Source organism: Panthera onca, chromosome A3 (assembly GCF_046562875.1).
Source record: "Panthera onca isolate mPanOnc1 chromosome A3, mPanOnc1 haplotype 2, whole genome shotgun sequence".
In the NCBI taxonomy this organism is placed as follows: Eukaryota; Metazoa; Chordata; class Mammalia; order Carnivora; family Felidae; genus Panthera; species Panthera onca.
This window is the reverse complement of record NC_138341.1, coordinates 116263208-116516002: the sequence shown is the minus strand read 5'-3', so window position 1 is coordinate 116516002 and position 252795 is coordinate 116263208. Positions and strand designations below refer to the sequence as shown.

Sequence of the window (252795 nt, the reverse complement as noted above, 5' to 3'; positions counted from 1 at the left end):
GAGGGAACCGGCCTCTGGATCTGGATAAAACCTGTAGGGTGAAGAGTTACGGGGTTTCTCGTATTCAGACCTCGTAGTTCCAAGCCGACTCAGGCAACACAATTTAGTGTCGTTTGAACACGCAGCACTGTGTTCACTCACGTCTTTGCACAAGGTGATCTCTGCCTGAATGTCTTATATCCATTCGGACAACCTCAGTTGGTCTAATTTTCTGTGTAAGCCTGACTTCCTCTAGAGGACTCTTTCTTACCTCTATGGCCCAAGTGTTATTCCCATAGCATTTTGTGCTCAAATTATCAATGCATTATCAACCAAAACGTTTTCTTAGAGTTATAAATTTAATTTACCTGCCTCTTTTCCACTCAGTGGTTCTAAATATTTAGTTGGGATTAAAAAGCAAAACAAAAACAGGGGCGCCTGAGTGGCTCAGTTGTTGGACGTCAGACTCTTGATTTTGGCTCAGGTCGTGATCTCAAGGTGGTGAGATGAGAGTTTTTTGCTGGGCATGGAGCCTGCTTGAAATTCTCTCCCTCTCCCTCTGTGCTCTCTCTCTCTCTCTCTCTCTCTCAAAAAAAGGAAATTCTTAAAATGCAAAGTCTTAGGTTCCACCCATAGGGAGTGAGTAAACCAAGAGTGGAGCCCAGGAATCTGCATTTTGGCAAATACCTTAGGTGATTGAGAAGCATTGCATAAGACTGTGTATTTCTAGCACCCATCACAAGGCCTACAAAAATAGGTCCTCAGTAAGTACTGGGTGAATAGATGGATCGATGAATGGACAGTTGGAGTGAAACAGACAATCTGCAGCCAAAGGAACCTGAGAAGGGAACACTTTGATAAGAGCTATATTGTTTCTTTTCTCCTACAAGAACAACAACAAAAAGTTCTTAATGGTTACTTTGAGAAAAAGAGAAAGTAAATGGGGGAGAAGAGGACCCCAAAGTGAAAGGCAAATTAGGGAGAAAGGAAGAAACATCACAGACACTGGACAGAGAAAAAGATGCAAAGAATCAGTGGTGTGGGAATCCACCCCCAGGGAAATACTCCTGCAACAAGTACTGTGCAAGAATGTTCAATACAACCATATTTGGAATAAAGAGAAAAGAAACAATTTCTTTGCCTCAGGGCCTTTGCATATACTAGGCCTTCTACTTAGACTGTTTTCCCCTAGCTCTAGGCTTAACTGATACTTTCCCCTCCTTCAGTCCTCAGCTAAATGATACTTCCTCAGGTAGGTCTTCCCTGACCATGCTATCTAAAATAATATCCTATCAGGGCTCCTGGGTGGCTCAGTTGGCTAAGCATCTGACTTCAACTCAGGTCATGATCTCGCAGTTTGTGAGTTTGAGCCCCACCCACATTGGGCTCTCTGCTGTCAGCGTGGAGCCTGCTTCAAATCCTGTCTCCTCCCTCTGCCCTTCCCTGACTCATGCTTTCTCTCTGTCTCAAAAATAAATATAAAAAAAATTAAAATAATATCCTATCATTTTCTATCATAGTACCCTCTTTCATAGTATTTTCCACTTACTAACATTTTTTGTTTACTTATTATCTTTCTCCCCCTCTAAAACTTAAGTTTCATGAGGACAGGAGACTATATCTGACTTATTCCCAGCATTTAGCACAGAGCCTGATACATTGTAGGTGCTAAATAAGCATCCATTCAATGAATGAATCAAGTCAGCGTTAGTGTTATGAAGGTTAATAGCATAGAATCCATCAGAAAACTACACAATATGTTTTAAGACCATGAGAAGTAAATATAGCTTTCAGACTACCTACGAAGGGTAAAGAGTAGACGGGCATTAACACCAAACAGATCTTCAATCTTTGTAAAGGAGATTTGTTCACTCTTTCCCTCGTTTGTTTATTCATTCACCCTGCAAACATTTACTGAACATCTATTATGTACTCATATTGGATATTAATACAATGTATTAACAGAATACATTGGAAATTGTGTTAAAACATAAAGTAGTACAACTGGGGGGCACTTGGGTAAATCAGTTGGTTAAGCATCCAGCTCCAGCTCAGGTCATGATCTCGTGGTCTGTGGGTTCGAGCCCAGCGTCGGGCTCTGTGCTAACAGCTAGGAGCCTGGAGCCTGCTTCAGATTCTGTGTCTCCCTCTCTCTCTGCCCCTCCCCTGCTTGCGCTTTGTCTCTTCCTCTCTCTCAAAAATAAATAAACATTAAAAAAAAAAAAGTAGTACAACTGGGTATTTTGTGTGGGCCAGAGCAGAACGTAGAGTTAACTGATGTGTGAACGTGAGTAACATTATCCCCTAGAGTCTGTTCTCTAGACTTTGAAAGTACATCAGCCTTCAAGTGCTCTTCAAAGTGCCAGGAACTTTTGGGACAAACAAACTAGTAATCATACACGTCACTTGAATTGCTTGAGGCCCAAGTGCCCTCTGAGAAAAGACTTAATCCAGACACAATTAGAGTCTGGCCATGTTCAAATCTGTCTGATGAACCAGAGTGGGAAGAAGTTCTCAAAGGAGGCTGGATTGGAGGGAAAGACAGTAGATTGGTGGGAAGAAAACCAACATGAGTCCCCTCCAGGCTTCTTCCTCTATGCTCCAAATTCCATCTCTGGGAACATGCTTTATATCCTAACCCTCTCCCAGGGCTATCATATGGATCCTGCACCCCAGCCTTGTTCATTATTTATAGATATTTCCTCCCCTCCCACCCCCCCATGCCAAGAGGCTGCCTGGAGTGACTGACTTTTTTTTCTTTTTAAAATTATATATGTGAAATTTCAAAGGGAGGTGATAAAACACCATATGTATTTTTTTCTAATGACCTAAAATCTATTTTAAAGTTCTTAAATCCCTTATCTATGGGGTCAAGAGAGTGGAGGATAGAAAATTTTTGTGGAGCTATTTCTGGCTGTGAGTCTCCACCCTTCTTGGAGAAGATTTAATGGCTCAAGCCAGGTGACTGGAAGAGGGGACTTCCAGAGGGTTTGAGGTACCAAATCCGTCCCCATTGCGGTTAGAGAACATAGTGACTGGATCTACCTCCTGCCTGGGAAATCTAGCAACAAGGGACAAGCCTGATAACTGCTTTGGTAGCAGGCTAAGGAGAGTGCTGCTGTGTTGGGATTGGCATGCTCTCCCAGAATTTGTCAAGAAATGTTTTCTGTAGGCCAGATGTGGGCTCAGTAAGAGAAAGCCTGCCTAGGCCTGTCCTGGGTCCTGTTCAGTAGGGCCTCCTAGAGGGGTAAAGAGACCCCAGAAGTCAGAAGACAAATGACCACTGGCAATAGAGAAGCCTTTGCTAAGGGAAATTCAGGAGAGGGGCCCAGCAGGGAACCCCTAAAGAGCCTGGAAAAGTATCCCATGAAGCTTTGATGATGGAAAGGAACAGCTATAAACATCTGCCAGACCCAGAAAGCATAAAGCCAATGACATTACTAGTTCAAAGAAGACTTTTCCCACTCCATATCAACACCTTGAGTGACGGAAGCAAGGAGGGGAAAAAACTGAGGAAAAATCCTGACCATTCCCCTCTTTCTCACTACAAGCTAACAGTCTGAAGCAGAGCTAGAGACACAAAAAGAATATAGTATCTTGAAGTAGATTGTGAGCAACTTGCTCCTGTCCATCTGAGTCTATTCATTCCTCATTAAACAAATATTGATTGAGTACCTACTATGTGCCAAATCCTGAGCCAGACCCTGGAAGAGACCCAAAGAACAATAAACACATGGACCCTGCTTCAGTTCACGGACTCACATGGGAGGCAGGCAAATACATGCATACTGCACACACAAACACACTAACTCTTGTAAAGAGGGAGTTACTGGCTTCATAGAGGTGGTGATACTACAACCTGATTGTGAAGGGTAAATCTGCTGAGCAGAGAAAGGCAGGGAGGGCATTCCAAGCAATGTGCACAGCAGAATGGTGTGCAAGGGCATAGCATGTTTGGGGAATGTGGGGATTTTCTCTGGGCACTCCTCTTGCTGATTCTACCACTTGGTTGGATTGTATGAATTTTCTTGGACTGGATTATTAGATAATAATACAGTCCCTTTCATCTGCTGGATATTTTCCCCCCTGGCCCCACCCTGCCTCAGCTTGACAAAGTCAAGCTCTAAGTAACTGACTCATCCAAGCCTGACATTTCTTGAAGTGGGTGGCATCTTTGTACCACCATTCAGGACTTGGGCAGCAAAGGATGTTTGTTGACAGCTCCCACAGGACCAGGTCCTCTCCTTCCTCAAAAAACGAGCCCTTAGTTATATTTTAACCCGAGACTTTATCTGCTGCCTCATGTGACACAACAACTAAGCTCTAAGATTCCAGGCAGGAGGGGCGCCTGAGTGGCTCAGTCAGTTGAGCATCTGACTCTTGATTTCGGCTCAGGTCAGGATCCTAGGGTTACGGGATTGAGCCCCACATCGGGTTCTGTGCTGAGCATGGAGCTTGCTTGGGATTCTCTCTCTTCCTCTGGACTTCTCCCTGGCTCTCTCTCTATATAAAATAAAATAAAATAAAATAAAATAAAATAAAATAAAATAAAATAAAATAAAATAATAAAATAAGATATTCCAAACAGGAATCAGATGGAAGAACATAGTCAAAAGAGCATTAGGCTTGGAGGCAGACACACTCGCCTGGGTTTGAACTGGTCCTGCTTTATGTCTTTAAGCAATCAACCTCCCATCTCTGAGCCTCAAATCCCTAAGTGCAAAATAAGGGTAATAATACTCACCCATTAGGATTTTATATGCAAAATGAGAGATAAAATTAGATGAAGGGAGGGAGGAGTAGAAGTCTAGCAAGAATCTGAACTTTCTGAGTTCGAGAATGACAATAAGAAGAAAAAAAAAAAAAGAATGACAATAAGGTTTTCAGGTCCCAAATATTAACAGTGATGACCTCTAGGGAGAGACACTAGGGAGCACTGTGGAGGGGACTTGCTCTTTTTTTTTTTTTTTTTTTTTTAATTTTTTTTTTCGACGTTTTTTATTTATTTTTGGGACAGAGAGAGACAGAGCATGAACGGGGGAGGGGCAGAGAGAGAGGGAGACACAGAATCGGAAACAGGCTCCAGGCTCCGAGCCATCAGCCCAGAGCCTGACGCGGGGCTCGAACTCACGGACCGCGAGATCGTGACCTGGCTGAAGTCGGACGCTTAACCGACTGCGCCACCCAGGCGCCCCGGGGACTTGCTCTTTTAATTAAAAAGCTTTGCTATTGTTTGATTTTTTTTTTTTTTTTTACAACGAGCATGACTTTATTTTGTAATTAAAATATATTCAGTATGGGGCACCTGGGTGGCTCAGTCGGTTAAGTGGCCGACTTCGGCTCAGGTCATGATCTCGCTGTCCGTGAGTTCGAGCCCCGCGTCGGACTCTGTGCTGACAGCTCAGAGCCTGGAGCCTGTTTCAGATTCTGTGTCTCCCTCTCTCTGACCCTCCCCCGTTCATGCCTGTCTCTCTCTGTCTCAAAAATAAATTAACGTTAAAAAAAATAAAAAAAAATATTCGGTATGGATATCATACTTCAATAAAAAGTTTTTAAAAATATTGCATAGAAAGTCATCCAGGAGACTGATAAGAGCATTTGCTTCTGGGAAAGACTGGAAGAACTAGGCCTTTCTGTGTATTCTTTTGTACTCTTTGAATTTTTTTTATCATAAATTTCTATTATTTCGCTAATATGTATAATTTTAAAAGGGTTTTTAAATTACTTTTATTTTTTTAAGTTTTATTTATTTTTGAGGGAGAGAGAGCACGTGCACAAGCAGGCGAGGGGCAGAGAGAGACACAGAATCCAAAGCAGGGTTCAGGCTCTGAGCTGTCAGCATAGAGCCTGACAGAGGGGCTGGAACTGTGAGATCATGACCTGAGTAGAAGTCTGGCACTCAACTGACTGAGTCACTCAGGCGCCCCAAAGTTACTTTTAAAATAAAAATATTAAAAAAAAAAATTTAGAGAATAAAAGTGAAAAATGTATCGTTACTTTACTCATGCCCCACACCTGGAACGGACAGAAACACACATACACCTGCACACAGTTTCCAGATTATAGTATCTCAGGGAATGGTACGGATTGACCTAGGCCCTCCCTATGGAAAGGTGCAGTTCCCGAGAAGATCAGGTGGGGGAGCCATTGAGAGCTCACTGCAGAAGAGCCCCTAGGAGTGGCAGCTCTTGGGAAGTCTGAACAATACAAACAGAGAGCACCTGGGTGGCTCACCCAGTTGAGCATCCAACTTCGGCTCAGGTCATGATCTCACAGTTGGTAAGTTCGGCCCTGCGTCGGGCTCTGTGCTGACAGCTCAGAGCCTGGGACCTGCTTCAGATTCTGTGTGTCCCTCTCTCTCTGCCCCTCTCTCTCTGCCCCTCCCTTGCTAGTGCTGTCTCCTTCTGTCTCTCAAAAATAACTAAACGTTGAAAAAAAAAAAAACCAGAATGATATTTAGAGGAAGGATTAGGTGGCTGTGTTCTTGGGAGTGGGAGGGCTCTCTGGGCACCCTAGATGGGAACAGCGTAGGCCCCACAAATCAGAAGAAACACAGGGGGAGGGTCAGGGGCTCTGGGCCCTCTTCCCAACTATCCTTAATATGCAGAGTGATGATACCAGGAAAGATCAATCCTTCCTCATTGTGGGACGCGCTATGGATTCAGAGTCATGTGTATGGGTTGAGTCCTGCCTCTATCATTTCTAACTATGTGACCTACTGTTGGTCACTTAACTTTTCTGAAACTCGATGTCCTCATTTGTGAACAAAGATAGCATATTAATAACTGAATCCTTTTTTTCAAACTATAATTTTTGGAACTTCTGTATGCTGGTCACTGAAAGAAAGGTGCTTTATATGTATGTAAATATAATTTAGTTCTTAAAAGAAGGTATTTTTATCGTAATTTTAGACATAAAGAAACAGATTCAGAGAAGTGATTATTTTTAAGTAATTGCTCTCCTCATTATGGGGCTTGAACTCACAACCCCAAGATCAAGACTCACATGCTCTGCTGACTCAGCTAGCCAGGTGCCCCGAGAAGTGATTTTTTAAAAAAGTATAGATGATAGGGGCGCCTGGGTGGCTCAGTCGGTTAAGCAGCCGACTTCAGCTCAGGTCATGATCTCGCGGTCAGTGAGTTTGAGCCCCACGTCGGGCTCTGTGCTGACAGCTCAGAGCCTGGAGCCTGTTTCAGATTCTGTGTCTCCCTCTCTCTGACCCTCCCCATTCATGCTCTATCTCTCTCTGTCTCAAAAATAAATAAACGTTAAAAAAAATTTAAAAAAACAACTATAGATGATAGGTAACATTTATGTACTACTTACTATGCATGAAACACTATTCTTTTTTTTTTTTTTTAACTTTTTAAGCTTTATATCTGAGAAAGACAGAGACAGAGCATGAATGGGGGAGGAACAGAGAGAGAGGGAGACACAGAATCCGAAGCATGCTCCAGGCTCTGAGCTGTCAGCACACAGCCCATCACGGGGCTCAAACCCGCAAGCTGCGAGATCATGACCAGAGCCAAAGTCAGATGCCCAGCCAGCTGAGCCACCCAGGCGCCCCAGCATGAGACACTGTTCTGAGAAGTTACAACAATTGATAACAACTCTATAAGGTAGGTATATTAACATTATTCTCATTTTATATGGGAGGAAACTGAGGGATGGAGAGATTAAACTAGCCTAAGATTCCACAGATGGTGAATTGAGGAGCCAGAAATTGAAGGTAGGTAGCCTGGCTCTTAATCATGTTACATGTCAATCTTTCCTTCATAAAACTCTCCACTGGGTTTCTCACCTCACTAAAAATAAAATCTAACTTCCTTTTCTCTGGTTTGCAAGGGCATACTCAAAGTGGTTCAGGCATGATCTGACCTCATGTCCTATCATTCTCCCCCTTGTTCACTCTGCTTCAGCAGCACCAACTTCTCTTGGTTCCTAGATTTGTGGAGCACATTCCTGCCTCAGGACCTTGGCATTCACTGTTCCTTCCGCCTGGAATGATCATCCCCCAGACCTTTGCATGGCTCATTCTCTCACTACATCCAGATCTCTACTCAAACTTCATCCCCCTCAAAGAGATATTCCTATCTAAAATAAACATTCCTTTAATCCTGCTTAATCTTTCTTCACAGCACTTAGAATTCTCTGAAATTATGTGTTTGTTTGCTTATTTGTCTCTTCCACCAGAATGCAAGCACAGACTTGGTTGTCTTGTCCACTGCTAGATATTCAGTGCTCAGGTGTGGGACCCACCACACGATAGGCACCCAATATATAGTTGCTGAATAATTAGGTACATAAATGAATGAATATCCAAGGTGACACAATTTTAAATTTTTTAAAAAATGTTTATTTATTTTTGAGAGAGGGAGAGACAAAGCACGAACAGGAAAGAGGCAGAGAGAGAGGGAGACGTAGAATCTGAAGCAGGCTCCAGGCTCCAAGCTGTCAGCACAGAGCTTGATGCAGGGCTCGAACTCATGAACTGTGAGATCATGACCTGAGCTGAAGTCAGATGCTTAACTGACTGAGCCACCCAGGTTCCCCCAAGGTCACACAATTGGTTAGAGGCAAAGGCAGGACAACAAACTGAGTTGTCTGGTCCTGGAGGCTATGCTGTTAGCCATTGTGCTGTGCTAGACTGGCTCTGAGAGATGCTGGGAGGTTCAGATAGTATAATGAATGTGAAACCACTTTGAAAATTGCTAAGTGCCTGAAAAAAAAGGTAAAGATTATTATTATTATTATTATTATTATTATTATTATTATTACTCAGTTCACTGCTTACTCATCTGTGAAATGGGGATAATACTCTGGCCTGCCAACTTTAAGATGATGTTTTGTGGAGTGCCAATGAGATAATGGATGGGGAAACATATAAAAGTTAAAGGCTTTACATGGTAGAAGGGACCGTACAGATTATTTCCATGCCAGTGGCTTCCCAAGGCTCCCATCCTCTACCTAGAGTTTGACATTAATATTGCTGACAGGAGTGGGGGAAGTAGGAGGACATGAGGGACCAAGGGACTCTGCGTCCCAATAATTAAACATGTTGGGACTGAAGCATTGCCAGCGGCAGCATCTGGTTGTAATTACCAGAGGGGACTGAAGTGATTAGTCACCTTTATAGTGAGAGCCAGGTCGGTCCCCTGGGTTTCTCCCTGGAGAGAGCCTTCTCAGCAAGCTCAGAGTCCCCTTTTCCTGCTCCCACCCCATTTCTGGAGTTCCCTGATCCTCAAACAATAGCCCCTGCTCTGAGACTCCTTCATGTCCCCAAAGTCCCAACTCTGCTCTGGGACTCCCCCATGTCCCCAAAGTCCCAGTGCATTGGATGAGACCTTGACTGAAAGCCAAGAATACCAGAATTGCCCCCAACACTTTTTATTTCTTGTGTTTCTAGAGGCCAGGTTAGGATTCTTGGGTACAAAATGTATCAAAGCAGGAATTAGGCTTAAAAAGTAATTTAACCCTCCTGAACTTCAATTTCTTCATCTGCAAAATGTGGCTACCAGGAGCACCTTCATCACAGGATTATTGTGAAGATAAACAAGGTAAAAATACCAAGGCTAGAGTCTAGGGGTGCCTGGGTGGCTCAGTTGTTTAAGCAACCAACTCTTGATCTCAGGTCAGGTCTTGATCTCAGGGTCATGAGTTCAAGCCCCGTGTTGGGCTCTGCACTGGGCATGAAGTCTACTTTAAAAAAAAAAAAAAAAAAAAAAAGCCTAGAGTCTAGCTTACTTGAGTACCTGCTCAATTAATACTAGCTATTATTATTTGTCAGGTGCTAAGCTAATCACTTTTTATGATTAATTTAATCGTATCCCCACAAAAACCCTATGAGGTAAGTACTGTAATGATCCTCATTTAGAGTTTCAGAGAGGTTTGGAAGCTTCCAAAAATCGCACAGCACACTAAGCCATTTTGCAGAACCAGAATTCTAAACCAGGTGTGTTTGCCTCCAGGGCCCTTACTCTTTATCAAACTGTGTACAGGGACATCTTAGTGGTTTGATTCATTCATCCGTTCATTTATTCACTCAATCAAGTTTACAAAGTGCCTAATAAGTAGCAAGATAGAATCCCTCCCTCTAAGGAACTCAGAGTCCAGCAGGGAAGGTGTGATATGTCCACAAGTAACCACACCTGGAAGTAGAAAATTATGGCTTTTGTATATAAGGGCCAGTGGAGATTTATTCATCTATATAACACACACTGAGAATCTGCTATGTACTGAACACTACGCCCAGCACTGGGAATAAGTGAAAGATAAATATGGCACAGTCTAATCATAATCTAATGGGGTAGACAGAAATTTAAATACGTTATTACAGTTGTAAGGAATTAAGTTGTGATTTTAAAAGTAGGAAAAAAGTAAATGGGCACCTGGGTAGCTCAGTCAGTTAAGTGTCTGACTCTTGATTTTGGCTCAAGTCATGATCTCACAGTTTTATGAGTTCAAGCCCCGTGTTGGGCTCTGTGCTGGCCATGGGAGCCTGCTTGGGATTCTCCCTCTCTCTCTGCCCTTCACCCCACTCATGCTCTCTCTATCTCTCTCAAAATAAATAAATAAACTTTAAGAAATGTGCAAAAAGTACATAAATAGAGTAGAAGAAATGAGTTGTGTTCGAGACAGGGGACAGAGGCAGAACTGGGTAACCTCTGAGCCACCAAAGCAGAAAGGAGCACAGAAAATGTGTGATGACAATTCAGGAGCATGTATTTTCTGGTGGATGAGGGAAGGCTTCATGGAGGAGAGGGCACATGAGCTGGCACTTTTCAACAGGTAAGTTTTAGAGGGGAAGAGTTAGAACAGAGATATCCTGGAGACCTAGAAGCCAGTTATCAGGTAATTATAGTAGGACAGGTGGCGAGGAGAACAGAGATAGTGAGGTAATTGGGGGATGGAGAGGAGGGAGGAGTGTTAAGGATAACTGCTTAAATGGGGACAAGTCAAAGGGGGAGCGAAGTGTTGTGAATCTGGGTAATCAGAGGGTTAGTAATGAATCCAGCTCTTCCTGAAAGCTCCCGCAAAAGGGTGATGGTGCCTTGGCCTTCTGAGATGGGGAGGTAGAGCTCTGCTGGGTGTTCCGACCCAGGACCACCTCATGAAGCTTGAAATGGCCAAGTCATGCTGCTGTGCTCTGAAGATCATAGAGGACCTGGGAGCATCACCATGAAAAGGCTGGTCGGGCACCTGCACACCCAGCCCAGTTTCATCTTTCCTTCATCAAACACTCCATGTGCTTCTACTCTGCGCCAGGTGGTGCTGGGAAGCCAATCTGGGTGACCTTACGGTCAAACAGATCTCCATTAGGCAGGCTCAAAAAATCTCAGATTAAGAAGGAGGATTTCCTGGGGCCTCTGGATGGGTCAGTCTGTTAAGCATCTGACTCTTGATTTCAACTCAGGTAGTGGTCTCACGGTTTGTGAGATTGAGCCAGGAGTCAGGTTCCACACCGGCAGCACGGAGCCTGCTTGGGATTCTCTCTCTCTCTCTGTCTCTCTCAAAATGATTTAAAAAAAAAAAAAGAAGCTTTCCTGATTACTACTTCTACACTGCTTCTTACAGTGTGACAAAGTGTTATAGAGAAACATACAGGAAGGGGTAGTTGGCTCTGTCTGGGGATCAGGGAAGGCTTCCCCGAGGAGGTGAATTTTCAGCTGAAGCTTTCAGATTGAGGAGGACCTCCTTCAGTTGTGGGAGTTGATATTTCAGGTGAAGGGAACAGCTCTCCCCCATGAGTCCGGCTGGAATTCAGACTTCTCCCAGAGCTACCAAAAAAACATCATGCGGGAAATAATTTTTCCAGTGTCCTGCAGGGGTCGCTGCTGCCCCAGGCTGAAGCTGCCACCTCTCGACTGCCCCAGTTCTTTCCAACAGAACTCAGAGTCTGTCTTTGCTGGGGTAGTAGTGAGGTACACTCTGGACCTGCTTCCATTGAAGGAGTGGGCTCAGGGGTAGCAGTCCCCCCTGAAGCCTGAAGAAATCATCTGAGCTCTGTCAATGGCACTTGGGGGGAGGGGTGTAGTAGGTACAGATATTTTTCTGTCTCTGGGTCACCACAAGTTTATTAAAATAAAAGCAACTGTGGGTAAATGCTGCCATCTGTGCTGCCCCCCCCCCCCAACAAATAAGGCCCCAGACTAGACGCAGGGGTTGAAGCTGCTTTAAAACACCCCAAGGACTTAACTGAAAACCCACACTCCCCATGCTTCTGGGGCTTAAGATCTTGAGCTCATTCCTCAGTATCTCTCCTCAGGAAGGTGGGGTGGGCTGCCCCGTGAGGTGGAGGTGAAGACCCCTGAGTCTGCTCCACAGACTGAGAGGCCCCCTAAGCCTAGAGCCCTGCTGCGGGGCTCTGTGCCAAGAGCCCCCGTGAGCCATGGCCTCGAAAGGGCAGCGGTGATTTTTTTCACATAAATATATCGCACTTAAATGAGTTTAGACAGCATGACATCAGAGAGTAATTAAATTGGTTTGGGTTGGAATTCCGTTTCCAATTCCTGAGTTCAGGTTTGTAAAAGATTTTTCTGAGCACCTGCAGGCGTATGTGTGTGTGTGTGTGTGTGTGTGTGTGTGTGTGTGTGAAGTATTTTCACTGGAAAGGATTCAAAACTTAAAAAAAAAAAACAAAAAAAACTGGAGCACACAGGCAGCATTACGCCATTCTTCCTTCTTGGAAAAATCCCTCAGCCTTATACAAGCCTCCTTCAAGCCCTCAGTCAGTTGTGCAGGAGAAAGGGGGCGGTCGGCTTTCTCCTTTCAAGAACGAGTTATTTTCAGCTGCTGACTGGAGACGGTGCACGTCTGGATACGAGAGCATTTCCACTATGGGATTGGATACAAACACACACCCGGCAGACTTAAAGAGTCTCAGACTGAGGAGAAAGCCTTTCCTTCTGCTGCTACTGCTGCTGCCGCTGCTTTTGAGGGTCCACTCCTTTCATGGTTTTTCCTGCCAAACCAGAGGCACCTTCGCTCCTGCCGCCGTTCTCTTTGGTGTCATTCAGCGGCTGGCCAGAGGATGAGACTCCCCAAACTCCTCACTTTCTTGCTTTGGCACCTGGCTTGGCTGGACCTGGAATTCATCTGCACTGTGTTGGGTGCCCCTGACTTGGGCCAGAGACCCCAGGGGGCCAGGCCAGGATTGGCCAAAGCAGAAGCCAAGGAGAGGCCCCCTCTGGCCCGGAGCATCTTTAGGCCAGGGGGTCACAGCTATGGTGGGGGGGCCACCAATGCCAGGGCAAAGGGGGGCACCGGGCAGACAGCAGGCCTGACACAGCCCAAGAAGGATGAACCCAAAAAGCTGCCCCCCAGATCGGGTGGCCCTGAACCCAAGCCAGGACACCCTTCCCAGACAAGGCAGGCTGCAACGCGGACTGTGACCCCAAAAGGACAGCTTCCTGGGGGTAAGTCACCCCCAAAGGCAGGATCTGTCCCCAGCCCCTTCCTGCTGAAGAAGGCCAGGGAGACTGGGCCCCCTCAAGAGCCCAAGGAGCCGTTCCGCCCGCCCCCCATCACACCCCACGAGTACATGCTCTCGCTGTACAGGACGCTGTCCGATGCTGACAGAAAGGGAGGCAACAGCAGCGTGAAGTTGGAGGCTGGCCTGGCCAACACCATCACCAGCTTTATTGACAAAGGGCAAGGTGAGGGGGTGGGGGGGGCAGGGGCACGGCTGAGAGGGAGGGGCATCTGCATGCGTGGAGGGGCCTTTCAGAGCCCTGACACTGCACCGGTGGGAGATAGCACATGCATCGGCCTGGGGTAGTATCTGGAACTGACCCCCCACGTACCGGGTCTGAGGCTGCTGGCAAGTCAGAGCCAATCCCTACAAGGTGCAGAGGGGGTTACTGAAGCCCAGAGAGGGGACAAGAACTGCCAGTTGGTGGCAGAGTCGGGGACCACACTCTAAGACTCTTACCAGGCCATGCTCTGTTCCTATGTGGGCTAGCCAGACTTTCCAGTCTCCAGAGGTTTGTAGGTTTCCTCAGATGGCAGAGAGAGAGATTAATCTCTAGAAACCCGTGGTTCAGCAAATCTGCCTTCAAGCTAGGGGGCAGAGGAGGCAGGATAGGTGAAGACAGCAAATGAGGCATCTGGGAGTCATGGAACGACATTTAAATGTATGATGTGGGGGGTGCAACAGACTTAGGGTCTTAACTCACAATGTGACCTTGAGGGAGTCCCTTTTCTCTTTGGTGTCTCAGTTTCCCCGTCTGCACAACTATATGGGTATTGGACTGGGTGATTTCTTCCTTTCTTTTTTTTTTTTTTTTTAAAGTTTATTTACAGGGGGTGGGGGGCAGAGAGAAAAGGTGAGAGAGAGAATCCCAAGCAGGCTCTGCACGGCTAGTGCAGAGCCTGATGCGGGGCTCGAACTCACAAACCGTGAGATCATGACCCTCTGAGCTGAAACCGAGAGTTGGATGCTTAACTGTCTGAGCCACTCAGGCACCCCAAGACTGGGTGATTTCTGAGAGCCATTCAAATATGAACACTTTGTGTCCTGTCCTAAACACATCATTTTTATCATCAGCCCAGGAGGGTATCTGTTCCCTTCACTTCTCCTTATGCTTGGTTAGCATTACTGTTTTGGCGTTTCCCTCTCTACTTGCTGTGTGATCTCAGCAAGTCCCTTCCCCTCTCAGGGCCTCAGTTTCTCCGTAAGTGTGAAAAGAGAGATGGATTACTTATTGCCATGGTTGCTTGCAGTTCATATGCTCTGGTTCTGTGAGTCTTAAGACTTTGCTGGCAGGGTGGGGGAGGGGTCAGATATTGGGAGAGGCTCCTCATTAGAGCCAGCCGGCCGGGCCGGTGGGGGAATGACAGGGTGGGAGGAAGCAGGAGGCAGCAGGTCTGGCTGGGGTGGGGGAGGTGGCCTGGCCGCCTGCCCAGCCGGGGAAAGCTGTGACCCCTTGGGGGCTCATAAAATAAGTCCTTGTGCCCCCCAGCTCTAAGGGAACTTGCAGAGGGGGAGATGGGGAGTTTAAAGGCCTAATTAGTCACCTTCTAGAGCAATGTATGAATGCTTCCCAATGGCAAATTGGTATTTAGGAAAGAGAGTATGCTGATTCAGACACACGGCAGAGTTTCTCGTACACAGCCGTATGTTTATACATATATGCTGAATCACACACACATGTATGCATGTGAACACACACCTTCTTACATGTACACACGGAACCTTCTTACAGATACACATATATACGCAAGCACAATCACGTGCACATGTCACTCACGTATACTTTACCTTTCATATTCACATATAAACCCAATCATACACACACACACACACACACATGCACAAACTGTCACTTACACACATGCTCATATACCCAGCATGGTAAGACATGTACACACCAAAATCATTGGACTAGGAAGCAAGGGAAATTGGATTGTAACTTTATCATTAACTACCTGCAAATTTACACAAGTCACTTTTCCCTCTCTGTGCCTCATCTGTAAAATGAGAACACCAAGATCTTCTTTAAGGTATAGTGGAAGCAGTTCAGGATTCAGTATAAAAAGTTCTAGACTAGGGGCACCCGGGTGGCTCAGTCGGTTAAGCGTCCGACTTCAGCTCAGGTCATGATCTCACAGTTCATGAGTTCAAGCCCTGCATCAGGCTCTGTGCTGACAGCTCGGAGACTGGAGCCTGGAGCCTGCTTTAGATTCTGTGTTTCCCTCTTTCTCTGCCCTCCCCTGCTCATGCTCTGTCTCTTTGTCTCTCAAAAATAAAAATAAGCATTAAGAAAAAAAAAGTTCTAGAGTTCCAGCTCTGCTTTTTCCTAGCTGGGTGATCTTGGGCAAGTCACCTAATTTCTCTGAGCCTCAGGTTCCTCCTCTGGAAAATAGGGCTAATTATAATACCCACCCCACCTATCTCTCCAATGAGATATCATATAAAATAATAGATGGGAGAGGGACAGCTAGAGGCATCTCTGATACGCATTGTCTTTGACACAAACACCCAGAATCTTTCAAATCACCACAGCCACAGTTACAGATGAACAACCCTTGTTTATTTTGGTAGGCTGTTTCAGAAGCTCCCTTATTTTGAAAAAGCCTCTCGTGGTTTGGGTCTTGGCATCTGTCAGAGTCGGGGAGAGGTCAAAGATAGCTATCTCTAGAGGGGAGAGAGCTGTGGCCCTTCCCTGAGGCCTCGAGGTGACTGGCTCCCTTGGTGAGGTTGCAGGGAATGACTTCTGGGTGTTCTCTCTAGATGACCGAGGTCCTGTGGTCAGAAAGCAGAGGTACGTGTTTGACATTAGTGCCCTGGAGAAGGATGGGCTGCTAGGGGCCGAGCTGCGGATCTTGCGGAAGAAGCCCTCAGACGCGGCCAAGCCAGTGGCCCCCGGCATCAGGCGGGCTGCCCAGCTGAAGCTGTCCAGCTGCCCCAGCGGCCGGCAGCCGGCAGCCTTGCTGGATGTGCGCTCCGTGCCAGGCCTGGACGGATCTGGCTGGGAGGTGTTCGACATCTGGAAGCTCTTCCGAAACTTTAAGAACTCAGCCCAGCTGTGCCTGGAGCTGGAGGCCTGGGAACGGGGCCGGGCCATGGACCTCCGTGGCCTGGGCTTCGACCGGGCTGCCAGGCAGGTCCACGAGAAGGCCCTGTTCCTGGTGTTTGGCCGCACCAAGAAACGGGACCTGTTCTTTAATGAGATTAAGGCCCGCTCCGGCCAGGATGATAAGACTGTGTATGAGTACCTGTTCAGCCAGCGGCGAAAAAGGCGGGCCCCACTGGCCACGGGCCAGGGCAAACGGCCCAGCAAGAACCCCAAGGCCCGCTGCAGTCGGAAGGCACTGCATGTCAACTTCAAGGACATGGGCTGGGATGACTGGATCATCGCGCCCCTTGAGTATGAGGCCTTCCACTGTGAAGGGCTATGTGAGTTCCCCTTGCGCTCCCATCTGGAGCCCACGAACCATGCAGTCATCCAGACCCTGATGAACTCCATGGACCCTGAGTCCACGCCACCGACCTGCTGTGTGCCCACACGACTGAGTCCCATCAGCATCCTCTTCATTGACTCTGCCAACAACGTGGTCTATAAGCAGTATGAGGACATGGTTGTGGAGTCTTGTGGCTGCAGGTAGCAGCACTAGCCTTCTGTCTTCCTGGCTGGCACATCCAGGATGCTGGTCACAAGAGCCCCTCCCTGCACTCCCAGAATCAGAGAAGTCGGGAAAATACAGCCGGGACGTCTATACAGCCTGCACGAAAGGGGATTCCGACAGCCTTGCTCTTACTCTCTGAGTGGGACTGGGTTAGAGATTCCTTTCTAGCCACAAGTCCCCTTGTCTGAGGATTTCTGCCCTTCTGCTGCTCTGACTGCCGGGACAGACCCAGGGAGACAGACTGAATGGGACTGAGACCCAGGAGATCTTGTTTTCCCCTGAGACCCAGCCCACAACTTCTCCTTACTTGGGCCTTGTTGGCTTCTGGACTCTCCAGGGAGGGCTCCTCTCGGGAAAGCCACACCTGCCATCCCCGCCTTGAATCACCATTGTGCCTGGTGACTTTCTGCCTCTGGGGCAGATGAGATGCTGATTGGGCAGGGGTGGGCAAGACGGGGAGAGGGCTCGGGCAGGGGTGAGGAGTGTGAGGCTGTTAGACTGTTAGATTAAAATGTACATTGATGAGATAAAAAGCAAAACTGTTACTAAAACGGTGGCAAATTTCTTGTTTACTCCAGGGGACCCAGTGACCTCCTCAAAGCATGACTGACCCACGGAGGGGAGGTGGGTTGCCTGAAGCAAATCAGGACAGACAGTACAAGCTGAGTAGGGCCAGTGCTACCTCTAACCCCACTCCCGTTCCTTCCAAAGGCCTTTTGGTCTGGATCTCCATCTGCTTCTCTGGGGTCTGGCAACAGACTTAGGTTTTCTTTTTGACATTCCTCAATCAAGCTTATTGTCTCCTAAATGGAACCCTACATGGGAGGGAAATTGGGGGTTTCATTTCCTCTAACATCATCCCCACCTCATTCACTACCTTCCCCCCTCCCCATATACTCACAGAATCCACTGGCCACCATTTAGAGGGCCCTCTACCTTTCCGTGGGGAACCTGGGCTGCCAGAGATCTCCTCCCCTGTTGAGGCATCTTCTTTTTGCCACTGACCACTGTTTCTTGAATGATCTTCTGTAGCTCCACTACCCTCCAGCTTAGCACCTTTATCACTCCTCCCCGCTCATCCATCACTTACTACCCATCACCCCAGCTCCAGAAACAGAGCTGGAGTCCTTCCCCTTTACATTTTATATTATACAAGTACATAATTATACATTTGATAAGCAACCTCCCCACTAACCTTAGGCAGACCAACGCCAGACACATCCTGACGTTTCCTGCTTGGGGCTTGGCCCAGAGTAAATGCCCACTTCTCTGTATCCACTAGAATTCTTAGTTGGGGGCATGAGGCATGAATGCTTGGGAGGGGAACACAGCCCTCTGGTAGGGGAATTTGGGCACCTAAGTCCTCTTTCTAAGGGCTTAGGACCAGGCTCTGCCTGGCCAAAGAGAGGGAAGACTAAGAGAAGGGAGTCTAGGCCTCCCCTTCCCACCCAGGGGGCCCCAACATTTTCCCCATCTCTCTCCAGCTGGGTCTTTGATTCCCAGGGCTCCTAGCCAAAGCTGTTTCAACAGTAAGGATTCCTGCCCAGCTATGGGCAGATCTTGTATCCCTTCCCTCTAGGCCCAAAACCTGTGTTGTCAGGACCTGAAACAAGAGCCCGGTGCAGGGGGCAGCCTACCTTTGAGCTGCCTCCCTGGCTTGGAGGCCATTACCTGTCCCTGAGGGGCCAGTCTGAACCTGGAACCTAGCCCTCCCTGGCCAGGCTTCGTTGTGTTTGGCTGGTGGCAGGCCTTCGAGCTCTGGCAGTAAACAAAGGAGCTGCCACAGCAGACAGAGTTCTGGTGTGAAAGAGGAGAGTGAGCCTGGAGGCAGTGCCGGGGAGGCCAACCCGTAGGTTGTGGACACAGGGAGAGCAGTGTAGAAGCAGGGTGGCTGGAAACCCAAGGGCAGAGAGGCAGAGGACGGAGGGGTCACAGGTGGGGCTGGCTCCTACACGCACTGATTTTCTGGGCTGTGTGTCCCTACTTTCTTGGAAAGTCTGACAGACTGGAGTGGCACCCTGCCTGAGCCCTGTCAGAGAGCTTCCTGTCATCTCAGCCTCTGTGTTCTTCCTGCTGAAGGCCCGGGCACTGAATCGACTGTTGTGGTCTGGCTTGGTACCTAGGAGCTTCCTTTCCCACCTCAACCTGCTCTAGAACTTGCTTTCACAAAAGAGCCACTCAGACTGTGTACCCTCCCCCTTTCCTCCCCAGACTATGGGGATCCAATCAGATCAGTGTGGGGTACAAGCCCTTCCATGCTAGCCATCCCATCAGCTGCCTCCTTGGACAATTATTTTCACCAGGCATCCACCTCCAGTGCCAGTCAGAACAAGTTGCATACTTGTATAGGACACTTCTGTGCAGAAGGGCACAAGGTTTGTATCATTCTTCAGGGTTCACAAACAGGCTCTCAGCTGAGGTTCACAAACATGCTCACGGCTCTGAAGGGCTCAAAAGGCAGCCCAGTTTCAAATTTCAGATCTGTCACTTAGAGTTAGAGGCCTTGGGCAAGTAACTTAATTCCATGAACCTTGGTTTCCTCATTTGTCGGGGGGGGGGGGGGGAGGGTGGGAGAGGGGGAAGGGGTAGACAATATGCCTATTTCATAAGGCTAACTGGGGAGGATATGAAGGACACTCAACACAATGGCCAGCACAGAGGTAGCACTCGATAAATATTAACTGTTATCATTATTGTGCCTCCACCAGTCCTGTGAAGCAAGCAGGGCAAGGACTATTACTCTCCATTTTTATAGACGAGGAAGCTGAAACCCAGAGAGGCGACTGCAGGCCTCCTGCATGTCTCAGTATTCTTTGTACCATTCTTGCTACTTCTCTGACCCCCCAATTCCACTGACTCCAGTCCTGGCAAGTAGTCAAATTACCTGCCTAGAGCTTACCTTCCTGTTCCTAAAAGCTTCCCCTTGGAGGCACACGGTATGTTAGTTTCTGGGGAGAAATAGCTAAGCATATAGGTTAGGGCAGGAAAGATGAGAGGCCCATAGGGGTGGAAAGAGGTGAGGCTCCTAGTGCTCTGATGCCGCCTCTTAGTCCTTTCCACCTCTCTATGTCCCAGGCCCATAAGCAGGAGAATCTGCTTTTCTAGGGCTTGGAACACACAACTTTGGGAAGACTCTCAGACTTCATTTTGACTCCACAACTAGTTCTTTGCATCTGTATACACACATAAGGAAACAGAGTAAGAAAGGCTTAGTCACATACGCTTGGGAGTCGAGTGGATCTGGGTTTCAGTTCCAGTTCTAACACTTGCCGGATGACCCTCTCTTGATCTCTCTGTCTGTAAAAGAGGGATAATAATATCAAATTTAATGGGCTTGGGATTTGGGAGAGGGGTTATTTATTCATTCCATCAACCTTTGATCCATTCATTCATTCCTTAATGAGTAAATATTTATTGAGGGTCTACTATGACCCAGATGCTGTGCTGAGCATTGGGATAATAATAACAACCACAACTGTAAATGTTTATCAAGGGCTTATTATGTGCCAGGTACTGTGCTTAGCACTTTATCTGGATTCTCTTATCTTTCCATGACCATGTCCTCAAGTTCCATGCAAGAATGAAAGAGAAAATAAAGATCCTGAAGGATGCTAGGATGATAACATAATAGGCTGAATCAAAGGAGATGAAATAAAATGAGAATTAAAATTATTTAATATTTGTGTATTTATTAATATATATAATGTAAACATATAAAATTACCCATCAGAATGCATGAAACCCAGCATACAAGTACAGGATGTAAAAAAAAAAAATGTGATTTCACAACTTCAGATGGGAAAGAGATAGTGTTACAGGTAGCTCTGAATGGAGTTGAATCAACTGAATACAATGTGGATGCTTCAATGAAAATATAAGTGTGGGCTTCATTAATAAACATGTAATATACAAACCCAAGGAAGTTTTGGTTCTGCTCTGTGAGGCAGGACTTGGGAAGTGTCGGGATGGAGAGAGTAAGGGAGAAGCAAAGTCAAGGATGATCCTATGGTTGTTTTGCTTGGGCAACTGGGTAGAAGGTGTGCCATATAACAACAACAAAAAAGAACACAGAAGGAGGAACAGATTTTGAGAGGAAGATGATGAGGTCAGTTTTGGACATGTCAGGTTTTAAGAACTCTTAAGACATTAACTTTAAATAGGAAAGGCAGAATTCTTTCATGAAATGATAAAAGGAAGAAAGGATACACGCACAGGATAAAAGCAGGTTTGTTGGTTGTGTGGTGGGAAGTCAAGTTCCATTCTGATGGCTTCTAATTTCTTTTTTTTTTAATTTTTAAATGTTTATTTATTTTTGAGAGAGAAAGAGACAGAGACAGAGACAGAGCACAAGCGGGGAAGGGGCAGAGAGACAGAATCCGAAGCAGGCTCTAGGCTCTGGGCTGTCAGCACAGAGTCCGATGTGGGACTCAAACTCACAGACTACGAGATCATGACCTGAGCCAAAGTCGGACGCTCAACTGACTGAGCCACCCAGGTGCCCCTGATGGCTTCTAATTTCTATTTTCTCTGTGAAATAGGAGATCAAGCCATCTGTTCAGAGAGGTCAGAGTCAAGGTTTGAAGAATGTAGAATGTAGAAAAGGTTCCTATTATGGGTTTAATTGTATCGTTCAAAAAGGTATGTTAAAGCCCTAACCCTCATACTTGTGACTATGACCTTATTTGGCAAAAGGGTCTTTGCAGTTGTAATCAAGTTAAGGTGAGGTCGTTAGGCTGGGCCCAATATGACTGGAGTTCTTAGAAGAGAAGAGACACAGAGACTGACAGATAGGGAGAAGATCATGTGATGACAGATGAAGAGATTGGAGTTATGCAACTGTAAACTAAGAAACATCAAGGATTGCAGGCAATTGCCAGAAGCTAGGAAAAACCAAGGAGAGATCCTCCCCTAGAGCCTTCAGATAGAGCATGGTCTTGCCAATACCTTGATTTTGGACTTCCAGGCTCCAGAACTGTGAAACAATACGTTTCCATTGTTTTAAACCACCTGGTTTGTGTTGTTGTTGTTGTTGTTGTTGTTGTTGTTGTTGTTATTGTTGCCATGGTAGCCCCAGGAAACTAATATAGTTATAAATAGCAGTTCTGGAGATAGCAAGCCTAGTTGAACATAACAGAGGTTGGATACCATATTTGGTGGTACTAATAAGCCCTTTGCATGATTTTCTTCAATAGTAGTCAATAATTTGGATGCAGGCATGGAATAAATGAACAATTACAGGGTTGGAGTCTTTCTAGATGAACAGGATAGAAGGATGTTTGAGCAAGGGAGTCGATATTGATAAGAGAACAATTAAAGTGATAGACCATAGGGTCTGAGCTAGATAGAAGTATAGAGAGGAGAAGGTTGACAGATTATAAAGAAAGAAGATAAAGCCTGGAGGTCTCATTGGGGTAAAATGACAGTTTATTAGCAGTAATAACTGAAAACTGAAAGAATAGGATGGTGAGAACACAGAATGTCATAAATTAAAAATTTCAGAATTAAAATGATTCCAGTGATAAAGCCAGGAATCGTCCATGGGAGTGGGTGGCTGGACACTTCATAAAAATGGAACTATAATCATATAATATGTAGCCTCTTGTGATTGACTTTTTCATTTAGCATGTTTTCCAGGGTCATCCATATTGTAGCACTTATCAGTATTTCATTCCTTTTTATTGCTGAATAACAATCCATTTTCTGAATATGCCACATTTTATTTATTCATCAGTTAATGAATATTTAGGTTGTTTCCAGTTTTTGGCTATTATGAATAATGCAGTGATGAACATTCATGTACATGTACAAGTTTTTGTGTGGACATATGTTTTAATTTTGACCTAGGAATTGAATTAGTGGCTTATACGGTAATTCTGTGTTTTCATTCCAAAGAACAGCCAACCAGACTTTTCCAGAACAGCTGTACCATTTTACGTTTCCATCAGTAATGTATGAGGGATCAAGTTTTTCCACATCCTTGCTAGCAATTTGTATTATATGTCTGCTTGGTTATAAGGCATCTAGTGGATATGAGAAGTGATATCTCATTGCATGTGTGTGTGTGTGTGTGTATGTGTATGTATATTGTTTATATTTCCCTAATGACTGCTGATGATCATCTTTTCATTAGCTTATTGACCATTTGTATACCTTCTTTGGAGAAATGTCCATTCAAATCCTTTGCCCATTTTTAATTGAGTGTTTATTTATTTTTTATCGAGTTGTAGAGTTCTTTATATATTCTAGGTACAAATCCCTTATCTGATATTTGATTTGCAAATATTTTCTCCCATTCTGTATCTTTTTACTTTCTTTTTTCTTTTTTTTTTTTAAAGTTTATTTATTGGGGCACCTCAGTTGGTTAAGCATCTGACTCTTGGTTTTGTCTCAGGTCATGATCTCATGGTGGTTCATGAGTTCAAGCCCTGCATCAGACTCTGTACTGATGGTTTGGAGTCTGCTTGGGAGTCTCTCTCTCCCTCTATTTCTGCTTTCCTCCCTCTCTTTCTCTCTCTCTCTCTCAAATAAATAAACTTAAAAAAAAGTTATTTTGATAGAGAGCACAAATGGGGGAGAGGCAGAGACAGAGAAAGAGAGAGACAGAGAGAGACAGAGAGAGATAGAGAGAGAGAGGGAGAGAGAGAGTATCCCAAGCAAGCTTGAGAGAAGCTCAATGTGGGGCTCAAACTCACAAACTGGGAGATCATGACCTGAGCCAAACGCTTAACCAACAGAGCCACCCAGGTGCCCCTCTTCGTTTTTTTTTAAAGCTTATTTTTTATTTTCAGAGACAGAGTGTGTGTGTGCGAGCGTGGCTGTTGGGGAGGGGCAGAGAGAGAGAATCCCAAGCAGGCTCCATGCTGATAGTGTGAAGCCTAAGCAGGGCTCTAATTCACGAATCATGAGATCATGACCGAAGCTGAAATCAAGAGTCAGAGGCTTAACTGATTGAGCCACCCAGGTGCCCCTTTACTTTCTTGATGGTATTATATATGTGTATATATATATATATATATATATATATATATATTTTTTTTTTTTTTTTTTTTTTTTTTTTTTTTTTGTAATTTTTTTTAACATTTATTTATTTTTGAGACAGAGACAGAGCATGAACAGGGGAGGGTCAGAGACAGAGGGAGACACAGAATCTGAAACAGGCTCCAGGCTCTGAGCTGTCAGCACAGAGCCCGACGCGGGGCTCAAACTCACGGACCGTGAGATCACGACCTGAGCCGAAGTCGGACGCTTAACCGACTGAGCCACCCAGGCGCCCCTCTTGATGGTATTTTGTAACACAAAATTTAAAATTTTTATGCAGTCCAATTTATTTTTCTTTTGTTATCCATGTTTTTGATACTGTATTTGAGAAGGTTTTATTGAGCACAAGATCACGAAAATTTACTTTAATGTTGTATTTTCTAAGAGTTTTATAGTTTAGCTTTTACATTTAGGTCTATGATCCATTTTGAGTTAACTTTCCATATGGTGTGGGATAGGAGTCCAACTTCATTCTTTTGCGTTGTTTTTTTTTAAATTGCAAATATGTAGGGGCGCCTGGGTGGCTCAGTCGGTTAAGCGTCCGACTTCAGCTCAGGTCGTGATCTCGCGGTCCGTGAGTTCGAGCCCCGCGTTGGGCTCTGTGCTGACAGCTCAGAGCCTGGAGCCTGTTTCGGATTCTGTGTCTCCCTCTCTCTCTCACCCTCCCCTGTTCATGCTCTGTCTCTCTCTGTCTCAAAAATAAATAAAACGTTAAAAAAAAATTAAATTGCAAATATGTATTACATCCCTCCCCCAACTATAATATCCTTGAGGGAAAGGGCCAAGTTCTAGTTCCTTGTATTTTCTTTTTTTTTAAATTAAACTATTTATTTTGAGAGAGAAAGAGAAAGAGAGAGAGAGTGTGTGTGTGACAGTGCCCATATGTCAGTGGGGGAGGGGCAGAGAGAGAGGGAGAGAGAGAATCCCAAGCAGGTTCCACACTGTCAGCATGGAGCACAACGCGGGGCTTGAGGGCTTGAACTCATGAACCATGCGATCATGACCCGAGCTGAAATCATGAGTTGGTTGCTTAACTGACTGAGTCACCCGGGTGCCCCATAGTTCTTTGCACTGTCCATAAAACCAATGAGTAAATTTTTTTTGTGGAATACAATTGTGAGAGTGGCATGAATGTTTTTATTTCTTTTCTTTTCTTTTCTCGTTTATTATTTTTTAAATGTTTATTTTGAGAGAGAGAGTGAGTGAGAGAGCACATACACACCAGTGGGGGAGGAGCAGAGACAGAGAGAGAGGGAGAGACAGAATCCCAAGCAGGCCCAGTGCTGTCACGGCAGAACTGTGAGATTATGACCTGAGCCGAAATCAACAGTCAGATGCTTAACCAATTGAGCCACCGAGGTGCCTCAAATGTCTGAACTTCAATGTGGAGCCTCTAAGGGCAATCACGGGGATCCTGAGGGGTGGAAGCAGTACAGAGGAAGATGAAACATAGAGAGAGAGAGGGAGCTTTGGCAGAACAATGGAGATTGCTGAGGCTTCAGCCCGAGGGTTTAGGATGCAAGTTGCTGGCAAGCCTGGCAGTGGAAAGCAGCTAAGCAGCCCTGGGGAGTTGAGACCAAGGAGCAGGGGGTGGAGTGCTGTGAAGGGCCTTATGGAACCCTGCAATCTCCATGGGTTCCAAGTTAGATAAACTTGTCCATACCCTCAGCCTGTTCCCAGAAAGTTCCTTCTACTTTCTGTCCTAACTGAAACTTGGCCTTCCTCTTTGAATATTATTTCCCCTGTAGCTTTCCTTCTCTGGGAGGGTGCTTGTCATTATTCTATACCCTGTGTGTGTTAAGACTGACAGTTGAGTTTTCATCCACTTGCTTTCCAATACTACCTTCAATCCATTACCCCTCTACCTGCTGCTCCTTCATGGCTCGTGCTATATGTTCACATTACTTCCACACTCATGGACACTCTCTGTTTATCGTAGACTTTGGCTTCAGACATAGAATATGCCTCTTCATTCCAAATCCAAGCATCATCCTAGGTAACCTCAATGTCTGTATGGATGACGCCTAAAACGTAGGCCCTCGATTCTTTGCAGGCCTCCACCCCAGGGATTTTAACCTCTCCTTTACTTTAGCCACTTTCTTCCACAGTCACCCCCTGCATTTGGTCATCACTCAGAACAATTCTTACCCTAAAACTTTAAATTAAAAAAATTTCCAGGTGCCTGGGTGGCTCAGTCAGTGAGTGTCTGATTCTTGATTTTGGTTCAGGTCATGACCCCAGAGTTGTGGGACTGAGCTCCACAATGGGCTGCCTGCTAAGCATGGAGCCAGCTTGAGACTCTCTCTCCCTCTCTCTGTGTCCCCTACCCTGTTCGCGTGTGCTCTCTGTTTCTCTAAAAATAAATAAATAAATAAATAATCTCACTGCTGCAACTTCTTATCCTTTAACCTCTCACTGAGTTTTCTCATTACATTTTTCTTTTACTCATTTGTCTCCTCTTCTTTCCTAACAGCTTCTTTGTCTCTATAAATCCTTCACTATACAGATTTCCTGGCCTATCACCTGAACGTTTTTCTTGACAATATCATTATTTTCTTTGTGCTGATGATATCCATTCCATGACCTGGAAAAACCTTAATCCTTTATTGAATCCAACTATCAGCTCTCTCCTCTGCTATTCCCAGGCTGGCAGATGATTTTGAAGAAAAATCACACAGAAGTAGGTTGGTGCTATTAAAATTTTTACTCTTAAATGTACAAGAATATTCACAGAACATTCATAAGAACAACAACAACAAAAAGGAAACAAATACCTGTCAACTCTATCATATGATAGAACAGCTAATAAAAGGAAATGAACTGGACATATATAGAGCAACATATATAGAATAAAAAAACAACTGTTGAGTGAAAAAAAGGAAACAGCAAAATAAAACATAAGAATGCTGTCAGTTAAGTTTAAAAAAAAAAAAAAAAAGAAAGAAAATCCACACCAGCCAGAATGACATATTTTCCAAGGAAATACATATATGTATGTGAAAGCATTAAAAAATATCTGGAAGGTGAGGTGCCTAGGTAGCTCAGTATGTTGAGTGTCCGGCTCTTGACTTTGGCTCAGATCATGATCTAATGGTTTGTGATTTAGAGCCCGCCTCGGGCTCTGCTCTGGCAGCACAGAACCTGCTTGGGATTCTGTCTGCTCTTTCTCTGCCCTTCCCCTGCTTGCTCAGAATAAATAAAAATAAACTTAAAAAAAATATCTGGAGGAGCACCTGGGTGGCTCAGTTGGCTAGGCGTCTGACTTCGGCTCAGGTCATGATCTTGTGGTCTGTGGGTTTGAGCCCAGTGTCGGGCTCTGTGCTGACAGCTCGGAGCCTGGAGCCTGCTTCAGATTCTGTGTCTCCCTCTCTGTGCCCCCCCCCCAACTCTGTCTCTCAAAAATAAATAAATGTTAAAAAAATTTTAAAAATATCTGGAAGGAAATTAAATTTTAGAGAGGGTGGAAAGGATTGGGATGCAAGGTGGTCATATAAGGAACTTTAGCAGGCTAATTTAAAAAAAAAATTTTTTTTAGTGTTTATTTATTTTTGAGACAGAGAGAGACAGAGCATGAATGGGGGAGGGTCAGAGAGAGAGGGAGACACAGAATCCGAAGCAGGATCCAGGCTCCGAGCTGTCAGCACAGAGCCCGACGTGGGGCTCGAACTCACGGATAGCGAGATCATGACCTGAGCCAAAGTCGGACGCTCAACCGACTGAGCCACCCAGGCGCCCCAGCAGGCTAATTTTTATAGAAAAGAATGTAATCATACATCACCTTTTAATTTAAAATTAATTAATAAAATTTAAAAAATGAAGAATTATCAACTTCACTAGATCCTCCATGTTCCACTGGCCCCTTTTTCTTTTGTTCTTCTTCCTTTTAAAATATTTATTTATTTTGAGCGAGAGAGAGAGAGAGATCTCACAAATGGTGAGATCATGACCTGAGCCAAAATCAAGAGTCAGACACTCAACCCACTGAGCCACTCAGGTGCCCCTCTCTTATCTCCTTTTAATATATGATGCCACTTGTCCTAATGTATGTGTAGAAGCATTACACCATTGTAATGCTACACATAAGCTACTGATTTGAATGCAGGAAGCATCTTTATTTTGGCTTATAAAATCCTTCATATGGAAGATTGATGAGGGAAATCTTCCATTTTATATAAAAACAAAGCTAAATTTATTTACAAAATAAAAAGTATTAGTATTTGGAGACTATTAGTCTGCTAATAGATCTTCTCTTTTCACATTTACCCCTCTCTGATCCATCTCTATATAGTAGTCAACGTCAGCTTCTTAAATGTGAGCCAGTTAGCCCTCCCCTGCTTATTATCCTCCAATGGTTCCAACTATACTTAGAATAAAATACAGACTTCATCTAGAAGTCCTTGCAGAATTTAGTCTCTGTCTATCTTATCTCTTTAAATTAATTCAGATTAATTTTAATGCCACACTGGTTTTCTTTGGATTCTTTTTTTAAATGTTTATTTATTTTGAGAGAGAGAGAGAGAGAGAGAGAGAGAGAGAGCAGGGGAGGGGCAGAGAGATGGAGGGAGAGAATCTTAAGCAGGTTCCATACCTAGTTTGGAGCCCAACATGGGGCTCAATCCCATGACCCTGGGATCATGATCTGAGCTTAAATCAAGAGTGGAACGCTCAACTGACTGAGCCAGAACCACCCAGGCGCCCCTTCTTTGGATTCTTTTAAAAAATTTTTTAATATTTTTTATTAGAGAGAGAGTGAGAGAGACAGAGAGAGAGAGAGAGAGAGAGAGCACACACATGAGCAAGGGAGAAGGGCAGAGGGAGAGGGATAGAGAATCTCAAGCAGGATCTGACTGTCAGTGCAGAGCCTGACATGGGGCTCAAACTCACTGTGAGATCATGACCTGAGCCAAAATCAACAGTCAGACACTCAGGACTAAGCCACCAAGACACCCCTGTTTTTAAAAATTGAAGTATAGTTGACATATACTTCAACATAATGTACATAAATGTACATAATGTACATAATGTACAACATAATGTACATAAATGTACAACATAGTGATTTCACAACTCTACACGTTACTCGATGCTTACCATGGTAAGTGCAGTCACCATCTGTCACCATACAAAGTTACAATATTGTTTTTTTTAAGTTTATTTATTTTGAGAGAGAGAGAGAGAGAGAGAGTGCGAAGCAGAGAGAGAATCCCAAGCAGGTTCCATGCTGTCAGTACAGAGCCTGACATGGGGCTTGAGCTCACTAACCGTGAGATCATGACCTGAGCCAAATTCAAGAGTTGGGTGCTTTAACTGACTGAGCCACCAGGCACCCCACAATATTATTGATTAATATGTTGTACTTTTCATCTCTGTGACTTATTTCATACCTGGAATTTGTTTAAATGTTTATTTTTGAAAGAGAGAGAGAGAGAGAGAGAGAGAGAGAGAGAGAGAATGAGCAAGGGAGGAGCAGAGAGAAAGGAGGACAGAGGATTTGAAGTGGGCTCTATGCTGATAGCAGCAAGCCTGACAGCAGTGAGCCCGATGCTGGGCTTGTACGTGTTCTGAGCCGAAGTCAGACACTCAACTGGGCCCATAACTGGGATTTTTTTAACCTCTTAATTCCCTTCACCTATTTTACCCATCCCCCCGCCCCCCACTGGCAGCTACCAGTTTTCTGTATTTATGACTCTGTTTCTGCTTTCGTACTTGTTTTGTTTTTAGATTCCACATACAAGTGAAATCCTATGGTATTTGTTTTTCTCTGTCATACTATTTCACTTAACATAATACCCCCTAGCTTTATTCATGTTGTTGAAGATGGTAAGATCTCAGTCTTTTTTATGGCTGAGTAACATTTCATTGCATATACCCTACATCTTCTTTATTCATTTGTGGATAGACACTTAGGTTGCTTCCATATCTTGACTATTGTAAATAATGTTGCAATAAACATAGGGGTGCATATATCTTTTTGCATTAGTGTTTTTCTTTCTGGTAAATACCCAATTCTTTCGCTTCTTGAAACAAACCCTTATTCTTTCCTATCTCGGGACTCTTGTCCTGGAATCTTTCTTCCCTCTCTCATCACCCAACATTTGCTGATAAAATAGCATGTTCAAAGTCACTTCCCATGGCTAGCTCCTTCTCATCCTTTGGGTCTCAACTTACATGTCACCTCCTCAGACAGGCCTTACCTGGCCATGTTATCTAAAGTGTAGTTTCCCATATTATTCTCAAGTTTAGCTCTTTGTTTCCTTCAAAGCACTTCCCACGATTTTTAATTATTTTATTTTTTCCTTGGTTTACTAGATTTTGTGTGCCCCCTTCACCAGTCTAGAGCTCCACAAAGCCATTAAACACCTGTCTTGTGACCAGCACATAGTGAACATTCACTGGGTCTTTGTTGACTGAATGGAGAGGAAGTCTTTTAACATCCTGCCCATCTGCTCCCAGTCAACCCCAGGAGCATCTACTGCTCTTGGGATACAGTGGAAGAGGTCCACCAGCCAAGGTGATTCTCTCCCACCTCCTCAAGAAACTCCTTGTATCCTTGATTCCTTCTTCTGTGCCTTCACCTTCACAATTATTTCCTATCAAAACTCAAAGATGTTCACATTAAACAACGAACCGGCCAGAAACCCCAAAAGTTCCTTCCTCTTCAGGCCTCGGGTCAGCACGTGACTGCCCTCTTGACTTTCAGGACTCAGCTGAACACTCTCCTGTGTTCCTCTACAACAACTTCTCAGACTCGTTTTTTGGGAGCTCTTCAATATTGGGATCCCCCAAAGTCCTGTTTTTTTTCACCCCCCAGTGAAAAGGGGAGGTATTCCCGTGGGGGAAGAGTCTGGGAAAGAAGAATTCTGACAACGGGGCGCTGAGGAGTGAGGCTGGGTGAAGGAGACGTAAGTGGTTAAGGAGAGAGCTATGAAAAGCGCAAGGCTATTGGTCAAGGAGGACAGGTGCAGCGGGGAAGACGTGAGTCTCTGTGACGTGTCACAGGGGTAAGACGGCAGAACGGGAGGCGCGCGCCAGGTCGGGGAAAGTGCGCGCTCTTGAGCGCAGGCGCCTCTGTGCGCCTGCGCCGCCGTTGCCAGGTACCGCCGGCGAAAGGACAACAACAAGGGGAGGGGGCAGCGGGGACTCCGGAAGGCCACTCTTTACCCGGAAGTGGTTGCAGAGGAACATGGCGTTGCTGGTGCGAGTCCTTGTGAGTGAGGGAGTAATTTTCTGCGGTCGCCCCCAGGGTTGGAGTCGGAAAGGGCAGGGCGGGAGAAGCTGCAGGAGAGTGCAGGAGGGGAGCTTGGGTGGCAGCGAGGCTGCGCGGTCGCCTTTCTGCGGGGAAACTGAGGCAGCTGCCCACTTTCCCCTACCCTCGGTTTGGTGGTGGCTTCCCCGTTTTTAGAGGAGGGAGAGAGTGACATCGGACCTAAATCTGGCGAAGTTTGCTTTTCCTCACTTACCTCTTGCGACCGCTCTCCCTCAGGGAGAGGCAGCACGTGGGGGCACTGATTGGAGTTTTCGGGAGGCCTGGGTTCCTGTTTCTGTTCTGTCACTGATTCCCAGTGTGACCTTGGGCAAATCACTTTCGGGTCTCAGTGTCCCGACGGGAAAAATGAGGACGTTAATCTGCAGTTCCTTCGGTTTCCGAGATTCTCTGGGTTTGTTTCCGAGGCCAATCAGTAAGACGATTCTTAACTGTACAGTTAAGTGGAATACTGTTTCAGGTTATGAGATTGAAAGCTGCACGCAAACCGAGCTCATACTCTGCCAAGCACAGTGTATGGCACACCGTAGGTGTTCAATAAATGTTGAAGGAATTAACGAAGTGAGGAAGGAATTACTTGACTTCTTAGCACTCTTGGGAGAAACTACGGCCCTTGTGATTCAGCCCCTATCCTTCTAGCATACTCTGACATCTGGGAATTCAAGGAGAAAGAAAGTGGCAGCAGGAAAAGGTTAGGATGATACAGAACCTAGTTACTAATCATTGAGTGATGGGAGGGTTTATCATTTTAGCTAGTCTTTCAGAAATTGGGTCAAGGACATTGTTTTTCGTAGCAGACACTGCCCATTCCTGCCTCTGGCTATAGTGTGAGTTATTTACACTTATGTTTCTAATCTTTTTATATATGGTTTATAAGAACTGCAATTTTATGTCTTGTATTTCTTGTCAGCCTAGCAAAGTGCGGTACTCTCTGTTCCTGCTCAGTAATTGTTTGAAGAATAGCTCATATAACCTACAGAAAGATTCACTTAGTGAAGTAATTGTTGATGCCAGGGCAGAAATTGATTCAGATCTGAGAACTGCAGGAGAAATGGCAAGTAGGATGTCCTAAATTATTACACTTTTAAGATGGATATGTCAGGAAAAAGATGAAAAGTTTATTGGGCTATATACCTGAAATGAACACCTTGATTTATCTTGGAAGTTAGGGCCTGCCTGATATATTAACTATTCTTGCCCCTGAGTGTGTGGACCGTTGGAGGTTTATTTCTTCTTAGGTGGTAGCATCCATAGACACCACCTAACTGCCCTCTGTTTGTCATATTTTTTGCTATTTATTTCTTTCTGCTCATCCTTTTAGATAAAAAAGCAAGTTTAGATAAGGAAAAGTCACTTTTACTTTATACTATGAATCTTTAAAAGTTTCTTATTATATGATATAATGTGCTGTGTGACAAAGCAATGGAATCTCCCCTAATACTAGTTGAAAGTGACAGTAAACATGAAAGCAGCAGATATTTATTGATTACCTATTCTGAAGAGGCATTTGGGTTAGGTGCTGAGGAATTCACAAATATCGGGAATCTACCTTCTAGGAGTCTGAAGAGCCTTGGTTGAAAGTGTGGCTCTATTACTTATTATGTGTTACCTGGAGCCAGTCCCCTAACTTCTCTGAGCCTCAGATTTCCTTAACAGTAAGTTTGATAGGATTGATCAGAAAATCAGTTGATACAGGTGACATTTAAGTGCTTTTCTTCTCTTCCTTTTAGTTCAGCACCTGTTTTGAGAGTACTGCATTCTGGGAACTATCCAAGGAACTGAGGATGAAAATCATAGACCTCTGTCTGAAGTTTATAGTCTAACAGGAGAGACAGAAAAGAGAACTCCTAATACAATACTTGAAATGCTGTGATAGAAGTTTGTACCAGGTGCTTTAGGAGCAGAGTAGAGACATACTAAACCAGCTTGAGGATAAGCATCCATCAGGGAGTGATGCCTGAACTAAATGAGAGCATTAGAGAAGGGGAAAGAGAGCATATGCTACTAATGCCAGATAACCAAGAACTGTATGTGACTCTGTTTGGCTTGACTTGGGCACTTATGGTGAAATGGCAGGATTCAGGGCCTTGTGTCTCATGGTTAGGATTAGAGGTTTATCCTGAGGCACAGGGGACCCTTTGAAATGTTTTAAGCAAGGGAAGATTTATTTTTAAAGTTTTTTTTTTTTTTTTCAAATAATTTTCATTTTTGGATTTTATTTTTCAAATAATTTTCAAGTTGAAACCAACCCAATCTTCATTTTAAAGCTTCTCTCCTGCCTATAGTATAAACCACTGGGGTACTTCTATAGGCTGAGACCCTGAGTCCTTCAAATGGGTTGAGGAGTTGCATCATGGGTAAACTACAAATGCACACTGAGGAGCTTTGAATAGTGCTATCAGCTTTGAGCTGATAGCAGCTCAGTGTCTAGGCTGGTTTCCTGTGGTTGCCAGTTTGTGCCTGGCCCTGGAGACTGGGTTCTAGGACAAGGTTATGCACTCCCTGACCTTTTGGTACTTGTGCTGGATACAGACAGGTAGTCCTTGATGGCGATGTATACATATTACTTGGTGTCATCTATCATGCTGTAGATGGCATCTATGTCAAAGCTTCTGTTTTTAATGCAAAAGAGTTTGTTTTTAAAGGGTTTTTTGATATTTACTCTTTTTTCATTTAAATTTTTAAAGTTAAAGAATAATTGATGTACAGTGTTGCACTTATTTAATTATATAATTTGATAACTGTTTAAAAATTTTTTTTAATGTTTTATTTTATTTTTGAGAGAGAGAGAGAGAGAGAGGGAGAGAGACAGAGTGCAAGCAGAGGAGGGGCAGAGAGAGAGGGAGACACAGAATCCGAAGCAGGCTCCAGGCTCTGAACTGTCAGCACGGAGCCAAATGCAGGGCTCAAACTCAGATCATGACCTGAACCGAAGTCGGACGCTTAACCCCCGATAACTGTTAACATAGGTATACACTTGAAAAGCTATCACCACAATAAAAATAATGAACATATCTGTCAGTCTCCAAAATTTCTTTGTACTCTTTTGCAGTCCTTTTCTCCTCTTCTCTCCTGCACCACTACTGATGAGGGGAACACTTTAGTTTCTTTCTTTCTTTTTTTTTATTAAAAAAAAATTAAAAATATTTATTTATTTTCGAGAGAGAGGCAGAGTGTGAGGGGGGAAGTGCAGAGAGAGAGGGAGACACAGAATCTGAAACGGGTTCTAGGCTCTGAGCTTTCAGCACAGAGCCCAACACAGGGCTCAAACTCATGAACCATGAGATCATGACCTGAGGCAAAGTTGGACACTTAACCAACTGAGCCACCCAGTTGCCCCTAGTTTCTTTTATCATTTTTAAATTGAAATTTACAATTTTCATTTTGAAAGTGTAAAAAAAGTAAAAAAAAAACAAAACATATAAACACTTATATCCACTAGGAGATTTTTGCTTTAATATATCCCTGTAGCAGTTGTGGAAGGATCAGTCAGAGTGGGCTGAGGTTCGGGTCCCAAAGTCCAGCCAGAACTACTCACGTAATCTTGGAAGAAGTAGAAGGCCTGTACTAAGAGGAGGCAGGGAAAGTGTGGTTATAGAGGAAGAGATGATTTCAACAAGTATTGAGGAAACAGAGTCTACAGGGTTTGGTGGAAGGTTAGATATTGAGGGTGAGGGAGAGGGGTGTCTAACAGTGAGTCCTAGGTCTGCCTTGGATGACTGAGTTAATATAGCAGTGTCCTTCACTGAGAATATCCAGTTGGAGATGGTGGTGTTTTATTGTTTGTTTTTAAGTAGGCTTCACACCCAGCGTGGTGCTTTAAGTAACCACCCTGAGATCAAGACCTGAACTCAGATCAAGAGTTGGAGGCTTAACTGACTGAGCCATCCAGGTGCCCTAAGTGGTTTTTTTTTTTTTTTTTTTTTTTTTAAAGCAGCTGGTGAGTTGGTGTTCAGGAGAGACTAAACAAGCAGAGATATAGGTTGTAGTTGAAATCAGATGTTGAGTTTTCCTGGGGAGTAATATGGATAGCTAACATTTATAGGGCACTTACCATGTGGTAAGCACTCTTGTATACTGTATATATGTGAACTTACTTAATCCTTACACTAGCCCTTTGACAAGGTAGGCACTATTATTTCCCCCATTTTAAGATAAGAAATTTGAACCACAGAGAAGTAATATTCCTGAAACATTCTCATTAGTTTCCCCTTATTTTTTACTCTTTTTTCCCTTCTCCAATAATGGGTTTAAGAAGGAAGAGGAAGCTAAAACATTGCTATTGCTAAGTGGCTCCATCAGAGGAACTGGATATTTGAGTAATACAGTGGGACTTGTTTATGGTTTATGAGCTGTCCTGGGCATTGGTGGTCATTTTTGCTTTATTTTGACAGTATTAGAAACCGCAGAAAGCCACTCTTGTGTTAGCTATTTATTTATTTATTATTAAAAAAAATTTTTTTTTACTGTTTATTCATTTTTGAGAGACAGAGACGAAGTGTGAGTGGGGGAGAGGCAGAGAGAGAGGGAGACACAATCTGAAGCAGGCTGCAGGCTCTGAGCTGTCAGCACAGGGCCTGATGCGGGGCTTGAACTCACAAACCGTGAGATCATGACCTGAGCCGAAGCAGTCGGTCAACTGACTGAGCCACCCAAGTGCCTCCACTCTTGTGCTTTTTAAAAAAAATTGTAGTAAAATATAGATAATATAAAATGTACCATTTTAATAGTTTTTAACTATACAGTTCAGAATGGTATTAAATGTATTCACATTGTTATGCTGCCATCACACCGTCATTCACAGAACTCTTTTTATCTTGCAAAACTGAAATTCTGCCTATTAAATGATAAATCATTATGCCCCCCTCTACTTAGTCCCAAGCAGCTATCATTCTTTCTGTCTTTATGATTTTGACTACTGTAGGTACTCATATAAGTGGAATCATAGGGTATTTGTCCTTTTGTGACTGGTGTATTTCACTCAGCATAATGTCTTCAAGGTTCTTCCATGTTGTAGCATGTGTCAGAGTTTCCTTCCTTTTTAAGGCTGAATAATATTCCATTGTATGTATAAACCACATTTTGTTTACCCATTCTTTTGAGGATAGACACTTGGGTTGCTTCCATCTTTTGGCTATTATGAAATAGTGCTGCCACTATTTATATCTTTTCAAGTCCCTGTTTTTACTTCGTTTGGGTATATATTCAGAAGTAGATCATATGGATCATATGGTAATTCTATATTTAATTTTTTGAGCATTTGCCATTTTATTTTCCACAGTGGTTGCACCAGTTTACATTCCCACCAGGAAAGCATAAGGGCTCCAGTTTCTGTACATCTTTGTTAATGCTTATTATTTTCTTTCTTTCTTTTTTTTCCTTCATAGTGGCCATCTTAATAGGTGTGAGGTGATATCTCATTGTAGTTTTGATTTGCATTTCTCTAATGATTAATGATGTTGAGCATATTTTATATGCAAGTTGGCCGTTTGTATATCTTTGGACAAATGTCTATTTGAGTCCTTTGCCCATTTTTTAATTGAGTTGTTTGTTGTTGAGCTATAGGAATTTTTTTTTATATTGTGGAATCAGTGCCTTATCACATCTATGATTTGCAAATACTCTGTCCCATTCCATGGGTTATCTTTTTACTTTGTTGATAGTAGTCTTTGATGCACAAAAGTTTTTAGTTTTGATGAAGTCCAACTTAACTATTTTTTCTTTTGTTGTCTGGGCTTTGGTGTCATAGCCACGAAATCATCGCCAAATCTGATGTCATGAAGCTTTTCCCTTATGTTTCCTTCTAGGAGTTTCATAGTTTTAGGTCTTATGTTTAGATCTTTGATCCATTTTGAATTAATTTTTGTATATGGAATAAGGTTTTATTGTATTTTTTATTATTTTCCTTGTGTTTGCTGTGGTGATTACAATTAACATCTTGATTTATAACAATCCAGTTTGAATTAATATCAACTTAATTTCAGTAATATATAAAAACTTTGGGGGTCCTGGGTGGCTCAGTTGGTTAAGTGTCTAACTTCAGCTCAGGTCATGATCTTGTGGTTCAAGCCCCACGTTGGGCTCTGCTCTGACAGCACAGATGGAGCCTGATTGGGATTATCTCTGCCCCTCCCTCCTTCCTCTTGCCTCCATGCTTGTGTGCGCATGCGCGCGCGCACACACACGTGCACACTCTTTCAAAAATAAATAAATAAACATTAAAAAAAAAAACAACCTGTGATTCCATTTAGCTCCATTCCTTCCTGGCTCCCTTGTGCCATTAATGTCATTCAAATTATATATTTAAACATTGTGTGCCCATCAGCATAGATTTACAATTTTTGCTTTATGCTGTTGCCTTTTAAGTTAAAAATAAAAATAGAGGAGTGCCTGGGTGGCTCAACTGGTTGAGCTCTGACTTCATCTCAGGTCATGATCTCACTGTTTGTGGGTTTGAGCCCTGTGTGGGGCTCTGTGCTGACAGCTCAGAGCCTGGAGCCTGCTTCGGATTCTGTGTCTCCCTCCCTCTCTGCCCCTCCTCCTCTCACACTCTGCCTCTCTCTCATAAATAAAACATTAAAAAAAATTAAAAAAATAAAAATAATTAAAAACAAAAAATATACTTATGCTGTATTTTTAAAATTTATCCAAGTAGTTGCTTTTATCAGTGTACTTTATTTTTTCATGTGGATTTGAGTTACTGTACTGTCAGAGGTCTCATTTCAGCCTGAAGTTCTCCTTTTAGTGTTTGCTGTAGAGCAGGTCTGCTGTTGGTTTTCTCAGTTTTTGTTTATCTAGAAAGTCCTAATTTTTCATCCCATTGCCTTCTGTCTTCCATGGTTTCTGAGGAGAAATCAGCTATTAATGTTATCAAAGATCTCTTGTACATGTTGAATAGCTTCTCTTGCTGCTTTCAAGATTCTGTGTCTTTGTTTTTCAACAGCTTGATTATGATGTCTTTTTTTAACACTGTATTTATTTTATTATAATATATTATTTATTTAAAATTTTTTTTTAAGTTTATTTATTTTGAGAGCAAGAGAGGGAGAGGCAGGGAGGGGCAGAGAGAGAGTGGGAGAGACAGAATCTCAAGCAGGCTCTGTGCTGACAGCAGATGCAGGGCTTGAATTCATGAACTGTGAGATTATGACCTGAGCTGAAACCAAGAGTTGGACGTTTAACCAACTGAGCCACTGATGGGCCCCTGTTTTATCTTATTTTTGAGAGAGAGAGAGAGAGAGAGAGAGAGATTGAGAGAGAACACTTGTGTGTGTACCACGTGAGCTGGGGAGGGGCAGAGAGAGGGAGACAGAGGATCTGAAGCAGTCTCTGTGCTGATAGCAGAGGGCCTGATGTGGGGCTTCAACTCACGAACCGAACTGTGAGATCATGACCTGAGCTGAAGTTGGATGCTTAACCGACTGAGCCACTGAGGCACCCAAGATATATCTATTTATAGATTTCTCTGCATTTATGCTGTTGGAGTTAGTTGAGTTTCTTGGATTTATAGATTGATGTTTTTCATCAAATTTGGGATATTTTCTGCCAGTATTTCTTCAAATATTTTTTGTTTCCCTTTATTTCCTCTTGTCCTTCTGAGACTCCCCTTATACATAAGTTGGTACATTTGATGGTATCTCGTAGGTCTCTGAAGCTCTGTTAAAATTTTTTCATTCTTTTTTCTTTCTGTTCCTTAGTTTGGATAATCTTGGTTGATCTATTTTCATGGTCACTGATTTTCTCTTCTGCTCAAATCTGCGGTTTAACCCCTTTAGGGAAATGTTCATTTTATTTATTGTTCTTTTCAACACAAGAATTTTTTTTTTTTTTAAATAATTTCTCTGTTGATATTCTCTATTTTGTGAGATAGCATTCTTATACTTTGCTATAGTTCTTTAGAATGGTTTCCTTTAGATTTTAAACATATTTAGGGGTGCCTGGGTGGCTCAGTAGGTTAAGTGTCTGACTCCTGATTTTGACTCTGGTCATGATCTCATGGTTCATGGGATTGTGCCCTGCGTCGAGCTGTGCATTGACAGCGTGGAGCCTGCTTGGGATTCTCTGTCCCTCTCCTGCTTGTGCTTCCACTCAAAATAAATAAACTTTAAATAGTTTCACAGTCTTTGTCTAGTTTATCTAACATGTGAGCTTCTTCAGGGACAGTTTCTGTAGATTTTTTTTCCCCTTCTGTGTATGGACCATGCTTTTATGTTTCTTTACATGTTTCATACTTTTTTTTTTTTTTTGGTTGAAAACTGGACATTTTAAATAATATGTGGCAACTCTGGAAGTCAGGTCTGTCCTTTCCCAGAGTTTGTTATTGTTTTTCTGTTTAGTGATATTTCTGAATTAACCCTGTAAAGTCTATATTCTTTGTTGTATGGTCTCAGCTCAGTTAGCTTAGTGGTCAGGTAACGATTGGAGAGTTCTTAAATACCTGGAACCAGTAAGTCTTCTGTTTTTTGCTGAGGGGCTCTGTGCACATGTTGTGGTACACCATCAACAGTCTTACAATCATTTAACATCTCTGCCTTAAACTTTACTTCCTGCTTGTGCAGAGCCTCAAGGTTAACCAGAGGTCTCAGGTCTTTCCTGTTCTTGTGCACAGCCCTGTGCATATGCATGGCCTTCAGATTCCCAGGAATATGTCATACCTTTTCAAAGCTCATTCTCTTGCTTTTCCTTTTAAGCTTCTTTTGTTAGCCTATTGTTTTCTCCATGTATTATCCATTGCCTCAGGCAGTCATGAAGTTAAACAATTGTTTTCAACGAGTGCTCCTGCAGAAACGTTTTTTTCAGTTTTTTCATGTTGAATGAGCTTTACATTGGATGGAGTCTTCTAAAGAGCTACTAAACAGATCAAATAATGCCATTTCTTTGCAAGTAAGGCTTTAAGGAGCATCAACCCCATTCTGAAGTCAACTTTTTTCCAGAGACGACTAGTTCTTTTTAGTGACTAGTACTATTTAGAAACCAAGTCTGGATGCTGGATGTGGTCATTGCTTCCAGGACCTATCAGGACAGGAATAGGAAACACATGTATGTGTATATATTTACATAAACACACATCTATTTCTGTATTTGTCTATACATATTAATAACCCATACCAATAACTCTAAATTCATACTAGTACCTTGGGGTTTATTGTACCTTTCTGCCTTTCTATAATAGAAATTTTAATGTACATAATAATTAATACATATATTTACTGATATGCCCAATCTTAATATATTTAATGATTTGCTCAAATCTTTCCCGGATGTAATCAATCTCTTTTTTTTTTTTTTATATATATACATTTTTTTAATGTTTATTTTTGAGAGAGACAGAGATGGAATGCGAGTGGGTTGGGGCAGAGAGAGAGGGAGGCACAGAATCCAAAGCAGGCTCCAGGTTCCGAGCTGTCAGCACAGAGCCCGGCGCGGGGCTGGAACTCAACGTGAGATCATGACCTGAGCCGAAGTCGGACGCTTAACTGACTGAGCCACCCAGGCACCCCGTAATCAATCTTTTAAAGCTCAGATTGGAACCCCCAACAAAGTGGGAGGAGGCAGAGGATTCAGTAATGATGGAAGGAATTGTTGAACATTCTCGGCTCCTCTGGTATGTCTAAGTATCCTTTTGTAGCATGCCACTTCATAACTTGCAGGATAGTTTGCTACAATAGTGTTTATCCTCTGGATTATGGAATTAAATTAGTATCCATGGCATTCAGATTACAGGAACCAGTGAACATTTACAGAGTAGATTTGGTGACTATGGTTGATCTTCATTATTCAAGATTCTGTATTTTTGAATTCATTATACTTGCCAAGATTTATTTGTAATTCCCAAATCAATATTCATGGCACTTTCAATGGTCATTTACGGGTATGTGCAGAGGAGTGAAAAATTTGAGCTGCAACATGCAAGTCCTTGCTGAGATCGATATGCTGACTTATTTCAGCTCTTATACTGTAAATAAGTATTGTTTTCACAGTCTATTTAATGCTAAAGTTTTTGTATTTTTGTGCCTTGTTGGTGATTTCCCTGTTTAATATGGCCCCTAAATGTAGTTATCTAGTGTTACTAAGTGCAAGAAGGCTGTGATATTCCTTATAGAGAAAACTTACGTGTTAGATAAGTTTCGTTCAGGAGTGAGTTACAGTGCTATTGTCCATGAGTTCAATGTTAATGCGTTAATTGTATATTTATAAATAATAAGATGTCTTTAAAGAGAAACACACAAGGTTATGTATTGATTGGTTTATGAAAATGTTGTGACCAGAGGCTTGCAGGAACCTAACCCTGTATTTTCTCTAGGAGCAATGGTTCAGTATTTGCTAACTCAGTGTTTATAGTCACTTTATAAAGCAAAACTACGGAGAATAGGAGAATGGACTACCTGTAAAGCCTTTTCCAATTCATGAGTAAGCCAAGGAAAATACTATGTACAGTATCTTAAAAAACACATGCAGCAACAGGCTGGTCAATGGACTGATTAAAGCTGTAGTTGAAAAACTGGTCTGTCAGAATATTTTGAAATACAAATGTAAAATCACCTGCAGTTAACAATATGTACAGAAAGTAAAAACATGAAACCTGTCTTTAAGATTTTGGTTTTGAAGTGTTGGTGAGGTAAAAAGACAATAAAACCTCTTCCCACTTAATAATGGTGTATATATTAGCCTAAGTTAAGGCAGTAATTCTAACCATTGGAAATGGCTGTAAATGTTTTCCTGAACTTGGAAGTTGAGGTTTGCTAATTGTTATAGGCCTGATATGTTAGTACCTGTAAGAGGGAGCTAAGTACTTCCACAGATTTTTAAAAATTTCTTTTCTTTTCTTTTCTTTTCTTTTCTTTTCTTTTCTTTTCTTTTCTTTTCTTTTCTCTTTTCTTTTCTTTTCTTTTCTTTTGTTTTCTATTTTTTCTTTTCTTTCTTTCCTTTTCTTTTCTTCCTTCCTTCCTTCCTTCCTTCCTTTCTTTCTTTCTTTCTTATTTAGAAATTTTTAAAATTTATTTTTGAGAGGGAGGTTGAAAGAGAGAGAGAGAGCAAGCAAGCAGGGGAGGGGCAGAGAGAGAGGGAGACAGAATCCGAAGCAGGCTCCGGGCTTTAAGCTGTTAGCACAGAGCCCGACACAGGACCGAACCCACAAACTACGAGATCATGACCTGAGTGAGCCTAAGTCAGACGCTTAACTGACTGAGCCACCCAGCCCCCCCCCCCCCCCCCCCAGATTTATATTTATAAATGAAGTACTGGGAGAAGTGGGAAGGAATATGGACCAAGTAGAGTCAGTAGAACCAGTACCTGGAGTCTGGGGAGACCTTTTTTTTTTTTTTTTTTTAAAGATTATTGATTTATTTTGAGAGAGAGAGAGAGTGCAAGGTGGGAAGGGGCAGAGAGAGAGGGAGAAAGAGAATCCCAAGCAGACTCCGCACTGTCAGAGCAGAGCCCAATGCAGGGCTTGAATTCACAAACTGAGATCATGACCTGAGCTGAAACCAAGAGTTGGTCGCTTAACCTTCTGAGCCACCCACGTGCCCCTGAGGAGACTTTTTGAAGCTAATTAACTCATGGGTTGGGTAGGAGGGAAGAAGAGAGTCCCAGAGGAACTGACTAGAAGGGAATTAGCTTGTGTGGAGAGGAGTAGTAATTCCCAAACCAGAGAATCTGAGTCAGGTTTTGGAACTGCTGAATGGAGAATACAAGGCAGGGTATGTAAATATAAAGATGAGTCTAGAGGGGTCTAGTTGGTAAAGATCAGGTGTTGACGTTTGATTAAAGAGGCACTTGGAGGCACTGCAAGCTTTTGAGAAAGGGAATTCCAGGTTAAAAACAATATTTTAAGAAAATAGTTCTTGCTTCTATGACAGTTTGCTGGTGAAAGAGAAGCTTATTTACATAATTCAGTAACAGTTGTTAATAACAGTAATGATGCTTTTGTGTATATTTTAGTATTCTCAAAGTGCTTTTACATATGATCCTTGGAACACTCCTGTGAGGTAGCTTTTATTATTCCCACTTTACATAAGGGAAATGGAGGTCCAGAATGTTGAGTAGCTAGTTCAGGGTCACACAGCTATTCAATAAGAATCTTGGGATTCAAATACCCTTTCTGCTATATACCCTTTCTGCTCAGTTTCAATTAAGGGTTTGAACAAGAGTTGTTGTTGTAGGATTGGAGAAGGAAAGAACAGAGCTGATTGCTTCTTTCTTCTAATAAGAACTGATTTAATGTATTGGCATTAAAATTGGCATAATTTAATGTATTGGCATTAAAATTGGCATAAAAAACCAAGTAGAACCAAAATTACGGAGAAAAATTTTGTTGACGTGGGGAAAAATATGATGAAATTCTTCAGAAGATCTTCCAAAAGTTTGCATTGTTCCCACTTGTAATTTCCTCTTACTTCCCCCTCCTCCCTTGGCTTGAATCTGCAGAAGTTTCATCTTATCCCATATTTACATTTTTAGGAAAGGAACATCTAACATTGAATGATTCTGGCAAATGATTCAGCATTAGTAAACAAAAAGCCAGTAATGGTCTCTTATTTGAACATTATCCCAACAGATCGAACCTCAGCTGAAATAAAATATTTTGAAACTTTACTTTTCATTTGAAACATAAGGTGTTGTGAGTAGCCTATGAAAAACATTTACACAATTTTAAAACTGTGAGACACTTTAGAAGGCCTCTCTACGTTTAAAATTCCTGCACCTTTCTCCATGTACTTTATCCCTATCACTTGTTGCCTACTCATGAGGAAATGGAGATTCAGATTCAACTTAATATTTATTGAGTTGGACATGTTACAAGGTACATTTGTTGATTTTTCTTAAGTCCTGAGAAGTAGGGATTTTTTCCTTTATTTTATCGAAGAGACAACAACGGCTTGTAGCTTTCAGTGGAGCCAAGAGTCAAATCAGTGTTTTCTGATTCCAAGTACGTGGCTCTTGCCACAATACTATACTGTGTTTTAGTTGTTTCAAGACTAGTTCATAGAGTGTTAGAAGATACTTTGGAGATATTCCTTTTACCCTTTCATCCTGTAAATGAGCATGGATCCTGAAGTTGGGCTGTCTGGGTTCAGATCTTAACCCTGCCATTGTATTAACTATGTGGCCTTGGGAAATTCCTTATCCTATGTATACCTCAGTTTCTTTATCCATATAAGTGGGATAATGGCAATATTCCTAGGTCATTCGGTGATGATTGTGAGTTTTAAGTGAGTTTATATATGTAAAGTACCTAGGAAAGTACCTGTCACAGAACAAATGCTCATAAGTATTACTAATAATTGCTATAAGGAACCTGTGCATTGTAGAAGTTAAATTACTTGTAAAGATCATATTAGAATAGCTGAGTTAAAACTGGAATCCAGATCTTTGACTCCTAGTGTTGTAGTTTATGTTTGGCAAAGTGTTTTTAAATAATTTTATATTCAGCCCTCATTGTGGCCCTATAAGTTTTATATAGGTCAAATGAAAGAGACCCTTGGATCCCTCAGAGTTGGTTCCTAGAATAGACATCTCCAGTCCTGTGTACACTAATGCCATTTATACAGTGTAATGTATTTCAGGTTCATAAAATAGAGTAGGCTTCTCATGTAGCAAGATAGCTCTTCCTTTCCCCAGCCCAGCCTTTCACTTTGGCCCAAAGACCCTTTTGAGGTTGGTTAATACCCTAGGGGGAAACTGAACTTCAGTCATTAACTCTAACAGCCATTTAATCTCTCTCTTTTGTTTTGGAAATCAAATTGGCTTAGTGTTTTCCTACCCTAAAAATGTCAGCCCTAGTTTCTTCATCCTTTTGGGGATGACACTGCTTACTATAAAGGGATTCTATGAAGATCAGATAAATCAGTGTTTATGAAAAGGCATTGCAGACTCTCAATTTAAATGATAATCTAATTGTAAAATGCCTGAAGTCTACTTATTTTGTTACTCTCCTGAGAGGGAGCCCATATCCCCCTGCTTGAGTCAGCCTTTACTAGAGTTGTTTTAGTCCATGAATCAGGAATAGGTAGGGGTACATTTTATCCTTGGAGAGATGAGCAGGAGGAAGCTTGTTCCTGGCCCTGGTTTGGAAGTTCTCTTTTCATGTACCCTGTTCTGGCAGAATTTCTAAACTTCTACTCATGGAGTTGGATATAGATTCTTGACAGCCTTTTTTCTTTCTCTAGAGAAACCGGATTTCCCAGTGGGTTCCAGTATGCAGCCTATTGGTACCTGTGTCCTCTACACAGGCACAGTGGGGCAGGGCTCTGTCTGGTACTTTCCAGGTAAGGTTTGTTGTTCCTTTGCTTGGTATGAAAACCTTAGTGTTTATTTTCAAATGTCATATATTTATAGATTAGCCAAACAAATTGTGTGATGGAAAAACCTCATGAGACCACTTCTGGGTCTCTGTGGTGCCAGCTCAGGACTGATTCCTACAGTATGGTGTCTAGGGCGTTGCTTCTAAATACCCCAGCAGTGGAACTTAGCCTAGGATACCATGCTACAGTCTGATGATTTTTACTGTTGGGAATGTTTCCAGATATTCATCTCAGAGTTAACTGCAGGTTTCTTTTTGTAACCACATTGTGCTACTTTTATTTGGGGTAAGAAATGTTTCTTCCTTTCTTTTTTTTTTCTTTTTATGAACACAGAATCCAAGGAACAATTATTTGAGGCCTTTGTTTATCATTGACCACATGATTCATTACTTTGGACCCTCTTTGAGAGTTTTTTCTCCTGATTTTTGTTAATTATACAAATAATTTAGTAATAAAGGAAATAAAAGTCACCCATGACCTCAAACGTGAAAACATCTGCTGGTTTTTTTCCAGTCCTTATGTAGGACTCCAGTGTGTGCATACTAATTTTTTCCGTAGATACCTTAACAAATATCCACAGAATTTTATTTTCTGGTGCCTTTTCACTTATTGGAGCAGACATTATTCATGTTAGATAGATTGCATAATTATATTTTTTGATGGCTACATGTTATTCTATTTACTTAGACTTTGTTTGATACTAAAATTATTTGCAAAAAATTTTTTTTTTGTCGTAGGCTTTAGTGTAGTTACTATTTCTTGATAGTTTAAAAAATTTTTACTTTATTAAAGATGAATTCCTAGGAGGGTATACCCTGGGTCAATGAGTATGGGCAGTTTCTCTCTCCAAAAGGTGGTTTTAGTTTATATTGCCATCAGCAATGTATATATAACTAGTTTTTCATTAACTTCCTCTAAATTCAGTGTTTAAAAAAAATTTTAACAGGGTAGAAAATGTTATCTTGTTTTGCTTTGTATTTCTTTATCTGTCAAGGTTAAACATTTTTCTGTTTACCAGTTGTATTCCAGTTTGTAAAATCATATATGCTTGTATCTTTTCTACATTTATCTATGGGAATTTATTCATATAAACTCTTACCAATTTATATGAATTCCTTCTGTAGCCATTAACTTCTTTTTCATATGTGATGTGATTAAAATTATTTTTGATATATTATATAATTTATTCATATAAATATATTACAACTATTTAAAATATAGTGTAATTCCCCCTAATTAGTGTGTAAACCTTGCCCTTCTGAGGACATGTATTGTTTGTGCCTGTATTTCCTGAGCTCACTAACCCTGGCACGGAGTAGGCATTGAATGTATGTTGAATGAATGAAGAATATGCCTATACAGAAGAGGCATCTACTTTGTGTAGGCATGCAGGTATTTCTTTTCAGAGTGGGCGACATTCTGTTACTTTTTGTGCATGGAAAATTTTAATAGAATTATCATAGAGTTCTAAGTCATTTGTTTTTGTGTGTATATAGTTGGTGGAGGTGGAACTCATTGTGTCAATCTCTGACTTGTGCCTCATTCTTTGAATCAATAAACATTTATTGACTACCTAATATGTATCAGGTACTATATTAGGTTCTGAGACATCATTATAGCAAAACATCCACGTAAATAACTTAGAGTGGTTTATCTCATGCTGACAGGATGTAATTTTAGCCAGGGTAAATAAACTAGACATGTGCTTTATTGGCACATCTTCCCACTTCGAGGACCCCTGGTTGGAAAACTCTGATTTTCCTCAGGTACATGTCTGACTAGGAGGTGTATTTAGTTCAGAATTAAGAAGAGCTTTATGTTAATTAGAATTGTGGTGTCATGGAATGGGTGGGCTAAATTTTTACATAGTAAATTTCCTGTTACTGGAAATATTCAGGCAATAGTTCGAAGAGTGTATACTAAGGGCATGACATAAAAGAAACCTTCATTTGTTGAGTAATAGTATCACATGATCTCTAAGATAATGTCCTATGCTATAATCCTGTTAACCATTTTCAAAAAGCGAGGGACGTTGTATTCTCATCTCTTTTTTTTTTAAGTATTTATTTATTTATTTATTTATTTATTTATTTAGAGAGGGAGGGACAGAGAGAGAGAGAATCTTAAGCAGGCTCTCCCCGCTGGAGTCAGTGTGGAGTCCAATGCAGGTCTTGACCCCACAAACCGTGAGATTATGACCTGAGCTGAAATCAAGTGTCCCAACACTTAACCAGCTGAGCCACCAGGCACCCCATCATGTCTGTCTTTCCTACATAAACTTAACATTGTGTCATATTTTGGGGCGCCTGAGTGGCTTGGTTGATTAAGCGTCTGACTTTGGCTCAGGTCGTGATCTTGGAGTTCATGAGTTTGGGTCCCAAATTGGGCTTGCTGCTGTCAGCACAGAGCCCACTTTGGATCCTTTCTCCCCCTGCCTCTCTCTCTGCTCCTCCCTTGCTGTTTCTCTCTCTCTCTCTCTCTCTCAAAATAAATAAATAAACTTACAAAAACATTTTAAATTTCTGTCATATTTTGGTGAGTGTACTTAAAATTTTTTTTATTTTGAAATAATTTACACCTACAGAAAAGTTGTAAAAACAGTAGGGTTCCCAAATACCCTTTGTCTAGCTTTCTCTAATGTTAAGTGTCTTATATAATTATAGTGTAGTTATTGAAACCAGGAAATTAACATTGATATAATGCTATTAACTAATCTATGCAACTCAGTCCAATTTTACCAGTCTTTTCTACTAATGTCCTTTTTTTGTTTCTTCAATTGGGTTTCTTATAATTAGGTCATATATTTTTGGCAAAAGTGATATTCCCTTCTTAGTGTATAATATCCGGGGATATATAATGCCAGTGTGTCTTATTACTGGTGACATTGACTTTAATCACTTGATTATTAAATTGGTGCCTGTCAGGTTTCCCTACTATGAAGTTACTATTTTCCCTTTTGTAATTAGTAAGTACCATGTGAGCAGATACTTAGAGACTATGCAGATATCTTGTTTCTCATCATACTTTTGCTCACTACTTTTAGGCATCCATCAATAGTTCTTTTTTTGTTGTTGTTAAGGTACATAACATTAATTAATTATTTTGAAAGTTGTAGTTTAAAAAAACCCACATAACATTAAATTTACTATGTTAACCATTTGAAGTATATAGTTTAGTAGTGTGAAGTATATTCACATTGTCATACAATAGATCTCTTGAATTTTTTCATCTTGCTGAACTGAAATTCTATACCTGTTACACACTAATTCTACCCCACCCTACCCTTGGCAACCACATTCTACTTTCTGTTTCTATGATTTTGACTATTTTAGATATTACATATGAGTGGAATCATATATTATTTGTCCTTTTGTGACTTATGTTGCTTAGCATAATGTCCTTAAGATTCATCCATGTTGTAGTATGTGACAGGATTTCCTTCCTTTTTAAGGCTACATAATATTTCATTATATGTATATACCACATTTGCTTTGTCCATTTTGATGGATATTTGGGTTGCTTCCACATCTGGGCTATTGTGCATAATGCTGTATTAATATAGTGTGCAAATATCTCTTCAAGAGCCTGCTTTGAATTCTTTTGGATATATACCCAGAAGTGAGATTGCTGCATCATGTGGTAATTCTGTTGATGGTTCTTGACTGCAGTAATCATTACTCTGGTGTTTGTATAATGATCATTTTCTATTTCCATCATTACTACTATATTTATTGCTTGGAATTGTACTGTAAGGAAGAGGTGTCACTTCTCCATTTATTTATTCAACTATTTATATGAATATGAGCTCATAGATATTTATTTCCTTCTGTGAGTTATAATTTATTATGCCTATTTATTTTGTTGATCAGATTGTCCCAGGTTTGGCTGTTAGGAACTCCTTCAAGTTCCTTTTCTACATGCTTTCATTATATTTTTGAACGTTCTTTATTTCCTAGCACCACAAGATGTTTCAGGTTTATCTTGTATTTTCTTTGCTTTAGTCCTAGATTCAACAGTTTCTCCTAAGGAGCCCTGATTCCTTTAATTGGAGAATGATATTTGGAATGTTTAGAAATCCACATCTTTGTGCTAGGTGTGCATGAGCATATGTTATTGACCCCTATTTAGGTTTTTGAAAGCAGCTTGATGTAGGGGGAAAAAAGATAGCTCTGAATATATGTTTAATCCCTTAATGAACTTTACTTCTTTGGGCTTAAGTGTCCTCATTTCCAAAATAGGAAAAAATACTACCAACCTTGCAAAATTGTTGTGAGATGATGCAAGTAAAACATCAAGCATATACGTCCTGGGCATATAGGAGATCTTCAATAAATTGTAACTGCTGTTTTGTTGCTATTTGTATGTTCATTGCTACTTGGGTAAATTTCATCCTTACTGTATATACTGAAACAAACAAACAAAAATATTGTCCTAAAACTACCTTAAGCAAGTTGCAAACTCTCCCTAATTCTTAGTTTCCTCATCTGTGAAACGAAAAGTTTGGACTTAGATCTCAGATTTCTTTCAGCTCAAGTGTTGTTATTCTGAGTTACTCCTTAGTTCTTCAGTTGCTTTTTCTCCAAGCTAAACATTTTAGCCTTTCATTTTAATTCCTTTTAACCTTTCCACTAGGACCTTTTATTCATCTCTTTGATCACTCCTGTGGTTATTTTCTGGACCTTCTCCAGATAGTCCTTCTGTTTAAAAAAAAAAGAAAAAAGAAAAAAAGTCTACCTAAGTTTTATTGAGTGCCGACTCTATGCCCAGAATGATATTGAGCAATGGGACAGAAAATAAAAGAGGCGTAAGGTAGACTGTGCCTTGGTAGAGCTTTTTAAAAGAACAGATACATACATCCACAATATTCAATAATTGCTTGAGTCCTTCCCTCCTTTCCTTCCTTTTTTCTTTTTTCCCCTTCCTCTTCCCTTCCCTTCCCCCTTCCTCTTCCTTTCCTCCTTTCCCCTTCCCTTCCCCCTTTCCTACCCTTCCCGTCCGCCTTTCCTACCCTTCCCTTTCCCCTTCTCTCCCCTTGCCCCTTCCTTTCCCCCTTTCCTTCTCTTACCTTTCCCCTTCTCTCCCCTTTCCCCTTCCCTTCTTTCTTTCCTTTCTCCTTCTCTCCCCTTCCCCTCCCTCCTCTACCCTATCCCCTTCCTCCTTCCCTTCTCTTCCTCTTTCCCTTCTTTTCCCCCTTCCCTTCCCTTCTCCTTGCCCTCCTTCTCCTCCTCCCCTTCCCCTTCCCCCCTCCCTTCCTCTTTCAGATCAGGGAGGTCTCTACTTTTAGAATTTTTTGAAAACAAAAAATAAAAGTGAAATCTTATATTCATTTTAATGAGGGGCTGTCTGCAAAAGAGTATCATTGGAGTTGTCTGGAGCAGGTCTTTGCATTTATGTTATGCATTGTAGTTTGCTTATCTTTTTCACATTGTTTTATTTGGTTCTCAAAACAAATTTATGATAGGCAGAGCTGGGGCTTCTGACTCAGTGTTTTCTCTTCTACCATACTGTGCTTTCTCAACTTTGTATTCTCACTCACCTTCTCTATCCTGCCCACTTCTTTTTTTTTCTTAATTACTTTTTAATGTTTGTTTATTTTAGACAGAGAGAGAGAGAGAGAGAGAGAGAGAGAGAGAGAGAGAGCATGGGGGGGGAGGGGCAGAGAGAGAGGGAGACACAAAATCTGAAGCAGGCTCCAGGCTCTGAGCTGTCAGCACAGAGCCCGATGCGGGGCTCAAACCCACAAACCATGAGATCATGACCTGAGTCGAAGTCGGACACCCAACCTACTGAGCCACCCAGGTGCCCCCATATCCTGCCCACTTCTTAAGGCTTCTTTGTGAAGTCTTTTTGGATGACTCTAGGTAATTCTTTTCTCCCACCAAATTTCTGTTGTTTACACTGTTCATTATATACCTTTAAGCATTTTTGTACATTTTATTGAAGTATAATAAAAATACAGAAAAAGCATAAATCATAAGTGTACAGCTGAATTAATCATTACAAAGTGAGCTAACCAGCACCCAGATCAAGAAATAGAACCCAAGAAGCTCCTTGATCCCCCCAGTCACCACCCATAACCAAGTTTAACCAGTCTTCACTTTGAATATCATAAAATAATTTTATCTTTTAAACATACGGTATATACTCTCTTGTGTTTGTCTGCTTTCATTCAACTTTGTTTTAGAAATTCATCAATATTGTTCTGTGTAGTTATAATTTATTCATTCTCATTATTGTGTAGTATACTATTATATAAATATACCATGATTCATTTATCCATTTATCCATTGATGGGTACTTGGATTATTTCCAGTTTGGGCTATTATTAATAGTGCTGCTATGAACATTCTTGTATATGTTTTTTTTTGTAAACACATTTCTGTTGGGCTGTATACTTAGAAGTTGAATTGCTGAGTTTTATAGAATGTGTATACATTCAGCTTCTTTGGATACAGCCAAATAATTTTTCAGAGTGATTGTACCATTTTACACTTCCACCAGAAGTGTGTGAGAGTTCTGGTTGCTCTGCAGCTTTGCTAACACTTTGTGTGTGTGTGTGTGTGTGTGTGTGTGTGTGTGTGTGTGTGTGTGTTTGTGTATGATCTTTAACCATTTTAAAATATGATACTTGGTTCTGTTTCTTGTGTAGTGAGTCTTCTTTCTTTTCTCCACAAGACTATGAATTCTTCGAGGATAGGGATTGTCTGTATTCTAAAACTGGACATAAAGACTGGCATATTGTGTGCATTTAATAAAGGTTGGGTGAGTGCAGCATGTATGCATGGGATGTATGTAGATAAGGACAAGAAGGAAATAAGAAATAACCATGTAAGTGGTTGAGTTTGTTCATTCAACACATGCTTGAGTGTTTCCCATATCTAACATGCTATACTTGATTCTGGTAATATACCTAGTTTCTACCAAAACTGTTTTTAGATAAAATGGTCAGAGAAGGCCTCTTTGAAAAAGTGACATTTGAATATTTCAGAGTAGTTTTTTTTTTTTTTTTTTTTTTACAAAAGTCATTTATTGGTATCTTTTCAATTTAAATAAAGGAAAAAATTGATGTCTTTAAAGGTCAAGGGAGTCTTTTTTGAGGGGCAAGTAAGTAAATGTGTGTATTTATATATATGTGTAGGTATGGGGAAACTAGGTGGTGTCCTTGCTGTTAGGTACCTGGGTACTTCAGTAGTTCAAATAGTGTTAAATGTTAGCTCATGAATAATGGTCAGACAGAAATACAGCAGTTGAGACAGTCACATAGGGAATCCATTGGTTACTCCTGGAGCTATATAATCTATATATAGGATCATGTAATCTAGTAGAAGAGAACTTGCTAGTTGCAATTGTTGTCAATTGTGTTCTTTGAACCTGTTTTAAGTGCTTTGTGTTCTAGGTGGACCATTACGTTGATGTATGTGATGTAATGGGAGGTAGTCTGTATCTAGTCTGTTTTACAAAGCCTACTTAGTACCTATGAGTTAAAGCATAAGTATTCCTGGGACTGACCAGAAGAATCCTAACTAGTTTTTTAATATCTTTATTTGGAAAGAAAAGTAAATGGTAATTCTTGATTAGAAATTCCATCTTTCCCTCATTAGGATTAAAGAAAAAAATCATTTTCATTTCATGTGTCTCCTCTCTTCTTGGAATAAACCAGAATTAAAGGGGTGACCCTCCTTCTGCTTCCTCTCACCCCTTCTTTGGTAAAGGTAATATAATAGTATTGAGATTTTGGAAACTATATTCCTAAATTCATCCATAATTCTAATTTAACAACATAACTCTTTCATTTCTGTATGTTTCTTTCTAGAGATGCCCATATACGTTCTTGTTTTTACCTATAATTTTATACATATAAGTGTTTCCATGTTGTCAGAAATAATGAGCTTTAATGTAAACTATGGACTTTGGGTGATAATGATGTGTCAGGGTAGGTTCATCTGTTGTAACAAATGCACCACTGCTGGGAGATGGTGATAGTGGCAGATAAGTGTATAGAGAAGGGGTTTATGGGAGCTCTCTTTATTTCCTCCTCAATTTTGCTGTGAAGCTAAAGCTGTTTGAAAAAATAAAGTCTATTAAAAAATCTCAGGGACTACTTGATTTTTCCATTGAATAATTTTACTGTAATTTAATTAACCATCTTATTGGAAATCTTATTGGACTTTTTTCCCCCCGAGTTTTCACTTTTGTGAAAAATGCTACAGTGAGGCTCTCTTACTTGAAAATTTTTTCCCTTAGGAATTTATTTTCAAAGCTATGTTTATTAGTCTTGATTTTTTTTAAATTTTTTTTTAATGTTTATTTTATTTATTTTTGAGAGACAGAGAGAGACAGCATGAGCAGGAGAGGGCAGAGAGAGAGAGAGGGAGACCCAGAATATGAAGCAGGCTCCAGGCTCTGAGCTGTCAGCACAGAGCCTGACGCGGGGCTTGAACTCACAAGCCGTGAGATTGTGACCTGAGCCGAAGTCGGCCACTCAACCGACTGAGCCACCCAGACGCCCCTATTAGTCTTGATTTTAATACCAACCTAATAGTGTTATGGTGAGAATTAAATAAGGTAATACATGTAAGGCGCTTAGCATAGTACCTGGCACATGATAGTTGAAAATAATGGTTATTTTATTGCCAAAGTGCATTCAAATGCAACGTGAACATAAAAGGGAGGCAATTCTGATCTGAACAACAGTAATGTTGGTGATGATGGTGATGATGGAAGTTTCCACTATTTATTATTTTGTGAAAGGTACTTTACATGTGTTATCTTCTTTAATCCTCCCTACAACTGAGGTTCAGTAAGTTGCTCATGGCCACCCAGCTTGTAAGTGGCAGAAGCAGGTTTTAAACTTAAAATGGACTGTTAAGAGTCTTTTCCCCCCCCCATATTCCACACTGCTACTAATGTTTAGATAGGTATTTATTGCAATTCTGGTTCCTAGAATTGACTCAGATTTATTTAGTTCCAGGTTTCCAGGACAGAATCCTTTTATTTATTCATGTATCTAGGAGATATTTATTGAATATCTACCATGTATCAGATACCATTTTAGTGCCCATCTTGGATTCGTTTGGTGATCACATGACCAGGAGCTAGGTTAAACAAGGTTGGAAAGATTCTATGGTCTTTACTTTGAAGTAGCTCTACTCAGATTAACTAAGTGAATATTCTCTGTTGCTTACATCTGTTTTTTTTTTAATCCCTAGTGGCCTCAGATAAGCCAGTCCCTAGCGTGTGGTGGATCAGAACAGATTCCTGGGATAGATGTACAGTGGAATAGGAAGTATCATACCACAAATAAGGTGAGAATTATTAGTGCTTTCTACATTTATAGATTGTTTTCACACAGGTGTTCTTGTCTGAATCTCAGTAAAATTGTTAGCTGGATGAGGAAAGGAATTTTATTGAATGCAGAAAGTGAGGCTCAAGGAAGTGAACTGACTTGCCAAGGTCACAAGGATAAGTGACAGACCAACTGAATATTTGATTGAACCTAAGACTTCTGATCCAGTGTCCTGTATTTCTTCCACTGTAGTATCTTGCTTGGAAAACACTATTATTTTTTTAATTTTTAAAAAATGTTTACTTATTTTTGAGAGAGAGAGAGAGAGTGTGGGAGAGGCGCAAAGAGAGAGGGAGACACAGAATACAAAGCAGGCTCCAGCCTCTGAGCTGTCAGCCCAGAGCCCACGGTGGGGCTTAAACTCAAAAAACCATGAGATCATGACCTGAGCCAAAGTCAGATGCTTAACCGACTGAGCCTCTCAGGTGCCCCTGGAAAACACTTTAGAGAAGAAAGTTGTTGTGGATTTTTTATGCTAAAAATAAAATAATCTTTAACTTTTGCGGAATTTCTTTCTTATTTTTTTTTTTTAGAATTTTAATTTATTTATTTTTAGAGAGAGCAAATGTTCACAAGCAGAGAAGAAGGTAGAGGGGGAGGGAGGGAGAGAGAGAGAAAGAGAGAGAAAGAAAGAAAGAAAGAAAGGAAGGAAGAAAGAAAGAAAGGAAGAAAGAAAGAAAAAAAGAAAGAAAGAAAGAAAGAAAGAAAATCTCAAGCAGACTTCATGTTCAGTGTGGAGCCCGACATGGGGCTCAATCCCGTGACCCTGGGATTATGACCTGAGCCGAAATAAAGAGTCAGATGCTCAACTAATTGAGCGAACCACCCAGGTGCCCTCTGGAGAATTTCTTATTGATTATATAGCCTGCTTTCATTTGGAGAGGCTTAGCATTAGAATAAGTTTTTCTTGGAGTTTATTTGCAAACTATAAGACTCATATCTTCTATAGTTATTAATAAAATTTGTTATGCTAAAAAAATATGAGTTTAGAAACATTTATTCAGTGCTTGCTTTGGGTGACTGATTTTGAATGACTTTTGACTGCTTTCAGACAGTAGTTCTCTTTCCTTTTCCTGTTATATCAAAAACATACAACATTCTTCTCAGAATTCTTTGGGAGATGAGGGTCAAGATATCCTTTTAAAAGTATTCTTTTCCATAGAATTTTTATTCTGATAGCCCAAATCTATCATTTTCTAGACATAGGTTCATAGGCATATGGTCAGTGAGATGGCTCTGAAATTTCGAGGACACATATCAGATAGAATTCCAGATGTGTTTGTACTGAGTGATAAGATGCCCAGAAAAATGAGAATTAAAAATTCTAGGTGAAAAAAAAAATCTAAGCAATAAAAATGCGCTTAGGCCTAATGAGAAACAAAAGCATTCTTTTTAAAAAATTATTTTGCAACTAATTTTGTCCCCTTCTTTTTGATTAAATAGCTTTTTACTACCAAGGATTCCCCACAGCCTGTTGAGGAGAAAGTTGGTACCTTCACAAAAATAATAGAAGCCATGGGATTTACAGGACCTTTGAAATACAGTAAATGGGTAAACTCTTTTTAAGTTCTTCTCATTTTCTTTTTGGGCTTTGTGCTTTCTGCTCCTCATAGAAGATTTTTTAAAGCTTCTGTTTTGCTTTTGTGAAATTCATATATTATTTTGAGAACTTGAAAATGTGTTGTCTCCCTCCACCTTCCCATTCTAAATCTATGTAACATGTGGGGCTGAACTACTCCCTCATTCCTTTAGCCTGATTCCTTAGAAGTATCTCAGTGCAAGCTAAGACTGGGCTTTCCAGGATCTTGTTACATGATATGCCATACAAATGAGTTCTAAGGAAGTAGATGGGCCAAATGTTCTGAAGGGCAGCATTCTTAAGAAAATATTACTCTCTGATGAATCCATATTCATAAATCATTTTTTCACTAGGTCATTGTAGTGATTTTTGTTAAAATTTTATTAATAAGCATGTTTTAAATTAACTAGTCAATTCTGCAATTTATTGTAATTCTTATTATGGAGGGTTATTTGCTAGCTGTATCATTCCTAGTCAAGCCTTGGCCTAGCACGTTATCTGTTTTATAGTAATTGCTATATATGAGTGAATATCTTCTCTGCATCAGGTGCATATTGCCCGTGGGTTTTTATAACAGTGCCTCTAACTAATTAAAATAATAAAACATTAATCATTGAGTTTTTCTCAGCCCAGTTATCTCCTGATGCTGGCATTTCTCTCTATTTTTATAGCAGAATGCCTTTTTTTTTTTTTTTTTTTTCCAACGTTTTTTATTTATTTTTGGGACAGAGAGAGACAGAGCATGAACAGGGGAGGGGCAGAGAGAGAGGGAGACACAGAATCGGAAACAGGCTCCAGGCTCCGAGCCATCAGCCCAGAGCCTGACGCGGGGCTCGAACTCACGGACCGCGAGATCGTGACCTGGCTGAAGTCGGACGCTTAACTGACTGCGCCACCCAGGCGCCCCAGCAGAATGCCTTTTAATGCTTTTCAAGGTTGTTAGAATGTTGGATAAGCCTAATCAGTCATAAGTTCTGTATTAATCAAAAGCAAATCAATGCAAAGCAGTAAGGAGGGCTTTTCTAGAAAACATAGCTTTGCCCTAAATGATCAAATGATGACAGTTATACCATTTTAACAGGGTGAATTCAAATTAGAATTTGAATTTTATTACAGACTTTACTTGTAGTTTCTTCTTGGAATGTCGGTTCTCTTCCTAACAGTTCTCATTACAGCAAGTACAGGCTTCTCTCTGTATCTCCTTTTTACATAAATTCTGAAAAGCAAATCGTGATTCCACAAGCATATTAAAAAAAATTTTTTTTTAAGTTTATTTATTTATTTTTGAGAGAGGCAGAGACAGCACAGGTGGGGAAGGGCAGATAGAGAGGGAAAGAGGGAACCCCAGGCAGGCTGTGCATTGCCAGTGCAGAGACCAGTGTGGGGCTCGAACCCATGAAACCACGAGATTATGACCTGAGCTGAAACCAAGAGTCAGATGCTCAACCAGTGCCTCAAGCATTTTGTTTTTAAGGGGCTTTGAAAAGTATAGAAGATAACACACATCAGGCACCTAGGTAGCTCAGTCGGTTAAGTGTCCAACCTCGGCTCAGGTCATGATCTTGTGGTTCGTGAGTTTGAGCCCCCCCCCCCCCACCGGGCTCTGTACAGACAGCTCAGAGCCCAGAGCCTGCTTCGGATTCTGTGTCTCCCTCTCTCTGCCCTCTCCTACTCGTGCTCTTGCCTCTCCCTGTCTCCCTCAAAAATAAATAAACATCAAAAAAAATTAGAAAAAAAGATAACACCTATCCTAGGTAATGATGATGTTCTTGAGACCCTAAGACTATGAAGTCCCTTCTTAATCATCAGTGAAATATTAATTATATTCATTAAAGTTATCTTTTTTACATCTTAATTTTTTGGCAAATGATAATCATTGGTATATTTGGTAATGTTTTTAATAAGAGTCTTTTCCCTTATTAAAAAATGTTTGTGATTATGGCATTTGGATTTAAAAACTAGTGTATTTTGTTTGAAAGTTAGAAATTAATTAAAAGAGAAGGGAAATGAGAGCAGAAAGAAAGAAAAAAAGGGAAAAATTTACTGTTTTATTTATTTCTTGATGGTTGAGTTCCACTTGGTTGCTACCATTGCTTTGTCTAGTCTGTTTTTTTATGATTCCAGAGGGAAAGTTGGCTACCATTTGAAGGATTACTAAATCATCAGGAAAATTTCTTCACTGTTGTAGTTTAAGTTAGCCTTTGATTTTTGTTGGTTCCTTTGTGACCTCAACAAAGTGCTTAATATTTGCATTTTAAAGTCTTTTGTGATGTGGTAGTGTCTACTTTCTGTAACCTTTATTTTTTTTAGTTTGTGATAGAAACATCAAAGTATAACATTCTAGTAAAATATAGGTGGGAAAACATAGGTATAACTTTCCATTTTGAGAGATTGCAAGCCCTTTTCAGCAAATGTTGACTCAGAAATCTATGGCTAGACCCTTGGATTGGATTGCCCTGGAAAGATTCTTTGAGTTTTGTGTTTTCGTATGTCTTTCATTAGGGAGAAAAATATCTGCTTGACGGCAATATCAACTGTCTTTCCTCCATTTTTTTTTCCGTAACATTTTCATGTGTAGTTTCATTTTTCTTCTAGATTCATATTTAGGAATTTAAATGTAGCTTTTCCTTACCTATTTGTCCTAAAATAAACATTCTTTCCCATTATCTTTATGTGGCAGTATCAGATAAAACAAGGACAATGTTTATCATGTTCAGCCACATGCCATAGAAAAGGCAGTTTCCAGATTAACATAAAACCAAAAAATTCTTTCTGTTCAGAAGGACACTGACAAACTGGAATGTACTCAGAAGTGGGCAGTGAGTTTTGTGAATGCTTCAGAAAGTGTGTTGAATGAAGAGTGGTTGAAAGAAATAGGAATGCTTAACCTGGAAAAGAGAAGACATGATGATGGTTCTTCTCAGGTATTTGTAAAGAGAGAGAGAGAGAGAGAGAGAGAGAGAGACTTAGAGAGAGAGACTTAATCTAACTAAGGTATTCCAGTGGGCAGTGGATGTTTCATGAATGTTACATGAAGCAGATTTACATTCAACAAAACAAAAATCTAACAACAAGAATTGTCCTTTCGGGGGATAGGTAACCTCACAAGGTCATTGGACTTGTTTTAACAGTGGCCCAGATGGTTGACTGTGAATCAAGAATGTTGTAGAAGGAATTCCAGTATGAAATAGAAGGTTCAAATGACTTCAAAGCCCCTCCAATTCACACAGCTGTTAGTGCAAACTTTTTACTACATTCATTTTTCATCTTGTAAGATGGTATGAGATGCCTCAGTCAGTGGGAGAGCTGATCTGCATTTCTTAAAGCTGTCTTAGGTGCTTGTGTTTTCATCAGGTACACTGATGAGGTCTTCCAAAGTTAGAATGAAATAAACATGAAGTCATCTGAGAACCAGAACAATCTGTATTAACAGGATGGAATTTAGTCTGACCTACCTCTTTAACTTAAATTACTATGTGAATCTTGAAGAAATCCTTTCCCCAAGTTATTTCCAGTCCCTCTGTGATGCTCTTAGGGGACTTGCTTTAGACATTTGTCCAGGCTAATGGCTCACCCAAGTATAAAGGTTTGGCTTCACTGCAGGAAAAGCGAGGAACTATAAAATGCTCCTGATTGCCATATTATGAGCGCTGTGTAAATGCACTGGCCAATCTGCTGAGGTCTTCATTATTTGTGATGAAGGCTTTCTTCATGAACATGTGAGAAAATCTTCTCAAGGGATGACTTGGGTCTTGGTGGCAAATCTGCCTTTCCTCAGGCAGAATAATTAATTATGAACTTAGAGGACTTTCTGTGTAAGAATCTGAAGGAAAATGCGGAGTTAAAAATCAAGAAATAGACCATTAGGAATTTTACTTAAAATTGTAAATGTGTTGATATTTATATACCAGTACCCATATTTGACAGATATTAATTTTTACCATATTTGCCTTAGTTTTGTTTTTTCCAAGATAAAATTTTACAGAAAAAACTCCAGCCCATTTCTCCTTTCTTCCTTTCCATTTCTTCCCTTCTTTCTCCACCGAGATAACTACTGTTCTAAAGTTGGTTTTTGTCATCCTCTTGTAAAATTCTGTTCTTTTGCCACTCATATATTACCCATAAACAACATATATACTATTATTTTGTGTTCATATGTAAACTATATAAGTGGTATCTTTTCAACCTGTTTTTATTAGTAAACATGTTTTTGAGTGGAGACCTGATTTTTGTCATTTCAACTGCTGATTAGCTTCACCCTGTATAATGAAACTACAGCTTAACTATTCCTCTACTAAAGACACTTGTTTTAGGCTTTTCATAATAATAGTACCATTTAAATTGTTCAGGAGTTTCTTGAGAAAGAGAAATAGAATTATTGGGTACCAGTGTATGAACATTTTTAACAGTATTTTTTTTTTTAAGATTTTATTTTTAAGTAATCTGTACACCCAACTCACAACCCCAAGATCAAGAGTCACATCCTGCATCAATTTAGCCAGCTAGGTGCGCCATTAACTTATATTTATCAGCTGTTAAATTATACTTATCAGTTGTTATATCAGTTTATATATCTGTAAGTAGGATTTAAATGTTCGATACCATTTCCATCGCTTGATACAGTCAAGCTGTTTAATGTTTACAAATTAGATGGTGTGAAATGGTATATTTTAATTTAATTTGCATTCCTTTGGTTACCAGTAAAGTTGTATGTCTTCTCTTATGTTTATAGGCAAAAAAAAAAAAAAAAAAAATTATAAATGTGTCTGTAGTCGAAGTAGACCATAAGTTTCATGAAAGCAGGAGTTTTTGACTTCTTTGTTCACTGCTGTATTCCCAATATCCAAATCCATGTCAGGCACTGAGTTGGGTACTCAATAAATTATTTGTTGACTGAAGTGAAGAGCTAACAGATATCTTAAATGCTCTGTCTTGAGAATGGAAATAGGCCCTTCAAAGCCAAAGGATTAGGATGATCATATTAGTATATCATTAGTTTAATGATGGTATAGACCAGTACTTCCCAAAATGTGTTGTGTCAAATACTCCCAAGAGCTGCAGATGTTAGCAAAGGTGAATAGGCTTCTTTTTTAGCCTGCTGATATGGTGAATTACATTGATTGCTTTGTGAATGTTGGATCAGCTTTGCATTCCAGGGATACATCCCAGCTGGTCATGATTTATTGCCCTTTTGCAATATTGCTGGATTAGGGTGCCTGGGTGGCTCAGCTGGTTGAGTGTCCTATACTAGATTTCAGCTCAGGTCATGATCCCAAGGTTGTGGGATCGAGCCCTGCATTGGGCTCTGCATTGAACGTGGAGCCTACTTAAGATTCTCTCTTTTCCTCTGCCCCTCTCCCCTGTTCATACTCTCTCTCTCTCTCTCTCTCTCTCTCTCTGTCTCTCTCTCTCTTTCTCTCAAAAAAATATATTGCTGGATTTGGGGTACCTGGCTGGCTAAGTTGGTAGAGCATGCACCTCTTGATTTTGGGGTTGAGTTTGAACCCCATGTTGGGTGTAGAGATACTTAAAAATAAGAAATCTTAAGAAAATATTGCTGGATTTGATTTGTTAATATTTTGCCAAGGATTTTTACATCTATGTTCATGAAGGCTATGGTTCTATAATTTTATTTTCTTCTGATGACTTTGGTTTTGATTTCAGGGTAATCTTGGCGTTACAGAAGAGCTAGAAAGTATTCTTCCCTCCTGTTTTCTGGAAGAGTTTATGTAGATTTAGTTTTTTTTTTTTTTTTTAATGTTTATTTTTGAGAGAGAGAGAGAGACAGAGTGTGAGCAGTGGAGGGGCAGAGAGAGAGGGAGACACAGAATCTGAAGCAGACTCCAGGCTGTGAGCTGTTAGCACAGAGCCTGACATGGCGCTCGAACTCACAAACTGTGAGATCATGACCTGAGCCGAAGTCAGATGCCCAACCAACTGAGCCACCCAGGCACCCCTCTTTTAAAAAAAAAAAAAATTTTTTTTTAATGTTTATTTATTTGGAGAGAGAGACAGAGTGCAAGCAGGGGAGGGCAGAGAGAGAGGGAGACACAGAATCTGAAGCAGGCTCTGGGCTCTGTTGTGGGGCTCGAACTCTCGGGAACCTGGAAATCATGACCTGAGCTGAAGTTGGACGCTTAACCGACTGAGCCACCCAGGTGCCCCTCCTTTCTGATTCTTGATACTGCTAATTTTTATCTTTTCTGTTTTTTCTTGTCTTGATCGGTTCTACTAATGTTTTGTCAATTTTATTGATATTTTCAAGGAACCAGCTTTGGCTTCTTTGATTTTCTGTGCTATTTTTCTGTTTCCAATTTTATTGGTCTCTGATCTTTATTATATCTTTCTTTTTGCTTGCTTTTAGGTTTAATTTGCTTTTCTTTTTTAGTTTCTTACCATGGGTTTGTTTAAATTGGCTTCTAATGCTGATTTATTCCCCATGTAGGTATGTCTGTTTTCCAGTTGTTATATGTTTATTCTGTTTCCCCCTATTTGAGCTTTACTCTGAAAGCCTTAAAAACATGACAGATACCAAATTAGCAAAGAAAAAAAATCTTAATTATAATTTGAGACATAATCCTTCTTTAATTTTTTCGAGGTATTTCTGCCCATCAGAGACATTGTTGTTTTGACTCTAGATTGTATAGAGAAATATGACCATTATATAGTATTGGGTATAGTATATTTTTGGTGACTTTGAACCTTAAAAACATAGCTTTACTAAAATTCTAGATTGTTTTGTCTTCATTTGCTATTTCATTCTCAGTTTGTGTAGATTATTTTAGTCTGCATATTTGTGTTTGTAATTCTCTGTCATTTTAAGAAAAAATAAGCTTCTGTAAGCCTTTTGTGGATGGGCTAATTTATTTAATTCACAGTCCTTAGAAATACTTCCTTACTTGAGCACTGAGTTGGTCTTCAGGCCTACAATTCACCTCATAAAAGAATTTATTTTTCACTTTTAGATTTATTTTTATGAAGGCATAATGTACATACAGTAAAATATACAAATCTTAAGTATATAATTCAGTGACTAAATTAAAACCACCACTCAGATCAAGATTCTAAGAGAATTTGGGGCACCTGTGTAGCTGAGTTGGTTAAGCATGACTCTTGATTTCAGCTCAAGTCATGATCTCGTGGTTTGTGAGGTCAAGCTCTTCATCCGGCTGTCTGCTGTCAGCTCGGAGCTTGCTTCAGATCCTCTGTCCTCTCTCTCTCTCTGCCCCTCTCCTGCTTGTGCTGCTTGTGCTCTCTTTGTCTCTCAAAAATAAATAAACATTAAAAAAAATTTTTTTTAAGGGTACTAAGAGAGTTCTTAGTGCTTTGGGGAATAGTAAACAGTTGATCCTTTTACTGTATTTTATTTTACATTCATTAAAAACCCTTATTTGTAAGCACAGTCTTCTTAATCAGCAAACTATAAAACTAGGGAAAATATAGAAAAAAATGACCCCTTCCCCAAGGCATAAAAAAAAAAAAAAAAAACTTTTACAGAATGGATAGTAGTGCTTCTGAGGAAAGATTGAAAGATTAAGAGTTTTTGTTTTTGTTTTTGTTTGTTTATTTGTTTGGCTTGTTTGGTTTTGGTCAGAAGAATGGGTAATTTTTTAAAGTAAAGGGTTTCAGATTATAAAGAGTTAATGTGAATGATGCTGAACAGTGGTATAGAGGCTCAAATGTGATGAAATGAGTTGAATTAAAGGAAAGATTTCATTTAAATATTGGAAAAATCTTTTTGACATTTTGATGCTAAATCATAAATATAAAAATTGTTTGAAGTCTGTGAATGGTTGGCTTTAAGAAAAAGAAATAATTGATGTTGGTTAAGCTGTTAAATCTGCCTAGTGACAGGTTTGGACTCATCATTCTAGTTAGACAAATATAAGATTTTGTGACCTACATCTAATAGCATTAGAATATCCACTTGGTCATATCTTGAGTTTGGTTTTATTTTTTTTTGTCTAGAAGATTAAGATTGCGGCCCTGCGCATGTATACTAGCTGTGTGGAGAAAACTGACTTCGAGGAATTCTTTCTAAGTAAGTTACTGTTTTTGATAGTTCTGAAAAGGAAAATGAATCTACTTTTCATGGGGTGCCTGGCTGGCTCAGTTGGTAGAGCATGTGACTTTTGGTCATGAGCCCCAAATTGGGTGTAGAGATTACTTAAAAATAGAATCTTTAAAAAAAAAAGATTCTACTTTTCATTTTTATGACTGTTAATATCTTCGTGGAATAGGTTTTGAGTCATTGGTGAAGCAGTTTTTTCTGCATAAAGTATATAATAAAAGCTGTTTATTTTTCTCTTTTAATAGAATAAACAAAGGCCAAAAGAACCCTATAGATTAGACATTTTAACAAGTTTGAAAAAAAAAGAAACCTAAAAATTTGTCCACTACTTTGACATTTTTCTACACATGTATCTTTTTACGTATGAGTAGTCATAGTAAAACAAATCCTGTTCTACGTTCTGGATGTTTTACTTAGCATTTTGACATGAAATGAGCTTTCTGCCAATCATTGCTCTTTTATTTCTAGTTTTTAATTGTTTTGGTTAATCCTGGCATATGCCTAATGATTTTTTTTTTCTTTCTGTTGAAGGATGATTAGGTCAAAAGGTACATATAATTTTATTATTTATATCCCATTGATAAATTGCTTTCCAGGGCACCTGGGTGGCTCAGTCAGTTAAGCATCTAACTCTTGATTTTGGCTCAGGTCATGATCCCAGGATTGTGGGATCAAGCCCCGTGTTGGGCTCCATGCTGAGTGTGGAGCCTGCATGAGATTCTCTCTCCTCTCTCTCTCTCTCTCGATCTCTTTCGCTTTTCTTTCTCTCTCTCTCTCTCTCCCTCTGCCCTTCTCCCCTGCTTGCACTCTCTGTCTTAAAATAAAAAAAAAAAAAGAAAACTTGCTTTCCCAAAGAGTTTTACTGGTTTAGACCACCATTAGCAGTTGATTATATCAATACAGTATTCATTTTGATGCTGTAAACTGTTTAGTTATTAAGTTTAGTTAAAGCAGGTACTTATAAAGTAATTGGGAAAGTTTAAGCTGTTTCTAGTCCTACAGATTTTGGAAAGAAATGTGTATGTGCTGTGGACATAACCACCATTATCCTGCAAGCCACAAACACCTACTTGATATTTTTCACAGACAGCAATTGTTCATATATAATTATGTTAATAACAAGGAAGATAGGTAGATGCAGTTTTGATTATTTAATAACTATTTTGGATTTTTAAAACCAAATGCAAGTTGTTTTGGTGATTTTTACAATTTCAGCAGATTGATGTTAATATTAGAAACTTAAAATACCCTACTGAGTTGTAATCCTGATTTAGTGTCTACCTTCTATTTCTTATTTATTATAGTGACAAAACTTCCCTGCTTCTTTTTAATCTCTAAAAATTTCTCATTTGGGGAGAGTTTAGTCTGAAAGGAGAAAATATTTTCTCTGCTTGATGAAGAAACTGTTGATATTAGAAGTTGGATTTTTCAATACTTTTTTAAAGTTTATTTATTTTGAAAGAGATAGTACAAGTGGGGGAGGGGCAGAGAGAGTTGGGGAGAGAGAAAGAATCCCAAGTAGGCTCTGCACTGTCAACACAGAGCCTGATACAGGGCTTGAACTCACGAAACTGTGAGATCGTGACCTGAGCCAAAACTGAGTTGGATGCTTAACCAACTGAGACACCCAGGTGTCCCTGGATTTTTCTTAAGTGGTTTTTGGAATACCTGTCCCCAATTATTTTTCACCAGATCTTTTTTTTTTTTAATGTTTGTTTATTTTTGAGAGAGAGAGAGACAGAGACAGAGAGACAAGAGCCTGAGCAGAAAAGGGGCAGAGAGAGAGGGAGACACAGAATCTGAAGCAGGCTTCAGGGCACAGAGCCTGACGTGGAGGTAGAACCCACAAACTGAGAACATGACCTGAGCCAAAGTCGGATGGTTAACCAACAGCCACCCAGGCGCCACTCATCAGATCTTTTTCTTTCTTTCTTTCTTTCTTTCTTTCTTTCTTTCTTTCTTTCTTTCTTTCTATTTATTTATTTATAACTGTTTAGTTTTAGAGAGAACGTGCATGCACAAACGGAGGGGTAGAGAGAGAGAAGGAGAGAATCCCAAGCAGGCCCGATGCTGTTAGCACAGAGCCCAACATGGGGCTTCATCCCATGAACTGTGAAACATGACCTGAGGCAAAACCAAGAGTCAGACACTGAACCAACTGAGCCACCCAAACACCCCTCATCAGATCTTTTTAAAACCTCATCTTCAGATATCTATTTAATATTTGATTTCATAAGTAACTCATAAATTATTTATAATTATTTTGAAGGGATGTTTACTTGCTATCTGTCTTAGCCAGTCTTCATTATTGAAGATCCTTGAGTTAATATTATAGATTGCATAATGAGATTATTATTAGATATTTAAGGTAACATATTATGTTTCAATTTATAATCTGTTGTAAACTATAAAAATAAAAGTTTATATGTTAATAATTCACATTTACATGATATACTTTTACATTTGTCTCATTTAGAAGTTACAAAGCCTTGTAGGATAGGAAAGACTTGTATTATTTTCATTTTTATTTTCTTTTCAGAAACAGTTGAAACTTAAAGAGACTACATGATTTCCCAAAATTGCCTAGCTAAGGCTCGATCCTGTGTTGTCTAGGTTAAAGGCCAGAAATTTTTCCACTGTAACATACTGCCTATGAATAAATGTAATTGTAAATTATAAACTGTAATCCATCTTAATATTTTTGTATTTTATTGTTTTTAAATGAGAACTCCTCTAGGAGATATTCTATTAATATTGTAAACTGATGTTTATATGTATTAGAGGACAAACGCTTCATTGAGCTTTGTTCTAGCTTTGCCTTTTGAATGTTACCTGGGGAGGCAGTACATTTTTTCAGTGACACCCCACTTACTTAAGTTTTTTGTTTGTTTGTTTTTGGGTTTTTTTGTTTTATTTTTTATTTTTGTTTTTTTTTTTTAAGTAGGCTCCCTGCCCAATGTGGGGCTTGAATTCATGACCCTGGATCAAGAGTCAGATGTTCTACTGACTGAGCCAGCCAGGTGCCCCTTGCTTAAGGTTTTTTGGGACTCAGTTTGAGAATTGCTTTTTATTTTTTTTCATTATTATTATTAAAAAAATTTTTTTTAATGTTTATTTACTTTTGAGAGTGAGAGACAGAGACAGAGTGTGAATGGGGGAGGAGCAGGAGATGCAGAATCTGAAGCAGGCTCCAGGCTCTGAGCTGTCAGCAACAAAGCCCGATGTGGAGCTCAAACTCATGGACTGCAAGATCATGACCTGAGCCAAAGTCAGACACTTAAACTGACTGAGCCACCCAGGCACCCATTCATTATTATTTTTAATGTTTTATGTATTTTTGAGGGTGGAGGGAAGTGAGGGGTGGAGAGAGAGGGAGGCCCAGAATCTGAAGCAGGTTCCAGGCTCCCAGCTGTCAGCACAGCACAGCACAGCACAGCACAACCCCTGATGTGGGGCTCAAACTTATGAACTGTGAGATCATGATGTGAGCTGAAGTCAGACACTTAACAGACTGAGCCACCCAGGTGCCCTGAGAGTTGCCTTTTAGACTTACAGCTTGTTCATTTGTATTATGCTCCATTGTGGTCCACCTTTGTAATTTATGGGTAGGTTAAATTTTAAAATCAAACCATAGTGGTTCCAAACTGTGGCAAGTGAATAAAAAAGGGATCCAATCTATTTGGAGGCAGATAAATATCTATGAAACAATGAGACTGCCTTTCTTGCATCTTCTTTTTAAAAAAAAAAAATTTTTTTTAATGTTTATTTATTTTTGAGAGAGAGAGTGAGAGAGATAGAGCACCAGCAGGGGAGGGGCAGAGAGAGACGGAGACACAGAATCTGAAGCAGGATCCAGGCTCCAAGCTGTCAGCACAGAGCCTGATGTGGGACTCGAACTCACAAACCATGAGATTATGGCCTGAGCCAAAGTCGGATGCTTAACTGACTGAGCCACCCAGGTGCCCCTTGCATCTTTTATTTTTAATTTTTTTTAATGTTTAGTTTTGAGAGAGAGAGAGAGAGATAGAACATGAGCAGGGAGGGGCAGAGAGAGAGGGAGACACAGAATCCAAAGCAGGCTCCAGGCTCTGAGCTGTCAGCACAGAGCCTGAAGCGGGGCTCGAACTCACAAACCGTGAGATCATGACCTGAGCCGAAGTCGGACGCTTAACCGACTGAGCCACCCAGGTGCTCCCACCCTTGCATCTTCTAAAGAAAGATTCTAAAGAGTAGGCCAGATAGGTTTGGGGTAAAGGAAGAGAATATATATATTGGTTCCAAGATTACACCTGTATTATTATTTTTTATTTATTTATTTATTTATTTATTTATAACATTATTTATTTTTGAGAGACACAGAGAGACAGAGCATGAATGGGGAAGGGGCAGAGAGGGAGACACAGAATCTGAAACAGGCTCCAGGCTCTGAGCTGTCAGCACAGAGCCCGATGCAGGGCTCGAACTCACGAACTGTGAAATCCTGACCTGAGCCGAAGTCGGACGCTCAATGGACTGAGCCACCCAGCCACCTCCAAGATTACACCTTTAAAATGGCTGTTGCTCTCTTGGACTTTTGGTATTTAAGGACTTGACTTTTTAAATTTTTTTTTTTTTTTTAACGTTTATTTATTTTTGAGACAGAGAGAGACAGAGCATGAACGGGGAAGGGGCAGAGAGAGAGGGAGACACAGAATCGGAAGCAGGCTCCAGGCTCTGAGCCATCAGCCCAGAGCCCGACGCGGGGCTCGAACCCACGGACCGCGAGATCGTGACCTGAGCTGAAGTCGGACACTCAACCGACTGAGCCACCCAGGCGCCCCAAGGACTTGACTTTTTAGAGTCCTGAGCATTCAGTAATTTTTTAAAAGGTTAGAGAGGCTTAGGTAGCTCAACACTATCATCCTCACTCTTCCAACAAAAGCGAAGCCAGTGTTAATTCATGAAGATTGAATAAGAATGAGTTGTTCACTAACAGTGTGCTTGTGAATAAACAATAGGCCTATAATAGCCTAGTGGGTAGGCCCCAAGTTATAGACTCTCTGTCATCTCAGAGCCAAGGTGTTCAAAGGTCTTGATCCAGAGGCCTACACATTGGGGATTCTGACTGGTGAGATAACCTTAACAGCCAGCCACCTGTTGTTTTCAAGATGTTCTGATGGTGTATATCATTTGTGACATAAATGAGCATACCCTCTGTGAGCATACAGTGGTTTGCTAACTGGTCTTCTGGAGATCAGTACTGTTATGAAGAGCACTTTGGAGCAGAGGGGGCCGATCAGTAAAGTTTAATTCCATACTGCCTGAAAACTGCTTTGTTTTTAGCTCTTAAAAGACTTACTACCTTGGAGAGGAGGCTCCTTAATGAGTAAGTTCTGAGTCAGTGATTGAGGTTCATCATTTTATTGACACAGTCTTAAATAGTGACCTATTTAAGATATTTTAAACCCTAGTGTTTAAATAATTCACTGAGAAACAACCATAGTGAATATTTATTGAGTACGTATTAACTATTAACCATTTTGCTAAACGTTTTACAGGCCTTATCTCATTTAGTCCTCACAAATCCCTATAAGGTAGGTTCTCTTGTTCTCCCCATTTTTACAGAGAAGACAGCTGAGGCACAGAGAAGGCTAAATAACTTTACCCAGAGTCAAATAGCAAGTAAGAGGTAGAGTCAAGGTTTTGAATCAGGAGGTCTGACCCTAAAACCTGCATTAAACAAACAACTGTGTTAATACTGCCACTCCATAACAGCAATGAATTATTTAATTTTATCCAACTTGGTAGTGAGGAAGAAAGTACATAGCCTCAGAAAATAATGCACTGAGTGTATATTGTTGTAAGAGTGTGATCATGGCAGAAGACAGTAACAGATTTTAGCTTTGAAGTGTTTAAACATAGTTCATTGAGCTAAAGATCTGCTGTGCTTTTGTGTTGCTCATGCTCAGACATTTAGTGGTCTTGTTTTTTAGGGCTTTACTCTGGGTTTCTGTTCTGACCCCAGTGGATACAGGGAGTCAATATGCAGCTCTTTTCCCATCCTCAGCCCTGAGCCGACCCCCAGAATGGAAAATTGTGACCCAAGTCCAGCTGCTGGCCTGTCTTTGCTTTCCAGCCCAAGAACTGATTCCCTCTCTGAGAAAATTGGAAAGGCTCCTGGAGGCTGCTGAGAAACTTTGATGTAGAGGTAGCAATTGAACAGATTGTCCTTTAGAAGCAGCCAAATTTCATTTTCCAGATTGAAAGACAGACTTCCAAGAAAACTTTTCTTTTTAATGTTTTGTTCTAGCATCCAAAAAAGACCCAACTTCAGATCTGGGCTTGAGAGTTTCTCATGGCTATTCTTGTTCTAGGTGGAGGGTGGTTGGCCCACTCTCAGATGGCATGTATCTTAATAGCTGTATGGTTGGCCAGGCCTGCCTTCACCTCCCTCCTGCTGGGTTCCAAGAGGAAGTCCACTTGACAACTGCTGGGCACCTCCCAGTACACTCACCAGAGTATTTTGGTGTCACTTTGTGACGGACTTGGACTTAAACTCCTGCCCAACCGCGAGCTTGTTAATATTGTGGCTGCCCTCAAGTTACTTAGCCTTTTTGAGCCTCTAAATGAGTGTTATAATACCTCCCTTCAGGGTTAAAGTGAGGATTAAGTGAGAAAATTATTGACATGACTAGCAGTGGACCTGGCAGGAAGTATGGGCCCTTAGTGAATGTTAGGTTCTGATTATAGTGTTAGAGAAGCAGTTAGTGATTAAGAACATGGTGCCTGGAATCAAGCAGATCTGAGTTTGATCCCAGGTGTTTCATTTCATGGCTGTGTGACCTTAGGCAGTTGTCATGATCTCTCTAGGAGTCCATTTTCTCACCTGTCAAATGAGGGTAATATTAATACCCACCTCATAGGCCTGGTAGGATTCATTGAGCTTATGCCTGTAAGCACCAATTATAATGTCACACGTAGTAAGCCTATAAGGAATTACTGCTCTTTATTATTACTGGCGGTGTTAGTGTCCCTCACAGAGGTCCTACCCTGTGTTTTCTCTCCGAATGGCCCCTTTGTGTTATCATTTAGTACGTTGTATACTTCATTGTTTGCTGCAAGGCAGTATATATCCCTTTTATCTTGAGTCATTTCTCCAAAGGACTGATTGTACCCGAAGGGCCTGCATTTCCCACTGTTACTCATTTTCTTTGTCCTCTTGCTTTTGCTTTTCTCCCTGTCATGTAACAGGATGGGCACATTCAGCATTCAGTGGAGGACCCCTCATCTAGCCAGGGGCATTTCCTAGAGATCTGAGAATTGAGAGGTTTGGATGGCTAAGCACTGACCTGAGTTTTGGTAACTTAAAGCCCAGTTTTATCATTCCTACAGGTTGATGAATGGCCTTTCATTAGATATAATCTGCTTTTTTATTCAACTACAGCTCCCTACAGCCCCATTTCTTTCTCCTGGTCATTTATTTTGGACGAGTCATTCAGCATTCCCATGTTCCTAGCACACTGGGTCACCTTAAGGAAGACAGGAAAAAGAAACTAGAACTTAGACTTAGCAGGGCTCAAGTAAAAAAAGCCTGTACTTAATTCGGGTAGGCAAAGTAGTGTCTTCCTAGCTTTCCAGAAGAATTTGAGACCAGGAAGGGAAAATAACATGTTAGTTGGAAGGAACCATAGAGATCATCTAGGCCACATTATACAAAGTGAGAAAACAGCCTCTGAGAAGAAAAGTGATTTGCCCAAGGCCACACAGCAAAGTGGTAACAGGGCTGGAACTAGAGGGCTGGTTGTCTGACTGCATTCAATACTCTTTCAACTCGTAGTCTTATTCTGTGGTTCTACTGGCCCTCTCTATGGTAGTATAATCAGAGAGCACTATAACTGCCATATATTTAGTTGAGCAGATTCCTACCAATATTTAAAATATAGGCGATATTTTTCCTCTGAACCCTCACATATTTATACTTTATTATTATTTTCTAGGGTGTCAGATGCCTGATACATTCAATTCATGGTTTCTTATAACTCTGCTTCACGTCTGGTAAGTGAGCAATTTAAGTGAAGTCACCAAATTTTTTTTTTTTTTTTTAAACACTGCTGACTTGTAAGGTATAGCCTTCAGCAGGGCTGAATATATGAAATGGCAGTTGTTCAGGCATTAAAAACTGTTCCTTTCATTTTAATAACTAATGTCTTAAAGCACATTTTTACTAAAGGTCAAAGCATAGTCCCAGAAAGAACCTAATATTTGTAGGCTTTTCTCAAAGAACACCTACCCCAGTGAACAATGCTATCAGTATCTCTTAGAGACTCTATGAGCTTGGATGGAAAGTTCTCTCCCTTGGCTGTTTTAGGAAAGTTCACATTTACGTAAAAGTGGTTTGAATTGTGAGAATCCGTGGTCATTTTCATTGCTGGTCATCAGAAACTTATAACAAATTATAGCACTGACATTTACGCCTGTACCTCTAAAATGTGCATACAGGTTAGATTCGTGCCAGGTTTGTTGCGTGTAAAAATATTTAACACCTTAAACAGTATATTTTTTCTTCAGCTGCAAATTAAGTAGCCAAAAAAATCAATTTTTCATCTAATGTTACACAGTATTAAAGGTCAGAAGGATATAGGAGAGACGTTGAAGTGGGGGCTGGGGAATGCATTTATTGAACTGCCAGATCTCAGGAAAGTAAATTCTGGAGAACTAAGTTTACTACTTTGACCATAGTGAGTATCTGAGGAACGTGGGGAATGGTTGCCCTGTCAAAAGGACCCTTGTTTGAGACTGCCTTCAGCTGAGCTTTGCATCACAGAACTGACTACTATATAAAGACTTTTTGGTTTTGATCACCTCTGAAATATTTCTCCTGAACTCACATAGTCACTGAGATTGGCTAAGGGGCATAAGGTGGCAATTTATTTTATGTTATTTTTTTTCTAAGCGAGTACTTCATTGAGTGCACACTATGTCCCGGGCAGTTTGCTGGGAACTAGCTGTGGTTCTCAAGAAGCTCACAGTCGAGTGAGGGAGATAAGACATTTAAGTTTTTTCTTTTTCAAAATTTTATTTATTTATTTTGAGAGAGAGAGAGAGCGCGCGCACGCATGCAAGCACGGGGAGGGGCAGAGAAAGAAGGAGAGAGAGAATTCCAAGCAGGCTTTGCACTTTGAGCACAGAGCCTGACGTGGGGCTCAATCCCATGCACCATGAGATCATGACCCAAGCTGAAATCAAGAGTCAGATGTTCAACTGACTGAGCCATCCAGGAGCCTCAGGAGAGAAGATATTTAAAATAGTCAGTGACAAATCGGAGAATGGCTAAGTTCTGTAATAAATCTGAGTAAGTAGTGCCCATGGGATCATAGAGGAACCTGCAACTATCAAAACCATTACTAGTTCTGCCTCTTCTTTGAAATGTACCATGTCTTTTAGTCACATAGCTGTGAAGCCAAACTACCTTCTGTCTGAATGGTGAAGGTTAGGAAAAGGCTTAGGGAGGGCAGCTGGGTATACTGAGAGGAAAACTACTTTTTCAAGAGGAGAGGACTGCAGAAGTTGCACTGTAGAATTACTCACTGGAAAGGTGGGAGGGTTCAGAAGAGGCGAGGCTATTCCCAGAGGAGCTCAAAGATAATATTCAGAGCTTGTATGAAAGGCTCTTTATTGCCTATATAACTAGAGGTATCAGAGTGTTAGAGGGAGTGGATGGCAAAATCAAATATATAATCCCTGTGACCACATCCCAAGGTCAATCCCTAATAGTAGCCAGGAGAACCTTGAAACTACTTACAGTTCTCTCAAGATAGCCACCGTTTCCAGACATGCTTGCTGTGTCTTCCTTGCTGAGGTTGGTTTCATTTCTCAGAGGAATGGGGAGTACTACTATTACCAGTTAAGTAGCGGGAGGGAAGCTGTCTGCTTCAAATCTACATTTGGTCTTACCTCCACCCTTTCTCTTTAGTTCTCACCATCTGCAGTCTTCAGTGGAATGAATCAGTATCTTTCCAGTTTGAATCAACAAACTTTTATTGGGGACCTACTGTGTGTTAAGGACTGTGGGGCTTTGGAGAGATGGGTATGACATGATGTGCATTGTCTAGCAGATAACAGGCAGGAAGTATACTTTATGGCAACCTTTCCCACTGAATTCCTCTACAAACCTGACCCAGACACTTCAGACAACTGGCTGTCCTCAAATACTCCCATGTCTTTGCTCATATGTCCTGGGTGTTGTTCCTGATATTCCCTAAACCTAAAATGCTCATGTTTTCTCTGATAGAAATTCTCCTCACCTTTCATGGTACATCTCAATGTCATCTCTGCCACAGAGCACTCTTTATCCAATACTGCCCCCTACGCTGCAACCACCACCAAATTTGGATTTAGTTATACTTCCTTGTACTTCCAGAGTATCTGCTTGTGCCTTGGGCACGGCACTTCTTTCACCGTCATCCATTATAGGCAACTGTACTTCCTGCCTGAACTACAGTTTTGTAAAACTTGTGCTGTTTTGGGGCCCACTTGTGCTGTTATCCTCCAAGAAGAATTGGGGAGACTTTCTCTTCTAAGGGATAATCATTCCACCCAAGTCTGTGGAGAAGCTATGTTCTTCCAGCCCTGTTCTCTTAGCCTGAAGCTCCAAGAGGGTAACTGAAGGATAGCCAAGTCCAGTATTACAGGGCCCAGTGGACTTCCTAGAGATGTATAGGGTTGAAATACCTCCTGAAGGTGGTAGTATGAGGGAGAGGTTGGGAGGCTTAGAAAGCAGTCATAAAAGTAGAAAGAATCTGCCCCATCCCCCAAAGGAGGGAAAAAAACCCCTACTAAACAGAATACCCTGGCAGTGGACTTTTCAGAAAGCTTGCTTGGGTTCCCAAGGGTGATGGCTCCCTGTTGGCCTTTAGAATAGGGACAGGATTTCTCACATCCTTTTAGTTCCCCTGGAGGAGGTGTTGATGATTCCCTTATCCTATCTGCCTTCTCTAGTTCCCAAGTTTTTCTGTGTATGTCCAGTTTCTAGAGGGGCCTTATCAGTTGTGTATTCACGTGAACTTGTAGCAGCTGCAATGACTGTGTGTCCTTTGTCTTTGCTGAACAAGGTTAGTATTGAATGTGGCTGCTGAAAAATTGTTGAGAGAGGTTGCTGTCTAGGCTTTCCTGCATCCAAATGTGTACTTGATAAAAGCAGGCCTCCTCCTCTGTTTACTGTCTTGGGCAGTGGCACTGCAATCCATTCAGGTGTCCACACCAGAAACTGGGGAGACCTCCCTGACTCTTCCCTTACCCCCCTCATCTGGTCAGTCACCAGTCACCCCTTCAAACTTTTTTGCCCATGACCCACAGTAACAAATGAATTTTACTTTGCAACCCAGAACACACATGTCTCTGATACTACGGTTTCGTAAAACTTGTCCTTAAAATGTCAGATAATCTCTGATATTTTCTATTCCTTTTGAATTCATTTTAAAGAAAAAATTTAACATGTCACCTGTTAAATTGATTTTACTGGATTATAAGAAACAGTACTTGAAAACTGGTCTTTGGCCTCCCAACTTCCATCTTCACATGCCATTGATCTTCTCAATACAAATTAAATCAGCATGCATGCACGTGCCCACACACACACTCTCCCTAATGTTCTCCATTATTCTCAGGACAAAGTATATTTCTTAGCATGGCATTCAGATTCCACCAACTATGCCACCCCTGCTACTCTCATATGGTACTATTCTAGGTACTGCTATCACCACCACTCCCTCCTCTGCAAGATAAAACAATATTATATAATAGAAATACCAAGTTTTCTTCTGTCCAGAAAGCCCTTCTCTCTCCTCTTTACCTGACAAAACTCCTGTTTTTTCATTCAGTATCTAACTCAGGTATCATTTCTGTTTGAAACCTTCCCTTTCCTTTGAAAGCAAGAGTTAGTTCCTCTTCTGTGTTTACTTAGTATTTTAGGGACCTCTATCATAGCACTCATCACGTAACATTTTTATGTTTTATCGTATCAGTCTTCTTTGTGGATGGTGACTTTATTGAAAGCAAGAATTATTTTTATCTTTTTGGAAAGATATGAAAATGAGATATTACTTCTCATAGTTCTGTGTATTACTCTTAATTTGTATCAATAAGTGTTCATCAAGTAATTGATGTTCTCAGATCTAACTTGACTCGCACGGCATTTGGAAGGGTCCTGGCACTGTCTTTTGGTTGGGTGAGAGTGGCGAAGCTCTGCTCCTGCTTAAGTTTCTCTGGGTTGTTACATGTATGTAGCTGGAATTTATGTTGGCATTACAAGTGTTAATTGATTTGTAGAGACTCCTCTCAAAATTTGTCATGGAACGCTAGTACCTTCTAAATGCAGAAGCTAATTTTAGAAGATGGAATGGGATAAATAAAATTAGAGTATGCCTATGATGGAGATGGAATGGGGAGGGAGTAAAATGCAGTTTGTATTTTAATTTTAATTTTTTATTTTTTAAATTAAAAAAAAATTTTAATGTTTATTTTTAAGAGAGAGAGTGTGAGTGGGCGAGGGGCAGAGAGAGAGAGGGAGAGTCCAAAGCAGGCTCCAGGCTCCAGGCTCCAGGCTCCAAGGTGTCAGCACAGAGCCCGATGTGGGGCTCAAACTCACAAACCATGAGATCATGACCTGAGCTGAAGTCAGACAATTAACCGACTGAGCCACCCAGGCGTCCTGCAGTTTGGATTTTTAAAAATTATTTTAGGGGCGACTGGGTAGCTCATCAGTTAAGCATCCAACTTCAGCTCAGGTCATGATCTCACGGCTTGTGAGTTCGGGCCCCTCATCGGGCTCTGTGCTGTCAGCTCAGAGCCTGGAGCCTGCTTCAGATTCTGTCTCTGTCTCTCTCTACCCGCCCCTCTGCTCACACACTGTCTGTCTGTCTGTCTCTCTCATATATAGATAAACATTTTTAAAAAAATCTTAAAAAAATTATTTTAAAGTCAGGTGTGTCATAAATATAATTACCAAGCCCTTTACAAAAATGTTATCTTTTATTTATTTACATGTATTATCTCACTCATTGTTACAACTACTTTATTCTTGTTTTATATGAGGGATCAGAGGTTTTATATATGAGGGATCAGAGGTTTAGAGAAGTCAAAGAACTTGTCCAAAGAACTAGTTAGTACATGGTGGAGAGAAAATTCTAAGTGTGGATCTGGCTAACTCAACAGTGTTAAGTTGCTTTCCTCATTGGTAATTAAAACTACCAAAGTAATTAAAGAATTGCTGATTGATACTAATACTATTTAATATTTATTAATACTATTTATTATTTAAAGTACCTGCTTATTCTTTTTTTTAAAGTTTATTTAGAGAGAGAGTGAGCAAGTGGGACAGGGGCAGAAAGACAGGGAGAGAGAGAATTCCAAGCAGGCTCCAAACTGTCTTGAATTCACAAATCTTGAGATCATGACCTGAGCCGAAATCAAGAGTTTGATGCTTAACTGACTGGCGCCCCAGTACCAGCTCATTATTAAACATAAATCCATAAAATTTTAGGGGCACCTGGCTGGCTCAGTCTCTGGAGCATGCAACTCTTGATCTCAGGGTTGTGGGTTCTAGTCCTCCATAGGGTGTAGAGAATACTTTATAAAGGGAGGAGGGGGATGCTGCCTGGGTGGCTCAGTTGGTTAAGCGTCCAACTCTAGATTTCATCTCAGGTCATGATCCCATGGTTCATGAGTTCAAGTCCTGAATTGGGCTCTGCACTGACAATGTAGAGCCTGCTTGGGATTCTCTCTCCCTCTCTGTCCTTCCTCCGTCACACAAGCTTGCACTTTCTCTCTCAAAATAAATAAATAAACATTAAAAACATCTTAAATCCATAAAATTATTACATCTGTTCTCCAATTGAACCTGTCCTCACAGGGCCAGAGTGTGGGAGAGAGATATTAAATCATTAATAGAATACAGCTGAAATAGCATGATGAGAGGAAATGGCAGGGAGAAGAGGGGTACATAATTTAGATGGGGGGATGGGTCATTCAGGGAGGGCTTCACTGAAGAAATGACGTCTAAACTGATGAGTAGAAGTTAGCAAGTCAAAAGGTGCATGAAAAGCATTGCAAGTGAAGAGATCTAGTGGTTCAATCCTTTTACCAGCTGGGCCCTTTTTAAATATGAAATTTTATACCCAGTCACCATATATGCATAGATAAAGAATTGCTGTTTGGGTTGAGGAAGTGAGAATGACCTGTTCACTCAGGTCTTCACAATGTATGCACTGGTAAGGGACTCTTATGTAGCTCTGTGGAAACTCAGACCACAGTTTAAAAACCACAGATCCAGTTCAACCCTCTCATGATTACAATGGGGAGACGATTTTGGCAATTTTAAGGAATTTGTTCACAGGCCTCTTCATCTGTAATGGAGGACCTGAGATCCAAATCTGAAGCTAACTGCTCCTTCTCCATTCAATACTTGGCTTCCTGCTTGAGTGTTCCCTTTTGGTGGTCATGGAGATGGGGGTTTCTTCCCATTAATATGAACAGCATGGCACTGATCGCCAATGATATGAAATTGTTTCTTGGTACTCCCTGTCTTTGTCCTGGGAGAGGCCACAAGTAAAGTAGACCTGAGAACAGTTCAGGGTGATAAGCTCTGTGTATAGCAGACCCACAGATCTTATGGGAACACAGGGGAAGGAGGACTGCCTGGGGATTGTCAAGACAAGCAGTTGCATTGGCCTCCTGGGGTCTAGAACCAGAGGACATGGGATCTTAAGGAGTTATTAGGAGATTAAGAAGTAATTGTAAGCTACTTTTTAAGATACTCCAAGTGATTAAGATTGATAATCACTGATTGATAATCAGAAACAGGACAGAAGGGAAACATTTTGTTATTTGTTTTTTACTTTTATTTTGTTAGAGAGAGCATAAGTGGGGGAAGGATAATGGTGGAGCAGAGAGAGAGAGAGAAAGAGAGAGAGAATTTTAAGCAGACTCCATGCCCAGCGAGGAGCCCAACTTGGGGCTCGATCCCTCAACTGTGAGATCATGACCTGAGCTGAAATCAAGAGTTGGACACTCAACTGACTGAGCCACGTAGGTGTCCCTGTTTTTATTTTTTAATTTTAAGATGGGGAAATACTGGAACATTTTTATAAGTCTGGGGGAAGAAGCCTCTGACAAAGAAGACAAGGAAATAAATTGTGCAGGTGGGAAAGGGTTGGAAAACAGACTGGTCCCAGTCTCAGTCCAGCCAGAGAACTGCCTTGGCAGACACTCCCGGCCTTTGCAAGAGGGCTCTTCAAAATCGCCACAGCAGTTTTGATGCAGCTGTAGGGCTTTCAAGCTCATGCTGGATTCCAGCAACTTCAGATCTGCTATATATGGTGAGCCCTGGCCATGTGCACATCCTTTCTCTCCCTCCCCCAGCCAGTCATTCTGTTCAAACACACAAGTAGTTTTTGCCCAAACCAGAGGCCTATGCAGCATCATTTTGTCAACACCGCATAAACTAAAAGCACTGGTACCTGCTACCCAGGAGCTTGGTCTCTTGGGTCCGACAGGCAGGCCACAGGCCGGGTGTAGTTCTTGGAGGAGGCTCACTGTCAGGTGAGATGGCTTCAGGAAGTGCCTCACCCCACTTGTCTGTTTGCCCACAGACGGTCCTGTGGCCCCCATGCTCCCCACATAAAGGTTAGGCTTCATCGGGAGGGAGTTTAGGAAACCAGGTGGAGATAGCCATGTACACAGCCCCAGGAAAGGGTAAGCATGCCAGCTCACAAATAAATAAACTCATTCATTAGCACACTGCTGAGGCTTGAGTGTGGGCATGTAGGCTCTGCTTCCTTGGCCTCGGCTGATGGCAGAATAAGGGAAACAAGCTATGTGAAAGTCCCCTTTGGGATTCCTTCATTAGCAGCCAGAGTGACAGACCTGTCTTGAATGCCCACCAGTCTTCATTGAATTCCAAATCAGATCCACTCTGAGCAGCTTATAAACTACCATGAGGGAGAAAGAAGGCCAAAACACAACTGGTATTGTCAGAAGGCCCAAACAGAGCGAGTGGTACAGGATACTCGGAGCTGCCAATACATGGCAGGAGGTCAGCGTCAAGAATAACAAGAATTCTTCCCTCCCAGATTTAGGTAGAGAGGAGGAAAGCATGGCTAGGACTGTTGTTCCTTGGAACTCTGCAGGCAGTGTCGCTGTCTTCTTCCTTGTCTGATCTAGCAGGGAGAGGCTCTTGGAACTGTGCTGTCACAGAATGGGGGAAATAGCTGATAGGGACACTGACCTGGGAGACACTGTGGCTTAGGGGAAAGCAGAAGTTCAGGCTTCATTCTAGCTCTGCTCTTTTAAGTTACTTAAGTAATTATAAAATACATTTTAAGACTTTCCAAGTGATTAAGAAAGGTGATCACTAAAGGGAGAAACAGGATGGAAGGGAAACTTTCTAAAAATTTTTTATTTTAAGATAGGGAAACACTGAAACATTTTATAAGTCTAGAGGTAGAAGCCTTTTTAAAAAAATTTTATTTAAAAAATGTTTTTTGGTGTTTATTCACTTTAGAGAGAGAGAGAGAGGGAGAGAAAACGAGTAGGAGAGGAGTAGAGAGAGAGGGGGACACAATCCGGAGCAGGCTCCAGGCTCTGAGCTGTCAGCACAGACCCCGATGTGGGGCTTGAACCCACAAACCATGAGATCATGACCTGAGCCGAAGTCGAACACTTAACTGACTGAACCACCCAGGCACCCCAAGGAAGAAGCCTTTTTACTTCCTTCTCTGCTTTCCTCAGAGCATGAGTGTTCTTTTTTGTGAAATGAGAACAGTTAAACTAGGTTTAAAGAGTGAATGCAAATGCATTTTTGAGTGACAAGTCTGATATTAGAGGGCGCCATCAGTGACAGTAATCATTATTATTATTTGCCTTACGGTAAAATTTTTATCTTAGCCCTTTGTCTTTTGAAACTCCTAGTGAGTGAGTCTTTTTCCCTTTTCCCCTGTCGCTGTGCTTACCTTTCAGTGATAGTTGGGAGTCAGGACTAGGGCTTGACCACTCCTTTTTTTCTTTACTTTGCTAGCTGAGTTATTTGCTTTCCTTATGTGTAAAAGATATCAGTATTATTTATGAGCCACTGGGATCACTGAGCGACAAGGATGTACTGTGAAGCTCAAAACCTCAATAATAAGTTGTGGGTTTAAGAGCATCATCAAACTTGGGAGGGGTAACTGGAATTGCTCCTAAGCAGAGAGTAGTTTATATACAGACTAAGTCCACACTCAGGGTAGGTACTTAGTAGATACTTGTTAAATAAATGATTAAATTATTTATTTAATAACAGGAATGTTTTTATTACTAGAGTCTCTCTTTGTAAAAAGATTTTTAAAAGTAATCTATTTTTGGTCACCTGGGTGGTAGAATTGGTTAAGCATCTGACTTTGGCTCAGCTCATGATCTCATGGGTACATGAGTTTGAGCCCCGCATTGGTTTCTCTGCTGTCAGCGCAGAGCCTGCTTTGGATCCTCTGTCCCCGCCCTCTCTCCCCCTCCCCTGTGTGTGTGAGCTCTTTCTTTTTCAGAAACATAAAAAAAAAAAAGTTTATAAAAGGTAAAAATAAAAAAAATCTATTCTTTAATTTTTTTAATGTTTATTTATATTTCAGAGAGAGAGAGAGAATGCACGCACGCACTCGTGAGCTGGGGAGGGGCAGAGAGAGACAGAGACAGAATCTGAAGGAGGCTCTGGACTCTAACCCACGAGCCATGAGATCATGACCTGAGCTGAAGTTGGATGCTTAACCAACTCAGCCACCCAGCTGCCCCTAAAAATAATTTCTTTTTTGAGGAGTTTTAGGTTTGAGCAGAAGGTTATCTCTTTTTAAAGTTTGTTTTGCATTCTTAAGAGCAATTTTTATTATGTTTTATTTAGCAGGGAGGTGTTCCCCCCCCCCCCCCGCCCCACTTTCTTCTCCACTTTCCCTAGAACAGAGCTCTGAAATTATGAAGTTGAATCAGTAGTAAAATGTAATTTGGCTTCTCAACATTTAATTTAAACATTTATTATGAGGAATGTATCCAAGATGGAAATTAAAATAGAGCTGTCCTGTTCTGTTACTTAAACCTAGTGTTCTCAGTTGTTGTGGAATGTAGTTTCCTTAGTGACTCAGACTTAACTGTTGTACAGTCAGAGCCTGTGACGGGTGCTGGCTTTGTTTTGTGGTGGGCACCAGGGTCATCATGTCTTTTTCGTGTTTGTTTACCATTTTGGATTTGCTTCATTCATTGTCTTTTCACCTGCCAGTGTACTTTAACCTTTTCTGGATGATTTGGGGGGGTCCTGGTAATGCTTAACTGTAATTTGCCAGACTGTCTTTGAGTTGCGCTGGGTTGTTGAACCTCAGTTGCTGTGCTATTGTTTGTGTGTGTGTGTGTTTGTTTTCAATATATTTTTAGTTTCTTTCTTTCCTGTTAGGCTGCCAATAGTTACTTTTTGTTGTTGTAGGTATTCTTGCCTCAAGTTAGCCAGTCTTCCTCTTCTGATAGGCTATTTCTTTTTTTTTTTTTTTTTTAACGTTTATTTATTTTTGAGATAGAGAGAGAGACAGAGCATGAATGGGGGAGGGTCAGAAAGAGGGAGACACAGAATTCGAAACAGGCTCCAGGCTCTGAGCTGTCAGCACAGAGCCCCACGCGGGGCTCGAACTCACGGACCGCGAGATCATGACCTGAGCCGAAGTCGGCCGCCCAACCGACTGAGCCACCCACGCGCCCCTGATAGGCTATTTCTAATGTGATGCTAGTTTTGAAACTATTACTGCCCTTGTGAAGATTAAATGAAAGAAAAAGAGAGTAAATGGATTCTAAGATATGTACTAGTCATTAGAGGCAGCAGAAAAACAGTACAACTCTGGGACAAGATTATCAGGGTTCAGATCTCACCTATAAATCTAGTGGTTTGTAACTCTGGACAAGTTACTTCTCAAAGACTCAGTTTCCTCATTTAAAAAGTCGGGACAGTAGGAAGACCAGCCTTGGACTACACCAAAAGAAAAATCTTTTCATAGTGAAGGAAACCATTAACAAAATAAAAAGGCAACCTACTGAATGGGAAGGAGAAGATATTGACAAATGATCTATATGATAAGAGGTTAATGTCCAAAGTCTATAAAGAACTTCTATGACCCAGCATTCCACCACAAATAAATAATCCAATTAAAAATGGGCAGAGGACCCAAATAGACATTTTGCCAAAAAAGACATGTAGATGGCCAGCAGACACATGGAGAGATGTTCAGCCTCACTCATCGTCAGGGCAGTGCAAATCAAAACTATAGTGAGATAACACTTTACAGCTGTGAGAATGGCTAGCATCAAAAAGACAAGAAATAACAAGTGTTGGCGAGGCTGTGGAGAAAAAGGAACTCTCGTGTACTGTTGGCAGGAATGTAAATTGGTATAGCCACTGTGGAAAACAGTATGGAGGTTCCTCAAAAAATTGAAAACAGAAATCCCATATGGTCCAGGAATTCCACTACTGGGTATTTACCCAAAAAATGAAAACACAAATTTGAAAATATATATGCACCTCTGTGTTTATTGCAGTATTATCTACAATAGCCAATATATGGAAGCAGCTGAAGTGTCCATTCGTAGATGAATGGATAAAGAAGATGTGGTGTGTGTGTGTGTGTGTGTGTGTGTGTGTGTGTGTATATATATATATATATATATATATATATATAATGGAATATTACTCAGCCATAAAAAGGATGAGATCTTGCCAGTTTTCACAACAAGGATGGACCTAGAGGGTATATGCTAAGTGAAATAAGTCAGAAAAATACAAACACCGTATGACTTCACTTATGTATGGAATATCTAAAAAAACCAAATGAATAAACAAATAAAAAGCAGAAATAGCTTCATAAGTACACCGAACAAACTGATGGTTGCCAGAGGGGAGAGAGGTTGGGGGATGGGCAAAATGGCTGAGGGAGTTTCCAGTTTATGGAATGAATAAGTCATGGAGATAAAGGATACATCATAGAGAACATAGTCAAAATGGTATCGTAATAGGGTTGGATAGTGACAGATGGTAGCTACACTTGTGAACATAGCATAATGTATACTTTATGGTCTGAGAAAATCTGTGCCTTTTAAACCTCAGAAGGCAGGTGTATTAACAAACTACAGAATTTTCAAATAAATGAAGAATTCCATTACCTCACTATTACTGTTGATGAATTAGCCTCTGACGACACTTAAGCATCAAAACACACAGTGTCTTTTCAGGTGAGAGGCTGACATGAGTGATTTGATTAAGAAAATTTTATGGAAAAGGACTATTGAACTTTCCCTGGTTTGTTGCTGCTTTGGAATACATTCTGTATCATGTGAAGAAGCCAAGTCTTTTTCCATGACCTGTTTTTATTGTTATAAAGTATTATTTCTTAGGCACTAACTGGGTTCAGAGGTTACAAATTTAAAATCACAGCATAAGCCAATCTCCTGGTTGGAAGGGATATTAAAGATCATGTAGTGAACTTGTCAGATAGCTGAGTTCTCACAAAGCATTTGTTCACTCTTAAGAAGTAGGCACATTCTGTGTCTTGGGCTTATTCATTCCATCATTCAAATCTTCAGAAACTTCTGCTAGAAAGTTATTGTTTTCAGTGTTCAGTGTTGAGTGATTCTTTCTTCCCCTGTGGCTTACCCATTGATTCTGACTCTTAACTCTTGGACAAATAGTCTAATTGCTTTCCTACAATATTTAAGGCAACTCACCTGTTTTTCTCCAGGTTATAGATCTTCTGATCTTTCATCTCTTCCTTTTGTCTCTTAAAATATAATATTCAGGGGCACCTAGGTAGCTCAGTCAGTAGAGCGTCCAACTTTGGCTCAGGTCATGATCTCGCAGTTCATGGGTTCAAGCCCCACATCAGGCTCACTGCTGTCAGCCTATCAGTACAGAGCCTGCTTCAGATCCTCTGTTCCCCTCTCTCTGCCCCTACCTGCTTACACTCTCCCACCCAAAATAAGTAAATATTAAAAAATAGATATGTATATATAAGATGATATTCAAAACTATGGACAGTATTTCAAGCAGAGTCTGACCTGTGCTGAATGGAACAAAAATGTCACTTTGCACATCGAAGATACTGTATTTCCATTATTGTATCTAAAATCACATTTATTTGGGGGGTAACCTCATCATTACCTTGACATCCTTTGAAGTCAGTTGTCAACTTAAGCCTATAAGGCTTTTTCACATGTAAATGGGCATGACTCACCTATCTTGTACCTACAGTTCGTTTAGACCCAAGGGCAGGACCTTAGGTTTATCCCTGTTCAAATTCATTCTGTTAGATTCAGCCCATTGAAATGGTCTCTTGGAGTATTTTTGGTTCATGGTAGGGTCATCCAGCATATTTGTCTTCCTGCCCAGCCCCTTGTCATCTGCAAATTTGGTAAGTATGTTTTCTTTTCTACATCTTTAGTTGTTAACAGAGATGTTGACACAGGCCAGGCTGGAATCATTCCATTGTACCATACGATTGCTAGTAGATTTTAACGGGCAGGATTGTCAGTTTAGAATGACTATTCCATAACTATAGCAGGAATTATCTTTTGGTGAGTAGCCCAGTTGTAGCTGCTTAAAAATTTAAATAAGAGATAATATGGGGCGCCCGGGTGGTTCAGTTGGTTTAGTGTCTGACTTCGGCTCAGGTCATGATCTCACGGTTCGTGGGTTCGTGCCCTACATTGGGCTCTGTGCTGATGGCTCAGAGCCTGGAGCCTGCTTCAGATTCTGTGTCTCCCTCTCTCTCTGCCCTTCCCTTGCTCGCACTATCTCTCTCTCTCCCTCAAAAATAAAGATTAAAAAAAATTTTTTTTAATTTAAATAAGAGATAATAGAAATAGGGATGTTCATTGAGATTAGGGACTAGTTTGGAAAGTTGATGACCCTGTTTATATTCTTATATATAATTAAGTATAATATTATATTTACTAATTAATAAAATAAAATATAATTCTTATATTCTTATGGAAGGTCTTAAGAAGAAAGCTTTATGGGCTAATTAGAGGCAATGTGGTATAGGAGAAGCCCTAAACTTTGCCCTGAGATGTTTTATTCACTTACTTATTTAGCAAATAATTACTAAGTGCCTACTATACTTAAGCCCTGGATATAGAATGGTTAAAAATAAAAAAAAATTCAGGCTTCATCTTTGCCTTCAGTGGAACTTATATTCTCATGGGGGAAATGATTTGATAATTACATAGGTAAAATCATCATACTTTCTGTGATCTGTGTTCTAGGTAGGTGCCATGCCTAGACACACACCTTGTGTGTATTGTGTATGACAAACAACACAAGTCATATATTTAATTTAAACACTTCTAGTAGCTCCATTTTAAAAAGTAAAAAGAAAATATTCTGAAATTAATTTTAATAGAAGGTTTTATTTAACTCAGTTATATTTAACTCCACTTATATCTGAAATAATATGTAAGCATGTAAGCAGTATAAAAAAATTTGAGATATTTGTAGTCTTTTTGTTGAACTAGATCTTCAAATCTTAAACTTATACCACATGTTAGTTGGAACCGGTCACATTTAAAGTGCCTAATAGCCACACGTAGCTAGTAGCTTCTGTGTTGGACAGCACAGCATTATACCCATCTTTACAGACTACTCTATGGTATTGGGCAAATTACTTTCCATCTTTAGGACTCCTGTTTTCATTCAGTAAAATGACGGATTTTGACTTGCTTATCTTCTAACAATTAAATGTGTGTCCTTTTCATGTATGAGAGTGCCTTCTGAGGTACTGTAAATAATCTCTCTGTTGATCTGGGTGTTGCTTACATGGCTATATATAACATGTAAACATCCATCAAGCTATATACTTAAGATTTGTGTGCTTTACAGTATCTATGTTATACCTCAGTAAAAGTGTTGTTTTTTTTAATAAGATCATTTCCAGTTTTTTTGATTCTGTGTGTTCTTTGCTGAAATTACCCATTACACACGTGTGATATAAAAAATGCAAACAACCAGTTACTCTTTATGTCTTTTTCCCATCCAGGATGTGTCTAGTCCGAATGAAACAGGAAGGCCGGAGTGGGAAATACATGTGTCGTATCATAGTTCATTTCATGTGGGAGGATGTTGAGCAGCGTGGCAGAGTCATGGGGGTAAGTAAATGCTATCAGATTCTGATCCTGGACAACTCCAATGAGGGATTGCCTGACTTGAGTTGAAGTTTTATCTGTGCTAGAAGGGCTTTGCTTTTAGATTTCTGTGTGATGCTGCCTAATGTCAAGTGGTAATTCAGCTAGAGTTGCTTCTGCTTCTGTGGAGACTGACATGCCGTGGACACTTTATGTGTTTGCACACATTATTATGTTTTGTCAATGTGAGGACATCCTGTGCATGGAAATGAAATTGTTAAGCCCAAATAATGGTGGTAGGAGGGAAGGGATGGGTTTGTTGAATGGAGGAAATCAGATAATAATTGAATTTTAGGACACTATGCCTTTGACACCAATTCAGTGTTTGAACCAGTTCTCCTCTAAATTAGTTTTGATGGAAATACCCTGGCATTGGGCCTACACTGTCCTCAGGAACTGAAAATGAAAAACAAGTCCTTGATCGCTTAACCTAGACTAATTCAGCATCATATCTGCTGAAAATGTACATTAGTACATTTAATAATTAACCTGAGAAAGGAGAATATATAGCATATATATAACATAGAAGGTAATGATAATAGAAACATGACACCAAAACATTAGAATACAGTTGGTTATACAAAGAGTAATCTTTTCCTTTGTATATTATGTGTTTTTGTGTCTAGACCATATTTTAATAGATTGTAATCCTTGTTTTTTTCCCATTTCATTGCCTCCCAGTTGGGACCATCTAAAGCAGAACCATCAGAAGGGGTCATGAAATGGGTTAATTTATTTTTTGTTTTTGTTTTTGTTTTTGTTTTTTTTTTTCATTACAAAGTTCTCCCTATGGACTGAGGAGTAAACAAAGTTTATGTATGTATTATAAAACTCATACATATTCATAGAATAAAAATCAAAGAGTAACAAGCGTTTAATGTAGAAACAAGTGTCTCTTACCCAGGCAAGCTCCCCCAGAGTAACCTTTGTTAATAGTTGATGTGTATCCTTCTGGTTGTTTTCTTTTTTTTTTTTTTTTTTTAGCGTTTATTTATTTTTGAGACAGAGAGAGACAGAGCATGAACGGGGGAGGGTCAGAGAGAGGGAGACACAGAATCTGAAACAGGCTCCAGGCTCTGAGCTGTCAGCACAGAGCCCGATGCGGGGCTCGAACTCACGGACCGCGAGATCATGACCTGAGCTGAAGTCGGACGCTTAACCGACCGAGCCACCCAGGCGCCCCCTTCTGGTTGTTTTCTATACAAATGCAAATGTGTAAATGTATATTCTTTTAACACAACACAGATGGGCTTCTACTACACACAGTTTTGCATCTTGGCTTTTTAACTTAATATATATTAGATATGTTTTTACTTTACAATTATTTTTAAAATTCAAAATATTTTAACTGAGATTGAAATCTCCATACTCCTCAATCTCATTCCTGGCCAGTTATCTCCTTTCAAGAAGTAGTTACTGATCCATTTTAGTATATATCTTTTAAGGCTTTTTTCCGTGTAACTTCTTACAGAAAATATGTAGTATTGGTTTTGTGTTTATATATTTTATTATACATGATATCATCCTCTATGTGCTAATGTGTAATAAATATGTACTTAGTTTTTTCACTCAACAATATGTCTTGGAGGTTTTTCCATGTTGCATAGGAGTTAACCTATGTTGCATAGGGAGGTTGTCCCCCATGTTTTATTTATTGTAATTATTTTCACACACTCGTATGTTATTGTCTGATGGTATCATGTGCTTACTCTTTGTAAAATTGTGGTCTTTGAGACTAAATCATGGAAATGATGGTTGTCCATTGAGAGCGTATTTCCAAATTCTCATGTCTTTGGAGGAACTGCATATATAGGAAGCACAGTGGACATGGGTTTGTTTTTAGATGTCTTCAATAACATTTACATGCCTTTCTCTGGGACAATAGAATGTTGGCATTTATGTTCATTCTAAGATGATAGCATATGTCAGAGTTTTAGCTGCTGTCATCATCATCATTTGTTTTGGAGATAGTGTGGATTGACTGCCTTTGTAATTGTGTTCTTTGGTTCCTTGTTCATGTGACTAAACTTTCTGCTGTCTTTGCTGCCCAGAATGGCTCGTCAGCCTTTAAGCTATATGTGCAGCTTGGCGTTCTGCATGCCCTCAAGTACTTACTGTCCAACGCTGTGGCAGCACACAGTGGACATGGGTGGTGCTGCTAGTTTCAGATCACTTAATGGTAACCAGTGACACCCCTGGCCAGCCAAAGCCTTGGCTGTCTGACGTGCAGTGACACAGTAGCTCTTCTATTAGTTAGCTTGTTTTTCTTATCACTATTGACTAAACCCTGCTGGACATTGGACTGCTGGAGCCATGTGGGCCACAGCTGTCTACAACGTGAATAGCTTCATGAACCATAGGTACTGACTCTTGAACTACAGAAACCTCTTAGTTATTAACCTTCCACCATGAATTTCCTTTGGACCTCCATATATATCTCCATCACAATCTCCAACACTTTGAACCTTCTTCTGTGTTACTTTATAATGTCACTTTTACTTGACTGCATGCTTAATGAAGGCAGGAGACCTGTCTTAATGCTTTTTTGCTTACATAGTAAACATCAGATGAATAAATACTTGTTGAATGAATGAATTGAACTTAAGCCTCTGGAATTCTATTTTAAAGCCAGCTTATCAGATAGATGATACTTGATTTGTTTCTAGTCCACATATACATCAGTGCAGTCCTGCAGGAATTAGTTTTTCCTCCGCACCCCCCTTCCCATTTTATCCAACCATTCTTCTTTCTGAATTGTTCTAGATATGGTGTTGCCCTACAGAGAAGTGTTAGATCAGTGTCTCACTTTTTATGTGCCTGTAGTCCACCTGGGGATCTTGTTAAAATACAGATTCTGATTCTGTAGGTTGGGGTGGAGCCAGAGACAGAGAGTCTACATTTCTAGAGAGCTTCAAGTGATGCCAGTGCCACAGGTGGAGCAGGGTGAGAATGGGGCAACCACACTTTGAATAGTCAAGTTTTCGATGATCCATAACACTCTCACAAGTTACAGACTTGTGAGTTCACCTGCATGAAGAGAAATGCCAAGCCCCAGTTTAGTTATAAAGACTATAAATAAAAAATGGTGGTTTAAAAATAACAGAGGTTTGGAAGAGTTGGGAAATTACTATTATTGCTTTTCTGTTATAATTGACTTGATCCTCCCCCACCCAACTCATGGTATAAACAGGCAGACACCCTTTATGCAGGCAAGAAAATTGTTAACTACTTCTCTGTTGTGAGTGTGATTGTATGTATAGAGGGGGTCCCAGACTTCCGTGTGCGTACAGCCTACAGAAGTGGGAAAGTTAGGGACATGTGGCTGGAGAAAGTAGTAGGGAGCCAGTGTGGCTTTGTTCTGACCCTGGCTGCCAAGTCTTTCCTCCTCTGTGCTTCAATTTCCTTTAAAAAAATGTGGATTATTGGGGTGCTTTGAAAATCTGTGATTTGAAGGTGGTAATTTGTAAATCTTTCTCTGTGTAATTTGCCATCCCAGGTGTACATCTTTAAGAAAACTCATATAAAAAGTAGAATTCATAAGACTGATCAACGAAGTGGTGATTTTTTACATGCCAAAGAATTCTTAGAGGCTATTACTTTGAGTGGAGCCATTTGCAATTAATGATGAATCAGAAATTTGAATCAAGAACTCCCTTGAACTTAGAATTGCAGTCTCATTTGGTGAGGACATTTTCATTTAAAACATTTTTGCTTTTTATCGGCTTTTAGGAGCCCAACTATTGTGAAAAACAAGGCAGACTCATATATCATTAGTGAAGTCGGTATAAAATATAAGTGTTAAATTTGAGGTTACAAAAATCACATCAATAATTTAGAGCGTTCTAACTAAAAAAAAATTATTTGGGATTTAAACATATAAATTAGCTGTGGAAATAAAGTTCATTATATCACCTCATCTGGTCTTGTTTTATTTCATTAACTGGTTCTTAAAAACCTTTGTGAGCTGAGTTGCAGCTGAAGAGGTTGGAGACCATTTTTCCTTGGGCCCTTGCCTCACTCCTGAGTGTTGGTAAGAGTAGAGAACTAAGACTTGACGCAGCTGTAAAAACAGACAGCGCCTTTGGCCTCAGCACTTTCTCCTGGTGCAGGCACATTTCAGATGTAAATTTCACTTTCTGCCTCTCCTACTAATGAAGTAAGTTTCTTTTGCTGGGTTTGCAGCCAGGTGTGTCCAGTCTTGTGGCTAACCAGGGCGCTTTAGTTAATTTTTCCATTTGTGACATTTCAACCAAACTTAAAAAACAAACATAAAAATTAGCTCAAGGCAGTGGCTCAAAGTGTTAATGGTAACCTTAGGCTGGCTAAACGACTTCCTCTCAGTTCTGCCCTGCCAGACATCTCCACCTTGTGGCTTACAATGAGCAGGTTTAAGCTTTCCAAGCTTTGGAAGACGGGTGGGAAGGAGTAGGTAAGAAATTCCAAGTTTATCCTTATCAGTGGTCCCTGGCATGCCAGGTGTCTCCTCTGGACTTCAGATGATTTCTTGCTAGCACCTTTCCAGAATAAGGATGAACCTCTCATCACCTCAAGGTCTTCTGTTCTCTTCTGTAACAGAGCTGCTTCATGGGGTGGTGCAAAGGGCCTAGAAAGAGGTGGAGGAGCTGTGGGCTGAACTGGACTCCTTTGTAAAATTCTACTTTGCTTTTTAGAACCAGCATTTTGCTTTGCAAGGTCCTCTGTGATCATACTCCAGACTACCTTTCCAAACTCATTTCCTCTAGCTCTTTGTGAACTGTAAATATGTGAAACCTTCTAGCACATGTGCCTGGCACATAGGAAGCACTCAATGAACATCACATTCCATCCTTGCTTCACATACTCTTCACCCCAGCCAGGCTGAATGCCTTGATCTTCCTGTCTTGTGTCTTTCCCCGTGAGATACCACTCTAGGTTGCCTAAACACCATAGCCCCAATTCCTTTACATCCCTCCACCCCATACTAGAAGACAATCCCAGTTGTCCCTAGCTGGAAGTACCTTAATTTATATGTGCCCTTCTTCTGGCTCTTACTATTTTGTATCATTGTTACTAGTGTGTATTGACTATCATCCAGGTGAATTGCCTGGGGGCTGCATCAGTTGTATCCTTTGTATTCTCCAAAGTGCTTGTCATTGCCCCTTGGCTGAATGCTTGCCCAGTAAATAACTGATAACAGAAGACCATTCTGGAAGCCCACTGGATGTATTGGAAAAAGTGTGGTGGAGAGGTATCCTTTTTCATTTTGAACATATGTGTTTGCTCTGTTAGTCTTAAATATTGGAAGAAAAAGAAATGAGAAATTGTTTCCTTTACCCTCAGTTTTTTTTTTCTTTTTCCATGCTTTCTGATCTTCTAATAGATTTGACTTAAAAAACAATTTATACATGAGGCATTTTATGTTTTTAAACTAACAAAGATTTTAAATCTATAAAGGATGGTAAAAATAAGAATTACACATACTTTAGTTTTTCTGGAAATTTTCTTCCAGGCTGCTGTAATTCCATTCCCTTCTCCTTCCTACCTCCCCACAAAAATCTTCAAACTTCTGTTTTATTACCAGGAGGTAAAAATTTTGCTATCCTTTGCATCTCTAGGTCAGAATTAAAACTCGCTGCCAAAGGTATTGTTTAAAAGGCAAGGACCACTTTAAGGGTATAGTTTTGCTGCCAATGATATGAATAGTGGAGTGTAAATACAGAGCAATTCTTTGGGCTTGAGGCCTTTAAAATAAGACATGTTTGGGGCGCCTGGGTGACTCAGTCGTTGAAGCGTCCGACTTTGGCTCAGGACATGATCTCACAGTTTGTGAGTTCGAGCTCTGCGTCTGTGCTGACAACTCAGAGCCTGGAGCCTGCATCGGATTCTGTGTCACTCTCTGTCTCTGCCCCTCCGCCGCTTGTGCTCTGTCTCTCTCTCTCAAAAATAAATGAACATTAAAAAAAAAAAAAAATGTAGGGGCGCCTGGGTGGCTCAGTCGGTTGGGCGGCCGACTTCGCTCGGGTCATGATTTCGTGGTCCGTGAGTTCGAGCCCTGCGTCGGGCTCTGTGCTGACAGCTCAGAGCCTGGAGCCTGTTTCGGATTCTGTGTCTCCCTCTCTCTGACCCTCCCCCGTTCATGCTCTGTCTCTCCCTGTCTCAAAAATAAATAAACGTTAAAAAAAATTTTTTTTAAATAAAAAATAAAAAAATTTTATTTTTAATTAATTAATTAATTTAAATATATGAAATTTATTGTCAAAATCGTTTCCATACAACACCCAGTGCTCATCCCAAAAGATGCCCTCTTCAATACCCATCACCCACCCTCCCTTCCCTCCCACCCTCCATCAGCCCTCAGTTTGTTCTCAGTTTTTAAGAGTCTCTTATGCTTTGGTTCTCTCCCACTCTAACCTCTCTTTTAATTAGCAATAATCGCACCTCGGATAAACCTCATTGGCTATGATACTGCCACTGCGCAAAAGCTTCTAACCTCTCTTTTAAAATTTTTTTTTAAATAAGACATGTTCTCAGAAATCAGTCCTTCTTTTGGGAAGTTTTTGTTTTTGTTTTTAAATATCCTAAGCTGGGGGATACCTGGGTGGCTAGTCTTTTAGGTGTTGGATTCTTGATTTCTGCTCAGATCATGGTCCCAGAGTCCATAAGGCTCTGCGCTGGGTGTGGAGCCTGCTTGGTATTCTCTCTCTCTCCCTCTGTCCCCCTGCTCACATGTGCATGGACACTCATGTGCACGCACTCTCTCTCTCTCAAAAAAAAAAAAAAAAAAAAAAATTAAATGTCCTAAGCTGTTGGAGTGGATATTTGTTTATTAGGTGAGAGAAGCCTAAATTCTTAGAAGGCAGAGCAATTTCATTTTGGGATTGGCTCATGAACTTTAGCAGGGACCAACTGAGATGTATCTTTAGTAGATGCATTCTTCACACAAGTTTCCTAACCTCAGGTCTTAAGAAGTAGCAAGAGCGCTTGGAGTACATGCTTTAGGCAGTTTTGTCACTGATCAGATCCCTGGGAGCACACATTCGGAATGCTAGTCTGATGGCTTGGTTGGCCTGTCCTTCTGGGTTGCATATTGGACTCACTTTATTTCAGGGATTGTCCCTGAAAAAGAAGTTATAAACCTTTCTGAATTGAATTTAAATTGAATCTAATTCTATCTATGCACACGATCATTTATCTCTCTCATGGCTGTTTTTACATCCCAGTTATAGATTGTGAATTAACTGAGGTCTGATTCATATTTGTTTATCTTTGTATTCCTATGGTACCTAAAATGGAGCTTTATACTCAGTAGGCATTAAGTAAATGTTTCTTGACTGAGTAAATCGGTAAGTGAATATGATCCCCTTTGTTATCTTCAGTTTCCCTCATGGAATTTCTGTAGGAGAAAGACAGTGAACTTTTTGAAACCATTCAGTGAACCATTTTGAACCATTTTGAAAGCCCTGGCTGCCTTGGTGCATGGACACCTAAGATACACTTCTTAAATACTCTTCATACTCCTAATTCAGTTCATCATTTCAGAACTGTTTACCTCTCCAACCTATCGTGTATATATATATATACATACATACATATATATATATGTATATATATATATACACTATATATATATACATGATATATATATATATGTATGTATATATATATATATATGTGTATATATATATTCATTCATTCATTCATTTATTGCCTCCAGTCTCTCTAAGTGCCCAGTTCCCTTTGACATCTTTTGTACCATAGATTCTAATACTGCTTAGACCTGTGTGTACTGAGCACCCTGCCATTTTCCACATCTCCCTTTCAGGGGTTAATGGTTCTTCTAAATAAATCTCTGGGAGCTCCTGGGTGGCTCAGTCGGTTAAGCATTTGACTTTAATTCAGGTCATGATCTCACGGTTCATGGGTTCGAGCCCAGCATTGGGCTCTGTGCTGACTGCTCGGAGCCTGGAGCCTGCTTCAGATTCTGTGTCTCCCTCTCACTCTGCCCCTCCCCTGCTCGTGGTCTTCTCTCTCTGTCTCTCAAAAAGAAAAACAAAACATTAAAAATAAATAAACACATCTCCCTCAGGAGATGGGATAAATAGCTCCATGAACCTGTTCTTCCTAGGTTTCTTGTCTTGCTTCTGCTGTCATCTCTATCAATCCAGCACCCCCTCCACCCGCTGGAATTCTTAGTCTTCCTCAACCCCTGCCTCATCCTCTGTACCCAAATTGTCCTGTCACTTTTCTGCCGAAAATATCTTTGGATTTTATCCTCCCTTCTGTTCCATTGCTTATATCCACCCTCATCATCTCTCCTTTATTGCACACGGCCTCCTAACTAGTTCCTGGACTTTCTCTACTCTAGTGAACCCTGTCACCACATAAACCACCAGAGGTTTTTCCAATTTCTACATCTGATTGGATCCCTCCTCTGTCTAGAAATCTGAGGAACAAAATTCAAACATCTTAGCAATGGTATGTAGAACTCTTCATAGTTATATAGGAGAATGTTCTTAGAAGATACAGTATTTAGGATTGAAATGTTTTGATATTTTCACATAGTTTAGCAAAAGAAAAAAGGATGTGTGTGTGTGTGTGTGCGTGCGCAGAGAGAGACATGAAGCAAATATTACAAAATATTAACAATTGTGAATCTAAAAATCATACAAATTTTTGTTTTACTACTCTTACATTTTTTAAGTTTGATTTTCAAAGTGAAAAATGGGGCGGGGGGGGGAAGAAATCTTCATATTCTAGACCCCGCCTACCTCTTTAGTCTGATTGCCAACAAACCTCTAATACACAAATGTTCATGCTCAAGCGCGTCTAGACGCACACATACATGCCAGATTGTCACTGATGCTATAGTATGCATCTGGATAGTACCTCTTACACGCAGCTTTTCCCAGCATTCCCTCCCCCACCATAATAATTGGTATATTTGGCCACTCCCTTCTCTCTATTGCTGTAGCACTTTGCACAAACTTCTGAGAGAGGGCTTACCATGCTCTACTGTAATTGTGGGTTTGTGTAGGTCATGCCCATTAGATGGGATGAGGATCCTAGGATTCCTGGTGTCTTACACAGAGTGCCTGACACAGTCACCCCTCAGATACCTGTTGAGTGAACACACGTCCTTGCTTCTATTATTAGTGACTGGGCAGCACTATCTTTCAAATACTGACTTAATGAATGGTCTCTTATCACACCTGGATTCAATTTCTCTGACCACCCTCTCCCCGAAAAGAGTTTCATTTTTCTCTCCCTGACCTTCCTCCTGGGTTCCTTGGCTCTCTCATCATTTATATTTCTAATTCACTTTATGGGATAAATGAACCTTAGGATGTTAGATGGAGTGCCTCAGATATCTCTCATTCAATGGTTCTCAATCTGAAGGGGCTCAGATGTGTTAATTTTGAAACATATCCCCAGAAAATTTCTGATGTACATCTCAGGGTGAGGACTATAGATCTGGTCCCACTGTTTTAATTTATGTGGTGAGAAAATGCGGTCCCAGAGAAGTTAATTGATTTGCCCGAGGTCATGCAGCTAGAAAATAGCAGAATGAGTACCCAAACTAGGGGATGCTGGTTCCCAGTCCAGTATCCACTTTATTATACTGTGATCCCTCACGGGGGGGGGGGGGGGGGGGGGGGGATCAGTTTCATGGCAGTTTCCTTCTCCCTGGTCTTCTTACCAAGGACTTCCAAAGGCCAAGAGGACAGCTTTTCTCGAATCTCAAGGCATTCCATTTCTTCAGCACAGTCCCCAGGCTGAGGCCCCTTTTATTCAGACTTTCTAATCCAATACGGCAGAGGTTTCCTACTCAATAGGACTAATAGAGATTAAGGGGAAAAAAGGACAGGTGAGAATGCTAACAATGTTCTGAATTTGTTTCTTTTTCCAGCATTTAGAGTCTGAACGTCTCCACATAGTCTGAATTTGCCTTAGTTGATTTTACAATTATTTTTCAGAGACTCCTTGGTTGTGTTTTTTTAAGAGTAGAGGAACACGGAGACTGAACACTGTGCTAGGAGAAGCTGGGCTAGGAGACTAACAAAGGCGGTATTATACTGTGCGCTGCCGACCCAATAAATGAATTCAGGAGACACCTAGATGTGTTTCTCGTGGAGGGCGTGAGGGGGAGGGGTCTGGTGAAAAGGCAGAAAGGTGGGATTAAAATAAATTAAAATGGGGCCAGCATGCTGGATAAGGGGACAGCCTCTTCCTGTTCCCACTGTTGCTTAAGATTTTTCATTCTGTTTAGTTCAAAAGTTAAAACTAGTCTTTAACCATGTACTTCATACTCTCCCATCCCCCACTTTCTTAACATCAGAAAAGAATTTAGTTGTAAAACTATTTCAGTCTGATACAGCAGTGTTTATTGTTTGAATGCTACATCTATTGGATGTCTTAGACTATTGAAACTGGAAAGGAACCTGAAATAAGCTAGTCCAGAGAGTTTCAAAGTGTGGTCCTCAGACCAGCAGTCTCAACATCATTTAGGAACTTGTTAAAAATGCAAGTTTAGGGCTCCACCCTGGATCTGCTGAATCAGAAACTCCGGTGGTAGGGCCCAGCAATCTATTTTTTGGGTTTTTTTTAAACGTTTATTTTGAGAGAGACAGAGAGCACGCACACAGGGGAGGGGCAGAGAAAGAGGGAGAGAGAGAATTCCAAGCAGGCTCTGCGCTGTCATGTTGAGCCTGACACAGGGCTCAATCTCACAAATTGTGAGATCATGACCTGAGCCGAAATCAAGAGTCAGACACTTAAACGACTGAGCCACCCAGGGGTCCCACCAGCAGTCTGTTTTAACAGACTCCCCAGTTAGAGGGCCACTGCTCTAGTCTCATCCTGTCATTTAACTGATGGAGAAACTGGCTCAAGGAGAGCTGGATAAATTTAAGTTAGAAGTCAACTAAAGAGAGGAACTCAAGTCTCCTGAGTGCCAGCTCTTACTGTTCTCCCTGCTGAGGGGAGCAGGGTCTGGGCATGGGCAGGTGCCCTGTGAAAGAGGATTTCAGCATAATACAGAAACGTAGTAGCTAACGTTTACCTAGAACTTTCTCTTTGATGTGCACTTTATAAATACCATATGAGTTTTACATTAACCACAATCTTTCCTTTGAGGTCATATATCTATCCTTGTTTTATAGATGAAGACACTAGAATCAGAGGTTAGTTATTAGTTTCCTGTAGCTGCTGTAACAACTTACCACAAACTTGGTGGCTTAAAACAACACAAATTTATTCTCCATAGTTCTGGAGGCCAGAAATCAGCTTCACTGGGCCAAAATCAAGGTATTAGCAGGGCTGTGCTCCTTCTGGAGGCTTTAGGGGAGACTCTGTTCTTTGCCCTCTCCAGCTTCTGGTGGCTGCTGGCATTCTTTGGCTTATGGCCACATCACTCCCTCTGTGGTCATGTTGCCTTCTCCTCTGCTATCTGGGTCTAGGGGACTTCTGCCTCCCTCTTATATGGGTACATGTAATTATATTCAGGGCCCACCTGAATAATTCAGGGTAACCTCCGTATCTGAAGACCCTTAATCTAATCATAACAACAAAGTCCTTTTCCCCCATATAAGGTACATTCCCAGGTTCCAGGAATTAGAATGTAGATCTCTTGGGAGACCATTATTCCACCTACCAGTAAGGTAACTTAACCAGTCTTACATAGTAAATATGAGCCTGGATTGGAACCCAAATCTGCCAGACTCAAGAGACCATGCTCTTAATCACTACCCTGTACTGCCTGAAAAGGTCATCATTACTAGGAACTATGGCTCTAACATAAGCATTGAGATTTTTAACCCAAGTGTTGTTTCCTTCTTCCTCTATCTTGTATAACATTACTTGTCACATAACACTGAAGTATGCCTGTATGTTGGTCTGGACTCCTTCAGTTAAATTGTTAGCTCCTAGAGGGTAGAGATTGTATCTTTTTTTCTTCCATTTAAAAAAATGGAGTTATAATTCATCTACCATAAAATCCACCATTTTTAGTATATATATATTTTTTTAATTTAATTTTTTAAGTAAATTCACAGTGTTATGCAACCATCACTGTCTAATTCCAGAGCATTTTCATCATCTCAAAAAGAAACTCTGTGCCCATTAGCAGCCACTTCCCATTCCTTTCTTCCCTCAGCCCCTGACAACCCCTACTCTACTTTCTGTCTCCATAGATTTACCTATAATGAGGCATTTCATATAAATGGAACCATATAATATGTGGCCTTTTCTATCTGTCTTTCACCTAGCATAATGTTTTCAAGGTGTATCCATGTTGTGGTGTGTGTCAGTACACCATTCCTTTTTTTTTTTTTTAATGTTTATTTATTTTGAGAGAGAGAGAGTGAGTGTATGAGTGTACAAGGCAAGCCGGGGAGGGGCAGAGAGAGAGGGAGAGAGAGAATCCCAAGCTGACAGTGCAGAACCTGCCTTGGGACTCAGTCTCACGAACCTTGAGATCATGACCTGAGCCGAAATCAAGAGTCAGACCCTCAACTGACTGAGCCACCTGGGCGCCCCAGTTCTTCATTCCTTTCTATGGGGTAGTCTATTGTATGGATATGCCACATTTGATTATCCATTTATCAATTGATGGACATTTGGGTAGTTTTCCATTTTTTGGCTTTTATGAATAATGCTGCTGTGAAATTCATGTACAGGTTTTTGTCTGAACATAGGTTTTCAGTTCTCTTGGGTATATTACTTAGGGGTGGAATTGCTGGGACATACAGTGATGCTATGTTTAACTTTTTGAGCAACTCCGGTATTGCATTTTGTATCAAGTTATTTGAATTTCAGTGTGACATCTATTGTTATTTGTTTGTAACAAATAGCATTCTCATAATATGTAGTCTTAATCATATTTCTCATCTTACTGCCAAAAGATTTTTATACCTGTAACTATTTACAGTAGAGAGAATGGACGGTATGGTATAACGGAGGGAGTTCTGGCCAGCATGACCACTCTCTGGGTGAGCTCAAGTAAGTCAAATCACCTCACCTCTCTGGGGAGGAGAGCTAGATGATTTCTAAATTCTCTTCCAGACTTAACATTCCGCAACTCTGTGAGAGTCTGAAAAGCTAGCCTTGTGTTAAATCCCAGAGCTTGTGTTCTGTTTTTTTAGCAGTTCATCATTCTCTGTCTGATTTCTGTTCCCAGACACAAACAAGGTTTTACCCATCTATCCATCCATTTTATTGTGGCCTGCTAGCTTCCATGTACTCTGCTAGGCACTGGAGATACACAGATGATGAAGATACTGTCCCTGGCTCCCCGGTCTAGTAGGAAAAGACAAACATATAAGCAGGTGATTACAGTATTAAGAGATTGTGATATTTAAAAATTGCTGAGAAGGCCCAGAGGAGAGAAGCTTGGAGTAGATGACATTTGGGTTGTATCTTTTCAGATAAGTGTTTGACAGATGAGAGGAACCTTCCAGGCAGAGGAATAGTGTAGGTAGAGGCAGGATTGTGTGAGGACAAAGCATGTTTGCCTTTGTATGATGACTTTTGTCCTTTTCCTGCAGTGCTGAAATCAGACTCTCTTTATTCAGACTAGCTCCATTTTGAGATCATTTTGGGTGTCCAGTATTCAGAGACTCCTTGACTCAAAGGTCTGCAAAATAACATATTTTGTCTAAGTCCTGGCCACCTATAGAATTTCTCCCCCCCCCCCCCCCCCCCGCTCTTTTTAAGGGCACTTCAGACTCAATTTCAGAGTAATGAAGTTCCCTAAGTGGCTAAGGAGCCTTGATCAAGATTTGGGTTTTTTCTGAACTTAAGCTTAGTTTGGGCTCTTGCAAATGCCCTCTGGTCTCCCTGAGGGTTTTAGTTACATAAAAATATTAGGAACATAAAATTTTACAATATGATCAGCACAGCACAAACTAAATTTCTAACCTTTGACTAGAAACATATATGGAAGGCTTTGTGTTTTAAACTGCCCCCTTCCCAGCCTCCTAGCCTTCATGAGAGGTCATTGTACAGCTCTTTCCATGGTCACTGTTCTCTTCCCTTTTACTGGAGGGCAAAACTAGGGCAGAGAAATAATTTTTATTCACTTCTGAAAGGTTACAGTAATAAAGAAACTCTTGTTAACATCAGAGAACGTTGCAGCCAAGAGTTTTCACAGTCTGGCATTGTTTATTTTACATGTAATTTGGAACCTTCTGCACTCTTAAAATATTGGCACAAAAATGTTTTAACTGTTGAAGTACTTCATTGCAAGCAGCAGTAGTGTGGTGTCAGAGGGGCAGCAGGGCTCTGGAGAGCCATTTGCCCTGTTCCTGTTGGAGAGAAAAACGGTGTAAGCGTGCGTGTGTGTGTATGTGTGTGCACATACACGTTCACTCAAGTATACATGAACCTTTTTGCATTTAGAAACAAGAACTTTCTCTGTCTTGATGAACTTATATGCATACCTTTATTTAACAATGAGAGTAGTAGAACAATCCTGTTTTCCTGTTGCCAGGGCTGCCAGAAAGTACAGAGCTTCCCTTATTTAGGTATTTGATATAATTTTTCATTATCCTCTCTCTCTCTCACACAGACAGTTTATTACTTAACCCTTTTCTCTTACTTTTTTTTTTCTTTTCTTCTTTTGGTTGAGATGTATACTGTGGGCCAGATTCTGGCAGACATTTTACAGATACCATCTCAATCACAAATTGCCTGGTTAGAGAGGTGAGTGTACCCATTTTGTAGCTGAGGAGAACTGAGGGGCAGAAAAGTTGAAGAACTTGGCTGTGGCCACCACAAGAAGTCACAAGCCCAGATCTGACTGACTTTCAAACTTTTGCTCTTTTGGCCATACCACATACCTTTTGTTATAAGCCAACTTGAACCTTTTTTGGAAGTAGGTAGAATATAAGAACAAGTGAATGAACTAATGACTAACCTATCCATTGATAGGAGTAAAGTCAGTTGTGTTGATTGAGATAGTAATAGACAGAAGTACCTGGCTCCATCAAAGGGCTGTTGTTATTGTTGATGTTGTTTTGTTAGGTTGAAATTAAGATTTGAAAATAATTACAGAAGGATCCCATTATTAAATGGGAAGAATACTGGCATGGTGATTGGGCATCCATAGTTCCAGGCTCAACTTTGCTCCTAGAATTTGGAGGATCTTCTCTTTTCCCCCATCTGTTTCATGTCCTGAGGTCTTAAAATAGAGCTATTTATATTAACCTAGCCTTGCTCAGATCCAGGGATTCCCCAAGGGTGATCATGCTCTCTCTAACCTATCTGGTCTGTGAACAGTGGCCTCATAAGCTCTTCTTCCTCCAGATCTTTCTTCCTTGGCCTCCAAAGTGGAGCCTTGGCAAAAGAGGCAGAGGTTACCCCCACCAGGTGAGCTCTGTGAGCTCTGTAGAGGTATCACCAAGCCAGGCCCTTCTCTAGCCAGGGATCTCTAGCAGGGGGCTCCTTCCCCTATAGGAGTTCTATCTGGCTCTGAGAAAAGGATGCTCTGCTATCATATATGTATGTGTGTAACTTCCCAAGCACTTACCTCTCATCACATGGGCTTTGGAGCCAGACAGACCTGGGTTCTAATCCATGCTGTGCCACAACCTTGAGACCCTAGGCAACTCTCTTTACCTTTCATTGTCTACATTTCTTTCTCTATAAGTCACACATAGCATGTGACTTAAAAAATATGATGCTAGTAATGACTTAGTACAGTGCTTGGCACATTTTAGTCACTTGATAAAATAGGCACTGTTTGGAACCTTTCTATGGCACCTAGCGTAGGCTGCCTTATTTGAAGATTTATGTATACATCTGTTATGCCTCACTGGATTCTGACTTTCTGGAGGACAGAGATCATATCTTTCATCTTTGTCTCACTTATTCTGCCTGGCATAGGTCATGTGCCTTGCAGGCACTCAGTCGAAGTTGGCTAAATCTGTTAGGATGACTTGGACAGAGCAGGGTGGGCATGAATATTTTAGTTTCTCCATCTGAACTTGGGGAAATAGTAACTCCTTATTTTGGAGCCTTTGAGGACAATTTAAAACGATATGTGTGAAGTGTTTGGAGCCCTTTGAAAGGAGGGTACTGGGGAAATTAATGGTGTTTTTGCTTTTCTTGGGAAAGCCCTTTGTGGTTCCTAGTGAATAAATTACTTGGAGTGAGTTTTCTAACACCTCCTACTCTGCTTTTTTTTTTTTTTTTTTTTTTAAATAACTGTCTGCTGTACTGCTTCTTTTGCTCTGACTTACAAAGATCTATATTTTTGGTTTTGGACTTTTGACCTCTTTCTGCTCCCAGGAGAGAAATTTCTATCAGAATAATAAAAGGTGTAAACTGTGTGTGTTGCCCCTTTTGTGGGCCTTGGGTAGTTCAGCTGCTAGGGTTAAGAATCAGCAGGCTTGTGGTTTGTGCCTGGTTATGGGGGAAGTAGGAGACAGTTCCCATTAAGCACTCCGTGGCATTCTCTGTGTCTCCCACACTACTCCTTTCATCCCTGTCCTATGCCCTTTTGCTGAGATTCTTTGGATTTCAAATGAATTCTAGTGTCTATGGTATTTTGAGTACAGATAATTTATGACTATGCTTCTTCTCTTTCAAAGACAGAAGGTGTTTATCATCTGCTGTGCTTTGGGTCCCAAGCTGAGTTGCCTGCCGAAGAGGATCCTCCTTCTGGAGGAAGGAGAGGATGGGAGAGTTGAAAAACCACTCACTAGTCTTGGAGTCAAAAGAGTAGGGAATTAAACTTAGTTCCACCATTAACCAGCAGCTTCAAGTTGAAGAGACTAGACCAGATTATTTCTAAGAGCCCTTCCAACTTGAAAAAAATCTGAGTTAAGAGTTTTCCAGTCCAGGGTAGTATTCAAAGTAGGGGAACAGCAGTTTACCAGACTTCCTACTTATTCTGTAAGCTTCTTTTGCTCTAGCCCTGAAAGAACTGGCCCTTTTCCTATTATCCTCAGCTCAGAGGCCCAGAAGAGACTTGAGTAGATTTGGGGACCAATTTGGGGTTTGTAACATGCTGGAGTTGTGGTCTGAAGCCATGGGTAGACATGGATGGCAGAAGAATTCCGCTTGGTGGTGACGGCCAGGAACTGTGTAAAGGAAGTCCAGACTGCTCTGGCTGATGACAGGAAGCCCCATTCAGGGCTAGCCCTCACTGGTCAGAATTGCAAAGCAGTCAGTTTATATTTTGTGTCACTTCAATGGCCGGCAATCTCCTAGAAGTTTGATAGGCACAAAGATGATCCTCATTTAATCTTTTCAATTGAGGACACTTAGTCCTGGCAAGAAAAAATGGCTTGTTTGGAGTCCTATATTAGTAGTAGAGCAGAGATTAAAACTTACCGCTGATTGATTCTTTTTTCTTTTCTTTTCTTTTTTCTTTTCTTTTCTCTTTTCTTTTCTTTTCTTTTCTTTTCTTATTTTAAGTTTATTTATTTATTTTGAGAGAGAGAAACAGCCTGCAAGCGAGGGAGGGGCAGAGAGAGAGGGAGAGAGATTCCCAAGTAGGCTCTGCACTGCCAGTGCAGAGCCCGACGCAGTGCTCAAACCTATAGACCATGAGATTATGACCTAAGCCAAAATCTAGAGTCAGACACTTAACTGACTGAGCCACCGAGTCAGCCCCAACTCTATTCTTTTCATTACATCATATTATTACCTTTGCCATTCCCTGGAGCTCCCATACATACCCTCCATTTACCTTCTTGTGATACAGATCTCTTTTGATCCTTTTCTCTTTAGGTCAGTGTTCTAGTGTCTAGCACAGTGTTTAGTACATAATAGGCCTTTATCAAGTGTTAGTGGTTGAGTGAGTGAAATCACAGAGTCTATTCCTAACTCATTATCAGAATGAGAATCAGTGGGCTCCCATCCTATCCCCACATCAGGACACCATACACAGCACTGGGCAGTATTCATATTATGAGCCTTGAATGACAGGATTAGGGCAATAGCACTAAAATTATTATTTAACATTCTATGTATTTTATTTTGCCTATTGCCTATTTCACAATAGGCAAGTACATTCTACTTCCTAGAATGCAAGCTCCAGGAGTTCAAGTATTGTCTCTCTCTCTCTCTCTCTCTTTTTTTTAAGATTAAAAAAAATTTCTTTTTAATGTTTATTTATTTTTGAGAGAGAGAGACAGAGACAGAGTGTGAGCAGGGGAGGGGCAGAGAGAAAGGGAGACACGAGATCCGAAGCAGGCTCCAGGCTCCAGGCTCCAGGCTCCAGGCTCCAGGCTCCAGTGTTAGCACAGAGCCCGATCCAGGGCTTGAACCCACAAACCGTGAGATCATGACCTGAGCCGAAGTCGGACACTTAGCTGACAGAGCCACCTAGGCGCCCCTTAAGATTTTATTTTTAAGTAATCTCTACACCCATTGTGGGGCTTGAACTCACAACCCCGAGATCAAGAGTTGCACGCTCTACAGACTGAGCCTGCCGAGCAGCCCTGTATTGTCTCATATTTATTGCTGTAGCTTCAACTCCTAGAACAGTGTTTGGGGGATGGTTAACACTGAATATACATTTGTTGATGATGAAGGCACTATTGAATTTCTTTTTCCCTTCAGGCTCAGCATCATTATTAATTTTATGGCTCTATTAAGGATTTTTTTATTCACTTATTTAGGGAACATTTTTTTTCAATTTTTTTTAATGTTTATTTATTTTTGAGGAGAGAGGCAGAGCGCGAGTCGGGGAGGGACAGAGAGAAAGAGGGAGACACAGAATCCGAAGCAGGCTCCAGGCTCTGAGCTGTCAGCACAGAGCCTGATGCGAGGCTCGAATCCACGAACCGCGAGATCACGACCTGAGCTGAAGTCGGATGCCCAACTGACTGAACCGCCCAGGTGCCCCATATATAGGGAACATTTAGGGAACATCCTCACTGTGTGCTAATCTGCAAATGCTGTTGGTAGAGAGTGCACCAGAGAGATCTTACAGGGCTTACAGTCTCTAGCCTATACCAAAAAGAGAAATGAAGTTGAATTTTTCCTGGGTTAGGTTCTAAACTAAATAGATAAACAAGTAAGATTTGAGTTCACCTGTTTTTTTGCTTGTTTTGTTGTATTTTTGCTGCAGCCTTCTGGAGAAGCTGGCCCAGCCCAGGGCTGAGTGTGATGGCGGGATGGTACTGGAAACTAGGCAGCCCCCAGAGGCTGAAGAGAGGGATGGAGACTGGCAGCCCTGGCTCCAGTGGAGGAGTGGGTTGGGTTTGTAACTTGCTTTCTAAGGCAGAATCACAGTGGTTGAGAGCCCTCGGGCACCAAAGCCAGACTGGGCTCAGATGCCATCCCAGCCGTGTGACCTTGGGTAAGGTCCTTAGTCTCTGTGCCTCCATTTTTTTTCCTCTGTAAAATAGGGATAGCTATAGTACCTACCTCACCTTAGAGCATTATGGAGGTTTAAGAGAGTTATCACGTGTGAGAATTTTTGAACAGTGCCTGGGGGCTAGGCAGATGTTTGCAGATACTCATTTTGTTACTTATTGTTAAGTATTTTCATGTCACATGGTAATGTAGAAAGAAAAAATAAAGGCAGTTTTGCATAATTTAGATGGAAAAACTGAGTTTCAGAGATTTGTCTTTGAGAGTCACAAGGTGGCAAAATGGAGCTGACTGAGCCCAGAATTTACTTAGATTTCAAAGCATTTCTAAGGTCTGAGTAGGACTTGTTGAAGACAAATCACTAGAGAGAGCAACTTTTTAACAGATACAGCATTCCAACTGAGGCTTTCTTTTTTCTTTGGATAAAATGTTTACCCTTTTAGTAACCTTTTACTGAAAAAAGAGGCCAAAAAGAATTAGCCTATAGAGACAAGTGTCCATTCCATTTCCTGGGAATCTGAACGTTACTGTTTGTCTCACCATTGACCGCCTCATTACTTGCGCAAGAGTACCTCTACTAGAATTCAGGCTTAGCCATTCCCAGGATACTTCAGCAGGATTCTATCAGGTGGATGGCAGTTCTGTTTGAGCCTTAAGACAAAAAGAATGTTGGACTAGGAATCAGATGACATTGTTTCTCTGAACATCTTGACCATCTATGAGCTGGGTGATAATTGGTAAGTCACCTTTCTGACTCATTTCTCTCCCTCTACTCTCTCCCCCTGGTCATATGCATTTCTGCATTTCTACAGCAGGGAACAGCCTCTTTCTCAGGTTACCACAGGATCAGTGTTTTGGAAATTGTATGGTTCTGAGCAATAAACAGTAAGGAAACAGCAGTGAAAGACCAGCATTCTTTATGACCTGTAGAGAACAATGGAAATGTCCACCTTACTGTTTGGAGCTGTATGTAGACTTGGTCTGACCTGTTTGGGGCTGTAGACTTTGGTCTGACCTCCTCTCCTCAGCTGGAGTCACTAGTTAACATGTGTGATTCAGTTGATTAGGGTGGCCCATCTCTTTTGCTCCCCATTACTGCAGAGAAGGAGAAGACAGGACTGTTTTGTAAAAAATGCTAGAAATCTCAAGATTGGGAAGGGCATAGATCCTCAGGAAATGTTTTCCAGGCAACATGATGTCTGTCTTGGAATTGCTGAGTGGGAAAGGATTGTGGCTGGAGTCAGTGAGCTCAGTGTTGCCTCCAGGTCTTCTGGGATATTTAGATCTTCAGTACACAGGACAAGTGACAGTGCCCAGGCTCCATTAGCAAAGAACTTACTAATTTGTTAATTATCCATTTTCATCTGTTTCGTTTATAAGTCTGTGCTTTTGAGATAGCTGGTTATTGATGGGGAACAAGCATCCTGTAGTGTTCTACAGTCCCCAGTCTGCCTAAATTTAATAAAAAGTCATTTAGGGGTGCCTGGGCGGCTCTGTCTGGACTTCGGCTCAGATCATGATCTCGCGGTCCGGTCCGGGGTTCAAGCCCCACGTTGGGCTCTGTGCAGGCATCTCAGCTCAGCCTGGAGCTGCTTCAGATTCTGAGTCTCCCTCTAACTTTGCCCCTCCCCACTCATGCTTTGTCTCTCTCTCTCTCTCTCTCTCTCTCTCTCTTTCTGTCTCAAAAATGAATAAACATTAGGGGCGCCTGGGTGGCTCAGTCGGTTAAGCGTCCGACTTCAGCTCAGGTCACGATCTCGCGGTCCGTGAGTTTGAGCCCCGCGTCGGGCTCTGGGCTGATGGCTCAGAGCCTGGAGCCTGTTTCCGATTCTGTGTGTCCCTCTCTCTCTGCCCCTCCCCCGTTCATGCTCTGTCTCTCTCTGTCTCAAAAATAAACGTTAAAAAAAAAAATTAAAAAAAAATGAATAAACATTAAAACTTTTTTAAAAAAAATCATTTAAAAAACAACATCATGCCTGCAGCTTTTCTGCACTCGTAAGTGCAGTCATGAGGTCCATGGTGCATTTGGGAGCCCGCAAGTGTCTCTGGAAACCTAAGGTGTGTCAGCATCCTGCTGACAGTAATCAGACCTCATGACTGCAGGTAGAATGCAGAGGCCCCAGAGGGATGATATCCCTTGATTGGTAGTGAACAGATTACTGGGAACGGGGATCAGCTCTAGGCCCTGATGTTCTGTACTCCTGCTCCGCTGGAGACGCCTGCCGGGCTCTAGCTAAGTACACATCTTGCTCATATTACATCTTGTTCAAGTAAGATTTTCCATTACCACAACACAGGAGACATTGAGGGCACTGTGATTGCTAAAACCCTACAAGACTGGTTGTCTGCCCTTAGTGCTACCAGGGTCAGAAAGTCATCAGCTTATGATTACATATAACTGTTATATTCTTTTTTCAGCTAGCATTTAGTGAGGTCTGATTATGTGCAAGTCATGGCCTCCTCACCTTTTCCCCTCCACACCCACTGCTGATCCTGCTATAGACATTTCTCTTAAAAGCATTCCTTCCTCTTTATTCCCGTTGCCATTTATGCTAATTCAGTTCCTTACCAACTCTCACTTACACCATTGCTGCAGCCTCCTCTAGTATTCCTTTTTTTTTGAGAGAGAGAGAGAGAGAGAGAGAGCACGTGCATGTGCACGAGAGTGCACGTGAGCAGGGGGAGAGGGGCAGAAGGAGAGAGAATCTCAAGCAGGCTCTCAGCAGGCTCCATGCTCAGTGTGGAGCCCGACATGGGGCTCAATCCCACAACCCTGGGATCATGACTGAAGCCGAAATCAAGAGTCATATGCTCAACTGAATCACCCAGGCACCCTATCTCTTCTGATGTTCCTGCCTCTGGTCTTTCCCCCAACTTTGTGGTCTGTACTTTATACTTCTACGGTTAATTTTCAGGAACAAATCCGTCGATGCAACTTCCCTGTGCTTAGACCTCTTCATGTGGCATTCAGGGTAATTTCCAGTCAAACATATACTGACTGCCTTTCTCCAGTTCTGCCTTCTGCTTCTTCCCATCATGGCATCTCTGTTACAGATTTTTCTCTGAAAATGCAGTATTTGTTCACCTCTCTGTGGCTTTGCACATACCATTCTTTCAGTCTGAAAAGTAATAATCCCTGTTCACCCTTTATATAATAAATGTTGCTTCATCTCTGAAGCCTCTTAGCCCTGAGACTCACCATTGCCATTTTTTACAGTGTGCTAGGTGTTATAATCATTTGTGTGTGGAATCTCTTTCACGTGAGACCACAGACTTCCTCAGGATAGGTACTATGTTTCATTCATCCTTCATGTCTACTGCATACCGTAATCCCTTGAATATAGTAGGCACTCAGTATATCCTTATTGAACATGTACAAGGCAGTGTAGAATTCTGCACCCAGACAGCTTACAGTCTAGCAAGGAATATAAGTTACTTCATGAAACTACTGCTCAGAATGGGATAGGTATTGAAAGAGAGGCTTTAATGTTTGTACATGGTTAAGTCACAGATTGAAATTCTTGTGTGAGAAGAATCATTTGTAATTGGAATTTTCTTTTTTCTTATTGTAGTAAAATATACATGACATAGTATTTGTCATTTTAACCATTCATAAGTGTACAATTTGATGGCATTAAATGTATTCACAATATTATGTAGCCATCACCTGTCTATCCCAATTTTTTTTATCATCCCCAACAAAAATTCCCTCATTTCCACTTCCGCCAACGCCTTGTAGCCTCTATGCCTATCCTAGGTACTTCATATAAGGGGAAATCATACATTTGTCCTTCTCTGTCTGAGTTATTTCATCAAGTGTAATATTTTCTTTCTTTCTTTCTTTCTTTCTTTCTTTCTTTCTTTCTTTCTTTTTTTAAAAAATTCTTTTTTAACTTTTATTTATTTTTGAGACAGAGAGACAGAGCATGAACGGGGGAGGGACAGAGAGAGAGGGAGACACAGAATCGGAAGCAGGCTCCAGGCTCTGAGCCATCAGCCCAGAGCCCGACGCGGGGCTCGAACTCATGGGCCGCGAGATCACGACCTGAGTTGAAGTCGGACGCCTAACCGACTGAGCCACCCAGGCGCCCCTCAAGTGTAATATTTTCAGGGTACATCTATGTTGTAGCATATATCCATTCCATTCCTTTTTAGGGCTGAATAGTATTCCATTGCATGTAGATACCACATTTTGTGTATCTGTTCATCTGTTGATGTATGCGTAGGTTGTTTCCACCCTTTGGCTATTGTAAATTATGCCGTTATGAACATTGGTGTACAAATATCTGTTTCAGTCTCAGCCTCGATTCTTTGGGATATATACTTAGGAGTGGAATTGCTAGGTCATAGGGTCATTCTGTGTTTAACTTTATGAAAAATCATCAAACTATTTTTCACAACACTGTACTATGTTACATTCTCACCAGCAATGCATGAGAGTTCCAGTTTTTCTACATCCTCCCTAACACATGCTATTTTCCTTTTTTTAAAATTATAGCCATACTAGTAGGTGTGAATGGAATTGTCCTTTGCTTATATTTTAGGTAATTGTCTTACAGATTGGTTCTACCTTGATTTGGGTCATAAATGACCATTAATAAATTAAACTGTTTTCACTTCCCAAATCTTGTATTTAACAACAGGAAACCAAAGCCTGATCAAAACTTTCATGCACTGGCACTTGTTAGCAGAGCATAAGCCCTTTCTTAAACTTGGAAGTATAGCAGAAGGGCACTTCTTAGAAAGTTTCCTAGTTAGTCTTCCATAGCGCTTGTTATAGAGCAGGCAGGGATCAAAGGTCTGGTAAAGTTTAGCCTGTTCACCTGAGAGACACTATTATCTCGTTAGAATGTTCAGTGAGAGGGGCACGTGGGTAGCTCAGTCAGTAAAGCGTCTGACTTCAGCTCAGGTCATAATCTCACAGTTGGTGAGTTCGAACCCGCATTGGGCTCTCTGCTGTCAGCACTGGGCCTGCTTCAGATCCTCTCATCCCCTCTCTCTTTGCCCCTCACCTGCTCGCGCTCTCTCTCTCTCTCTCTCTCACAAATAAATACACATTTAAAAAAAAAAAAAAAGAATGATCAGCGAGAGAGGAAAAACTCAATTGCCCACTTTGTGTTTTCTTACCCTGACGATCATGAAGTTCTTTCTCTGTTCAATCAGAAGCTCTCCTCCTTACTTCAAACTTCTATATAAGTATTTTGACTTCAAGTCTAGAATGCTAGCAGATGGGAGTCATGGAACTAGAGGTGGTCTTGAAATATTCCAGTGGAAGAGACTGCTCTGAGAGAGGTGTGGGGTTTTAGAGGCCATGTGAGGAACACACTGAAAGGATGGGAGTTGGGCCTCTTCAGGCTACAGTAGTGTTTGGAAACCATGAAAACAGCAGCAGCAAGTACACAAATCTGCTCAACCCTTCCCCAAACCCTTGTACTCAATCTTTGTATTCAAGGGAGCTTTCCTGAAATTTGTAAAGGTGGATGGACGTCACTAATACAAGAGGTAATTATGAGGAATTACCATATTGTGTAATTATGGAGGAATTATGAGGAAATACAAGAGGTAATTAAGAGGAAATACTATATTGATTCATTCTGCAGACGTGTGCTGAACAGTGCACCATCTTTGCCATCAAGGAGCTCACAGTCTAATGCAGTGAGGGAGTGTGGGGGGCAAACTATAAACAGATTAGGAAAATAGTACAATATGCCTTCCTGGTGGAAATATTAAAAACCACGTGAATGAAATAGCAACAAGCTTTAGGGAACTTGAAAGGCTTCACAGAAAATAAGGTAATGCCTCTTGTGTAAAATGAGGACAATTGTACCCTCTTTTAAGATTAAAAGCTTTTAATACAGTTGCTGGCACATGGTTGGCATTCAACAAATGTTAGCTAATGTTGTTATTATTATGGAGAGGTTATATTGAATTGATGAATGACAATATATCCATTGATTGCAAGCAACAGAAACTGACTTCAGCTAATTTAAGCAAACAAAGGCATTTATTGGAGGCTAACTAGTGCTCACAGAATGGAAAGGAGAGTTTAACAACAGGCCTCGGGAAGCTCAGGGATTGTAGTATTAACTGACAGGAACTTAGTACGGTCTCTTTGGGATGATCCAACTTTAGCTGCCTTTTATCTTTGGTTATCTCTGCTCAGAAGTAAGAGTCAGATTAGGTTAGCTGGGACTCCTCTGCCCATCTCTGTGATGAAGGGACAGGTTTCCAGGGTCAGCAGCCTGCCGACTCTTATGAAGTTGGGGAGGGGTAGATCTGGGCCCTAAGGAAGGGATGCCCAGAGTGAGTGATACCTCAGGCAGTATTAGAGTAGTACTTCCAAGATCTGCTGATCCATTGAGACTGATGATGGAAGCAAACAGGCCAAGTCATGGCACAGCCTCTGGGTGTTTCTTTCATCTGTAGAATCATGAATGTCCTGGCTTGTGACCAATGGTAACCCAGTGTGACCATACCTGTCTGATACGCTTCATTGAAATTTCTCAGGTTTCTCCTTGTTTATTCTTAAGTATGGTAGCTAAAACAAAGACTCTTGACTATTACAGTGATAGAGGAAAGAAAAGTTTTTGACCTTTGTACATGGAATTTCTTTTCATATGTCTATGTTACTTTAAAAATTTCTCATTTGTCAGTTCATGATCAGAGATCTGCTCTGGGACTTTATTATAACTACATATGTAGTCAAACCCTTCCTTCATCCTGTTATTTATTATTATTTTGGCCTAGACATGCCACTGTGTATTTGACCTTGTTGAATCTCATCTTGTTTCTAGGATAACTTTTCAATAATTCATAGTTCTTTGCATTTTACTCTTGTTTTTCAAAGTACCAAAATTAGCAGTTTTAACTTTTTTGCTTGTGTGATTTCTCCATTTCTGATATGATTCATCAGAAGCAGAAATGTATGACATTTTAGGGAAGACACTAGATTTAGGGTCCAGCTGTCTGAGATAAAAGTCCTAGCACTGTCAAAAACAGGGTGTGACTTTGGGGAAAGTCATTTAACATTTTTGAACTTTTGTTTTCTTGTTTTTTTTTTTTTTTCAACTTTTTTTTTTTTTTTTAAATTTATTTATTTTTGGTACAGAGAGAGACAGAGCATGAACGGGGGAGGGGCAGAGAGAGAGGGAGACACAGAATTGGAAACAGGCTCCAGGCTCCGAGCCATCAGCCCAGAGCCTGACGCGGGGCTCGAACTCACGGACCGCGAGATCGTGACCTGGCTGAAGTCGGATGCTTAACCGACTGCGCCACCCAGGCGCCCCTTGTTTTCTTGTTTATAGAATCAGGACAACAGTAGCAGTTAGGCTGTGAACTCCTAGAAGGGCAAGGTTATGATTGTGAGGCACAAATAAGATTGTATATATGAACTCATTATCAAATCAAATGTGATATGTGATATGTGTTCATGTTACCACTACCACTGTCGTAATTATTATCAGCACACATTTTCAGTGGAGACCCCAGAATTATTTCCTTTAGAATTTGGTGCTGTGCTGTCAGTGCTGTTGGTAAAGGTGACTCTTTGAAGTCTATGTTAATATAACCCCTATAACTGGAGTATGCATGAGACTTGTCATGTGGGATGCAATCAAAAATTTCAGAAATCAGAGTAGATTATAGCTGTTACCCTCCTCTTATCTGTATGTTCTGACATAGAAGCAAATTCAATTGGTGTGGGTAGTTTGATCTTCCCAGGACCATAAGGTCCCTCATCAGCTCTTTTCAACATAGTTACAGACTTACTGAATGCCTTGTCAAGTGAGTAAATGACTGTAATTTTCAAGGATGGCTGGCTCTTGCTTTGCTGTTTTCCAAGCCTGAGGAAAAGGCTCCTGTACTTTATAACCATCAGAAATTAAAGCCAGTGGTTCAGCAGGTATGCCTGCCAAACCACGTACCTCATTTTTTATGACATGATCAGGCTATACAAATTTTGAATATGCAGATTCCAAGCTGCAAGGCTGGAATTTTTTAAATAAATAAGTAAATAAATAATGTATGGATGTATATATGTATTTGGAGACAGAGCGTGTGAGAACGGGGAAGGGGCAGAGAGGGAGAGAGAATCTTAAGCAGGCTCCACACTCAGCACGGAGCCCAACACGGGGCTTGATCCTAATAAGGGGCTTGATCCCATGACTTTGGGATCATGACCTGAGCTGAAATCAATAGTCGACTGCTCAGCCAACTGAGCCACCCAGGTGTCCCAATAAATAAATAATTGAAAAAAGGCATTTCAGTGTAGTAAGCTTCTCTGTGCCATTAAAAGTTGGAAATCATTTATTAAAATGAGATGTAAGGATTATCTCCTGTTTTAGGTTGGCTTTTCATCACAGCTGAAATATGCTTTACTCAGATGTTCACATCATTTTCTAAAGAGGGAGGAAGACATTGAAACTGTCCATCTTTTCATGTTTTATTATTTTTCCATTTCTTCTTGGTATTAATACAGTTTCCTCTGGATCTGCCTAACACACACATACACACAGCAGACACACAGAATTTTATTCGTTGTATTTTGTGGTCATTGCTAAAAGAGCCTCGGTAAATCATTTAGTCATAATGCAAGTAAGTGAGTTATCTGCACCCATGTGTTTGGTCTCTCCATATACCCTTTCTCTCTTTCTTTCTCCTCTCACCCGTTTCTGTGTGTTTCACATAATATTCTACAGTGAGCTCATTTCTAAAATTGAATTTAATAGACTGGTTGATGATCAATGCACATTAGCCTATTGCCATGCAATCAGTGTGGCCCATGGTGTTGACGCTGGAAAGCATTGCTGATGCCATTTCTGACTGCTAGAAAGACCTGACCTGCAATCTTTTGTACTGTGTTGTAGCTTTATGATGAATTTGGTATATTCCTTATGCTTTAGTCAGCAACTCTAGCCCCATTTTATCATTCGTTCATTTCAACAAATTCTGTTTTTGTTTTTGTTTTTTAAAGATTTTTTTTTTAATTTTTTTTTTTTAACGTTTATTTATTTTTGAGACAGAGAGAGACAGAGCATGAACGGGGGAGGGTCAGAGAGAGGGAGACACAGAATCCGAAACAGGCTCCCGGCTGTCAGCACAGAGCCCGACGTGGGGCTCGAACTCACGGACCGCAAGATCGTGACCTGAGCCGAAGTCGGCCGCTCAACCGACTGAGCCACCCAGGTGCCCCAAAGATTTTGTTTTTTAAGTAACCTCTACGCCCAGTGTGGATCTCGAACTCACAACCCCCAAGATCAGGAGTCACATGCTCCGCCATGCTCCACCAGCCAGGTGCCCGGATTCCAACTAATTCTTATTAACTTGTTACTGTTAGCAACTTTGCCTCAAGCCAGTAGCTGCAAAGCTTCTTCTTACCTTTCATGTGCATCAGTTGTGTTGTCCATACCAGCCTTCTTCCATTCTGTCCTCTCACATCACAGTCACACCATTGCTCCCTCCCCTACACCTCCACCCCTGGCCCAGTTTTCCCAGAAGTGAGGCTTAGCTTACTGGCGATGTCTGATGGATATCAGTAATCGGCCACTGATGACCCATCGGGTGACCCATCTCTAGCCACCATTGGAATTGGGAATCTCTGAGTTGTGTTTACCCAAGACTCTATTAGCTGTTCTTAGTCCTGCCTCTACAGATCACCTAAGTTGTAGGTACATGAAGGGTGGCCACATTATTTATTGTGTTTGTTTCACCATAGATAGCATTGGAGTCAGACTGCTCTGTGTTCTGATTTTGACCCACTATTTCCTAGCTTCTCAAATGTCAGTTTCCTCTTCTCTAAAGTGGGGATAGTAACAGTACCTGTCTCACAGAGTTAGTCATTGGGAAGGATTAAGTGAGCTCGCATGCTTAGAGCTTTTTGCATGGTTCTTGGCACATGGTAAACAGTGAGCAATGGGACCTGTTTCTGGAATTTTTGTGGTACCATAGACTGAGGAGAGAGGAGGCTTTGCAGAAGGGATAATTTATAAACTATGTCTTAGAGGATAAGAAGGAGTTAGCATCCCAGTAGATAACGAAGGCAGAAAGATTGCCAGCAACAATTACTTAAGAGAGCAAGGCGTATTTGTGGAAGTAGCACATAGTTTGCTCTGACTGAAGAGTCAGCCGAAAGTGGGGAGGTGGGAGGAGGTGAGGCAGGAAAGATGACCAAGAACCAGATCACAAAGAACCTTGTAGAGCTCATGGAGGAGTTTAAACCTGATTCCTCCGTCATTCCCTCCATCCACATAATCTGGTTCCTCTGTTAAGCAGTCACATAAACGTCTTTAAGAGCAGCAACAGCAAAAAGGGGAAAGAGGGCAGCGAATTGGCCTCAAATGAACTGGCGTGTCTTTAAAGCTAATACTCCTCCTTGCAAATACGATATTAATTAAACATGTGCCTTGCAAGATTCATTATTGTTTTGCTTGTGTTCCCTGTTGGTTGTCTCATTCATTAATCTGCTGATTAGTAACCCTGAACTCTTGCATCTCCCCACCCCCTTTTTGGCATTCCCTTTTTAATATACTATGCTGTTCCCCCTGGGACGTAAACTCCAGGACCCGTCCCTGGCCTGCTCGTGTTTGTTTTCTTTGCCCCTTGTGCCTGCCTCTGCTATAACATTTGTAGTATGTGTTAAGTAATCCTTAAGGTAACATTTTTATTATGTCATAAAAAGTGCATGGCAAATATATTATAACTCATGGACTTTGTTTAAAAATGAACGGATAATTTATTGAGTGTGTTACATGAGCCTTGCTCCCCTCCCCATTTCAGCTGAGACTTGCTGCTCATTTAGCCTCGCCTCCTATTGAGTGCTCCCACCCTGTGACATGCTGGGAAAGCAGACCCATGGTTGGCTAGAAATGACATCATAGTTTATGTACTCAATAAAAATTTAATTAAGTCATTACAGGAATTGCAGTCATCATTTAACCCTCTGATTTCTTCTGTTTAGTTTATTATTAAACATTCAGTAATACCAGTCACCAAATCCTGATGGCTTATAAAATATCTGCATGAATTTTAATAGCTTAAATAAATGGGAAAATATGAGTAACTGATATAAAAGGAACCTTTTCCTTGTGGTGGTACTGTATGTATGGGTTTTTTTATGAAAAGCAAAGCATTATGAAAAGGATAAGAGTTTACTAGGAGAACAGCCCAATGCTATCTGGGAGGAGTTTCTCATTTGGTGTGTCCCATCTGTGTATTCATGGGCAGGGCGCTCCCTACAGAATCATCTGGCAGTGGGGACACAGAACCTGCACACCAACAAACAAAAGCTTCAGTGAGGAAATAAAATCCCAACAGAGGTTCACCGGAGGGAATATCCAGCTCCCTGCCTGTAGCTGCTGGACTGGCTAGAAAGGCCCCTTTGGGATGAGTCCAGTAGTTCAGGAAGCTGTTCTCACTCACCCTCACCTGTTGCCTGCAGATCATGTGTCTGCACTGATCGAGCTTCCACCCTCTTCCAGGAAGGGCCCTTTTCATGATCTAATCTAGCCTGGGTGATGGTATCTGAAAGCCATTCCTAGCTGTGGCTGCCTGCCATCTCAGTTAGAGGGGAGAGGGAGAGGCAACTGGAGTTAGAATATGGGACTGGAGGTCCCATACATACAGGTCACTGGAGTTAGAATATGGGACTGGAGGTAGCTGGAGCCTTGCTAATAGGGAATTCTTGTCCCGCTGTCCATTCTTCCTGGGTCATAGGCAGCCAGAATGCAGGTGCATCCCAAGAGGAGAAAGTGTGTATGTATGTATGTAACTGGACCTTGCTGAAAACTGAGGTTTGCAGATTAATGTGTTGGTGATCTCTGGAAATGCCCTACAGATGGTGAAATAGATAAAGCATTCATCTAGAAATCAGGTTCTCATCCTGGCTCTGACATTAACTTTATGTGTGACCTCAGACAAGTGCCTACCCCTTTTTGGGTGCCAGTTCACTATTTCCTCAGAGGAATCGAGCTAGGTGATCTCTGAAGGGCCTTCCAGCTCTACAGCTCACTAGTTAGATGCAACACATAAACCAGTTCTGCTGAGCAGGTTCAGTGAATGTTTGCCTCAGAGAGATGCCTTTGTGTTTGACATCTCTGACGTCTGTCAGTGGCTCTGATTTTTCTTGCACGATTAGGAGAATAACTTGTATGGGAGTAGGGAGAGCTCCAAAATGGGTATCAGCAGGTGTGGGTTGTAGTCCCATCCTCATATTTCAGTAGGAACGAACTCTAGCTCTGGCTTGTTTCTGGACTCTTCCTTTCGCCTCAGCCCATTCTGGAAGATGGTGTAAGAAGTTAGGCAGTATATATTTTTGAAATTTCAGAAACATGCAGGGTACTCAAGCAGCAAAAAAGGGGAAACAAAAGGGTGTCATTGGACAAAACATGCTATGCTTGACGCTCAGACCCTTGTAAGGATGCAGTCATCCACCTGCCAGTCTTAAACCCTGCTCTGGGCCAGGCCCTGGACTAGGTGTCAAGGGTGCCAAGGTTAATCAGACAGAGTTTGTTATGACCCTTGAGTAGCTCACAGACTAGTGGGAGAAACAGGTACATAAGCAACTCTAAACCATATTGTGCATCCAGAGGAAGAGTGTGGACAGAGCTCTGGGAACATGAAGGCTGGAGGTCTGATTTGGCTTGGGTTGAATGTAGGAGGGAAGGATCATGGATTGTACTACCAGCTGCATCCAGTCTCACAGTTTCCAGTCTTGAGTGTCACCATTCTCTCTTCCTTTTGAAAATTATCCCTGACTATGGAACTGGTTTTAGTTTTCGTAAACAAACCAGAAGGTATTACTCATAATTCATTGCATTGGCAGAGAACTTTACAGCTTACTGAGGCTTTCGGCATACATTGTTGAATTAATGAATGAATACGTGCTAATTCACTTGCTATTTAAACCAGTGATGTGTGCAGGGCATTCGAAAGGCAAGGAAATAGACTCAGAAAGGTTATTGGATTTGCCCAAGATCATCGCATCCTGTGAATATAGCGGAATTAGAACTTCAACCCAGGTTTTCTGACTAAATCCAGGTCCTTTCACTACTTCCTTCTGCTCTTCTTCAGAGACCAGTTATGAACCACAGGATTAAATCAATCAGTCTTTGATTTTTGATCCAAAATAAAATCATCTTCCTGAAGGCAGGAACCTGATGAAATATAAGCACATGGACTTTGGATTCAAACTGACTGGATACTCATCTCAGCTTTATCATTAATTTGCTGTGGCACCTTGGGCCAGTCACTTTACCTGCTTTAGGCCCAGTTTTCTTTGTCCATAAACATGTGACTATAGCACATCTACCACCTGAGTTCCAGTGTCAGTTAGAGGAGATGATGTCCATAAAGCACGTGGCCCATACCAGCTGCTCAGTAAATGGTCAGGATTGTTAACCACAAATCTTACTCTCCATGTAAAGTTCCATATAACTTTTGGCTGTTTCTAAAACCTGTCAGTTTAAATACTCAGTGCTTATTGCACATTACACCAGGCTTTCTCCTCTGCCCCAGCGAGGAATGAAACAGAGACCCTGCTCAAGCATATTCCTAGAGGTCTGGAGGTCAGAGTTTTGACCCTACTGAAGACATTTGGTGAGGGCCCACCTGGCCCTCCTCTGAGAGGAGTTCCTCCATGGTGTCAGTGGTCTCACTGCAATTGTATTTGAAAGCAGTCTCTCAAGATTAACAGCCTTACTGCTTCAGCCCACCTTGTTCTCTTCTCCTCTGCATAGCCTCAGGGGCTCTCCTTTCTCCTCCTGTCTCCTGGTCCTGCCTCTCTCCCTCCTCTTTGCACCTCTGACAACTTCCTTCTGTCTTTCACCACCACAGGCTCCTTTCAGTAGCCCTTCGACATTTCCTAACCTGGTTCCACCATACCTTTCCAGTTTCTTCCCATTTGCCTTGCCTGGCACTTCCCAAATATTTTCTTCCCTGCCTCTGCACCTTGGGACACCATGTTCCCTCTGTCTAGAATATCCTCTCTCCTTCATGGTCCACGTAAGTCTTACCTCCGGGAGAACTCTTTCCCTGCTCCCAGAGCAGAGATTGTTTATACTAAAATTCCTCTATTGCTCACCACTTCTGGAATAGAATTTGAGGTAACATACTGCAGTTTAATTGTTTTTTACATACCTGTTTTCCCATACTAGACGGTTTGCTCCTTCAGCTGAGAAACATTTCTTACACTTTGTGTTCATAGGGTCTAGCAAAAAGCCTGACACATACCTGTGGCTCAGTTCACTAAAGTGACTTACTGATTTGTGTAATTTAGGATCAAAATCTAAAAGAAACTGTCAAATGGGGGAGGGGGAGAATCCAGACAGATCAGGGAAATGAGGGTGGACTAGCAGTTCGCTCTGTTAGGGGCCTTCTCTCTTGGTTCTACTAAGAGTCTATGATAGTTAAGAGGCAAAAATCATATTTTTTGTTTCTTTCCCCTTTTTTCATAGTTTTGTTTTTGTCATTTTGTTTCTGTAGGTTAATTCTTATATCCTGAAGAAGAATATGATCCTTATGACAAACAATTTCTATGCAGCCATCTTGGGATATGATGAGGTAAGGTCATTTGCCAAGCCTTAAGCAGAACATGGGCTTCCCCCAACAAAAGACTTTTTTGATGAGAAACTCTGAGGAAACCTTCAAGGAGACATCATCACTCACTACCCACTATTATGGCTTGGTATTTATTTCCTCATCTTCATTGACTTGGCAACAGGAATGACTCTGCTCAGAAGTTTGCCTAGTGCTTGGGAAAGAAAGCACTATAGAATATGGTCAAATCATTCAACTAGAAGCATTTCTTGAGTCCTTGTCAGGTGCTGGATGTAGCGACAAAGGCAAATCAGTCATTCTCTTGGCCCCAGGTGCCACCAGAGACAGGAAGACATACACATGTAAACAGCATGGTCTGCCAGACAAATCACACAGTCTTTTAACTTTAATTGTAAAAGCAATCCGTAGGGGTGCCTGGGTGGCTCAGTCGGTAAAGCGACCGACTTTGGCTCGGGCCATGATCTCACGGCTAATGAGTTCGAGCCCTGCATTGGGCTCTGTGCTGACAGCTTAGAGCCTGGAACCTGCTTTGGATTCTATGTCTACCTCTCTTTCACTCCCTCTTTCACTCCCACTCACGTTCTTTCTGTCTCTCAAAAGTAAATAATACATTTAAATAATTTTAAAAATGAAATAAAAGCAATATATACTCATCAGAAACTCGTAACACTGTACATAAGTGGTTGAAGTAGAAAATAGAAGGCCCCTTTCTCTCCTGCCCAATTCCCTGCCCTAGAGGAAAACTTTGTTAACAGTTTACTGGGTGTCCTGCCAGACATTACCTTTGCATGCACAAGCACTTAGATATTTATTTTCTTTACACAAATGGAAGTTACACTGCATACACTATCCTGTACCTTGCCTTTTTCAGTGAACAATGTATCTTTGACATCCATCCATGTCAGAACATTTAGATCTGTCTCATCCAATTTACCATTTAAAAAAAATTTTTAATGTTTATTTATTTTTGAGAGAGAGGGAGAAGGAGACACAGAATCCGAAGCAGGCTCTAGGCTCTGAACTGTCAGCACAGAGCCTGATGTGGCGCTTGAACCCACAACCTATGAGATCATGACCTGAGCCGAAGTCGGATGCTTAACTGACTGAACCACCCAGATGCCCTTCAAATTTACCATTTTTAAGTGCACATGTCAGTGGCCTTAAGTACATTCACATTGTTGAGCAACAGTCACCACCATGTGTTTCCAGAACTTTTCCATCTTCCCAAACTGAAGCTCTGTCCCCCTTAAAACCCTTACTCTTCCCTCAGCCTCCTCCCAGGCCCTAGTAACCACCACCACCTACTTTCTGTCTCCATGAATTTGAATACTCTTGAGTACCTCATGTTAGTGGAATCATACAGGTTTTATTCTTTTGCTCCTGGCTTACTTCACTTAGTGTAATGTCGTCAAGCTTCATCCATGTTAGAGCATGTGTCTCATCTTTTGCCCCTAGCTGTTACTACAGAAATTTCAAACACATCGAAAAGATGAAAGAATGGTGTAATGAACACCTATACGTGCACTGCCAGTATTCATCATACCTCATCTATTTAACAAAACATGTGCTTTTATGCTCATTTTGTGGTGACCTCCAGATTGAATGCAAGCATCACCCCTTCTGGGAAACAGGCCTGGAACCGTCCTAGGCTCAGTTCCTTCCGCCTTCCCTGGACTCCACTTGCTACATTAGTGTTAACTGTCATCCTGGCTGGGTGGGGACTCCTTCTGGGTAGTGGCAGTCTCTACTGTGTTTGCATTTCTACTGCCTAGTAGCATGATACTTGGCGTGTGGTAGGGGAAGAATGAGGAAGGGAGAAAATGCATAAAGGATGAAAATAGGAAACTGGAGTTCAGGCTGGGGGAAGTGTCATCAGCCTGAAGGTAATAATTAAAGCCAGGAGATAAGCTTACAAAAAAATTAAGGGATTTGGTTAGGATCTTGATTCTCAGTCTGCCAGATATCTTCAGTTATCAGAGAGCAATTTAGATTGCATACCACACATTGAACCATAGCCTACCACACATAACATTGATTGAACATGAGCCTTGCAGGAGTGGGATGGGAGTTGAGAAAAACTGCTTAGATCTACACATTGTTTTTGTTTTTGTTTTTTTTAATGTTTATTTATTTTTTGAGAGAGAAAGATAGCGTGTGAGTGGGAGAGGTGCAGAAAGAGAGGGAGACACAGAATCCGAAGCAAGTTCCAGGCTCCGAGCTGTCAGCACAGAGCCCAACACAGGGCTCAAACCCACAAATTATGAGATCATGACCTGAGCTAAAGTAAGACGCTTAAGTGACTGAGCCATCCAGGCACCCCTACACGTTAATTGTTAAATTAGTTGCATTCTGACTTCAGAAAGCTTACAGTGTATAGAAGAATGAGACTTAGAATTGAAGAAATATAACTGTTAGTTAGCATTTTTTTGAGTTCTTTATTGCATATGGCTCAGTTGATTCCTTTCACCAATATTAATAAAGGTGTTCTGAATTGTGTCTCTTTTCTGTCCCTCCTATCCCAGTCCATCCTGGCAGAGCCATCTTATAGACATGCCTGATCACAGGAGTCACCTGGGGAGCTCTTCAAATCAAATTCTTGAGCACCTCCCTGAAGGTTCCAGTTCAATAGGAGTGAGGCCTGGTATTTTAGCAAGCACCCCAGGTGACTGTTTAGAGTGGGAAAGTTTGGGAAATATACTCATTACCTGGGACACTTTTTAGAAATACCATTGTTTGGGCCCTATCTCCCAAAAGTTCTAATTTAACTGCTCTAGGTGGGCATCTGTTGTGAAAGTTGCCCAGGTAATTTTAATGTGCATACAAATCACCTAGGTAAAACACAGATTCTGACTCAGCAAGTCTGGAGTGAGACCTGAGATTCTGCGTGGCAGACAAGCCGCAGGTGACATGGTGCAGCCATCTGCAGACCACACTGCGAGTCATGGGTTCGAGAGCTGTCCTAAGACTAGTCACATGCAGCTATTTTGATTTAAATTCCTTAAATAAAATTGAAAATTCAGTCCCACTGGCTACATTTCAGGTGCTCAATAACTTTATGTGGCTGGTGGCTGCTCTACTGGACAGAACATTTCCATCATTACAGAAAGTTCCATTGGACAGTGCTGTTCTACAGCAACCTTTTCCTAGAATGTTGCTTGGGTTGTGCCCTGACAATGGCCACTTTTGGAACTTTCCTGTTTGCTACTCCGTTAAGTTCAAATTCCTCCATGGAATTTCCAAGCCTTCTGTCAGTGGTCCCCAGTGTGACCTATCCACTGGTATCTCCCATTGTTTCCTAGTGTGTAACCTTTCCAAAGTGAGGCCATTTGCCCCACTGCCCCACAGACATGCTGTGACTGTCTGTGCCTGACTGAGACTCTCCTGGACAACTAGGTATGGAGGGCAGTAGCCAAGTCTGTCAGCTTTGGGCCTGAGGACCTGATTCAAGGCCTGAATCAGGCCTTGTAGATACTCTTTCTGTAAATGTTCAGTGAATTAATATATTCTCTCTTGCTTAGAATATCCTGTAGCTCTCCAAATATTCTCTATTCTCTAAGGCCTCCTTCTCCACAAAGCTTTCCCTGACCTCTCTAGATCTGTATTTGTTTACTCTGAATTTCAATATCATCTATCCATCCATCCATTAACAGGTATATATTAAATGCCTACCATGTGGGATGCACTGGGAATGTGTTGGTGAATAAAACAAACATGGTCTGGTTCTGTCCCACTGGAGCTTACCTTCTAATGGGGAGACAGGTAGTAAACAAGTAAACAAGCAAATAAATATCTAATTTCAAATAGAGTGTCCTAGAAGCTAAGACTGAATAATGAGGAGCCAACCACGTACAGAGTATACATTGGAGTCACCCTAGACAGATTGGCAGTTGTTCATTCTCCAGGATTTGATCCTGTGCTTCTGTTTAATGTGCACTAGCTTTGTCCCTTCAACTAGATTGCAAGCTGCCTGCAGGCTGAGACCATTTTGCTGTGATTCTGTGTTCTCAGCATCGTGCTAAGCACATAGTGGTGTCACAAGTCAGTCTTCTCTGAGTGAGACTGCCATTCCAAACCCTTAATCATAACCAGGGCCTTCGAGCCACAGGCTTCCTCTCAATTACTCTAGGCCTAGGTCTCTTAATCTCTGAAGGATGCTGCTTTTTTGTGTTGCGAGGCAAAATAAGTAGGCCCCTAGTAGATTGTGGGAAGTTTACTCTGCAAACTAATATTTGGCTGCCAAGTACCCTTTTTCCTTTCCTGCTTTCTCTCTGACTTACGCTGGTTTGGTGGAAAGAAGGCTAAAGTTGGGTTTATTGATTTATTCAGCCAATTTTATCGCACTCCCACTCTGTGCAGGTACTGCGTCCTAACCAGAGTTAGTCAGGCACCATCCCTTGACTTCACAAGTGTGTTCTGGTCCTAAGTCTACCACCATTTAGCTAGATAACCTCTAAGCCTCTGTGTACTTATCTTTCAAATGGGGATAATAGAATCTGTTCCTCTCAATGTACATAGGCATTAGGAGCCAGGTATGTGAAGGTACTCTGACAGAGTGGAATAGTCAGGTTGTTATCACTGTTAATCTGAGTCCTGAGTCATCCTTTTCTTTCTGACTGATTATGGACTTGCCCCTTCCCAACCATCTCACCCATTGCCAAGGGTGCCTGTTTGCAGCAGGCCATGGCTCCCAGGGCTTTCACTGTCCTGTGCTCTGTGCTCATACTCTTAAGTCCTCACGACACCTGTTCTCACGCCTGTTCCTTCCCATGTAGCACATGTAGGTCGCTTCCAGCAGCACTCTGGCATGTGCCCAGGGCACTGTGGACACAGGCAGGCTGTTGGGTTAGCAAATAACTTGGAGAATGGTGATGTGCCTGAGCTTGTCCTTGGGCCCTGTCCCCATCTGCCAGAAGAAGCTGGTTCTCCTGACTCAGCCATTGTGCCAGCACAGTCTCTTTAGCTGTGGAATTGTAGGGGTGTTTAGCAGGGAGCATTTGGAACAGGCAGAATGTTTTTCCACCAAACTGTCAGCACCCCATCCTAGACTTGGCCCTTCCTGGCAGCAGGCCTGAAGTCAGACCTCATATGCTGCCATGTCCCAGAGACCAGTCCACAACATCACATTGAATACACGATCTGGGGTCTTTGTGCAGTGATTTGCCATTTACAGAGCCTTTCATGGCCATTATCTCCAAATTCTCACAACAATGCTGTGGGCTTGGTCTTAACTGTGTTTGTTCAGCTCATGAGAAGCTGAGACTCAGGAAGGGCTGGCTTTCGAAGGGCCACACAACTATCAAGTGACAGAGCTGCTGTTTGAACCTAGGTGGCCTGATCCCTAGATCTCACTGTTGTTTCAACTATATCCACAGCTGCCTGCCAAAGCAAGCTCCTGGTCTTTGTATCTGACTGTACTACACTTAACAGAGTACCTTTACATGATCTCACTTTCATAATGCAAAGATGTAGGGAAAGCATTTTCATCTCTGTTTATAATAGAGGAGCAAGTTGAGACTCAGGTGTATTGAATTGCCCACCATCTCTGAGCTTCGTAGTAGCAGAGCCAGGACTTGATCCAGCCTTATGACTTGTAAATCTCAGCCGGTGCTTTGTCTGGTTCCACATTACCTTGGCACCTGGACAGAGCAACTTCTTGGGGCCTTTCCCTTCAGTCGCCCTCACCCCAGGAAGCAGGAACCTCCCCTCTCCTTCCCTTAGAGATCCAAACTAGTAAATGGCCCTAGTCCATGGCCCAAGTGCCGATTAGTCTCTGATATTTGGACTTCCCAACGGAGCCCCTGCCCTGTCTCTGCTGGGAAGGACAATGTTAGGCACACATGCACACAGTGTCTGAGCATGCCCTCTGTGGCCCATGACAGTGAGCCTGTTCCTCTACTTGAGGAGAGGCAGGACAAGCCATGGCCAACCCAGAGATGGGTGACAGTGAGGTCATGGTGCCTGGTTTCCTTCCCCGGAGAGCCGGCTGCCTTGCATATGTGTCCATACACTAGGAGAGAAGGTGCAGTGTATTCCCACCTCTGTTTCTGGGGGGAAATACCCCCTCAGAATACTCTGTGCCTGTTCCTTGTGGACGGTGGTGGGAGCAATGTGCCACTGTTTCTCTTCTTAGCTTCACAGGTATCGCTGGGTCGAGTACAGTACAGGAGAGTAGAGGGAACTGTAGCCTGGGAAGGCGACCAGACATGAACCCCATCTCTGCATCAATCTTAGCCAGGCACTTGGCCCCTCTGGATTCCGTGTCCTTCCTCTGTATGAAATGAAAGGGTTGGATCAGATGCTCTCTGAAGACCTCTTCCAGTTCTATTGTGTAGCCGCCCCGTTCGTTCTTGTGGTGTATATAAGGTCCACAAGGCCTTTTTGTGGTATCTGTAAGGTCCTTCCAAGCCAATGCGGTGCTTGCCATTATGTTTACAATAGTCCCAGCTTTTGTATTGTGGCTCTGCCATGGTCCCCAGGAGACCAGTTGTCTTCTGTGTTCCAGGGAATCCTTTCAGATGACCATGGGCTAGCTGCTGCGCTCTGGAGAACCTTCTTCAACCAGAAATGTGAAGATCCTCGACAGCTTGAATTATTGGTGGAGTATGTGAGGAAACAGGTGAGCAGCCCTACACCTTTTCCAGAGGCTCATGGAAAGCAGGTCCTTCCTGAGGTCTGTAGATGCTGGACTTTCAGAGGATCATGAGAGGTTGAGTTCCCAGAGGCCAGTCTGAGGGAATTCTGACCACATCATGTCCACACCAGGCACTGATAGAGAACAGCCTCTCTGTATCCAGCCATGAGCTAGGCAGGGGGTGGGGTATGGGATAGAAGAAGAAGAGGCGCTGAGTAATCTCCTGCTTTCAAACACTTTTAGGCGTTCATTCACTACACATTTGATTGTCTGTTGTATGCCCAGTGCAGTGGGAGACCCTGGGTGTGCATAGTCCTGTAGGATATGGGAATGGGGTACAGTGCAGTTGCCCACAGTAGCCCTCTCTGCTCACATTGAAGCTCCAAGGTTCATGTTTCCTGTTCCTGATTTCTAGCAGGACTGGGCTCCAGGCAGAATTCCATAAAAAACCCTCAAGCCTCTGCCCACTGAATGCTATCCACAATCAAACAGCGTCCTCCTACTTCATTTACCATCCCCCTGGTCCCCCAGGGCTCCCTAACACCAGAGCTTCTAAGAGAAAACTCCAGAGTGAGGACTGCTTCACTACATAGTTTTTCTTGAAACCATGGCTACTTCACCTCTTGATCTCTCTGCTCCTTGATCCTGTATTGATGGGAAATCCATACTTTATAGACGAGTGAGCTGAATGGCAAGGAAGAGGAACATAGAGGCTTTTCCAGGGTCTCCCAGTGAGTCAGCCTGCACAGCTGGCCTAGAACCCCAAGCTGGTGATTCATGTAGCCACTAGAAGCCTTGGCTGCTCCAGACAGCTCATCAGCTCAGGCTGTCCCGTGAGTCACATCTCTGCTTCATGGGCTTGGCCTCTGGAGCTGAAGGGGCCTCACCCCACAGTTATTCTCTTATTCACCTGTGTCCATAGCCTTTAAGCCTTCAACAGCCAGGGATGGGAAGGCCAGGCCCTGGCTCTTGGGTAGAAGCCAGCAGGAACAGCTTGTTGATGGCTGGAAAAACCACACAGTGGGGCTTTTCAGACCCAGAGGGTAGAGAACCCCAGAAGCCAGGACTTCTGTTTGACCATTCTTCAAATCTGCTAGAGCTGGAAGAAGGCACTGTGGCCAGAGGGCTCCACCCACACAGAACTCTTGAGACTCACTGTTGACTGGACTCACTGTCAGACAGAAGTAGCAACTGGCAAAGCAAATGCTGTGTTTTTTGAGAGACCAGCCCAGCTTTTCCATCTGCCATGGTGGGCTTGTGGCAGAGGCCACAACAAGGGCACAGCTGGGACCTCTCTGAGGGCCCTAAAAGAAGGAGTTACCACACCAGTGCCTCTAGAAAAAATCCTATATTGTCTAGTGAGAGGCAGGCAATAGAAAAACAGTGATAGGGCACTTAGGGAAGCAGGGAGCTTTCATGGGACCCGGTGGTATCAGCAAAACTTCTGAGTACCTGCTGTGCCAGGCACTCTCCTGAGAAAGCAGAGATTCACAGGACCCAGACCTACCCGCGAGCCAACTTATGGTTTGGTGAGGAAGCCAGTCAGGCACAAGCTAACCCTGGAATAAATCAGCCTGTGATGTGATACAGGGTAGAAACAAAGGCTGTGAAAGGCCAAAGACAGGCAAGACTCAGTATAAGTTAGCAGCTCGGGAAAGACCAGGAGGGGCCCTGAACAGATTAGTCCTGTGCCATGATCCTGGTTCGTCTGGTGGGTAGCCCAAGACCCAGTCAGAGGTTATGTTGAGATTTTCAATGCTGAAGATGGGCAGAGTGGCTGCATTAGGCATAGACATGGAGTTGTTGGAAAGAGGAGAGTATTTTAGGGGAGATAATGGGTCAGTTGCTCTCCTTGCACCGGAAGACAGCATGATGTATAGAAATCTAGACCTGAGGTATATGTGAGAGACTGAGGTTAGGTTTCAGGGTCAGCAGCCTGATGGTGAAACAACAGGAATGGAGGAATTCTTGGAAGAGGAGGATGATCCAAAGCCTAAGATGAGGCCTCTGGACTTCCATCCCTTCTCCTTTTCTCCCAAATGCCTTCTCACCCCACAGTGAAGCCTCAGCTTTCTGAATACAATGCTCACTCCTGATGTGATCCAGCTCCCACTGTAAATTTTGCCTGTCCCCTTGAAAGCATTTCTCATTCCTCTCTTCTCCTTACTAGCAGCAGCGAAGGGAATTCTCCCAGAGACCACTTTTACCTCCTGAGACTTGGCCTCTCATTAGATCACTTGCTTCTTGTGGAACTGCCCAACCTCACCTTCCCTGAAGCTGCGCCCATTGTCCATCACAGGTGTCCCTTCTCCACATTTCTCTCAGAGAAACTCTGCCAGTCGTCATGGTGGGTGAAGCTGGGCCCACTGGCAAGCATGGCGGCCCACTAATCGTGTGGTCAAGGCCCCAGAAAAAGTTCCAGCGACTAGCAGTTACAAGCATTTAATCTTTTCATGAGTCCTGTGGGGGTACATGTTACTATTCCGTTTTCACACAAGGAGACTTAAACCTCAGAGAAGGGAATTGGCTCACTTTGAGTAACATCACTACCCTGAATGGACAGATAAACTTACACACACATGCACACATCCCAAGGACATGTCTCCCCCAGTACATCCTCCCTGAAAAGTTCTTGCAGTCCAGGAAGTCAGGGTTTGTGTGTCTGTTTTGGTTATTAGAGGTATGATGGGGAATTCTCTAAAGCCTTCCCAGTGAGCTTCCCCAGTGATTAGTTTCTCCCAACCCTCTCTAAGGAAATAATCTGGAAGATCAGACACCTGCTGACTGGGAGCTGGTATGGTCAGAACCCCCCCACAAACTCCCTCCCCGTCCTCTCCATTGGAAGACTGATTCCTTCTGCCGTCTCATGTCTGTCCTGCCCTTGTCCCTGCCCTCTGTTTCTTGCTGTCCCTGTTGCAGATGCAGTACCTGGACTCCATGAATGGGGAGGATCTGCTTCTGACAGGGGAGGTGAGCTGGCGCCCTCTAGTGGAGAAGAATCCTCAGAGTGTCCTGAAGCCCCATTCCCCAACTTATAACGACGAGGGTCTTTGATGGACTGGTCCCTCTGAACAGCTGGCCAGCTGGCTTTGAAGAACTGCCAGGAGAGAGGTGCTTGTTTGGCCCAGAACCCTGCAGAAAGTGGCCTGAACTGACCTTTGAACAGCATCTGTCAAATACCTGGCCCCATTTGTGTTGATTTTCCTTTTAATATGCCCAGGAGCCTGATCTGGTGGGGTACAGTGCTGGGAGAACCCTTAGTTCTTCTGAGATATCCTCTCCCCCAAGAGAAGCCCTGAACAAGAGCTCCCCAGCACACACTCCCCTGATCCCTTCCAGTAACTATGTGATTGACAGCTTTTCCCAAAGGCTGCAGAGGGATGGTGGTAAGTTAGAAACGGTACACTTCCACCAAGGGCCCACCATGGCAAAGGAGCAGTTTGGAATGCTGCTGAGTCAAGACGGGTAACCACACTCTGTCCTCTGGTTTTGAGCCATGGGGTTGAGTTGGCCATTAAAAGACACAGAGACATATCTCTGCAATGACTCTTTATTCCAGGGTTTTTTAGAAACTTATCTGAGATGGCATTTGCCATAAGCTGAGGAGCATCACCCAGCTCAGAGACAGGATGGGGAGAGGGTCAAGAGGATCTCTGCTGCTGTTCTTGCCTCCAGTTCATGGAGATGTCACTGTTGTGGCCAAGGCATAGCCTGCCAGGCTCCATCCTCTGGGACCCAGGAGGCTTCTGATGGCCAAGGGGCTTGTCACATCCTGAGTTGTTTGGAAAGAAGACCCAAGAACATAGGCCTTTTTGTCACTTCCCTATTGAATGGGGTGAGGGACATGCTGTCTTTTCCTCTCTTGACTCCTTTATGTGAGATACTGGGGCAAAGAGAATATTTTTTTCTGGCTTATCCCAGGGCCCAACCCCATGCCCAGCTTTCTAGCTCCTTCCTAACTTCTAGAGCGTGTGCTACAGAGCCACCTTGGTCTGTGCTCTTGAGGGTCAGTTGCCTCCTCCCTGAGTATGGGTCATCTCTTGGGGGATTTTCTTTGCATTGAAAGAAGGGGGCGGGGAACCATATTGCCCCTCCTTCCCCCATCAAACTTCCTTCATTTAACTTGCTATAAAATGAGTCATATAAAGAAATTCTATATGGGTGAGGTATATCCCACTTCTGTGAAAACATTACAAATCAGACCGCCTTCTCTGAGTTTATTTAAGATGCTTTTGTTGCAAGCAGAGTTCTAGAGTGAAGCCTCCTCTGTGTGTGTGAGATAATAACACCTTGTAACTCATTACAGCTGGGCACTATTTACATAAACCAGAGCTGAGCCAGGCAGGAATTTGCTGATTAATTTATTTTTAATGGAGTGAAGTATACCATGCACCAAAATAAACTTTACTGTGTGTACCTAACTGCTCCTGGAATGGATGGAAAAATTAATGGAACAGATTTTGGCTCCCAACTCCACACATTAATTCATATATAAAAGTTACTTGAGCCTTAACCCATTTGCTGCCCAGGGCAGCTCCCCAGCCGCAGATCCCAGCCCACAGCACCAGTTCAGCTACTGGGCTTGCATGAGAATCACGGAATTGCAGATTTAGAAGAAACTTTAGAGGTCTCTTAGTCCAACCCTGGTCCAGAACTTGACTCCCTTTCTCAGCATCCCAGTTGGCCTATGTTCATACAGGCCGTTTATGAATGTCTCCAGCAGCAGATGGTCCTGCCTGCAGAGCCAAGTCCTGTCTCCATAAGATGAGTAATCATCAAACACTGCAACTTGTAATACGGAGCTGCGTTTTAAAGAGCCAAATTGGATCTGTCATGTTGGGGATGTCCCAAAGCCCTCACTTCCTGCCTGCCGGCATCTTTCACCGAGTACACGACCCCCTCCCCTTCAAGATAAAATCGAGGCTCCTCGAGGCTGCAAGGCTCTTCTTAATTTGACCTGTGCTTGTTTCTGAGTCTCTAACTCATTTCTTCTCCGAGGAAACTGGACCATTTGGGGTTACCTGAAGAGACCACCCTGTATGTTTCCTCTACCTGGAATCCTTGTTTCCTCTTCAGACTAGAGAAATCCTGTGTGTCCTCAAATACCCACCCCCCATCCTACCTGGTCTGTCCCAGGTGGAAACTAGTTTTTACATACACACCCTTCATCCTGCACCATTAGCTCCCTCAGAATGGGCACTGTGAAGTCAGTCACCTTTGATTTTCTAGTGTCCCAGGAGTGCCTGACTCATGGTAGGCATCAGAATAAGCTTTGCTAAATGACAGAAGGAATGAATGACTAGATCATCAGTCATTATTAGTACAAGCCCAACAAAAAAAAAGTCCCTTTCTGGATCATTCTCTGACCCACAGTTCAGCTTATTTTAACAATTCAGTACAAAGTACCTCCGTTGGCTTTTGCATAGGAATGAGAGCTAAATGTTCTTTCTGTAGCTACATGTTTTTCTTTCTTTCTTTCTTTTTTAAGTGATCTCTACAATGTGGGGCTCGAATTCATGACCCCCCAAGACCAAGAGTCAACACTCTATGGACTGGGCCAGCCAGGCACCCCTAGCTACATGTTTTTCTACTGTAAATTGTTATTATACAAAACAAATGAAGGATGTTTCTTGCCCTGAGGGAGAATACTCTCTAGAAATAATTTTGTCATTTATTTGTACTCTGTATACTTCCTGAAAGGATCACAGCAAATTCAGAGACACAGTTACAATAAAACTGCAAAATGATTAGAACAAAGTTTAAAAGATAAGGTGCAAATATTGGGAGGCGGGGAAGGGAAATAATCATGTTAGAAAACCTGTGCTGCTAAGGGCACCTGGGTGGCTCAGTCGGTTGAGCATCAGTCTCTTGATTTTGGCTCAGGCCTTGATCCTGGGGCTGGGGGATTGACCCCTGAGGCCGGCTCCACCCTGAATGTGGAGCCAGTTTAAGATTCTCTCTCCCTCTCTGCCTCTCTCCCCTCACTCAACGCTGGCTCTCTCTCTAAAATAAAAATTAATGGGGCGCCTGGGGGGCTCAGTTGGTTAAGTGTTCGACTTTGACTTAGGTCATGATCTTGTGGTTCATGAGTTCGAGCCCTGCATCGGGCTCTGTGCTGACAGCTTGGGGCCTGGTGCCTGCTTCAGATTCTGTGTCTCCCTCTCTGCCTCTCCCTCGCTCATGCTCTGTCTCCAAAAGAAACATCTAAAAAATAAAAATAATAAAAAATAAATTTTAAAAGTTAAAAAAAAAAAAGAAAAAGAATGGGGTGGCTGGGTGGCTTACTCGGTTAGACATCCAACTTCGGCTCAGGTCATGATCTGGCGGTCTGTGAGTTTGAGCCCCGTGTCAGGCTCTGTGCTGACAGCGCAGAGCCTGGAACCTGCTTCAGATTCTGTGTCTCCCTGTCTCTGCCCGTCCCCCTCAAAAATATTAAATAAAAAAGAAAGAACCTGTGCTGCTAATAACCAACTTTCATAGGATTTTTGGGGTAATTTATGAAGTGGTTTTAATGCATTTTCTCACAGCAGTCCTGTAAAATAGGTATCCTCATCGTTCTTATCCCCTTTGCACAGGTGAAGGGACCAAGGGTCATAGAGACCTGGAGGCTCATCCAGACAGAGGAAGAAGGGACCCAGGGTGCCCTGGTCCACATCTTCCAACCCTCGGGTCCTTGTTCTTTCTCCATCCCACACTGCCTCCCACAGGTTAGCGAAGAAATCTGCAACAATATAAAACCGTGCTCTGAGATTCCTGGCAGCCAAAAGCAGAAATGGGAGTCAAGGTTATATAGGTCCCATTGTCACATAAAAGGAAGTACACTTCTTCATCAGAAGAAATAAATTGTTTCTTTTCAGAGAAGAACATACATACTGTATGGGTTATAAATGAGAAACACTGAACAACGTTGTGAATAGTACCTCTTAAGATTTCAGTTTTGCCTAAAAGTTTGAGAACCATAAATAATTGCTGTTTCTTACAACAAGCTGAGATTAAAGCCAAGGCCACAATTCAGCCAGTATCTTTTCCATTTCTGTTTTTGTCTCAGACACTGCTTGGTATTTTCACTTGTTACGACTTTTAATCCTCAGTGACAAATCTGTGAGGTAAGTGTTACTAAACTCCTGTTACCATTGAGGGAAACTGCATGAAGCTCAGGGGGACCCAGATTTACTCTGCATGCAGACTCAGGTGGTTCTGTGACCCGAGTCCAATGCGTTTGGTTTTAGAAAAGGAATACCAGATGGGGAAAGGAGCAGTTATTGCTACAATTTAAAAAAGTAAAAAGAAACATGCGATATCCAGCCATGTGGGTTTATGTAGACACATACACACACTAACAGGAAATGTCAGAACAAGGGGGTTAGACATCAGAAAAGCCTTGAAGGGAGTTGGGACATAAGGATGGGCAAAGTTTAGGTAGGTGGAAAGTGAAACAGGAAATGAGCTGCCCAGGAGAAGGCCCAGAACAGGAAGCCCTTCAGACTCACGTGGTCCAGCTGAGTGGTTTGCTAAGGGAAGAAAAGGTTGCAGAGAGCCAGGTGGGGCCACAAATGGGGGTAGCCTGGGTAATACAGCATCTGGCAGGCATTCTCAGTAAGGGCTGTGACCTGATGGGAGTGGAGATGTTCGGTGATGTGCAAGGTGGATTGGCTCAGTCAGGAACTAGCCAACTAGGTTTGAGGGCCTGGAGGGTGATTGTAGGAATTCAAGGGGAAGTTCAGGGGCTCCTGGGTGGTTCAGTCGGTTGAGTGTCCGACTCCTGGTTTCGGCTCAGGTCGTGATCTCACGGTTCATGGCATTGAGCCCCATATCCGGCTCCATGCTGACAGCATAGAGCCTGCTTGGGATTCTCTCTCTGCCCTCTCCTGCTCACACTCATTCTCTCTCAAAATAAATTAATAAACTTGAAAATTCAAACTCCAGAAACATTTTTGAAGAAATCATCGGGACTTGATGCCTCCCTGCTCTTGGAGCCTGAAGAAAGCAGCCTGGAGCTCTCCTGGGAGCCAAGAGATGGCAATGTTGGGCAGAAGAGGGAAACTCAAAAAAGAAGAATCTTCTGTATTGTGTTTTTTCCAAGTGCTAATTACATTATCCTATGGGATAGAGCAGGGATTATTGCCCACATCGTATAGTAGGGGAACAGGTTCACTGAGAAGAAGCCACTAATTGGTGCAAAGTGACTCTGTAGCAAAGCTGAACAGTCTCCTGTCTTTTGAGCCCTACCCCATTGCTTTTGGTGTATGTTGGTTATGTCTGTATGGGGGCAGGTCTGGTGGAAGGTGCCCCAGGGAGAGCAAGGGCATAGAGAGGGGCTGAACCTTGGGAGATGATTAGGATAGAGGGACTAAGGACTTTGGACTTGTCTTGGGTATAGAAGGACACTTGAAATCATGAAAATGGATGAGCTCCCAGAGGTAAAATGTAGAGGGTTGACCAGGAAGTGGGGTCAGTGTGGGAGAAAGCATTGGGGGGAAGGCGGGGGTTGGGTAGGAAGAGCAAGAACCAGCATAGGAAGTAGAGGCTGGGGTAGAAGCCAGGGGAGAGAACTGCCAGAAGGAGGAGGTTTTTAATGGTGCATGCTGCAGAGTAGGGGCCAGGGAGTAAGTGAATGAGGCTTAAGGGTTTTAGACTATTCCAGGAACAAGATTTTTGAGAGAATACAGACATTGCAAAGGATTAAGAAGGCAGGGTATCTTGATAAGTGCCTAGCTGAAAAGAAACGGAGGAAAATTGGGCAGGAGTTAGGAGAGCACGGTAAGAACTAAGGTATTTAAAGCACAGAAAAATGAAGATGTGCATGGGCGGGTGAGGAGGAGCCTGAGTAAATGTAAAGCACCCGATGGAGTAGGAAACTTCCCATAAGTGTTAGGAATTATGAGATCCTTCTGAAAGTGGAAGCCTGGTCTTGAGAACAAGGGCCTGGCTTTGGAGGGGAGGAGGGAACTTTTCCTGTGACCAGAGATTGGAGTACAAATGGGGCACAAGGGATTTCTGAGGTGAGGAGGCTGAGAGGGAAAGGGCAAGCTCATGCTGGTCTCCAGGGAACCTGGAGTTTACCGGTCATTGGGGTGAAGGGGAGAGGAAAGGGAGCTAGTGGGTTTTTGGAGAGTCCGAAGTGTTTGAACTCTTCCTTTGGGAGCAGCCCTCCTGTAGTTGTTGCCCTGGTTCTGCCTATTTCTAGGCTTCCCACAGAATCCCACTATGGCTTGTCCACCGCACCACTGGTTTGGCCTTAGGCAGGGGTAAGCCAGACCCTGGGGCCCTGACCATGATCGTCTACCCACTCACTCCTGTCCCAGTGTTAACCAGCCATCACAAATCATCTGTGGCTTCCAGGAGACTTCCCTTGAGCTATGCTGGTGAGCCTAGGACCTACACCCTTCCCAGGTCAAGGGCCTCACACACACACACACACACACACACACACACACACACACACACACACAAATCTACCATCCATCTATTGAGGGGAGAAAAGGTCCTAGAGATCCTGAATGGAGAATTTCTAGAAAGGGAGTCTTCAAGTACTGACCTGTAATGTCAAACAGTGATGGGGGGGCGGGGGGGTGGAGTGATGGAATATGTAAGTGCTAGAAGAGAGTTGGAGACTTCCAACCCCACCTTCTTACTTCACACATGGGAGGCTGAGGTCCTGAGAAACTCAAGTTTTTGCCATTGGGAACCAGAACCATAGGCCTCTGCTGGCTTGTTTCTTCCCTAATTTTATCTCCCCCTGTCCAGAAATGGCTCCTTAACCTCCCAGTCACCATGTGAGAAAAAGCCTGCCACAGGGCTGTACCCTAGTTGGGGATGGGGGGTGGAGACACGGTTCCTCTAAGGTTCCAGAATGGGTCATGAGCTGTAAACCCCCAAAGCATTTCATTTATACCTTGGTTTAACCTGTGGCTTATAATTATTTATGAGTCTGCCTTCCCCACTAAACTATGAATTCCTCCAAGGCAGAGACCAAGTCTTACTCATCTTTGAGCCCACAGTGCTGGCTTAAAGGATGCATTAAATACATGTTGGGTGAACTGGATGGACAGAGGAGAGGAGATGATGGGATATGACAGGGAGGGTGAGGTGGTGAGACCAACAATGCTGGGGGCTTAAGAGGTCATTAGATAATATCTCTTTCTTCCTCTCCCAAGTTCAAAACGAATTGAGAAATAAGACCTAAGAGACAGGGGCACCTGGGTGGCTCAGTCGGTTAAACGTCCGACTTTGGCTCAGGTCATGATCTCACGGTTTGTGAATTCAGTCTCCATATCGAACTCGGTGTTGTCAATCAGAGCCCGCATCAGATCCTCTGTCCCCTCACCTGCTCATGCTCCCTATCTCTCTCTCTCTCAAAAATAAACAAACATATAAAATTAAAAAAAAAGAAAAGACCTAAGAGATATGAAAACAGTGGTTATACCAGTATTTCTGACAAAGCTGATTGGAGAATGTAGCTTTCACTCTCTGGCCAAATGGGCTTGTTAATATCCTAAAACTAAACTTACTCACCTCTACCCCCAGAAAGAGCAGACCTCTTCCTCCCCATTACAGGGGCAGAACCTCCTCTGGAAGTTTGCTATGCAGGTGAATGAAGAATATACTACCTTTGCCTACAGCAGAACCAAAGAGAGAGAGAGAGAGGGAGGGAGAGAGGGAGGGTGCGGGCAGGGCAAAAGATTGGAGTCCAGCTCCTTCTAAGCCACCAATCAGACTAGCCATTCCTTCCTTGGAGAGGAAGAGCGAGTGAAGAGAAAAGAGGGGGCAGTCCTCTCCTACTTCTCCTCCTGGAAAGTAGAGTAGGAATTCCCTCTCCTTACAGAAACAGAACAAGTCTACAACTGGATGGGATAAGGTGGATGAGTGGGTTGTGGGAAGTTGAGGGAATGGAGACACCATCATCACAGTGTCTGTAGTCTAGACCCCAGACTCGGCCACCTTTACAAAATAGAATGCCCAAATTCTCGTTCTTGTGATCTGCCTGCCAGAATGCTTATCTGTGTATGGAGGGTGAAGAGAGGACCTTGTCCCCTGTGAGCTGGAATAAGAGGCCAAATCTCAGAGCCACACTCCACTGACGTGGCCAGAGGGCCATGTTCACATTCAGAACCAGCCTTTGGTCTAGAACGGGTCTGAGACGGACCAAAGTAGCTCCTCCGGTGGCTGCTTCAGGCCTCTTTTGTCTTCAGGCCTCTACTTGAGCCCCTGCCCCTTTCATGGCCTGAGAAAGCTCTAGAATCCAGCATGTACTAAACTATTCCTCCTCTTGGTCAGGCACTTGCCATAAAATAGCCCATTTATGGGGGGCCTGGGTAGCTCAGTTGGTTAAGCATCTGACTCTTGGTTTTTGCTCAGGTCATGATCTCACAGCTTCATGGGTTTGAGCGCCACATTGGGCTCTGCGCTGGCAGTGCGGAACCTGCTTGGAATTCTCTCTCTCTCCCTCTCTCTCTGCCCCTCCCCCACTTGCACTGTCTCTTTCTTAAAAGAAATAAACTTAAAAAAAGAATAAAAGAATAGCCCACTTATTCCTCACAAAAACCTGGTGAAGGAGGTGATGTTGGTCCCATTTTACAGATTAAACCACTGTAGCTCAGAGTTGTGATTGTTCCATTTGCTCATTAAGTGCCAGAGCGAGTGGGACCTCCTGAAGGCCCCTGTGGTGCTCAAGAACAGTGAACCACACCCATGTGGGTTGTTCTGCCAGTCTGGTGCTTTGGGCCACTCTTCCCCTGGGGGGCTGTTTCGTAAGTCATCCTAAAATACCACTCTAGAAATCTTGCCAACCTTTCGCCATCGTCTGGACAATGAGAGCCAGCAATTCAGCAAGGCCCTCTTCAGAGTGTGGCTCCAGAGACCTTTCTGGCAGCCCTTTCCCTGCACCACAGCCTCCCATCTTCCTTCAGTAGCCATGCCTGCGCCCCTCTAGCCCTCCAGCCCGGAATGTCATTCTGCACATCTTGGAGTCTTTCTCACCTTTTTATATCTTCACCGCTTGTTCCTGTGTCTCTAGCTCTTAGGTCACTTTGCCTTGATGCAAGGGATTTGGGCACAGCCTGGCTCTCCTACTTTCTGCTCCTCCCAGGAATACTGTCACCTCCCACCCAGAAGTGCCACATAAAAGGTACGCGGCAGTGCTGGCATCTGAGCAGCCTGCATCTGATGGGCTCCAACCATCCCCACATGACAGTCATCTGCCCAGGCGCCACCTGGCTTATAAAAGACCACAGACAAGGTGAGGTGGCCCCCAGGATGGCAGAATGATGCCAGGCAGGCGCCTGACATGTCCCCGGGACAGGAAAATATTTTTCTTCCCTTTAATAACGGTTATTAAGGGGCCTGTGCCAACACACTGCCGCCAGGGTCCAGGCTTTGCTATCCATACGGCTCCTACCACTCTGGGTCTCCAGCCCAGGCCCAGCCCTGAGGCCAGGATATACCTGTCTACCCTCTGGTTGCCCTCTACCCATTCAATCCAATGGGAGGGGCTAGTCTTGCCACCTAGGGGATTTGATTTGACTTACACGCTTTCATTATCAGCGTGTCAGGGATACCTTGGAGCCCTTTTCACTTCAATTCATTGTCTTCCTGTCTCTGCCCCGCTCACTTGACCTCCCTGTGCACGCACCCAGTACCACACTGCAGAGTTAGGGTCAAAGACCTCCCCCGCTGCACAGTCACTCATGCACACAAACAGATCTTCACCCAAACATCACACAAATATACATACACACATGCAGACACAGGTAAATGCACACTGACATATGGCTAGATATTTAAAGACAGCCAAGCAGACATACAAACGTTAACAGATAGCATATACATGTACATTACATGCACAGGTACAGCTATGCATGAGCATGTGTATATATATTGAGTTGAACCATATGAAATTACTGATGTTCACTGTTGGGTTTTTTTTGTTTTGTTTTGTTTTTTACTTACAAAAATAGAATCGTGCCTTGTTGGCTCAGTCTATAAAGCACATTACTTCTGATCTCAGGGTTGTGAGATCAAGCCCCATGTTGAGCATACTGATTTCACTCATTTTATCTGGTCTGTGATCATGTTCAGGCCAGACACAGGTCCTTCTATGTCCACAAAGCTTCACACAGGGCCTAACACATTCGTGGCAGGGGGCAGAGGGATTTAGGGGTTCCCATGTCGATCTGGGCCCTGGGACCCAAGATGAGTGGGGCTGGGTTTAAAAAAAAAAAAAAAGAATCTAACACAAACATCAGCATGGAGGGAAATATACAAAACTCTAGAGCCAAATTTGTACACCCGTGTTTAAAGAGCATTATTCACAATAGCCAAAAGGTGGAAACAACCCAAGTATCCATCAGTGGTTGAATGGATAAACAACGTGGTTTATACACACAGTGGACTATTATTTAGCCTTAAAAAGGAAGGAAATTCTGACATGTGCTACAACATGGATGAACCTTGAGGGCTTTATGCTAAGTGAAATATGCCAGTCACAAAAGGACAAATACTGTTTGATTCCACTGAGATGAGATGCTTAGAGTAGTCATATTCATTGAGTCAGAAAGTAGGTTGGTGGTGGGGCACCTGGGTGACTCAGTTAAGTGTCCAACTTCGGCTCAGGTCATGATCTCACAGTTCGTGGGTTTGAGTCCCACATTGGGCTCTCTGCTGTCAGCACAGAGTCTGCTTGGGATCCTTTAGTCCCCCTCTCTCTGCTCCTCCCCTGCTCACTCTCTCTCTTTCTCTCTCAAAAATAACATTAAAAAAGGGAAAAGAAAAGAAATAGTGGTGGTTACCAGAGGCTGGAGGAGAGGAGGGAATGGGGAGTTGGTGTTTAATTAAGGGTACAGAGTTTCAACTGGGGAAGATGAAAAAGTTCTGGAGATGGATGGTGGTGATTGTTGCACAACAGCATGAATGTACTTAATGCCACTGAACTGTATACTTAAAAATGGTTAAGATGGTAAACTTTATAAGTCTTTTTCCACAATTAAAAATAGTTTTTATAAAAATAGCCAACAATATGTATCATCAGATAGATGTGTAAACATTGAGGGATAAACACAGGAACCCAGCAACACAGAAACACCCTGTCTCCCCTCTCAGGAACAGTTCTCCAGCCCAGATAAGGGCCCACTTCTACCCGCAAACAAATCTGGAGATAAGGCCCTAATGAGGGCCCTGCCTCCTGGATACCCCTACAGCTCATTACCCTCCCACGGTCTGGCTCTGTTTACCCAATCTCTTACTGTTCATGTAATCCCCCACCCCCACCCCGGGTGAAGGACCTCCTTAGCGCATCTGGTGTTCCAGTGTCTGCCCCTGCCTCTGGAATGGGATGGAATGGCCCAGCATCTCACCTCTTGGCCTTACCCTGACCCCTGGGCCCCTCACTTCTAGGATCCTCAAAGACAAAGCCCCAGTCCCATTCATCTTGGGTCCCAGGGCCCAGGTCGACATGGGAACCCCTAGATCCCTCTGCTCCCTGCCATGAATGTGTTAGGCCCTGTGTGAAGCCTCGTGGACATAGAAGGACCCGTGTCTGGTCTGAACATGATCACAGACCAGATAAAGCAAGTGAAATCAGTATTATACTGGGTTGTGAGACGTGATGTTAGGTCTCCTGTTGTCCAGGCCATCCTCATTGGACCTCATCCCACCTTAGAAGGGAAGCACCATGAGTTGGCACTGTGCACTGCTGTGACCACTTCTGCCTGGCCTGCCTCCCTAACTAACTGCCATCTACCGACCCCTCTTCTCCAGAGCAAAGCCTCTTACTCATGCTACTGAGGACTCTGGGACTGTGGCCCTTGTTAGGGGCAGAGAACAGAAACTTGCCTGCTCTGTTTGCCTCCTGACCTTGCAGTGTGCCGCCATTCCTCTAAAACAACCTTTCTTCTGAGCCATTTAATACGCAGCCCCTGAGGTGGGGAGGAAGAATGAGGTGTGGCCCATGCCAGGCCAAGCCATGTGGAACAGCATTTCTCAGGGATGGGCCTGGGTCCACTGTCCCAGGTGCACCGGAGTACTTGTAAAAAAGCAGGCTTCAGAGGTTTACTCAGATTTTCTGGATTTGAATCTCAGATGGGTGAATCCTGGGGATCTGCATTTTAACACTCCCCAGCTGTTCCTGGGGACTAGGGTAAAAGCCACTGCTGGAGATCCTTGGAGGATGGACTCAGAGCCAGGGTGGGGGGTGGGCAGCGGACTGTGAGTGTCACACTTAGGGAGGTAGAGAGCGGCAGAGCCATCATGGGAGCAGATGGGCCCAGACGGGGGACAGATAGGTGCTGATGTCCTTGACAGCTCTGTGTGACACCCTGTTCAGTTATTTAGGGCCTGTATGCAAGGTGTGCCAAGGCTTGTGATATCCACCGTGGTATGTTTAGGGTTATGGCTTGTCTCTGAATTAACATTTGGGTCAGTTCACATGGGTTTGACCGAAACGTATGGTCTGCATATGACATGACAGCCTATCTACTTGTGTGTTCATGTCTTTATCTCGGTATCTTGAGTCATTTATCCACCCTGGTGTGTGTGTGTGCGCGCAAGTGTATGTGTGTGTGTTGTGCATGTGTGTGTCTGAACAGGACTGGGCCCCTCTGGACCATAATCCAACCTCTATGGGGGCTCTGGAAGGTCAGGGTTTGGAGGAAACTTGCTGGGAGCCTGGTGGGGCTGGGGCAGGTGAAGGTGGGGTGGTGCCAGGGTGGGGGTGGGCAGGAGTGCGTGCTAAGGGCCTGGCACTGCCATTTCCCTGAGCGGGCGAGTCTCAACAGCAGGCAGACAGGTGAGGCTGACCCGACAGGTTCCAGAGGCCAGGGGCAATGGGGCGGAGCATGGCTCTGATTTAGGGTGGCAACGTGTTGGGGGCCCTGGCACATACGGGGCGGGCAGGCAGGAGGTGGTTCTATTGGTATCTTCTTCCTGCTGCAGCCGGCCCAGGGTGTAGGCCATGGAGCCTGCTGGAGGGTGAGGGCAGCCAGGTGGGCAGGAATGTTCGGAGGCCTAGGGCCTGGGGACTTGGGGGCCCAGGGCATGGCGGGACCCCTGCGGGGCCGGGTGGAGGAGCTGAAGCGGCCGTGGTGGCGGGAGGCCTCACCGCTGGTGCTCCAGCACAGTGAGGCTGCCCGGCTGGCAGCCGACGCCCTCCTGGAGCGGGGCGAGGCCGCCTACCTGCGGGTCATCTCCGAGGAGCGGGAGCTGCCCTTCCTGAGTGCTCTGGACGTGGACTACATGACCAGCCATGTGCATGGGGGCCCTGAGCTCAGCGAGGCCCAGGGACTGGAGGCCTCAGGGCCTGACCGCCTCAGCTTGCTCTCTGAAATCACCTCAGGCACTTACTTCCCCATGGCCTCTGACATAGACCCCCCGGACCTGGACTTGGGCTGGCCTGAGGTTCCGCAGGCCACAGGCTTCAGCCCCACCCAGGCTGTGGTCCACTTCCAGCGGGACAAGGCCAAGAACATCAAGGACCTTCTGCGTTTTCTCATCAGCCAGGCCCGCACGGTAAGGGCCTTATATCTTCAGACATTCATTCCACAGATGTGTAAACTGAGACCCAGGGAGGGAAAGGGACCAACCCAAGGCCATATAAAGCAGCTTAGGGGCAGTACTGGGACTAGAACCTCTGGCCTCTATCAGATCACCAGCTCCTAGAGGGTGGGCATGTGTTTTATTTACCTTGGTAATCCCTTGACACTCAAGAGCATTACTCACCAAACACCCTAAAAATGCAGGCAAAATTGGGCATATTGCTAGGAGGGATCCTTTCTGCATCTTTCTTGGGAGAGAGTCCATGGCCTTCATCAGAGTCTTGGAGAGTTTATGCTCCCAAACTAAGAAGTCCAACCTTGATGAACATTTGAGTCACCCCCTTGACTTATTGAGGAGGAAACTGAGGCCAGAGAGGGGTTGGCACTTGCTCAGGAAGGTCCAGTCAGTTGGTGAAATAGAGCTCAGGGGGAGAGAAAGGGGCCCTGACTCAGGCCCTGGACCCAGGCTTGGCCCTCCCTCCTGGTGCACATCCCCAGCTGCACCTCACCCCTCGTATACTGCATCTCCAGCTGGGCCTGAAACGGGGAAGAAGGCACTGGTGCCTGGGCCTCAGCATGGCATTTGAGGGCCAGGATGATAGTTCTGCACCAAAAGGGAAGAGGGGTGGGGGCTTCTGGGCTCAGAGGTGGGGAGCTGGGGCTCAGGAGAAAGAAGAGGGGGAGGAGAGCAGGTCCCATGGTCAGTATCTGGGAAGGCTCCAGCCACAGACTAACATAGCTTCATTCCTGAGCCCTGACCTCCGACTCAGGAGGCAGGGGAATGGATCAGATGACCCCACGAAGGATTTGAGGTGGGTTAGACTCAGTGTCTTTGTCTGGGGGAGCAGCCTGCTGCAGAGATCAGGAGCCAGCAAGCTGGAATCTCCCAGGTGCCTCCAGAGCCTCCTTGGCAAACCTGCCTGTGCCCGAGGCAGGGGAGGGCCGGGCCTGATTAGCACTGGGAATGGGGTTATTAGTGAGGTGGCTGCTGTTGTCACCCCTGGCCCTTTGATCTTTCTTACCTGACCTTGTTTCCCCCACCCTCAGCCAGGCCTGTGCCGTGGACTAGGGCACCCTCCAGCACTTGCCTCCTCACCCTCACCTAGACCCTCCACCTCTGGGCCAGGAGCCAGGCTTCCACTCTGGGCTGTCACTGACTCTCAGAGTGACCTTGGGAAGGGCTTCCTTTTCCTGTGGGCCAATGTCCTTGTTCGTTAAGCAGGCAGCAGGAAAGGAACATTTATTGAGCTTCTGTTGTGTGTTGAGTATTTTCACATTGAATTCCTCATAACTATGAGATGTAGCTATCATTATCTTCATTTAACAGATGAGGAAATTGAGGCTCGCAGAGGTGAAGAAACTTGCCCAAGGCTGTATCACTAGGAAGTAGCAGAGTGCAGATTTGAACCCGGTTCTGTCCGGCTCCAGAGCTGCAGTGCTTTGCACCTCTTGCCTCAGCCTGGACGACAAAGGTGGTTCTCACAGCAGATATATGCAAAGGGAAGAAGGGGCAGTTGGGGGCTTGATGGTGTGAGGGGGTTTTCAGGGCTTCTGTGAGGCAGTCCATTAGATGAGGAGACCACAAGCCCCAGTCCCTCAACTGAGCAGAAAACTTGGTCTCACTTGGTGTGGGTGGAAGTGAGGGAGTCTGTGGGTATAAGATACCACACTAGACCTCTGTTGCTTTGTAGGGAAACTGAGGCAGGTCTGGCCAATGGCTCAAAGCCCCCAATAACTGGCCTGCAGCTCTAATTCTTGAGGAGGGAAACTTTGACAGCGCTAGGGCTAGAGCTAGTGGGAGAGCATGAGGGCCTGCACTGGGAATTGGGGTCTAGTATCTGCTCCTGACTCCTTCCCTACTCTTGGCCTAGGTCTCCTCACAGACATCTTTGAGAAGCCCATGACAGATAAACCCTCTGTCCCCAGAAATATGCACACCGAAGCTTGCAAACGTATTTTGGGTATTCAAGACAGTGGAACCCCCGCTGAGTCTAAGTTAAGAACCTCTGAGCTAGGTTGTTGCTAAAAGCCCTTCCAGTCCAGATGTTCTCAAAGGCTCTGGCCTCCTGCTTTTAAGCCCAGTTCTCTTTTCCTGGGACCTCAGCCTCCACCCCTGGGCTGGGCAATATCCCAGGCAGGGCTGAAATTCTCCCTACGTCCTCCAGGTGGTAGCTGTCGTGATGGATATATTCACGGACATGGAGCTTCTGTGTGACCTCATGGAGGCCTCGAGCCGGCGTGGTGTCCCTGTCTACCTGCTTTTGGCTCAGGAGCACCTAAGGCACTTCCTGGAGATGTGCTACAAGATGGACCTCAACGGGGGGCACCTGCCGGTCAGTGAGGGACAGGGGCGGTAACCAGGGGGTGGGGTGGGGAGTCAGGGAGGGCAGAAGAGTCAGTAAGCATGTGGGGGGGTGGTCAATGGGAGTGGGCGACCTGACTTTCCTTAGCTGCTTAAGGTTAGAGACTGCAAGGGATTTAGATGTGGCTTGAGCCCCATTCTCTCAAGGTCATCACCCAACCTACCTCCCTCCTTGGCCCAGAACATGCGTGTGCGGAGCACATGTGGGGACACATACTGCAGCAAGGCCGGCCGCCGCTTCACGGGGCAGGCCCTGGAGAAGTTTGTTATCATCGACTGTGAGCAGGTGGTGGCAGGCAGCTACAGGTGAGCACAGGGAACAGGGGAGAGAGGGGCGGGGGGGCTGTGCCACCGGCTGGTGAGGCACCTGGGATCTGGCAGCTTGAATTTACCTTCATCCACCCAACCCTGGCAACATGGACTTGACAGCTACCAAGTGCCAGGCACTGTGCAGGCCTCAGGGCATAGTGGGGGGGGAAAGACAGCCCCCCACTGGGCCCTGGAGGAGCTCACTCTGTGGAAGGATTACTTTAATGCCTTTGGCATATTGCACCTCAGAACTGGAGGGACTCCAGGGACTCTCCGTCCCCAGTCCATTTTACAGATGGGGGAGTTGAGACCCTGAGATGGGAAACCATGTGCCCAAGTCCTCTAAGCTGAGTTAGAACTAGCACAGACTCTGAAGTCAGAGCTCTGTCGCCTCACGTAGGTCCTAATGGTGGTGGAGTTGTCTTGGTATGTTCACCTGGTTATGACTCCCCCCCCCCAAGCCCCAGGCTCCTGCACTTTGCCTTCTGACCTTGACCCTCTGTTCCCAGCTTCACCTGGCTTTGCAGCCAGGCCCACACTAGCATGGTGCTGCAGCTGAGGGGCCGCATCGTGGAAGACTTTGACCGGGAGTTCCGCTGTCTGTATGCTGAGTCTCGGCCTGTGGAGGGCTTCTGCGGTGGTGAGGGTCCCGTATCTCCCAGGGCACTGTGTCCTCCCACAGTGGCCCTGGGCTTCCGGCCCAGTGTGTTGAGCCCTGCATCCTCCTCACCCTCCAGCACCAGCCTTAGCAGCATCAAACGCTCACCTCTAATGGACCACTCCTCTTACCTCAGTCCACCAGGAGGCGGTGGCTGCAGTGACACGGGTATGGGGTCCTCATCCCTGGGCCCTGCCTGCCGCGGGGCCAGTGGCCAGCCCTCTCTGAAGCGCCAGCTGTCTGACCCTAACCATGGCTCCCTGCCAGGGCCCTACAGGTCCAATCTAGGCAAGTTGGGGGTGTCCCCATGGTCCCAGTCCTCCCCTGCCCTCAACCACAATGGTGCCAGCCCCTTGACCCTGGCAGTGGGGTCACCTATGCTTGCCCGCCAACGCCCCCTCCTCCCCTTCCCCCAGGGTGTTTCAGCCCTATCCCGGCTCCCAGAGAATGGGCTCCTGAGAAGCCAGGAGTCTAGTCCCCAACGAAGTCGCTGGGTACCTAGCACAGCCCTGGAGACAGTGGAGGAGAAGAAGGTGTCTCTGAATCAGAGCCATGGCCAGTTGGATCTCCTTGTCCCCTTCCCCAGAGCCAGAGAAGCTGGAGGCCCTGATTCTGGGGTTGACCCCAGCTTGGGCTCCTTCTGGCCTGGAGAGCAGGCTCCAGAGGACAGGCGGTTGTCCCCAAACCAGAGATATAACCAGCTGGATCTCCTGCCTCAGACCCAGGGTGCTGGGGGTACCCCTGAGTCAGGTTCCCCCAGACCTGGCAATCAAATTCCAGAGGACAAGAGGCTGTCCTCAAACCACAGCCACAGCCAATTGGACCTCCTGGTACAGTACCCCAAGGCTGGGGGCTCCAGAGTGCCCCCTGAAGCCAACTCCTCAGCCAGGGCTGACAAGCAAAGTCTTGATGAGCGACGACAGACCCTGGGCCACAGCCAGCTGGACCTCATCACAAAGTTTGGCCCATTCCGGGGTGAGGGGCCTGGGCCCAGTGGTCTCCCCAGACCAAGCCCTGCTCGAAAGGCTGGAGTGGGCTCTGGGGATGAGAATAGGCTGACCCTGGGCCACAGCAAGCTGGACCTCATTACCAAGTATCATCAATTGCAGGGCACCAGGCAAGGACCTGACCCTGGCCTCCCTGGAGGCCCCACAGGTGGCCATCACAGTGGCAGTAGCAATGGCCTGTCAGGGGATGAGAAGCGGCTGACCTTGGGCCACAGCAAACTGGACCTCATCACTAAGTACAACAAGTCCAAGTTCAAACTTCTCCGAAGCCGCTTTGAGTCCTAGTCCTGCTCCCACCAAGGACATGTCCTTCCTCCATCTACTTGGATTCTAGATTTACTCAGGTTCCAGACCCTGGGGTTCTCCAGCAGGGCTGCATGGGGAGCAGAGGGTGTCTAGAAGCTCAAGTTAGACACTCACTGAGTTCAGAATTCTTGTTTACACACACACACACACACACACACACACACACACACACACGAAAACAGAAACCACAGTACCTGCCATTTGCCACTGTGCTGGGTGCCTTACACAGGTTAATTCTCATCCTTCATCCTCACAACATTCTACAAGATAGACCTCTAGCAGGTATACGTTTCTAGGATCATAGGTACTATCTTCCCTATTTTATAAATGTGGAAGCTGAGGCCCAGAGAGTTTGATGACTTGCTTGGAATCAGGTCCAAGTGGAACCAGTTGCAGAGCTGGGGCCCAAACCCGTGTCCCTAATGCTTAAGATTGTGTTTTTGCACAGACATGACACACCATTATCAACAGTTCACATGTCCCCATGCACACAAAACACACACATCACAGAGATGCCCCAAATGCCTGTATAACACACAGAACACCCTGACAGGGTTCATACCCACAAACTGAATACCCATAGACACTCAGTAAGTAAACAAAGGTCCATGTGATAAACCCAAACACTCAGAATTCTAGTTACAGGTACTCAATAAATGTAATATGGCTAAATGAGTAGCGAAACAAAATATATGCATTCAGTGCACACTGTAGACCCCTCAGAATCCACAGACAATAAATATGCACATAACCACATAAACACACCATATACACACACATAGGTATGCACACAGCAACCAGTATCTTCTTTGGCCTAAGCTGTGTACCTACCACAGGGCTGACAAGTGAATCAGACTCAGGCCCTGGGAGATAAGGATAAATACATAAACCAATGGCAGGCAAGACAGAGCTGTATGTAACTCAAGGAATCAGTGGCAGGGGGTGGTGACAGTGGAGTGGTGAGGAAAGTTTCAAAGGAGGCAGACTTTGAGTCAGCCCTTGAAGGATGGGGAGGATTGGACAGATGAAGGAGAAAAGGAATTCCTGGTAGAGGGAAGCAGGTGAAGAGAGGCCAAGGACAGGACAGGATGAGTGGGTCTGAGATGAACTGGGGAGGATAGAGAGGGTGTGGATACTCAGACTCTGACACACACACACACACACAGAAGCATAGGCTCTGATAGGTTTTTCGTCTTTTCCTGAGCTCACCACCTGCCTGGGACAGTTTACACAATACAAATCAATAAAGGCAGACATGCTATGACCCAGCAGCAGCCTGGTGTGTCCTGAGAAAGGTGGAGTTGTGGAACTTCACGTTGAGGGCTGGGGAAGAGCCAATTGACCATTCAGGCCAATTGTGGAGGGCTCCCTGAGGGAGACGGATGTTTGCAGAAGGGCTGAGGAGAGGACAGGGCTCCAAGCCCCCTCTACCCTCATTGTGACATTCTGAGAGGCCTTGGGGCTTGTGTAGACTCTACAAAATGTAGATCAAGTTCATCTCATCCATGAGAGCAGGTCCCTTGAGTGCTACCATCTATCTCGAGGACATAGTGGTTCCTGAGTGAGTGAACAAGGACATGCATAGTGGAAGCCAGTCAGCATCCACACCACTGCCCATCTGGACCCTCCCTAAGACCCGGTTTCATTCATCCTTCCCTCTCTCCAATACCTTCTTCAGACTGGTTTCTTCTACTTCTTGGCCACGTCTCCTTCTCCGACCTTTGTCCTGGTCTCATTTCTCCCTACTGGACGCCTCCGTGGCGTCATCCACCCCAGGCTTCAGCCCCAAATCTCAGCCCTTCACTCTTCCCTGGGCTCCAGATTTGGCCTGGACGTCTGTCCCAAACTTAACGCTCGGCATGTCACTTTCCCCACACCTACTCTTTCTCCTTAGGCTTTACTTCAGTAAATACTTCCATCATCAACTCGTCTTCTTCGAGACATCGCTGGCTCCTCCTCTCTTATGCCTCGCATCCAACCAGCCACAGGTCTCGGTCAATGGTACCTCCTAAAAAGCGCCTGAATAAATGAATGAAGGAATGATTGGATGAGAGCATGCGTGGGGCGGGGCCACGTGGGGTCCAGACCGGAACACTTGCAACCATAGACTCCTCCCAGAGGGTGGAGCTACGGTGACGGCCTGCGTAAGCGGGGGCACTCAGCTCTCCCGGAAGTCTCCCTGGGCCGAGGCGGAAACGGAAACCTACCTAGGGCCGAGTGGAGGCTGTTGAAGCGTGCGGGGGTTGCTGTCTTTTGGTGAGCGGGTGTGGAGGGACGCCGGAAGGGACAGTTCTGGGCTCCCCGCGTCTTGAGTGGTAGTCGGAGGATTCCGGGCTAGACAGTCTAGAGGGGTCCAGTGGGCGGGACCTGAGATTTGAGGGGCCAAGAGGGGAGCGGTCGCGGCGGGCCGTGAAGGGCTGAGGCCGGGAGACCCGGACCCACGGCCGGGAGAGGATTCGTTGGCCCTGAACTCCCGGTCCCGCAGCCCTTAGGCCTCATGGCGGTCCGAGCGTCTTTCGAGAACAACTGTGAGATCGGCTGCTTTGCCAAACTCACCAACACCTACTGCCTGGTGGCCATCGGAGGGTCGGAGAACTTCTACAGGTGCGGCGGGAGCTCCGGTGTCTGCTGGCAGTGTGGTGGCTGGATGGCTGAGAGGGTGCTGGGAGTCGGGGACTCAGACCCCTCAGCTCCTTAACCACTGAATCCACATCCCTACAGTGTGTTCGAGGGCGAGCTCGCCGATACCATCCCCGTGGTGCACGCGTCCATCGCTGGCTGCCGCATCATCGGGCGCATGTGTGTGGGTAAGCCAGACGCTGAGCGAGGGAGTGGATCCTCCCAGAGCCTTTAATTGTAGCCTTGGAGGGGACTTCTAGTGACCCTTGGATTTTCCGGCTTTCATCCATTATCTCCAGAAACAAGAGAATCTCTCTGGCCTGTGCCGAACCCTGTTTTTAAGTGCTTTCAGATCAGGGACTATCACTGGCAAAAGCTTCTGGATCATAGGAAAACAAATAACATTAAGTGCTTTCACTCTTAAACTTGATTTCTTTTTTTTTTTTTTTTTTTTCAACGTTTTTTATTTATTTTTGGGACAGAGAGAGACAGAGCATGAACGGGGGAGGGGCAGAGAGAGAGGGAGACACAGAATCGGAAACAGGCTCCAGGCTCCGAGCCATCAGCCCAGAGCCCGACGCGGGGCTTGAACTCACGGACCGTGAGATCGTGACCTGGCTGAAGTCGGACGCTTAACCGACTGCGCCACCCAGGCGCCCCTTAAACTTGATTTCAATCCTTCTTCACGAAGACCCTGGCAGGCAGGCAGGCCTTATTGGCCTAATCTGACTAATGATGAAGTCAAGATTCAAGGATCCAAGTGACTCACCAAGTACCACACCTTCCCTCCACACCTGGGAGGGAAGATGGAAATGTCCTCTCTCCCTTGCCACTGACTCTGGGCAAGTTGCTTCCTCTTTCTGAGGATCCAGTTCTGCCTCTACAAAATGACAAGCTAAGATTCTGGGTCATCTTGTTCATTATCCATTTAAGTCTTAAATTGGCTTTACCATGTCTCTGACTGGCATCCCTATCCCACTCCCCTACTTCTCAGCACTGTTGAGTCTGGCCATTGGTCCTTTGTTGGAGCTGGATCTGTCTCCCTTTACTGTCACCCCTTATTTCTAGTTCTGTTCATTGGGGTCATATGGGAGTTTTTGTTTTTTTTTTTTTAAATCATAAGCCTGATGACCTTAGCCTCTGAGTATTTTCTTATTCAGGCCAAACACTCTTTGGCCCTAACTATGACCTTTGGACTTGTCGCTTGGTGTTTTGTTTTTTTTTTTTGTTTTGTTTTGTTTTAATATATAATGGGTGTAACTCAGAGTTTAGAAGTTCAAGAGTTGTGTTCTTGTGGAGGTAGGCAGAGGTTTAGTTATTGTTGTCACAATATAATTGTAGTTTGTTCATTCTTACTGTGTTTTGTGTAAATATGCCACATTATATTCATCCATTTTGTTGACAGTGGGCATTAGGGTAGTTTTCAGTTCTAACATGAATAGAGTTGCTATGTCTTTTAGTGAACACATGTACATGTTTCTGTTGGATGTGTAATACCTAGGAGAGGACAGGTTGGGCACAGGGTATGCGGATATTCTATATAGTAGGGGATGCCAGATAATAATCTGAAGTGGTTGACCAATTTACACTCCTATTGGTTGTTCCATGTATCTTTGCCAGCATTTGGTATTGGCATTCTTTTAAAAATTTTAGCCATTCTGATAGGTGTGTAGTGTTACCTCAGTTTTCAAGTAGCAAAATATACAGCTAACACCAAGAGCTCCTCTTGTTAGTCCTGGTCCCTCCTGGTGGATTATGGCAAAATGGGCAGGGTGTGTTGGAACAAATTCCTGGGCTATCTCTGGCCTGCCCAATGGGACTCCTGGTCCTCTGGGTGTTGTATGGATCAATGGGTTAGCGGGCTGGGGTCTGGGCCTAAAGCTTTCCTGGGGAAACTGACTGGGCTGGATTGTATCTAAAACCCCCAGAGCTTAGCAGGCTACTTGTGTATTTGTGGTCCATTCTTGCCCCATCCCCTAATTTGGTACTCTAGGGAACAGACATGGTCTCCTGGTGCCCAACAACACCACTGACCAGGAGCTGCAGCACATTCGCAACTGCCTCCCAGACTCAGTGCAGATCCGGCGGGTGGAGGAGCGGCTCTCAGCCCTGGGCAATGTCACCACTTGCAACGACTACGTGGCCTTGGTCCACCCAGACCTGGACAGGGTAAGGTAGCCCAATTTCGCCCAAGAGTCACAGGACCCGCCTAGTCAGTGGTTAGTCATTGTTCTTGCCTGTCAGGCAGGACTTAGGGGTGTCTCTTGTGGTTTCTCTTTATACTTGGGCTCTCAGATTTCAGGCACTCATTGGAATAGTGATAATAGTGATAATAGAGGTGTGACCAGTGCCAGAAAGAAGCTGAGGAGGGTATTAATCCTCCAAAATCAGGGAGACTGCTCTGTCCCATCCTGTAACCAGGACCAGGAGAGATGATTGACAATTGAGCTCTTGAGTGTGGGTTAGAGGGAAGAGGGTGATGTGGAGACCAGCCCCTGTCTCCTCAGGGCATGCACAGCTATTAGGGACTCCATAGCTGGTCTAGACTCTGCTCCAACCTGTATTTCATGCTTTTTCTGCATGAAGCTTCCATATGCAGCTAGGTAGCAGAGGGATGAGGGGCTTAGGGAGCCAAGCCCTGGGTGGTTTTGGGTGTGGAGGGCCCCTGGTTCCTTGACCTGGAAGTTCTGGGCCCTGAGTACAGTGCCTTTGGCTAACAGGAAACAGAAGAAATCTTGGCTGATGTGCTCAAGGTGGAAGTCTTCAGACAGACAGTGGCTGACCAGGTGCTAGTAGGAAGCTACTGTGTCTTCAGCAATCAGGGAGGACTGGTACATCCCAAGACTTCAATTGAAGACCAAGATGAGCTGTCTTCTCTTCTTCAGGTCCCCCTTGTGGTAAGCATTCCTTTCTCTGATCTCTGTCTTCTCCTGAGGCAGATCCTTTGCCTAGCGTTAAGGATCTGAGTTATTATCTGTCACAGTTTGCGATTGGGGATGCAGGTCAAGGAGCGGGGTTTGGGGATAGTCCTCGCCAGGGAGTGGCAGGACTGTGGCTTTTGGTGCCATGATCCACACTGAGCTCTCCCTTGGCAGGCAGGCACTGTGAACCGAGGCAGCGAGGTAATTGCCGCTGGGATGGTGGTGAATGACTGGTGTGCCTTCTGTGGCCTGGACACAACCAGCACAGAGCTGTCAGTGGTGGAGAGTGTCTTCAAGCTGAACGAAGCCCAGCCTAGCACCATTGCGACCAGTATGCGGGATTCCCTCATTGACAGGTATCTGGGTCTCTCTTCTGCCTTTGGAGGGTAGAGGAGGGAGATGCCACCTAGGATGGGTCCACACTGCATTCATACCGGTAGGTCCTCGTGTGTGAGGGCACACCTGTGCATTGCTGAGCAGTCACAAGGTACAGCCAGTGAGCATTGCCTGAGTGTCTGCTCATCCCCATCTTTGAAGACTCAGCTCAGTGTCACCTCTCTGGGCAAAGCTTCCCTCTGGTCTGTCTTATTTTCTCACTGACCACATTGTTTTGTAGTTTGTGTGTGCTTGTGTGTCGGTGTCCCCAGCCAGCAGCCCAGAGTCTGAGACCAAAAAGAGCTGTTTGCAGAGGGAAGGAGGGGAAGTTGCTCTTAGAAACTAAGGAGACCCTAAAGGACTTGTTGGGGGTGGGGATTGCATCAAAATCACAATCGTCTGGATTTTTGGGGGTTTAAGAAAAAAGTGGGATCTTGGGCCTAACCCTGGAGGTTCTGGGGTATGAGGCTCTGGAATCTCTTTTTGCTTTGGTGGAGCAGCAGGTGCTGATATTCACCTTTTCCCATTGAGGATTCTTCTCAAGGCATGCCACACCCCAGTATCCCAGCAATCTTTATGAGGATAGAAACCTCATATGCCCATAGTAGAGCAAGTACCCAGTGACAGACCCCCTACTTACAACAGGCAAAATTACCCTCATTCTCCCTTCTTCATTCATTTGTTCATCTGATGTTCACTGAGCCCTGTCGATAGGGCTCCATGTAGGATAGGCAGGCAACTTAGCCCTGTGTCCTGCCTCTAGGAGCTCACAGTGTAGCCGAGAAGTTGTAGAGGCCACACATAACTCTTCACTGCCTTCAAAGAAGAGATAAAAGTTGCCTTAGGTGGCTCAGGAAGCTCCAGTGAAACACTCTGGTATCCCGGAAGGTTTTGTCGGGGGCAAATCATTTAGTCTGGGCCCAGGGGAATGAATAGATATTTGAATATGCAGAGATGGAGTAGGAAAGCACTTCAGACAGACCCAGAGGTGGGAAAGTATGGAGAGTGTGAAAGGGCAAGGTAATACTGTCAGAGTGTCAAAGACCCTCAATTCCCATGTCAAGAAGTTTTGACTGTAGGCCTGTGATTTTGATCTTTAGTCTATGTTGGGATGCTTGTTAATGTAGATTCCTGGCATCACCCCCCCATTACCAATTCACTCTGGAGTGAGACCCAACCATGTTTGGTTTATTTTAATAAGTTTCTCTGGGTAATTCTGATGGGGAATCAGAATTGAGAGAGTAGTTGAAAGGGTCTCAACAGGAAAGTGGTACAGTAGTTCTGTCATTTGTTCAGTAACTTTTTTTTGAACATGCCAGAAAATCGTGATTTGGTGAATAAGATATACCCACCCTGCCCTTGTGGAACATAGAATCTTACAAAGAAGGCAGTACATACACAATCATTTAATTAAAGGACAAAACAACAACAACAACAACACCTTTTAGCCTAAGAACAGAAAGAAATTTTTGCAATCTGATAATTGGTACCTACCAAGAAAACTACAGCAAATATTGTATTTAATGGTAAAACTTCAGAAACTGCTCTTAAAGTCAGGCAGAATTGCCCACAGTGACCAGTACTGGTCAGTATTTTGGTGGTTCTTGCTTATGCAGTTAGGTAAGGAACAGAAATGGATACTGGAAAGGAAGAGCCAAAACTCATTATCCTTCTTTGGTTTTGAACCTGTTGAGTTTGAGGTGCCCATGAGAGCTGATAATGAAGGTGTCAGGTAGTTGATTAGAAGTATGTACTTTAGGGGCGCCTGGGTGGCTCAGTTGGTTAAGCGTCTGACTTCAATTCAGGTCACAATCTCGCGGTCTGTGAGTTTGAGCCCCACATCGGGCTCTGGGCTGATGGCTCAGAGCCTGGAGCCTGCTTCCGATTCTGTGTCTCCCTGTCTATCTGTCCCTCCCCTATTCATGCTCTGTCTCAAAAATAAATAAATGTTAAAAAAAATTTTTTTTTAAAGTATGCACTTTAGTTTTATAATTGTACATGTATTTTATTTCTCCTGTAATTTTTCTTTTGTTAAATGTTTATTTTTGAGAGAGAGTGAGAGACAGAACATGAGCAGGGGAGGGGCAGAGAGAGGGGGACACACAGATTCCGAAGCAGTCTCCAGGCTCTGAGCTGTCAGCCCAGAGCCCTATGCGGGGCACGAACTCACAAACCATGAGACATGACCTGAGCTGAAGTCAGACACTTAACTGACTGAGCCACCGAGGCGCCCCTGTATACGTACTTATTACCTCCAGGAAGAATGTTCTGGCCTCATCCCTGCCACTGAGGGATTTGTGGTCTGGGCACATCCCTTCTCTTGTGAATCCCCTTACTCCCTTCTCTGATGTTTGCTGGACTTGAGTTCTGAGGCTCTGGTTTGTGATTGATAACAATGAATAAATTGAGTTGAGTGGGGAAGGAGTTACTGTTAGTTTTTAAGCATTGAGAGTTCTGACTGGATTGTGACTCAAGGAAGCAGTGTAATCTGGAAAGGGCTCTGAATGTGGCTCTTCAGGGCTGAGCTGGAACAAAGGGGTGAGGGTGGAGGCAAGCATCTTAAGAATAAAGGTTGGGGTATGCTCTGAGAAGCACCTACTGACAGTGTTCCTTCTCTCTCTAGCCTCACCTGAGTTACGTTCCATTGCTGTTCTGCGGGTTCCTGCCTCTGGACTTTGGCTCCCTCTGCCCCACCCAGCCAGGCAGCCAGTTGGCAGAGAACTGACTGGGAGTGAGTGGCTGAATGCCCAGCTCTTCACCTGTGCCCATCTCCTGAATCTACAGTTACTTAAAAAATCTGCCATGTTGTGCTGTCTGTCAGGCCTTAACGGCTCCTGACTGACCACTCTCTTTCCTGTACCACCCCCATTAAAAGGCAGCCTGGCTATTCTTGAATGTGTTGTTTGGGGGCCTCCACCTGCAACCCTCCTTCCCTAGCATTGTTCTGGGGGAAAGTGGGTAGGATACACACACACACACACACACACACCCCCCAGTCTCACAATTTCCCACCCTCGTCCTGGGATCATCAGGATGGGGGTTGACCCTCCTTCCCTAGCATTGTTCTGGGGGAAAGTGGGTAGGATACACACACACACACACACACACACACACACCAGTCTCACAATTTCCCACCCTTGTCCTGGGATCATCAGGATGGGGGTTGACCCTCCTTCCCTAGCATTGTTCTGGGGGAAAGTGGGTAGGGGACACACACACACACACACACACACACACACACACACACACACACACACCAGTCTCACAATTTCCCACCCTCGTCCCGGGATCATCAGGATGGGGGTTGATGATTGTCCCAGGGCAAGAGGAGGAAGCACTCTCTACTGTAGTTCTAGCCTTTTCCATGCGACTTCAGCCTCCTACTTCTGGGGTTTAAGAGATGAGAATCTGTTCCAGCTCTCCTCTAGGCCCGAATGAGGACCTGTAAGGGGTCTGGAGCACCTGGCTTCAGGGCAGTCGTGTCTTCTTTGACCAAGGTGGATGGAGATTGCTGGCCTGGCTGCCAGGTGCCATGGAGATTCTCAGAAAACTGGCAGGCGCCCTCCCTTAGCTACAGTGCCTGTGGAGCCAGGAAGCGTCTGGATGAGTCCTTTGTGGCTTGCTGGGGCGGCTCCTTCAGTCTCCTGCTGTGTGCGGGGCGGGGCCCCGGGATGTTGGAGCGGCATTGGCCAGTTACTGGTGGGTGGGGTCGGGTCCGCAACCCCGCAGCAGCGGCTAGGGGGCGGGGCCTGCGTGCGGTGAGGTCACGACGCCGGCTCCTCCCAGCGCAAGTACGCAGGCCAGCGGAGTGCAGTCGCCGGCTCTGGGACCTTGGAGACCCGTGGCTCTCTGGCTCTCGCGGTGAGAGATGAGGGTCGGGCTGGGGCGTGGCGGGACGGCCGGGTCGCGTGCAGCTGACTCGCATCTAACGGCTTCTCTTTGCAGACGATGGGTGCTCGGCTGAGCGGCGGCCAGGGCGCCCCAGAGCCCGTGCAGGCCCAGCCCCAGCCCCAACCCGGGGCGCCCGAGGCCCCTGAGCGGCCCCAGCCTGAACCCAGTCCCTGGGGGCCACTGGACGATGTGCGCTTCCTCATCACCTGCACCTCCTGGTACTGACTCGACACCCTCCGCAGTTACTGCCAGCTGCCAACTGTCGTTGTGCTGTTATGTTCCTCTCGTGTCGTCCTTTTCCAACCCCGGCGCCCAGGACAGGCTCGGAGAGTCGAGGAGATAGATCACGGAGGACTGGAAGGAGGTCTCGGCAGGGCCTCTTCGGCAGCCTCACCATGGGGCACCGGCTCGCCTCTAGTTCCTTCCGAATTTGTTCGCTTCTTAGCCTGCACCCAAACCAGCTTAAACCTTCGTGCTCACCCCCACCCTACAGCTTCTCCAGCCGTCTGGGTTCTGGGGCAGCCCTCCCTGGCCCTGGCTTCCAGAACCAGGCCAGGACTCCTGGTAAGACCCCAAGACTGCTGACCTCACCTCCTCTCGTCTGTTCCTTATTGCTAAGAACCGGGCTGTTGGCTTTTGTCCCTGGTTATGGCACCATGTGCCTTGGCTTCAGAGAAGACCTTGCCACAGTGACCCTCCCTGTACTTCTCCTAGGGGGGCTTGCTCTGCCAATCCTGGATCCCAGTGAGGCATTATCAGGTTGTGTGCCAGGAACCCCAGTAACACTAGGCCTCTGGGGCCAGCCTTTTTGAGAGAGGGGACATTTGATTGCTGGGCTGGTAGATGAGATGCATGGGACAGTTCCCAGATACCCCAAAGCACCCTGTTCCCCCTCTCCCAGAAGTTTCTTAAGGCCACTCCCAGAACCTGATCCTTGTTCCTATATCCCAAGAAAACAACACACTCTGTATTTTTGTTTTATTTAGAAATGATTTAAAAAACATTATACAAAGGCTGATCAGTTTAAAATGTGACCGACACTGAAATGCTGTGATATTCCCCGGGCCGAGGGGAAGCTGGGCTCTGGGGTCCCCAGTGCAGTGCCCCTTTGTCTGTCTGCCCTGTCCTGGGGTGATGGGCAAACAGATGACCACAAGACAGGAGAATCCGAGATTGGAAGCCTCCAGGCTGAGCCCTCTCTGGGCCTGGCCCTGCATCCCTCACATCTGCAGCCTGAGCTGCCTGCCTCCATCTCCTGCTCTTTCTCAGCTGGCCTTGGTAGTACCAGGAGCCAATGGGGAGCCTGGGGAGCCTAGAGCTTTCAAAAAGAGAGAGCACCAACCTGAGGAGTGGAGAGGGACCAGGAAGGGGAGAAGGGAGGCCAGGAAAAGATGGATAAAAGAGACACTTCTGATCTCATCTTGGACCCTAGAGGGGTCCATAGGTGGGGACCCAAGGCCCAGCCAGCCCACCCGATGGCCTGGGCAAGAAACAATCTCTCTGTGCTTCATTTGAGGGCACGGTGAGAGTTACCCTAGGCTTCCCAGGGCCTACACGAGTTTCATGTGAGTGGACAGGTATGAGCTAATAAAGTGCTTTGCAAAGTATAAAACACTATACAAACCTATGAATCACTAATATCTCTGCAGTTGTTCCCCACCCACCCCAGGGAGCCCGCCCTTGGTCAAAATGAGAAAAGACAGAAGGATGATGCCTGGGAACATAGTGGACCCACATAGGTGCCTCTGGGACAAGAGAGATTTTGCTCAAGACAGCTCCCAGGGCAATAGTAGTCCCTGTCTGCTACAGGTTAAGCCAACCCAAAGCCCAGAGGACACAGGGTAGGGGCGAGGCCCATGCAGGCCCAGAGGGCCAGAGTGGCATCGGAGACTCTGCCAGCACCCTGAAGATGTACCACCTTTTGGCTTTGGCAGAGACCAGTGGGCATCACTGAACCCATCAGTCTTGCCTAGGGCTCTTCAGTGACAAACAGGGCTGCCTCCACTGGGTTGGAGTGAGGCAAGCTGAGCCCTAGGAATTCCAGAGACTGTGAAGGATGGGCCCCTAGGATTGGGACTGCAATGCAGGCAGATGGGCCCAGTGAGCAGGGTTAGCAAGGGCCAAGCTTGTATAAACACTGCTTCCAAGCTGAGAGATTGAGTTGGCCTCAGGGTAACTGGGGGTGTGGGCTCTGAACACTTGAGAAGGCTGCCCTGGGCCCATTACCCCCAAAGCCATGAGAATGTTGGCCTGGAGCCATTTCTGCCTCACCTAGCTAGTCAGGCTGAGCCCCAGGCCATAAGCAACAGGGCTGGGGACTGGGAGAATGGGGAGAGGGACAGAGAAGTGGAGGATAGTCAGAACTCAGATCAGCCTCCAGAGGTGGGATCAGCTCCTGCCCCAGACCTTTAGCCTCATGAGCAGGTCCAGCTCCTGGGGTGTCTAGGCGCTAGAGTGGCCTTAGCAGCACCTTGGTCCTTGTCTCCTGGGGAAGGGCCGGCCACGCTGGCCTCATCGCCAAGATAGTCACCTCTAATTCACCTAACGCCTCAAACAGCCTTTGCAGAATGGGACTTTTAAAACAGTAGTAACAGGACATTTAAATATTCACGACGTGACAGCTGGGTCCTTGTCAGACCCCGCTGGGCCACAGCACTGCCTGCAACATGTGACCCTAAATCCTAGATCTCAAAGGAGACCCTGATGTGGAGCAGGTTTCCTGAGGGATCTGCTGTATGCCAGCAGCGGAAACCCGGGCTTGTTGCCCGCCATGTTGGCAGCAGGGGTCTTGTAGCCTTGGAGGACAGTGGGGTGGGGGCAGGGGGACATCTGACCAGCAGGTGTTGGCAAAGGGGGACCAGGATTGGTGGCATCTCCCAGAGGGGGCTGAGAGTGCTAGTGCTGGCTTCCACAGAAGGTGCTGGGTCCAGCCAGGAACAGAGCTGTGGTGCCTCATTGATAACCACAGGATGCAGTGACCACAGGGCCTCCTCCTGGCATGGTCCCTGCCTCCTGATGGGGCCTGGCCTATTCCCTTGCGTAGGGAGCAGTTCACCCAGGACAGAAGGCTGGCAACTGGCTGCCAGACACCCACCCTGGGGCACAGCCACCATCACTCCCTGCCTCATGCTCAGCCTAGGCCAATGTACCTACCACTTCAGCTGCACGACCCCTGGCCTAGGGCCCTTCTGGCCCCGGTGGGCAGTGGCCAGAGCTGCCCCTGAGACCCTGATGAGGAAGGGCCTGGCTGGCCAGACCGAGTGGACAGAGAGGGCTCTGGGCTGCTCACACCCACTCCTGGACTGGCCGCTTATAGTAGGTGACAGGCTGAGGGCCTGCCTTGTTCTTGAACTGGAAGATGGTGTAGACCAGCACCAGGATGCAGAGGGACAAGATGCAGGGGATGACCACAGCCACGGCATTCACAGAGCCTGGTACGTCATTGATGGTCACCATGATGTCCACATCGTCCTGGGGCAGCCGCCGCTCCTTCCGCCGTTCCACCTCCTTCTGGTTGCAGCCCATCCAGTCACGTAGGATGTTGCGTGGATAACCTGGCTCCACGCTCAGTTTCTGGTTGTCAAACTTCCAGTAGTCCCGGCCCTTGTAGAAGTAGGTGTAATCTGCAGAAACATGGTCCAGCATCACTACTCCCAGGTACTGCCCTGCACCTGCTCTGGGCCAGAGTGAGAGGGCATAGGGTGCTGTGGCAGTGTGGAAGAAGGACGCCTCTCCCACCCTGGCGTCCCAGAGGAGCTTTGAAGGAGGGGTGGGTATATGAAGTGGTGGGAGCAGCGTGTTGGATCGCTTGCAGGTGGGGGGAGGGCAGTGTGTAGCACACTCTGCCGACAGTGTGACAGGGTCTCGGAGTGTGACCTGCACGGTTGCAAAGAGGTGTGCCCGGGACCTGGAGCAGCCTGGCCTGTCATCTCACAGGTGCCAGGAAGCCACTGAGGGGCTTTAAGTAGAATTGATAAGTTCAATTTGTGCCTCCCTACCTTATAACCCTCTCCTCCACCCTGCCCATATTGGTGAGATCAAGTTCCCAACTATGGCTTGGACAGCACTGCCTTCATAGCTCTAGAGCCTCAGTCTAGCTTCTGCTTGAAGCAAGGGAGGCAGGGAGCCAGGTTTCTCCTTTGGTTGACAGCGGACACCACCTTGTCACAGTTGTGGCTTTTCTTTGGCTTGAATCACAACACAGATGCTGGGGAAGTGATGCTGGGGACACTGCTGGGGAAGAGGCTAGAAAGAAAGGAGGTGGAGACTGGGGCACCTGGGTGGCTCAGTCAGTGAAGCATCTGACTCTTGGTTTCGGCTCAGGTCATCATCTCACAATTCATGAGTTTGAGCCCCTCATCGGGTTCTGTGCTGATAGCCTGGAGCCTGCTTGGGATTCTCTCTCTCTCCCTCTCTCTTTGCCCCTCCCCTACTCACACTGTCTCTATATCTCTCAAAATAAATAAACTTGAAGAAGAAGGAGGAGGAGGAGGAGGAGGAGGAGGAGGAGGAGGAGGAGGAGGAGGGGGAGGAGAAGGAGAAAGAGAAGGAGAAGGAGGGGGAGAAGGAGGAGAAGAAGAAGAAGAAAAAGAAGGAGGAGGAGGAGGGGGGGAGGAGGAGGAGAAGGAGAAGGAGAAAGGAGGTGGAGGGGCTGGGCAGCCACACCAGGCTCCCAGCAACAGCCTTCATGGCCCAGACAGTGTACAGACAGCAAAGCAACTCAGACTCTCCTATTGGTTGGCTCCCCACTCTGGGACTTTTATTGGCCAAAGTCCTTGATGTCACTTGTCTCTGAGGCTCCCAGAAAGCAAGACCATGTGTGTAAAGCATCAGGTACACAGGAGAGCCATCAGTAGCAGCTCTTCCCCCGAGACTTTTGGCTTTCTTACCAGTGACATCTCCTTAGAGAGCCCTTCCTGACGAACCCTCTCTAACAGGCCCTCCCCAGCACCCCCCACCCCCACCCCCACCATAGCTCTTCGGCTGCATTTCTTTCCCTTAGAGCATTTGCTGCCACCTTAGTTGTTTTCTGCCTCTAGAATGGGAGCCAGGGATGCAATGCAAGTCTTATTCTCTGCTCCTTCCCCAGCTCTCCCACAAAACTTGGCTCTCAGTAATTATTGTGGAGAGAATGGATGACACCTGTCATTCTACATAAACTAAAACACACCAACAAGATGATGATGATGATGATGATGATGATGATAGCAGCTAAGTCTCACATGGCATGGATCATGTGCTAGGCATTGGTCTAAGTGCTCTACTTAATTGACCTTATTCTTACAAATCCCAATGAGGTAGGTACCATTATTATCCCCATCTGATAGATGAAGACATAGAAAACTTAAATGGTTTGCTCAAACTCATAGTAAGTGGTGGAGGCGGGATGTGAAGTCAGCCAGCCTCCAGAGTCTGTATTTTTGACCAGATCACGGGAAATGTATTTAACAAACATTCATGGATTCCTGCACCTGGCAACACCCAGCCCCTCTTCTTGAGAAGCTTCTAGTCTGCTGGGAAGCTCCCAGCCTGGCCTCCAGGAGGAGCTTAGAAAATGTCTCATAAATAAAAAAGGCTTCTCTTTCCATCTTCCTGCCCTCAAGCCTTGTTTAAAAAAAAAAAAAAAAAAAAAAAGGCACCTTTGAAAGCACCTGTATCCATCATTGCTTTTCAGATTTGATAACTCGAGGAAGCCCTAGAGTACATCTGAGGTCCACTATTTGAGAAATGCTGTCTGAAAGAGTGAAGTCAGTCTATGAAAACATCTCTCAAATGTGAGTCATCTCTGCAGATGAGAGCCTGGCTCGGTAGCTGGTAAGAGAATTAATTTACTGTGTGAACATGGGTAGATGTGAGGCAGTTGTCCTTACCATTAGACACCGTTTCTCAAACTTGGATACCCTGAGAGTATGCCCATGGGCCCTGTTGGGACCTACATAAAATTGGGCTACTCCCCACCCAGCCAGGCCCTTACGTACATCCTTCCTTGCTGATGAAGGCCCCCTGGGGAGCCTGTGGGATGCCCTTCCACACAGTGATGGGCTTGGGGTAGCCAGGGTCCGTGGCCCGCCGCTCCTCGCTGTAGCGCCAGTACCGTTCGCCTTTGAAAAAGTAGGTCTTGCCCACAGGTTCCCAGCGCAGAGCTGTGTCAATGCCTTCTCGGGGCAGACAGCTCCCCAGCTCCCCCAGGCTGTGGGGGTACCCAGGCTCCACCGTCACCTCCTTAAATACCCAGTACTTGTCACCTGTAGCCAAGAGAAACCCAGGATCAGCCTTTCCCAGTCACTCAATGCCAGAGGTTGTGGCTGGTGCCACTTGTCCATCTTTTGCTAGGACTGAAGTCATTCACAGAGCCACAGTGTCGGGGGAAACAGTGCAAGGCCTGCTTGACAGCCTCTCAGGGAGACTGAGGCTCCCTGGCCCTGGCAGAGCATGGGGGCAAGAAGCCAGAAGCCAGTCACTGCAGATCTTGGGCAACCGGCCCCATGCTGCCCAGCCTCCGTGCTGCACCCTCTGTTCGTTCATGTGAATTGCTCCTCAACTCTCTCTCAGGCGTCCTCAGCCACTCCTGTGGCTTTGCATGCCTTAGTACTCCCCACCTTCCACCAGTGACACCCAACTCTGAGGGCTCACAGACACTCCCACTGGACCTGAGCCCCAGACCCAGGAGCCCTGACCCAGTGTACACCAGCCTCTGGGCATTTCCAGGTCTGCTTTCTGGAATTCGTCACTACCTCCACAGTGTGCTCCCTCCCTCCTCACCTTTCTGCCCCCCGGTTCCCCAGCAAGAAACCTGGCATCACTTTTGACCCTCTCTTTCCTTCTCCCCTCCATGTTCAGCCTCTCAGGAAGCCTTTTGCATCTTTTAGCTGTCCATCTCTGGCCTCACTGGTCCTCCCTGGTGTGGGCCTTGTTGACTTGCTCCCTCCCCTCCAGCGACCGACTCAGAAATGGCCTCCCCACCTCTGCTCTATTGGATTGCTGCCTGCCCTCTGGCTCTCTGCTGCTCACAAACACCCAGTGGACACCAGTGTTTCTCTAATGGGTCAAGACTGCATTCTGGCCTGGCAACCAAGGCTCCTTAGGACTCTCCCTCACTCTCCTTTCTAGGCCACTGCTCACCGCTCTCCAAGGTGGGCCTCCATGGCTGTCCAGTGGGTCTTCTAAGCTTTTCCAATGTACATGCATATCCCCACACTACTCTATTACCCATGCTGTCCCTTCCTCTTGGACTGCCTTCCTCACTTCTCACTAATTACCTGTATCTTACCCTTCTGAGGCTGGGCCCATCTCAAGATAATTGAAGCGAAGCAACCCAGCCCTGGGTGGGCATGCCATACATGCTAGCTCCCCCTGGCTCCTTCCCTGACCTCTCCAGCCAGTGTGACCTCCTCCCAACCAACTCTTAGAGAACTGATGGGATGGCCTTCCATGGAGCACTGTGCCTGGACGCGGGTGAGCCTTGTCGTCCCACCAACCTGGGAACATACAGACCCTCAACAATTACTTCATGACTTGATTCCCCTGGACTGTGCTTGGCCTGCCTGCAGGGATTAGTCCTGTCAGAAGTCAGTGTCTCTGTTAGGGCTAGAGGGGCTCTTGGAGGGCATCTGCTTCTCACCCCGCCTCTTCCAGTGTACAGATGGGGAAAGGGGGTCCCAGAAAGGGCAGGGAACTGTCACAGTTCTCTTAGCGCAGGCTATATTACCTTTGAAGAAGACAAATCTTCCATCAGCCCTTTCATAGGCTGCATCTATGCGGGCAGGCAGGCCCTTCCAGAACTGCTCAATCTGCATGGGGTAGCCCTCTTGTACCCGGTTATTGCGCAGGCGCCAGAACCAGCGATCCTGTGGGGTAAGGGGAGGAGAGAGAAGCATGGCAGGCCCTGCCTTAACTTAGGATCTCAGCCTTGGGGCTCAAGCCCAAATAACCCAAAAGCTTCCCCTGGGCCCAGCCTTGCAACCCTCCGTGCTGTCTGTCTATCACATCTAGCTTCCAATGCCCTGTGAGGAAGACAGGATGCCCATTAACTCTCTTCATATAAGCCTCCTGAAGGTTCTTGCTGTCCAAGGGGCTATGAGACAGACAGCAGACTGGCCTGGTGCAGGGATGAGGTGGGGAGGAGCTGGAAGGGATGGTGCCAGGGGCCTGTAGTGGCCACATGAGGGCAGCAGAGAGTCACTGACATCAGTGGGCCACTCACAAGGCTGGCCACTGAGCCTGGGCAGAGTGCCCTCCTCACCCTCTGGCTCCATCCAGCAGGGCGAGGACCCTGGGAAGCAAGCTGTGGGAATCCCTCAAGACCTGGGTGTGAATTTCCTTCACTTAGCACTGCATGACCGTGGGCACAGTACTGTAAGCACCTCACCTACAAATGGGGGTAATGTTGGGGATCAGAGGAGAGGTAATAGGTAAAGTACCTAGAACAGCACAGGCCACATGGTTGATGTTAAATAAATGGCAGCTCAGTAGGTCAAGAATCTGATGAAAGCCCTCTTCTTCAAACTAGTGTCTTGTGGCAGTACAGCCCTTGGCTGGTGGGCAATCTGCAAGGCCTGTAACCTACCAGGACCCTCAGTGTGAATGGGGATGATAAAAGGGGCACCTGGATGGCTCAGTCGTTTGAGCATCTGACTCTTGATTTGACTTAGGTCATGATCCCAGGGTCATGGAACCGAGTCCCACATGGGGCTCCATGCTGAGTGTAGAGCCTGCTTGGGGTTCTCACTCTCCCTCTGCCCCTTTCCCCTGCTCATGTGCTCTCTCTCTCTCTCTCAAATTAAAAAACTAAAATAAAATAAATGGAGATGATAAAACCCAGACTTGCCTAGGAACCGTTGAGTGGGGGGATCAGAATGAATGTGATTTGTAAAAGATGGTACAAAAACTAGAAACGTTTTTTTCAAGGTGTTTTACAAAGCACTTTCATGTTGTTTTTAAAACTTTAGTTTGACTTGCACAAGTCTATGAAGTAGATTTGATATATACAGAGTCTTTTTTTTTTTTTGAAAGTGAGAGACAGAGACAGACCACGAACAGGGGAGGGACAGAGAGAGAGGGATACACAGAATCCGAAGCAGGCTCCAGGCTCTGTGCTATAAGCCTGATGCCGGACTCGAACCCACGAGCCACAAGACCATGACCTGAGCCAAAGTTGGATGCTTAACCAACTGAGCCACCCAGGCGTCCCAAGATATACAGAATCTTAAGTAAGGCCAGTGACTTTCCTAGAGCCACTCTGAGAGGCAGGATCAGTGCTGACCCGTGTCACCTGATTCTTGCTCAGTCCTCAAATCTTGCTGGGAGAGTTCCCTGAGGGGAATGGAGCAGCCCCGCACAGCCACCCAGTGTGATGGAGACACCCTGACCAGACCCCTTTCCGTGGAGGGCTTGTTGCCCTGGCGGCCCGCAATGTGGTCAGCAGGCTGTTTTCAACTGCAGGCCTCTCTGGGGATGGCCTCGGCTTCAGCAAGCTCCCCCAAGGTCATGCCCCTTCTCATCCAATGACTGAATGAAGCAGGAGGTACAAAGTGCTAGCTATTTGGGGCCCCGTGTGGGATGACTCTGATGGGCCATGCTAGCTATAGAACTCCCTGTAGGGGTAGGCGACTCTGCAATGGTCCTAGTTGCTGCTTATATTCTCCTTCTGCCCAGTCTTACTTCCTTCCCTCCTACCCACAGATGTTGGTCCCAAAGGTACTTTTTAATCAAAATCCTGCATTCTCAACACTGTCTCAGAGTCCACTTCCCTGGTAACCCAACCTGTAGCATACCAACCAAACGTGCTGCCACCCAGTCAGCCCGTGGCTAATGTGATAGGACCAGGACAAGTGACAAGATGTAGCCTGGCCAGCTTTCTATCAGGCATCCCTCAGTCCCAGCTTCTCAGCCCTGGCAGGATCTGGCGACAGACTCTGCCATCGCCATGTCAGCCCCTACTCCAAGCTGCTATCTTCATGGCCATGCACTCATTTAGTCTTCATACACCCTTCATTAAGGGAATGACCCCGCTTTCAGATGGAGAAACTGAGGTCCAGAGAAGGGAGATGACTTGCTCAAAGTCGCTGACCAGCAGGTCTCCAGCACTTTCCCCCAGCATTAACCCCTGGGAAGGTATAAGATCACCAGTCTACCCACCTCCTCTTAGAAACAAGTCAATTCACCCGGCAGCACCAGAAAGGGACCCCAAGTCCTGGCCACTGGGCCAACTCCTGTCCAGGCCCAAAGCGGGCCTAATCCCAGAGCAGCAGCCTTCTCCTGCTCCACAGAGGGGGAACAAGTGGGAGAGGACCATCTGGGTGTCACCAGTTGACTGGCCCTACCTTAAACACAAACATCTCGCCTCGGAAGAGTGCCACTGTGTTGAAGTTGCCATCACAGATGTTGGGTTTGGCGCCCGGTGTGGACGGCCGGTCCCCGAGGGGCGGCCGAGGTGGCCTGGGCTGGCGCTCATGTTTCCTCTCACTTGGTGAGTGGATCCTGCGGACGGGGAGCGTGGGGAGGGGTCTGGTGGGCTCCAGGGGCTCAGCTGGGGGTCCTGCAGAGAGGGGCTGTATCTTAGACAGGGTCAGCCATTCCCTGCCTCCCGCTGTCATTGCTTCATCATCACCCTGGCAGCTGAGGTCTGTCACCCTCCAGCCTCCTGTTCCCTCTCCCACTTTTTACTTCCCAATCTTTGAGAAAACAGATGAAAATAGTCATTAAATGGGAACTCTCATCTTTCCACCCCCGAATCTGATATCTTCTCTTCTTCTCTCCTGTTATAAGAGAGAACATGTCCTTTCTTGGGCTCAGTGTCCCATACCATCATTCTCTGCTCCCTCTACACATGCCAGCCTCACTTTCTCCCCTTCATTCCTTATCCCACTCCAGGACAGCCTCTGCCCTGTCACCTACTGAAGCTGCTCTGTCAAGATCTCCAATGACCTTCATGTTGCCAAACCCCAGGGTTACCGACTCAAACTTTGATGTGCATATCAAGATCCAGGGATCTTAATAAAATGGGGATTATGACTCAGAGGGTCTGGGCGGGGGGTGGGGGGGGTGGCTTGCAATTCTGCATTTCTTTAGGCTGTTAGGTGATGCCATTGTTCCTGGTCTGAGGCCCACACTTTGAGTAGCAAGATCATAGGAGCACTTTTCCAGGCCCCTGTTCTGTCTTGGTTTTCCTTCTACTTTATGGGCTGTTCCTTCTCCACTTCCTTTGCTGGCAGCCTTTCCTCACCCACCCTACCCTAAAGGTTGGAGTGCTCCTGGGTGTTCTCTCTATTTTTGTCCCTATGTCAGTTTTCTCCCTTGGGTTGCATATTAGGGTCACTGGGAGAGCTTTTAAAACTCATGATGCTCAGAAGACAGCCCAGACCAAAGAGAAGCCAATCTCTGACAATGAGAGCATTTTTAAAATGGAAATTCCAAGGTAATTCCAATGAGTCCCCTAGTCACAGATCACTACCTTAAGTGATCTTGATTCCCTGTAGAGAGGGGAGTGGGGAGGTGCCCAGGTTCATGGCTTTAAAGACACTCTATGTTGGAGCTGTCCAATAGGATGTTCTGTGATGACAGAAATGTTCTATATTAGCACTGTCCAATACAGTAGCCTCCAGCCATTTGTGGCTGTTGAGCACTTGAAATGCGTGACTAGTTGTTAGTGTGACAGAGGAACTGAAATTTTAATTTTATTTAATTCTAATTAATATAAATTCAAATTTCAATAGTCACATGTGGCCAGTGGCTATAGATTGGACACCTAAGATTCCAAATCAATATCCCAGCCCAGCTCTCTGAGCAACAGACTGGTAAATCCTATTGCCCCACAATTAGAAAAGCCAGAAATCTTGGTGTTGTCCTTGACCCTCACCCCCATGTTGGATCTATCAGCAAATCCTGTCCATTCTACTTTCAAAACACCTTGGTCCCTACCTCCCCTGTCCAGTCCTCCACTGCCTCACTTATGGAGATCCCGCCCATCCTCCGGGGTTCTGGTTGGGGCCATCTGCTCTCTGAGGTCATCAAGGCCTCCAGAAGGGGCCCTCCTCCTGTGCGTCATAGCCCAGGGGCTGAGGCGGCCTGGGCTATGCTGACATACATTTGCTCAAGCACACTGGTCTTCCCATCTCAACTGACTTGACCAAAACAAGACCTTTGCATTACCAGTGTGAACAGAGAACTGGGAGGGAGGCATGGTAGCAGGCCTTTTATATCTTATCAAAATATCAGCATAGCCTCTCCTTTTTTCTTGCTTAAGAAAACAACCCACTTAGGCAGCTAGTCACAGCCCAGCCCTTAAGAAGGAGCAGCAGCCCCCTCTCCCCTGCCACACACCGTAGATCTTCTGGATGCCCTGGAGATCATCCTGAGGCAGTTTGAAGTTGTGTGTCTCCATGTACTGGTAGAAGGGCGCCATGATGGCGCTGGGGTCGTTGGAGTGCTCCAGTCCTAGCGCATGGCCCAGCTCGTGCACAGCCACCAGGAAGAGGTCATTCCCTGTGGAGAGGGGAGTGGGGAGGTGCCCAGGGCACCCACTTAGGTATCAGTCAACCCATTGCTTCAGCCAACACTGAGCATAGGCTTTGTGCCAGACCCTGTGCTGGAGAAATCATACACAGTCCTGCCTTTCAGAACTCTCGGTATAGTGGGGGGATTTGGAGAGAGAAACAAAATAAGTGAGATTAATGTTCCAGGTGCTTTAATAGAAGTCTGTAAGGGTGGAGTGAGGATTCTGAGAAGGGAGGAGTGATTTAAACTTGAAGGAAGATGTGCAGGGAAAGCTTCATAATGGTGAAGTTTACCTCAAGTCTTGAAAGATAAGAAGTTAGTCAGGAGAATGGATTCAGAGGGTAGGAGAGGGAGGGGTGGGGGTGGCATTCCTGACAGAGGGAACGCTAAAAACAAGATCCAGGGACAAGCAGGCTCATTCCACTTGGCTCTGGAACAAAGCAGGAGGGGAGGGCAGAGAGAGATGAGGTCAGCCAGGCTGGCAAGTGGGGTTCTGTGATGCCACGCAAAGGAATTTGGATTGGCTTCTTGGCCAGTGGGGGGTTTAGGGCAGGAGTGGGGGTGGTGACATGATGAGTCACTCTGGCTGCTCCGCGCTGAGGAGGGCTGAGAGGGGAAGGAGACCAGAAGCAGGGCTTCCGTGCGCTTTTGGGAAGAAGGTAGAAGGGTCTGGGTGAGAGATGAAAAGGGCAAAGCCAGGGCAGGGAGTACGACGAGCAGAGGGGAGGTCTGGGGGTGGCAGGCTGGCAGTCAGTGTCAGGAGGTCCAGGGGCAGGCAGGGCCTTGATCGTGAGGGCGGCTCTCAGTCCAGCAAGACCTTAGTTCTGAAAGAACTGAACCTCGGCCAAGATCAAGGCAGGGACTCAAATGCGAGTGAAAACAACAAAGTCCAGGTGCCGAAAGTGGGACACGGGATCCCGAGCGCGAAGCTGAGGCAGCAACATGGCACAGTGGTCATGAGCGTGGGCCCCTGAGCCAGATAGACCTCCTTCGTTTCCAGCTTTGTGAACTTGGCCAGAGGTCTACCTTCTAATCTTCAATATCTTCATTTGTAAAACAGGGAGATCGTACCCCCTTCATAGGGTTATGTGAGGATTGGATGAGGTAATATGTGTGAAGGGTGTGGCACTGCACAGGAGCTGTTGTTACCAGACATCAGATGGAAGCTTGGTGCCTGGAACAAGTCCATCGACCAGAAAGGAAGCATAAGGCCAGTGGGGTTCCAGCTACCAGATTTTCTTAAGCCAACTCCTCTGAACCTCTGGATTGGGCCTGGGACAGAGCAAGGCCTGACTTTGGGGGGATTAAGTAACCCCAGCTTTGGGAAAGAAACACAAGAGACAGGGAGTTGGGCAGGCTGTCATACTGATAGTCCTGACCTGTCTGTCCATTTGAAAACTCTTGCTTGCCTTGACCTTTGTCATTTGAGCTCTGCCTTTCATTGCCCTGCCCTAAGGCATGTTACAGCTCATTCCTGTCGGTTCCGAGCGCAGGGGAAGCTACCAGGGACCCAGGAGGTGGTCAGGAGTCCTAGTGCCTACTTTGGCTCTGGTGTCACTGGCAAAGTTGCCCAGCCCAGCCCAACGGAGGGACCCATGAGAGTCAGATGGGACTGAGGATCGTCTCTGGCCATTTTGGCTACGGTCTCAGAAGAGAGAAGAGCCTTATGGGGCAGACCCCGACGCAAGCATGCCTGCCGCTCTGCTGACACCACCCGTGTCTTCAGCAAAATGGGGATGGGCAAGATCAGTGCAAGGTTGGCCAAGAGCCTGGGGCTGGCCTTCTGCTGGGGAAGGGCAAGCTGGCAGGAGGAGGCCAGGCCGCCCCCAGTTCCTTCCTCGGGTCCTGGTTCCTCTGGCACAGGGGAAGGGTGAGCTCATCTCTCAGCTCTATCCCAAACAAAGGCGGCTGCTAGAGCCAGCGGAAGGCAGCTCCGCTTCCTGGGGGCTGGTCCTGCCTAGCTCTGCCTCCTGGCCTATTCTTCCACCTTCACAAGCTGTTCGGGCCTCTCGTCTGCTGACCAGGCTCTTCCTCAGGGGGCATCCACAGGGATCTCCACTGGGAACCAGGGAGCAGCGCTCTGAGTACTTGGCAAGACTCTAAACCTTTGTCCTCAGCCTGTGTCTGTTACTCTGTAGCCTCTGTGCCTGGGTCCCTGCAGAGAATAGGAGTAAGCCCTTGAAGGAAAAGGGACTGTGGGTTTATTCCAGGGACCAAAAAGCAGAAAAGAACTGGGGGAACTGGCATCCTGTTGCACAGAAGCCCAAGAGACCTGCTAAGTGGGGGCTGCTCTGGGGAGATGGAAGGACAGGGAAGGGCAGAAGAACTCCCTGGAGCTAGAGAGGGCAGAATGCTAGGAAGGCAGAAGGATGGAGAAGATCCCAGTGCTTAATAGGTGGGTGGCTGTTAGGGTCTTCACTCTCCAAGAGGGTGAGAAACAAGGAAGCAGAGTAGTCAGAAGTGCGGTCTGAGGGAGCCAGAAGGACATGAATCCCAGCTCTGCCATGTTGCAGCAGTGGGACGTTTTAAATCTCTTCTTCTGTAAAATGCAGGGAATAACGGTACCTGCATTCTAAGAATGGGGGTGAAATTAATGGGGCAAGGTAGGCAAAGTGCTCACATCTGCCTCCTGGCACAGAACTACAGATCACTATTAATTAGCAGGGTCACATTGAGGTATGTGAGGGGACCAGCATCCCCAATAGGGAGTGTTCCTGTGGGCTGGGAGCTCAAGTCCCAGCAGGGGCCTCCTAGCAGGTACCCAAAACTCTTACTCAACTATCTCTGCTTCATTTCCTTCCCGTGGAACCTCCATACTTGATCAGTCCCATCTCATCAAGCCCTCCAGCCCCCCAAAAGGCTATAACATTTCCTTTTGCCTCCATTCTTTTGCCAGTGCTGTCCCCTCTACCCAGAATAGCCTTACTCCTTCAGAGTTCAGCTCAGTGCCACATTTTCCAGAAAGACTTCCTTGATTTCCCCCACTGGCAGTGAGTGATTCCTCCTCTACCCTCCCAGCAGTTTATCTGAACCATCTTTATGGCACTGATCACTTTCCACCATACGTTACAGCCACCAGCACACTCTCTCTTCCGCTCCAGGGGTGTGAGCTCCTCGAGGGCAAGCTTTGTGCAGCCAGGATGGAACAGTGCCAAACATTCAGTATTTTTCCAGGTGTGGTTCTTGGACCACCTGCAGCATAACCACCTGGGGCGATTACTAAAAATTCAGAGTCCTGGGTACATACCTGGCTCTGCCACTTACTATGTGAGTTTTTATAACCACATGGAACTTTACATTCCTCATCTGCTAAAGGGATATTATGATCCCTGCCTGGTCTAGCTCCCAGGGTCGGGGGAGAGTCACAGAAGTGATTGCAGAACTCTACTCTGTGAAGGGCTGGTCTCAATGATGCTTCCTGTCTTGTCACCTTTCTCAGGACTGGGCTTCCTTCTCATCAGAGCTTAGTGAACTCAGACATCACTGTTGGACTCCTTGAAAAGAGATGAGGACAGAAGGTGCCTGGAAGCAGCCCCTGAAACCAGCTGGAAGGTATGGTGGGCCAGACTGCCCTTCACACAGACTCCAATGACGTGGAGAATCAGGATCACCCTTACATCCTTATAATGCAGTGGTTCTCTAGGAGAGCCTTTTAAACACATAGGTGGAGGAGCTTCTGATTCAGGAGTTTTGGGTTAGGACTTAGGCAACATTTTGTGTTTTTTAAATTAAGTTCCCTCAAGTGAATTTTATAGTGATTGGCTCAGGCTGACACACCTGAGCCAAGCACTCACCCTCAGCATCACTAACAGTGGGACAGCCTGTATCATACGTGCTTTCTAACGTGATGCAGAAGGGAGGACCCAACCACTCCAGAAGCTCTTGCCAAAATGTGAATTAGTCAGGTCTATAGGACTAATTACCAATATTCAGGATATATGAGGAAGGGAGACGTGTTAAAAGTGAATCTGAATTTCATCAAGCCAAATGAGTGTACTGTGGACAAGTGAAAGTTTTTTTCAACAAATATTGGCAGGGTTGGGGGTGGGGAAGCGAGCTGACTATTGTAAGTGAAAACAGCGTAAGAAACATGTCAACCATGCATGATGTGTGGATATTGTCTGGATCCTGATGCAAGCAAACAGCTGGAAGGGACATTTTTGAGGCGATTTTGGGAAATGAATACAAACAGGAATTGGATTTTAAGAAATTATTGTTAATTTTATTGGGTTTGATAATGGTTTTGTGGTTGTGTTAAAAATAATCTATTTGGGGTGCCTGGGTGACTCAGTTGGCTGAGCGTCTAACTCTTGATTTTGGCTTAGGTCATGATCCCAGGGTTGTGGGATCAAGCCCTGTGTCAGGCTCCTCGCTGAGCATGGAGCCTGCTTAAGATTCTCTCTCTCTCTCTCTCTCTCTCTCTCTCTCTCTCTTTCTCTCTCTCTCTCTTTCTACCCTTCTCCCCTGCTTGTGCTCTCTGTCTCTCTAAAATATATAAAAATAATTTTTTGAAAGAAAATAATCTATGAGAAGATTTGAAGGAGTACATGCACCCTGATGTTTATAGCAGCACTATCAATAATAGCCAAACTATGGAAAGAGCCTAAGTATCCACCCACTGAAGAATGGATAAAGAAGATGTAGTGTGTATATATGTGTGTGTGTGTATGTGTGTACATATATGTATGTATGTGTATATATGTATGTATATACATGTATATATGTGTGTATGTATATATATGTATATATATGTATATATGTGTGTATGTATATATGTGTGTATACACACACACACACACACGCAGTGGAATATTACTCAGCCATCAAAGAGAATGAAATCTTGCCATTTGCAACAATGTGGATGGAGCTAGAGTATATTATGCTAAGCGAAATAAGTCAGTAAGAGAAAGACAAATACCATGTTTTCACTCATAGGTATAATTTAGGAAACAAAACAGATGAACATATGGGAAGGGGAAAAGAGAGAGAGAGAAGCAAACCATAAGAGACTCTTAATGATAGAGAACAAACTAAGGGTTGATGGAGGGAGATGGGCTAGATAGGTGATGGGCATTATGGAGGGCACTTGTGATGAGTACTGGGTGTTGTGTGTAAGTGATGAATCACTAAATTCTACTTCTGAAACCAATATTACACTGTATGTTAACTAACTAGAATTTAGATAAAAATTTGGAAGAAAAAAAATAATCTGTTAGGGCTATGTCCTAAAGTATTTACAGATGAAATGATATTGTGCCAAGGATTTTCTTTAAAATACATCAGCCAAAAAATACAAGTGGCAGGGGGAGAGTAAATGAAATAGCAGTGACATCATATTGGTAATTGCTGAAGCAAGGGGATGGGTGCCTGGGGGTTCATATTATCATTTTCTCTTCTTTTGTGAGTTTGAAGTTTTCCATAATGGAAATTTAGAAGAGAGAAGAGAGCCAATAAACACAAAGTTCCCAGGAGGCTCCATCCACTCCCTCAGTGAATTTATGTGGAAATTAAACGAGATAATATACAGGTGCTCCATAAATCTTGGTTCCTTTCATCTCCTTCCAGAAACCGTCCTAGGGCAACCTGCTGCATCAGGGGTCTATTGCCATAGTTAGGAACTACATCTGAACAGTTCATGCTCAGTTTTCCAGAGCATAGAAAAGTCCCAACTCTTGTCCAAAGAAGACATTGGCCGTCTTGGACTCTCTATCAGAATTGGCAGATGTTCATTGGGATGGGATAGGACTGGGAGGATGCTGGGATTGTGCATATCCACAGGTCCCAGCTCCTTCCCACATGCACTCCCAGAAGTTCTTGGGACTTTGAGACTGGGCCCAAGGTCTCCAACAGCAAGGAGTGCTTTCAGGCAGTACAAACCTCAGAGCTGGGAAGGGGAGGGCCGTGTTGTTAAGAGTATCTTCCCAGTGCCTCCTCTGGCCAAGATTCCTTTAAGAATTCATTTGTCTCTATCAGGGCTATAACTAAAATCTTGCCAGCTAACAGTCCCTGGCACGTAACAGGGCTCAAAAATGTTAGTTTCTTTTCCTCGCACTTTATCAGCAAAGCCAGCCATTCGTTGACACCGATTCAAGAATAAGCATGGGAGAAAGAAGAGGTGTTCAGAAAGCCAGGAAACACATTCAGGACATAAGGAAAGGGATACCAGGGCAGAGGAAATGGAGCTGGATAGGAAAGGGGACCGACATTTGAAGAGGGCAAGGGACAAAGAGAAATGTGACAGTTTCATATCTTTGCAGAGGCTGAGCCTTGGCCAAAACACTTCCTGAACCATCCTTTCACAGATGAGCCAAGGATTGCCGATCCTTGATTCATGCATGCAATGATATGAAATGTTCTCAAGGAGGCTGCCCTCATCCAAAGACACCAGACTCAGCCTCTGAGGAGACAGGCCTATACGAGTGTGCTCTCAGCCTGAAGCATAGCCTAAGTAAAAGAATGCCCTGTGTTTCCCAAACTTGCCTACGCTTAAGAATCAGAATGTCCAGGGGTAGGGCTTGGGAATCTATATATATGACAAGAAACCCGGGTGATTCTTATGATCAGGCAAGTTAAGGAAATTCTGAGGATAAAGACAGTGTTTCTCAAGGGGGATGGAACACGTATATCAGAAGTGCCTGGAGAATTTATCACACCAAGTGCAGATCCCCAGGCCTGACCCCAGAATCAGAGAATCAGAATAGCAAGAGGTTAAGGGCCTAGAACCTGGCCCCTAACCTGGAATGTGCTTTTTTAAACATATATTTTTTTTAATTTTTAAAAATGTTTATTCATTTTTGAGAGAGAGAGAGAGAGAGAGCAAGCAGGGGAGGAGCAGAGAGAGAGAGGGACACAGAATCTGAAGCAGGCTCCGGGCTCTGAGCTCTCAGCACAGAGCCTGATGTGGAGCTTGAACTCACAAAACTTGAGATCATGACCTGAGCAGAATTCGGACACTTAACCAACTGAGCCACCCAGGAGCCCCTAAAAAGATTTCTGGGTGATTCTGGTGTGCCCTGCAATTTGAGAACCATGAAAGTTTAGCTTGGTAGCTGAGAGTATGTGCTTCAGGGGTGTCTAGCTAGTTCAGTCAGTAGAGCATGCAACTCTTGATCTCAGGATTGGGAGTTTGAGCCCCACGTTAGGTGCATAGGTTACTCAAAAAAAAAAAAAAAAAAAAAAAGAGTATGTGTTCCGGAGTCATAATACCCAGGTTCAAAGCCTTACTTTCACCAACTATGGGACTGTAGAGAGACTACTTAATGTTTCTACATACTTCAGTTTACCTATCTATAAAATGGAGGTCATAATAATAAATACATACTACATAGTATGTGGAAAGCACTTGACATGGATCTTAGAATATCAACATGCTAATCATTATCTGTTCTCATCTAAAAGCCAGAATCCTCTATCCCTTTCTCCTCCACACTCATCTCTGCATTTTCTTGGTATTTTTGCTACAAGCTTCAGTACAGTCTGCTTTGTGACAGGGTTACTTATATACACACTGTCCCCCCCCCCCCCCCCCACTTAACTGTGGACTACTAGAGGGCAGAGAGCATGTCTTTTTAAAAATGTTTGGAGCCACCCCCCCCACCCCACCCCCAGGCCACCAGGCTGTGTATCATGTTGGAAGGGAGCTTAGAGATCTAGTCCAGTCCCTCATTTTTATCTATCTATCTATCTATCTATCTATCTATCTATCTATCTATTTTTAAAGAGAGATGTTATTTTTTTTAATGTTTATTAATTTTTAGGGGGAGAGAAATAGAGAGCTAGTGGAGGAAGGGGCAGAGAGAGAGGGAGACAGAGAATCCCAAGCAGGTTCGGCTCAGTGAGTGCAGAGCCCGGTGTGGGGCTTGAACCCACGAACTGCGAGATCATGACCTGAGCCAAAATCAAGAGTTGGACGCTTAACCGACTGAGCCACCCAGTCGCCCGCAGTCCCTCATTTTTTATATGAGGAGATTGAGGGTGAATCATTTGCCCGGAGTCACACAGCCAGGTTGTTGAGCAGTGGTTTGAGCCCTAACTACCCACTTCCAGCTTTGCCATTCCAGCCCGAAGCCTTTCATCTTAAAAATGGACATAATGAGGGGCATCTGGGTGGCTCAGTTGGTTAAGCGTCTGACTTTGGCTCAGGTCATGATCTCACGGTTTGTGGGTTCAAGCCCTGCATTGGGCTCTCTGCTGTCAGTACTGACCCTGCTTCAGATTCTCTGTCCCCCTCTCCCTGTCCCTCCCCCACTTGTACTCTCTCTCTCAAAAATAAATAAACATTAAAAAAAATTTTTTTAATGTAAAAATGGGCATAATGATGTATACTTGCCTGCTTACTAAGCAAGTGCTTTAGGAGTAAACACTGATGGAGAATGCTTTTGCAACCTGAAGAGTATTGTTACTATTCCTGTACAATACTGACTCTGGTTCCATATAATACTCATTGAGTCACAGTGGTGAGGAGCAAGTTAACCAAGGATGTTAGAGTAATTATGGGGCCTGTTATTCACCCATGAAGTTGATATAAGGGAAAGAGAGTAATGGTATCTCTTAAGATGGCCTTCGAAGCCACTATCAGGCCAGAGCCTACCACTTTCACACCCCACTTTCGGCTTTAATGACTTTTTTACCTTTTTCTCAAGCCTCTGATCCATTACTTTATCTTCTTATTCATGGCCTAACCCCTCCCTCTTGACTCAGCCCCCTTAGACCATTTACTAAGTGATCTGACTCAACTCTGGGGCCCTGGTCCTGAGGGACCAGAGACCTCAGTTCCCACCCTCCTAGGTTCTTAGCTCTTGGACATGAAGTTACAGGGCAGGAAGCTTATCTATGGCATCCCAAGTTCTTCCTCAGGACTTCTTTCCCTGAAAATCCACGACTGACCCCCTGTCCCCCTCATGGCCTTACCATCATGGTTGGCATTTCCTAGTGTCCACGGCTCATCTGAATCAAAGTGAGTGTCTCCTCCAATCCCTGGGCCAGGAAAGTAGGCATGGGCCAGGAATCCCCCTTCTCCATCAAATGGGGAGCTGTCGCCATGGAAACCAGAAGCAAAGAAGATCATGATGTCTGCCTCCTTCCGGTCACTTTTGATCTCATGATATGGCACCTCTTCAAAGGTCAGCGGGGTCACCTTCTGCCACACATCAAAAGCCTGGCGAATTGCTTTCCGTGTGTCTAGCTCCCCCACCTTTGGGGTATAGTTGTGAATGCTGGTAAGAGAAGAAAGGATCATTAGGGAGGAACAGTCAGAGTCAGAGGCTTGCAGAGCTAAAAGGGACAGCAGGGACCACAGGGACCAGTAATCTTCACATTTTGAACCCTAGAATTCTACTGAGGTATCCCAGAGGTTGAAGAAGAGGCTAGGTGGGCAAGGCTCTGGGTCCCCACCCCTGCCTCAGTCAGAGCAGCTTTGCTGTGATCAATGTTTTGTATCTGCACTCTCACAAAGTTTGTGTTGAAAACAGAATTCCACTTGAGCGTGCAGAAAAAAAAAAATTAAGCTCGTGGATAGCATTTTCTAAGTTTTAAGTTTTTCTCCCAATACACAAAGCGTATGTATAGAACATTTAAAAAGTTATAGAAATACTGAAGCAGTGGAGGGTTTAAGTGAAACATCCCTTTTAAAAATGTTTGGCACCAACTACTTGTCTACTGCTTGTCTACCTAGGAAATTGGTATGGAGTGGTATCTGATTTCGTCAGTTATAGATTTAGCTATTGAAGGTTACAGCAGCCATATTGAATGGTTCTCCATAGCAGAATGTCATTACTCCTGGGTGCTCTGCCTCCTGAACACCTGGGCAAGGATTATTCACCCATTCTATAGGTAAGAAAACTGAGGCCAGAGAGGTTGAGTAATAGAAGTTAAGGTTAGAAGCCAGTTCTTTCTCTTGATTCATTTTACCACTTCAGGAAACCTTAAGATCTATCCAGTTTCTAACCCAGATTCTTCTTGGGTTTCCTTCTTTTGTCAGAATTCTAGAAAAAGCCTGTTCTGGTTTCTATAGCTCATCAGCAGGAGAGCCCTTCATTCTTCAGCTTTCAGGATCTCTGTCTTAGATCCTACCCCTGAACCCAAGGCATCCACTGAGATGGAATCAGAGCCTTGAGAGGTGCCAGCCAGAGCCCAGCTGAGCCTGCCCTATGCCTGGCCTTTCCTGCAGCCCTACTCTGAATTCTGCTGTCTGAGTCTGCTGTGATGGGCTCCGCCATCCCTGTCCTTGGTCACCGGTCTGACTTGGAGGCTGATCCTCTTCAGCCCTTGGTTTCCCCAGACACTTCAGGAGTGAGTCTGCTAACAACTGGAGCTCTGCTGGGAAGTTTGGGTGAAGTCTGTCAGGCTAAGTGGAGAAGGGATCCAGATAAAAGGAAGTGGGGTTTGGCAAGCAGTGATAGGGAGAGTGAGTTCAGCCATGGCTCTTTATCACAGCTGAGAGTTGCTGAACAATCCCTATCCCACTTTCTCAAAGCTGTAGGACTCTAAACAGGACACAGCTAATGAGCCCCCAAAGGACCAAATAAACCTGAAGTTTGAGATACGGCATCCTCTGGAAGCCACAAGGGGGACAAAGTGATAGGCTTTCAGCACCTGGTCCTGATGCCCGCATACTTGGCTCTCACCCCGATCACAGACCCACCTACAGCGTGAGCCTCTGAAATTCAGGCCAGGACAAAACTGAGTGTGGGTGGAGCCAAAGCCACGGAAGAGGAGAGGTAGTCAAAGCACCTGTAGGTGATGTGTTTTTGTCTCCACTTCTGTCCAGTCAGGGCATAGCGCTTGTTCCTCCGCCTACGGCTTAAGTGGGGGTGATCAGGGACACCACAGCGGGGTTTCTTCATCCACCTGGGCAGAGAGAGGACACACACACACACACAGACACACACACACACACACACACAGACACACACACACACACACACACACACACACACACACGTGTTGTGGTCACTGGACACTCTAGGAAGGCATTGCAGTCTAAATAGCAGTGTGCATCCTGATGCTAGACTCTGGGGCCCTGGCTCTGAGGGGTTCCCCCACAGGAACACAATAGACTGATTACTTCATTCATTCATTTACAATTGATTATGCTGACACAGGGCTGAATTAGAGCCTGGGAGTCAGAGACACAGGCTTGATGGTTCTAGCTCCACCACTAATTGTAGGAGCCCAAGCAAATGATCATTGTGAACTTCAGTTTCCTCCTCTGCCACACGAGAATCACAGCTCTCACTGTTCTTAGGTTATAGAAAGCCTCAAAGGAGGGGGTATATGTGGAAATACTCTGTAAATGGAATTAGATCACATCACTCCCTAGTTTAAAACCCTTCAATGATTTCCCCCAAACACCTAGAATAAGATCCAAACTCCTCACATTGGTCCACAGGGACGCACACAATCAAGCTCCTGTCTACACGTCAGACGACATCTTCACCCTCCTTCCCCCTCATAGACTCTGCTCCAGCCACAATGGCCTTCTTGCTGTGTCTTGCACATGCTAAGATTATTCCCACTTCAGGGCCTTTGTTCCCTCTGCTTTGCAATGCTCTTCTTCTTCTTCACATGATTTGCTTTTCATTAAGGTCTCTGCTCAAACGTTCCCCTTTAGAGAGGACTTCCCTGCCCACCCTATCTGAAATAGCTTCCTCCTCCCATCCTGTCGCTATCTGCTTATCCTGCTTCATTTTTCTTCATAGCATTAGTCACTGCCTGAAATGATATAATATATTCACTTTTTTTGTTTAGTCTTTGTCTCTCTTAGCAGATTCTAAGTTCCATGAGGATAGGAACCTTGCCTGTACAGTGGCTGACACAGAAGATGTTTGATAATGATTTGTTGAATGAATGAATGAATGAATGAATGAATCAGAACTACCCAAAAGTAGCATGGCATAGCTTGTAAGACAGCAAATTCCTTTTTGCTATAGATGTTCAAAATGTGTAGGATTGTAGGACTGTAAGACTTAGAATTCTCTGCAGCATTTAGTGTGTTGTATTGTGATTTTAAATCTATTAGTCCATTACCTTTAATAAATGGCAAATTCTCTGAGGACTGGAATGTTATTATATTCATCATTGTGTCCCCAGAAGCTAGTCCAGTGCCTGGAACTAAGTAAATCCTGATAACTGTTTGTTGTCAGGTTAAGTTACATTTCAGGAATAGTAAGTCTGGGACATCGTTTAAAAAAAAAAAAAAAGGCCAGGGTAGGATATTTTAAAAGATCATGGCTGATTGGAGCCCAGGTCATCCTTGCATTTTATTTCCCTGTGCTGGCCCAATGACCAACTCTAGCTTGAAATTGCTGGAGGGGAAAACAGTCTACCTCATGTACGGTTGTTGAAAGCAGTTGTCATTGGCAATATAGAGACTATTTTAACCAAATGTTTTTTAAAAGCCCCCTGAGGGACTTAACCAGGTCTTACTCATCTTTGCATGCTTCATATTGCCTAGAGTGCCTGTACTCAGAAATGAATAATAAAAGACATAATAATAACAATATCATGTATTTGTATAAACATTTCTAATTGTTACAGTGTCTGTGTTCTTTTAAAGAAATGTTTTGATTCTTGAAACAACTCTGTGAGGTAGCCAGAAACTATTTATCCTCAATTTTGCAGATGAGGGAAAAGACACAGATAAATCAAGTAACTTGCAAAATATAGCTTTGAGGCAGGACTGGAACTTAGTTGAATGAATAAATGAACTAGTAATGAATGCAATTTAACAAACAAAAGCAAACAAACAAAAGCCTGTGCTTAGCACAGGTTTGGGTTAGAGGATATGTTGAATGAAGGAATGAATGAGTGGTGAACAATGTGTAACATTTCCCAAGGTAGGCACTCAAAAATTAGTACTTTAAAACGCTAATCTCGCTTTCTTTCACTGACAGTCCTTGGGAAGAATGGGGAGCTACCTCTGCTACAGCAAGGCTGAGCTAGACCTGAAAGGGCCCCCAGGGAGGAAAGAGGCCCAGAGAAAGGCAGTGACTGCCCAAGGTCACAGAGCTGGAAGGGAAGCTAAGGTCTCTAAACTCTACCCCCAAACAGCCTCCCCACTCAAGTCTGGGATTAAGCATGATCGCCTTCTCCCTTCTCGTGCCTCCCAAACAGCATTCCCCCCGTCTTCCTACAAAAAAGTGGGGGCAGAAATGCAAGTGGGAAATGCCATCCTCCTCCCTCAGATCATTCCGTCCACCTGCCACTCTCTGAACCCTGTCCAACAGGCCTGGGGCTTTCTGGAACAGAGTAAAACCCAAGGCCAGGTGGTGCCTCAGCAGAGACATCAGTGCTCCTGCTCCAGGACGCACTGCCATGAAGCCTGCACAAAGCCCTCAAAATAACCTCCACTTTGAAAGGCGGCCGGGCTGTCTTCAACCAACTCACTCACAAGGCCACACGAGGCCACAGGGCCAAGGCTTCCACTGTCCTCACGATACCATAGCAGCGGTCAAACATATTGTCTCAGAAGTTCACAATCTTGCAGTCAGAGAATCCGAGGAATAGAAAATGTTCCTACAGAATTATAGGATCGTAAAACCCCAGACTCACCAAATGTTAACAGCTTAGAATAATGGGATCTAGAATCTGAGAGTCGTAATCCAACACCCCCCTTTGTAACTGAACAAGCTGGGACCCAGAGAGATGAATCTCTCAAGGAGTGAGTGACTCACCCTCCGGGGGCGGGGGGAGGATTGATCCTGGATCCACAATCAGCTGGATTCTCTGTTCCCCACCCACCACCTCCCCACACCCCCTCATGGGGCCCTGCTCCCTGCTTCCACCTCTGCTCGGGACCCCACCGCTCACCGCCTCCTTGGGAAGCTCCCCCGGCTCTCTGCCATGCCCTCACTGTAGCAATGGGCAATGGCTTTCCTTCAGCTGCTTTAATGACTTTTATGGCTATTTCCTAAACAAATGTGAGGATACTTAACTCTCTCTGATCTTCAAACAAACAAAAATTCACCCACCTCCAGCTACCTTCTATTTGTCCTTCACTGATAGGCTTCTAGAAAGTCTTGCCTACACTTGCCATCTCTACTCATCATCTCCCCTTCCGCCCCTTGCAGTCTGACCCTGCAAGGGCTTCCTGGCTGCTAAATTCGGCTGACACTTTTGGATCTCCTAAGTGATCACTCTGCAGCAGCCGGCCCGCTCACCATCCCCGCTTCTCTACCCTGACACATAGCCCCTGGCTTCCTCCACTGCTCTGGCCGCTCTTCTTCAGCTTGCATCTTGAGGATTCCATTCTCGGCACCCATCCCTTCCTCTTCTTCGTGCTCCCCCCTGAGTAAATGTGACCGTCCCCATGGTCTGGCTCATTTTGTTATTACTTCCTAAGTATCTCCCTGAAAACAAGTGTTTCCTGCTGAGTTCCAGACTGGTGCAGCTAGATGATTGTACTTTTCACGATGCGGTGAGCCTCTGGAGGGGAGAGATCGTAGGATCCTGTCCAGTGCCTGGCACACGTAGGCATTTAGCAAATATTTGATAAATGGAAAAAGTGGAACAAGAGCCACCAGCTCATGATCATTCAAGAGCTCTTTGTATCAGGTGAGATGTGTACATCTCAGGGAATGCCAGAGGGGTGATTCATAAAGCCAAAAGTTATTAGAGTCAGAGGAGGTTTAAGACCATCTCCAACCAAACCTCTTATTGTGCTCAAAAGGAAACTGAGGTCCAGCAGGGATAAGACACTTGTTCAAGATCACACAGCAAATTTCGGGCAGAGTACCTCCCCAGCTCACATAGGAAGGGGCACCTTGGGGTATTCCCTCCCAGGATGGTCCCGCAGGAGTGAAAGATAGGAAGGTAGGATGGGCATGGTACATACATGGGGCCATGACAAATGTGAACTCAAATGTATGTCTGGAAAGTTCGAAGGCATAATGCCCTACGCGAATCTTACTCGATTGTTGTCTGATCCAACACACCGGTGACTGGGATCCCATAAAACTGCTGCATAGTGGAGACTGCTGACTGTAAGACCTTCCCTGAGTGCAGCGCGGGTGCCCGTGAGTCATAGGGAAGCAGATAGCCATATGACTTTAACCAGTTCTGAAAGACACATGAAAGAGAAGGATGCATTATGCTGGAGAAGGCTCTGTTCCACCTAGGTGGAGATTTGCCCTTGAAACTGGGATCATTTTACCGAAGGGACCTATGGACTCATGCTCCGATTGCTTCCCCCTTCATTCCTTCCTGCACACACTGGCAAATAATCTCCAGAAAACCCAGCTCTTGGTGGCTTTCTCCCTTGCTATAAAGCTGTCATTGGATCTCTACTGGCTACAGAATAAAGATCAAATTTGCATTCAAGGCTTTCCAGGACCCTGCCTCTTTACTCATTTATACAGTGGCTTCCACTGATATGTGACTAGACATGCAAGAACACAAGAATGGTTCCTTCTCTGAAGCAGAGTGACCTGGTAAAATGGGCCACCCAGAAACCATCGGGTCTAAAGTCAGAGTCTGCTGAGGAATCATGCTGTAGAATATTTACTGGCATGAGATTATATACAGTCTATTGCTAACTCCTCCAAAAGAGCAAGCCATTATAAGTATATATAAACAATGCATTACTTAATTTAAATATAAGTACATAGGGGCGCCTGGGTGGCGGTCGGTTAAGCGTCCGACTTCAGCCAGGTCACGATCTCGCGGTCTGTGAGTTCGAGCCCCGCGTCAGGCTCTGGGCTGATGGCTCGGAGCCTGGAGCCTGTTTCCGATTCTGTGTCTCCCTCTCTCTCTGCCCCTCCCCCGTTCATGCTCTGTCTCTCTCTGTCCCAAAAATAAAAAATAAAAAAAAAAAAACAAAAAACGTTGAAAAAAAAAAATAAATATAAGTACATAAATGTATGCATAGAAAAAAGCATAGAAGGGCACACATAAAAATAAAAAAAAATAATAGTATGGTTATGTAAAAGAATTTCTTGTTTTTAGAAAATATACACTGAGGTGTTTTGGCCTATGTAATGGTGCACAATGCCTGCAACTTTTTCTTAAACATATTCAGAAAAGAGAGAGAGATGGAGAGGGAGAGAAGAGAGGTGAGAGAGAAGAAACAAATGTAGTAAAATGTTAGGAATTGGGGAATACAGGTGAGGAGTGTTCAGGAATTCTTTGTCCCATTCTTGAAAACTTTTCTGAAAGTCTGAAGTGACGTCAAAATATTTTTTTAATAAAAAAATAATTAACCATGAATAGCCTCTGTTATAGTATCATGGGGGAGAATTTCTGTTTTCTAAGTTTTACGCATGGAGTCATTTAAAAAAGGGAGGAACATTTTCAAAGGGCAAGAGCATCTGAAAGTAGTTTGGATGAAAAAGCTCACACAGACAATGGCTCCGAAGGACAGCAAAGTAGAGATGATTATTCCCACTGACAAGCATGAGGGAAGCCTGAAGAAACCAGAGCATGAGGAAATATATGTGGCATCAATTGGAAAATGAAGAAAACCTCCATGGGTCTACTGAACCCACAAGCATTTACAGAAACACTCCTACGTGCTGGTCTCTGAGCCACATAGAAGCTGTGGCCCATCCTCAGAGGATTATCCCGAACACCAAGTGATTTAATGAAGGAGAAAGAACTTAGGAAGCGATATTATTCCCTTTGTAATTTTTGCTTGTTTCTATATGAACAAGTCTTATTGTGGATGTGTCTGTTATTACAAGTCAAAGCAAACCATTTTGGGAAGGAAGTAGACCAGAAACTATAAATAAGTTATTATTTATTTCATCTAAGGTGACTAACATCTTTACTGCCTTGTGATGAAATGCATTTGACTGATTAAAAATAAAACACAACACTAAAGCCTTAACATCTACAACAGCGCGACAACTTAATGTCTTTCATATTGAAATCCAGAACATGTTTTTTGCTCCAAATTATGGCAAAGGATATCAGTACTTCTTGCACTTTTCCAAACACTGAATCTCTTTTATGCTTTTGTGCGTTTTCCCCCTGTCCCTGGGATACTCCTCAGGCAAAAATCTTTTCATTGTTTTAAGGTTCAGCTCCTAAGTGACCACTTCTAGAAGACTTCCATCACTCTCCAAACTAAGCTATTTTCTTCCTCTTTTGTGCTCCCTAAGTCCCCTATTATAGATAGTATAGATCTTACAATGTTGGGCTCTAATCATGACTTCACGTGCCAGACTCTGAGTGCCTCAAGGGAAGGGTCTGTGTTCTACCCATCTCTCTATATCCAGTGCCCAGAAGTGTGTGACACACAGTAGCTGCTCATTATGTCTGTTCAATAAACACTGTTGGGCACTTCCTACACCCTACGCACCTTGCAAGGCTCTGGGGATATAAAGATGCATTAGTTGCTCACAGACCAGCAAGTAAATCCACCATGAAAACGTAGCTCTAAAAGTCAGGTATGTACAGGGCTTTATGGGAGAACAAAGGGGAGGTGCCTTCTCCACATGGGGTGGGGATAGGGAGAGAGGGGAACTCAGGGAAGGCTTCCGGGTGGAGAGGGATCTGAGAAGTGTTGAGGGATAAAGCATGTGCAATGGCAGGAGGTGTCAGGAGTATGGCACATCCTGATTTGTGTTTCAAATGACGGGAATTGGGGGGAGGGGAGCGTGGTGATGAGAGGGCTGGAAAGTAGAGACATGGAGGGAAGCAGTATGCAATGATCTGTTTATAAAGTGGGCAAATTACAGAGAATCACTTGTGAGTTGACTGTGGCCTAGGATCAGCCAAAAAGCTCAAATAAATCATCTAGAAATGGACATGACAGGGCAGCTAAGTTACCCATTGATCATCCAGGTCTCAGCTTCTACTCCCAGATTAAATTATGTCATCAAAGCATTACATTCCTGCACCACATCCTCCCAGCCAGAATGTCATGTTATGTTCCCTGTCTTTATGGAAACCCCAATTAAGTATTATTGGGCTAAGCATCCAACTCTCTTGGCTCAGGTCATGATCTCGTGGTTGGTTCCTGAGATCGAGCCCCAAGTCAGGTTCTGCCATGGCTGCACAGAGCCTGCTTGGGATTCTCTTTCTCTCTCTCTCTCTCTCTCTCTCTCTCTCAAAATAAATAAACTTAAAAAGACATGAATTATTGGGTTGAATAAATAGGGCACATAGTGGGAAAGAGGCACCTAGTTCTGAGATCGAACAGGTAAATTGAACATCAATTTCCTTGTTTGTAAAATGTAAACAATAATTCCTCCTCCACAGGATTGTTATTAAGGTAAAATGAACAAATGCACTTGACACATAATCATGCAAAGGTGTTAGCTATTGCTGGGGATGGTGTCTCTATTATCTTTTGTAAAATCGAGGTAGAAAACTTGGTCTTTGACTCCTTTGCCTTTTGAAATCTAGTCACTACACCCTCCCACATTCTCCCTGGGCCGAGAGCCAGTCCTGATGGTCCTATGGAGGGCAGTGTGTCTGTCATGGTCCAGTCTGCTTGCTGTTAGGTGGCCTATGGATATGACCATCTCTCACACAGCACCGGGAGCACCGCGAGTACCGCAGGCAAAGGACTGACAGCTGACATGAACTGTGTACTCTTCACCCTCACTTGGCTTTCTTAGGCGCAAACACAGCTCTTCCTGTCAAGCTTTAGCTTTAGGAAAATGTTTTCCCTATGGAGATTCTTTTTTTTTTTTTTTTTAATTTTTTTAATGTTTATTTTTGAGAGAGACAGAGTATGAGTAGGGGAGGGGCAGAGAGAGAGGGAGACACAGAATCTGAAACAGGCTCCGGTCTCTCAGCTGTCAAACAGAGCCCAACGCAGGGCTTGAACTCAGGAATGGCAAGATCATGACCTAGGCTGAAGTCAGACGCTTAACCGACTGAGCCACCCGGGAGCCCCTTCCCTATGGAGATTCTGTATGCTTTCTGGTTTCAGAAAGTGGACACTGCATCACCCAGTGGTTTCTCCTCTTGGCCTTTTCCCCAAAGAATCTTTCAACCAAAAGTATGGCTTAAATATGGAACATGGCTATGCTTGGAAGTAACTTACTTTCTTAATCTTTTTCACCACAAGTTTTATTTCGTCCTTAAAAGTCTTACTTAAAAACCTTGTTTCAACCTGTACGCTGTCTCAAACCCTTTCAGAAAGAGGTGTGGTACAAATCTAAAATAAATCAAATTCCTTCTTATCTGTGGAGTCTATTCTCTAGAAATCCAACTAAAATGAATTATGGCATTTGGGAAATGCGTGGGAATTTTTGGACAGATACTGCTGAGAAACCAAGCAGCCAACTGAGGATTTTTTTGAGCACCCACCTCTGAACTAGCACAGGAATTAAGAATCTTCTCCCCTCCTGCTCTCATTACTGTTTATGGCCAGAGATAAGGAACAGGAAACTTTTGGCATAAACCTACTCTTAAGCCTTTGAACACTTTGGGGAATTGAAAGTAGCTTCTCTTCAGTAAAGGGCAACCTGGTTTACCCAGCTCCTTTTCTGGGATACACAAGCAAGGAGTGGCTCAGAGCCAAACAGGATGCGCTATGAAGGTCACAGAGTTTAGCTCTGCAGCATCAGGAGATGGGATCTAAGGACTCTGGTCCCAGGCAAATGTCCGGGTCAGGACCAAACACTAGAATGGATCAGCCTTCTCTAAGTTCTGCTTCCCTCCCAGGTTCACTGGGAACAATCCTCAGAGCTCAGGGGCAGACCACGAAGAAGGGAAATGGGAGAGGGAGGGGCTGGTCATTGACAGCTCTAAGCCAGGGAACAGAGCATTGAGACTGGACCTGCATGTACATGGGAGAGAGGCTAAGAGGCCAGGGACCAGACAATTCGAACTTCTGCCACTGAACCCAGTCTTTGCAATGAACTCACTTGCTCTGTGACCCAGGAAGTCCTCTGGCTTCTCTGGGCAGAAGCCCCTGATGTTGATGCAAGTCTTCTATACTCCAGTCATACCAGTTCCAAAACATTCCCTGCCCTTGCATACTCGCAAGCTGTTCCTGCTGCCTACAAAACCCATTCTCTTTATGCACATTAGCAAACCCATCCTTCAAAGTCTAGCTGAAATGTTACTTCCATTGGTAAACCTTCCTTAGCTCTTTGCAGAACTAGTGGGCACCATCCTTACTCCTGCACTGTTTCACTTCTCTGCCACTCTAAATGCAGCTACCACAGTGCACCTACCTGTTGGTTGATATGTTTTCCCCACTAGACTGAGTTCCTGAGGAGCAGAGACTGTCATGTTTATTCCTGTATTTGCTACAGTACTTAGAACAGTGCCTGGCACAACAGATCATCACTGGATGAATGAATGAACCAACAAACGAACAAACAGTGGGTCCAGGAGGCATTGCCTGGGTACCAAGGAAGGGATTTCATCCTGGGAAGGCTTAATGAGTAATACACATGAAAAACCCCAAGCACAATTCTTGGTGTCTGTTAGAGGCTGAGAAAAACATTTGCTGAAATTCAGTCTATTGTGGTTTGACTTCTTTGCTTGATGAGGCAATAGGGCTCCATTGTCCTATCTGAAAAAAAAGAAAGATAAAATCCACAAAAGGAAAAAAGCCCCATTCTGTTTTAAATACAATGACCTACCTTCCATCTTTTGACACCTAGATCCATTAGCCAATCACCAGCTGTGTCAGAAGTCTGACCTTTATAGCTCAGTTAACCAACTCTAAGATGTCTATCACCCTTTAAGTGCTGAAAGAGGTGTAAACCCAGAGGAAAGTGAGAAAAATCTCAGAGTGCGAGCAGGGACCAAAATAGCTGGGCTGAACCAAAGATGTAGAGATGGCAGACAATACGTGTGATTGGTTTGCTGGCCAGAAGGCGGGATTTGGGTTCCTGAGAAGCCAAAGTTGAGATATTCAGTAGTGGCAGGCAAAGGAGAGAGCAGAAAATAACAAGGAGAAAAAATGTGGCCCGAAGAGGGAAGAGAGCGGCAGACAGCAGAGGCGGTGGTGACATTAGAAGAGGCATTGGAGGCAGCAAGCAGCAGATCAGCTGGCAGTGCTGCTGTTCACTCTTGGGAAACAGATAGCAGTGGGGGAGGAGAGAGAGATGGATCTGTTAAGCAGCATGGCCTTCTGGGGGGGATTCAGGAGCATCGCACCTGTTCGGGTGTGAGGCCAACCCCGACCAGTCTCCAGGTCTGGAGAAGGAATGGGAGAATGATTAGAATCAGATGTCAGATCAGGACTGCAGTGGGCTAGAAGGTATTATGAGAAAGGCCAGAGGGGAAGTCCACAAAGAAGGACCAGGAAAGAGGTGTCAGCTTTGGAAGCATGGGCTAGAATGAGGAAGAAAGAATAAAAGACTCTGATCAAAGAGTTTGGGCGGCTGAGGTCATAATTTAGGGTGATGATGTAACAGGAACAAGGCATGACCTCCACACTTACAGAAGGTCCAAGTCCAGTTCTGGACATTGTATTTGCAGAGGGACAGTGACAAACAGGAACACGACTAAGGGAGAGGGCTGGGAGAATGAAGGAAGCACTCATATGAACCATGTCCTGTTTGGGAAGATGAGGATATTTAGGTTGGAGAATGGGGAGCTGCAGGGGACATGCCAGTCTTCCTAAAGCCAACAGCTATGGAAAGAGAATTATTCTGGCTAACACAGACGGCAAAACTAAGACCAGCACAGGAGATTATAGGATGTAGAACTTGACTCATTATAGGAAAGAACTTTTAAACAGAGATGTTCTGATTATAGCAACAACAGTAATGCTGTCATAAGAACACCAACTATGTACCTGGCATTGCGCTAGGCATTCTAGAATGCAGTGACCCCATGAGAGAGGAAGCCCCCCTCTCCCCACCCCTACCTCCAATTTGCAGAGGAGGAAACAGGTTCAGAGAAGTTAAGTAATCGTTCAGAATCACAGAGCTAATAAGTGGCAGGATTCAGACGCAGATATGTTTGAAACCGAGCATTCCGTATTGTCAGACAACCAGAGAGGCATTTCTTTCCCCTCCCAGGATGGCCTACACCACACTCCTAAAAAGTGATGCCCTATCTCACATCCTAGTGAACTCCATACCCTTCTGCCGTGACCCCTATGCCGTGGGGTACACCACCGTGTACCCAGTTATCCAACAGAAGCCTTATATGACCCATGACTCCACCCTCTCCTTCACAGCCCACGTCCATCTTCTACCAAAGAACTACTGGTTCTACTTCCTAAACATCAGAAGTATTTCTGTTTGTTTGTTCATTCGTTCATTCATTCATTCATTCATTCACTCAGTATTTGAGGACCTATTTTACTATGTACCAGGCACTGTGTACTAGGCTCTGGGATGTGACAGCAAACAAAAACACTCTTGTTCCTTTCTAGTTACAGTCTAGTGGAAGAACCATCTGGCAATAGTGCTATGAAAAATAAAGCAGGTGGAGGAGCTAAGAGGGATGGGACAACTGTTTTATAAAGGATGAAGGGAAGGTGGCCCTGTAGAAGTGACATTTGAGCGGGAGACCTGAAGGAGGTGAGGGAGTTCCAGGAAGAGGGCATGGAAAGTGCCATTCCCCGCAAGGCTTCAAGGACTTTCCATCAAGAGCTTTCAAGGGCAGGGAAACCAGAGATCTTTGTCAAAGGGGACAAAGTTTCAGAGACGCAAGATTAATAAATCCTAGAGATCTGTACAGTATAGTGCCTATAGTTAACAATACTGTACTGTATACTTTAAACATTTGCTAAGAGGGCAGATCTTAAGTGTTCTTAGCACAAAATAGTAATAATAAATAATGAGGGCAGGAGGAAATCTCTGGAGGGGATGGGTTTGTTTATGGCATAGGTTGTGGTGATGGTTTCACAGGTATGTATTTATCTCCAAGCTCATGAGCTGCGTATATTAAATACGTACGGCTTTGGGGTGTCGATTATACCTCAGTAAAGCAGTTTTAAAAAACAAAGAGCTTTCATGACTTGGCCCCTGACTACCTCTGCAACCTCTTTTACCATTCCCCACCTAGCACTCTGTGTTCCAGTGTGTTCCGATCCTTCTCTGGAAGGATCCTTCTCTGGAAATGTTGTTTCTTCTATCTGAATCATGCTCCTCTCTCTGGGGAGGCCTTCCATGACCTCTGAACTTATCACATTTCTTATCACACAGTGTTGTAACCACATGTTGTGACTTGTCTCCTTTTCTTGATTATGTAGTGCCTGAGGGCAGGGCCCATAGTCGGTCTTCTCCACTGCTGTTCCCTGACACCTAGCACAAGGCCTGGTTTGGAGACATCTTTATTGAATGAAAATGAGTGGAAGTGTTCGGGGAGAGGGAAAGTCATCTGGTCAGAACTTGCTGTAGAACAGGATTTCTCAGACTCAGCACTGTTGATAATTTGGGCCAGACAATTCTTTTTTGTTGGGGTGGGGGGTGGCGTCCTGTGCTCTGTAGGATGATTAGCAGAATCCCCAGTTCCTTCAACTAGAATACTAGTAGCACCACCTCCTTGGCTGTGACAAACAAAAGACGTCTCCAGACATTTCTGAAAGTCTCCCTGAGGGGGGCAAAATTGCCCCAGATTGAGAACCACTATTATAAAGATTCCCATAGGGGCACCTGGGTGGCTCAGTTGGTTAAGTGGCCAACTTCAGCTCAGGTCATGATCTCACTGCTTTGTGAGTTCGAGCCCTGCATCGGGCTCTGTGCTGACAGCTCAGAGCCTGGAGCCTGCTTCGGATTCTGTGTCTCCCTCTCTATGCCCCTCCCCCACTCATTCTTTCTCTCTGTCTCTCAAAAACAAATAAAAACATTTTTAAAAAGTGCATATTCCCAAACCTGAACCTAGACCCTACTAAATCAGACTATGTGTGGCTGGAAACTGGGAATCTGAATTTTTGAAAAATGAGCACTTAGGGTGGTTCGGTTGCCTGCTAAAGTTTAGAACCACTGCAGTAAGGACCCATCACTGTCAGGAGTGATGAGCCTGTGCCATGAAAGAATGGGTATGCTGTGTGCACTATCACCTCTAGTGTAATAAGGCAGGAAGTATGTCACCCATTTAGAAAAGCCTTCTATTAAAATTAGCTCAATAGCCAGCTGCTGCTCTCTGTGCCTCAGTGCTGCCATCATCTCTGGGTCCTTCACCTGCCCATCTCGTTGGCTAACCTTAACTTCAGGGTTCACCAGCACCTCAGCATTGAGATTCCATTGTGTTGTTGTAGATTGGCATCAAGAGTGGTCTAAGATCAGGGTGCCTGGGTGGCTCAGTCAGTTAAGCGTCTGACTTTGGCTCAGGTCATGATCAATCTCATGGTTTGTGGATTTGGGCCCTGCATTGGGCTCTCTTCTCTCAGCACAGAACCGGCTTAGGATCCTCTGTCTCCCTCTCTCTCTGCCCCTCCCGCACATATCCTCTCTCTCTCTCTGTCCTTGGGCAAATGACCTAACTTCCTTAAGGTTGATTTTCTTCATTTGTTAAACAGAGGATAATAAAAGAAGGGGTGTGTGTGAGGAGGATTCAGTGAGATGATACACTGGCAGGTAAAATAATGGCCCTGCAAAGATGGCTACATCCTAATCCCTGGACCTCATGACTATGTGACCTCACATGGCATGGCAAAGAAGTCTTTACAGATGTAATGAAGTTAAGGATCTTCAGGTGGGGAGATTATCCTAGGTTATTTAAGTGGGCTCAATGTAATCACAGGGTTCCTTGTAAGAGGGAGGCAGGAGGGTCAGAGTCAGAGAAGGAGAGGTGACAACAGAAGCAGGTGTCAGAGTGGTGCCATGCTGGAAGTGGCTGCAAGCCAAGGAACGTGAGCAGTCTCTAGAGGCTGGAAAAGGCCAGGTAGGAATTCTCCCTAGAGCCTCCAGAAGGAAGCCAGCCCTACAGAAACCTTGCTTTTAGTCCTGGTAAGTCCTGTTTCAGACTTGTGACCTCCAGAACTCTAAGATGAGAAGTCTTTGTTGTCAACCACTAAGTTTGGTGGTAATTTGTTCCCGCCGCAACAGGAAACTAATACGTGCCTGCGAAGCATTTAGCAGATTCTGGCAGATAGTAAGCATCCTCACAATGGTGTTGTCTGTGTTCTTGCTCCCACACTCTCTTGCAAGAGATTGGCTACCATCTTTGGTCACTGCTGACAGCCCAAATCATGGGGTGGTGATGCCTCAGAGATGAGCCCTACCATCGCGTCAGTTCCCCCCAGCTCCTGTCTCACCAGAGCCCTGCTTCCTCCTTCACCCACACTGCTGAGCTCCCAGCCCTGCTGCGGAGCCCACCTCAGTTGTGACTAATTTTTTAAATTTTCAAAATTGAAGGTTTAACCATTCAGGTATCTAGAAAATGCACTGGTCAACATACTCTGAAACCATCTGATTTAATATGCTTGTTTTGCAGAAGAGAAAAATAAAATCTGAAGGGAGAAATGACTTCAAAATCACAGAGCAAGTTGATAGAGGAAATGGAGCCTAGAGTCCCTGCCTCCTAGGGAGGGTTCTCTCTGTCATGCTACACCCTCCACGCTAACTCTGGTTTGCCTCCAAGCACTGTCTTTTTTTTTTTTTTTTTTTTTTTTTTCACTTACAGCCAGTCTAAAAAGGGCCATCAGGATCGCCCACAATGCCCAGCTTAGCTTCTTGACAAACACCTTAATGGCGTGCGTTGCCTCTTGGCTGCCACCAGCTCTTGGGTGGGTGGTAAGTGCAGTAGCGGGAACTCCCTGGCGCTCCGCTCCGTGTCCTTGGCCCATTCCCAGGAGGCCACCACAAGCCAGACAATCACCATACCCAGGGAGATGACACATTTGGGGTTTTGGGTCAGCACTGGGATATCCAAGTTTTCCAATTCTGGAGAGGCCTCCTCCCGAGGCCAGGACAGGGACCACACTCTTATTCACTCTCTGAGAAGGGAGGAGGCTTCATCATCCTCACCTTTTCCAGAGCCTTCCTGCCAGCCTGCCACAGTTTTCTGTCCCCTGGGGTTTGACGTACTGATGAGTTAAGAAAATGGAAGAGGGAAGATAAAGAGCGTGGTCAGGCCTCAGTTTTTCAGCTGTAACAGGTAGATGACTGAAGTAGATTGCCGCTAAGTCATTATATAAAGTATGAAATACATAATAATTTTAGCTTGACTGGATTGAGTGGGGAGCCTGTCTTCTGGCTCCTTGCTGCCAGTTTTAAATCCAAGCTCCTTAGCATGGCACCCAGTATGCTTCACAATCTGACCCAATGCACCTTTCTACCCTTTTCTTCTGTCAGGCATGTCCTACCCTTTTACTGCCCACCCCAAGGATACCTACTGTAGCTACTGACCTACTTGTGTGGACTGCATACATCCTGCAGTTTCCTCTCTCTGTGCCTTCCCTCTGCCCTCTGTAGAATGCCTTTCCCACATGGCCTGTCCATGATGAGCTATTAAATATCCACCAAACTGCAGCTTGAATGCCACTTCACCGGGGAGGGCTATCCAAGGGTGAGTGGACTTCTTCTGGCTCTCCCAATGGCATTCTATGTACCACTCACTCACAGCATCTTTCACATTACATTATAAATACTGTTTTATGTTCCTGTCACCCCCCCCCCCATTCACCCCAGAACTCTGCAGCTTACACCCTGGTGGGGGAGTCAGACAAGGAAGACGAGATGTTTCACTGACTGGAATGAAGGAAAGGGAGAAGGCACTGTGTTTGACAGGAGATACAGACTGTGATGTGAGGGATGGCTCTTCCCTGAGTATCTGGCATCTCTGTGGAGATCTGTGTTTGGGTAGAAGAAGACTGGGTGCAGGTGGAAGAATGAGCATCCCCAGAGAAAGAATATTTTACTGAATTCCTGAGATGGGAAGGAGCCTGCACATTAGAGAAAGAGAAAGAAGGCCAGGGTGGCCAGAGTTTAGTAAGAAGATGGTCTAGATAGAAGGAAGCTAGAGAGGTGGGAAGGACTCAGTCATGCAGGTCCTCAGAGGCCTTATGAAGCAGCCCTGGTGGATGCTGGATACAAGGGGGTTCATAATACTGTTCATTCTACTTTCATATGTATTTGAGATTTTCCATAATAAGAATCAAAAGGAAAAAGGGATAGTAGAGTACTAATAGTACTTTAAAACCCTTCACCCTAAAAGCCATTTGAAGCAAGGTGAGTGTGGGAGGAGCATGATCAGATTTTTTGTTTAAAAATTTTTTTATTATTGAATATTTCCAGCACTCAGAGAGGGATAAAATTATAAAAACAAACCATGGATAATCGCCACCCAGCGATTTGTTAAATCTTTGTTAAATCTTAGCTTTGGCCATATTTGCTTCGGATAGAACTGACCCCTGTGTAGATTTATTTTTAAAAGGTCATTCTGGCTGCCATTTGAAGAAGGATTAGAGGCAGGCAAGAGAGGCTGAGCAGGTGGGAAATTTCTGAAGTCCAGACGAGGTATAACAGAAGTTCAGACATGAAGGAGGCAGTGGAGGTGGGGAGCAGTGGACACACAGAGGATCTACTTGGGAGGAGGAATCACTGGGGCTTGGGGATTGATTCTGTTGAGGCAGGTGAGGCAAGAAAGAGTTGACAGATGACCCCCATCTTTGTGGCCCAGCACTTTTGGGGCACAGAGAACAGTGTGCCCATGAGTGTGTGTGGTATAGAATTGAGTTTTAAAATTATTATGGCTAACAAAAGTTGTTAATCGACCTTGTTTTTCTCTACCTACTTGGTTATAACAACATGTATGATCTTTGAGAGAAAATGTTGCCTTTTATATATATGGCTTTGCCATTCTCCTATATGTCATTAAAGCCTAGTTCAAAGTTGCCTTTCAAAACAAATGCATGAGATAATGATGAAGGAAAACTAGCAAAGGATGTGAATGGAATCAATCTCAAGGTCCAGAGAAACCAAAGCTTTTGTTCCAAAATCCCTTAGCCAGGGAGGGCTGGAGCTGGGATTCGCAACTTTTATCCACACACGATTCCCTAAAACGGGTACACAGATCTGAGTTATGTTAGGAAAAAGCTAAAGGCATCTGGGCTAGAGCCAGCTCCCAGCTGGCTCAGGAACAGGCCCCAGTCCCTCCACCTCTCAACCCGGCTCTGAGCAGGTCACTTCTCTGCTCACAGACCTTTAATGACTCCCCTCAGCCTTTGGACAAAAGCCAGTTTCACAATCTGCTTTCAGCCTCCCTCTGTCCAGCCTCTTCTCATACACTCTTACTGGAAATAGCGAGTAACTCGATGCCTCAGGCACATCTAGTTATCTGCTGTTTCCCAAACATGCCAAGTGCTTTTGTGGAGCCTTAGTTCCTGGTTTTCCTTCTGTCTGGACTGCCCCCTCACTGTTGTCTGTCCTCCTCCCTCAAAGGTTCATCTTTAATACCAACCTCTTTCTAAAACATTCTCTCTGCGAGCCTCATCTCCTTCCCATTTTGTGGTCCCCAGCCCTTATTTATTCCTCTGGCATGTATTCATTTATTCTTCAAAAAAAGGTACTGACTTTTGTGTACCAAGCATTATTGAGAAGCTGGGGGGGGGGGGGGGGTGGTGGGGCACAGACAATAATATCAATTTAAAAATACTTAGAATGTGCCAAGAATTATTCTAGACACTGGCTGCAATCTATTAAGATCAGGTTCCTCTCATTTTGAGTCAAACTATACCATATTATAAGGCTAGGCATGTCCTAAGATCAATCAACTTACTTTCCTTTGCTACAAAACCTCTTTCAAGGATTGGAGTGGGACAAGCCTGAAAGTGGAAAAGATTGGCTTAAAGGCTATTGTGGTAATCTAGAACAAGAACTCAGACCAAGGACAGAAAATCAGGCTTCTAGTCCTAGCCTTACTGTTTATTAGCTACATGTGGGTCCCTCGACAAGATGTGTACAGGTCACACCATTTCTCTTAGTTTCCCTCTGCTCATCTATAAAACGAGGACAAGATTTTCCCTAACTCATCCATGGTGTTGTTGCCAGGATCAAGTGGGACCACACACATGACAGCATCTGGAAAGTGCAAAGCACCTTTCAGATAAGAGACTGTTAAAGTAATAGGAAAAGCCACAGTAATAATAAGAAAATGAATAAAAAATTCGGCAGACTAGATTCAGATTAGGTAAAAGGAAGAACTTCCTAACAGTGAGAATTCTTTTTTTACAGATAAAAATGAAGATAAACTGGGAGGCTGTGATCATATTGGAAGAAATTTTTGGTTTGGGAATGTGTTAGTACTTCTTAATAGGCCTTCCCCACCACTAGCCTCATCCAGGGCTCTGACATTCATTGACTATATGTGTAAACCAAAGAATGCTTTCCATCCACCCAGAGTGGATCCCTCAAAACTGGTCTAGAGGGCAGAAGTCCATTATGCCTTAGATCCAGGCATCACACTTTGTTACTTGTGTGGACCATGCTGATCAGCTTGTCTCTTTCTGTCTGCACTGACCTTCCTCAGAATCAAACTGGAAAGTAGGAGGGCCAAAACATTATTTGTAGGGTATTCTACTCAGCTAATAATAAGAGAAAGAGATGCTTTAAATAAACCAAACACAGGAAGGCAATTAGAGAATCAGAGGGATCCCCTGATGTGCAAAATACAAAAGAAAAACTCAAGAATGCAAAGGAGGAAACAGACTGAATGAGGTGGTTTTTTTTTTTTCATTTTGTCTTTTGGTAATGAAAGATCAGAGATATGAAATCAAAAGTCAAAGGTAGTGAAAATGCTTTCAACTAAGAAGTCAGGAGACCAGGTCAAATTCTGAGTTCTGAATCATCTACTATCAGAGTCTGTGTCCTTGGGCAACTCAGAGCAATTCAATAAGTGTCCATGAAGTACTAGTGTGTGCTTATTTGGTGATGTCTAAGGTCACAGCCACCTTTCCATGCCTCTCTATTGTATGTCACTACCATTAGATGACAGCCTACTGAGCAGGTTATGAAAGAACCCAAGGGTGAAATTGTGGGACCACCTGCCAAAAGGAATAACCTCTATTTCCAATGAAGGAAGGACAGGTGGGCAATGAGTCCTGTCCCTAAGAAGCATTTTAGAAGGGACCTTGAGACCTACCTGTCCATAAGCATCTATTTCAGATCCATGTAACTCTTTTGGCACAAGGGATAGAGTAGAATCACTGAATGAGTAATTGAGTAATTAATGATGACCATTGGGCGGTGTATTAAATCTAAAAACATAAAGCATTTTTAGGCCCTGCCTAAGAACTGCAACTTTTCCTCCCAAGTAATGTTTAAATATTTTTAAAAATTTTAAATGGGTGTTGCCCTGAAAAGAGAGAACTAAATAACTAGAGAAGTCAGAGAGTTTCCTGAAGAAGCAGGGCTTGCTGAAACTTTATTTATTTATTTATTTATTTATTTATTTATTTATTTATTTATTTATTTTTGAGAGAGTGCGTGCAAGTAGGGGAGGGGCAGAGAGGTGGAGACAGAATCTGAAGCGGGCTCCAGGCTCTTAGCTGTCAGCACAGAGCCTGATGCAGGGCTTGAACTCATGAACCACGAGATCATGACCTGAGCCAAAGTTGGGTACTTAACCAACTGAGCCACTCAGGCATTTTGTTTTGTTTTGTTTTGTTTTTTTCGGGGGGGGGGGGTGAAACTTTAAGGAGAGGTCATGGATGAGTGGAGATACAGATGCAAACAGCTTGTGCAGATGTGAAGAGAAACATAGGTAGTCTGTCTTAGGATAAAAGAGAGACAAGCTTGTCTGGAGTAAGAATGTATACTGATGAGCAGTGGGAAAGGCAGCTTTCTAGTGAGGAGGTAGTGTGGGGTCAGACTCCAGAGGCTTTAAAAAACAGAAAGAGGAGTTAAACATTATATGCTGGGTGAAAAGCAACTGTATTTCTGTAAGGTTTCAATCATGTGATCTACTAGTGTTCAACGAAGGAATAATTAGGTACAAATTGTTGAGAGAAGCAGTGGATGTAATTCCTCTATCTTTTAGAAACTTCTGGACAATATATTAGACATTGAAAATGGAATCATCATGGAATTAAGGGTAGTGGGTGTTTGTTTGTTTTTAATCAGGGCCTGAGAAGTCACTTAAAGATAGGAAACAATAGATAGAAATAAAGGGTCACTTCTTGGAATGAAAGGAAATTAAGAGTTCAGGGGGCCCCAGGAGACCATGCTGGGACTTGTCTGTTTTAAATTTTTTATAAGTGATCCAGAAGTAGAGCAAAGTGAAAATTTTAAGACTGCAGATCATCTTAAACCCTTTCAGGCAGGGAAATGCTCTGCCAAAGGAGAGAGAGCTGAAGGAAGGTACCGAGTGGGATGCAAAATGGCAGATAAACGTCAATGTGAGGAAATGTAAGGTAATGCACTCTGATAAAAATAATCCACGTACAGGGTGTTGGGCTCCAGGCTATCACTTCTGACCCAGGAAAGGGATCAGGGAACTACTGCAGATTGTTTCCTAAAGGCATTGTCCTAACGTGTCCAGGTCAGGAAGGCTGGCAAATGGATAGGCAGAAGCAGGAATGGACCTGAAAACCAAAGAAGAAATCATCCTTCCTTTGTGCAAGACTAAAGAGTCCCACATTTGGGACAGTGGTCAGGTTCACATCTATTGAAAACTAGGGCCCAAGGATATCTAAAAAAAGGCAACTACAATGACCCAGAGGATGAATGTGGCTGTTCTATGGATGGCTGGTCATAAGGGGGAAGCTTAAGCATGAAAAGACAAAGGCTAAGAGAGGTGGAATAATAAAAGCCTATAAAGCTGATAAGGATAAGGTGTGAGTACACATAACCTTTCCTCCAAATCCTGACATATTTAAGAAAATAGTCTCCTCTTAATGCTTGAAATATCACAGGAATAAAAGAGTTTCAGAGTTGAGATCATCTAGCCCTATCTCTTTATATTAGAGATGGCAAAATTCAAGCCTAGAGAGGGCAAGGAAATGGCCCAAGGTAAGAAGCTACCAGGGGCCAAGGTTAGATTAAAGCACAGGCCTCCTAAATCCCAGGCCAGGGTCTTCCCACCTCACCCTTTGCATTCAGGAAGACTAAGGGAATCCTACTTTTTTAGAGGGCATAAACAAATTTATGAAATGCATTACTTTGAGATGTAATAAAGCTGAAAACACAAACAGGCTAGGGAAAGTTTCCACTAAAAGTCAACCAGCAATGACAAGATCTTTGAAACACAACTACCAACTGTGGCAAAAGAGACTTTTTACACACCCTAATTTTTTGGAATCATGTACCCCTTTGACAGTATGAAGAAATCTAGGGATTCTCTCCCAGAACAATACATTTGCATGCACAAACACAATATTGCACAAAATTTCAGGCCCCCTGAGTCCTATGCCTAATTAAGAATCCCTGTTCCAGCACATTCTTCTGAACAGACTTCTTGCTTCAACAAACACACTCCATATCTCAAGCTAAATGAGGCAATCACTCTAATTTTCCTCAGCAAAGAACTACTGTCTTAAATTATTACTTATCACTTATTAGAACTGCAGACCTCCAGGTTGGAAGATACCAGAGAATTTACCTAATCCAACTGCTCCCCACCTCCTCTGTGATATAGAATAGTGTCATGGTTAAATATGTAGGGACTAGAGTCAGCCTGCCTAGGTTAGAATTCCAACACCATCACTAGATAGCTGTGTGACCTTGGGCAAGTTACTGAAGCTCCCTGAGTTAGTATCCTCATCTGTAAAACGGCGGGTGTGTGTGTGTGTGTGTGTGTGTGTGTGTGTGTAATAATTACAACTATCTTATAGAGTAGTTATGAGGATATAAATCATAGCTCCAGGCCTGGCCCCTAGTGAGTGCTCAGTAAATGCTAGTTGGCATTATTATTATTATGCATGTATCCATCCAATCTCCTCATGGAGCTTTTGCTTGCACATGTCAGTGATGAGCGGCTCGCCGCCTCCTAAGCTGGTTGAGCAGCTCTGATTGTTACAAACTTCTTCTAATATTGAGCTGAAATTTGTCTTCTTGCAGCCCCTACCCCCACCCCTGTTGACCCTAATTCTGCCCTGTGGGGCCACGCAGAGCAAGTCTATCCTTCCTCCACGTGACAGCCCTTCAGATACGAAGACAGTGATCTAGTCTTTCCCCCGCCCTCCCGTCCCCCACCCCCCCCATCCTCTCTTCTCCAGCTTGAACATCCTTGGTTTCTTCTCCCAGCCCACAACATACTGGCTGCGCTTACTATTTACTCCGAGGCGTTGTACGGTTTCCCTCACACATAGTCATGCAGGCCACACACCCCACCGCCACCACAACAATCCCGACCCTCCCGCTCCGCCCCCGCCCGCTGCCCCTGCCCGCGGTGCTGAAGCGCCTCCCGGCCCCGCGGCCCTTCCCGGCCCCTGCCCTGGGTCCCCCCTACCCCACTCCCGGCCCAGCCTCGGGCGCGGACCCCCGCGCGCCACCTCCGCGCCCCCAGCGACAAGAGTCGCCCGACCCTGGCCCGGCCCCGGCGCCGCCCCCCGCCCTGCCCGGAGGCCCCGAGCCCGCGACCCGGCCCGGCGCGCCAGCCCCACCTGCCCGGCGAAGGGCGCCTCCGCCTCGGCCGCCCGCGCCGCCGCCGCCGCCGCCGCCGCCCGCGCGGCGCCGGGGAGGCAGCAGAGCGCGGGCAGCAGCAGCAGCAGCCGCCCGGGGACCCGCCAGCGGCTCCAGCGCGGGGCCCGGCCCGGCGGCGGCGGCGGCCCCGGCACGGCGCGGCCGCCCCGGCTCCTCGGCATCCCCGCGGCGGGGCCCGGCCGCCCGGCTGCGATGGCGGCGGCGGCGGCGGCGGCGGCGGCGGCGGCGGCTCCGGCCGGGTCCTCCCGCTGCAGCCGCTGCGGAGCCGCCGAGTCACGGCGCCGCGGACACGCGCCCGGCCCGCCTGTCTTCGCCGCCGCCGCCGCCGCCGCCTCGGTCGCCAGCGCGCCCCCGCCTCCGCGCGCCCCGCCCCGGCGGGGGGCGGCCAGGGGCACCAGGGCAGCACCCGGGCTGGACCGCGGGGGCGGCGGCTCCGGGCCACCCCTGGGGCACTGGCCGGGGAGCGGCGCCAGGGAGGGGTCTCAGCGGCCAGAAGAACAGCTCTGGAGGGAGGGTCCAAAGGGATGGAACTGAAGGCGGGGGTCTAGGGGCAGCTCTGAGGGAGCGGGGAGAGGCTAAATAGTCCCAAAGATAGAACCACGCGATAGCGATGGTTCTGGGGAAGATAAACTGGGTTGGGGGTCCGAAGCCAAAAGACTAACCCTGAGGGACAGAGTTTGAGGGGGTGGCACTGGAGAAGGGGAGTCTGGGAGACAGCCATGGGGGAGGGGACTGAGGAGATGGCCTGGGGTGACGGCGGGGGTGGCCCTGGAGGAGAAGGTCTGAGAGGGTGGCCCAGGAGAAGGGAGGGGTGGGAGGGTGAGAAACCGAGGAATAGATTTGAGGAGTGTTTTGGGGAGCAGCCCTGGGAGACATTAGATGAAATTAAGGTGAAGTTCATTTCCTCACTGCCAACGTTTCCCCCCACCCCATCCGCCCTAGCCCCAAGTTGGAGAGAGATCAACCAGTTGAGAAGATCATCTTTCATCCAAAATAACCTATATGTATTGAACACCTTATATATATATATATATATATATATATATATATATATATATACACACACACACACATGTATATGTATATACACACACACACATATGTGTGTGTATATATGTATATATAGGTATATGTATATATATGTACGTATGTATATATGTGATATGTATATGTATGTACACATGTACGTATGTATATATGTATGTATATATGTGTATATATGTATATGTATATATGTGTGTGTATATATATACATACACATATATATGTGTGTGTATATATATATACACATATATATGTGTGTGTGTATATATATATACACATATATATGTGTGTGTATATATATATGGCTTTGGACTACTTGGGACTTAAAGAGAGAGAGAGAGGAGAGGTTGACTCCCTGAAGTGTAGAGGTTTACAGTCTGGTGAGAAAACCTAAGTGCAAAGAAAAGGCAGCAAACACCAAGTGTTAAAAAGGATACAGGCAGGTGCTCCAAGGGTCAGGAGAGACTTGATGGGGGACAGGAGAAGTCAGGAAAGGTGTTATGGAAGGGTGGGACTCCAAGCCTTGAAGGAAAGGCTGGATTTAAATAAAGGGAGGGGAATGGAGAGGAGGGCATGTCAGGTAGGAAGATCAAAGTGTTTAGGATGTGGTTGGGGTGGTAGAGGTAGATGCTTTCTCTGGAGCACAGGGTTCCTATAGGAAAGTGCCGGGGAGGTGAGGGAAGTAGAAGACTGACTCCCAGGACAATGAATTTGGGAAGTGAAATGGGGGGGGGGGGGCGGTGATTGAAGGCTTTTTTAAACAGGATGGTGTGTGGAAAATGGCGTTTTATGGTTACGTGGTAATTTGGAGGTGTGGAAAGGGAACAAGCTTTAGAATCAGACCTATGTTCAAATATCAGCCCTTCCATTTTTATAAAATAATGTTGATATTACTGCACAAGGTTGCTCTGAAGATGATGTGCTTGGTACTTAATAAATGGTCCATATTAGTTCCGCTTCCAGTGTACAGAATAATGACCAGAGGAAGCAGAGAAATTAGTTGGGGACAACTGCACTAGTCTAGGCATAAAGAAATAATGATGAAAATAATAATTAACATTTATTAAATGCCTAGTATGTATTAAACATTGGGCTAAGCCCTTTACTAGATTATATCTCATTTAATCCTCATAAATAAATTCTATGAAATAGACACTATTCATTATTTTTATTATTCACTATTATTATTACCCCCAACTTAGAATGAGGAAGTGGAAGCTCTGAATAAGTTTGCCAATTTTATTTTATTTTCTTGAGTTTGCCAATTTTGTATGATCGTAAGTGGCAGAGGGGAAGCAGTCTGACCTCAGAACACTTTTTTTTTCCCCTAGGATAGGGTTGGGGGAAGAGTTAAGAGACATTGGGCCAAAAACGAAGGAAAGGGGTTTGGAGTAATGACAAGTCCAGGGAGATGAATGGTAGTGTCTTCACAGAAATAGAGGTGTCATAAGGAGAAAGATGCCAAAGGGTTTTAGGCATGCAGAGACTGAGGCAGCCACCAGATCCCTGAGAGGGTATAGGAATGAGTTTGGACGACAGTGGGGAATGGATATTTTAGAAACCCCAAGGTCAATATGATAGTAGAAACTGAAAGATTGGAGTAGAAAAACCAGAAAGCTGTGGACCCTGTGTTGAGACATACATATTCAGTCTAAAGAGTACTCAAAAGATTAAGCACTCACGGTTGTGGAGTATATGGGAAAAGGGAGGAGCATTTCAAGTAGAGGAGGAGGAGTTGGCAGAATCAGGGAGATCACAGAGATTGAAGACTGCATGCACACCATTGAATTTCCTGCTCACAGTCTTGCAGGAAGATAGAGACATAACAAGTCATGTGGTTTCATGCTAAATTATGACAGAGATAGGGAACAGAGTGTTATGGAAACATTGAGGAAAGAGCAACAAATTACTCAACGTTGGAAGCTTTGGGAGAAGGTGCATTCCAGAAGGAAGAAATAGTACATTCAAGCCAGACACCAGGGATGGTAGACATAGGTGACAGTAGGTTATGATAAAAAGGGAAGAGATTGGTATAAACGAATGGATGCTTATAAAATATAACCCTAAAGTAGGTCCCTAGTAGAGAAGGTCTGGAGACCATTCTGAAGCCAGCCCAAGAAGAGGTTTGGAGGTTTCAGAGTAATACCATCAGATGGAATCACCAGGGCACCGACTTCTCTTTTCCCTTTTTTCATGGAAAAGACACAGGACTTAGAGTTAAATACGACGGTTCAATATTGGCTGTCCCTAATTTGTAGTGCGCCTTTGGGCAAGTCATTTCATCTCTTTGAGCCTCCATTTCCTTATTTGTAAAGTAAAACTAATGACCCTGCCCTCTCTGCTTCATGAAGAGAGACCACATGAAGGGTTCGGATTCACTTTGTAAACTATATAGTCAACTGAGCAGATATTAGGAGAAACTTAGATATTGCTAATCTTATCAGGAAGTATCTGTACCAGAGCTCACCATAGGGAAACTAGATTCCTTTCTCCCTTCACCTCCTCTCTTATTTCTTTATTCAACAAATACTTATTAATTATCTTTTGGGTGCTAGCTGGTCTGAGGATACAAAGATTAGCTTCCAGTTGCCTCCTTTAGAAAGATAGTCATCTGGGGAGATAGACATAAACATAGCAAGAAGTTAGCATAATATGTGCTATAAGAGAAGAGAAAAATATTATGAAAGTAGAGAGAAAGGAATAGCTAACTGTCAGAGATGGCAGGAGGTGAGAGGGGCCTTGAATGACCAGCAGGAATTTGCTGTATAGGGTGCGAAAGGAACTGTATATCCAAAGGCACAGATATATACGAATGCCATGCTAAGGAGTTTGGACTTTATGCTCTGGGCCAGCAATTCTCAGAGTGTGATTGAGACCCTTTCAGGGGGTCTGTGATATCAAACCTATTTTCATAACAATACTAAGCATTGTTTGTCTTTTTTAACTCTCGTTCCTCATGAGTGGACTGTGTGATCTTTCAGAGGCTTTCATAACAGATTACAGAAGTAGATGTGAGAATACAACTATCTTCCATTAAGTCAGACATTAAACAGGTTTTCAAAAATGTAAAGCAATCCCACTCTTCTCACTAACTTTTTTTTGTTTTGGAAATCATAGCTATTTTTCATAAAAGCATTACTTAAGTTGACAGGTTTGTTATTATAAGTGAATTAATATGTAAATCTTTTAAAATTTCTCAGCTTTGATTTCTAGTGTGGTGATGATCAATAGATATAATCCACATAAACAAAAGCTCTTTGGAGTCCTCAATAGTTTTTAAGAGTATAAAGGGGATCCTGAGATTAAAAGCTTTGAGAACCCTGTTATAGACAGCAGATCCTCACTGAAGGGTTTTGAATCAAGGAGAGACATGATAACATTTCAACAAATTGTTCAACAATTAATTTATTAAACATCTCGATGTGCCTGGCATGATTCGAGGTGCTGGGATAGAGCAGTGAACAAACCAAATCAAACTCCCTGTTTTCACAGAACTTACATTATACTGGTGTGACAGGCAATAAACACAAATAATTAATATATATAGTATTTTAGATAGGAATAGCTGTTGAGAAGAGCAGGGAACTAGGATATGAAAGCTGAAAGGTATGTGTGTGCATGTGCATGTGTGTATAATTGTGTAATTTTGGATAGGGTGGACAGGGAAGATCTCAGTAAGAAAGTGGGTTTTCAGTAAAGACCTGAAGGAACAAGGGAGTGGACCATGCAGGTTTCTGGGAGAAATGAATTCAGGCAGAGGGAACAGCAAAGGGAAAAGTTCTGAAGCAAGAGCCTGCCTGGCAAGTTGGAGGAACAAAATGGAGACCAGTGTGGTTGGAGTGGAAGAAAAGTGAGAGTATTAGGAGATGAAGGTTATGGAAGGGGAGCACAATACCTGAGATAAAAAGGCCAATGGAAGATTTTGAGAATAGAAGAGACATCTTCTGGCTTACCTTTAACAGAACCACGTTGGTTGCTGCACTGAGAGCAGGTTGAAAAGCTAAAAGCAGAAAGGTTAGCTCGGTGGCCATTGCAATAATCCCGATGCAGGACGATGGTGGCTTGGACCAGAGTCCAAGTGGGGATGGGAGATATAGTTGGATTCTTGATAGATTTTGAAAGTAGAGTTGACAGAATGTGACAATGGATGAATATGAGGTATGAGAAAAAAAAAGAAGAATCAGGTGACACCAAACATTTGAGTAACTAGAAGAATGGGATTGTTACTATCTGACACAAAGAAGCCTGCAGGAAGGACAGGTTTGAAGAGAACTATTGAGAGCTTGGTTTTGGACATATTAAGTGGAAGATGTCTATTAAACACCCAAGCGGATGTGGCAAGTAGATGGTTTCATATGCGGGTCTGACTTCAGAAAGGAGGTCTAGACTGGAATTATGAATTTGGGGTTTCTCAGAATAAAGATAATATTTAAAAGCTGAGGGATCAGAAGCAATTACTCAGGAAATGAGTGTAGCTAGAGAAGAGTTGTGATGACTCAATCCTGGGGGAAATCTAATATTTAAAGGTTGGGAAAATGAAGAAGAATCAAAAAGACACTGAGAAGGAACAGGCAGAAGAAGAAAACCAGGATTGTGAGAAATCCTGGAGACCAAATGAAGAAAGTGGTGTTTTTTTTTTTTTAATTTTTTAACGTTTATTTATTTTTGAGACAGAGAGACAGAGCATGAACGGGGGAGGGTCAGAGAGAGAGGGAGACACAGAATCCAAAACAGGCTCCAGGCTCTGAGCGGTCGGCACAGAGCCCGACATGGGGCTCGAACTCACGGACCGCGAGATCGTGACCTGAGCTGAAGTCGGATGCCTAACTGACTGAGCCACCCAGGCGCCCCATGAAGAAAGTGTTTTAAAGAAAAGGGAGTAACCAACTGTGCTAAATGCTGCTTACAGATCAAATCATATGAAGATTAAGAAGTGGTAATTGGATTGACCAATGTGGAGCTGTTGGTGATCTTGAGAAGAGCAGTTTTGGTGGCTTGTAGGGGTCAAAAATCTGATTGGGAGTAAATTCAAGAGAGTGGTGCAGTAGAGGAATTGAAAATGTTGAGTACATGTACCCTTTCCAAGGAATTTTGCTACAAAGGGAAGAATATGTGGCAGCTGGAGGAGAAAGTAGAGTTGAAAGAGGGTTGTTTTTGTTTGTTTTCATCATGGGAGAAATCATGTTGAAACACTGACCGAGAATGATCCCCTGAGAGGGGGAAATTGATGCTGCAGGGGAGAGGAGAAGATGGCAGAAGCGATGTCCATGAGTACGCAGGCGCACAAGTGGAGAGGTTGACTATGTGTTAGGAGAATTCATCCACGGTAAGAGGGAAGAAGCGAGCCTTTAGCAGTGTAAAGTTGGTACCAGTGCAGAGAAGAGATTAGAGGGGAATTTGCAATTATTGGTTACTTACTTTTTGTCCAGCTTGTGGAGGATGCTTTCCTCACAACAGTCCTCATGTACGAGGGAGGTGAATGATAAGGCTGTTGCAACAAGGCAACATAAGTCAAGAACGGAACCAAAACTCCTGAAGCTCCAAGACACTGTGGAACTTTGTCTGTTTCTAGATCACATTGGCTTCTTGTTACCAATATCAGAATGCCTTCCGTTCAATGACAAAGATTCTTCGCTTGACTAGACTTTAGTCAGGGTTCTAAACCTTCTCCTGGGCCCATCTATGCACTTCCTTGTAAAAATCTAGTTTTAGCAAGAACGCTGCTAAGTCAATTTAACCAGAACTCCTCCCCCTTTGATATCTGATCACCTTGATATGTGATCAGGTCTTTCATCCTCCACTGTCTCCCAGATAATGTCTGGTCACCCTGGCCTGTCTTCAGCAAAAATCCTGTTAGGTCTGTTTAACCAGAATCTCCCTTACCCCTGATGTTTCTTCTTAGTAATTTTCCATCACTTGACCCTCATCCTGCTCCTTGACTATATATCCCCCTTTTGCCCATGCTGTATTCAGAGTAGAGTCTAATTTCTCTCCTCCACTGCAAAATTCCATTGCAGTGGAACCTATACCTATCGTGATACCCCCCTTTCCACAAATAAAGTCTTCCCTACCATGATTGAACAAGTATCATTGAATATTTTCTTCCTTAATGTAGGTTAGGAGGAAACTGACCTGCTAGCTCAACTCTCTATCTCTAGGGTAGAGACACTTGCTTCTCCTAGAGGCAGGTAACAGTTGAGTGGTCACAAGTCTGCAGCGCTGGACAGCCCTTGGTGCTGGAGTGCCCTACGCCTGAAGCCAGACAAATTTACTCAAAAGATAAAGCCAAAAAGAAAATATAGGAATAGAGAAAAGTGATGTCCTCATTTGGGATCTGAAAGGAAATAGAGACAGGAGGCTGGAGAGCACCATCCAGATCAGGAAATCACCTTGACCCCTCTCCTTCCTCTGAATTCCCACTGTGGCATCTGACACGTAATGAGGGCTTATATGTGCAACACAATTTATCTACATTACCTCACTTAATCCTCACAACCATCCTATGAGGTAGATTCTAAGGAAAGGGTGAGAAGAAGAGTGATTTACCCAATAACACACTAGAAAAGAGCAAAACCAAAAAAAAAAACAAAAAACAAAAAACAAAAACCCAAGTGTCTGACACTAACGCTTATGTCCTTAACTCCTTATACCTTTGCCCATTCATTAATTACCTCAAGAATTCTATAAACATTACTAAGCAGCCATTCTGGAAGGTACTGTGGTGAATGAGATAATGTTCAGGTAAAAGAGCTGAGACTTGAGCACATATAACCACAAAGATGGTGACAAATAACCATGACACTTTACAACATCCTATAGGATTTCAGAAGGGGGCGAGGTCACTCTGGCTGGGGAAAATTGCAGAGCTCAAGGAAGGCTTCAAAAAGGAAGTGGCATTTGAGATGAACTTATGTAAACAGATTGTGTCTTTTAAACTAATTGTTTCATCTGCAATATATGCTGCACATTACCACGCATAAGCAATAAAGACTGTGAAGTTTTAACTGGCAGAGATGGGAAGGTGAAAGCATGGAGGAAGGAAAAGTTCTGATTGTTCAGGATGTAGGAGAGGCCCAGTTCAACTCCCCGCCTTTGTCTCACATCCAGCCTCAAAACAAATGACTTAGGGGTATTTTCCACTTATGAATGTATTCAGAGTGATGACAGCCAATGAAACCCTATGAGGCTATTTAAAAAGTGAATTATTATTTTTTTAGTTTTTAAAAAATGTTTTATTTATTTTTGAGAGAGAAAGAATTAGCGGGAGATGGGCAGAGAGAGGGAGAATCTGAAGTAGGTTCCAGGCTCTGAGCTGGAACTCTGAGCTGGGTTCCAGCACAGAGCCCGACATGGGGCTTGAACCCATGAACTGTGAGATCATGATCTGAGCCAAAGTTGGACGCTTAACTGACTGAGCCAACCAGGCACCCCCAAAAATGAATTACTTTATGAACTAATAGGAAATTATTTCCAAAATGCAATGTTAAATTAAAAAAAAAGCAAGGTTCAGAATACAGGCTAGAGTATGCTACTATTTGTGTGAGAGTGGGGAACAAATGTATGTGTGTGTGTGTGTGTGTGTGTGCATGTGCACTTGCTTGTTTACACATAAAATATGGAAGGATACCCAGGACGCTGATAACAGTAATTGTCTTCCAGGAAGGGAACTATGTGGCTGGGGAACAGGATGACAGGGAAATTTTCCACTGCCTACATTTTAGTGTCCTTTAACTTTTTAACTATGTGGATGTGTTATCTATTTAAAAAATAAGCAAATACAAGTTGAACTTTTAAAAATTAAGTGTAATAGTCTCCAAAGGCCTTTCCCTGAAAAGAGGGCATATATTGTAATATAGTAGAAAGGAAAAGCAGTTCATTTAGGTGGGCAGTTTCAAAACTTCAGGCCTTAATCTGTATGGCAAAAAATTTATATATATATATATATATATATACATATATATATATATATATGTATATATATATATATAAAGTTACTATATGGTAATTACTATAATGTATTACTATATATAAAAATATAACTATATATATAATTACTATACATAGTAATAAAGTATATAAATAAACAATAAACTAGGTAATATATTTACTGTTAATTTTCTTAACATAAGACATCTTTTAGAAACCAATAAGAAGGGGTGCCTGGGTGGCTCAGTTGGTTGAACATCTGACTCTTAATTTCAGCTCAGGTCATGATTTCAAGGTTTGGTTCCTGAGTTTGAGCCCCATGTTAGGCTCTGTGCTGAGAGCACAGAATCTGCTTGGGATTCTCTCTCTCTCTCTCTCTCTCTCTCTCACACTCTCTCTCTCTTTCTCTGCCCTTCCCCCACTCATGTGCACACACTCTCTCTCAAAATAAATAAACATTAAAAAAAAAAAAAGGAAACCAATAGGAAAAGGACCTATAACCCAGTTCAAAATTGGCAAAGGACAAAATGTGCTTCATGTTAACAGAAATGTAAATGGAGTTATAATCTACTGTATAAAAAATAACCAACCTCATTTTTTCTTTGAGAGAGAGAGAGAGGGCACAAGTGAGCAAGGGGCAGAGAGAGAGTGAGAGAAGTGGGGCTCACCCAGGGCTCGTGTTTTACCGGAAGCAGGGTTCACATTCACCCATTCAACAGAAACAGGGCTTGAGCTCCCCCGAAAGGTGGCTCGAGCTCACCCGATGTGGGACTGGAGCTCAGGAACTGTGAGATCATGACCTGAGCCAAAGTCAGATGCTTAATGACTGAGCCACCCAGGCACCCATAATCAACCCAACCTCATTTGTAATTAAAGAAAGGCAAATTAGAACAATGAGCTCTTGCTTTCTCACTGACAAGACTGCAAATATCAAAAAGTTGGATGTTACAACAATCCCAGACTTTAGCCTCTACTACAAAGCTGTCATCATCAAGACAGCATGGTATTGGCACAAAAACAGACACATAGACCAATGGAATAGAATAGAAACCCCAGAACTAGACCCACAAACGTATGGCCAACTAATCTTTGACAAAGCAGGAAAGAACATCCAATGGAAAAAAGACAGTCTCTTTAACAAATGGTGCTGGACAGCAACATGCAGAAGGTTGAAACTAGACCACTTTTTCACACCATTCGCAAAAATAAACTCAAAATGGAAAAAGGACCTGAATGTGAGACAGGAAACCATCAAAACCCTAGAGGAGAAAGCAGGAAAAGACCTCTCTGACTTCAGCCGTAGCAATCTCTTACTCGACACATCCCCAAAGGCAAGGGAATTAAAAGCGAAAATGAATTACTGGGACCTTATGAAGATAAAAATCTTCTTCACAGCAAAGGAAACAACCAACAAAACTAAAAGGCAACCAACGGAATGGGAAAAGATATTTGCAAATGACATATCGGACAAAGGGCTAGTATCCAAAATCTATAAAGAGCTCACCAAACTCCACACCCGAAAAACAAATAACCCAGTGAAGAAATGGGCAGAAAACATGAATAGACACTTCTCTAAAGAAGACATCCAGATGACCAACAGGCACATGAAAAGATGCTCAACGTCGCTCCTTATCAGGGAAATACATATCAAAACCACACTCAGATATCACCTCACGCCAGTCAGAGTGGCCAAAATGAACAAATCAGGAGACTATAGATGCTGGAGAGGATGTGGAGAAACGGGAACCCTCTTGCACCGTTGGTGGGAATGCAAATTGGTGCAGCCACTCTGGAAAACAGTGTGGAGGTTCCTCAGAAAATTAAAAATAGACCTACCCTATGACCCAGCAATAGCACTGCTAGGAATTTACCCAAGGGATACAGGAGTACTGATGCATAGGGGCACTTGTACCCCAATGTTTATAGCAGCACTCTCAACAATAGCCAAATTATGGAAAGAGCCTAAATGTCCATCAACTGATGAATGGATAAAGAAATTGTGGTTTATATACACAATGGAATACTACAGGGCAATGAGAAAGAACAAAATATGGCCCTTTGTAGTAACGTGGATGGAACTGGAGAGTGTGATGCTAAGTGAAATAAGCCATACAGAGAAAGACAGATACCATATGGTTTCACTCTTATGTGGATCCTGAGAAACGTAACAGAAACCCATGGGGGAGGGGAAGGGGGAAAAAAAAAAAAAAAAAAGAAGAGGTTAGAGTGGGAGAGAGCCAAAGCATAAGAGACTCTTAAAAACTGAGAACAAACTGAGGGTTGACGGGGGGTGGGAGGGAGGGGAGGGTGGGTGATGGGTATTGAGGAGGGCACCTTTTGGGATGAGCGCTGGGTGTTGTATGGAAACCATTTTGACAATAAATTTCATATATTGAAAAAAAATAAAAAATAAAATAAAATTCTTAAAATGCTTAAAAAAAAGTTGGATGTTACAGAGTGTTAATGAAGGTATAATAAAAGTACTGTTGGAAGGGATATAAACTGGTATCTTTTCTGTGGAGCGCAAATTGGCAATGCCTGTCAAGCTTGAAAATGAGCATACCTTTGGCTCATCAATTCTAATTTTGAGAATTTATCCTAGATAGATAATCTTTATACACGAACAAAGACAAATGTACAAAGTTATTCATTCCAGCAGTCTTTGTAATTACAAAAGATCAAAATCAACCTAAATATTTTCTAATCAGAGATACTGCTACATCTAAACAGAGGAACACTAGGTAGGTGTTGAAAAGAACAACATGGATCTGTATTGCTGTTGTGACAAGATCTTAATTTAGCCCCTCATTATCTCTTACTTGGACGACAGGAATAGCTTCTCGACAGGTCTCCCTGCTTTCGTCTTGTCCCCTTGCAGGACCCATAATTGGTGGGACCCAGTGCAAAATGAAAATGCAGGGCCTTTGGTTAAAAAAATATTAAGAATCCCAAGATAGTGACAGCAGAGCATTGGAACATGGGTGGGAGCCTTTCTAAGAGCGAGTCCCTGGGTGACTGCTGAGGTCGAGTGCTTCCTTCACACTGGCTCTGAGAATGGCATGTTGCTCCTTCCACATGAACCACCTTTCCACCATCATCTCTTTTTCTTTCCTTTTTAAAAAATTTTTTATTACATTTATTTATTTTTGAGAGACAGAGTGAGACATAATGAGAGTGAGGGAGGGGCAGAGAGAGAGGGAGACACAGAACCCGAAGCAGGCTCCAGGCTCTGAGCTGTCAGCACAGAGCCTGATGCGGGGCTCGAACTCACAAACCGTGAGATCATGACCTGAGCCAAAGTCAAATGCTCAACTGATGGAGCCACCCAGGCGTCCCTCTTTTTCTATCTTGATGCACTACATGCCTATCAAGAAATAACTCAAATGTGATCTGCTTTGGGAAATTAAGACAGTCTTTCTTCAGTGCTCCCCCAGCTCTTGCACAGAGCCTTATTCACTCTTCCTTACAGTGTATTACAACTATTTGTTTACAAGTCTCTCACCCTGAGGGGAGCCTGGCTGGCTCAGTAGATGGAGCGAGTGACTCTTGATCGTGAGGTTGTGGGTTGGAGCACCACATAGGGTGTAGAGATTATTTAAAAATAAAATCTCTTTTTGGGGGATGGCTAGGTGGCTCAGATGGGTAAGCATTTGACTCTTGGTTTTAGCTCAGGTCATGGTCTTGTGGTTCGTGAGTTAGAGCCCCACATCGGGCTCTGTACTGACAGCTTGGGATTCTCTCTCTCTCTCTCTGCCTCTCCCCTGGTTGTGCTCTCTCTCTCTCTCTCTCTCTCTCTCAAAATAAACAAATAAACTAAAAAAAAATCTTTTTAAAAAATGTTGATTTATTTTCAGGGAGGAAGGACAGAGAGAGAGGGAGAGAGACGACCCCAAGCAGACTCCATTCCCAGCACAGAGTGTGAGATCATGACCTGAGCCCAAATCAAGAGTTACACACCTAACCAACTGAGCCACCCAGGTGCTCCTAAAAACTAAAATCTTAAAATAATAATAATAATAATAATAATAATAATAATAATGCATCTCTCCCTGAGCTTCTCCAGGGCTTGACCTGTGGTTTATGATTTTTTTTTGGTAACACTAGCGCCTCACTCATTGCCTAGCACATGTGATTTGAGAGAATGAATGAGTTGGAGTGGATAAGTTTGGGTGGGTGTGCTAATTAGTCATATTGCTTCACGGTCACACCTTATCTTTGTGTTGCTAAATCTGGCTGGACTCAACGCACAGAGGCCAGAAGGCCCTGATGGCTGGCTCTTGCTTCTAGGAGCCATGATATAGCTTCAGATGATCCCTTGGAGTGGTGGATGCCTGAGCCTGAAAGCACTTGAAGGATTCCCCCCAAACTGCCCACATGTATCTCTGAAGCATAAATGCCTTATAAACTTTAGGCATTTAAAATGGAGGTCTGTAGGGGCACGTGGGTGGCACAGTAGGTTAAGTGTCCGACTTTGGCTCAGGTCATGATCTCACCATTTGTGGGTTTGAGCCCCACCTCGAGCTCTGTGCTGACAGCTCAGAGCCTGGAGCCTGTTTCAGATTCTGTGTCTCTTTCTTTCTCTCTGCCCCTCCTCTGCCCGTACTCTGTGTGTGTCTCTCTCAAAAATAAATAAACACTAAAAAAAATTAAAAATAAAATAGGGGTCTGTAAACGAAAATATAAGCAAAATAAAAAATGAAATGAAATGAAATGAAATAAAATAAAATAAAATAAAATAAAATAAAATAAAATAAAATAGAGTTCTGATTTCATCAGGGCCAGCCGGCTCCAACAGTCAGTTCCAGATTCCAAGTACCTGATAGTAGTTTTAGATTGTCCCTAATCCTTTGCAAATCTGGCTTTCAAATGGAGGTATGCAATACCCCTATGATACACAAAGATTTCCCAAGAGATAGTCATGCAGCCTTGTCAGTGAGAAAGCAAGAGCTCATTGTTCTAATTTGCCTGTCTTTAATTACAAATGAGGTTGGGTTGATAGTTTTAAGGGAATTAATTTCTATACCCTCAACTTCCTTATGTACTCTACCTGAGAAAGTTCCTGAGGATGAGGCTCGGAGCCAGCTTTTCCTCCTTAATTGTAGTTCTGCTAGTTTTCATAAGAAAGCTGTATCTCTGGCCCACCCTGAATCTTACTAATGTACGTTGCCTGGGGTAATAAAAAGAATCTTGGAGGCGACAAAGGGACAATTAAAAATATCAGTTTCAGGGAAAACATCTTTCAATTACAGGGTGACATCATTTATCAAAATTATTTTGGGTGGTATGTGCAAAAAAGAGTATGAGGACCACCGCTCTAAAGCAACACACTACGGTAGCCTCTGGAGGATTTTCTAGGAGAACCTGGCCTGGTTCTCTCAGACCCCAGGCCTCTGAAACCGGGCCTCAATTTCACCAGGCCAGACAGGTAAATAACTTCTGCTTGATTTTTTCACAACCTCTACCACAGTGGACAGTCTCCCTCTTGAAACACACGCTCCCCTTGCTTTGGCACTATCACGCTCTCCTGATTTTCTTTTCCTTCCTGCCTCTCTGGCTCTTTATCCCAAGTTTCCTGGTCTTGTTCCATCTCCTCCAACTGGACTTAAAAACATTTTTTTTTAAATTTGAGAGAGAGAGAGAGAGAGAGAGAGAGAGAGAGAGTGAGCATATGTATGTGAATGGGGAGATGGGGAAGAGGGAGAGAGAATCCCAAGCAGGTTCCACACTCAGCGTGCAGCCTGATGCAGGGCTCGATCCAACAAGCCTAAGCCGAAATCAATAGTCAGATGCTCAACCAACTGAGCCACCCAGGTACTCCAATATATTTATTGTAGTTTTTTTTTTTATTTTTTATTTTTTTAAGTAAGCCTCACGCCCAGCATGGAGCCCCATAGGTGCTTGAACTCAAGACCCTGAGATCAAGATCTGAGCTGAGGTCAAGAGTCAGATGCTTAACTGACTGAGCCACCCAGTTTCCCCTAGCAACAGGACTTTTAAATCTACGAGTCTGTCACGGTAGTCATAAGCCCTTTTATCTTTCTGTTCTTTTCTTACCAAGAGTTTTCATCCATTACCACAATTTCAAATACCATTTGCTTATTCCACATCTATACCTGAATGTCTCACAGGGTTTCCAAACTGCAAAAGGCCAAAGCCAAGTTCACGTCCTTTCCATGCAAAATCCCACCTTTCTCTAGGCTTCCCCGACTTAGTAACTGCCCATCTTGTGCCATCTGCCCAGCTCGTGCCAGAGACCTGAGAGGCACCTGCAATACCTCCTCCGTAGCCAATGAATAATCTACTCCTACGGATTACACTTCATGCAAGATTTCCCTGATCCTCCCACTAGGCTACACACTGCTATACGCTGCTACGGCACCTTGTACTTCATAGTACTCATCCAAATTGTAATTACGTAATTATTTGTGTAATTCCATCTCCCTGTCTATATCATAAGCTCCACATGCACAAGAACCATGTCTGTCTTTTTTTCTGGCACATGGTAAGATCTCAATAAATATTTGTTAAGTTAACAAATGTAAACTCTCAGATTGTGACAACTGTGTGTTGTGTGTCCTTGCAATTTAAGCATCTAATGCTGTGTGCACGGTAGGGGGCAGCAGAGTATAGATAATGGAGAGAGTCCAGGCCTCTGTAGGAAAAAACTAACTGGGTAAAAATCACTTAACCTTTCTGAGGCTTTATTTCCTTCTCGGAAATCAGAGCTAATTCCCCTTTTCTTGGATCAAAAGAGATAAGTGGTTATAAAAGGGCTTTAGTGCCAAATAGGAGGGAGTATTGTCAGACTCAGTTATGATAATTGTTTGTTGAATAAGAGGCAAAGGAAGAGGATCTTGTTTACACTATGGGACAGATGTGAGCAGAGACTTGACAGGATCAGAAGAGAAAAAATGAAAGCTCAGGGAAGACACTGGATTAAGTCCAGAGCCAGCCGGAGGCAAAACTGTGAAGTCAGCACAGTGTGTCCCTGGCATGCTCTCATCTCTTCTCCCTGATCGCTACCCTCCCGCCCCCAGCTGCAGCCTTTAGTGCCCTGTGGCTGTGCTATGCTGCAGACCTTTCTTTCCCTTTCCTCCTATGAGAACACATCTGTCCCGTGTCCTGGCCCCTCAGAGGCCTGCTCACTGCCATCCACAATGACAGCTAGTTAGCCCAATGAATGGATCCCTGCTAAAGTGCCAATGGCAGGTAGTGTGTTATTTTTCCACTCCCAATAATAGGAGCTGGACCTTCTTGAGACAGAAACCTAGTCAAAAAGAATAAATTGACAATGATGAAATTTCAGGTTCTATGGAATAAGAGGAAATGAAAAGTTAACATGGATTATGGCAGTCCTAATCTTGGGATCCAAGAAAAATAATTGTACAAATACAGAATCTGTTAGATGTGACTTGATACTAATTTGAGGAGAAAAATGAAAAACTTTTTTTTTTAAATTCATATATAGATAGATAGATATTTATGTAACTTAATTGTAATTTACATTAGTAAAATTCACTTTCTAGTGTAGAGTTCGGTGAGTTTTGAGAAGTACACAGTCATATAAACACCACAATCAAAATACGGAATAGTTTGTCCTTCCCTAAAAATGTCCATGTGGTACCCCTTTCTGGTCAAAATCTTCTCCCCCACTTAGGTAAGTCCTGCAACACTGATGTGTTCTCTGTCCCTACAACCAAATTTATCAAGTATTCCTTTTATGAATTTCACTTTAATGTTGCGTTTAAGAATTCTCTCTAACCTAAGGTGACAATGATTTTTCTCCTTTGCTTTCTTCTAAAAGTTCCATAGGTTTCCATTTAGGTCTATGATCCATTTCAACTGAATTTTTAAAATAAGAAGTGTAAGGTATAGGCCGAGGTTTACATTTTTGCAACTGTACAATTACTCTAGTTGAAAAGATCTTTCCCCATTGCACGTTGGTAAAAAAATTCAGTTGGGCATATTTGTGTCAATCTCTTTCTGGACTCTCTATTCTGTTCCATCCATCCATGTGTCTATCCTTTCGCCAACACCACACTGCTTTTATTAGTATATAATGGTAGTAAGTCTTGAAATCAAATAGTGTGAGTTCTCCAACATTGTTCTACTTTTCCAAAATTGTTTTAGCTCTCCAGTCCTTTTGGCTTTCCATATAAATATTAGAATCAACTTATTGATATCTATAAAAATCTGGGCTGGGGCACCTGGGTGGCTCAGTCAGTTAAGCGTCCGACTTCGGCTCGGGTCATGATCTCATGGTTCATGAGTTCAAGCCCTACATCAGGCTCTGTGCTGACAGTTTGGAGCCTGGAGCCAGGCTGTTCCAGATTCTGTGTCTCCCTCTCTCTCTGCCCCCCTGCCTCGTTTGCACTCCATCTGTTGGTCTCTCTCTCTCAAAAATAAACGTTAAAAAAAAAAAAAATCCCTGCTGGGATTTTGATTGGGATTATGTTGAATCTGTGTTTCAGTTTGGGGAAAATTGACACCCTAACAGAACTGAGCCTTCTAATCAGTGAACATGATCTGTTGCTCCATTTATTTAGGTCTTCTTTGATTTCCTTCATTGGTATTTTATAGTTTGCAGCATAAAGATCTGTCATATATTTTGTTCTACTTATCCCTACATATTTCATTACTTTGGTGCAATCATAAATTATATTGTTTATTTTAGGTGCTTTTTTTCAAATGTTTACTTATTTATTTTTGAGAGAGAAAGATAGAGAGAGAGTGCGAGCATGAGCAGGGGAGAAGCAGAGAGAAAGAATTCCAAGCAGGCTCCTCACTGCCAGCGTGGAACCTGATGTGGGGCTCGAATTCAAGAACCATGAGATGGTGACCCCAGCAGAAATCAAGAGTGGGATGTTTAACCAACTGAACCCAGGCACCCCTATATTGTTTATTTAATTTTGTTTTACCATTGCTTGTTGCCGAGATACAGAAACACAATTGACTTTTATATTATGACTTTGTATCCTGTGACTTTGCCAAACTCATTAACTAGTTCTAGGAGGGTTTTTTTTTTTTTTTTTTTTTTTTTTTAGTTTATTTATTTATTTAGAGAGAGAGAGAGGGACAGAGAGAATCCCAAGCTGTCAGTGCAGAGCTCAACTCAGGGCTTAAACCCACAAACCGTGAGATCATGACCTGAACCAAATCAAGAGCTGGGCGCTCAACTGACAGCCACCCAAGCACCTCTCTAGGAGTTTTTTCTTTCTTTTTTTTTTTTTTTTTTTTTTTTTTTTGCAGATTAAATAGAATTTTCTACATAGACAATCATTTTTGGCTACTAATAGAAATAATTTTATTTTTTCCTTTGGCTACTAATGGAGATAATTTTGTTTCTTCCTTTCCAATTCATGTCTTTTTCATTCCCTGCCTGGCCTTGTTGCATTAGTCAGAACTTTCTGATAATATTGAATAGGAGTGGCAAGAGTGAACATCCTTTTGTGTTCCCAATTTTGGGAGAAAACATTCAGGCTTTTACCATTAGGTATGATGCCTTTTTTGTAAATGCCCTTTTCTGCCCCTGAGGTGAGAGAAGTTTCCTTCTGTTCCTAATTGTGGAGAGATTTTATCATGAATAGACGTTGAATTCTGTTAATGCATTTTCTTCATCAATTGAAATTATCAAGTTTTTTTTCTTCTTTTCGTCTGTCAATATGGTGAATTACATTCATTGATTTTTGAATGTTGCAGATTTGGGGCCAGCAAACTAGGGTAAAACCACAGGCAAGTCAGGAGAACAAAGGAGGGAATGTTACTTTATACAGAAAAAGGATGAAGTTGTGAGAGATTGCTTTGAAGTAAAGTCCATTTGAGGAAAATGAGAGTTCAGGGTGGTGATGGTTTCTCATTGGCTGAGTTGCGGCACTTTCTCACTGGCTGAACTATTGCTGGGCCAGGAGAAAATCTTCCTTCCTCTTGCTGGAGTAGTAAAGCAGGCTTCCTCCTGCTGGGAATGCATGGTATGTCTCTTCATGTTGAGGTCTGCAATTGACAATGAGTTGGTAAGGGGTGAGAGCTCCCCCTGCTGGTCTCCTGGCTCCTTATTTATTTATTTTTAAATTTTATTTCATTATTTTTTTAAATATAATTTATTGTCAAATTGGTTTCCATACAACACCCAGTGCTCATCCAAACAGGTGCCCTCCTCAATGCCCATCACCCACTTTCCCTTCTCTCCCACACCCCATCAACCATCAGTTTGTTCTCAGTATTTAAGAGTCTCTTATGGTTTGCCTCCATCCTTCTCTGTAACTGTTTTTTCCCCCTTCTCCCCATAGTCTTCTGTTAAGTTTCTCAGGATCCACATATGAGTGAAAACATATGGTATCTGTCTTTCTCTGCCTGACTTATTTCACTTAGCATAATACTCTCCAGTTCCATCCACGTTGCTACAAATGGTCAGATTTCATTCTTTCTCATTGCCAAGTAGTATTCCATTGTATATATATAAACCACATCTTCTTTATCCATTCATCAGTTGATGGACAGTTAGGCTCTTTCCATAATTTGGCTATTGTTGAAAGTGCTGCTATAAACATTGGGGTACAAGTGCCCCTATGCATCAGCACTCCTGTATCCCTTGGGTAAATTCCTAGCAGTGTATATCCCTTAGGTCATATGGTAGATCTATTTTTAATTTTTTGAGGAACCTCCACACTGTTTTCCAGAGCGGCTGTACCAGTTTGCATTCCCACCAACAGTGCAAGAGGGTTCCCGTTTCTCCACATCCTCTCCAGCATCTATAGTCTCCTGATTTGTTCATTTGAGCCACTCTGACTGGTGTGAGGTGGAATCTCAGTGTGGTTTTGATTTGTATTTCCCTGATGAGGAGCGGCATTGAGCATCTTTTCACGTGTCTGTTGGCCATCTGGATGTCTTCTTTAGAAAAGTGTCTATTCATGTTTTCTGCCCATTTCTTCACTGGATTATTTGTTTTTCAGGTGTGGAGTTTGGTGAGTTCTTTATCGATTTTGGATACTAGCCCTTTATCTGATATGCCATGTGCAAATATCTTTTCCCATTCCATCAGTTGCCTTTTAGTTTTGTTGATTGTTTCCTTTGCAGTGCAGAAGCTTTTTATTTTGATGAGGTCCCAATAGTTCATTTTCACTTTTAATTCCCTTGCCTTTGGAGATGTGTCGAGTAAGAAATTTCTGCGGCTGAGATCAGAGAGGTTTTTTTTCTGTTTTCTCCTCTAGGGTTTCGATGGTTTCCTGTCTCACATTCAGGTCCTTTATCCATTTTGAGTTTATTTTTGTCAATGGTGTAAGAAAGTGGTCTAGTTTCGTTCTTCCGCATGTTGCTGTCCAGTTGTCCCATCACCATTTGTTAAAGAGACTGTCTTTTTTCCATTGGATATTCTTCCCTGCTTTGTCAAAATTAGTTGGCCATACATTTGTGGGTCCAATTCTGGAGTCTCTATTCTATCCCATTGGTCTATGTGTCTTTTTTTGTGCCAATACCATACTGCCTTGATGATTACAGCTTTCCTGGCTCCATTTTAAATGAGGTTTCATTCAGTTTCACAAGATGGACCAGGAAATGAGAATAATATCTGCCTTCTTTCCTAATAAACGTGTTGGGTGGATCAATACATTTTTTAATGAGATAATAGAATAAAAGTGTGTCTGTAACTATAAAATTGTATATAAAGTGAAGGATTAGTAATAGTAGTAGTAAACTGAGATTGGATGAAATAGCATCCTTTCCCAAAAATCTTGAGTTCAGTCATTCTTCCAGGCATTTATTGTCTATCTTCTAAATCCCTGTCACCGTTCTAGATATTAAGGATAGGAAGATAAACAAGGGCAGTGTTTCCCTACAGGAAATAGTTAACCTATATAGTTAGCCTATAGAATTAAGTATAACTTCTTAGCATGCCATTCTTAATCTGGTACCCAAATGTCTCATTTTATCTCCCACATTTCCTTATATAAACTTAACTTAGAGCAGCCATATCAGACCATTTATCATCCCCAAACATATGGTGCACTTTCACCCCTTTGCCTTTGTGCTGTTATATCAGTCCAGAATCCACTCATTATTCACTTGTTGAACAAATATGTACTGGGCTCTTTCCTTATGTTAGGTATTATGTTCAATGTCAGGAACATGTTGATATATATTATTCTTCCCTCAAAGATCTTAGCCTAAGAGGGGAGAAACATCTTTCCCCTTTTCACCTAGTAAAATTTTCTTTCTTCAAGGCTCAGATGAAATATATGGCCTCTGTATAGCTTTCCCTGATCCCTTTTCCTCAGTACATAGCTTATAGCTACTTTGTACTTTTCTCATTCCTTCTGTGTTAAAATGACATGGTTTGTAATGCCTCTTCCTCTGGACTATGAGCTCCTGGGCGGGGATCATGTTTTACCCCTTTCTGCATCCCTGAGAGCAGTCAGCACAATGTCTTGCATCCATCACATAGGCCTCAGCAACAGTTGGCCGAATTGGGTACAAAAACCTAAACCTCAGGACACCTGGCAAGAAGTACAAAATCAAGAGATACACATTGAACTAAATTCAAAGGTGGCGGAGTACAGTAAGCCAAGCCACCCAGAAGGAGATTTTGAGACTACACTGGGGAGCCACTTGTTTAGATTTATTCCAGATTTGTTTATTTCTTGTGTAAACTCCAACATGACCTCCAGTAGTCTGTCTGTCAGGGGACAGGCTTAAGCCAAATATTCTGAGGTCATTCCAGGAAGAAGAAGGGCACTTCTAGGACACTTACAGTTGCCCAAATGCCAGCTGTCTGGACTTAGGAACTTAGAATCCTAGTTATCAGAGCTGGAAGGTATTGTAGAAATTACAAATTCCTGGGGCACCTGGGAGGTTCAGTTGGTTAAGCTTCCAAGTCTTGATTTTGACTCAGGTCCTGATCTCTCAGTTCCATGAGATTGAGCCCCACATTGGGCTCCGTGCTGACAGTATGAGCCTGCTCGGGATTCTCTCTCTCCCTCTCTCTCTCTGCCCCCTCCCCCCAAATAAATAAATAAATCTAAAAAAAATTACAAATTCCATTTCAGAGAGGGGCACTGACTTATCATCCAAGGTCACACAGCTATGAACCAATATTTATATGTATAAGCACGGGCAGATGAACTTTCTATTCACTCTCTATTTGGTTGTACAATGTCCTGGAAATGAGGATCACACCTCTTGCCCTAAAAGGTCAGGAGTTACTCATCCCACCGTTTTCCTGACTCTTTACCTCTCCTGCTTTTGGATGTGGACATGAACTTTTCAGAGAATCCTGGCAAGTAATCCTGTTACCCCTACAACCTATGACTCTCGCCCCCTCCCAGAGTGTGGTGTTGCAGCAATAGCTCAGGAACAAAAGTCAGAAGCCTCAAGCTCCAGTTCCAGTTGTTATTTTTTTTAATGTTTATTTATTTTTAAGAGAGAGAGAGAGAGAGAGAGAGAGAGAGAGTGCGGGAGGGGCAGAGAGCGAGGGAAGCACAGAATCTGGGGTAGGCTCCAGGCTCTGAGCTGTCAGCACAGAGCTCAATGCGGGGCTCAAACTCAAGAACTGTGAGATCGTGACCTGAGCCGAAGTTGGACACTTAACTGACTGAGCCACCCAGGTGCCCCTCTAGTTCCAGTTCTTATACCAGCTAACTGTGGAACCTTGGACAAGCTGCTTAGCCTTTCCCAGCTTCAGTTTCACCATCAGTATAAGAGTGTTCAGGTCTAATATCTTATAAGTTTACCTCCTTATTCTCCCTGTGGACACAGTGGAAGATTAATTGGACTGTGGACTGAGAAAGCACAAAGAGGGAATTAACCGACCCCAACCTAACTCCAGAAACTGTTTTTTTTTTTTTAATAATTATTAACATTTTTTGATGGCTACTGATTTCAGCAGCTTTGCTTACTTTCTTCATATTCAAGATTGTTTTACTGTTATCACCTTGTAACATCTTTGAGATATAATTCACATACTGTAAAATTTGTCCATTTAAAATATGCAATTCAGCGTTTTAAAAACTATACTCAGAACCATGTATCCATCATAATATGTTTAGAATATTTTCATCACCCCAAAAGGGAACCCTGTGCCCTTTAGCAGACAGTGTCTGTCATCACTCCATACCTCCAGCATGAGGCATCGCTAATCTGCTTTCTACATCTATGGATTGCCTATTCTGGACATTTCATGTAAGTGGAATCTTACAAGATGTAGTTTGTTGTGACTGGCTTCTTCTTTCACTTACAATGTTTTCAAGGCTCGTCCATGTTGTAGCATATATCAGTACTTCATTCATTTTGGGGCTACATAATATTCCACTGTATGAATGTACCACATTTTGTTTATCTATTCATCAACTGATAGACATTTGCAGTGTTTCCATATTTTGGCTGTTATGAATAATGCTGTTATGAACATTCACGTACAAGTATTTGTGTAGACGTATGTTTTCCATTCTCCTGAGTATGTAACAAGAGTGGAATTGCTGAGTCTTATACTAGCTCTATGTTGAATTTTTTAGGAACTGTCAAATGTATAACAAAATGGCTATACCATTTTACATTCCCACCAGCAATGTATGAGGGTCACTTTCTGCACATTTTTGCCAACACTTATTATTGTCTATCTTTTTTATTATAGCCATTCTTGATGGTGTGAATTAGTACCTCATTATAGTTTTGATTTGCATGTAATGATGTTGAGCATCTTTTCATGTGCTTATTGGTCACTGGTATATCTTGAGAAGTGCCAATTCAAATCCTTTGCCTATTTTTAAATTGGGTTATTTGTCTTTTTATTGTTGTGTTGTAAGAGTTCTTTATATATTCTGGGTATTAGATCTTTATCAGATATATGATTTACAAATATCTTCTTCTATTCTGTGGGATATCTTTTCTGTATATTCTGTGAACCACAAAAGTACTTTTATTTTGGTGAACTCCAATTTATCTATTTTTTTCTTTTGTTGTTTGTGCTATTTGTATCAGAGCTAAGAAACCATTGCTTAATCTAAGACAAATGTTTACAACTATGTTTTTCTTTAAGAGTTTATGCCTTCTTCTTCAAAAAGATTTTATTTTTTAAATTTCTTTTAAAAAATGTTTAAATTTTTTTTTTTGAGAGACATGCACAGAGAGAGAGAGAGAGAGAGAGAGAGAGGAAGGCAGAGACAGAGACAGAGTGCGAGTGGGGGAGGAACAGAGAGGGAGACACAGAATCCGAAGCAGGGCTCGAATTCACCAAGCACAAGTTCATGACCTGATCTGAAGTCGGATGCTTAACCGACTGAGCCACCCAGGTGCCCCCCCAAAATATTTTATTTTTAAGTAATCTCTACACTCAGCATGGAGCTCAAACTCACAACCCCGAGATCAAGAGTTGCATGCTCCACTGGCTGAGCTAGCCAGGTGTCCCAAGAGTTTTATGGCTTTAGATCATATATTTAGGTCTTTGATCCATTTTGAATTGGGATTCTAACTTCCATCTTTTGCATGGTGGTAACTAGTTGCTCCAGCAACACCTAGATGATTCCTTCTCCATCAAATTGTCTTAGCATCTTGTAGAAAAATCAGTTGACCACAAATGTAAGGGTTTATTTCTGGAGTCTTAGTCCTATTCCATTGATCTATATGTTTGTCTTTATGCCAGTAGAACACTGTGTTGATCACTGTAACTATGTAGTAAATTTTAGAATCAATAAGTATGAGTCCTCAGATTTTTTGTTTGTTTGTTTGTTTTCTTCAAGACTTCTTTGGGATCTATTCTGGATCCCTTGCACTTCCATATGAACTTCAGGATCAGCTTATCGATTTCTGCAAAAAAAGGCAGCTGGGATTTTAATAGAAATTGCAATGAATCTGTAGATTAGTTTGGGAAGAATTGCTGTCTTAACATATTAAGCCTATGGTCAATAAATACAGGATATTTTTCCATTTATTTATCTTTAATTTCTTTCAATAAGTATTTGTATTCAGTGTACACATCTTACACTTCTTTTATTAAATTTATTCTCAAGTTTATAATATTTTCATGTTATTGTAAATGGAATTCTTTTACATTTCATTATTGGATTGTTCAGTGCTAATGAATAGAAATACAATTGATTTTTATGTATTGATATTGTATCCTGCAACCTTACTAAACTTTTTTATTAGATCTAACAGGTTTGGTTTTGTTTTTGTTTCTGTAGATTCTTTAGGATTTTCTATATACAAATCATGTCATTTCTGAATGGGTATACCTTTACTATTTTTCTTTCCAATTCAGATGGCTTTTATTTCTTTTTCTTGCCTGAGTGCTCAGGCTACAATCTCTAATATAGTACATGTCGAAATCAAGTAGAAAGAGCAGAAATCCTTGTCTTGTTTCTGATTCTAGGGGGAATGTTTCAATATGATGTTAGTTGTGGGGTTTTAGATAACCTTTATCAGGTTGAACAAGTTCCTCTGTATCCCTAGTTTGTTGAGTATTATCATCATGATAGGGTATTGAATTTTATCAAATGTTTTTTCTGCATCTATTAAGATGATCATATGGGTTTTGTCCTTTATTTTATTGATAGGGTGTGTTCTATTCATTGACTTTCATATGTTGAAACAACTTGGCCTCCCTGGGATAAATCTCACATGATTACAGTGTTTAATACCTTTTATTTATTGCTGGATTCAACTTGCTAGCATTTTGTTAAGGATTTTTGTGTCTATGTTCATGAGATATTTGTGGCTGTCTTCTGATGTCTCTATAGGGTTTGGTGTCAAGGTAATACTGGCCTCATAGAATGTCCTGGAAAGTGTTCCCTCCTTTTTTTATTTTTTGAAAGACTTTATCAAAGATTGATGTTAATTCTTCTTGAAATGTGATGGAATTCACCAGTGAGGTAACTTGGGCCTGGGTTTTTCTTTGCAGAAGTTCTAAAATTACTAATTCAGTGTCTTTATTTGTTGCACATCTACTTAGATTTTCTATTTCTTCTGCATCTGTGTCTTTCTAGGAACTTGTCCATTTCATCTAAGTTATCTAATTTGTTGCCATATAATTTTTTGTAGTATTCCTTATAATCATTTTTATTCTCTAATGTAATTTCTGTAATATTTTTGTAATTTGATCTTCTCACTTTTTTATTGGTAAGTCTAGCTAAAGTTTTGCCAATTTTATTGATCTTTCAACAAAAGAGGTTTTGTTGATTTTCTTTATTGTTTTTCTGGACTCTAGTTTATTTATTTGCTCTAATACTTATTATTTCCCTTCTTGATTTAGGTTTAGATCATTCCTCTTTTTCTACCTTCTTTAGGTGGAAGGATAGGTTATTGATTTGAGATATTTCTTCTTTTTAATATAGGCACTTACAGCTAGTCCCCCTAATGTTGCTACATGTCATAAAGTTTCCCTTTTCCCCTCTTGCAGCTAAGGCAAAGTCTTGATCATTTGGACATTCCCACCAGGACGTTGAGTCTTGAACAAATAGTGTAAAAACAAAATAAAACAAAAACAAACAGGGACAGAGTAGAATTCACTTAAGATGGCAGCATGCAATGGTGATGTAGTGGTTCCAGCTGTGGTATACTTAACTAGACCATTCCTCTGTTGTGACTTTGGTTGAGATTCCTGGTTCTATTTTCTGAGCTTAATTAGCTGGCCTTCCTATCAAACTGAGGATTACTTGACGACCTTCCAATATATTTATTTCCTCCTTAAGTTGGGAGAGTTGGTTTCTGTTGCTTGAAACTAAGAATCTTGGCATACCATTTAGGTAAGGGTTGGGGAGAAGGAGAAAACAGAGGTCTTTCATTTTTCTCTTTGTCAAACTTTCTTTGTAAATCTCTGTGTTGCTAGTATTGTTGTATTACTTCTGTCATTTAAGGGGAGCCTGGGTGGCTCAGTCGGTTAAGCATCTGACTCTTGGTTTCCTCTCGGGTCATGGTCTTATGGTTGTGAGATCCAGCCACATGTTGCACTCTATACTGACAATGTGGAGCTTGCTTGGGATTCTCTCTCAACCTTTCTTTCTGCCCCTCCCCTGCTTGTTCTCTCTCTCTCTCTCTCTCTCTCTCTCAAAATACATAAATAAACATTTTTTAAAATATATGCTTTTAGGGGTGCCTGGGTGGCTCAGTTGGTTGAGCATCCAACTTCAGCTTGGGTCTTGATCTCATGGTTCTTGAGTTCGAGCCCCACATGGGGCTCTCTGCTTTCAGTACATAGCCCACTTTGGATCCTCTGTCTCTGTCTCTCTGTCTCTCTCTCTGCCGCCCACCCCCGCTCTCTCTCTCTCTCTCAAAAATAAATAAAAACATTTAAAATATATATATGTTTTTAAAATTGATAATCTAAAGCACAGTTGGATGAAGAGAAGTGGTGGGATATACAATTTGAAAATTAGGATAAGACCAGATTATACAAGGCCTTGAATGCCATTTTGAGGATTCTGAAGTTAGCTCAGTAAGTATTGGGAATTTACAAAGTGGAACAATGATGACATGATCAGATCTATGTTTGCTTTTTTAAATTATTATTATTTTTTATTTCCATGTAGATGAATTAGAACTCAGAGAAATTAGAAACCAGGAGAATAGTTAGGAGGAGGCTACTGCTATGGTCCAGATATAAGATTGAGAAAATTTCTCAATCTGGAGAGAGAAAAAAAAAGAAAGAAGAAGAAAAGAAAGGAAGATTGTCAGTCACAGTTTGGATTTACTGGAAGCAGATGCTGAGATAGTTTGAGGTGGAAGATATTAACTAGGGAAAGGAAGGGGGATTGAATAGAAGGAGAAGTCAAACTTCAGTGTAGATCTGACAGATACCCAGCCAACCTGGCAAGGAGCTCTGGAGTGAATACTGTTTATCAGAATTGCCCTGCAGTAGGTGGGACTGGCTGAGCCTTTATACCCCTGCTTTGCTCAGTCACCAGATGAGGACAGCTCCAAGAGGAACATGACCTCATGCAGGACTGTTCTCTACAGGTAAGGCAGACACTGAAGGAACTGAAGCAGCTCGTGGCTATCTGCTGCCTAAGCGCCCTGTAGCTAAACACCCAGTAGAACTGGGCGGCACACCTCGTACCTACCGCAGAGAAAGAGCTGAATTACCATATCTTACAAAAAAAGCAAGAGAGTGGAAAAGAAGGATTTGATTCTACAGATACTATATTTTGTAGGTGGGGGATGAAGAAGGAGTAAATAAGGTCAGCACTTAGGTTTCTACACTGATGTGGTTTGATAGTAATTCTGTTTAACTGATAGCAAACAACAAAGGAGAGAGAACAGGTTTGGGGAGAAAGATAAGGAATTTGACTTAGAACATGTTGACTCAGAAGTGTCTGCAAAATATTAAGGTGGAGATGATTTTCAAAAATCAATGCAAATGTGGGGTCTGGAGGTAAGCAGTAAGTGCTATATTTATTGGGTGTACATATATATATATTTATATAATACTCATAATGCCTCTATGAGGTAGGTGTTATTTTTATTATACCCTTTTTGTACATTTTATTATACCTTTCTTTATGAAGAAACTGAGACTTCAAGGAGTTAAATGCCTGGCTTAAAGAAGTAAAACTCAAATCTGTTTGATGGCAAAACACCTGCTTCCAAAGACAAGATTATATTGTTTCCCCATGGAAAAGACCACACAGATAGATGACATATGAATACATCCACAAAGGGTACAGTTTAAATGGGACCAAAAAACCAAAACATGGAAGTCTAAAAAAGCCATGATTTCAAGGTGAGTTGAGTAAGATGACAAAGGCAAAGGGATTGACTGAGTGGCCAGAACAGTTTCTAAAAATTAGAAGTATGGAATCTCAGGGGTTATGGTAAAAAGAGAATTCTAGTCCACAAAGGAAAATGTTGCAGATATCATGTGGAATGGAGATTTCACAATTAGAGGTCATTGATGGTCTTAGAGCAGTTTATAGGGAAGTCAGACTGCAGTGATTTAGGAGTGGGAAAGGAGGGAGTAGAAGCAAAAGGTATAGTCTACGGGATCCCTGGGTGGCTCAGTCGGTTAAGCGTCCGACTTCAGTTCGGGTCATGATCTCACAGTCCGTGGGTTCAAGCCCCACATCGGGATCTGTGCTGACAGCTCAGAGCCTGGAGCCTGCTTCAGATTCTGTGTCTCCCTCTCTCTCTGTCCCCTCCCCTGCTCACACTCTGTCTCTCTCTCTCAAAATAAAATAAAGACAAAAGATATAGTCTACTTTTCCAGAAGTTTTGTAGAGGAAAAAATAATGCCATCTACATAAGTAAGGAATTTATTAATAATATTATTAATTAACTAATAGCTCTTTGCTCCCATATTTTAGTTTATACTCCCACCATTTCTCTGATTATTTCTTTCTACCTCTACTATATCAGCATCCTTTCCCAAATCTGATGTGCTTGGGAGCATCGAGTGGTGTTTATTCTGGTTGATGGATTTCTTGTATTTGTTAGGTGTTTTGAATGCCTTGGGTGATTCTGTCTTTGGAGGACATGCCATAGACACCCTCTACCCCCACCCAACTCCATCATCTGTTTTCCACAAAGATAGATAAGCATTCACTTCTCAGACCAATTTAGGAAAGCATGCAAGTTCTTAGGTGCTTAGCAAACCAAGAACTCTGTCTACTTAGCTTCCTCCTTCCCTTTCCCTCCCCCAAACTCTTGGTGGGCAGATCAGGGAGAAGAAAGGAGCTGCCACTCCAAACCTTCTGGGATATAATTTCCCAGATGGGGAATCTGTGTGGTTTTGCAGTGAGCTGAGATCTTCCCTCATCAGCCCCCATCAGTCCAGCCCTTTTTCAGAGGGGTCTGGAGAGCAATCAACACCGCCGTCCACCTGTGTACAGGAAGATGCCTACAGCCACACCAGCAATGATGAAACTGCCCACCAGGACACCCAGGACCAGCGAGGTGTAGGAGCGGCCTGTTTGGCTCCCTGCAGAACATGCACAGAATTAGCCTGAAGAACATACCTCCAAGAAGTCCATGGTTTAAATCAAACACTAAGGGATTTCTACCCCAAAGGAAGGGGGCTACTTCACCAAGTGACATAAGCTGTGTATAGTCTGTCCCAACCCCCCAGCCCTGAGCCTTCCGTTGCTCAAGGTATGCATCCTTCAGGTCTCCCCATTTGCCTGGAACCCACCCAACAGCACACAGGCCCATCCCCGATCCCATCATACCTTTCGAGTTGTTCACAGTGATGTGTTCTTTCACATACTGCACACAGGTGTCCTGCAGGAATTCTCGCAGTTCGTACCGAGTACGATTGTAGGCGTTGAGCTGCTGCAGGGTGTAGGTGACCACCCTGGAGGGTGCCTGCGGCCCTGCCACCCATAAAGCTGTCTCTGGCTGGAAATGCACAAAGGAGCTCCCATTCACAGACACTTCGAAGAAGACACGTGCTGTAGAGCCCTCAGGAGGCAGCTCACAGCCCAGGAAGCAGCGAATGATCAGAGGAACTGTGGATGAGGGAGGGTGAGAGGGCTGTATGGAGAGGATGCCAGCTGTGGGAGAATGTCCACCGGGGGAACATGAACTTTCGGGGTTTCGGGTGGATCAAGGACAGGGCATCCCAACAGGGTCAGCCCCGAGGTCATGCCAGCAAAAAGAGGGCCTGACGGAGGGCCCGCAACTAGGACACCCAGTCCTCTTCAGGCTCAAGCTCCCAACCAGCAATCAGCAAAGGCAGGTGCCCTGGTACCACTGGGCTGCTCAGAGCAGCCGGCTCACACAAGACCAAGCCACCCACAAGACCCCTCCAAGAACGCCGTCCCTCCATGCGGCTCCGCCGCGTTCCCCCACAGGCCCACCCCATCAAATCCCGCCCACAGGCCGCGCCTCCCGCCTGGACGCGCCACCGCCGCCGCCGCGCGTAGGGGCGCGCGCACCACGCACAGGTCAAGCGCCGCTCATGGTGTACCAGCAGTACCAAGCTGTTGAACTGGTGCAGATAGGTCTTCAGGCTGTCTTCTGTGTGCATCCAGCTCTCAGGCTCCTGCAAGGGCTGCAACTGGCGGATCGTGACGTTGCTGCCTAGGCCTTCCAGCACGTGCGTCGTTAGCCCCCCCAGCGACGCGTTGCCCCGGTGCCACACTTGATAGGGGTCGCGAAAGTAGGAGATCTGGAGCATGTGGAGGTTCCGAAGGCCTGCCGGGCAGTGTCAGCGCGTCAGGCCTTGGCCGGCGGCGTGGCAGGGCTTGGCGTGTAGCTGGAGGTAATAATCCCCTACCTAAAGGCCGGCCGCCCACCTTCTCGGCCGTTCATAAACTACAAAGTGTTCTCCCACTCTCCCTCCCATAACCCTGTCAGGAGGGCAGGAGAGGGATTATTAACTTCGTTTTACAGATAAGGAAACTGAGGCTGGAAAGAGCAGAAGCCACTTGCCTCAGGGTAATCCAGTCAGTGGAAGAGCCACTCCCATCTTTCTGCCTCTCACCCTGTAACTACCCCCACTTCCAGTTGGTCAACAAATCCTGGCTTCCAGTAAAATCCTATTCCATCTCCTGTTCCCTGCCACTGCCCTACTTTAGGCCTCATCGGTTCTCATCTGGACTCGGGTGGTAATGTCATTCCTCTTCCCCGTCCCCTCATTTTTCAGTTTCACTCCTTCTAATCTGACCTCTCTCTGACCCAGAAATAAGATTATTCTCTCCTGCTTAAAATCCTCCAGTGACACACTCCCCTATCAAAATCATTAATAATAATAATAATAATAATAATAATAACAACAATAATAATGGCTATTATTGTTACTATGACCCAAGCACTGTACCTTACACATATTATTATCTTATTTGCGCCTTCCTCCCATTAGCTAAATGCAGTAGCTACTGTGATTAATCTCAGTCCATAAGAGACACAGCCTAAAATGGTGTAGCAGAACTAAGATTTGAGTTCAGGCGGTGTGATTCCACCACTTTTAACCATCCAGCCATACTGCCTCCCCATAGGATATCTGTCCACAGAATGAAGTCCAAAGTCTTTAGCTTGGCATTCAAGGCTGCCAGAGACCAGGCCCCAACTGCCTTATTTAACCTCTTCTAGTACTTATATATAGTAAACTACTTGGAGTTTCTCATGCTGCCTTTTGGCTGACATGAATAGCATGTTGGGGTGTCTCTGCCTCTAGGCAAACTTCTATTCATGCTTCAAGACTCAGCTCTGTTGCTCTCTTGGAGAAGTTTTCCTGATGCCTCTCCTCTTTACCCTCCCGGACACAGCAGGTCTGTTTCAATGATCCAGATTCCACGTAACTGTCTCCAAACACACAGACTCTACTGGGCTCCCTTAGGCTATAGAATCATGTCTGGTTATCTCTGTCTCCTACACCTATTAAGGCCCTGGCACAGGGTTGATGCCCAGAGAATGTGTGAGGGGGGAATGAGTCTGGGGTTGTAAATTCCTGTGCATGGATGTGTCTTGTCCACCTTTGCATTTGAAAAGCTGTGCTCTGTGTCTGTAGGTGTGAATAGGTATATCTGTGTGGATAGCCCTAGATAAGGTTCCTAACTGCCCTGTGCCCAGTCTCCTCCCCTGTAAAAGAGAGATAATCATATTGCCTGCCTTGTAGAGATATTACGGGAGTCAGATGTGTCAGTGCACGTATTAACCATAGTGAGTGCTCCTTGAATACTGGTGATTTGCTCCCTCAGAGAGAGACCGAGGCTACAGAGACTGTGGGAAAGGGGAGAAGAGGCACCTGTGTGGTCACCATGCAGGGCAATAACACCCTTCTCTGCTTAAACAGCCACTTCAGGCAGCCTGACCCCCTGAGTTTTCCCAATGACCACAGCTGCTTCTTCCCCCGACTTTCCCCCAAGCTTCCATCCATCTAACACTTTCTCCAGTCTCCTCTTCTGCCTCACTTATCTCAGTCCCAGTCTCTCCAGTGGCTTCCCATTCCTTCCATCTCTCACGTCTTCCTGTCTTCCTTGGTCTTACCCCCAACCACGATCACCCTCAGCTCTCCCCCTCCAGATTCACCCCCTCTCCCGGGGGCTAATTCCCTTACCCTTTCTACCCATCCCTTTCCATTTTTCCAGTTCTGTTTCACACCCCCTCCCCCCTCCCATCCCTCACTCTCCACCCCCTGCCTCCTCCATCTCCCCCTTCCCTGGGGACAGACTGTACTTCCTCACCTTGGCTTTGGGACACAAATCAGTCCCCAGCACCCTGCCTACCCTACGGAGAGATCTGGCTCGCTGCAGGCACAGACGCTGTGGGATAAGGTCTCCTCTGGTTTCTCCCATGTACCCAGATAGGCTGAGAGTCTCCAGAACCATCCTGGGGCAAATGTGCCCCTGACTCACCATCTGAGGCTTCATGGCTACAAAAGGCCCAGCCGGGCAGGAGCAGTAGACACAGCAGTGGCAGCAATGTTGTCAACATCCTGGGGCTGAGGTTCTTACCCCACCTGGGCTCCTTCCTGGCTCTGGCAGGCAGAGGGCTCAAGCTGGCTGCAGCCTAGGGGGAAAAGAAGTAAGGACTGTCTGGAAGGAGAGGAGACTGCACAGAGGAGGCTGGAAGGTGGCCAGGGGATAGGAGGAGGATGAGAGCCTCAGGCTTATTAAGTGTTATTCCTACCCTGTCTCATTTCCTACTAGGGGGCTGGCCTCCCTCTTGCCCTTCCCCTGCCCCGCCCTGCATTGGGCCCTCTGGCCCAGACCTGCCTTTTCCCTTTTCCCTGGGCCTCTTCCAAACAGGGAGCGGAAACAGGGGGAGTTGGGATCAGAGAGAAGTTCTGCCCTCGCTGAGTCAGGGGGTGGGGCTCTGCTTTCAATTTAGAGCAGACTCTGGGGTGTAGAGATCAGCAGGTTACTGGTGGGGAAATTGAGGCCCACAGAGGTACAGGGACTTGCCCAACAGAAGTTTGTATATCACGGTAACAGATTGGGGGTTAGAATTTGATTTTCCAATGCACTGGCTACATTTTATCAGAATTTTAAGTAAATAGTAATTACACAATCAGGAATCTTGCTCTCAGAAACACATGGTTACAAAATGAGTATAAAACGGCTCACTGCAGCTGTTCCTAACCAGAGAGATTTATGAACAATCTAATCTCATTAAAGGATTGGTCATTTAAAGCAATATTTTTCAAACTGAGGTCACAGTTTACTAGTGGATAATGAAAACAATTTAGCAGTCATGATTAGCAGAGTTTTTTTTTTTTCTTGTTGTTTTTGTTATTATTTTTATGAAATAGAACAAAATAAAAATTTTCAGTGCATCCTCCTGGGTCAGGGTAGACATTATTTTATGAAATATTTGTTTAGTTGTATATGTGTATCTTTCAGTTTTGTGTAGTATGTTTCTGTGATGGGTTTTGAATAGCAGTTTAAAATGTATTTCTTGGGGCACCTGTGTGGCTCAGCCAGGTAAGTGTCCGATTTTAGCTCACGTCATGATCTCGCAGTCTGTGAGTTCGAGCCCCGACTTGGGCTCTGTGCTGACAGCTCAGAGCCTGGAGCCTGCTTCAGATTCTGTGTCTCCAGCTCTCTCTGCCCCTCCCCTGCTCATACTCTCTCTCTCTCTCTCTCTCTCTCTCTCAAAAATAAATTTTAAAAACATTAACAATTTTTTTAATAAAAAAAATAAATAAAATGTATTTCTTACTGTAAGAAGCAAGTAGAAAAATTTGGAAGTCACTCCCCCAAACTATGGTAATCCAAACTGTGGAATACTATGTGGTAGTTAAAAAAAACCCTCCCCTGCCTAATCCCCTGTTTTCATATTACTTAGCACTACCTGAAATTATATTACTTATTCATTTACATGTTTATTGTCTGAATGTCCCCCAAGAGGCTGTCCATCTTGTTTGCTACTGTGCCTGGAATGGTGCACATAATAAATAATATAATAAATAATAAATGTTAGCTAACAGATAACTGAATAAGATAGTTATGATATGCACAAATCTCCAAGAGTAAGTTGCAGAATATTAGGGACAGTTTAGAACCATTTCTGTGTCAGCCACACAGATGACATCTAAGCAGCCTATTTTTTTTTATGGGAATAAATGAATCCAGAAGGATGTATATCAAATAGAGCAGTGACTTATCTCCATTGTTTAATTATCAGGGAGGAGCCTAAGGTTAAAAGCATATGTGTGTTTTTGTGTAGGGGTGTGTTTGTGTGTGTGTGTACGTGTGTGTGTATGCACGTGTGTGTGTGTATATGAATGTATGTGTGTATGCATGTGTATGTGGTGTGTGTGTGTTTGTGTGTGTGTGTAATGGCTGGCAATCTTGTGAAAGGCCTTTTCAGTCTATTTTGTGATGGGTTTTATCAATCTGTAATGTTTGGAAATTTTGCACCTAAAATGTGATCATATATCTTCTGTTGAATTAAAAATAAAAGTTTAAAGGGCACCTGGGTGGCTCAGTTGGTTGAGTGTCTGACTCTTGATTTCTGCTCAGGTCATGATCTCAGGGTCGTGGAATCCAGCCCCACATTGGGCTCTGTGTTGAGCATGGAGCCTGCTTGAGATTCTCTCTCTCTCTTTCTCTCTCTCCCTCTGCCCCTCTCCCCTGCTCATGCTCTCTCTCTCTCTAAAATAAAACAAAAAAAAAATTTTTTTTAAAGTTTAAGTAATAGATTATGGTAGAAGAGGGTGGCAGATCATATGAGTGGATGTACTGACATGAGATATTAATAAGTGAGAAAGGGAAATGTGGAACAATACATACAGTATAATTCCATTGAATTTTAGTTAAAATTTTTACTTCTATCCAAGTAATACATATAATTCCATTTTCATATTTAAAAAAATTATGTGTGTATATGTATATTTGTATATACATAGGAAGAATGCCAGAAGGCAGCTGTCAATAGAGGTTACCTCTGGGAAATGGGATCAGATAAAGGGCTAAAGTGGCAGTGTTAGCTTCTTTATTTTATATACTATTCCTTGGAGGGAAAGTTGATGTCCTAGTGGAATCAGGGCAAACCCCAGACATCTACCAGGCTCGCGTTCTCTGAACTGAATATGTGCTCACCTCTCAATTGTTGTAGATTAGCTTAGAAATAACCCAGCAGTTTTCCAGCTCATCAAGATGGTCTAGTCAGAAGGAGAATGGGAGCCTTGTTTTCCTGGACTGGGACTTAGGAAGAGTGGAAGGTCTTAAATCACTGCCAGTTGTACTGTCTTGGCTTTATAAAAACTTATTATGAAGTATTCCACATTTGAAGAATTTTTTCATGCCTAAAGAATTTCATTACAAACATACTTGTCCTCACTACCCAATGTAAGAAATAAAATATTACCAATATAATTGAAGACCCTGTTTGTGCCTTTCTCCTCCCTGATTGTGTCTTTCTCCCCCTGCCCCATCACCAAAGTAACCACTAATCAGAATTTGCTATTTTTCATTTCCTCATTTCTGAAGATATAACTACATATGCACTTATCCCTAAGGGATATGTATTGGCGGTTTGCATATTTTGAGCTATGTATAGGTAGTATTTTTTTGAGAGGCGGGGAGGGGCAGAGGGAGAGGGAGAGAGAGAATCTTAAGCGAGCTCTACGCCCAGCATGGAATCCCACTCAAGGCTCAACTGTGAGATCATGACCTGAGCTGAAATCAAGAGTTGGAAACTCAACCTGCTGAGCCACCCAGGTGCTCCAAGCTTTCTATAAAGAGTATGGAAGTGCATCTATTCCTCTGCAACTTACTTTTTTCCCCAACACACTGATAAGATTCATTCACCTTGTTATGTGTAGGTCCATTAATTTCCCCTGCTTTATAATATGCCATCTTATGAATATACCACAATTTATTTATCCATTCTCCTGTTCAAGCTTTTTTTTTTTCTTTTCCAGTTTTCTGCTGTTACAAAGTGCTGGTATGACTTTCTTGTACATGTTTTCTTGTGCAGACGTGGGAGAGTTTTCGTAGGTGCAAACATGGGAATGGAACGGCTGAGTCATAGGTATAGGCATCTTCAATTTTACTAAAAATTGCCAAACTGTTTTTACAAAATGTTTGGGCCAATTTACATTCCCAACAGCGCCTGAGAGTTCCCTCGCTCCATATCCTTGCCAACCCTTGGCACGGTCAGATGGTTGGGTGTAAAATGGCACTTCATTTTGGTTTTACTTTGCTTTATCTATTTCCTAGTATGTTTGTGCATATTTTTGCTTTGCCTTTTTTTTACTCCCTTGAGGGCTTGCAGGGTGCCTTGGGCTGGAGGGTAGTAAAGTATATGATTGAACCAATTTGGAATTGAGAGCTGTCAGTCTTTGATCTCCACAGGTAGGGCCTGCCTCACAGGGGTTAAAGTGGTCCCCACCATCTTCCACAGGGCTAATCACAGAGAGGTCTTTCTCACCAAGCTAAGATCTGTCAGAGAGAGAGAGAGCTGACACAGCAACAGCTGCTTCCCAAGCATCCTCCTCACACACCAGTGGGCTGAAAATTCAATAGCAGAGACAACAATTATTATTATAGCTAACATTTATAGTGAGCCAGGGGCAGTGTTAAGCTCTTTACATAAATAATCTCACTTTATCCATATGCCAGCCCTTCTAGGGGGGTTTCATTAACATCACCATTTTACTAATAAACTGAGGCTCTGAGAGGATAAGTGACTTACCTAAGGGCCCACAGCAAAAACTGTAAGTTGAACCCATGCCTCCCTGACGCCAAAATTTGTGAATTTAATCACCACATAGTATCTCAAAAGCTTTGGGGGATCACTCTCCATCAATACATTTTTGAACACATAGTTCTAACACTCTTGAGTATTTATGTTATATATAATACAAGACATGCCCCAAATTCATGCTGTGTGCTAGGCCTTTACCATTTTCTCTGGGGAAGACAATGTCCATGTTGCAGATGAGATAACTCAAGCCCAGAAAGGCTAAGTAATGTGCCCAAGATCACATACCATGGAAGTGCTGAGCAGGGATTTGAACTAAAAAATGAAGGGTAGGGGTTTGGGTATAGGGAGCATGAAGAGAGTATTGGGGATAGGGAAGCTGGTGAGTGGGGGCAGCTTGAGGGGCATCCCCTTTTCCCCTTCTAAACTCAGGGTTGGGATGGGGAAGACAAGGCATGTGGTGGCTGGAACCAGAGCTTACACTGCATCTGGCCTAGGTGGGCAAGGGGCAGAAAATCACAGAGTGGGCATTGGGCCAGCAGAGACCTAAAGAATGACGGTCCTGGGGCACCTGAGTGACGTAGTCTGACTTCAGCTCAGGTCATGATCTTGTAGTCTGTGAGTCTGAGCCCCAAGTCAGGCTCTGAGCTGCTTCGGATTCTGTGTCTCCCTCTCTCTCTGCCCCTCCCCTGCTTGCTCTCTCTCTCTCTCTCTCTCTCAAAAATAAATCAACATTAAAGAAATTTTTAAAGAATGAAGGTCCAATTGAGCAGAGGGATGTGAAGGAAGCTGGTGGTAGCATTTCCCACTCCAGAGAGCACATGCCAGGGGAAGATAAGGGAGACAGGAAGCTGAGTGGGGGCCAGTGCTGGCGCAGCCCCAGTGGGCGAGGAGAGACTGGGCTGAGCCAGGACTGGCGGTGTGCCCAGCTGGACTTCAGAAGCCCGGGCCTCTCCCTCCCCTGTTAGCTACTGAAGGCAGGCACAGTTTAACCAACCAGACCAACTCAGATAACGAGTGTGGTCCCTTCAGAGATCACCTCCTGCTTAGGATGTGGAGTAGTCACATGTGCTGGGCACTGTATTAAGTTAGCAGAGTGCATGTGTTTTATTCTCACTGGTGCCCTATGAAAAGTATAAAGAAACAGCCATTATTCTTATTTTATAGAAGAGGACACAGAGGCAGAGCACAGTGAACAGACTGGCCCAGAACATGCTTTCTTTTTTTTTTTTTTTTGTACTTTTTTTTTTTTTTTTTTTTTAATATATGAAATTTACTGTCAAATTGGTTTCCATACAACACCCAGTGCTCATCCCAAAAGGTGCCCTCCTCAATACCCATCACCCACCCTGCCCTCCCTCCCACCCCCCATCAACCCTCAGTTTCAGAACATGCTTTCTTAATGATTAGACTGTCCTATGAGGATAAATGAGATAACTCGTATAAAGTGCCAGAACACAGCGTGTATCCAGTAGGTGGGAGAGATAAGAAAGAGGCTTGGCTTCAGGGGGCCAGCAAACAGAAATGACCCTGCAGCAGGAAAAATGGAAGGTTGACATTAAGTATAATCCTGAAGGGGAGGCAAGGAACAGATATGAATCTTACTCACAGTTTTCCCCTTTAGACACCAACACGCCCCAACGTAGGGAAGATAAAGAGAAGCCCCATAAAGTCAGACTGATTCCAGCCCTTGCCTGCCCAGCAAGTGGTAGGAGCCTGGTAGTCCTGGCTCAGCTCCTGCCTATGTTTCCAGCCTTATCTTTCCATGTATTCCAGTCTCTGCCAAGTCTGCTCTTCCTGGTTTCCTGAACACAGAGCACACAAATATTATCTTTGCTCTTTCTTTATCATGTTTTTAGATAAACAGAAGTTCCTAATTTTAAGATACTTAACTTTATAAATCTTTTCCATTAGTTCATGCTTCTTGTGCCTTGTTTAAGAAATCCATCCCTGCCCTGGGATCATAAAAACGTTCTCCAGTTTATCTTCAAAAGCTTTATAGTTTTGTCTTTTACCTTTAGGTGTATGGTGTGAAGCACAAGTCAAACTTAGTTTCTTTTATGTGGATGTCCAATTTTCCCAGGACCACTTATTAGAACTCTGCCCTTCCTCACTGATCTGCAGTGTTATCTCTGACTTACAGTAAATGTGTTTATTCTGTTTCAATAGCCTATTTTTTACTCCCTGTCCCAATGCCTTGTTATCTTAATTAGTATGGTTTTATAATAATACCTTTTCATATCTTGCAAATCAAGTCTTCCCGCTTTGGTCCTCAAGAATGCCTTGGCTAGGGGCACCTGGGTGGCTCAGTCGGTTAAGCAGCTGACTTCGGCTCAGGTCATGATCTCACAGTCTGTGGGTTCGAGCCCCGCGTCGGGCTCTGTGCTGACAGCCTGGAGCCTGCTTCTGATTCTGTGTCTCCCCCTCTCTCTGACCCTCCCCCATTCATGCTCTGTCTCTCTCTGTCTCAAAAATAAATAAATGTTAAAAAAAAATTAAAAAAAAAAAAAAAGAATGCCTTGGCTATATTTGAACTTCTATAATAAATTTTAGAATCACTTTATCAGGTTGGTAGGATTTTGGTTGGTATCACATTCAATGTGTTAATGATTTGGGGGAGAATAGACATCTTCCCAATACTGAATCATCCAATGCATGATAGAGTGTATCTCTTCATTTATTTATATCTCCTTTGGTGCCCCCCTCAGAGTTTTATAAGTTTATCTCTAACATCCCACTCACCCTTTGATAGAGTTTTTCCCCTGGGCCTCTCATATTTTAAACTGTTATTGAAATGGCATTTAAAAGAAATGTCATGTTCTCACAGCTTTTTGCTGGTATAGAAATATAATTTTGTTGCACTGATTTTATATCTAGAAACCTTAAAAAACTCTTTTATTTATTCCAATAATTAAATTTAAATTCTTCTGAATTTTATATATCTATATTCATTTCAGTTGATAGTGACTTTTATTTCTTCCTTTCTAATTTTCATAGTTTATTTTTCTTAAGAAAACATACTGGCTGAAACCTCTAGTACAGTGTGACTAGAAATGGTTTTTAAAAAGTATTCTTGTAGTTTTCCTGGTTTAAAAAGGAAAGTCTTTGGGGCACCTGGGTGGCTCAGTCAGTTAAGCATCCAACCCTTGATTTCAGCTCAGGTCCGTGTCTGGCTCTGCACTGACAGCACGGAGCTTGCTTGGGATATTCTGTGTGTGTGTGTGTGTCCCTCCTTCATTTGTGGGGATGCTCTCTCTCCTTCTCTCTCTCTCTCTCTCAAAATAAATAAATAAATAAACATTCTTTAGGGGCTCCTGGGTGGCTCAGTTGGTCCGACTCTTGATCTCAGTTCAGGTCATGTCTCACTATTCATAGGTTCAAGACCCGCATCAGGCTCTGGGATTCTATCTCTGTCTCTCTCTCTCTCTCTCTCTCTCTTGCAAAATAAATAAACTTAAAACAAATTTTAAATAAACATTAAAAAAATAAAAATAAAAAATAAAGCTTTCACCTTTTTATCAATAAATATGATGTTTGCTGTATTTTTTAATAGATACCCTTTATTGGATTAAAATTCCTTTTATTTCTAGCTTACTTAGTTTTTAATTTTTTAAATGTTTTTATTTATTTTTGACAGAGAGAGACAGAGTGTGAGCAGGGCAAGGGCAAAGAGAGGGAGACACAGAATATGAAGCAGGCTCCAGGCTCCCAGTTGTCAGCACAGAGGGCTTGAACTCACAAACAGTGGGATCATGACCTGAGCTGAAGTTGGACACTTAACTGACTGAGCCACCCAGGTTCCCCTAGTTTACTGAGTTTTTAGCATAAATGTTTTGAGTTTTTCATAATCTAATGAAATGGTCGTACAAGTTTCCATCTTTAACTTGTTAATGTGGCAAGTGCATTAATTAAGTTTCTAGTGTTAAACTAACCTTGCGTTACTGAGATGAAACAACTTCTTGTAAAGTATTATCCAGTCTACGTATATTTTACTCTTGGGCTATTTGTCTCTGGACTTCTCCAAATCCTCCCCACTCCTTCAAAGCCCTGACACCGCCTCCTTCTGAAAGCCTTCTCAGATGCTAGAAATGACCTCTTTCTTACTTTTCTTACAAAACCGAAAGAACTTTACCTCCCATTGTAGTTACATTGTCACATTCTATCCCTTGTCTTCTCTCCTGGACTCTAAATTCCTGGAGAGCATCTTTGTGCTCTTTTCTCAGCCCACCCCCTCCTTCTAGGACCCAGAGCAGACATATAGAGTGTGACATAGGATGAGAACGTGGGCTCAGGTAAAGTTGCCTGAGTTCACATCTCAGTTCTGCCACTTGCTAGCTGTTAGATTGAAGACATGCCGTTTGGCCTCTCTGAGACCATCGTTAAAATAGGAAGAATGATAGTTGTCGTGAGAAGGAAATGAACTAGTATAAGTGAATTACTTAATACAGCTCTAGGCACATATTATTTCTGTTAGCTCAGTCCGTAGCTGTTGCCACTACTCTGTGCTCCGGGTACTCTGAGCTGCTCACAAGTTATTTCTTCTTCTTTTTTTAATGTTTATTTTTTAATATTTATTTTGAGAAAGAGAGAGAGAGAATATGAGCAGGGGATGGGGCAGAGAGAGAGAGAGAGAGAGAGAGTGAGAGAAGGAGAGAGACAGAATCCCAAGCAGGCTCCATGCTGTCAGCACAGAGCCTGACACAGGGCTCGATCTCACAACTGCAAGATCATGACCTGAGCTGATGTCAAGAGTCACATGTTTAACCAGCTGAGCCACCGAGCAGCCCCTGACAAGTTATTTCTAAAAGTTTCTGTGAGCCATCTTCTCTTCTTCCTTTATTTCCTCTAACGTGGTTCACATGCTGCTTCATTCTTTTATTCAGTGGGCATTTATTGAGCACTTACAGTGTGCTAGGACCTGAAATAGACAAGATCTCCACTTAGGAAGAGACAATCGAGTAGGGGAGAGAGACGTATAAATAAATAATGATAATACAATAGGATAAGTACTAAGAGGGCCAGGGAGGTGGAGACTGGGGCTGAGAAGTATGGGGGTCATCTAAGTTATGAGAGTAGAGTCCTCTGATTTAGTCTGGGGTCAGAGAAGACTTTTCTTAGAGGAAGTGATACCCAAGCTGGTCCTGCAGAACAAGTGAGCGGTGGGAGTGGGGATAGGGAAGAAGGTGTGGGGAAAGGGTGTTTCATATAGAGGGAGAAGAAAGTGCAAAATAATATAATATTAAAGGAGAAGTAATACAACATGCTCGAGACATTAGCAGTACTTAAGGATGGCCAAAACAGAACAGTGGTAGGGAGGGAGATGTGACATGAAGAGGGAGGCAGGAGTCTGATGAAGAGTTTGTCCTCTAATCTAAGGAATTGAGACTTTATCTTGAGGTGATTCTCACCTCTTTCTTTGGTCTCCCTACCACCTATCAGAGTAGGTGCCACCTACTCCAGGAAGCTTTCCCTGACTTCATATCCACAGTTTGAGTTGAATATTCTTTCTGTTCTACTATAGCCCTTTCTTTGGCCTCGTCATAGCCCTTAATTCTTTCCATGATAATTGTCTGCTTAAGCATCTGCCCCACACACCAAAAGCTATAAGATGGCAGGGAATGTATTTTAGCATTTTTGTATCACCAGGCTAGCAGAGTACTTGGCACACAGTGCTCAATAGATATTTATTGGATGAATGAACAAATAAATAGGACATCCAGGGAAGGAGAAAACTGTGACTCACAAAAGAATTGGCCCTTAAAAATTATCTAATCTTTTTTGTACCTCAGATTTCTCATCTGGAAAATGGGGATAGAATAGAAATTTCTCTCAAAGGGGTTTCATGGGTCTGTGAATTGCTTAACCCCAGATCTTATATTTAGTGTCAAGGATAATTCTCAACATGCAAAAAACATCATTCTCGTACAAATAGACAGGGAGCATGGGTCAAAGTTTCATTTAGCTCGTTAATAAAGGGACTAGCAGGATGACAAAGCCAGTTCAAAATAGAATATAAAAACTGAAGCTTTTATAGTCAACGAAAAAGAAAAAAATGTTGAAAAAATGAGACTGATAAATTATGTACAAAATGGATTAATGTCTTACAGGGTAATAAAACCATAATCTTTGGGATTGTCTTTTCTACAGACAAAAAGGAAATCATCATGCTTTATTACTTTACAGAACTATAAACTGTCTATGCTCTAACCGATTGTGTAAATAATGTAGCATTGAAGATGACTCTTAAATAGACTTGACATTCAAGACTTTATTATGACATTAAAAGGTCACATAATCATCTTTTTATTTTAGTAACACGTTTCAGATGGTTTTTCTTAACACTGGTAAGTTTAATTTAATAGTTGCTGTTATTATTATAACGTCAGTAAATGTTTGCTGGGGGCACTTGGGTGGCTGAGTTGGTTAAGCATCCGACTCTTGGTTTCAGCTCAGGTCATGGGTTTGAGCCCCTAGTTGGGCTCTATGCTGGCAATACGGAGCCTGCTCGGGATTCTCTCTCCCTCTCTCTCTGCTCCCCCTTCACTTGCACTGTCTCTGTCTCTCTCAAAACAAACAAACAAAAAAACAAACAAACAAATAAATACAATGTCAATAAATGCTGAAAGGATTTTCATTGGATTAGACTTTTTCTTTTTCTCCAGCAGCAGAATTTGGGGCCTACAGGGCAGATTGGCCGAAGGGGGATCCCTGCAGGATATCTATATTCTTCCCTCCCTCAAGCTGGGGTGGTATCTGGCTAATTCTGTATCACCAAATAGGCAGAGAGAAGTATCTGGTTTGGACATCAGCGGAGGAGGTACCCCCACCCCCATACGGACATATTTTCTTTGAAAGAAATGGATATTTCCAAAGAGCAGTGAAGTAGACCATGGAAAAGCCAGAAACGTATTAGACCATATCCATTTATTTTTTCCATTGTTTTAATTAAAAAATTGTGGCAAAATACATATAACATAAAATCTACTATTTAACCATTTTAAGTGCACAGTTCAGTGGCGTTAAGTATAGTCACGTTGTGCAACCATTACCACCATCCATCTCCAGAACTCTTCATCTTGCAGAACTAAAATTCTATACCTATTGAACAATAATCCATTTCCCTCATCCCAAGTCCCTGGAAACTACCCTTCTACTTTCTGTCTCTATGAATTTGATTACTCTAGATGCCTCATATAGGTGGTATCTTGCAATATTTTTCTTTTGTGGTTGGCTTATTTAACTTAGCATAATGTCCTCAAGGTTCATCCATGTCGTTGCACATAGAACTTCCTTCCTTTTAAACGGTGAACAATATTCCATTGTATTTATATCACGTGTTGTTTATCCATTTGTGCCATCAGTGGACACTTGCACCACTCCCACTTTTTACCTATTGCTTCCATTTATTTTATAGTATAGAATTATTATTGTTTTGAATTGCACATCAAGGATGGAGACCAGTTTCAAGGCTTGAGATCTCAAAGATTGTAATCTGGCCCAGGGCCTGGGACTGACCGAACTATGACACCACCTGTGGTCACTTCTTGACTCTGTACTTTTGCCTAAATACACCCAGGATGGTTCGGTTTCTCTAGGCAAATTTAGCCACGGGTCTGAGTTCACTCGGAACACGAGCATTGTAAAACATGTTCCTAGGGCTCTGACTGAGGAATCAGTGTTCTAAATGCATGGACATGCTGGAGACAGTGGAAATCCAAACATTTCTACAAAGCAACAGATGGAAAGTTTCCCAGGAATAAAACTAGTTATCTCTTGGCAGACCCAAAGTACATAGTGCACAAGCTTTTCGCTGGGAGTTGGGAGAATCTGCTTGAACCACATGGCCCCAGATGCTAGAAAAGGAATTCTCAGTGCTTGCTTTGGCAGCACATATACTAAAATAGAAAAGGAATTCCCAGAGACTTTCTTGCTAAAAGTAGTCAAGAGAACTGGGTCAAAAGAGAACTAAAGTGTCTTGACTTCCAGCTTCGGGGAGTTGAACTCTTTTACTCTCACTTTCCAACAAAAAGGAAAGGAATGTTGAATGTAGAATCATATGAAGCTAAGGCAGAAGGGCATTGTAGAAGTCAATCAAATCTCTACTTTTCTATTCTGTATTGGCCTTTTATCTATGCCTTTGTGATTAATTTCATCAATGTAGGATAGACTGGGTCCAAATCTTGCCTCTACCACTTATTCAGTGTGAGGTGGTTGTTACTAAATCTCTCTCCAGTTTTCAAAATGTGCTTTTATTTTTTAAAATCTGTAAATGGTGATAATAATACTGTCTCAGAGGGTTGTGGTGATGATTATTGGTGTTGATACATGTAAAGTACTAAGAACAGTGCCTGAAACATAGTAAATTGCTCTATAAGTGATTTCTATTATCAATATATTTTTTAATATAATTTATTGTCAGATTGGTTTCCATACAACACCCAGTGCTCATCCCAACAAGTGCACTCCTCAATGCCCATCACCTACTTTCCTCTCCCTCCCACCCCCCCATCAACCCTCAGTTTATTCTCAGCCTTTAAGAGTCTCTTATGGTTTGCCTCCCTCTCTCTCTGTAACTCTTTTTTCCCCCTCCCCTCCCCCATGGTTTTCTGTTAAGTTTCTCAAGATCCACATATGAGTGGAAACATATGATATCTGTCTTTCTCTGACTTAGTTCACTTAGCATAATACCCTGAGTTCCATCCATGTTGCTGCAAATGGCATGATTTCACTCTTTCTCATTGCCAAGTAGTATTCCATTGTATATATAAACCACATCTTCTTTACCGATTCATCAGTTGATGGACATTTAGGCTCTTTTCATAATTTGGCTATTGTTGAAAGTGCTGCTATAAATATTGGGGTACATGTGCTCCTAGGCATCAGCACTCTTGTATCCCTTGGATAAATTCCTAGCAGTGCTATTGCTTGCTCTGGAAAACAGTGTGAAGTTTCCTCAAAAAATTAAAAATAGAACTCCCCTCCCTATTATCAATATATTTTGAGCATTTTCTTATTAGCATTATTCTGGTTATTATTCAGTTGGAAAATAGTTAAATGCCATTTGGAGTGTTGTCCTACAGTTTTACTCTGCTTTATGATTGTTTCTGGAAGAAAATTCTGCAGCTGATGCATGTGGAATTCTGTTTTCCAACTTTTTTTTTTTTACAGTAACTCTGCATGAATCTGTTAATATTTTCCTTACGCTGAGAGGCAGCCTCATTCTCTAATTTTTCAGATATGAAAACTGAATCCCCACAAGGGAGAACTACTTGCTCAAGATCACACAGAAATGATGGCTAAACCATACAGAACCGAGGGCTTCTGACCACTAGTCCAAAGCCTATTCTGCTTGGCACAGAGACCAAGAACATTCACCTTGGGAACTGATACAATCTGAGCATCCTCAAACTCTACTCACCCACAGGAAGACGTGAACACTCTATAATTCCAAATATTCTCCAATAGACACCTTTCCTTTTTACCCAAATTGCAAGCACTTCAAAAGAAAGGATTGTGGCTTGACTACTTTGGACTTTTCATTGTATGCCACACACTGTCCTTCAAGTTCTTGAGGGCAGAAATTATTGCCTATAACACCTTGGATTAATAAGGGTAGGGGTGCCTGGGTGGCTCAGGTCATGATCTCATGGTTCGTGAGTTTGAGCCCCATGTGGGGCTCTGTGCTGACAGCTCAGAGCCTGGTGCCTTCTTCGGATTCTGTGTCTCCCTCTCTCTCTTACCCTCTTACTCGTGCTCTCTCTCTCTCTCTGTCTCTCTCAAAAAATGAATAAACATAAAAAAAAGGGGGGGCAGATGCTCTGATACTATAAACCTGAACGACTCCACCAAAAAAAACCCTGCTAGAACTGATAAACAAATTCAGTAAAGTCTCAGGATACAAAATCATTGTACAGAAATCTGTTGAATTTTTATACACCAGTATTGATGTCGC

The 252795-nt window shown here is 43.7% G+C and overlaps 7 protein-coding genes and 1 pseudogene across 11 annotated transcripts; 5 read left to right on the top strand and 3 right to left on the bottom strand.

The window, feature by feature from the left end:
- The first annotated feature begins 12640 nt into the window (after positions 1 to 12640).
- GDF5 (growth differentiation factor 5) lies at positions 12641 to 17085 on the top strand. The gene is made up of 2 exons (XM_060616397.2): positions 12641 to 13634; positions 16211 to 17085. The coding sequence occupies exons 1-2, from the start codon at positions 13010 to 13012 to the stop codon at positions 17083 to 17085; spliced, it is 1500 nt and encodes a 499-aa protein (XP_060472380.1). The 5' UTR covers positions 12641 to 13009.
- A 13968-nt stretch (positions 17086 to 31053) lies between these two features.
- UQCC1 (ubiquinol-cytochrome c reductase complex assembly factor 1) lies at positions 31054 to 132813 on the top strand. Of its 4 annotated transcripts, none has more exons than XM_060616405.3 (11): positions 31054 to 31119; positions 45577 to 45675; positions 54921 to 55016; positions 56501 to 56608; positions 59420 to 59560; positions 64605 to 64677; positions 72684 to 72741; positions 87768 to 87876; positions 121687 to 121764; positions 128264 to 128377; positions 131312 to 132813. In XM_060616405.3, exons 1-11 carry the CDS (start codon positions 31069 to 31071, stop codon positions 131444 to 131446), a joined length of 1062 nt encoding a protein of 353 aa, XP_060472388.1. In that variant the 5' UTR covers positions 31054 to 31068; the 3' UTR covers positions 131447 to 132813. The 4 variants fall into 4 exon arrangements, with proteins under 4 accessions (XP_060472388.1, XP_060472397.1, XP_060472407.1 ...); XM_060616410.3 differs by lacking the exon at positions 31054 to 31119 and adding an exon at positions 31182 to 31351; XM_060616414.3 differs by lacking the exon at positions 59420 to 59560.
- On the bottom strand, positions 94306 to 94374 carry LOC132672943 (U4 spliceosomal RNA; annotated as a pseudogene).
- An 8835-nt stretch (positions 132814 to 141648) lies between the features above and the next one.
- Positions 141649 to 150090, top strand: SACK1C (scaffolding CK1 anchoring protein C). Its single transcript, XM_060616467.3, has 4 exons — positions 141649 to 144892; positions 147084 to 147251; positions 147462 to 147586; positions 148099 to 150090. The coding sequence occupies exons 1-4, from the start codon at positions 144380 to 144382 to the stop codon at positions 149537 to 149539; spliced, it is 2247 nt and encodes a 748-aa protein (XP_060472450.1). The 5' UTR covers positions 141649 to 144379; the 3' UTR covers positions 149540 to 150090.
- A 1600-nt stretch (positions 150091 to 151690) lies between these two features.
- Positions 151691 to 158370, top strand: EIF6 (eukaryotic translation initiation factor 6). The gene is made up of 7 exons (XM_060616435.3): positions 151691 to 151816; positions 152046 to 152164; positions 152282 to 152367; positions 154173 to 154348; positions 154900 to 155076; positions 155275 to 155456; positions 158099 to 158370. The coding sequence occupies exons 2-7, from the start codon at positions 152058 to 152060 to the stop codon at positions 158106 to 158108; spliced, it is 738 nt and encodes a 245-aa protein (XP_060472418.1). The 5' UTR covers positions 151691 to 151816; positions 152046 to 152057; the 3' UTR covers positions 158109 to 158370.
- A 1053-nt stretch (positions 158371 to 159423) lies between these two features.
- MMP24OS (MMP24 opposite strand) lies at positions 159424 to 160395 on the top strand. The gene has a single exon (XM_060616455.3). The coding sequence runs from the start codon at positions 159424 to 159426 to the stop codon at positions 159589 to 159591; it is 168 nt and encodes a 55-aa protein (XP_060472438.1). The 3' UTR covers positions 159592 to 160395.
- Positions 160331 to 205468, bottom strand: MMP24 (matrix metallopeptidase 24). 2 transcript variants are annotated; one of them, XM_060616361.3, is made up of 9 exons: positions 205268 to 205468; positions 186770 to 186918; positions 182593 to 182709; positions 180772 to 181076; positions 171688 to 171849; positions 169689 to 169903; positions 167075 to 167213; positions 165345 to 165611; positions 160331 to 162989 (listed from the first exon to the last, which is right to left on the bottom strand). In XM_060616361.3, exons 1-9 carry the CDS (start codon positions 205466 to 205468, stop codon positions 162652 to 162654), a joined length of 1893 nt encoding a protein of 630 aa, XP_060472344.1. In that variant the 3' UTR covers positions 160331 to 162651. The 2 variants fall into 2 exon arrangements, with proteins under 2 accessions (XP_060472344.1, XP_060472352.1); XM_060616369.3 differs by lacking the exon at positions 205268 to 205468 and adding an exon at positions 192405 to 193483.
- A 28158-nt stretch (positions 205469 to 233626) lies between these two features.
- Positions 233627 to 238914, bottom strand: PROCR (protein C receptor). The gene is made up of 5 exons (XM_078444130.2): positions 238824 to 238914; positions 238550 to 238703; positions 236136 to 236387; positions 235421 to 235699; positions 233627 to 235173 (listed from the first exon to the last, which is right to left on the bottom strand). The coding sequence occupies exons 2-5, from the start codon at positions 238626 to 238628 to the stop codon at positions 235058 to 235060; spliced, it is 726 nt and encodes a 241-aa protein (XP_078300256.1). The 5' UTR covers positions 238629 to 238703; positions 238824 to 238914; the 3' UTR covers positions 233627 to 235057.
- Between the last annotated feature and the right edge of the window lie 13881 nt (positions 238915 to 252795).

What these genes read in the sequence shown, in the direction of transcription:
- GDF5 (XM_060616397.2), top strand. Translation starts at nt 13,010, where the DNA reads ATGAGACTCCCCAAACTCCTCACTTTCTTGCTTTGGCACCTGGCTTGG. An exon ending in CTTTATTGACAAAGGGCAAG is followed by an intron (nt 13,635 to 16,210) that starts GTGAGGGGGTGG and finishes TGTTCTCTCTAG; the next exon opens with ATGACCGAGGTCCTGTGGTC.
- UQCC1 (XM_060616405.3), top strand. Translation starts at nt 31,069, where the DNA reads ATGAAAAGCGCAAGGCTATTGGTCAAGGAGGACAGGTGCAGCGGGGAA. An exon ending in CTTCGAGGAATTCTTTCTAA is followed by an intron (nt 64,678 to 72,683) that starts GTAAGTTACTGT and finishes ATTATTTTCTAG; the next exon opens with GGTGTCAGATGCCTGATACA. An exon ending in CCATCTTGGGATATGATGAG is followed by an intron (nt 121,765 to 128,263) that starts GTAAGGTCATTT and finishes TCTGTGTTCCAG; the next exon opens with GGAATCCTTTCAGATGACCA.
- SACK1C (XM_060616467.3), top strand. Translation starts at nt 144,380, where the DNA reads ATGTTCGGAGGCCTAGGGCCTGGGGACTTGGGGGCCCAGGGCATGGCG. An exon ending in TCATCAGCCAGGCCCGCACG is followed by an intron (nt 144,893 to 147,083) that starts GTAAGGGCCTTA and finishes TACGTCCTCCAG; the next exon opens with GTGGTAGCTGTCGTGATGGA. An exon ending in TCAACGGGGGGCACCTGCCG is followed by an intron (nt 147,252 to 147,461) that starts GTCAGTGAGGGA and finishes TCCTTGGCCCAG; the next exon opens with AACATGCGTGTGCGGAGCAC.
- EIF6 (XM_060616435.3), top strand. Translation starts at nt 152,058, where the DNA reads ATGGCGGTCCGAGCGTCTTTCGAGAACAACTGTGAGATCGGCTGCTTT. An exon ending in GGGTCGGAGAACTTCTACAG is followed by an intron (nt 152,165 to 152,281) that starts GTGCGGCGGGAG and finishes ACATCCCTACAG; the next exon opens with TGTGTTCGAGGGCGAGCTCG. An exon ending in TCCACCCAGACCTGGACAGG is followed by an intron (nt 154,349 to 154,899) that starts GTAAGGTAGCCC and finishes TTTGGCTAACAG; the next exon opens with GAAACAGAAGAAATCTTGGC.
- MMP24OS (XM_060616455.3), top strand. Translation starts at nt 159,424, where the DNA reads ATGGGTGCTCGGCTGAGCGGCGGCCAGGGCGCCCCAGAGCCCGTGCAG.
- MMP24 (XM_060616361.3), bottom strand. Translation starts at nt 205,468, where the DNA reads ATGCCGAGGAGCCGGGGCGGCCGCGCCGTGCCGGGGCCGCCGCCGCCG. An exon ending in TTGGATCAGACAACAATCGA is followed by an intron (nt 182,710 to 186,769) that starts GTAAGATTCGCG and finishes CTCTCTGCCCAG; the next exon opens with GTGGATGAAGAAACCCCGCT. An exon ending in CTTCATCAGCAAGGAAGGAT is followed by an intron (nt 162,990 to 165,344) that starts GTACGTAAGGGC and finishes ATGTTTCTGCAG; the next exon opens with ATTACACCTACTTCTACAAG.
- PROCR (XM_078444130.2), bottom strand. Translation starts at nt 238,628, where the DNA reads ATGTTGACAACATTGCTGCCACTGCTGTGTCTACTGCTCCTGCCCGGC. An exon ending in TAGCCATGAAGCCTCAGATG is followed by an intron (nt 236,388 to 238,549) that starts GTGAGTCAGGGG and finishes ACTGCCCGGCAG; the next exon opens with GCCTTCGGAACCTCCACATG. An exon ending in CCATGAGCGGCGCTTGACCT is followed by an intron (nt 235,700 to 236,135) that starts GTGCGTGGTGCG and finishes CCTCATCCACAG; the next exon opens with TTCCTCTGATCATTCGCTGC.